We start from the raw sequence: 288,358 nt of genomic DNA, 5'->3' as shown, positions 1-288,358 counted from the left end.
ATCCAAATTTTCATCCCTAAGCTTTTGGTTTCAAGCTGAGATCAAAGAAAGAAATCATATAATGGTAGTCATAAATCAAAGCGATTGAATAAACTCTATTCAGATTTATTCAAATTCACATTAGAATGATCCCACTTAAATATTTATGATTGTAGAGTTTAGGACATGTGAAATCAGCCACAATAAATGTTAACTATTATGAATGGACTCTTATGTATGAATGGACTTCAATGGAAGAAAGAATCAGTGGATTGGCTGCTTAACACATTTGGATGAGTGAAACGAAAAGTAAGCGACAAGCTATGCCAAAAATTCCAGAATAAGCAAGAGATCCATGGATACCAGAGTAATCAAATTCCAAATCAACCTTTGGAATTTAATCTTCAATGCCAAAGCAAAAATAACATGATCACTGCTAATTTGATAACTGTCAATGGGAAATATTAATTGCCAATGAATAAAGTCGAGGGCGACTCTTAAGACCCGCCCCTACAAAATTCGCTGCAATTAGACTGCTCTTCTACAGAGCACTTCCACACATCAATTAATTATTTGAATGATTTGACTCAATAATTTTCATGCCAAGTTGTGGCTTAATCTCAAAAACGATTATAACAATTTTGGTAGGATTTAGATTATAAATGTTTCACAAAAATAATTTTATCTTTTAATTCCGTAGCGAAGCACGGGTGCCCTGCTAGTATGATACTGTATAACAGCCGGAATAAAAAGCAAAAAATTGTCTTCAAATTTTAATTGGACATGTGTGTGATCATTAAAATAATGATCTTCTTCTGATTTAATGTAAATAAATTATAATGCGTTACACACAGCCTACTATATAGATAGATTTATTATATTTATAGATATATTTATAGATATATTTATTATCCAATGTAAGCCATGATTTACACAAGAGTTTAAAACTAAAGTTTTCAACATAAGTTAATAACATTTTTAAAAGTCCTCATCCCTACCCCTTGTGCTAAAGGGACGATTGTGGTTTGAAAGTTGCATTTTTCAATGTTTTGCTTACACGCTCATATCTTGAGAAAAATGCGTGCGTTCAACCTACATGACTAACTATTCAGAAATGAAGCTTGATAAATTCTCTACAATATTTTGTTCTGTGGTGATTTGTGATATCTCCAACAGTTTTCGAGCTATACGCTCTTAAAAGTGTAAAACTGTTAAAATAACAGCTTTTAATCCTATTTTTTGATGTTTCAGGGCCTATAACTCTCCAATAATGCATCGTAAAAATGAACGCTCACCGTAGATTTGTAGAGCTTTGTTTTCTCTTCAATTTGATGTATTATTTCACTACTTGATGTCCTTCACATGGGGTAGGGATGAGGACTTTTGATATGTTCACCTCCTAACTGGTCCCAACAAAGCTGCAAAGTCAAAAATTGTGGTCAAAACATTCTCTCTAAATTCCTTTGTCAATAATTGACCAATTATTGGTCTATTTTTGCATAACTGAAGATATCACACTCAACACTGAAGCTGCTGCAACAGTCGTGGGGATGTGCGTAAACTTGTAAAATCATACATCAAATTGGAGAGAATTTGATGCTCTATAAGCTCATGATTAGCATGGGTTTTTCCCATCGATATTCGAAAAGTTATAAGAGCGAAAATAGCAAAAAATTGAAGGAAAATTTGTTTTTTTTTTTCAAAAATGTCACATCTTTTAGAGCGGATATCTCGAATACCGTAGTGAAAGAGATATAGAGAAAGTTGTTTGACCAATATTGTAGAAAATTATGTAAGCTTTAATTTCTTATAGAATAGTCATGTCTGTAAAATGCATAATTTTTTATTTTTATGCGAGAAACCAAAAAATGGTGCCTTTGAACCACCCCCACCCCCTTAGCACAATAGGTAGTGGTGGGGACTTTTGATATGTTTACCTTCTCACCACCCTAAGCAGAACTGCGGGGTCAAAAATTGTCTTCCAAAATTTTCCCTCTATACCCTTTTTTGAGCATTCATTGCCTGGACTATGCTATGTGATTCTATGATCTATTATTTTAAATATTTCAAGCTGTGATATAGTAGCCATTGCAATAAAGTCTCCAAAGAGGCTGTGCGAGTTTGTGAGTGAGTGTGCGTGTGGAAGTGAAAAAGAAAACGAATTCCTTGTTGTAGTTCCAATGATTTTGGTTGTTATCTCGTGTGAACCCGGCTATTAAACCCTGTTATACATCCCTTTGGAACTGATCAGTGAGATTTCATCTCATTTGCAACAATTTTAGGTATAACTTAGCTCTTACTAATTTTTTTAATAAATTCCAACTGCTAAATAATAAGTAAATAATACATGTAGCTATGTTGTACTCATCACATGGTAAGTAGGGTTATAGTCATGTTACGTAGGACAATGTACTTAACACACAATGATAGTTGGCAAGTCTATTGATTAACTTAATTCCTTAACTCTCTTATTGCAACAATAATTTTTAAATAATCAGTTTTCATAGTTTTATTCTAGTAAACACGATCTAAACTTCGGTTAATGAAATAGTAATGCCACCCCAAAAGTGAGGTGCAAGATGTTTGTTCACTTTCAGCTGGGTTTTTAAAAGATTACTTGAACACTAATAATATTTTTTGTATTAGTTTATCTCGAGTCAATTTTGTTATAATCTTTGCGTTCAAATTTTTAATGTGATACCTTGCCATAATACAGTAACTTACCGTAAGTTAACTTGGTGTTTGTTTTCCATAATTCTAATCTCATAAAACCAATCTCAATAAATAACAAATGATTATAATCTTTAATTAATTGGCAGAGTTGTATGCTTCTAATTCTTTCTGTCTTTCTTGAAGTTTAATTCAACCTTTTTCTATCATAAGATCTATTAGGCTACCCATCACATTTTTTGTCATTAGCCTAAATGTGCTTAAAGATTGTACTGTTTTTGATGTTGAATCTATAAAAGATAGCTGCTGATTAAAAGCAAAATCCTTCTTCTTTAAATTATTTGGTGTTGGCTAGTAAAAAAATAGAATGATGCAATGTAAATGTGAAGTGATGCAATATTATGGAGCTGCTCTTTGACATAAAAACTAATAAAATTGTTTTTTTTAAGTTAGCTAAGATTTAATTAGGCTACTGTATAATTTTTTTAAACATGATGTTTTGTTCTTTTGACTTGAATCCAATAGGTTAGCTTAGTTGGTTTTAATGAATAAATGAAAATACGCCTATAACCATTCCAGAAAATTGAAAAAAAGGAATATTATGCAAAACTTTTAGTTAATCACTTTGATCGTTCATATTTTATGTAACGGCAAACAACTATTTCAAAGCTTTCTTTATTAAATACTTTGGTAAGATAGAACGATCATAGATGAAGCAATACCACTCAGTATGTCCTGGAATTATGCGTTTACGTACAAAAAGTTTCTGTAAAAGTATATAAGAAAACACGGAGGTGAAGCTGTTGGGCTTTGTATTGGATTCGAAACTCAACTGGGCTGGCACATCCAACAGGTGACAAGGAGACTGTCCCGAATCTGTTTCCTGTTGCTCAAGCTGAGGGGACAGGTGACGGAGGCATATCTGGTCATGGTGTATCATGCACTTTTCCATTGTCATATCTCCTATGTTCTACTCATATGGGGTCATTCAACCAAGATTGTGGACATACTGAAGCTGCAAAAACGGGCTGCTAGGATTATAACTGCAAGCGAACATCATGCACATTGCAAGGTTATTTTTGTTAGGCTACTGACTTTTACATTAGTCAGCCACTTCCTTCTTCTTTGGCTCATGTATATCAAGAAGAATCAACAAAATTTGTTGACTCGGACTGATGTACATCATCATAACACCAGGCATCGAGTGCTGTTTGACATACGACATACTTAGGGTGCGCCTCCAGAGATCGCGGGTTTGCTACAGGAGTGCGGCTCTCCGCTACTTCAACAGGCTACCTGCAGGAGTGAAGCAGTTGGATACCAGCAAGTTCGAGAGGATTGTGACCGTTTTTTTTTTTTTTTTTTTTTTTGAGAGCCAGGGCTTATTATGATTAACAGGAATTTTAACGATTACCTACTTGTCGCAAATACTATCTCGCTAACTTGCCAGTAAGTCAAAGAGCAAGGGCTTGGTTTTTAACTAAGTTTGCTTTATCTAGATAAATTAGTGTTTTTTTTTTGTTTTTACTTTTATTGTGATAATGACGCCGAATAAAACAGAGTTAACTGAATTTTCCAAATATGCTGGGTTGGAAAATGTCTATAATATATAAAACTATTATAGTCTATACTCATTTCATTATACAGTACATTACTTGAAAACCCCAATATGATTCAAAACAAGCTGGACGTATATTGCTAATATGGATTGAATAGAATAGTCGTCGGTTTGAAGACTGCCTCCTGGCCGCTGTAGCCCATAATAAAATGAACGTTGCTATCAAGAGATTGTCAGTTTGATGTAAGTGTGAGCATATCTGGCCAGCAATTCGGAAGTACCAGGTTGCACCTGCTACTCCCGTGACCAATTCAAGAAAGTACTCCTCTTGATATCATTTATGAGTTTAAAATCATTTCCTGGTGGTTCGAAACTCACCCAAGGGCTAAGCCATAGGGGTTTTAGGGCTTTTAGGCGTTTTTAGAGTTGCCAGCGCTGGAAGCTCTCCGATTGACCTGGAAAAAATGCTTCGTATGGCTTGGCCCTTAAGTTGCAAGTCCACTCATTTTTTATCATCATCCGTCTCATTATCCACGCACAAGCCTTGAGCTCATGTGGGCATCACCCTCAGCATAAAAGTTGATTCTTGATGTAAAGAAAACACAAATTCATCAAATTTCATCATGATAGATTCTAATGAATCTCTGAATATAGTGTTCAATTCATTAATACTGGATGGTGAAACAGTGATTGTTTAATCAATTCAACTTTATTACAGTATTTTAAGTGATGAATATTTGATTATTTATCTTTGTATGATTAAGTATTGTTTACAGCTTTTAATGGTGACTTTTTAATATAAATATTGAATGTCATAATATGAATATCAATATTGACATTAAATGGTCAATATTTAATGGTGAATTGAATATTTTTACTTTATTCGTCCAACTAATAGCGTTACGATTTACCGTACAGCTATAGCTTTAATACGACGACTGTATCTGTAGCTGTAGCTGTAGTACGGTTCTGTACTACAGCTGTAGTCTTACAGATACTATAGTCGTAGCTTCCATTACAGCTACAGCTACGAAACCTGAACGTTGGTGCCAGTTGCTTCAACCATAGAGAAAGTACATAGCATTAGCAACTTTTGCTATCTTCTCTTCATCGTAGCAACTTTTGTCCATTTCTGTTTTATTTAGTATGGTTTTGTGTGTATTTTGTTTCTATTTTGGACCCGTCTGTTGTAGATAATGGATGAGGTGGGGGTGCTGGCTGGACAGTTGGCGGCTGCCGTGGAGCTAACAATGGACCCGGCAGCGCCGCACAGCCAGCGCCACGAGGCCTACAGCGCGTGCGAGCAGTTCAAGGAGAAGAGTCCGCTGTGTGTGCAGTGCGGCCTCTACCTGGTGCAGCGCCAGGACTACTCACACTTTGTGCGCCACTTTGGCCTGCAGCTCATGGAGCACTGCATCAAGTATCGCTGGTACAACTTGGTGCAGGCCGAGAAGCTCTTCATCAAGGTAACATTATAAAAACAATAAATAAAAAACCTATAACAAACTACCTAGAGAATTGAAACCCCTATAAGCATAAAGTAAACGAGTTGCCGCAACTATAGGAGCTACCCCTATTTATTATTGTTTTTGTTTTTTCAATTTCAATTTATTTATTTCAAATACAATTTCAATAAAAACAGTATCCATGTACATTTGGTTGAAACATTTATAAATATCAGATAATAGTAGAATTGTTCAATTTAAACAATTTGGAATCAATTAAATCAAAATAAATAAAGCCTTTATTCAGTCTCCAGAATCACTTTACATAAAAAGAAATGTACAATTTTTAAAAGAATACTTCTTCAAATAAAATCAAAGTTCATATGATACAGTACTGTAGTTAATCTTCTTGTTATATTTACATATTTAGATCACTTCAATTTTATTGACTGGAAACTAGGCCCACTAGCGGGCATAGGCCTCCCCCAGGTTTCTCCATCTCTGTTTGTTTCTCGCCATCTCCATCCAGTTACTTCCTGCTGTCCTCACGATGTCATCCTTCTATCTGGCTTTCTGTCGTCCAACTCTCCATGATGGTTCCCAGCTGGTAACTTCTCTCGTCCATCTGCCATCCTCTAGTCTTGCTATATGTCCAGCCCATTTCCATTTCAGCAACTTCATTGTTTTTCTCACATCCTCAATGTTTGTCCCACTTCTTATAACAGAGTTTCTGATTCTTTGTTGTATCCTAATGTTCAATATACTCCTCTCCATGGCTGTTTGAGTGACTTGAACCTTTTTCAACAACGATCTCTTACAAGCCCAGGTCTGTACTTCATATATAAGTGCTGGTATTATTCATGCCTTAAAACTTTTTGCCTTCGTTGTGACATTAAGATCTTCACTCTTCATAATACTTTTCAAAGCGCAGTATTTCTTCCATGCTATGTTGCACCTTCTCTTCACCTCTGTTTCTTCTCTTGCTGCAAATGAAAAGTTCTGACCAAGATAAATAATACATTTGTCGGATTCAACCTTTTACCGTTGATTTCTATTTCACAAGTTTCTCTGTTGGACATTATGAAGGTCTTATCTGGATTAATGATGAGTCCGGCTTGTTCACTGGCGTTTGCGAGATCTTCCAACATAGCTTGCAGTTCTAGATTCGATTTCGCAATGATGACATATCATCCGCAAAACGAAGATGATTGAGATATTCTCCATTGATCTTAATCCTAATCTTTCCATCTTAACAGTTTGGAAACCTCTTGGAGAGCTGCATTGAATAGTGTCGGTGATGCCGGGTCACCCTGCTTTACTCCTCTTTCTAGCCTGAAGCCTGGCTTTTCAAAAATTACCCTTGCGGTACTGTTTTCGTAATAATGTTCCAGTATGTTAATAAAGAACTCTGGAACACCTTGATATCGTAGAGCCGTGAACAAGAATGCATGACCAACACTATTGAACGCGTTCCGGTAGTCGACAAATTCCATATGAAGACCAATTTGTTATTCTGAACATTTTTCAATTAGTTGATTGACGACTTGGATATTATCGAGAGTTAAAAAGCCTTTCCGGAATCCGGCTTGCTGTATGTTGTATTCTCAGAGAATTTGAATAATTTTTTGTAGAATAGTGTAGCTTTCTCAATTATTCCGTGTCTATTCCTATCTATTCTTCCACGTTTATCTTTCAGTCCTGTGTTCCATTGAAGACCATGTGATAAATCATTCTTCATTTGCTTTATTGAACCAGTTGATTCCAAGGCTTCTGAAATGATTCGGTCCTCTTGAATTTTCAGGTCTTTTCTAATATGAATTCTCGTTATTCTACATAGAAGGTTGTATTCAATTTTTTCTTCTGAAGTTTTTGGATTCTTCCTCTTCAAAGCCTCTCTCTCTCATACATATTACATCTTTCGTGTTCTGTGAGATTTTTGTTGGTTTGCTTGAAGCTGATTGTTGAATGATCTTACAACGAAAAATTCCATCAGATCGTAGGTCTCCTGCAATGTCAGGTGCGATTCATTTTCAATGATGTGTTGTACAATGGTCGCTAACTTCTGTTTCTCTTTTTCATCCAATTCCAGCGTTCTAATAACATTTCCATCCCAAACACGCCTCATTGAAGCCCATTCTTTAGACAATGTGATAGTTATCAGTCTATGGTCTGTGAAGAATTTAATTTTTCCAGTTACCTCGAACTGGCTAATGAGGCCTCTGCATGTTGTTAGAACATAGTCGATTTCAGTTCTTGTATTTTGTTCTTGAGATCAATTAATCTTTTAAAATGTATAATGAACGAAAATCCCCGGAACTACTATATTTATTCAAGTTTTGGTTAACGTTTTGACAGGAGAATGCGATGAAACTGGTGGAAGCGGGAACCGTGGGATCGCATGTCAACGATACTCACCTGAAGGATGCCCTGTCCAGAGTCATAGTTGAAATGATCAAACGAGAATGGCCGCAGCAGTGGCCCACTCTGCTTGCCGAGTTGAACGAGGTATTCTATGCAATCACAAGATTAACGTCAAATATATAATGATTGAGATGTAAATAAAAATATCAATCTGAGCACCCTTATAAATTATTTTGAGATGTATATTTAAAAAAGTGTTTTTGCTTGTTCAACAAGTTGGAACAATTTATCAATTTTGACTCCCATCATGAACTATTATTATTAATCTTTCACCACTGATCATTAATCTAAATTAAAAATGACTATCGTTATTTCTGAGTAGACTACGTTAGTATATTATTTGTTGAACAATTAATAATATTATTTTCCAAAAATTTATTTACGTTTTTCAATTCACACTACTACAGTAAAATTTAAAATAATTATGTATTTATAATACTCATGATTTACTTTATCACTAGAAAATTGAAAACTGAAGTTTTAATGAGATATTTTAAAAAAATCTCTTGTTGGATTTCAAGTAATGTTTTGAATATTCTATTTTTTTGTGAAAAATGTTGATTCAGAATTAATTTCAATTGCAGGCTGCTAAAAAAGGCTGTGTACAAACAGAATTAGTTCTTCTAGTATTTTTAAGGCTGGTCGAGGATGTCGCTGTGTTTCAGGTTAGTAAGCAATCATACTAAATAATTAATTTAAAATCAGTTTTAATTTTAGACAAATGCAGCTGTTAGGTCAAAGTGAGAGTAAAAAAATAATGCTCGGAGGCAATTTTTTCCATTGATCACTTATAATAATTATGTTCGGGATTTATAATTTAATAATAACATAACTTACCTCATCATTAGCTGAATTAAAAACTGATTTTGAAATATTGTCACATAAATTGGAAGAATTGAATAGTTGTAGAGTTTATCTAACGTTGATAATGCTTATTATGGAAATTAATTTGTATTTTTTTCGTTAGAAACTTTGAATCTACTAATTTTCTTTAGTTGATATTCGCAACCTTTCATATGTTTCAGATTTTATGTAACTTGCAAACCATTAGTAGCTTCAGATACTAATATAATTTATAGTTTCAATGTAGAGTAAGTTATAAGTTTTTATTTTGACAATATTCAACAATAATGTTTAATCATTTGTATAGTTGAGCTTTTCAACATTAATAGTAAATAAGACTTATATTGTATTCTGTTTTTCTTTTCTTGTTTTGTAGACTCTGGAGTCGAACACTCGTAGGAAGGATTTATATCAAGCTTTAACTACAAAGATGGGCGAAATCTTTGGATTTTTCCTGGATTTGATCGAGAAGCACTGTGAACAATATCGTAAAGCTAATGAAAGTGGTTCCACTGTTGATGCTTCATCACATGCTAGAGTTGTGCAGGTAAATAGAAAAAAATCTTGATCACTTGTAACAAAATATTAAAATTCTTTCCGAAAGTCTGCATTGGTGTCTTCTCTCCGTTGTATTCTTCGGTTTCATTTATGCTTTCTCTATCTTACTAACATAGGTAAGAAAAGATCACTCTGTAAGTAAAAATCAAGCGACTCAGATTTCTATAAGTTTGAAGGTGTTGTGCAATAATATTCTTTCTACGATATATATTTTCTTCTGTTACATTCATGTTTCTAAAACCAATCTTAATCCATTCATGAAAAATAAAAATTAATACAAATCTATTTCATATCCCTCTACCTTTAAAAGGATAAAATTTAGCTTAATATACAATAAATGTCTAATTCACGAGTTATAGATTCTCTACTCTAAACTTATAGTTATCACTCTAATTTTTGTAATATTGACACATTAATTTTCTGTAACATTACTGTTCTTAAAGAATATACAATGAAGACTATTGAAAATCGATTCTGCTAAAATGGTTCTATTTATACTTCGATGCTCTAATCACTTTTGTTTATCGAATTGAATAAATTACTGGTTATCATTTTGCAGTTACTTGTGTAGTATGCCGAATGTACTTTATGCTAGTGAATGTGTAAAATCCAGCCCTGTTGCATATTTTAATTGAATGAATTTGTTGTTGTAGGTTGTGCTTCTAACGTTGAGTGGATTCGTTGAATGGGTTTCGATGACGCATATAATGGCCAACGATGGTCGATTACTGCAGGTGCTCTGTTTATTGCTCAACAACGAACTATTTCAATCCTTAGCAGCAGAGTGTTTGTTACAGGTATGCTTTATTGTACTAGAATCATTCGTTCATTAATGTGATTGGAAGGAAAGCCTGCCTGGGTTCACCTTTGACTAGAAAACTTCATAATATAAGCCGCAATGATTCGTAGAGGTATCATGTGGAGTTGTGTTGTAGTGAATCTTTACATCAAACATATTTCTTTTTTTAATGTCCATGAAGTCTTCATTGTTTTAAAGATCCGGTTGTTTGGCTTTACTACTTAGCCTTCCAACATTATGATTGAAATCACAAAACCATAAAAATATTTGTTTGATACTTGGAAAATGTAATGCACTGATTGATTTTGTCAAGTAGAGTTCCGATATATCTGAAAAATTTTACATATTACTTATAATAGCTTATGATTACAAGTACTAGAGTTTACAGAAGGTAGCAAAAATATTTCAGATTGAGCTCCACAAGGTTTAGAAATTCATCATCATCATCATCATCATCATCATTATTTGCACTACAGCCCATGTAGAGCCTTAGCCTTCACAACTACATCCTTCCACCCCTCTCGACATTCTGCTGTTCTTCTCCATCTTCTTACTTCGCAAATACTCCTCCACATCGTCAACCCACCGCTTTCTTGGTCTTCCTTGTAGTCTTCTTCCTCCGGGTTTGACTTCCAGCACCATTTTTGGCACCCTCCCTTCCGGCATTCTGCACACATGACCAGCCCATCTCAGCCTCATACTTTTCACAACAGATACAATACTGGTTTCCTCGAACAATCTTCCTAGTTCCTCTTTTGTTCTTATCCTCCATATTTCATTTTCCTTGATTTTCTTTTGAAACCTTTTTTTCCCATCTCTGTAGCAGACCTTCTCTTCTAGTCAATGTCCAAGCTTCGGCCCCATATGCCACTATTGGTCTTAAAACTGTTTCGTAAATTTTTAGATATTTTGTGTAAAGGTTTAGGAATTGGTGTATGTAATAAGCTACATGTGAATTACTTTGTCTCCTCTATATTTAAATTTCCAATAACATACTTACACAAATATATTAATGCAAAATTAATAAATACAACTAACAAAAATAAATTTTATGTTCAACTATTGTGAGTGTAGAAGAAAATAATGAATTGAAGGCTCTTCCTACTATTCACTAGGAAGACTTTCAGGAAAGCACAGGTGTTCGAATTTGTTTTCAAATACATAAAAAATAGTCTTACGAATCTAATAAAATTGAATCTTGTCATATAAATTTATGTTGATTGTCTGTCTCATTCTTAGATTAGCAATATTTCTCAATTCGAATTCTCGTTCTATTTCATTGAATTCAAAGTGTTCAATTTTCTAAAGGCTTTTCAATGGCCTAGTTGATTGCCATTCAATGGCCTTTTCAATGACCGGTTGCACAAAAACCGGTTAAATTTTAATCGTGATCAATTCCAAGGGAACCAATCAGAGAAGCTGTCTTATCAAAAAGGCCTTCTCTGATTGGTTCTCGTGAAATTAATCACGGTTAAAATTTAACCGGCTTCTGTGAAACCAAGCCTAGGGCTTGGAAATAGACTATAGAATATATAGAAATATATCAATAAAAAATTGCTTTATCGGTTTTTTCAGATAGTTTCTAGAAAAGGAAAGGTTGACGAGCGAAAGCCGTTGCTGGTTCTGTTCAGCGCAGATGCGATGCAGTGCATGTTTCAGAGTGCAGATGGCGCGTCAGCCAAGCCGCTCGAAGAAGCTCACTACCATTTCCTAAAAAAGCTCACACAGGTTAGTTTTCGTTTATTAGTTCATTTATAGTCAATCAGATCTGTCTTATTTCACAAATATTGTATAAATTTGTCTTCCCTCTAATATAAGGAAAATCTAATTATTCAGGACAAGTTAGATTATTATAATCTTGGAAAATCTCAATTAAAATATGTGTTTTCTTTCAGTGCATTAACATATGCTCGTGTAATAGTGTTGAAGCAAATGATGGGTGCTAACCTGAATGCGTCCATGTTTATTTGAGATTTATACAAAATTCAAGGATAAGTTTATGGAACAAGAGGAAGGAATAAAATATTTTGACTTCATTGCTGGGGACAGCAATGATCAATGATTGGTTACCATCAAAGGCACACAAAAAAGTGTAAAAATAATATTATCAAATGATTGAGATTTTTACTCAGCTCTTGAGAATTTTTGCTGTATTTTTCCACTATTACCCATTCTTCTGTGACAATTCCACAAGGCTTCATCCAGTGACAAAGTAGATGAAACGGATTTATTATATTATCCATTTTGAAATTTATTGTGCAAGAGAAGTAACGTAACGAATTTACAATTTAACCATATTACCAATGTAGTATTATGAGCTACATCTATCTATATTACCACATGACAAATTCAAAGGCATTTCCCAGATTATAAAAATCACTTGAAAATTGAATTAGGTTTATTTTTAAAAGTTACTTGAATCACGTTGCGAATTGAAGTAACACCGTATTACAGTAACTAACTTAGGTCATGGTTGAATTGAGGAGATTTACAACAGTTGATTGAAACAGTGACGTGGTCTTCGGTGCTCCATAACCTCAATGTAACCTTTTCTATCCTTAATACGGAGAAATTCCACAACATCTTTTTTTCTTTATGTAAACTTTTTTATTCTATTTGATTCTATTCTTTCCATGTTTGAATATTTTAAAGTTCAATTCTGATTCAATTTTGTCTCCATTAGTTTTTTTTCTGTTTGGCAGGTCCTGACCGGTCTAGGAATGCAGCTGTGCACGCTGTGGGGCAAGGAAGGCACTCCGGGGTGTCCGCCGAATTTCTCGATCTACCTGGAGGCGATTCTGACATTTTCGCGACATCCCTCATTGTCCGTGGCGCACTTTGCCAACACGCTGTGGCTGGCCTTCTTCAAGCACGACCACATCTCCAAGGACCCCATTCTTGTCAGCTTCATTCCAAAGTGGGTGCAAGCCAGTGGCCCTAAACTCATGAAGGTAGCATCTCATTCCTAGTTCAATCCATTTTGAACGAATGTCTACATGTATTGCTCTGTCAGGTGCGGGCCTGTGGTGGATTATTCAATATAACAATACGAACATGATAGCTGTTTTTTAACACATATACAGTCCGCCTACATATTAATAATTAAACAAGACCTATAACAGCTAGCATCCAATTTGGTGTTTTGATCTATGCATAATTCAATATAAAAAATTTGGAGATCACAATTTCAATAAAAATGAGACAAGACATCTAAAAATACAGGAAATGCTCTCAGTACGTGCTATGTTTGCTACTTGAAAACAATCTATTATTAGCTGCGACCTGCGATCTGTTTTTAGGTACTCTGACATCAGACCTGAGCCAGCCAGATCACTCGATATTATTATTTTTATTAATAAAATGTTCCTAAAATGCCCTTTCTAGACATATTACTAAACTGATACTTTATTAATATCGTTGCTCCCTTCATTATTTATGGATGAATACTTTCATTCATACTCTCATTTACTACACATTTATGCTCTCAAAAACTGTTATTCAATCACATTCATAAATCTTATGCGCTGTGCGATAGATATTGAAAAGTGTGATACATATGTTTCAATAAATCATTATGATAAAATGATTTTGTATTGTATGTGATGTGTCAAATCATTCAAAATCAATTTAGCAATAAAAATAGTAAGCTTGAATGTTAATTTTTAAATATGATTTTGTTGTCTTGGTGTGCAGGTTGTGTATAATAAAGCAGCTCGTGCCTCAGGTAGAAGTGATGATGTGGCTGCTTATGTGGCGCTGGATTGTGATTCCGAAGAAGAATTCAATGTGTTCTTTCATCGGGTCAGGGTCGATCTGTTGGATACCTTCAAACAGGTACGTTCCAAAATTTCTCTCCAAATTAACAATAATTGAACAATTACTGAACTAATCTGAGGAACGTGTATGTTAAACATAGAGGTTGCTATTAGCTATTAGATAGTTGTTGGTTTCTATGCTAGCATTAACTCATAGTGATTTTTATGTGGAATAGACTTAACCTCTTATTTATTGAAATACTCGTTATATTAATAAATCAATGATTGTCCTAATTGATGAACTATTCGATGATAAGGTATTGGTCTGTATGTGTGTGTGTGTATGAGTGTATGTGCGTCTGTGTACACAATATCTCATCTCCCAATTAACGGAATGACTTGAAATTTGGAGCATTTAAACATTAAGAGAAATGCCAAACCGTCGACTTGAATCTTAGACCTCACTTCGCTCGGTCAATAATAAACTACCGGGTTATCATAAAAGAATGGTGCGGTTTCAGTAATTCGTAGGAAGATTGTAGGGAAATTTTAAAATGTTATATTGGTATCTCTGAAAGCCTCTAACCCAAAAGTTTGTTTATAAGCTGTTCTAACATAAACATCAGTTCTTGTACTGTTAGCCCAGTCAATGAAGGTCCAAAAAAGCAGTTTCGATCCGAAAATTAAATAAAAGCTGAATTTCCCACCATCGATGGAACCCTCCCAGAGGGTCATTCTCCCAAAAGTCCCAAGAAATCTCCTTGGATCTTTCCGCCCCAGCCCCCTAAAACATGAAAAATGCAGGTAAACACGGGAAATCAATTAACTCTGTAACCATTGATCGGAAACAGTAATATTATATGCCATTCGATTCGTTACATTATGAACTACAATATTAGTTATATTCATTTTTCCAATAAAATTGAAAATTTTAATTCAGTTTTCTTGATAAAATAATATATATGTAAAAATTTAGGGGGTTTGTGATTTGATTTTTTTGTTTTCTTCGATTAACTTCGAAACAAGTGGTTTTAAAGGAGAATGAGTCAAATGATTAATGTAGCCACTCTCATTGCAAATCCAGTGATGTATATTGTTATGTATTTGTGATTCGATTTGACGCTTTGGAAGGGGAAACAGTCGACGCGAAACGGCGCGGCTGACTCTCTTAGCCATAGTAAACAGCAAACTGGAAATCAATTATCTCTGTAACCATTAATCGGAAAAAAATCTATCATATGTCATTCGATTCATTACATTATGGACTAAAATATTAGTTGTATTCATTTCCACAATAAATCCAACAGTTTCCTTGATAATATATATGTAAAAATTTAGGGGTTTTTCGATTTGATTTTTGTTTTCTCCGATTAACTTCGAAGCAAATAATCTAAAGAAAATTAGACAAATAATTTATGTAGCCACATTCATTGCAAATCCAGTGATGTATATTGTTATGTATTTGCGATTCGATTTGGCGCTTTGGAAGGGGAATCAATTATCTCTGTAACCATTAATCGGAAAAAAATCTATCATGTGTCATTTGATCCATTACATTATGGACTCTCTTCACCATAGTAAACAGTAAAATACAGTCGACGCGGCTGACTCCCTTCACCATAGTAAACAGAATAATACTGCTGTCTACATTGCATCTTATTCACACTATGGCGGTCGAAACAATCAATTTTGTCTATTGATTTGACATGCGATGAAACTAATTTTTCACATTTTAATTCTCTAAACTATCTAAAATCTTTTTGTTGTTATATATGTGCTAAATCATGCATTCTATGACAGACAAAGATATTGTTTGCAACCGATAAAATATTCATACTATTACATAATATAATACATATTTAAAATATGTGTGTATTATTTCTATGCTAAAATTTATCATAAGTTATGAATGTCAAAAACTGAGATAAATCATAGATTACATTAGTGTTAACAGTGGCAATTTCCTGAAAAATCATAGCGTGCAGTCTTTGCTGTTTTCAGTTAATATTCTCCAAGCCAGGTTGATAATATACCTTCAGTTGAGCCAAATATATATATGACGGCTGAGGCATAAAAAAATTTATACATTGGGTTTGTTGAGTTGAAACTTTCTATTATTCTCTCTGTAAAGTAGCTTATCTTCCGTTCTTACTAGTTGAATCTACATTATCTAGACAGTCCAATATGAAAATTCAGTAGATTCTAAAGATGAAAGCCATGCAAACATACAAATTAAGGAAGAGTAAGCATGCATAAAAGGTAGGAAAATCATGAAAGTTTTCCACATTTAACCACAAAGTACCCTACCGTATAAGATTAATTGAAAGATGATTCATCATCTTCTATTATTTTTGTTAACATATCGATTTTTCACCTCCACTCGCATCTTGTCATTCATTACACAAGGTTGGCAGAATCTTTTCTTTATGTCGATTAATGTTGATTGAAATTGATTTTGATTAGGGCACCAAAAGAATAGATCATTTTCTATTTGAAGCATTCAAATTAAATCTATTGAACATGATTTCTTATGACTTAGCATTCACATATTTAGTTGGGTGAAGCTATTTGAAAAATGAACCTGATTATCAATTTCATGGTTTTTATACCATTCTAGTTCATTGTGATCATTGAAGGGTTGAAGTGATGAGTTAGTTCAAGTGAATTCTAGTACACAAGTATATTGTGCTTATAATGGGCCCTTCTTTATTTTCTATCGATGTTTTGCTCCAGTAGAGAAAATTTAAAATGTTGGTTTTACATTTTATAAGCTTAATAAATAATATAAATTAACGGTAATATAAATTTGATAAGTCCGGTATTAAATTAATCGATGTTGATTTTCATTGTATCGCTTTGTATCAATGTTACTTGCACTGTTTACTATTCATCACTATTCTCTCAAGAATTAGTTTTTTATGAATTTCATGATCTGAGAATTGAAATCCAAATGCTATTTGGATGACGTTCACATTCAACTGATTTTTTTACAATAATATTGTTACGTTGAAGAGTGAAGCGATTCAATCTATTTGGAAGTAAAAGGAAATCACAGTGCGATTTGAACAGTGGATAGTAACTTTGAAATTCAGTTGCTCAATTCATTTCGGCTTGATACTATCATTTGTAATTTGAGTTGATCAGAAATATGCATTGAAAAACATCAATATCTGAAACTAGAGTTATCAAATTGTGTTACCTCTGACTCGTATGGAGAAGGCACACTTCAAATTAATATAATAAATTATGTGAGCAAACAACGAAATCTTGATTTTTATCATGAGCATGGTTAAATCAAGAAAATTGTAACAAAACAATAGACAAAATAAATTGTTTCGAGCGCCATAGTGTAAATGAGATGCAATGTAGACAGCAGTATTATTCTGTTTACTATGGTGAAGGGAGTCAGCCGCGTCGACTGTTTCCCCTTCCACAGCGTCAACTCAAATCGCAAATACATAACAATATACATCAATGAATTTGCAATGAATGTGGCTACAATAATTATTCGTCACATTGTTATTTAAAATTACTTGCTTCGAAGTTAATCGGAGAAAACAAAAAAATCAAATCGAAAAACCCCTAAATTTTTACATATATATTATTTTATCAAGAAAACTGTCAATTTTATTGAAAAAATGAATAGAACTAATATTGTAGTCCATAATGTAACGAATCGAATGACATATAATAGAACTGTTACCGATCAATGGGTACAGAGATAATTGATTTTCCGTGATTACCTGCATTTTCCAACTTTGAGGGGGGCTAGGGGGGAAAGCTCCAAGGGGATTTCTTGGGACTTTTGGGAGAATGACCCTCTGGGAGGGTTCTATCGATTGTAGAAGATTCAGCTTTTATTCAATTTTCGGATCGAAAAAACCTTTATTGACTGGGCTATGTTGTTGCGGTGAGTTTAGTGAGTTACTATGTTCTCGGTTAAAGATAAAGCAAAGTGTGTTTTATTGATGGCTGAATTAAAATCCGTTATTTTAGTTCAACATACGTTCCGACGTGAATTTGAAAGAGATCCACCGCACAAAAATAACATAACACGCTGGTTTAATCAATTTAAAGAAACCGGATCAGTTCAGAAACAGAAATCAACCGGCAGACCAAGTGTACCGGACGAAACGGTTGAACAAATTAGACAATCGGCAATTAGAAGTCCTGGGAAGTCCATCCCTCGTCGAAGCGTTGAATTAGGTATTCCGAAAACAACGGTTCACAAAGTTTTACATAAAAAAACGCAAATTACACGCTTATAAAATCCAGGTACTGCAGGAATTGAAACCCAATGATTGTGTAAACCGTTACAATTTCGCTGTTGAAATGTTGGACAGAATAAGTGAAAACGAATCATTTTTAGATGATATAATTTTTACAGACGAAGCTACTTTCCATGTGAGTGGATGTGTTAACCGACACAATTCACGAATATGGGGCTCTGAAAAGCCACACGCAATTGTTGAGAAACAACGTGATTCGCCTGAAGTTAATGTTTGGTGTGGTGTGATGAAAAATCGCGTAAAAACATGTCTTTTCTTCTTTGCTGAAAAAACAATTAATGGAGTTGCGTATCTCGACATGTTAATCAATTATTGCTTTCCTCAGCTAGATGAACTCGAAAACATTTATCAACTTCATTTCCAACAAGATGGTGCTCCCCCACACTTTAGTGCATTGGTCACAGACGCTTTGAACGGAAAATTTGGAGATCGATGGATAGGCCGACAAGGACCTATGCTGTGGCCTCCAAGGAGTCCAGACCTGACACCCTGTGATTTTTTCTTGTGGGGTTACATCAAAAACATTGTTTATTCACAAAAAAATCGTGACTTGAACCACTTAAAAAACAGGATTAATGGAGCAATGACAATCATAACCGAAGAAATGTTAGCGAATGTTTGGAGAGAAGTTGAATATCGTTTGGACATTTGTCGAGCAACTAAGGGCGCCCACATTGAAATTTATTGATTATGTAGAAAAACTGTTTGAGATGACAAATAAGATTAAAAAAAAACATTAATTGTAAGTAATTCTGTTTTTCTTTAAACAATGTTTGAAACCGCACCATTCTTTTATGATAACCCTGTATTGAATAACTATTTGTAGCTCAATGCCACATTCACTTTGCACAGGAAGATTTTTTTTTATTCTGCTGTTAAAGTTTTTCTGTTAGTTGATCATTTTCTTCTTGTTTTATCTTTTCTCCATTTACTATTACATGCACGGTTGCATGTACATATTATATTAAATTGATTGTGATCAAGTCCAGTGGCGGCTCGTCCTATGTGTTCAATGGTTCATTGAACCCCCAGAATTGAATCAACTTCCTATACAATGATGAATTTGCAACTCAAATAATTATTTTTTATTTCATATTCATGAAATTACATCACAACATTTTTCATCTACGTTAACTTAACGTCGATGTTTTGCGGCCGGTGCCTGAGCCTGAGAGCCCGGAGTGTCTTGCTTGAAACAGCACCGAAAGGCAGGACGAGACGGGTGGTGGTGGAAAGCAGTGTTCATTCCCCGATGTGAACCCAAAAACAGGGCTGGGTGAGGTAGTGGAACGAAGGAGAGGAATCGGTTTGCTAGCAGGATTTGGTTCACAATCCTGTCTGAACCAAGTTTGCACGAGTTCATCCGAGAGTAGCCGAACCTAGCCGAGGCAAGTGAAGCATTCGGTAAACCTCGGATACAGTGCCATCTTGAACTTGCTTATAACCAATAAATTTAAATTTGTTGGCAGTAAACAGTAAAAAAGCGGTAAACAAGAATTAGCCCAAGCGTGACAGTTTTGAGGTTATACGGTATGGTTTCGGGTATACACTGTATACAGTTATGATAGATTTCACTGCATTTTTCGTTATATAAATTTGTTTTGCGTGTAGAATAATATAGTATTTTTTAGTGTGTTTTGTGTATTCGTGATTATTTCTAGTGTGTCCATTTTCTTTTAGTGATAGTGTGAATATAATTTATTGTGTTACCGTAACAGCATTTTGATGAAGAAATATGAATAAGGTTCAGTATTTGTTAAATACAAACATTATTAATATTGAGGATAGGTGTAAAATAAATCATAATGGTAGACCAACTCCCGAAGTAAAAATCAAACAAGAAAAATATGAACAGGACAAAAAATTTATATTTGTAGAAAATATGCTCAATCTTTGGGGTGCAATTCCTTGAAATTATTATTCACCTTTACACTTGATTATGCTCAATACTCTATATCCTCTTGACCTTTCTCCCTAATAGATCATGAGGTTGAACCCCCAAGCTAGAAGATCACGAGCCGCTACTGATCAAGTCACGTATTAATAATGCCATCCAACTTTCATCCGTTTCGTTCATTGGTTCTCGTGACGTCACTTGATCATGGTTAAATGTTATAGAATATAAATGCTACTAGAATATAGTTTGTGACCTCGTCGATTGCCAATTAGATCTGATAATACTGTAGATATTATCTACATTTTTCTTTCTCAATCATTCTATGATTATGTCTGTGGGTAGATGACACAAGCTGATAAGTCATGATTTGTAAACTTTTCAGGAGAGCAATTTGAAAGTTTGGCATAGCTGCAAACATTATCTATAATATTTTTTCTTACCCATTTTACACTAATATAATCAGCTGATCCTCGACTATTTAAATAGTCTTACCCATTTTACACTAATATAATCAGCTGATCCTCGACTATTTAAATAGAAAATATCAAGGGATAAAACAATTTATTTAAATTAACTATTGAGAATTTTTGCAAGTGATGTCAGAGATATCATGTTTTGCCATCTGCCAAATGTTTCAAATCACAATGTAACAGTATAGGGAATATCTTAAAAATCGATTTTATAGAAATTTGAATATATTTTTTAAAAATTAATTGATATTATTTACAAGTATTGATCAAGTTAACCAAACTTGAACTGTTTGCAAAGTTGTATGGGTTATGTAGTTCTCAATATGGGTTATTGATTTTCAGATTTTATAATAGCCTACCAGTACATACACTTATCAAATTTTGTCATCTTTTGATAATTGGATTATAATACAAACCGGTAGAAGAGTGTTGAGATATATGTACTTATCAATATTTGTCAACTTGGGGTTTGGAAGAAAATGCAGTATCAGGCTTAAGCAAGGTCTATATCTCAGCTATTTAAAAAGGTACAACATATTTAGTTGTACCATCTTATAGATCTAATTTTTCTGAACACAACCATATGCATAACTCAATATGGTCAAAAATGTGACTTATCAACTTGTGTCATCTACCACAGATGTGTTCATGTTACTTATGAATAAAATAAAATTAATATGGCCATTTCAGTTTTTCCATAATATTGTTTGCCTCAAAATAATTATCTAGTATTTGTAAATGTTTGTAGGCGACGTTAGTTGCACCGCTGGTAACATACAGATACGTGCAAGATTGGTTGGTGATGATGCTGCAGAAAACAATGAGCACACCGACAGATGCCAGTCAATTTGTCACTGTTCAGTCGCCTTCGTTCATGGAGTGGGATGCATTGACGCTGGTAATTATCTATCTATTCAAATCACTTGATAAATCCAGTCGACCACACTAAACAATCCATTCAATATTAATGGCTATTATGTTTTATATTGAGGTATGTTTGTATTGGGGCATGACTGATTCGAAATCAAATCAAGTTTCATTTATTAAAACAAACGTTTTACAATGCTATAATTATATGACTCATATAAAAATACTATTCACAGTTCACAATATAAGGATTTAAGCTCTATTGATTGTCTGCGTTCTTTAACCCCAACAAGGCTTTAAAAAAATGGTTTACTACTGATTACTGCTTGTAAGACAGTACTGCATATTATTAGAATGTAAAATCAAAACTTCTTAGTTATGCAAAGACATTGAAAAAACTATTTTTTGTTGTTACATTCAAATGACAAACAGTTGACTGGCTGTAACATCCGTGTTGTAAACTTTATCAAAGATCTTTGACCGAACATTTATTTGGTCGAATAATGTACGTTAAATGGGAACTTCACTACTTGTATAATAAACACCTTGTAATCATTATATAAGCTTAGACTAATCGTCTAAGGCTGGCCACTAACGGTAGAACGTGCATTATAAACACGCATGATACACATTCCGTCACACATTGTTGTGACATCACAGCGAAAGTCTTCTAGCAAAATTTTTTGAGGTTGAGTTTTTTGAATCTCCGATTTTCTGTTGTTTATTTTTTCTTCGCTGCTCAATTTGGCCTTAAATTATTTTTCTATCATTATAATTATTTGTAATTTTCCAGGATTTATTTATTGTTATTGTTTGTTCATTTCATGTTAGAAGCCTCTCGCTAATGACAAAATGCATGATGAACATGTGTGTGTGTGCATGATAAACATGTCCTACCGTTAGTGGCCAGCCTAAGCGGAAAGTAAAAACCGTAAATTGTTTATTACTTTTTAATTTTTCATCTTTTTTTCTCTGTCCAAATAGTTTGAAATATGACTAATCGTGTACTAATAATAATAAATGATTAAATGTGTGACAGGCTCTGGACAGTGTGCTGAGCAAGATCCTGATGTGCGTGGAGCGTCCGCCAGTAGGCAACGGCCTACAACTGCTCGACCTCTGCCTGGCCTTCGAACCGATCGACCCCCTCATTCTCTCCTCGCTACTCTCCTGCATATCGGCGCTCTTCGTCTTCCTTAGCATGGCGCCGCCCGAAACATCCAGTGTAAGTTTTCCATCCAACCTACTAAGTTTTTTTGCAGTTCGAGTATTCAATTCGGTTATCTTCGGTTTCTAAATATATTTTTACATTTAACCGTTCACTATTGTGCTGATTCGTTAAAAAGTAACAAATGAATAAGTAAATAGGCATAACTGAAATGGAATAAAATTTTATATCGTGGATTTCGCAGTGTCATAATTATGTCTACCATGATAGTATACAGAGTGTTTCCGAACTCCCTACCAATATTCTAAGGCATACATTTATTCAACTTAACACAATAGGAAACTGTGTCCTGATAAAACATACTGGTATTCAATAATAATTGTTTATTGTATAATTTTTACTCGATAATTTTTTTTTCATCTTGCTGAGCTGTGTGTTTTTGTTATCTTGTTGCTTGTGATTGTAAATATTTAGAATTTGAAACTATACACCCTTGGAAGGTTTTATTATAAAAATCAAATCTTGTAGATTTGGACATTTTATCCAATAGTTTATATTAGAAACAAAAATCCGTAAATTTTTATTTTTTCTTGAGAAAAGCAAGCTTGAATACACGTAATGGTTGTGTTGTAGGGCTACCTGTTGCGTGTGCTAGACAAGATCTTTGCGTCGCTGGTGTTCACACAGGGCGGCGACCAGGACAAGTGGACGCAGTCGCGCTCAGTCAAGAATGTGCGTCGCCACGCCGCCTCGCTCATGGTCAAGATCGGCCACAAGTATCCCCTCCTTCTCCTCCCCATCTTCGACCGGGTCTGCACCATTGTTTCCTCGCTCGAGCCCAAGCTGTCCAAAATGGAGTACATCTGCTTGCAGGTTACCATCTTATTCAATCACTAATGAATTATCACCTAAAAATTATGATTACCCAATTATTACCTAAAAATAATTATTACTTACAAGCCGCTATCCTGTACAAAGCCTGAACAATTAATTGGTTAAAAATTATATTCCAACAAAATTAGAATATAAAAAGTTGAGTTTTACTAGTAAAAACGCATTATTATAAAAAAATATTATGGGCCTGAGAAAAGGAGCTGAAATATGTCCATGTTGCTCAGGGCAAAACTCACACTAGATCGGGCACTGGGATTTTATTTATAGAAAGGAACATTTTTTTTACAACACTCTTGATGGATAATAGGAAAATATTTACGTAATTTTACGATCTAAATCGTTTCATATTGAAAACAGAATTATGTCCCAACGATAGTAATATGACTTGTGTTGGGGTTGTTGAGGATAATGATTGAATGTCAAGATCGTTTTTTTATTCCATTTTCACGACCATACTTGGGTGTTGTATCATTTTGAAATCAAAAATTATTTACCATTATTTTTACAGTACAAAAATAATGACGCATTAAATCCGTTTTTTTTTTCAAATTCAGTATGAATTTATATAAACCGCTCTACAATAATATGGGTTGAATTTATGTCCTCCCTGATTTTTATCATTTTTAACGATATGAAGAGATCGAATTTGACCAGATACAATATTTAGCCAACTAGCCTATTCATAGAAAGGGGTTTTAGACTAACTTATAGGTTAGGGTGTTAACTTCATCAATTTCTATCATCATGTTTGAGGAAAAACTATTAAAACTGTAGGGAAAAAATGAAAAACTATAGAGTTCATAATCAAAATGATTTTCACTCAAACACATATCATTATAGTGGGGTATTATAATTTAGGACTAAATTTATTATTAGTAACCTTTTTTATATGTGTATTATGATAAATTATGTATAAGTATTTGTAAATCAACTAACTCCTCTGAATGCAAATCATTGGCATTCACAGAACTTATTATTATTTATAATTGAGGTAGTTAAATTATTAAAAACCATAACCATTTGAAGATCACTACTCTGCTTACCCTGTTTCAAAAAATAGATTTTCACATTTGTTTGAACGAATAGGAAGCGTTGTTGCTGATCAGCAATCACTTCTGTGAGTACGACAGAGAGAGCAACTTTGTGGGCGAGGTGCTGCGACCAGTGAGCGGTCAGTGGATATCGATGGCCAAGGAGGCATTTTGCAGTCCTCAGCAGTTCATGTCGTTCGTCGGACTCGACAAGCCACCGGTCGAGCCGTCCGCCGAAGACATCTACGGACAAAACCGGGCGCAGGTTGGTCGGATTCACTTAAATGTGTCTGCATTGAGTGGCAAAATTGATGTTTTTATAAAGGTTAAATAAATCGTATTGTATCAAACTTGTCATTTAGATGAAGCACGCTGCATACGGGGGGGGGGACAATAGTAGCTCCCTCTCGCTGTCGCGGGAACACGGAATTGGAAACGTCATGTACATTTGAGTTGCGACATTTCCAATTCCGCGTTCCGCCGCAGCTAGTTTATTCTTCTATTGTTGTTGTGTGCAGGCTGCTAAAGAACGTTATGTAGGCTACTGCTGCAAAGTGATAAAGATGTATTAATCACATTATTGTTAGTTTATTACGAATTCATAAAATGGTTCAAGTTGAAGGTATGAAAGTCTGGAAACCTTTCAAAAGAAACTAAAGGAAGGGGTGAAATAGGATTATAGGGGAAGAATATCATATTCATATAAGAACTAAAGATATGGAAACTGATGATACCAGTTTCCAGTACCAGATATCAATAGTTTCCAGTTTCTGGTTTCTAGATACCAGTTTCCGTATTTTACTGTATTATAATGAAAAATAGGATTATAGGGGAAAATATATTTATATAAGATGTAAAGATATAGAAATCTTTTAGAGAAGCAAACTAAAAAGGATTTTGAGATGGTGAACAGAACGAAGTTTGGGAAACACTTGAAACAAAACATGAGAACTATAATATCCCTCCTGAAGAATATAACAAATCTCTTTAAAAAAAATGTATTAATTTTCGTAGAACAAAGTCTGGAAAACATTTTGAAAAAACATAATTTTACCACTCCAATCTACTGAAGAGTATAACAATTGACTAGAAATAATGGAGTTGGATTGTTCAATTTCAGATAATCTGCTGCGTGAACGTGCTGCAAGCGGTGGTGAAGCGGTGCGTGTGGCCGGATGACCCGGACCGAGCGCAGAGGGGGGGATTCGTGGTGGCCCGCACCGAGGCCTGGAATCCCATCTACAGGAATCCGGCAACACCACACTTCTTGCCCCTCTTTCCCGGACTGCTCACCCTAATCCAATGCTTCAACTCGTTGTGGACGCCTCCGGCTCTCGCACTATTATCCGAGGTACTTCGGAGTTTCATTAATTACTTTTCTTAAATTGGGTTCATTGGGATTTTTTGTGATTATCTGATCTGATGTTCCTTACAAAAATACTTTTTCACAAAATGGAGTAAAACTGAATGATAATAATAATGTTCTCCAGAAAAATGCTTCTTGACAAATATTTAAGAATGGAAAATGGGCGTGAGCGTGCTTGGACTGTGGTCAGGTAGTGTAGTGATAAATGAGCAATCATTATTGGCCATCACCATTGATCTGTGCTATCAAAAACATCCAGGTGGCCCTTTGTTTTTTTCTCTCTCTTAGAAAAGGACACTTTGTATACAGTAAAGGCAGTCATTTAAACGTATAAATGCCGTTTGCACAGTTTCAGTTTAAACTAAATTTCATTTTAAACTGGATTAATTCCATATCAAGTCTCGTTTGTTATAATGTGGCTCATTTTGAGATTAAGCCACCAGCTGATTAAATTCAGTTTAAGCTTTGACTGAGCAAACACAGCCCTAAAGGTTGTATAGTAACATAGTGGAGCCTCAAAGGTAGAGCTATTAGAGAAGGTAACTGAGAGTGCTGAAAATAATGCATATACTATAACTGAATGTCTTTGTTTCCTTCTACCTTTACTCTACCTTCGCCACTCCATTATGCTCCGACACATTTCAATACTTTTCAACACTCTCAGCTGCCTTCTCCGTTATCCTTTACCTTCACTGATCCACTGTTTTTTGGCCCTAACCTTTATACAACACGATTTTGCCGTAACCAACTATTCTTGTGAAAATTTGAGGTGAATTTACATTTAAAACAACTCTAATCTTGTATTTTTTCAACTCACTAGTACATGAACTCTGATAAATCGATTCAGACTCTTTTTCGCACACAGTTACCAAAGCTCATGTGAAGAATATTCATTCTCTGTATTTTTGTTACTATTATTCCAAAATGTTTGTATCATCGAATAGGGAATAAATAAATTGAAGAAAAACCTACTGATTTTGTATTTTAATAGATGTACATGAATTATGAAAGTTATGGGTTTGCAGGGCTACAAGAGCGCATACGACATGCTGGAAGTGGACCGCAACAACCTGCTTGGCATAACGACGCAGTCGCAGTCGGCTGCGGACTGCCTGGACTGGACGCAGCCGCCAAAGACGCCCATCCACCGCATTCAGAACTTCATGACAGCCGTTCATGACACCTCCTATCACGTGCTGGGAGCCGCCTTCCAGTCGATCGGCCGCGACCTCTACCAGCTGCCCAATCTGGCCACCACCCTACTCAACACTGTATTCTCCAATTTAGATGTGAGTAAATCACCAATCCAATCTGTGTTTGAGAGTCCCAAGAAAGGTGTAACAGCTAAATATCATAGATTATAACGAAATTTGCAACAAAAAATTGCCAGTAAAATTTTCTTATATCAAACTTAGTTTTCGACATATATAGATTTTTCGAAAAATGTCAATAACTTTAAAACTATCTGTCAAAATCTAATTCTAATGATATGGTTGGAAAGAGGAAAAAGTTTCAAACAATATTCATATAATGTATTCCTTTGTTTGACGTTTTGAAACATTTTATGAGCGTTCAAACTGTTAGAAATTAGGATTTGAACTCGACAAATGTACATTCTTCAACTTTGAGCGCTCATAAAAAGGTCAAAAACGTCAACAAAGGAACACATCTTTATCTTATTGGAAATTTCTTCTTCTTCCCAACCATATTCTTAAAATTTTATTTTGACTGATAGTTTTCTAGTTGTAGCTATGCTATTTTAAAATATTGAAAAGTCGATCTTCTATCTCGAAAAGTAAGGTTGATATAAGAAAATCATGTAGAATTTATGGTCTCGCCTGTTACACATTTCGTGGGACAACCTGTACATTTGATGCATCCAATATTAAAGTCTGTTTTGGCCGTTTTCACAGTTAACGACCCGACACGAAAGGAAGCTCTCCGATTGGACGATTTTCAATACTCAACCAATCGGAGAGCTTCCTGTCCTGTCATGTCTTGCCGTGCCCTCGATGAATTTGTAAGTGTAAAAACGGCTATTGGCTGACACAATCCATTTTCAAGTCTTCTTGCTGAAGAATTTCGATAGATGGATGTTTTTGTGTTGCTAATACGCAAAAGTCAATTTTTCTCAATAGTAAGTAGTCCAGTCACTATACACATTGGTGCATGCAATTTATATTGTAGTTCTGATTTTTTAATATACAGTGCGTTCGGGAAGTCGCTGTGCAGTGGAATTGTGACTAGGGAAAAATGAAAATATGTATAAAGAAATGACTAAGCATTTCAAAAAAAAAAAAAAAAATCAATACCTTAATAACTTTTTTAAACCATACCTTAATACATGATTACATTGTTTATAAAAGGTGTTCGGAATGACCTCCGTTGACATCAATACAGCATTGCACTCGTTTCATTTTGTTTGCAAACACCTTACGCAGCTGAAGAACAGTGATTTCGCTAATGTATGCCGTTATTGCGGCTTTAAGTTCGTCAATCGTGTGTGGTCTGTTGCGATACACTGTTTGTTTTGCACAGCGCTACCAACCTAACCGTGAAACTATTCCCGTCATGTTACTTGGTGCACAGGGACTTTCCGAACGCACAGTATTATTTGGGTACATGAGAGAGGACCAGAACCAATTTCTTCATGCAAAATTTCCTTGTGCTAGATACAGGGTGGCCCAAAAACCTCGTATTTTCGGCTCATTTTCCAGTTTCCAGCTATTTCTTCTGCCAAATCTCGTAATCGGACAGAAAAATTTGCTTTCACCTTTTTTCTAGAATACGAAATTCTGAATAAAATGAGATCATTCGGAACTCTCTATCTCCAATGAGTACTGAGTTATGATTTTCCATAAATGAGTGGAATTTGAAGAAAAAATAAATTTTGATGAATTTTAGTTTTTGATCAACAATATCTTCCGATCGTTAGCATTTAGATGTATAATTCAAAATCCCCCTGGGCGTATTTTTGTGCTCTACAATCTGAGATCAGGTAAGCGCTCTATATCATAGATTTCCAGGTACACCTGACAACAATGCTCCTTGTATTATGAAAAACACCTAATTTCCAGCTTCAACCATCATCACCAACTACATAGTATTCACATTGATATTTCGCACAATGACATAAGTTCATAAGATTATGTTCTATGAGAATCACCCGATAGATGCACTTCATTTCAGTATTTCCTAGTGGAGAGACGCGCTTAAGGACACCTCAAGGATAAAAATTTTAAACACTTATAACTTCTGACACAATGCTCAGATTTAATCATGCTGCACTTCATTCTTCTTGGCTCGTCAAGGCGGTCCAAAAACATGCATCATAAGTCAAATTTTGTCGAAAAGTGGAAAATGTATTGTTGAGTGTACTAAAGCCCATATATTCCAATACACAAAAAAATGACCAATTTATATATTCAAAGCTGCATGTATTTTGAAATGCTTCTGATAAAATTTCCAAATCTAGTGAGGATGTGAAAATTGCCCCCCTCTACCCACTCCAATAAATAATACTTTTAATTCCAATACCATTCGAAAGTTACAGAAGATTTCAAAAATGGCGATTTCAGTTTTTATATTTTTTCCGTGATTTTACTGTTGATCAAGAGTTTCTAAAACGAGTCTGATACATCATAGAAACTCTCGATTGATACCAAATTGTAGATAAATTCATCCTCTACGAGCTCAGTTGTGTAAAATCCATCTTGAATCACTTTTCCCTATCATAGTACTGCCAAAACCGTTAATATGATGAAAATATCTACAATTTCAGGATTTTTTTCAACAATCAAATCTCACTCTACGAAAATATTTTTTCATAAATCGTTTACAGCAGGTGAAAGAGAAAATTATATTGTACATTTGAAGATCAAGTAATGATTGACGAGCCGAGAAGAATGAAGTGCAGCATGATTAAATCTGAGCATTGTTCCAGAAGTTATAAGTGTTTAAAATTTTTATCCTTGAGGTGTCCTTAAGCGCGTCTCTCCACTAGGAAATACTGAAATGAAGTGCATCTATCGGGTGATTCTCATAGAACATAATCTTATGAACTTATGTCATTGTGCGAAATATCAATGTGAATACTATGTAGTTGGTGATGATGGTTGAAGCTGGAAATTAGGTGTTTTTCATAATACAAGGAGCATTGTTGTCAGGTGTACCTGGAAATCTATATGATATAGAGCGCTCTATCTGATCTCAGATTGTAGAGCACAAAAATACGCCCAGGGGGATTTTGAATTTTACATCTAAATGCTAACGATCGGAAGATATTGTTGATCAAAAACTAAAATTCATCAAAATTTATTTTTTCTTCAAATTCCACTCATTTATGAAAAATCATAACCCAGTACTCATTGGAGATAGAGAGTTCCGAATGATCTCATTTTATTCAGAATTTCGTATTCTATAAAAAAGGTGAAAGCAAATTTTTCTGTCCGATTACGAGATTTGGCAGAAGAAATAGCTGGAAACTGGAAAATGAGCCGAAAATACGAGGTTTTTGGGCCACTCTGTATCTAGCACAAGGAAATTTTGCATGAAGAAATTGGTTCTGGACTTCTCTTATGTACCCAAATAATATAATTATTGAGAAATCAGAACTACAATATAAATTGCAAGCACATACCCTTTTTTATGTCTATATTGACTGGACTAAAGGGAGTAACAAGATTTCATTGTCCTGATATATTGTTAAAATCATTTGTAGAGGTAAAGAGGTCAATGAATTAAAATTCTGATATTGAAGACTCTAGAAGACTCAAGATCAAAGAAATAGACAAGAAAGCATAATGCAATGTTGCCACCGTCAGTTATTTACCTATTCAAATTCAAATTTATTTACAAAACAATACATAATTAATGTATCCACAGAGATGTCAGCCCAGCATCTGTGGTTGGTATACAAACATATAATAAATTGAAATTAAATTGTCTTGTACTTACATTTTACCGACTAGCAGTTGAAATTTCTAAGGGATATATAATTTCGTACTTTGTTGGAGAATAATATGCAATTACTGCTACAGTACATCATGTTTTTTAAGATCGGTATTTGGACGATTTTGAGATTTTGAATTGAAGATATTGAGTTTTTTCAAACCCGAAATCGTCATGAAATCACTACAGTTCTTTCTTTCATTGACGTCGATGTAATGCATCTAAGTATTTGTTAGTATGTTATTTTATGACTTAGAAATTATTATGATAATAAGATACATTATTGTATTATTTTGAAAGATAGAGTGTGATTTATGAATCAATTGTGCGGTTTCCAGAAAAAATTAATAATAGCAGTCTCACGATTTTTCAAGTGAAAATGAAGTTTTTTTAAAAATGTAGGCTACTCGTATTATAATAAGCTTTTATTATTTGTGTTTCAGTTTATATCAGATTTCCGTCTGCGACCAATAATCCGAGTGTTCCTTAAACCGTTTATAATGTTCTGTCCAGTCGACTTCTACGACTCTGTTCTGCTTCCCGTGCTTGCTCAATTCACCCCCTTTAGTAAGTATCACTATTCAAATCTATATAAATAAAAATCGAGCCTCAAATTTTGACATTCAGTAACTTTTTTATGTGTGCACCGAATTTGATGTTTTTTTTAGTTGTGTTCATTATGTTCAGGACCAACGCTTACATGCAATCCTTATGGGTGAAGATTTTTGTGAGCTGGCCACACACACAAATAAAAATCAGCTGTTATAATCATTGCGTCATACAACATGCGTCGGTAGATAGTAGACAAGACAAGGCCACACACAGAAATAAAAATCAGCTGTTATAATCATTGCGTCATCCTTAGACCAGTTACAGAATAGACACGCTGGGAATTCCAGCCTCTGATGTCAACATCTACTGCCAAATCCACCCATCTTGACGTCACAATAGTGACGTCATACATCGTATGGAAAACTTTCAGATTGTGTCTATTTCAGATTCATGGTGTTTTTAGGTTATTTCTAGCTACGGGCAAAAACGATATCGGTTAAGTTATAATGTGTTATGTGATATCGGCTTCAAAGTATTAATGTGTTTTGAAAATAATAAGGTACGGTAGCCTACAAAACTAATTTATTGTCATGCTGCAATGAGTGAGTTCACTTACATCATAACCAGGGATAATAATTATTACAGTTACAACTTACAATATTTATGTGTATAAATTTTAACTTACGCATGCAAAGATATTCCACTTTTTTTTCTAAAAATGTCAGTGGAATTATATGCTGCGCAGGAGATTACCATTTTTATAAATAATAATTACATAAATAAATAACAATCTGCTATGGAAAACAAGCTATGTTTAACAACAATGTTAAACACCACAAACACTTACACAACAAACTCAAAAAAGTTTTCTATAATTTCTATACGATGCGTGACGTCACTGTTGTGACGTCAAGATGGGTGGATATGGCAGTAGATGTTGACTTCATCGACTTTCATTATGAATATACAATTGGCCGTGTCTATTGTATAACTGGTCTAAGGCGTCATCCAACAGCCGTCGGTAGATAGTAGACAAGACAAGGCCACACACAGAAATAAAAATCAGCTGTTATAATCATTGCGTCATAAAACAGCTGTCGGTAGATAGTAGATAAGAGTGTGTGCTTCTCCATAACCGCTCCATAATGTATTTTATTCTAAACGCCCCGACTAAAAACAAAATGATTGTTCTATGTGTAACCATCCAGCAGTGCGGCCTCGGGTTAAAGACTTACATGCTCTAAAAACATTGCTCTGTTTCGAATAATATTGTGCTGTCTTCGGTGTTTAGAATTAATTGATTTTTAGTAAATTATTAAATGAATATATAACTAAGCACAAAGGAGACATAAATGTAAATACTGATTGTTGGATAATTTTCATAAAAAAGATATGCATCAGATTAAGCTAAGGAGACTTAGCTAAGAAGCTAAGCTAAGAAGATTAAGCACACCTGAGGAGGCGCGGCTTGATGATACAAAGTGTTAATCTTATGGAGATTGCCTTATCACACTGTTCCACGCCATACCCAATTCACTGTGTGTGAGTTCTTCCATTCAAACCAATAAGCAAGAAGCACCTGGATGCAAAATTCTACATCGCGCCTCCTCAGGTGTGCATCCAGCTAAAGTTTTTCATGAGATGCATTAACTATTTGGCGGTACGAAGCTCGCCGGGCCAGCTAGTATATTATAACAAGATGACAGCATTCGTTTTTTAAAGATTGATCATTTTATTAGTTGGCGTTTTAACGGAGTATATCATTTATAGCTCTTGACCATGGAAAGTCTAATTTTTAGATGAAGTAATATTATGGCCTGTCAACATTTGAGATTCAATTCTTTACTCATGCCAATGAATTCAGTTATTCATCATTTATGGATATTATTTATTTGATAACAATTTTTTGGAGTATTTAATAATAATATACTAGGGGTATTCACAATGTTGGAGTTAGCTGGCTAAGTCGAGCTATTCGCTATCTCCAGCTATTTGCTAAGTCTGTGTTAACTCAATGCTATAGGCTAGTGGTACGTTAGAAAAAAATTAACAGACGAGATAGCAGATAGCGCAAGTTTGAGTCCGCTAACTCTAGCTACCTCTTTTAAAACGGCAGCCATATGTTTATAATCTTACTTTTTCAAACCTTAGACCTGTTATAGAATAGACACGCCCCATTCTATATTCATACTGAAAGTCGATGAAGCCAACATCTACTGCCATATCGCTACATCGTGACGTCAGCATCGGATAGAAAACTTTTCTGTAGAGTTTGTTTACATTGTTTTCCATAGCAGATTGCGTCTATTTCAGTGGGAGCGCAGCGGGAGTTCACCATTCTTATGAATAATAATTTACTTTCATCTGAAATAGACACAATCTAAAAGTTTTCTATGCGATTATGACGTCACGATAGGGCGATATAGCAGTAGATGTTGGCTTCAGAGGCTAGACTTCCCAGCGTGTCTATTCTATAACTGGTCTAAGTTTCAAACTAACTTCAAGTTACACAAATTATCCGCTTGGATCGCTACTGCGGTTAGCTAATAGGAGATGATTCTAGATGGGGCGTTCACAATCCAGAGTTATCAAATAGCACTTTAGCTGGCTAAAACAACATTGTGAATACCCCTATTATTATAGTTTCTAGCTCGTATAATTTGAATAATGCATTGAAACATTTCAAAGTTATCATTTTTGAATATTTAATCATGATGGGAGCTCCTCATATCTCCCAGTTCTCAAATTGTCTTGTGTATAGAACATAACCTAATGTTTAATTATGTTTTAAAGGTAGAAGGGAAGGTTAGGGAAGTTCGGGTTTGGCTTTAAATGACAATATTTTAATATTATTCGAAATGTTTTGATAATTTTAAATAGTGAACAAAATTAACGAAAAGTTGAAATACTTGCACATTTGAAATACTAGACACCCATCATGATCTGCTTGCTTGCTGATAACTAAGGTTATATAAGTCTGTTATGTTTTTTGTAAATCAATGGATATTATCAATATTGTTATGTGCACTGATGTCTCGTCTCAATTTGAAAATAGTATTTCAACTTCAATATTACTTTGAATTAACCTGGAAATTCTACATCACAACAATATCTAATTATTATTTAGTACTTGAAATCCGATAAGAGGTGTTTCTAGAGGAAGAATTTCAACACCTTCACTATCAAACTGATCAGACTAAGAGATACTGTATGTTTCTAATGTAGACTTGTTCTAACTGTGATTAAACATTTATTTTATACGTTTTCTATTTCAGTTCTAAATAGACTGAATAGAAAATGGCAGCACATGACTGATCTATTGGAAGCAGGAGGAATCGATGATGAAAACGCTGACGCACAGGTAGAAATTCCTCAATTATTTTATAAGTGAAAAAGGTAAAAGTAATAAAAAAATCATGATGATATTAAAATTATTGATGTGTTATTTTAAACTAGACATTACTCTCTCTTTGAAAAAAACAGATTATTCTTCGTCTTTATTGAAATTGGCGATTCAAAACTTGATTGAAATAGCTTGTATATATTTTTATCGAGTGGGTCAGTATTGGTCATATAGCCGTAGTAAGGAATTCAGTAACCATGCACTCATGTGTTGGTTAGCAAAGATGCTGAGAGAGATATTAAGAAATTTCCAAAGTACAGTTTTTTGTCAAGTGTTGAATACTGAAAAAATTATTCATCATCAAACTCCAATGACCCTCTCATTTTCCGGTTTGAAGCAAGGAGACCCATACATATTGAGAATGTGGAGATTGTACCTACTTTCACATTCGTGAGAGAAATTCTTTGTGTAAATTTTATTCCTCCACAATTGCATTATCATTCTTTGAACTAGTTCAATTCTAAACGAACAGAAGTCATATTTCAAAAAATAATACTTCTGTTTGTATAAGAACCTCCATTCAGTATTCTGACTAAACATTTGTCTTCAACTTGAACTGTTTTGTTTGTTATTTGAATTGAAATTATCTTTTTTCATGAATTATCATTATTTACATGTAAATATAAACAATGTCAATACAAATCACAAATAATAGAATTATAATTTATAGTATAATTTATTAAATTGTATTATAATTTATAACTTATACGGTTTGGTTAAACGGTTTGGTTAAACTTTATCACCTTATCATTAAAATCACTACTTGTATGGGCTTCTTTATTAAAAACAATATAAAAACATGAAGTTTTTACTTCTTTTATTTAAAACATTTCAAGTTTTCAAGACACTTCAAAACTAGTTTCGTTTGAAATGTTTCAAATAAAAGGGTACTTCATGTTTTTAATAACTTCATATTGTTTTTAATAATCACTGTATCACTTTGTATATTGTCGTTATAACTATAATCCGTGCAACCTTTGTTTGCAGTACGGGGCTTTATGGCCAATGCTATTCCAATATAACAATAGGAGCACACTGTTGTCGTTTTTATGCTGATTGAATAAAAATGCCTATGTTCTCTTTTCCACACTTTTTCTCACATAATTAGCTCACAGACTCTCTGGATTCTGTGAAATCTGGCAACACTGAACTCCATAATAATAAAGATGCAATTCCTTAAGCGTGTCGAGACGCGCAGCTATAAGCAGGCGTGTCAATACGCGCGCTGCTATAAGCCGCCCGAGACGCGTCGTTACAGCAGTGGCGGCTAGAGCACATAACCTATAAATTGATTTGATTCGATGACTCATTGGATTCTTATGTTGTATGAACGTTATGGCGACAGATGAATTAGATGTGTTGGCCGCTATATTGTTTTTTGATTCATATTTAATGAATCATCGAATCTAATGAATTTATAGGTTATGTGCTCTAGCCGTGACAGCTCTAACCATGCATAAATATAATGCTACAATCTGAGGTTTGCACATTTAAAAGTGATAGTAAATGAAATAGCAGTTGACTGAGAATGAGTGTTTGACAGGAATGCCTAGAGGACATGCTGAACCGACAGATCACGCGGGAGTTTCTGGACGTGATGAAGGTGACGCTGGTGGGAGGAAGCGGAGCGGAGGGGGCAGGAGGGGCGACGACAAGTGGGGGCAGTCCGGCCATGGACGACGAACTCAACACCCGGCTGCACGCGCACACGCAGGAAGTGATCGGCGAACTGGGCATGCGCGTGCTCACCTGTCCACACATATCCGAGCCTGTCGTGTCCTATCTGCTCAGGTGAGTGGAGCTTAGTTGTATTGCATTGGAGTAATCCTATTTTTTGGACATGTAATCAAAATTTGGGAATGGAATAGTTTTGGGCCAAGCCTGTTGTTCCTTCCCAATCATATTTATATGATTTGTTATTGTATCCACGTATAAATGAATGAATATTTTTACGCTACTCATCTAGCATAATTTTAGTTTTACATTTATTTATAGTTTATTCATGTAGAGTGCTATTTTGTTCGACATACATGTTTGTTGAGGAGCTCAGGGACAAACATTTTAAAAGGTTTGGACAGTCATTGTTTGTCAAACAAAAAATTACTGTTTTTCCAAACATTTTCAGTGTTGACAACTGTAAAACAGCGTTAAAACATAAAACCTGTTCTTCCCACTTGCAAATATTTTGTTTGGTGACGCGTCAACACTGGCCACGGGCAAATATTGTTTGTCAAACATAATAAAATTTGTCCTAACTGTTTCAACAAACATGTTTGTCGAACATTTGTTCAGTGTGGACACGGCTTTAGGGTATGTTAGACTTAGTGGAAATTATCATATTGTATAAGTTAGATATAAAAATATATAGATATACAAAATTCGATAATAATTATTCAAATTACGAAAATAAAATTATAGTTAACTAATAAGAATTTAATTTTGGTACACTGCTCACAACAATAGTGTCGTGACCTGTATTTTATAGACCTTGGCTATTAGCGACTATTGTTGAGAGCAGCCATTTTATGGGGCCCTAGTTCACCAATTTTCAAATTTATCAGCTGTTATCACTATGGATTGAACAACGTGATGTGTTATTTTTTAATATTGTTCAAGGGATATTGCTTGGCTTTGAATTGTAATATAAATAGTTCCGACAGAATAATAATAAATTAGATTCCAACTAGGAGCTGAATTGTTGATTTTTAGATTCAATTGATCGGGAACTTAAAACTCTTTGAAATGGCCTCGCATATTTCTGTCTTGTCCCAATGCCTTTTGAATCATAATCCTTGATTTACAAGAAAAAGAACAGTTTTAATAATAAATAAATGAATAATTAAAGGATTTATTATTGAAATTTCATAATTAAAAAATTGAAGACCTGAATTCACATATTATCTGAACTAGAATATTGTTTTTAAAATGCATAATCTTGTTACGAGCAAATTAACTGCAATAGCGGTCCAAGCGGATAATTTGTGTAACTCAAAGTTTATAACCTCACTTTTGCTACCAAATATGATCAAACCAAATATGGCCGCCGTTTTAACAGAGTTAGCTAGAGTTAGCGGACTCAAACCTGCGCTATCTGCTATCTCGTCTGGTAATTTCTTTCAACTTACCACTATACCTTTGAGTTAACACATACTTAGCAAATAGCAGGAGTTAGCGAATAGCTCGACTTAGCCAGCTAACACCAACATTGTGAATACCCCCTACTGTCTTCCAAACTGCTACTATTCTCATTATTTATTATAAGAAGATTTAATGTTGAACTTTAGGAATTTTTTTTTATTTTTGCCATTTGAAGGAGAAATCAAGAATGTTTCCAATTGCATTAAAACTGACGGAACTGTTTATTATTTCTGCTTGAATAAAAATATTTTGTGTTGTAAAGATAAGGTTTTACTTTATCCACCACACCGTCAATTTCAATGCAGGCTACATCAAGCTCTAATCATTCTTTAATTCTATATTCATTGAATTTTCAATGATATGCATTTCAAACTCAAATTTATTTGAATAGAAAATTTATTCCCAAACGAATAGTTGATATTACAATAAAATACTTCTAGAAAACATCTTCATACAAAAAAAAATCTATTGACATGAGATTAGTTCATTTTATTTCAGTATAAGATTTAATAGTTGATTGAATAAAAACTAAAATCTAGTGACTAGCAACTAGTTATTGGTTCTAGCTATAGAAATAAGATACTACAACTGACTCCTAGCATTTGCTTGAAAATTCCTTAGAACTAGCAATTATCTTTTATTGAATTGACGTATTGTGCATGTGGGCTTGCAGTTGCGTGGCGTGGAACGACAGCACAGCCAGCCTGAAGGCGGTGACACTGGTCGGTCCAGTGGTGCGCTTTCTGCTGCAGGAGCGCCAGACGAGCGCGCACTTCGCCCGGCAAGCGCTCACGCTCACGCTCTACGCGCTGCAGACGCACGGCCAGCATGACGCCAACCTCGGCTCGCTCCTCATGCTCGGCACACAGCTCTACGAAATGCTCAGGCCCAAGTACAGCGACATCATCGAGGTAATCACACACAATATCATGCAGAAACTTCTAGAAAAATACCACAGCGTAAAGCCCAAAACGTTCCAAATTCTTATATTGAACAACAGTCTATGTAGCTAGGATATGTCACTTTCACATTTTCGAGTTTCACTACAATTTACAATCTAAAACAAACAAAAACCACAAATTTAAAAGTTTAAAATACTTTTTCCTCCACCTACTGTCTAAAGAGCCTACTTTACTCCCTAAGTGTCACTTTACTCCCTTTGTCCTAAAAGTGTCACTTTTTCGCTCTCGGTAGGAAAAAAAACAGAAAAACTCCCTAGAGCGTGAAAGTAACTCCATTTAAATAACATGGGAAGCATCTCTATTTTAAAAACTTACATTTTAAATAGGTTAGAAGGTCTAAGCTCAGATGAGGAAGCATTTAGAGTAGCCTCGGGCTTCACCTACTAAATTCAATACCTCAACCAGACATTATTTGATCAATAATATGTAATATATATATATATATATGTTTCATGCTAAAAATATTACAAACTTCATATCAGTATACTATAAAAATGTATAAATTTTTTTGTTATATTCCATGTTATTCTAAATACCAACTAACGAATATTTCTCATTAACTAATCAAATTTGAAACGGGAACTTCATCATAGTGTTGTAGATTGTAGTCGAGTCGGCGGCCATTGTTGTTACAACTTCTGCCGACAGATAGCGCTGTCGGCGGTGAACTGCGTCAAGGTCTATAAAATACAGGTCAAAATACAATACTATAAAATACACACACTATTGTTGTGAGCAGCCATTTTATGGTGTCTTTATGGCGGTACATTTAAAAATCCAATCCAATTCAATTTGCTCATAACAATATTATGCATTTTAAAAACAATATTCTAGTTCAGATAATATTATGTGAATTCAGGTTTTCAATTTTTTAATTATGAAATTTCAATAATAAATGCTTTAATTATTCATTTATTTATTATTGACCGAAGCGAAGCTGAGGTCTTAGTTTCGACTCGATCGGCTTTTGTCTGTTTGTTTGTTTGTACCGCAGTTACAGTCGCAGTTATTGTCCGATTTGGATGGAATTTGGTATGCAAGTTCTTTGAAACAAGGCACAGAAACGTATGTGTAACGATTTTTGATAAAACCTCTGGTTTTTTTTATTTAAAAAAACCTTAAACTAACCTCAATCCAGAAAGGATGTGTCTTTGAAGATACAGCAATTCATTTTAATACTTTTTCGCATCTATTGTTAGGAGCACATGGTGACCAAGTTGGTTAGACCGTGGCTTCTCACACTGTAGGACCCCCAGGTTCAAATCTCATTCCTACCAATTTTTTTTGCAGATGATACTAATTGTTTTATCTTATTCTAATAATATATCATTATAAAATAAATTATTATGATTAGATAGAATTATTAAATTGAATCATCTTATTATAATTATTAAATTGATTTATCAAATTAATTGGATAAATTATTTTAAAAAGATATTTATTGTATTGGAGTCCAATACTGCAGTTGTGGCATATAAATAATAAATTGAAAACTCCATATGAATACGTAGGCTTTGTTAAACCTGGTGCTGGTACTGAATCAGTTCTGAATAGAGATAATATTGTGAGAGAAATTGAAAATGATGATATTTTATTAATATTTTGTGGCACCAATGATGTCGCAAAAAATGAGACAGCAAAAGCTATGATGGGTATTAAGGATACAGTGCAATATTTCAATAACAATAAAATAATTCTGATTGACATACCTAATCGTTATGATCTAGTGAGTTGGTCATGCGTTAATAAAGAAGTAATAAAAACAAATGAATCTATGAGATCTATTGTCAGAGAGCATAAAAATGTTGTACTTGTGGAGGCAGGCAATGCTGATAGAAACTTTCACACGCGTCATGGTATGCACTTCAATAATTGGGGCAAGAGGTGGCTAGCAGAGAAGATTTGCAGAACAATCGAGGATGATGACACAGTGTCTGAGTGTGTTGAAATGCTCATTTCTCTAACTGATGACTTCTCTTCATCTCGGACGGTAAATGAGGGTTCTAAGGACAAAACAGATGATTCCTCTCTATGCGGCTCACCAGTGGACCTGCTTGGAGATTTGCTCTCTCCTGTGACTGTGCCAGAGTATAAATCTCCTGATTCTCCAGTGTTGCTGTTGGACCGCGGGATTTTGAGCCAAGATGTCGGAGTTGGGCCGCAGTCCCAACCAATCTCTCCTGCATTACTTCCGGGAAACGAGCTTCACACAGTGGAATCTCCCCATACTTAGGAGCGGGCAACACTCAGGTTTCGGCGGTGAAGGTGGAGGATGGACAGTCTAATCAAACACTGGTGATTTCACACATTAACATACAATCTATAAAAAATAAACTCAACTCTTTAGAGGTTTTTAATCATAACACTTCATGTGATATACTTTGTGTTAATGAACATTGGTGCACACTTGATGAGATAGATTTGTATAAGCCTGCTGATTTTACCGTGGCAGCTAGTTTTTGTAGGTCTACTCCCTATGGAGGTTCAGCTATTTATGTTAGAGAGTCTTTCAAGTATCCTCTCACTGTACTAAATATTGACTCCTTCTGTGAGCCCAAACAATTCGAGGCAGTTATGATAGCCTTACATACAATCAAATTGATAGTAGTTTCTGTTTATCGGTCCCCTCATACATCAATTGAGGTCTTCACAGATAAGCTGTCTCAACTCTTAGATTTTATTGATGTTACTCCTAAATACTGCAAATATAAGATTGTAATTGCCGGTGACATTAACATTGATCCTAGAGGTAAGGGCTCACAAACATTAGCTTTTCTCAACACATTGAAGTCTTATGACTGTTTTTGTATCAACTCACTTCCCACAAGATTAGATTCATGTCTAGATAACTACATCTCAAACCTTCACCCTACAACGTATACATGTGCTACAAATCAACCGCATCTATCTGACCACTTAGGGATAGTGTTGACGATTTCTAGCCTGACTCCCTTCAGCACTGGAGAAGTAGATGATGGAATTGCGAAAACTAGCTATAAGTATAGAGTGTTGAATGATACCAGTATAAACAAGTTAAAACGTTGTTTGAATGAAGTTGATTGGTTTGCAACAATCTGTACAGATAATGTAAATTTAGCATTCAATAATTTTATGCAGGTTCTGTCTAATAATTTCAAAAGATGTTGTCCTCTTAAAACTAGAAAAATCAGCCTCAATAAAAATGGTCAAGAAAATAGCAGTGCAAGGAACTGGTACACTCCTCAGTTGAATAATATTAGAACTCTATTAGATTTTAGCCATATGAAATGCAAGACCAATCCTGAACTATTAGAAAATCATAGAAGATTGAAACAGCTCTATAGAGATCAAATAGATTTGGCTAAGAGAAAGGCAAATGATGATTTTATATTGAAATCTAATAATATGTGCAAAGCATCCTGGAGGGTTATAAATGATGAAACAGTGCGACTGCCAAAGAATAAGTTACAATCTGAACCACTTTTATCTGCTAAAGAGTTAATGATTTTTTCGCAGGAATTTCTAATATGATTTCGGTTAAGGAGTGATAGTTGCAACAATATTGGTTCTATTGATATTCTATCTGCATCTGGGTTGAAGCCTCAGACAAATCAACAGCCGTTTGTGTGGTGTGTGGTTGAACCAGACGTTATTTGTACGATTGTTTCAAGACTTAATAATTCCAGGGCAGAGGATGTTTTTGGATTATCCAATTTTGTTTTGAGGAAAATTATAGATGCCATCATAGAACCTTTAACATTCCTTATAAATTGGGCTCTTGGAGTAGGGGTGTATCCGGATTGCTTGAAAGTCACTGTGACAGTACCAGTATATAAAAAAGGAGATAAGAACAACATTAATAATTATAGGCCAATTTCTCTGGTACCTGTCATATCCAAGATAATGGAAAGCGCAATAAAAATTCAAATTGAGAAATATTTTGAGCAGAATAGATTGTTTCAGTCGGCGCAGTTTGCTTTCAGACGTAATTTGAACACTACTAAAGCAGTTGAAAGCGCTGTGTCTTTTATTATTGATGGCTTTGAAAATGGTGAAGAGGTTAGTGCTCTGCTTTTGGACCTTAGCAAAGCCTTTGATATTGTCCCACACAAGCAACTTATAGAAAAACTGCACTACTATGGATTGAATGGTAATGAGTTGTCACTTTTCATGTAATATCTCTCTGACAGATTCCAGTATGTGAAAATGGGTGAGCAGAAATCTGATTGTAAGAAGGTCTCAGGAGGAGTCCCTCAGGGCTCTGTACTGGGTCCTTTCCTGTTTATAGTATATATGAATGATCTTCCCTCATACATCCCTTATAAAACTGTTCTCTATGCAGACGACACGACGCTTCTGTGTTCAAATAAGTCTTCTGAAATAAATAAAATTATCACAACATTTATGACCAACAGAGCCAATATTTGGTTCTCTGCAAATAAGCTTATGGTGAACGAGAGCAAAACAGAATCTATATTGTTTGGTTTGAGTAGAAATTGTGAAAAAAGATCAGTAAAACTACTAGGGATTAACCTTGATTCCAAACTCACTTGGAGTACCCACACTGAAGCTCTTTGCAGTCGCCTATCCAGAGTAATATTTTTATTGAAGAGGTTGAAATTGTGTACTAGTGCTGGTTTAACGTTGATGGCATATTTTGCTCTTTTCCACTCTCATTTACAGTATGGCACCCTATTTGTGGGGCAATTCAAGTGGTGCCAGTGACGTATTTTTGTGTCAGAAAAGAGCTCTGCGAACCATTTTTAATCTTGGTAGAATGGTTTCCTGCAGGCCATTCTTTAAAAGAAACGGCATATTGACTCTGCCCTGTATATTTATGCTGCAAGCTCTGACATTTGTCAAAGATAATCTGAGGCAATTCGATCTAAGATGCGATGTACATCAACACTTTACAAGAGAGCGTAAACAAATAAATACCGGACGGGTACGACTTTCCAAAACACAAAATATGTATGTATATATCGGTATAAAATTATTTAATAAACTGCCTGAAAGTATCCGTGATAAAAACTCTAGATCGTTCAGGTACGCAATTTCCAAACTATTCAAAAATAGGGCTTTTTATTCGATTGAGGAGATGTTGGCAGCTGATATTTCATGTTAATATTTGACCTCTATTATAATATTGTTATTGCCAATTAGAAATATGACTGTATATAACTGTGAAGATACTAAGTACGCGGGACTGTTGGCTGTGATAGTATTTCTCTGTTTTGAGACCTACGTGAAATGTATGTATAATGTATATGTTTACCTGATGACTTTGTCAATACATCTATTTGTTCACGGCAATAAAAACATTTTGAATTTTGAATTTGTAGAAAGAAATTTGTATGTAAAGGTATAAAGGTTAATTTTGTTTTTCTTTTTGTGTAGTTGAGAAGTTGATATTGTGGTAATTATTCATATTGAATGGAAAAGACTAAGAAATTATCAAAAAACCACATATTTATTGATACTTAGAAAGACCGGTTTCGGTGATTACACCATTATCAATCTCTAATAAACTCTGATAAAGACCGAAACCGGTCTTTCTTAGTATCAATGAATCTGTGGTTTTTTTGACAATTTCTTAGCCTTTTTCAAGGTAAAATTAGTATGTATTTGATATAAAGGAACCTCCTTGATAAGTCCAGTGTCCCTTCAAAGAGTGTCTCTAGCACTTTCAATGAAGAAAATAATAGATGACATGGCTAAATCTTCACAATATTCTGTACTTATTGTACTGGCCCTTCTCATTAGATTGAAAGTTTTATTCATGAGCGAGGTCTACTGTTCGCAGAACTACTAGTTAAAAACTGTTCTTATTCTTGTAAATCAAGGATTATTATTCAAAAGGCATTGGGACAAGACAGAAATATGCGATGCCAATTTCAAAAAGAGTTTTAAGTTCCCGATCAATTGAATCTAAAAATCAACAATTCAGTTCCTAGTTGGAATCTAATTTATTATTGTTCTGTCGGAACAATTTATTTTACAATTCAAAGCCAAGCAATATCCCTTGAACAATATTACAAAATAGCACAATATCAAGTTGTTTAATCCATAATGATAACAGCTGATAAATTTGAAAATTTGTGAACTAGGACCCCATAAAATGGCTGCTCACAACAATAGTGTCATGACCTGTATTTTATAGACCTTGAACTGCGTGATTACAAGACAGCTGTTTAATTTTTAAGTTATGTTGTAACACATTTTACTGGTCACGTAAGTTTTTAAAAATTATTTTATTTGCAGTTTTTATAAAAATGAAGGTGAAGGAAGAATGTTGTGTACATCACGAGTGAAAAATGTTTTTCTCCCTCAGAAAAATTGTTGTCCTCGGCTTGGCCTCGGGCTTCAGACTTTTCCCTCAAGGAGAAAAAACAGAACTTCTCACTCTAGATATACAAATAACTATTACAATGAATTGAGCCAATTTTTTATTACAAACAACTATAAAAGTCCAAACTTTGAAGAAAATAAAACATTTTGAGACCAATCTAACACATTATTATGTATAACTTACTAGATGTGTCTCGATTCAAAAATCATATATTTGCTCCTTAGAAATAAAAATGAAAATCTTAGTGCCCTTTTTTAAAATTGTATGCTGGATTTTTATTAGAGAGTAGCCCTAACGAAAGAAGAATTTGATTGCTTCTTAGAATATAAAATGATTAGGGAGAATCGAAGAAATAATAACGCTGATCTATTACCATTTCATCTTCATGTATTCCTCAAAAGCCGAGCATTTACGGCGAAACGCAGCAATAGATTTTGATGAAATTTGACAGATATGTTCCTTTTTGAACTTCGCGTCGACTTATATATAATAAATTTTGCATTTAAAGGTTAATGCAAAAGGAAAAGTAGTGTCCTTTGAACGCCAATATTACCTTAAAAATCAGACTATAGAATTATGGCTGGTACACATATAACCACACCGAGCCCGCGCCGAGGTACGGCCGAGTGAGAAAACAAATGCTTTCAAACGTGTAGGGACACATACTACCGCACCGCGTCAGCACCGTCACCGTGTTTGTTGTCCGAGCCGTGCCCGCGCCGTCACCGACTATTTTAGTTTACTTGTTGACGGTTACGGTGCGGGCTTGTTTAACATAGACAGTGAAAAACTTATTGGAGAGGTACGGAATTTTCCAGTTTTGTACGATCAAAGTGATGAGAAATATGGTTGAACGAAAAAATAATTTAAACCAAAAGTAAAAGTAGAACCAAATAAGTTAAGCCTAAGGTATAATAGACATAATATAATAAATTATAAAATAAACAACAAAAAGTATAAAAGAAGGAACCCGTGACTGTGTCTTAAATTTTTAATTTAATACTAATTCATTACGTTTAGATACATAAGGTAGAAGATAAAAATTTTATTGCTGATATATATTTCCGATACATGACTGATTGTGGTATTGTTATGTACCGAAATATATACCAGCACTATGATTCTCTTCTGTGTATACAGGTAATCAGTTTAAAATTGAAAAATACAAATTTAAATCGTATGTAACAAGCTTTAATAGTTTTATAACAATAGTTTAACACAATCATAAATCAGACCACACAGAACTGAGACAATAGCACTACAGAACTGAGATACTGCTGCCGCTCGGCTGTCGAACGGATATGTGTGTTCTCCTTCTCTCCTACCACCATCACCGTGTCGCGGGCTTAGCTCAGTCGTACGTCTGCGCGGGCTCGGTGCGGTTATATGTGCCCCGACATTAATTCATAATAAATCAGCTGTCGAGTGGGTTATTAATTTGCATTCAATGAGTCATGCAATTGATAACTCACAGCGTAGTATTTTTTCCCGACTTTTCTGTGATTTCAACTCGTTTAGCTTTTGATGATAATAGCATAGTTGTTTTCAACAAATTATTAGCATTGTCGGTACAACAACCCAAGCAGCCATTAGTTGTTTACACACCAATATCTCGCCGACACGAGAAGTCGGGAGATAATTTACTCTGATGGACAGTATTAGAGGAGGCTGTGATTTATAACTGCGCGAGGTCTACTGTTCACAGAACTAATAGTTTTCAATAAGCGATTTGGTTGTAATTTCAATCTGCAGATCATAGTTAAAACTCAGTTTCAACTTGGACTTTCTTCTGTATGTAAGTAACGCATTTGCGGCCAAAGAATTCTATGAGATTTGGCAGGAATATTCCTTTTTTAACTGCGCGTCGATTTATACACAAGGTTTTTTAAATTTTTCATTTTAAGGTTGATATGAAAGGAAAAGGAATTTCCTCCATACTCCGATATCACTATAATACTAGGCCTATCATATAATCTGAAGATAGGATTAACCAGACTATAGAATTATTCATAACCAAATGGATTATTCATTGCATGCATTACACAAATGTCTGGAAAAGCCTATTCGTTAGTCTGTAAGATGTCTATTTCAAATTTAATGTGGATGAGAAAACTGTGTGAGGTCTACTGTTCACAGAACTACTAGTATTTTATCAATGATTGTTATGAGGGATTAAACTTGGAAGGGATATCAACAAATACTTCTTATTGTCATTCACAATAGCTATAGGTAGTTTTTCTTTTCTGTTCATGTTTTTCTAGGTTATGAAGCAGATTCCGGACATTAATCTTACAGATCTGCAAAAATTTGATGATAAAATGCTGGAAGAAACACGAAAAGGAAATAAAATTGATAAGGCGAAGAGGGAAATGTTCAAGAAACTCACCAACCCGGTTAGTATCCTCCTATAATATGCTCTTTACTTTTGAAATAGCGTAACAAAAACAAGATTGGTGGTTTGGAGATGTAAATGTAGAACCAGAGGGTGAATAATGAAACATCAACACCGTCTTCACTCATTGATTCAAACACATATCCTGATTCGTCATATCAGCTTGTGGTCCAATTTGGATTAATAAGTTTTCCATTGAACTCTTTTAAAACTATTGTACTTCCCAGTAAATTATTTTAAAAGTAGTAAGAAATTTATTTTCTTTGGATGTCCTTCAAAGGAGATCATCATCGTCTTGAAGAATAATATTTTATTTGAAACAAACTTCAATGACAATCATATTATATCTTTTTGTGTATTGAACGCCCATCGTTTCTAATAACATGGACTTCTTGTACCAACCAAAAGTTCCCTTACAATGGTATCAATCAATTTTGTTGAATTGTTTAGCTTATTGGCTGCAACATGGGTCAGCTATTCAGACGGAAAGCGTTCATCCGTGACTTGCCTAGGATTGAAGCACAATCGAAGAAAATCAACCCAAATCTTCTGGATGAGGCGGACCCTGGCATCAAGCTTTTCGATCACATGTAGCAGAAGGACGCTCCTTCTGAAAAAGAAGGATCACCCTCACACTGAGATACACATCAAAAACATTGATATTAAGGCGACTGAATGAGATATTATTATTAGCTTCATGTTGTTTATAACAATTAATTGAACGAATTGAATACAAATATACTCTCTCTTGTTTAAGAGTAGGCACTGATCTGGTAATTTTAAAAATATTGTAAATAACAATTAAATTATCATTGTAATTTTGTGAATTAACAATTGTTGTCTATCTCAATGAAAATCTATATTATAACTTATTTGATGAATCGAAAATAAAAAGTAATTGTTGGAAAGGTCTGACACAATTTTAAATATCTAGCCCAAACGCCAGGTATCCGCTTTCCAGGTCATTCATTAACATGAGTGGATAGCAAGGGCAGTTCAATGAGTGCTGCTACACTAAATCTATTGAATCGAAACGAGACTATTAAAACATCCCCCAATTGTCAGCAACTAGACCAACATTATATTATATCTCTGTAAAGTAGGGCCTTGTTGTTGATGGAAATTCCTTCAACCGTTTTCTCAAATTTGCAGTGCAGGATGATTCTGGCTTTTTTTATTTAAATTCCGTTCAATTTATTGTTATGAATTGAATAGCAATTAGACAATATTGTAATCATGATTCTCTCCACTATTATTGATATTGTGTAATTGAAGAATCAGTCGAATTATTGTAAACATTTTTAAACTTTTGCTATCAGAGTGTTTGTTAATCATGTTGTGATATTTTGTTATATTGATGAACAATTGCTACATGTTTATTTTATTTGTAAAACAAAAAAATATGTGAAAAGGTTCTTGGTGGAATTGAATAAATTTTTCACACATTCCGAAAACTCTCAAAGAGTGATAATCCTTCCTAAGTTATTTCAATTTATCTTGCATGTAATATTTATTTTGATCGATTGGTTTTAATTTTTGTGCGTTTCTTAGCTGTTTCTGAAACAGTTTTCCTGTTTCTTGGCATAGTATTGAATACAATGTGTATAAATTATGTAAGTTGTAATTTGTAAATGAAAATTATTACAGTTGTGACTAAAATGTTATTATTATTTTAACTTCAACAAGCCTTTGATCAGAGTGTGCATAGATCGAATTTGTAGACAAGACAAAGATCATGTCTCAATAATTGAAAATGTTTTTCCAATGATTTGTTATAGAACAGAGTGGTTATTGGTACCATATTCTTAATTTTCAATGTGCAATAATCTATGTATTAAAATATTGCTTAATCAATATCAAGTAAAGGCCATACAACGTACAAATCTAGTCAGGCTCGTTCAACCGCCATCAGAGAAAACTATAGCCTATTACCAGAATGCAGTAGAATATATTAAACTTTTCTATGTAATTGCATTATCCCATAAATTCGGGAAATACTTTGTTATTAAAATCTATGATATTTTAAGGGTATATTGGAGCAAGAACCAAAGAATAAGCTTACGTTGTGCTTGTACAGTTTTATAGTAGGCTATTTGTAGCCAATGAAAACATTCGAGATTTGAGGTAACACTTCATTGGTCATTGAGATATTTATTTGGAAAAATACAAAACGTGTTTCTTCCAAGTAATTCATGTTCATTTTAATTTTATCTTATCAGATTTTTCTGTATGATAAATTTGTTTTACTGGCGCTACTCCAGTATTCAATGCTGTAAAGCAAATGCTAATATAATTAGGGAGTAGTATAGTGCACAATAAGAATATACTTTTTGGGATTCTACTGATAACATTCTCTATATTATGTGACACGAAAGTACACCTGCTATCCAGGAGCATTCCAAGTATCTTCACTATACCTAAATTCGACCTTTCCATAGGTTTAATTCAAGAACGAGCATTGGCTAAAAGATCAAACGCTTATTTTTGAACATAATCATATTAAATTTATTTTTATTCACACTAAAGTTAATATAACTTTGCGCCACATCATGGTTATTTACATTCATGCTCACCTCTAAATTTGCATGGCAATTATCGCTGAACATTAGAGTGATATCATCAGTACTGTATGACAGTGATAAGGGAACTTGTCTATGTAACTATATTGGATATCATTAATGAATATTATGAAAAGAAGGGGCCCTTATAAATATAGATCCTTGCGGTACCCCTGTAAATAACTTGTCCCAATTAATTGGATTTAGTAACTTTAATAGGCTATAATATTATTTACCGTGGCAAGCAGCACATATTATTGAAACACATTTGTGAGCTGAATAATTTATGGCTTGGCTATTTCCTCTTATTCCCAATCTATAGAGCTTATCTAAAAGAGTTTTAATATTGTTGTAAATGTGCTTTTGTAATATTAACACTTTATTCATTAAAAGTTTACATTGAACAAAATTAAAAATAAAAATCTGGTATGGCGCACTCACACAACTTTCCTCGCCGTTATGAGAATTGATCACCTGACGCTAGTGTTCACGCGCATCTCAAGTCTACTTATAAACAAAGATCTGAGCCAGCTGGTGACAGGACAATAACGCTGGAGACATACGAGGTCTACTATCTCTTCATAGTGAATCATTTAATAGAATCAACAGTTTGCAATTGGATAATCACATTTTCTCGAATTTCGAGCTTATTTCCAATTTTAGGTGAAAATGTTACTGAACATTAATTGTAGAGATTTTTATGCTCGATTTTTTCCACTTGAAATTTTTTGATGAAATTGTATCTGAAGCCTGATAATTGAGAATTTAAAATCAAACTTTGCATAGGTAGGTCGAAGCTCCTGAAATTTTTACAGATATAAGACTTGTGGTAGTTGATAGAGCTTATCAATGACTTTTTTAGGTATAAATTTGATCAAAATCGTTGGAGCCGTTTTCGAAAAAAACCATGTTTTTGACAACATTTTAGCCATTTTATCCGCCATCTTGAATTGCATTAGATCGAAATTGTTCGTGTCGGACATATTTTAAGGACCTTAAGTTCCAAATTTCTAGTCATTCCGTTAATTGGGAGATGGGATATCGTGTACACAGACGCACATACACTCATATACACACACATACAGACCAATTCCCAAAAACCACTTTTTTGGACTCAGGGGACCTTGAAACGTATAGAAATTGGGGTACCTTAATTTTTTACTTTCCTTGCCCTATTACCATAGGTAAGGAAAGTATTGCTTTCCAAAAAAAATTAAGGTACCCTGATTTCAAGTTTTCTATACGTTTCAAGTCCCCCTGAGTCCAAAAACATGATTTTTGGGTGTTGGTCTGTGTGTGTATGTGTGTATGCTTCACAGCATCTGTGAACACGATAACTCCATTCCTAATCAACCGATTGACTTGAAATTTTAAACTTAAGGTCCTTATACCATAAGGATCCGACAATAAGAAATTCAATAAAATTCAATTCAAGATGGCGGATAATGACGAAAAAACCATGTTTTTCACGTTTTTCTCGAAAACGGCTCTAACGATTTTCTTCAAATTTATACCATGGATAGCTATTTATAAGCCCTATCAACTGGCATGAGTCTCATTTCTGGGAAAATTTCAGGAGCTCTGTAATATTATTGAGAAAAATGGCGGATAATGACGAAAAAACCATGTTTTTCACGGTTTTCTCGAAAACGGCTCTAACGATTTTCTTCAAATTTATACCATGGATAGCTATTTATAAGCCCTATCAACTGGCATGAGTCTCATTTCTGGGAAAATTTCAGGAGCTCTGTAATATTATTGAGAAAAATGGCGGATAATGACGAAAAAACCATGTTTTTCACGGTTTTCTCGAAAACGGCTCTAACGATTTTCTTCAAATTTATATCATAGATAGCTATCTATAAGCCCTATCAACTGGCATGAGTCTCATTTCTGGGAAAATTTCAGGAGCTCCGTAATATTATTGAGAAAAATGGCGGATAATGACTAAAAACCATGTTTTTCACGATTTTCTCAAAAACGGCTCTAACGATTTTTCTCAAATTCATACCCTGTATAGTTATTTATCAGATCTATCAACTGGCATGAATCTTTTTCCTGGGAAACTAATGGGGGGTCCACCCTATCCTTGAGAAATGGACTTTGTAACCTCCATCTCGTGCATGAGGTAGGTAGGTAGGTAGAGCAATTTATAAAAAGTGCACAGTCATAGTCAAGATATTTCATCTGTAGAACAGCTGTTTTGACGACTTCAAAAAAAATCATCTAATTTCACAATTATTTACACAAAGGAAAAAGTACTCTGAAAACAATAATTATAATACACATATACAGTAGTCTGATCGTAGTTGCAAATAATATGTTGCCGCCAATAATTGTCATGATGTTATTCCCTTAAATTATTCTCGTTTGAGAATGAGGCTTACAGTTCAATGAGCAAGGAAAGTTGTGTGAGTGTACCACACCAGATTTTTTCGGAAAGCAATACTTTCTTTACCTATGGTAATAGGGCAAGGGAAGTAAAAATACACAACTTTTAACATCTCTCATAAAACTTCAACTAGTTATTTACGTTATAAACGTTCGTGGGTAAAACAGTCACCTTGGCAACCGTGTTCACATCATAAGTACCGTATCCATGTAAGGCTAGCCTACATCAATATTAACACAATCGAAAAAGTCAAAAGGGACTTACAGGCTTGATTCAATCACCAGTCTCCTTTGAATTATGTAGTGCAGGGCACGGTATTTCATCTAAATACCGTGTTGCAGGGTTGCAAAAATCTTTTCTTTCTATCGGAATTTATGAATATTCAGTTATTTCTCAATTAGAGAATTTGTTAGGAAATTATGAGAATTATTGGTTTTTCAGCCTATTAGTTCTTTGAAATTTGAAACAGAAATGTTAGAGAGAAGCCAACAAACATTCCATAATATCCAACCCTATCGAGTATGAATTTGCTTGAGAAATGTAGAAAAATCCTTTGAAAACTCAATGAAAAACTTGAGGAAAGAAACCCTCTAAAAAACGCTTGGAGAAAGCTGTAAAAGCGTTTATATTGGGCATATTATCTTTGGCCTTATTCTAAAGTTCCCTTAGGACGAAATTTCTAAACCCTAGCTGAACTTCTGTACCAAGTTTGAATAACATTTTCTCAATTGATTCTCGAGAAATGTAAGAAAACGCTAGGGAACGCAAGGTAGACACAGTAAAACTGCCCATCTAGGGCGTATCCTTGGCGTAATTCTGAATTCCTTTCAAGACAAATTTCTTGAACTTTGCTGAATTTCTGTACCCAAATTTAGTAAACCGCTCAAAGACCGCGGAACTTGGGCGTTATTCCAATAAAGGCCCTCCCAATAACATTTTTATACCTCAGCTAAGCCTGTGTATGTACCAAATTTAAACATTATTTTCTCCTAATTAGTTTATGAGAAAACGCAGATTTTGGGCGTATCTTTGGACTTTTTTAAAATCCGTTTTTAGTGCGCCTCTAGATGGCGGACTTAACATACATGATAAATTTGAACGTATTTGGTTCAATCGATTTTTAGTTCTGTTGATTATGAATCAGTGCGATGCAATTTCGCTTTTATATATGTATAAATTATTATATTTTGTAGATTTAAGCAATAGGTTCAGCTAAATGACTTTAGAGCAATACTTCAATTGGAATTTCATCATAACCAATATAGACTACATGATTTATTCTTCAATGTCTTTATTAGTACATCAATCTTCTCACTTGATTGCGATAGGTAGAAAAATACCTTTTTCTTGATAAAAATCTGTGAGCTTGCATTCACCCCTGCTACCTCCTATACCTGTCCTATCTTGGACCCATCTAGTAAAAAATTCAGCTAAACTGAATTGGAAATTACAAATTAGAAGTTCAATTAAGTTTTAAAGGTTAAAGAAAAGTGTTAGGGAGGTTGCGTTTTGACTTTTAAATGGCAATGTTGGTATATTTGAAATATTTCAGATAATAAAAAACAAATTCAATTCAATTTTCTCTCCATCCATGACCAGTTTTTACACTGGATAGATTTCGTCATAAGAAATGAAAAAATCTGGTGTGGCGCACTCACACAACTTTCCTTGACGTTATGAGAATTGATCAACTGACGCTAGTGTTCCCGCGCAACTCAAGTCTACTATTTTAAGATCTAAGCCAGCTGGTGACAGGACAATAACGCTGCAGACACACGAAGTCTGCTATTTCTTCATAGTGAATGATTTAATAGAATCAACAGTTGCCAACAGTTTGCAATTTAATAATCTGATTTTCTCGAATATCGAGCTTATTTTCAATTTTAGATGAAAATTTTTACTGAACATTAATTGTAGAGATTTTCATGCTCAATCTTTTCCACTTGAATTTTTTGTTTAAACTGTATCTGAAGCCTGATAATTGGGAATCTGAAATCAAACTTTGCATAGATGGGGCGCAGCTCCTGAAATTTTTACAGATATGGGACTTGTGGTAGTTGATAGAGCTTATCAATTACTATTTTAGGTATGAATTTGATTGAAATTGTTGGAGCCTTTTTCGAGAAAATCGCGAAAACCCCTGTTTTTGACAACATTTTCGCCATTTTAGCCGCCATCTTGAATTGCATTTGATCGAAATTGTTCGTGTCTGATCCTTATAGTGTAAGGACCTTAAGTTCCAAATTTCAAGTTATTCCGTTAATTGGGAGATAAGATATCCTGTGCACAGACGCACATACACACACACACACACACACACACACACACACATACAGACCAATACCCAAAAACCACTTTTCTGGACTCAGGGGACCTTGAAACGTGTAGAAATTGGGGTATCTTTATTTTTTTCGGAAAGCAATACTTTCCTTATACCTATGGTAATAGGGCAAGGAAAGTAAAAAAACGTTCATGAAATTTACACTAACTATCGTCGATAGGTACGGTAGGCGCCTACTTGCATATTTGAAAATATTGCAAACTAGCAGGTAACCCGTTTTCCGCAAGGGTATATTTTAAAACTTTACAAACTGAAAACTTGATGTAATAAAATATTGGAAAATTAAAAATAGGCCTAATTTATCCTCGGTTAATAAAGAATCTTTATGCAAAATTTCAAGTCAATCAGTCCATTAGTTCAGACGTGATGATGCGTCAAACATAATTTTCCTATCCCATTATGTGTGTAAGCCAGTTCTTTCCATTATTATAGTAGAGATGGATGATTTATCAGTATCTTTGAATGAGAATAACTTTTATACGGTTTGAGAAATCGATGTGCGGTTTTTACCATTCATTTTCTCTTGAAATTCTATATCAAAATCATGTATCCATATGGCTACCTGCAATTTAAAAAGAAATGAAGTTGAATCTAAAATGGCGGTCCATTAGTTCAGACGTGATGATGCGTCAAACATAATTTTCCTATCCCATTATGATTGTGTGTAAGCCAGTTCTTTCCATTATTATAGTATAGATGGATGATTTATCAGTATCTTTGAATGAGAATAACTTTTGTACGGTTTGAGAAATCGATGTGCGGTTTTTACCATTCATTTTCTCTTGAAATTCTGTATCAAAATCATGTATCCATATACCTGCAATTTAAAAAAAATGAAGTTGAATCTAAAATGGCGGTTCCAAGTTGGCGGACCAAAATTTTGATGGGACAGAAAATCAGTTATTTTTATTCGAATAGGATCCCAATCATACCTTTTATCTAATCTCCCTTTTATAGGAAATGTTCAGCTGTTTCTATACAACAACTGGAAGCATGACAAATTGAAAACTTGACATAATGAAAAATCTTGGAGAATTGAAAATTGGCCAATACTAATCCTCGGTTAATTAAGAATCTATATGCAAAATTTCAATCTAGTCAGTTGAGTAGTTCAGACATGATATGATGCGTCAAACATAATTTTCCTATTGGTTCCGTACGTGTATAAGCCAGTTCTTTCATTTATTATTAATAGTATAGATAACTGAAGAAGACATAACTTGAAAAACTCACAGTATCATATTGATTGTTTTTCAGTACACCAATTTTAATATCGATTAGATCCTCCTCAATTTGAATCAGACAGCCCTTTGCTTCCCCAATTTCAATCAAAATACCTACAAATTCGTTTCTCTCCTAATTTATTTCTAATAGTACATTATAACTGAAGAATACGGTATAAAATATTACGGTACTAATTTTATAGTGATCTATTTATGCATTTCTTATCAATTCCAATGATACAGCATGAAACCCATGTAGGTACATTATTTTCATTTGTAGGCCTACTGGTTGCAAAATTTTACATAGAATTTATTATTTCATGAAATCTAAGATCAATCGTAATGAGAACAAATTCCTTCAAAAAATAATTTATAATAATATGTTTCGAGGGAGAAAATTAAGAACAAAAAAAAATCGGGATTCGAACCGAGGATCACTCACGCGCCGCTAGACCACTCGCGCCGGTACTCTACCGCTAGACCACGGCTGTGTTCTAATGTCTTGTACTAACGTTATAACCTCCTTACTCATAAACAAACACATTTTACAACAATGTAAGCTGCTCTGTATAAAATTTCATGTCCCATGAATGAAATTTCATCATTAATTCTGAAAAATCTAGAAGGAAATTTGAAATTTGGGCTTCGAGGTGCACGAAATTGATATTTTTAGAAACTATATGTGCAAAATTTGGAGATCTAAATAATTCCGTTTTTCCGGTATGCAATGCACTTACTTGAATACTTCAATTCTTCGTCCTTTACCGGGAGCACCGGATAGACTGTGTCAGGGGTTGATACCATTTGTGTCACAAGTTGACATGTTTTGATACAAACAAACACAACCCTACTCTCTCTAATTATATAGATAATTCATTATGATGATAATGAATGACACCTCTTCATGCTCACAAAGTAGTAGGCTTCTTTTTTCAGGATTCTTTCTTTACTGTCATAATAATTATTATGCTACATACCTACAATAATAATTTGAAGTCTGAATCACCTGCTGATTCAACTTCGTTGAAACGTAAATGGTGCACTATCTGTGGTCTTATAGCCAATAATTTGATCAATAATTTTTGATAGCCTTTAAAGTGTAAGCTGGCTAATGAGTAAAAAGTGTCGTAACTTATCTGCTATGCAAAAAAGTAGTTTTTATTGAGATCTAGTTTCAGGTTCCCGGTTTTAAATTTGCCGCCAAATGATTTGGATTCTTCAGTAATTAATGTTTATTCATGTTTTCCAAGAAACTTTCTTTAATTACAAGTAAAAATTTAATAAGAAAATGTTAAGCAAAAAACTCTTCAAATTTAGAGAATATTAAGCAAAAACTCTTTAAATTCTATTTAAAAAACTTCAGTTTTGTCATGAGTTTACTCTCTATTGTGCTATGAATCTATGCGAAAATCTTCCCTCCAAGCTTAGACCAGTTATAGAATAGACACGCCCCATATTGAAAGTCGATGAAGCCAACATCTATAGTGAGGTCCACGTTATAATGGCAGTGGTTAAGGATATGAGAATAGCGATGACGATTCTCTGCATTAATCCATTTATATATATATATAAAAGCGAAATGGCACTCACTCACTCACTGACTGACTGACTGACTGACTCACTCACTCGTATAACTAAAAATCTACCGGACCAAAAACGTTCAAATTTGGTAGGTATGTTCAGTTGGCCCTTTAGAGGCGCACTAAGAAATCTTTTGGTAATATTTTAACTCTAAGGGTTGTAGATGGAATTAAATAGAGAATGCATTTATTCGAATGCTTATTGATATATAATTATTATTTAACGAAAATCCTAAATAAATGCTGCAAATCACCCCGAAGACCTCTGCTACTGCAGACATTGACAACAGGGCTAACAGCCAGATGGAAATTCGATGAGAACTACTATCCAAAAATTAGTTGTCAGCCCGGGAATCGAACCCGGTACCTCCCAATTGCCAGTCAGGAATGCTTACCCTTATACCAAACTGACAATCTCTGGATAGCAGTGCTCATTTTATACAAAAATGAATTTGAATAAATGCATTCTCTATTTAACTCCATCTGTAACTGGTTGGCCGCTATGGCTTTGTATAAAATGAGCACTGCTATCCAGAGATTGTCAGTCTGGTGTAAGGGTAAGCAGTCCTGACTGGCAATTGGGAGGTACCGGGTTCGATTCCCGGGCTGACAACTAATTTTTGGATAGTAGTTCTCATCGAATTTCCATCTGGCTGTTAGCCCTGTTGTCAATGTCTGCAGTAGCAGAGGTCTTCGGGGTGATTTGCAGATTTATTTAGGATTTTCGTTAAATAATAATTATATATTAATAAGCATTTGAATAAATGCATTCTCTATTTAATTCCATCTGTAACTGGTTGGCCGCTATGGCTTTGTATAAAATGAGCACTGCTATCCAGAGATTGTCAGTTTGGTGTAAGGGTAAGCATTCCTGACTGGCAATTGGGAGGTACCGGGTTCGATTTCCAGGCTGACACCTAATTTTTGGATAGTAGTTTTCATCGAATTTCCATCTGGCTGTTAGCCCTGTTGTCAATGTCTGCAGTAGCAGAGGTCTTCGGGGTGATTTGCAGCATTTATTTAGGATTTTCGTTAAATAATAATTATCTAAGGGTTGTTTTTAAGGGTTAAAAGTTCGTCTTTCAGCATGTATATTCTTCTTCTCCCAATCTCTTAATTATAATTATTGAAATTTCCATATCATATGTTACTATAGAACTATAATCTAGATGGAGTACCTCTTCGAAACAGTTGTTAACTGGCAACTAAATTAATAATTTTGTCAGGTTGGCATTAAGTTGAGTTGACTCTGTTAGGTTGGCACCAAGTTGAAGATTTAAATGCATTTATGGTGGAAAAATTGATTGGACACTGTTACTTCAATCCTGGGAATATTATATTACTAGCCGTCAGGCTAGCCATATCCGTTTAGTCTGGACCCCCGTCTGGATTGTCCTAACATATGACAAAAATGCTCAAATGAAAAATGCAATGATCTCAATCTTGGACGATCCAGTCGGGGGTCCAGTGGACGGAGCCCCCTGGCTAGACGGATATGGCAAGCGAAGCGAGCCTGACGGCTAGTTAATTATATTTCTACACTGTCAAAAACATAATTGGCATCGTTGTGGACCTAGAAAAGGATAGTACCACCGGCTTTATCGAATGATACACAAGGATAGCAATTCCAAAGTTGAACAAATACTGTCATTATAACTAACGTGGACCTCACTATACTGCCATATCACCTCATACCTACTATTACTTAATAATAGTAGGTATTGTATCACCCCATCGTGAGTCAGCATAGTATAGAAAACTTTCCTGTAGAGTTTGTTTACATTATTTTCTATAGAAAATTGTGTCTATTTCAGATGGAAGTGATTTATTCAAGAACTAAAATTATATAATCAAGAACTTATAATTATAATATATAATGCTTACGTCACGATGGGGCGATGTGGCATTAGATGTTGACTTCATCGACTTTCAGTATGAATATACGATAAGGCGTGTCTATTCTATAACTGGTCTAATAATTGGTCCATAATATTGTTTGGTTTCTTTCATTTCAGTTTCTGCAGCCAGTCAGTGTACATCTGTGAACGTGCTTGTGGTCGCAGCTGCCCAGCAATTGCAGATTTACCGGCAGGCCAAGGACTTACAAAATATTGTTTCATCGTTTTTGTATAGTAGATTTGCAAGATTCAACAGGAATATTTTTCTTTAAAAAATTGTGACTGTGATTTAGTCTTAACTTAAATAAGCAGCTTACATTCCATAGTTTAAATTCCATTTCAAACAACGTTTCTAATCATTTGTTAGGTTAAAATATACAGTACCGTATAATTTGTCTTGCTTAAATTATTCAAAATCTTGGTAATTCTTGATAAGTATTGAACATGAATCCGTTAGTGATTCCACCATCACCAAGTTGGTATCTTGGTAAAGTTATTAACAGCAGGAGTGATGGCATTATCGCTTATGGAGCCAGACATGAAGTTGTTATAATAAAACCTAAAAATGACGACTATTCCTTTGAAAATTTTGAAATTTCCTTTATTCCACTGGCTCATAAAGATAGAATCAACAGCATTGTCTTTTCATCTCCTAACTGCATTGATGAATTTAAAAATTCTCTTGCAACATGCAGTGACGATGGCTCAGTTAGAATATGGGATTTTGAGTCTCAGGAACTAAAATTGGTCAACACTGGACATCAGGTTGGTAAAATCCAGTAGTTTAAGATGATTTACTTTCACTAGTTTTAATTTCGAACTTCCTATTAATCTATTTTTGTTGATTTACCCGTGAACAAACCTGAGTAAATCTTGTACATTACATTAGGCCTAAGTTAAACTTTACACTATATAGTAGCCTACTGATATTATAGTATAAGGACTGAATTTAAAAACTTGTTTTTCATATTATGATGACACCAACAAAGTATACATTTTATTAACTAAGTAATTAAATGTTGAATCAATTTGAATAATAAAATTCTGTGCTCTTCAACTCAATTCTTTTAATGGAATTTTTTTCTGTCTAAATTGTGAGAAAAATCATTTTTCAACTAATAACCATATAGCCCTAAGTTATGTTGTTTTGATGAGGCTTCCAACAAATGTAATTTTTCTTTAGTTGCTGAATTAAGATTTTAGGGTATTCAATAGATTTTCTAAAACACTTGTAGCTTTAAATACCACTAACAATAAAAGCATAAATTTAACCACTTTTTCTACCGTAATGGTAAAACATATGCTTTTATTACCGAAGTTACTTATTTTTCTTTCAGGAGTGTCAAAAAATAGTTGATGTAGATTGGTCTTCAGCTAATCCATCATTGGTGGTGTCAGTAGCCGACTCTGCAACTTTGATGTACTGGGACATCCTTAGCAATGTAACACGTAGAATAAATATGGGAGTTAAAATAAATCCTACATGTGTAGCAGCCTGTCCTCATGATAAGATGCTGGTGGCTGTAGGAGCAAAGGGAGGCATCATTCTTATTGTTAATCTTAAAGGTAAGATAATACTAATTTTGCTTTTTACAATATTAATATTATTTTGCTCTACATAATCATGGAATCCTTTTCAATATATTTTCAAGCCTAGAGTACGCCGGTGCGGGATGCAGGATGACAACGGGAGTGATACAATTTCTACCATTTAACCAAGGGTTAAAAGTTTTCCAGGTCCGTAGTCGTTCCACGTCCCGCTCTCAATTTGTGGGCAAGTCTTTAGAAAAGACTTTTCTCATTAAAATAATTATAATAATAATTATTATTTACAAACTGAGCTGTTTTTAAAATGTTGCCTGAATTTTAAATCAACACATGTATAAGTTACTTTCTTCTGTGCTTGAAAAAGTTTATTTTTAAAATTCATTTTTGTTAAAAATTTGTATGATGCTTTATTTAATGTATATCAAAATGTTATTATATTACTGTCAGGTGCATTTAAATTGATTTGAGATGAAATTTTTTATCTCAACTAAGGTAAAAGTAAGTATGAAGTAAGTAAGTAAGGTGAGCTGGATTAATTCTTGAATGCATTCAAGTTTAATTCTCACCTGTAACTTATGTACTTTTTAAGATTGTATACGTGATAATCTACTCTTTTTCGATTATTTTTATTTCTGATTTTCTATTAGAATATTTATTATAATATTTCAATTATTATTATTTTTAACTTAATTTACTCTGTGAATTTTACTGTATGTTACTATTTGTGATTGTCAATAATAACCAAGTTGATACATTTAGGAACGTTCTCTGATTTAACAATAGCTTTGCTTGAGAAATCGTTGAAAAAATATTTGAATAAGACCTCGTATTTTTATATACTGTGATCCAGTTTATACTATGGACTGAATTCAAAATTTAATCATTCTATTGCACTTTTTCTCACGCTACCCTGTTCAAGATTGTCTTTCTCCCGTTTTAATCATGAAAAAGTATTATTGACATTGATATTTTGATGCTACTGTGACATGATAACAGTAATGATGAGATAACATTTTTCATGTAAACCTTCCTAAATGAGACCCGTTATCAATCCAAGATTCAATAGGCCAATAACATTCAATATTCTACTTGCAACGGTTTCAAGCTGAGATATCTGGCAAAAGTCTCAGCCAAGGTGTTTTTGTCAGTACTTTGAAATAACTATCCATCCCCCTATCCTTAGTTAAGGGCAGGTGTTGCAGTACCTTCAGAAGGGAAGAACTTGCCATTGTTACCCACCCCTAGTCTTCATCTCAGAATATCTTCCTGCTTAAATAATTCTATTGATTGCGCTGATCTGGATCTATTGTGCTTGTGAACCTACTTTTGTTGAACTCTCTATTCCTTTTGAGAAAAATCTCCTTTCCCTCATACCAGCTGTTTTCCCCATTGCATTCTAGTTTTCAGCTGTTGAGTAATTATTATTATTCTTCCTTGTTTTTCTAACTCGTTCTTGAATAATTTTTTTTAATAGTGGAAAATGTAGATAGCCTAGGTTTTTTTATTTGGAATATTATAGATGCAATAAATTATTGACTTGCTCATTTATTTCAAAGCTAGATAATTATGTTTCTATCTCCTAATGATAGAGCTTTCAATCGATAATAATTATTGAATTTCTTTTTGGATCTGTTGTATCAAGTCAAAACTGTTGGCTCTGTTTCGTCAGATAAATCATTTAAAATAATAAATTAGATGAAACTTTTACAAATAATGCTTTCTTGATTTTATTATTTCTCATTCATACATGCTATAAAATGTTCATTTTATGCTATAAAGTGCGTAATGCAATGTTCATTTGAGTATGTTTTTTATTTTGAAACGAAAAGCAATTAGGATTATTTTTAAACGAAATGTTTATTTACGGTTTATTTACTTTAAATATTGGGTTTATTTCAATACTTGTTTAAAGATTGTAAAATGACTGGATTTCAATTTTACGGTAATTAATTAATATCCTAATAAATATAAATTTATCAATTGATGAATTGGTTTCGAAACACCGCATGAATAAGTTGAAAAAATCGCAAACTTATTTTACAAAAAAAAAAAAAATAATAATAACCACTCAAGTTACATTTAATGCGCCGTCTTAAGCCACGTTCACATTAGAGTTGTCAACAAAATGTTCTTCACAAATAGTTTTCTTTGAAAACATGTCATTTTTTCTGTAAAAAGCATTTTAATTGTTGCTGTCCTTCTTATGAAATTGGCAGCAAATTACCGAAATTTGTTGAATTCTCAATTGGTGTGGATATGGCTTCAATCATTCAATGCAATATAGATTACTCACTTGATAAATAACATTGAAGTACGTTACGTTGGGATTTACATTGGAGAGAAGATTGGGTTGGGAGCCTCATATCTTGATTTTGTGCAGGAGACTCTCCAGAGTTGTTTTTCTTTTAAGGAGACTCAAGTTATCTCTGAATGCTGAATCTTTGTTACTTGTGTATTATGGACTTTTCCAATCCCTCATCTCCTATGGAATTCGTCTATGGGGCAGCTCTTGTCATGCAACAAAGGTTTTTATTTGGCAAAAAAAGGCAGTGAGAGTATTGAATAACTTGAAGAACAGAGAGTCTTGTAAAGAGAGTTTTCGAAGTCTGAAAATTCTAACGTTCCCTTCTCTCTTTATTCTTCATACCTTGCTATATGTTAAAATGAATATAGAATCTTTTCCGCGTCTGGGAGCCAATCATTCTTACTCCACCCGACGTGGCAATGATCTATCACTGCCTCAAATAAGACTCTCCAAGACAAGAAATAGCCATATTTTTCAACAAGCCAAAATTTATAACAATCTTTCTTTAGAAATTAGAGAGCTGCCAATCTATGAATTCAAACAAATTTTAAAAAATAAATTGACAGAGAGTGCATACTATTCGGTAGATGAGTATTTTCAGTCTACAATATGAATGCTCATGATGCAACATTTACCTTTTATTTTTTGGTAAAACTGAATAACTTACTAATATGAATTGTAGTTTGTTCCTAAGACTAAGACAAAATAATAAGACGAATTGTTATTGTAATATCTTCATATATTATACGATTTCTTTTATCATATGCTTAATTTTATATCACAATTTATTTTTTATTTCACAAGTGTTATATTATTGTTATTATTTTTTGACGTGCTCATACAATGTAAAGTTGTTCTGGCAATAAAGAATCTTGAATCTTACTGTACTTGATAAACGTTATGATTGAAATATGTCCATGATATATGATTTTGTCTCATGTCCATAACTATGTTGTGTGCATTGGAATATCACATTACACATAAAACAGTGAATTATTTGTTTTCGTTTTGTGTTTTCAAAATTTCTTTTCAGTCGCATCCTTTTTTTGTATTTACTTGATTATTTGAATTAGTGCTTAGTTTTGTCAATTTCCAAAAGGGTATTAGTCTAATCAATGTTTTAATTGTTGAAAGGGATTGGAAGTGTTCAAAATAGGATGCGTTCTCATGAAGCAGACATTGTTTCCCTTTCTTGGTGTCCTGTGAAGCATAACATATTCCAAGAGTAAGTTTGATTTTTTCTTTGGCATTTTATTTTTTTAAATGAAATTTAAAAATAGTTTGTGAAGAAAAAGAATTGATTTGCTGCATAGATTCTTATTATAACCTTTGTATGTCCGCTTTTATGTTATTACTGTATTGATAAAGCTTGTTAGAATCTTTTCCAAATATTAGAGCTTTTGGATAGTTTTTGAGTACCTACCCTCTAACTCCCATGTGTGATGGGAAAAATGCTAATATTCAAGAAAAGAAAAAATCATGATTAAATTCTGTTATATAGTGACTATATTGTACATCATTAACATATTATTATAATAATCGATAACAGTTATAACTTAGGTATCTGCATTTCTGTTATCTGTAGAACGTATATATGTATCTCCACTATAGTCTATAATGGCGTATCCATAAATATTGAACAAATCAATGTTTGTATGAAAATTTTTATTATAACAATCTATCAATTAAATATTTATTTTTGTATTTCAATAATTTCATTATGTTTCCCTTTGTAGTCTGCAAATACTTAATTATAAACTTCTATTTTTGGGCTCATCAGAACAAAGCTTTACATCGCATATAATAGTTATTAACCATCAACGATAAATTGCTATTAGCATACATGAAAAACTATTCATAATATTCTATGTTTAATAATTAAAAATTGTTCTTTTTTCAGAAATGGTGGAACTTCAAAATCTACCAATGGAGAGTTGGAAGTTTCAAATGGAAAACTGAGTTCAGACGAAAGTGAGTCGAGTACAATTAATTCGAATAAAGAGAACGATGTCTATCTTTTGGCATCTGGCTCCAAAGATCGCATTATTTACTTTTGGAGAGCTGGAACTGACTGCCGATACGAATCTTCTGTTTCCATGCCACATCAGTCCCTATCATCGGGATTCAGGTATTTTATCCAAGATAATATAATTAATATTAAGTGATCTATTTTATTAATTTCGCTTACTATGCTTCCATCTCAGCATATAATTAGTTTTGATTTTAAATGTATAGTTTTTGTTCTGTTATCTCAGTCATCCGTAATAAATTATAGTTTTAATTAATGAAATAGGGGAAGCATACACTAGTTGATGGAACATGGGATAGGGCATGCTGTGCAAGATTCCACTTTGAGTTCAAACCAGTTGTCCACATAATTGTGTGTCATCAAGCTATGAGGCGCTAGAGTCTCGCCATTTAAACACATACATTTTTCAAGGAATTTGTCCAAGTAGTACCACAGAGTTCTAACAAGTAACGCTATCAATTGCTCAAAGTCTTGGCCTTATTCCTTAACATGGCAACAAATTTTCTAATGGCCGTTTTCACATTCACCTATTTCTCGCCGACACGAGACCCATAATGTCCTCCGATTCTCACCAAAAGCTAATTCTTATTATTCATAGTCACCGATTTCTCGCCAACACGACACCCTGAATGTCCTTCATTTTTTTTGCTGAGAATGTTGCCCACATGAGCTCTAGGTTTGTGCGATGGTAATGAGACGAATGATAATGAAAAATGAATGGATTTACAGTTTTAGGTGGGCTCCGAAACACCGGAAAGTGATTTTACAACTCATTTTGAATCATATTCAGAGCTCCTCAGCATATGAGAATCATGCATTTGGTGAGAATTAGCCGATCGTAGTACATTCTGAGTGTCGTTATCTCATTTGATTTCGAACAAAATATAGATTGGCTTTCTTATACAAGTTTTGTATTTCGCTTTAAGTGCGAGTTCCTAACTCCAGAACAAATCCTCCTCTGATCATTCGGACAATTACAATTTATCAGGTTTCATACCATATCATAGTTTACTTTGTTTAAACTACTGTTGACCATGTCCACAAGCTTGATATCAATATTAAAATTAAGGTTTAATTTGTTCAAATACTAACTAGACATTTTTGGTTTTACTTGTGCAATAATCATTGCTCTTGTTGGAATTACAGTTGACCATTATCCACGATCATGGTACCATATTAATGGTTCAAATTGGAAAATTTATTCATGTTTCCTGTCTTGAAAAGACGAAAGCTCATATTACATGAAACAAATGTCAGGTAACAATTACAGAATTCAGATAAAGTAATTTCTGTATATATGTGCCTACTCTATGGAGGAGTTCAGATAGTATTATGAACCTTGATAGGGTATATGAATTCACTCTTTGTTAGATTGAAAAATCTAAACACCCCTTCTACAAGAGATCATTGGATGGAATAGAAATAATAATGTTTATTGAAACTGAAAATTCAAATTTTTTGTGCTATGAAACTCTTGGGAAATTTTACCATCTTAACTGTAAGCTGCACAAATATCAATAAAATTAGAGATTCATAAAGAGCTCATCAATTATCTGTATATTTCTTCTCTGCAAATATGCAAGAAACTGTAGTTCTATATTGTCTAATCTCTTGTCTGATCTGGTTTCATACTAGTCTAATTATTAGCCCAGTATAAGTTTAAGTCCAATTAATCAAACTTTTTGTCACAATAGAAGCTAAAAGTTAAAATAATAGCAATTTTACTGTGTAAATAATTTTACTCTTGATTTGAATGAGTAGAAACGTAACTAAAATTTCTCAATTGGTTGCAGGCGGAAAATTGCCGATAAATGGGACAAGACGTCTCCTTCATCCTGGATCTGTGTGAAATGGATCGATCCTTACACGCTGATTTCCGGATCGCCGTTCGGAGAACTCCTCGAGTGGAACTTGGCCAATGTTCAACCCAGAGAGAAAGAGAAGGAAAAGGACAAGTAATTTTTAATTGTCGCAATACTCTTCTATTAGGGCGATGTTGAACTAAGCCTCATGCAAAGTCAAGCACCGCTTGCTTTTTGCCGCCATCTATCTATGGTTCACTTCAAACTGTCAGCATTCCTTATAGAAAAGCATCAAAGCTTCCCATTTGACCAACGCTGACAATTGGATGTGAAACTCACTATAGCTCTTTATCCCATTTTTATCCAGCACCTCTTCACTATCTATCCATCTAGTACTCTCAAGCTTTTTGGCGAAATAACACTAGATGGCACCAGCATTCTTTTCCATTTTCAACCCAATGAGCATGATTCTTTTTTCAATAAACGTTGATCATTTAGAAATGCTAACCTTTGTCTTGGCACAAAACACTAATGAATTGGTCCTATAAAACGTCTTCAGTGACTTTCATTAGTTTTGCAAAAGTCTTTTAAAATGTAGGCCTAAGAATCAGTTTGATTTATAAATGTATTTGAGTTCGTTAACTCAGATTTTGAAATTCATACACAAATGTTGGATCGAATTTAAATTTAGAAATTCACAAACTTTTGCTACCATGAGTACCATATTAAGATTGTCTTAGGCTGGCCACTAACTGGTAGAACATGCATGATAAATCTTCATATCATGTTTACATAAACACATACTACATATGGAAATTAATAATTTATTTCCAATTATTGGAAGTTGAATCTGTTCAAATGCTAATTAATGAATAATTATTTTTAAACGAAAATCCCAATTAAATCCTGTAAATCACCCCGAAGACTACTGTTACTGTAATTATTGACAACAGGGTAAACAGCTAGATGGAAATTCTATGAGCGCTACTATACAAAAATTATTTGTCAGCCCGGGAATCGAACCCAGTACCTTCTAATTGCCGGTCAGGAATGCTTACCCTTACACCAAACTGACAATCTCTGGATAGCAGAGTCATTATCTGGATAACGCAATCTCTGGATAATCTTCGGGGTGATTTACAGCATTTAATTGGGATTTTCGTTTAATAATAATTATTCATCAATTAGCATTTTAACAAATGCAACTTCCGATTTATTTTCATCTGTAGACTGGCTGGCCGCTATGGCTTTGTATGAAATTGAGCGCTGCTATACAGAGATTGTCAGTTTGGTGTAAGGGTAAGCATTCCTGACCTGAAATTAGGAGGTACTGGGTTCGATTCCCGGGCTGATAAATATTTTTTTTATAGTAGCGTTCATCGAATTTCCATCTAGCTATTTACCCTGTTGTCAATATTTGCAGTAGAGGTCTTCGGGGTGATTTACAGAATTTAATTGGGATTTTTGATTAATAATAATAATAATTAAACACATACTCATGTTCATCATCAGCGAGAGGCTTCCAACAAAATAAAAAAACCAATAACAATAAATATAAACCACTAAAAAATTACAAATTATGATGATAGAAAAATAATTCAACCTAAAATAGAGCAGCGAAGAAAAGATAAACAAAAACCCAACCTCAAAAAATTTTGCTCGAAGCGTTTCGCGGTGATTTCAGTTGTAATGACACAACAATGTAAGAAGACTGTGAATGGCATGCATGTTCTGCCGTTAGTGGCCAGCCTCAGTAATTGTTTTTATCAGTTTAGCCTATCTTATAAAACAATCTCAATTTGTATAACGTGATTATAAATCTTTTCAAACTTAGGTTAGAAAAGTCAGTCCTTGTTGTAAAGTATAGACTTTTATTTAAATGATTGAACGAATGTGATATTAATATTTTGAAATGTTTATGCAATGTTTTATGGAAATCCTGTGTAAAAATTTTGAAATGTTTCAACAAGGTTGTTTTTTTTGACAGGTTACTCAAGAACAAGACACCTCCATCAAATCCCAAGGTGAAAGCACTGCATGGAAATCACACCAAAGGATTGTATTGCGTTGCTTGTCCTGATTTGCCATCAAGGTACTTATTATTTTCAATATTTATTACTCTTTATTACAAAGGCTTCCATTTTCACCGTGATTATTATAACAATCCATTTCGTTACTTTTGACTCATTTGAATTATGCATTTAAAGGCTCACAGACAACTTCATGATGAGTTCATATTGATCATAATTAATTAGTACAAAAATATCATTAATAATATAGAATAACTTAGATGACAAAAGCTATGGATAGACTTTATGACAACATAAAGCACATTCAAGACACATTCATAGATGAACTATAGAGTTTTATAGTATTCTTTTCAATTCCAATCCAATTTGAAACAGCAGATTATACATAGTGATCCTTTTTCAATAGAAATGTATGATAATATAATAATTCTTCCACCTTTGCTTTTTTAAAGTGAAGATTTTCATATTTTGCCCTCCAAGTAAAAAATTCTTCTATCATAATATTAATATATTTCACTATTTTATTCTTGGATCGTGTCTTCCAACTTGTTTTTGTTTACAGACCGAATAGAGACAAGGAGAATAGGCACATCTGGTCGACGGCGGTTGATAAGAAGCTGATTTGCACGTCGCTGAGAACAGGGAAAGTGACCGCTGAGATCACCACCATCGGAGGCATTGTCTACTGTCTGGCTATCTCACCTCTCGATCCGAATAGGTAATCAATCAAACTTTGAATTTCTTGGATTGACGTGATTTCATCTCTTACTGTTCCAACTAATGGTTTTTCTTCATTCTATTCCTTTTGTTGGAAGAATTTGTTCTACTCCTTCAATCTTATTATAAAGATACTTTTATTGAAACTGGTTTGGAAATTGTAACTGACTCTCTACTTGGAAGTATCCAAGTACATTTGTATGATTTTATCTATCATTGTAATAATTTAAAGTCTCGAAAGTCTCGAGAGACAATACATTGTTAGTAACATTACTGTTGAATAGAACTTTCGATGGTTATTCATTAACATATTGAAAAATACTTTTGGATCGTAATTTATTCATCGGAGCACTAAATTGATACTCTATAATAATTTGTTAAATTAATCTAAATAAAGTCCTTCGATACATTAGTCCTTATCGTTATTCCTGATAGAAAGAAAATTGTAGATTGAAAATTTGTTAGAAATATTAATGTTTGTGATGGTCTTTTTTAATTTGTTTGGTATTAAATAGATGAGTATCCAATTCGAATTTAATTTCGAACATAATTCTGTAGAGGTGGTTTTTTGTATTAATTTTTTGTTCATGATCTAATCTATCGATACAATTTAATAATGCGATTTTAATTTTATGATGTATATACTATTCTATTGAAACTGGTTTGACAATTGTAACTGATTCTCTACTTAGAAGTATCTAAGTACATTTTTATGATTTGATCTATCATTACAACAATTTAAAGTCTCGAGAGACAATACATTGTTAGTAACATAACTGTTGAATAAAACGTTCGTATTTCGATCATATCTTTATACTCATTTTGTTGATTAGGAAAATAATGTTTTCAGGATTGCCATCGGTATTGGTGACTCGAAAATTTTGATTTGGAATATGGCCTCAGAGAACACCAACTTTACTGTGCTGTGGCAGAGAGTGAATGGAAAAGTCATGGCTGTAAGTATCCATTTGTTTTTAATTTAGCAATTTATTTTCCACTTCTCATTTTTATATTCTTGATGATCAATCGATACCTATAATTCATTGCCATTATCTGAAGTATGTATTGACAGTCAGGTAGACAGTAGAAGGCACTTTCAAAAGTTCCGTACAGTAGACGGTTAGTGGGATATAGTGAGATTCACGTTATAAAGTCAGTGGAAATGATAGGACTACGGGCTGCCAAGTCTCAGATTTCCACCGCCTTCTTTAGTAGATAACATGGTTCTAGTCATCCCAGTATAACTTATACAGGGTGATTCACATAAGGTGCAACAATAGGTAACTTGTTAATCGTTCATTTTACAGAGAACTTTGAATTTGCAACTTTTTTCTGACATTTTACGATGTGCCATTTTAAATTAAAAATTTGGCCACCATCTTTTTTTATGGCAACTCCCATTTCTTTATTTTTGGATTCTACATGGAATTTTAAGACATTTTTACTCTTGTCATTTTTTTGATAAAGCCAATGGTTTACGAGCTGGAGGGCATTTTTGTATTCTTATCATGAAGCCAATAAAATAGCGTTTTTCAATTATTAACCACCTGTATATCAAAAACAATTAATCCGACAGCCAACTTTAAATGGGGTATTTTACGACATGCCATTTTAAATTGAAAATTTGGCCATCTCCCAAAATGGAGGACAACTTTATTTTTTTTTTAATGGCAACCCCCATTTTTTATTATACTTTTTGGATTCTACATAGAATTTTAAGACATTTTTACTCTTTTTTTGATAAACCTAACGGTTATTAGGTCCAAAAATTTCATAAAAATGGGGTTTGCCATTCAAATAAATAAAGTTGTACTCCATTTTGGAAGATGGCGGCAAAATTTTCAATTTAAAATGGCATGTAAAATGTTACAAAAAAGGGAAGTTGCACATTTAAAATTCTCTGTAAAATGAACGGTTAAAAATTTACCTATTGTTACACCTTATGTGAATCACCCTATATAATAGTGCACTGTAATTTTATAGGAAACAGCCCGAAAGAATTATCGTTTATTTCTCGTCGGTTTTTTATGTATTTTGGGGCGTAAATCTGAAATTTACCAGAGGTCGGCTTCACCCCCAATTTTTTTTTGTAGATGATACTAATTATTGTTTTATCTTATTCTAATAATAAATCATTATAAAATAAACTATTATGGTTTGATAGAATAATTAAATTGTATCTGGTTAGAACGCAATCAGTACAGTGCGTCTTATTGCTTTTAGTTCCTCTCTCTCTCTCTCTCTCTCTCTCCAAAGAAAATGCACCATCCTCACCCTATTTGATTTTTCTAAAGCATTGGTTTCAGTCACAACTCGTTAGTTTGGTTTAAATCCTATCTATTAGGTAGGAAACAATGTGTATCTGTCGGTGACAATAAGTCCACTTGGAAAAACGTTATGCATGGAGTACCACAAGGTTCAATTTTAGGCCCTCTCCTCTTCACTTTGTATGCTAATGACCTTTCTTTCATTATCAAATTCTCCAGTTTCCATACTTATGCAGACGACCTTCAAATATATTTAAGCTGTCCCATAACAAAAATTAATGAAACAGTTGGAATAATGAATCAGGATATCAATTCGATAGTGGAATGGACAAAGAAAAATGACCTTAAGCTTAATCCCATCAAAACACAACCCATTATAATTGGATATTCTCGTCTTATAAACAATATTGACCTTGAATCGATTCACAAAATTAGTGTAGACGGTAATGACATTCCTTACTGTAGCTCAGTTAAAAATTTAGGCATTATTATGAAAAATACTCTTGACTGGTCAGAACAAGTGAACAAAACTTGTAAAAAGGTATTCTCAGCCATGCATGCATTGAAGAAAATGCACGATATTCTCCCTAGAAACATTAAATTATTATTGGTTCAATCTCTCATCTTCCCACATTTAATGTATTGTAATTCTGTTCTTAACGATATGCAAGTCACTCTGAATGATAAACTACAGCGTTGCCAAAATTATTGTCTACGTTTCGTCTACTCTCTCCAACGCCATGATCATATCACCCCAGCCCACATTGCTAGTTCAGCATTAAAGCTTCCCGATCAAAGGCTTTTTTCGAATAGTCAAGCTTGTTAGAGATATCTTGAAATACGGTAATCCGAACTATTTTAAAGATGATTTCAAATTTGTCTCTGAAGGTAGGAGGATAGATGCTTCACATACTAGAACCGGAGAAAGTACTTTAAGGATACCCAATCATCGAACTACTATTTTCACAAAATCCTTCTTAATCAGTGCCTGTCGTGCATGGAATGCACTTCCTGCTTCTATCAGGTCCATCGAGAGCCGAGCGAGCTTCATCCTGACTTTAAAAAACATCTTTTGGAACAAATGACTGAAACTGTCCGGCCCTAGAACGATCACATGACAACCATCCCCCACCCATCCAACAAATACAAACCTTTAAACCTGTTTTAGAATGAATTATATATATATATATATATATATTATATAAACTCATGTTTTTTTTTAAATTATCCACTGCATACTGCTGTATATTACTGAAAGTTGATTACCCTGATCTACTTTCAGCCTACTTCATTTTATTAATCAATAATTTGATCTTATCTACCTATATAATTATTTTACTCTATCAATTTTCTGTTTTTTTTTCTCTTAAATATTTATATTAATTAAAACTTTCACAAAATTTCCATTAATAAATAAATCCTTAGTTTAATTAATTAAATTAACGTTTTGGTAGAGAGTTAGTGGGGAGGATATTTTTAATATTCTTTCCGAAGAAGCATAACAATATAATTATCTATAGTTATTATATTACAAATTACTTTTTCATATCATATACAGTTCAATAATTATTTTCTTAGTCTATATTATTATGTAAATTCATCTATAATTTTGCTGTATTGTAAGCTATTGTATATAAGTGTATAAGCCAGTATATATTGTAATCTACATAAATAAAGTACTCAATCAATCAAACAATCAATCTCTCTCTCTCTCTCTCTCTCTCTCTCTCCCTACCTAACTCTGCCTATCTCTCCGAGGAGGAGAAGGGTGCTATCTCCCAGCAGAGCTGGCTGAGACCCCGAGTCGTCGTTAAAACCGCATCGTTACAACAGCATCAAGTGGGTCAATCCGCTTTTATGTATTTTTCCTTGGTCCTCCGTATTTGTAAACCCCTCAAAGTTACCCCGCGTTGTTCAGTATCATTTTATTATTATTATTACATTGATTTATCAAAATAATTGAATAAGTTATAAAAAAATGGTTTATTGTATTGGAATCCAATACTGCAGTTGTAGAAAAAATGTTGTAAAACACCCCAAAGACTTCTGCTACTATTGACAACAGGGTTAACAGCTAGATGAAAATTCGATAAGAGCTACTATCCAAAAATTATTTTCCAGAATTTAATTTGGATTTTCGTTAAATAATAATCATAATTATTCATAAATATTAGCATTTGAATAAATTAATGCAATTTCTCATTAATTTCCATCTGTACAATAATTGACACAGCTATGTTCTTCGCCGAAGACTAACTTTCGACTTTGGTACTGTTTCAGTTTGAGTTTGCAATAGTTGAACTTGTATAATGTTTGTAGCTGGAATGGCACCCGACCGATGAGAACTTGCTGGCATTTGGCACGGGGGAGGGGCGCGTGGGACTGTTCGACGTCTCTTCCCCCTCCAAACCACCCGTCATCTTCAGGCAGTACCATCGTCGCTGCGTCTATCGACTCTGCTGGGCGCCGCCCATCATCAAACCTGAAAAACGTAAGCTACTATCACCACAATTTTTTTAATACCTCCATTTGTTCATAAAACTGCTTTACATATTTATTGTATTAAAAGTTGAATTAAGCATCGTAACAATCTTCGTAGCATAGTAGAAAAATTATGTTGTGTGCTAAGTTCAAGCGATAGACATCATCTTCTATAATCTATAGTATATATAATACTGTAAAGGAAAAAAATTAGCTGATACACACGTTGGGATAGGAAAACCATGAATGACGCATCATCAAGTTTGAACTACTGGAATGATTAACTGGAAATTTTGCATATGGATTCTTAATCTACCGAGGATGGTTATAGACCTATTTCAAATTCTTCAAGATTTCAGTTGGTCAAGTTTTTATTTAGACTCTTGCTGAGCACGGGTTACCTGCTAGTTATAAATAAATAAATGAAATACTTGAATCGATATAGATCGATAAAGCCACTCTCATTGACATTTTTGTAATATTTTCTAGGTTAAAGCTTTCCTGAGCTCATTGAGAGGCTAAAATTTGCAAATGGACTAAAAGCATCCATTTGCTGAAGAATTGTAAACAATTTTGCTATAGCTTTGATAATAATAAATCAATGTCTGGCTCACACCACTCAGGTTTGAAGGAAATTTATCTTATAAAATCTACAAATTACCACTTGTTTTGTCCAAACACTTGTCTCAACAATTTTTGAATGTGATTGGACACTTAGACAGAGGGTTTTAGGGTAAATTGGACCAAGCTACTTTCCTTTCATCTATTCTCTTGTAAATCAAGTTGAAGAGTTTTTTCTGTACGGTAAGCACGTATTTTTGCATGTTTAATGTTATTCAATGTTGTGCTGTTGTAGTGTAGTTTTCTTCGTAGCCTACTAATGTATTAAATACAGTTAAATATTTTATATAAACATGCTATAACGTAGTCTTTCAACTTGTTATACTACTTTTATTTGCCAGGGTAATTTGAAGATTTTATGTAATTAAGAATTCTTATTAATTGATGTGAAATCAACCATTGATATTATTATTGTTTTATTGTAATTTCATTATTATTATTTTGGCAAAATCAAAGCTATTTAATTTGATATTATAATTTTAATTTCACCAACTTACTTTCATGAAGTACACTTTCACAATTTCAGATTCAGAAGACAAATTGGCGCTATTTTCAGTAGGAGATGGTGATGTTCTCCAAATGAATTTGGAAACCCCTGACGCAGGTTAGTTGAATTTTTTTAGATGAACAGAGATTAATCGCAATAATTGAGTAAATAATGTATTATAATGATTCCAACAATGAAGAAAGAGAGTATTCTCAATTGAATAAAAATAGGTATGAAAACAACGTCTTAATTAGAAAAAAAATATTTTTGAAAAATTTTCATGGTATTGATAGCTTTCAGTAAGTTTTTGACAATGAATTCTTGGCCTTTGTTCTTATTCTTTAATTTCGCAGAACAAGCATCTATTCAATCAATAGAATGTATTCGTGTATAATAAAAATAATACTAAAAAAATTTGGGAAACATTGAATGAAATGTTGGGAAGGAAAAGAAGTACACAATTTCCAAAACTGGATGCCTATGTACTAAATCAACATTTTGTGCAGGTTGGAAAAATTCATGCTGAAGAATTGAAAAAAAATAATCCCATCTCAACTGCTGGTAACAAATTCAAGGATTCATGTTTACAGAATTCAAATGAATCGTTTTTCATAACTCCTACAAATGAAAATGAAGTCTCTACCACTTTGAAATCGTTAAAAACTAACGCAGCTCCAGGTTTTGACAGAATTAACAATAAATGCTTAACAATTATTTGGCCATTTATTGTCAGACCATTGACAATAATAATGTCACCTGGTCATATGGGACATATATATGAATCATATATTTATCTCATATTGATCAGGATTTTAGAGTTTTAATTTAGAAAAGTTTAATGAACAGTGTTTTTGTCTTTGAACGATTTTTGTCATCGACAGAAAGATTTTTTATTTCATTTGTTGTCAAAATTAATGTAGCTTCTCTTTTTGTTTTTAATAACAAACGTGCCGCTTGTGCGACTGATAAAAATATGTATTTGAAATGGCTTCCATGTTTGGCATTGACTGAGTTATATTTAATACCCAAAATTTTACTTTTGGTCAGTGTGTCAGTGTGTGAGCTCGTTCGTTAGGACTGTGAGTAAAGTCCGGCTGTTCTGGTGAAGGGGATAGATTTTGCTCTTGTTTTATAATACAGTTTTCCTGTCGCAGTTCGGGCAGTTTAAAGAGAATTGTATTATTGAATAGGACGGGATCTGAACCAGTTTCATTAGATCAGTTATTTTGATTTTTTAATTAATAATTAACGCCGCGAAATACCAGTGGATGCCAAAGTGGGAAGCCATTTTCAAAAAGGTAGGTGACTACTGAGTCATTGTTCTTAACTTTTTCATAACCACAAACATTGAAATCTTCATTAGCAGCAAAGCGAGTAGCCCTTGAAATATTCATCTGATTATTATTATTTCGTAATTTCTAATTTTGTAATAAATAATTTATTGTTTTGTTTTAATATCAAAAACCTGTACGATCTTTTCTTGTTTTTCATTTTCCCACCCTTACATATTTGGTGAAGGCATATATTGCTTACATATTTGGTGGAGGCTTCTCCCGCCGTCCATATCTTGCTTACAATAATAAATCGATGTTTTTTGGAGGATCATTTCCCAGATAGTTTAAAATTAGCAAATATTATTCCTTTACATAAAACGGGTGACCTTTCAAATCCAGCAAATTACCGTCCTATCAGTTGAGCAGTTTCTCCAAAATATTTGAAAGATTAATTAAATCCCGTCTAGTTACCTATTTACTAAAGCATAATATCATTCATAAACATCAATTTGGTTTTCAATCTAATAAAAGTACAATAGATGCCATTGCTCTTCTAACCCAAACAATTTCTAATAATTTTAATAATAATTTGAAAACAATAGCTATATTCTTAGACCTTGCCAAAGCTTTTGACACTGTCCCACATTCTAAACTTCTAATGAAAATGGAAAAGCTAGGCATTCGTGGAGTACCCCTTAAACTTCTCACCAGCTATCTAAATAATAGATATCAATTCCTCAAAATTGACAATAAAACTAGCTGCAAAAAACTCTCTGATTACGGCCTTCCACAAGGTACAGTATTGTCACCGATTCTTTTTCTTTTATACATCAATGATCTTATCAAACTAGAGGTTGAGGATTGTGTGACAATCTCTTTCGCGGATGACACGTCATTGTTATTCACTGGAGCAACATGGGAGAAAGCCAAGAATAAATCAGAAACTGGTCTTAAAATTATAAAATCCTGGCTTGATAAACATATTTTGACCTTAAATACAAATAAAAGTAACTTCATGACATTTTCACCAACTGCTGCTGGTCTGCCACATGCTCTAGACAACATAATTATGCATAAATCAGATTGCCCAAATTTAGATTTGACTAATTGCTCATGCTCCAAGTTGAAAAGACAACAACATGTTTAATATCTTGGCAAAATGGTTGACCAACATTTAAGATGGAATGTCCACATAAACACTACTTGTAATAAACTTAAACATGATAAGAAGTTTCGTAATATTAGCCAAGTTAGTGACAAAGAGATTTCAAAGGTTATATATTTTGCCTATATACAATCTTATCTGGGATATGGGATTAGAATTTGGGGTGGATCTTATTCTAATCATACAGATAAAATTGTTGTCATTCAAAAAACCCTAATCAAAGCCATACTAGGAAAGCCTAGACGCTATCCGAGTGAAAATCTTTTTTTTGAATTCAAGGTTCAAACTGTAAGGCAGTTGTATATTAAAATTCTCATAACTTATATGAACAAACATAAAGATCTATTCAATTTGCGTGAATCTACATACAATCTCCGTCCCTCATCCATTACTTTTCAGGTTGCTGACACTAATTTATCTATCTGCAGAAGACAGTTCTTATACATTGTATCAAAACTCATAAATAAAATCCCTCGTCAATTCATCACCAATAAGTTGAGTAAAAAGCTGGTAAGAGATATAAATGAGTGGTTGGCTTCGAATGACATAATAATTTAAATAGTGGCTGCCAAAGCCAAGCAAATTTTCTCTTATTCTCTCCAATATTCATCTTGAGAAACAAAACTTAATTCTATTAGGTCTCCCTCTGTCCCTCTGCCTTCTCCCCTATCCTTTCTTACTCCCCTTTCCTTCTTACTCTTTCTTCTTGTTTTTTAGTTTCGTTTTAAGTTTAGTAAGTTTCTTTTCAAATTCAGTGATTTTTCTTTCAGTTTTTTATTGTTTCCTTTCACTGAATTAATTTATTCATATTTTTTTCCTGAAAATTTAAAATATATAGATTTTTCAAACACTCAGCCTCTGCGCACAGGTTTTTTAATCTTGCGGGAACCTTCCTTATTTTTATTTTATTATTCAGTTCAATACTGTGTATTATTATATTTCTAATTATGTATTTCTAATTTCTAAGTTTTTATCTTTTGTTATTATTATTAAGGATAAATAAACAATTTTGATTTTGATAAGATAAATGTTTGATCAAGCAAGTATATTAATTGATTTTTTTATGTTAACTTGGCGTTTTACTGCTGATGAAAGACTTTCAACACCTTTTTTCGGATCTTACCCATAGAATGAAAGTGTAATTCTCTAGTATTCATCGGATTTAAATCTGGCTTCATGACTATTATTTTGAATCAATTTCAGAGCCGGAGAACTTGCAACAGAAGTTCGTGGAAGCCGATCGAACGTCAGGATCCAATAAACCAATCGGTCGCTCTGATATTCTTTGGAAGCCTGATCGCAGTGTCATTGCATTGGGAAACGAAAATGGGTGAGTTGATCAGTTGATTATGGAGGTATTATGAATAACTAGCCGTCAGGCTCGCTTCGCTCGCCATATCCGTCTAGCCAGGGGGCTCCGCCCCCTGGACCCCCGACTGGATCGTCCAAGAATGAGATCAGCAGGCTCGCTTCGCTCGCCTGCATTTTTCATTTGGGCATTTTTATCATATATTAGGACAATCCAGTCGGGGGTCCAGACTAAACGGCTGGCTAAACGGATATGGCGAGCGAAGCGAGCCTGACTGCTAGTAAAATAATATTCTCAGGGTTGAAGTAGCAGTGCCTAATCAAATTTTCCGCGATAAATGCATTTAAATCTTCAACTTGGTGCCAACCTAACAAAGTCAACTCAACTTAATGCCAACCTGACAAAATTATTAATTTAGTTGCCAGTTAACAACTGTTTCGAAGAGGTACTCTATCTAGATTATAGTTCTATAGTAACATATGATATGGAAATTTCAATTATAATTAAGAGATTGGGAGAAGAAGAATATACATGGTAAAACGCGAACTTTAAACCCTTAAAAACAACCCTTAGAGTTAAAATATTGCCAAAAGATTTCTTAGTGCGCCTCTAAAGGGCCAACTGAACATACCTACCAAATTTGAACGTTTTTGGTCCGGTAGATTTTTAGTTATGCGAGTGAGTGAGTGAGTGAGTGAGTGAGTCAGTCAGTCAGTCAGTGAGTGAGTGCCATTTCGCTTTTATATATATAGATATTTTATGATATCGTATTTCTTGCTTTTATCAATTATATAAAAACTCAGGAGAGTGAAAATAGTTGTTCATTTGTAGATGCTCCGAGCAATTCTATTAGAAAGCTATTAAAATATTCCTTCCACGTTAATTGTTCCAGATTTCCACTATATTTATCGAGAAATTGAATTAAACTTTTTGAGCAACAGCACAATCTGACAGGTAGGTGTGCACCCTGCTGTTGCCTCCATCCGTCAGGTACTAAGAAGCAGCAATGACTTGAATGCCCCGCTGCCACTGCTATTAGGTTACTGCCTGCCAATTCAATTCTGCTAAACAACGAATTATTAACGTGACATGATTCTCAACAATTTGCAATTTCAAACATTGCAGTCAATTACAAAAGTGTTCAAAACAATCCACAAACAACAAAATTACCGTACAACAAACAATTTAGATTCTCTGATTTTAATCAATTTATAATTAATAAAACTTGAAAAGTTAGGTACAGTAGCATGTGATCCTCAACCAAGTCCTTGTTGGCTTACACGTTCTCACCAATGATTTCTCAAACCTCTGAACCAGAAATACTCTCAGCTATGCTTCAGGACAGACACACTTCCTCCCTGCCAGATAGCCATGCTTCTGACAGCCGTGCTTCTTCCCTGCCAGACCTCAATGTCTGCAGTTCCAGACAGCCACGCTTCCTTCCTACTAGACAGCCAGACAGCCATGCTTCCTTCCTACTAGACAGCCAGACAGCCATGCTTCCTTCCTACTAGACAGCCAGACAGCCATGCTTCTGCAGTTCCGGACAGCTGCGCTTCCTCGCAGCCACATGCAGGGGGGTCCCATTTGAGCTAGTGACACCCTCACGCGTGGAGGTTTATACTCTAATAACTGAATATTATTATTATGTTATCAAGTTGATAGAACATGTCAGAACAATTATAATATTAAGATTGATTATGTTTTATTACAGTCGTTATTTGCTTGTACTTTTGTGGTTCGATTCCTCAGATGGATCAAAGTTTTTTTAGTCAATACAACCTCTATTTCAAATAACAATTCAAATTTATTCAATTCAATACAAACACACGATAATAATTGACAATTTTTTGTGCAGTGTGATCTACATATTGGACGCGACAAGCCTGGTGAAGCAGCAGATGATCTTCGCGCACAAGAAGCTGGTGCAGTCACTTCGCTGGCACCCGGCGACGGTGACCAGTGACGCGGCCGGTGGCCTCTCGCCCTGCCACACCTGGCTTGCCACTGCCTCCGATGTCCTCAAGGTCTTCGACGTGCAACCAGGTAGGTGTACATAGTGGCTCATCACGAGAAGAACTCTCGTCAAAATCACATATGCTAGCTACATTACAAAAAATATAGTTTGCAAAGCTATATATAAAAATACTGTATATATAATGCAATCGAGATATTTTCATTTATTTACAGAAATATAATAAATACTTTCAAACAATTATATTTATTGTCCTGATAATAAGATGGCTGAGATTCAGTGCAAGACTCACAGTTGGTGGCCAGTATTCTACCGTAGATTTGCTAGATCTGCACAAGCTTAGTGGTTCCTCAAGATGGCTGCAAGAGCTCTTCTCGTGGTGAAATGACTAGAGCATTCCTTAAATTTAATCATACAGGATAATTCTAAGTTTATTTCATATTCCCATAATTATTAATAAATTTTTTCCCCTCAATTCACAATAAATTCAATATAATCTCAATAAGTATATGTTTCCTTAATCTCTTTTTCAATCCACCATTATTAACTGCATTGTCAATTTCATCTTGCAGGATATGTATATGTTTATTTCTTATTCATTTCTTCAGTATCAGTCATGTTTCTCTCCTCTTTTCGTGTTCTTATCTGTCATATTCAATTGTATTTCTTTCTTCGGGATCTCGTATGGTTGTCAGTGATCTCCTCTTTCCTTTTTCATAGTCTATCATGTTTACAGATGAAAATAAATTGGAAATATTGGAAGTATTAGTTTTCTTATATTTCCAATAAATTAATAAACCACATTCCCTTAAATATTCTTGAAAAAACAAACATAAACCAAAGGCTTAGATCAGACATAGATAAATGGATAATAGCAAATAAAATCGAGGAAAAATTGTTTTAAATAAACTAATTTTCGTCTACTCCATGGTTGCAGTTGACTTACCTACCTCTTACCGTTCTCTTCTTCATTCTCCTTCTTCTTCGTCTTCTTCTTTCTTCTTGGCTTTTTCCGTCTTTTCTCCTTCCGTTCCTTTATTTTTAGTATCCTCTTTATTATTAAGTACTAGTTTTTATTCTGTATTTTTTTCAAGAAATTTGTTTTGGATCATTTTTGTTAAATATTTTTGAAAAACATTTATATTGCAACTCACACCTGCGCACAGGGTTTCTTTGCAGGTGTAGATTCTTATATATATATATATTTTTTGTCTTGAAAGTGTTGTATATTTTTTTGAGAATCAATAAATTTGAATTTGAAGTAGCATTTGTTCAAAAATGCTAATTAATGAATATCATTATTGAACGAAAATCCCAATTGAATGTTGTAAATCACCCCGAAGACTTCAAATTTGCAGTAGCAGAAGTCTTCGGGGTGATTTACAGCATTTAATTGGGATTTTCGTTTAATGATAATTATTGATAATAACTAATAACTATCATGTTTATCTTTCTTTTCTTTATTCACATTGTGGAATTTCATAATGAAAGAACACTTGAATATTTTTAATTCTAATTTCCAACTTGAACAATGGACTGCAGTTACGCTTTACTAGACATATTTCTAACCATGCGGTTCATTGCTCAAAATCAAAAGTGGGATTGACAATATTCAATTGTTTTGTTTCTTACTTCTTCAAGATCGGTCATGTTTCTTCATTCTTTCATTGTTCATAATAGTCTAATGCTGCATCCACACTCTCGCTCAACAAATGACGACGAGCGCAAGAGTATGGATGGTTGCTTTGCCAGCAACGCTCGCCTTCACTAGCCTTAGCTTGTCAACGCTCCGATTTTTTTAAATTGAATAGAAATATTTATTAGCCGATAAATACTTGAAATAGTACAGTGGGCCATGTCAAATTTATATGGATTACAATCCGTGCAAATTTTGTCGAGCAAAGGCCAACCAAGTGAAGGCGAGTGGCCAGCCGAGCATCCATAAATGGTCACATTGCAGTGTGGATAGCAAGACCAACTTGGTCAGCTTGGCCAGCGAATTGGTGATAGTGTGAACTAGGCACACCATAACATATTCATCACTCGTTTTCTTCTTCAGGATTTGTTATGAAATCATATTTTTTCGTAGCTGGTTGATTTTTTATGAATAACTTGTTAACCAGCAGAAATCACTTGTATACAAAGCTGATACCTACATAAACATAAAATACTTGAGTGTATTTACATACATTAACATACAATGTATTCCAAATATACTAATACCTATATCAAAGAGACTTTTTAGTGGAAGGAAAAACCGTGTAAATTGTATAAAATGAGTTTCCAAATGTAATTCTGTCTAATTTAGCCACATAACTGTGTAAAATTCATCCCCGACTTTCTTGTACTGTATTGCTTATACAACATCTTGTAATGAACAGCTCTTATAAATTTCAATAGAGTTGCACAAAATTGTTATACTGCATTGATCTCGAATTAAATCATATACGTAACTCAAATTGATGGTGTTTACTTTTAATTTTCCATGCTTTCAGATTCTACCAAGGAGGTTGCTGTTTTCAACCTGCAGAAGGAGAAAATTGTTGAGGTTTCATGGAGTCCCCACATCAATGGACGACTTGTGTCTGTATCTTATGATTATACTGTGCAAGTGAGTAAAAAACATCCCCATTAAGCTCTAGTAGGCTACTAGTTATTAATGTAATTAATCTCTAGTAAGCTACTAGTCATTAGTGTAAGATATTATTCTATAAATCAATATCCTGTTATAAATCATTAACTTTTATTAATTTCACACATTTACATTTTACATTTTCTTGATCTAAAACATTGAGCTTTTCTCGTAAAAACTAACTTGTTTATTTATTTTATTAACGATTTTGCTTTTTGAATTAATCACATGACTACTTTCATATGATGATAACATCATACGTCAAAATAGAATTACCATTGCTAAAATCTCACATCCTACATTAGAAAAAGTGAGTAAATACTAGCTATTATATATTTTGAAAAAGTGAGAAATAGTATCCTCATTATGTCCCAGCAGGCTACCAGATTTTTTTATTTTTTAAGTTGTAAGCAATATGTGCCTACACTGAATATGTAAGGGTGTGAAAATGAAAAACAAGAAATGATCGTACAGGTTTTTGATAATTAAAACAAAACAATAAATTATTTGTACAAAATTAGAATTATAATTAGAAATAACGAAATAATAATAAACAGATGAATATTTCAAGGGCTACTCGCTTTGCTGCTAGTGAAGATTCATTTGTTGTGGTTATGAAAAATTTAAAACATTGACTCAGTAGTCACCTACCTTTATGAAAATGGCTTCCCAATTTGGCATCCACTGGTTGAACGCGACGTTAATTATTAATTAAAAATCAAAAAACTGATCTAATGAAGTGGGTTCAGATCCCTTCCTATTCAATAATACAATTATCTTTAAACTGCCCGAACTGTGACAGGAAAACTGTATTATAAAACAAGAACAAAATCTATCCCCTTCACCAGAACAGCCGGACTTTACTCACAGTCCTAACGAACGAGCTCACACACCACTAAAAGTAAAATTTTGGGTATTAATATATAACTCAGTCAATGCCAAACATGAAGCCATTTCAAATACATATTTTTATCAGTCGCACAAGCGATCACGTTTGTTATCAAAAGCAAAAGAGAAGCTACAATAATTTTGATAACAAATGAAATAAACAATCTTTCTGTCGATGACACAAATTGTTCAAAGACAAAAACACTGTTCATTAAACTTTCCTAAATTAAAATTCTAAAATCCTGATCAATATGAGATAAATATATGATTCATATATATGTCCCATATGACCAGGTGACAAAGTTATGTCGTTCATTGATAGCTATTTGCGCCAAACAGCTAATCAAAAATACCTATATAAAATGTCTTTTGGTGTAGTTGATATTGTGGTAACTATTCATATTAAATGAAAAGACTAGGAAATTGTAAAAATCACAGATTTTATTGAAAGTTGGAAAGACCGGTTTTGCTTGTTACGCCATTGTCAATCTCTGATAAACTGAGTTTAGCTGTGGTTTTTGACAATTTCTTAGTCTTTTTATTTTATATAAAATGTCACTTTTAATCGAATTTAAAAAAGAGAGAATGTAATATTGTATTAGCTCCAAGGCAGTATTCCATCCCCTTTGTGTTATGGCATGGGGTCTCCTATAGAAAAATTCTCAGGGTGTCCACGCGGCGGGAAAACCGGGAAATCCGGGAATTGCATGTGAATTTCATTTGGGCGGGAAATGTACGGGAATTTTGTTTGAGATACGGGAATTTTGTTTGATACATACGTCAACTAACCAATTTTATATTTATTAAGGCCAGAGTTGAATTTAGCTAGTGGATAAGTGGTGTATTAGTGATGAATGATGGTGTATGCAGGTTGGTGTATCCATGTGGCGTTTATAAATATCAGGCGTTTTATCGGTGCCCTGTATTGATAGGATCTATCAGAACGAGTAGGTTTTCTTGCGATATTCATTACTAAGGTATGTCCACACATGCCGAACCGAACCTCGAACAGCGCAGAGAACCGTGCAATTCGCTGCGCAGCGAACCGCTCAGCGAATTCAAACAATAAAATACTGTCAAGTGGTGAATATTTTTCAATTTTAATAATGAAACATCTGTACTGTTGATTTATTTTACTGATTTCGGCTTCAAATTATCAGTTTTCGTAGTGTCAATTATATCTGAAATAATTTCAAGACATATTTTCCAATCACTGATTTTTTTCTAAACATGATTAGAATATTATTTGATTTGGATTCAAGGATTCAAAGGTTCAATGAACCCTACACGTCATCCGAAGCTTATTGTGTTCCCCAAGTAGTATGTTAGTTAGTCAAAGCCGAAGTTTTTCCCTATGCTAACATCCCATTCATCACGTTGTTGCTAGTCGCAATCCAGCAAACCAGTGTTATATACTTGGCAGTCTCTTCAGACTGATTGGTCCTCGTGACCTATGTGAGTTCCACTCCTGGCCTTCTTTGAAGGTCCTTCCACTGAGGAAGGGGTCGCTAAGTTGCCGCTAGGGCGCCTGGCTACCCTTGACTCAGCCTCTTGACCCACATTTGTGCCTGGAGTTTCACCCATCTCTGGTCTCTTGGGGTTTTTCTTCTTGCCCCTCCGAAACTTTGCAGGGTCAAAAGCCTCACCTCTCCCAAGAAGTTTTGCCTGAATGGCCGCCCTTCTTTGAGCAGTGGTGAGTTTTGGCCTCTCCACCCACAAACTCGTGACCTACGTGAGCTCCACTTCTGGCCTTTTTGTAGGTCCTTCGCTGAGGGAGGAGATGTTTAATATTAGAGCAAGGAAAGTAAAATTCAGCAACTGCAAGCCACCTGATTATGAATAGTGAAAATGACAACCTCGCCTCGAATAATCCAAGCTGTGTTTCATTACAGCCTTTCTAGAGGCAATCATCTGCTTACGTTTGAAATAATTCAGTCAAATATCTCGTAAATTGCCAGCCTTTAGCATACAATTTAGTACACAATGCATACCATGCAGCCGCCCTCCTAACTTTAAAATTCCTTGGAGACCAAAATACGATCTTCCGATTACTTTTGACAATTGAAAAAATAATTTCAATTATTTTTGAGAAACTTTCTCGCTTTCACCACCTACTTATCTTTAGGAACAAAAAATTTTCTAGTATGTCGAAAATTTTATGTTTTCTACTCGAAATGTCTCGACATTGATGAACATAATCATTTATAACTAAAGGTTGGATAAAAAGTATCCAGACACCAATAGAAAGGACACATTCTCCCCGTTAATTTGATATAAAATTTTTACGCATTAGAAGACCCATGATTCTGAGAAAAGTGATATTCAAAAGAAAAACAAATTTTCGTGATGCTTTTAATTTTATCATGAAAGTTAAATTTCCTTTCAATCCTTCAACCCTTGATCTTTTCTAGCACTACTAGGATATCGGGGATGATATTCTACATCATTTTCTGACGTTGAATTGGAAATTTAAGAAAGTTGCAATTTCACACGATTTGGCAACCCTGTAATTTCTTTGGATGGAGGGCCAAGTATCAATTTATTTTACACAGACTATAGTTTTCAGCTTATTTTCACCCAGTCGTCGGACAGTTAAATTTGCTCTCGCCTTTTTTCACATTATAAAATTCTGAATAGAATGAAATCATCCGGAACTCTCTATACCTAATGTGTTCTAAGTTACAAAAACGAGTAAAATTTCAACAAAATTATCAATTTTAGATTTCAATCAACAATATCTTCTGATTGCCACAATTCAAATGTATAATTCAAAATCTCTCTGGGCGTAATTTTGTGCGCTTTCTGGTCTCAGGTTGAAGAACTTAAAATTACGCCCAGAGATATTTCGAATTATACATTTAAATTGTGGCAATCGGAAGATATTGGATATTTCGCATGCGAAATTGGTTCTAGACTTCTCTAATGTATCCAAACAATATATTGAAAAATCAGAACTACAATATACATTGCAAACACCAATTTATATACCGGTAGTGACTGGACTATAATGTTTTAAAGGTTAAAGGGTAAGTTAGGGAATTACGTTTTTCTTCTAAATTGCCTTTTTTATATTATTCGAAATACAGTGTACAGTATACTCGTATAATGGTGCTACATTTTGATGAAAAACATACTTGTGCACTTTTGAAATATTGCGCAAATAACTGGCCAAGCTCCCGCCCACAACAATGGCATAAGTTTCATGCTCGCGCTCTGATCGCGATCTCCATACTTAGCGAATCCTTGTTCGTGAAACGTGCGTTAAGGGCCCCATACACTAGGGAACTTAGATCGGACTTCTTGCGAAGCAAGTTCCCCAGTGTATGTTATGTGGAAAATTGGCGAACCGTGAACCAAATTCGTGACGAACTTGGTCTTCAATCTGGATTAAAAACTTTGTTCGGTTCGTACGCTAGGGCGATATATTCTATCTATATATATTCAATATATTTCTTCCCACAGCAGCTTCAAAATTTGAAACACTCATCTCTGGACCCCGAAAAACACTGAAGTAACGAACGGTTGTTCGCTCTCCCCACTACAGTGTGTGGGCAAATCCCAAGAATAGTATATAGTAGGTTGCCTTGATCCCATAAGACGCGTGGAGAACGCAGCCGGCTATGGTGTGACGTCATGCTGCGACCTCTCGGCCCGGCTTAACATGTATTCAAATGTAAAAATGCCAAACTTTGAGCCCTCATAGCAAATTAACCATCAATACTACATAGAAGTGATTGACACCAAAATGTTCAGCATTTTATCCCCTTTGAACCAATATCAAAACCAATTTTCAGTAAAAATCCTATAAATGTTACTGGCGAGTCTAAAACAAATCGTTTGAACACCCGATTTGATTTGATAATACCATTTCAAATACGTTTTTGTACTTTCTCTTAGTTTTTTCTGCATCGTTTTAGTTCTTTCTCTTAAACAGATTCTATTCTCATTTAGAAATTTTATCCTTATGAACGTCTGTGGAAAGAACTAACAGCTTCTTTAGGAATTTCAGGATATTAACGTTATTTTTATCAACAACTCCTGAAACAATGCGAACCCATCAACGGTTGCCTAGCTTTATCACAATAAACAGTCTAGATAAGCCCTAAGAATGTATGAACATCATTTAAACAATATAAAGATTTTTATTTGTCTTGATTATTATAAAAAAATTGATATGCTCATAATCGTCAATAATAATAATAATGCACTGAGCAGAAACAAAAACACAATACAAGAGCAACGTGTTGGCACTACGCTTTCCAGTAGACAACTGAAATAATTATTAGTAACCAGACAGTTCGACGTTCTAAAAATAACTTGTAACTATGGTGAACAGTTCCATGAATTCGCTAAATTGGTTCTATAGTGAGGTCCACGTTATAATGGCAGTGGATTAAGATAGAAGAATAGCGATGTCGATTCTCTGCATTGATTAATTATATTTCCACACTGTCAAAAACATAATTGGCATCGTTGTGAACCTAGAAAAGAATAGTAACACCGGCTTTGTCGAATGATAGACAAGGATAGCAAAACCAAAGTTGATCAAATACTGTCATTATAACGTGGACCTCACTATAGGTATTTGTCAATTAATAAAGTCTTGGACAAATAGTCATAAATAAAAAATGCTTGCAACTAGTATTCCGGGCGACAATACTATCAATTTTCGCAAACGATTGTCAAATCAGAAACAATCATTTTAAAATCATTTTAATTGGACGACCAGCATAAAATCAAATATGTTCGCTCCATTATTGTTCAAAATAAGTCCAAAACAAATAAGTTACCAGCCTTTTCACAAATATGAATCGGTTTTACCGATTAAATAATTATAGTGATAGATTCAAGGACTTTCTACACTTTTCGAAATAAATTAATGTTTTCAAAATACACATTGATGTGAAGCTTGTTTCTTTCTGAATTGAATCGCATATTCATGTTTTTTATCAATACAGCGGTTTTTATGTGAGGAATTGATTTTTGACATGGTGTTTTGTATGTAATTCTTATGGGAAGCCGGCGTTTGCCGGCCGAGAGGTCGAAGTTTGACGTAGGCTCATGCCATCTCATGCGCGTATGTAAACGCGATCGAGGCAACCTGCTATCCTGGTATCCTTGGGCAAATCCTACACGAACTTGGTTCCCCGAACCAAGTAGGCCGATCCAAGTTCCCTAGTATATGAAGCACTTTAGTCTTAACGCATCTTAATGTGATTGTTGTGCAGGTGTGGGACGTGATAAACAAAGCGCCACTGGTGAGCTACCTGTCGCATCACAACGCCGTGCTGACAGCTGTGTGGAGTCCACTCGACCCTGACGTCATCATCTCCGGCTCGGCCGACAACACGCTCCGCGTCTGGAGGCTGTCCGAGCAGACCGACAAGCGGCCCTCCGAAAAACGTGAGCCATCTCAACTGCTCAAAATCATATACTTTGATTCTATCACATTCTTAATTTTCAAAAGTAAAATAATGTGTTTTATAATATTATTTTGTAATCAAATTTCAAACGTAAATTTGTTTTATAAATTTATAATATTTTATTGTTGTATAAAAGAGAACCTGCTATTGAACTATTAAACCCTCGAGGGAGGGCTCCATAATCATAACACATCCCTACGATTATATATTTATCTAATCATAGATATTTCATCGTTTATAATCATCAAATATTTGATAGCATAATCAAGACCCGATAGAAAACAAGAGTATAATAGAGAATCATATTTTTGTTAAAATTTGACTAAATATCCACGACCATATCATATTTATGCAATTTTATGACCGTGTAATGGGTAATTTTCATGAGTTTTATGAAACTTTTTTATATGGATTGATTTATTGAATTCAGCAATATACTATTTTTTTTAATACATATCTGATAGTTAATACATTGTTATCGTTTGTTGTGTGAATGGTTGCTACAGTGAATAGGTCTTGTTGCAAGTTAGGTTGATAAAGGATCTCCAGCGTATCATTTTTACCCGCTTTTTGGTTCAGTCGAATAATATAGGTGATTTTTATATTTTATAATCATGTGTTGTTGATAGTTAGCTATATTTTCTCGAAATGACGTTTATGTTTATTCAAAATTTTGTTCGAATTTCTCCATATAAGTCACAATATACTATTATTCATCTTGTCACAACACACCCATCACTATTATTTGAAGTCACAACAGACTATTATTCATCATGTTACATCAGATTATGAGTATTGAAACTCAAGTTTTCTATGGATAAAAACTATCACGCATTATCATGTAACTTTCCTGTCTAAAAAGACGGCTTAGTCATTTACTCAATTATTGAGTAATAGTATATTTCGCACCAAGGGTCGAAAATGAGACTTTTCCGGCTCAAAATAGGTTTTCAAGTTCGAGGCCGTAGGCCGAGGACTAGAAAAGATTGAGAGCCGGAAACACATTTTTGCCCATGGTGCGAAAGCTATTTTTCGCCACACAGAAAAATAAAACAATATATATACAGTATATATGAGAATAATTGTTTATTAGGCACTTCCAAAAGCAAAACTGGAAGGTATATTATATTATACTAGCGAATCTGAGGTAATCTGAATATCAGAAAATTGTCAAAGTATTTTTATTTTTTATTCTGATTTGTCTAAATAACCTAAAAGATTATGTTCAATTATGTTTTAATGTGGGAGGTTGAGTTTATACTTTTTTATTCTTTCAAATGACAATAAGATGATATTATGTCAACAATGCTTGTTGTCGTCGACTGCGGATGTTTAGGTTAGAAGTTCTATCCTACTCTGAAATTCGAATTTGAATAGTTTATAATATATCTTATCTGTATTTCATTCATCCAAATAAATTGATAGTATCTTATTGCAGAATACTTTATTCAATTCTAGAAGCATAAACTAATTCCGTTTCATAAACTATTTTGTGAACACGTTCACATCAAATCAGAATCAGCTGACTTCAAGGTTATTTTACAGCCCTAGGGCCGTAAAAATTTTACCGGCCTGGTCAGAAAACAATCACTTTTGGCCTCCATATGACGCACGAAAACCAGATCATTACATCCAAGTAGGGCGAATTAGTTATTTGTGCAACTAGTGCGCAAAGTGACAGTTTGCTGCACCGAAAGAAACGTTTATGAAACGTTTAGGAATGTCTTCTTGAGTGCAGCAGAGGAACTTTGCGCACGTATTTCACATTTATTTTTTCCTACAGTTACCATTGAATATGAGAAGTGGTTGATTGAATGATTATGGGTAAAATGATGGCTAAAATCCATCAAATGTTTGTGTGTGTGTGTGTGTGTGTGTGTGTGATACTGTTATTAATAGCAACTTTAATTCATTTAAAAATTAATAATCCAATTGAAGTTGAAAATTCTCATCCAAAGTTCTCATTTTTATTCATTCAAGAATCAGAAAAAATACAGATGGAACAAAAACTTTACATTCAAAATACACGCCAACAGCTTGTTGGCTGAACCGAGATGCAAGATGGCTGAACCGACATGCGCGACCTAGCGGGAAGAATCGTACCTAAGTTTGTTTCATCCAGATAAAAATTACTGAAACACGATTCAGAAATATAGACTTTTGCTCAAATTAACGAGAAAAATGCTCAAAGTAAACTGAAAAATATTTATAAAAATAACATAGACAACAGAGAATATTTATTGTAGTATTGTTATGTTTTTTATTATTTTTATTTATATGAATATCGAACGGTAATCATTTAACCTCAAAATTCGAATTTGATAATGTATATTTGCTACTTTTCTCATTTCTTGGAGTTGAAATAATAATTATCAATAGAAAAGAACTATTATTTATTATTTAATGATGAGAATTCGTAAATGATGATTATTTAATTATGATTTAGATGAACATTATTCTTGTTTTGGATTTTTAGATTGGGATTTTATCATAAATGTAGGGTAGCCATTGAAATGATTCTTATCTAAATCTAACCACAGTCATTTTTACCAACTTAATTTTTGTTTTCGTGCACTAATCCTCCATATAACCCACCAACTATTTTGTGTTGCCATGTTGCAAATCTGGAGTGCAGAAAATGTTTTTTCCTACAGTTACCCGAAAAAGTGCTCATTCCCGCATCATTTATAGTACGCAAAATACCTTATTCCCACACCCAGTGCGGGAATGTAGATTTGAGTGCGGCAAAGTCACTACAAATTTGCAACATAACACAAAATGGTTAACACCTTGGACTCTGATCTACACTTCCCTTTCCTAACTGTTCCTCCACACCTTCCTTCCTCCAAGGTTAACACGCTTTATGACGGTAGAGTGCGGCAAAGTAAAAGAAATGTTGGTAAACCTGAATAATTATGTTGCTTGCTGAAAATTTTTGTAAACCAGCTGATTATTACCGCGAGATAGATATTGGATAATGAACAGTAAATAAACAAGAAGTTTTGATAGTATTCAATATCAGTATTTTATTTCTATTCAAGTTATCATGAACGATTTTTTATGTGTGAGATGCCTATATTTTTAACTGGAATTCATTGGAAACATTTATCGACCAATTTTATGATCAAGGAATCAAGTATTTTTATATCTCTATTTACTTTTGTGGTTAGGTTTTTTTAATAATTTCTCTGGATGTTGGACGACACATCCAGAGGAGTTTATTCATAAATTCATACATTACATATTTTTTTCATATATTTTCAATAATATAACAATATTCATTGTTTACAAAAATGATACCTCATTATACCTCATTATATATAATATATGTGTCGAGGTTATCATCAAATTAATACTAATTTATGCTACAACAGATAATACAAAAATTCCAAAAATCTAAAACTATATCTATTACCCTAAGCATCACCTAGTACAAAGATACTAAACCGAGGTACTATTTTCTACATATAAATTACCTTATTTAAAAAGAATACTGCTTAAATCTAAATCCTACTTACTATTAGTTCCTCACTACTTTGTATCCCAATACTGAATAACCAATGTCTAATTTTTCTTTTGAACCTATTGAAATTTTCCTCTCCTTTGATTTCTAATGGTATTCTATTAGATATTGTAGGCCCTAAATATCCTAGTGATCTTTGCCCAAACGCTGTATTCATTCTTGGTACTTCTTGATTGTAACGTTCTCTTATTCTAGTATTATGGCTATGATTTATGATTTGGTTCCTATTTTGATGTTTTTTCATATACCCTAATAACAACAATATATACAATTGCCTAACGCTGAGTACTCTATTTTCTATAAATAATTCTACAGTTGAAAACTGGATTTCCCTGTTTCCCATTATTTTCAAAATGCGTTTTTGAGTTTTAAATAATGGATCTATAAAACTGAAGTTAGCTGCACCCCAAACTAACAGACCGTACCTTAAAAGAGATTCAACTAATGTTAAGTATACAGGTTTTAACATTTCTTTGTCTCTGATACGCCTTAATTGATAGAATTTGTATATAAGCTTCCTTATTTTGGCAGTTGTATATGTTATGTGTTTGTTCCATTTCAATGAATCATCTACTATTATTCCTAAATACTTTATATTGTCAGAGCGTTCTATTGGTGGGCAATTACAATTATTGTTACAATTTCTATCACAATTATGGAGCTTCATTGTTGTCATGTGTGGTTTTGTGCTATTTGTTAAAGAAAAAGCTAAAAATTTTGTTTTTTCTGAATTCAATGACAATAAGTTATTTCTTAACCAACTAGTGATTTTTGTGAGTTCTATCTCTGCTGTTTGGAACACTTCTTCCCAGTTTTTTCCTTGAAAAAGGAGTGCTGTATCGTCAGCAAAGGCTATAACTCTACCTTGAATTTGAATGGAGCACAACTCATTTGCAAAGATCGAATACAAAATTGGTCCTAAAACTGTTCCCTGAGGTATTCCAAACTTCATGGAATCCTCTGCACTCATATGGTTCTCAACCTTTGTTTTTTGCTGTCGATTGCTGAGGTAGGATCTGAACCATTCAAGTGGCACTCCTCTTATACCTATTGCCTCAAGCTTTTTTATTAATAAGTCATGGGAAACAGAGTCGAAGGCCTTTGCTAAATCTAAAAATACTGCTAGACATTTATTCTTTTCCTCTAAATTGCTAGTTACAAATTTTGATAATTCTAGTACAGCTAATTCTGTACTTATACCTTTGCGGAAGCCAAATTGGTTAGGAGAAAGAATATTATTAATTTCTAAAAAGCTTATTAATCTTGATTTAACTAGTTTTTCTAAAATTTTTGATACATTGCTAATCAGTGAAATAGGTCTATAATTACTAATAATTAGTTTATCGCCTGCTTTATGTATAGGTCTGACACAGATTTGCTTCATTGCTCTTGGAAAAGTACCATATAACAAGCTCAGATTAAAAATATGAGTTAAAGGCTTAGAAATTAAACCTTTTATTCCTTTCAAGGTCCTGTTATCTAATCCATCTAGGCCTGGTGCACTATTGATGTGTAAAGAATCAATTGTGTTTATTATTTCCTTTTCATCTATGGGGAAAAGAAACATATTACTCTGTACATGCAATTCTGGTACATTATCTGCTATAATTTCGTTAATATTTTTATTCAGACTCTCAGATATTTTGTTAGCCATACTCTCTCCAATATTAACAAAGAAATTATTTACATGACTCAATAGTTCTCTAGGATTATCTTTCAGTGTGACTATGTCACCATTAATTTTCAAAGCATTCAGTTGTATATCCTTTTTCTGATCTGAATCTGTAGCATCCTTGATTATTTTCCATGTCTTCCTTACATCATTGTTTGCTTCATTTAGTTGCATCTTGAAATAATTTTCTTTTGTAGTTTGGATGAGTGACGTCAGTGTATTTCTGTATCTTCGGTAGTAGTTAGCGAGTTCTCCGTTCTCTGGGTCCAGCTTCCTTCTTCTATTTAGAGAATCCCTTGTTCTTATAGCTGAGATAAGTCCTCGTGTCCTCCATGGTTTTATGCTCTTGATCCTCTTCTTTTGTCTGTAATGATGTGTATTGCTCTCCATATGTTTTTGTAGAATTTCTAGGAACTTTTCGTAAGCTGAGTCTGTGTTATTTGACTCAAAAACCTCCGTCCATTGTTCCACTCGCAGTCCTCTCCTCAAGCCGTTCAAGTTGACAGATTTACAGTTAGTTGAGAGTTGACAGTTAATTGAGCTCTGTTCATCCCCATTTGTTCTGTCTAACTGATGTTCTTCCAGTCCAAGAATTGTAATGAAGTGGTCTGTGATACTCGAGTGATACACGATTGGATGGATTTTACTTTTACAGTTGGTCAACATATGATCCAAACAAGAAGACGTTCCCGCTGTTACTCTGGTAGCCTTTTTAATGCAGTTCTTCAAACCGTGTTCACTCAATAAGTCGTAATAATCATCAAGTTGATAATGCTGATGTGGCTGTAGCGTATTAATGTTGAAGTCTCCTGCGCAAATAATAAGTTGACCTCTCAGTCTACCAAGCACTGTTTCAAAGTCCTCTAAAAACTCTGTTATGCTGGCGTAGGAAGGTGATCTGTACACTGCTAATATATTATATCTCTCCTTTGATGTTTGAAGTCGTAGATGAAGAACGTTGGCCTGTCTGATATTTAGTTCTACCGATTGTACATTGAGATTTTCCTTTGCATATACAATTACTCCATCATTTTGAGTACGATTATTCAAAGAGTGAAAAATATTGTAGTCCTTCAGTTGCTTCTGTGTATAATCTCTTTTGATCCAGCATTCTGTTAGTATTATTATATCGAAATCATGGGACATATCCTGTAGTTGAATCATCAGGTCATCGAAGTTCTTCCTAATACTTCTGATATTGAGAGAAAATACAGTTATATTAGAGTGTTGAAGAGCAACGTGGAGTTGTTGTTTATCCTCAATCACACTGTCCTCTATCTCATCCACGGAATCAAGTTCATTTGCCACATCCAGCACGTTATTATTACTCATCATCATGCTTATTAATACGCACCCCTCCATGCTTGTTCTCCTCTATTTTCCTCTGCCATCTCATTATATATTTATCATCAAAGCTTAATGTGTTTTTTATAAGCAATGATATGAGATCATTCTCAGCTGTTGTTAGATAGAACAGGTTACTCGTGTCGTGTTAGTGATACTAAAGCTGTGATTGTTATATTTTCAAAACAATAATGAATCTATTAGGTTTGAAACATAAATATATACACTTCAAAAAAAAGTTATTCAGTCTTCAACTCCCCGAAAAATCTCTACTTACATTTTCGTAGAACAACTATAATGAATGCCGTCGATGAATTAGATACAGAATAGGCTACAGAATAGATGTTATTGAATACCGTAAACAAAAACACTGGATTTACAATATACTGTTTACTCAACAGTGACTTGAATGATTGAAGTTCAGCATTTCAGGTAAATGTAATGTCTATATAATATAATTTAATCACGTTTTAAATAATGCAGTATAACCTTAATTATACGTTTCATGCGGCTACTTGTCGCTTGGCCAGAAAAGCACAAAGGCCAAATTGACACGTTTACTAATGTATTTACAAGAAAAAACAAGCTGAAACTATATTTTTACACTAATTGTGTATAATATATCATTCAGACTCAAACTTGAGGATATTTGGAACTGGAATAAATAGTACACATGAAAATTTCATAGAATGGTCAGGTTAGACTCAAGTCTGTCCTGAGGGCTGATCACTAGCCTAATCCTTAATCAGTCCTGGGCATATTAGCTTATTTATTAATTTACATTAATAAAAAAATTAAAACATAAGCTTACAGCTTTGATCGCATAGACAAATTAATCAATAAAACAAATTAATGGGCACCGTATAAATATAAGCAAAGTTTTGCTGCAAAACTTTCATATTATCGGATAGGAGAATATTAAACTGTTAGTCACGGGTGAAGTATAACGTTTGTGAGGCTCATTGATGACTCAAAAACATATTTAGACAAGTGATATGGCCATTTCTACACTTGCTGATGACTTCTTGTAGATGAAGTATTATTATAATTGAATCTCATATAACTTTATAATATTCATTCTATTGTCATTTAGACTGAATTTGGAACAATTCTGTTGTGGAAATGGTTGCAATATTTATTATCAGCATTTAAAATACTAAAGATTTACACAAACAAACATTTTATTTGGTATAGGACATGTTCACCGTCTATTACTGACTTTTCACATTCTATGGTAACTGTAGGAAAAATTTAATGTGCAATACGTGCGCAAAGTTTCTTTGCTGCACTCAAGAAACCATCATTCCGCACTCGCCTACGGCTCGTGCGTAAACGTTTCTTTCGGTGCAGCAAAGTGGCACTTTGCGCACTAGTTGCACAAATAACTATTCCCGCACTAGAGCGGAAAAGTGAATCTTTGCGTTCTGTAATCAGTGCAGGAATCGTCACTTTTCATGGTAACTGTAGGAAAAATTATTTTCCCCCATTTATTGTAGTCTTATCACTGACGTATAGAAGTTATATTTATGTATTCATTCCAATTACAGGAAAGACTAAGATTAACAACAGACTCAAGAAAATGGCGAATGTTCCAGAAGCTGTTGACGTTACCAAAGAAAGATCTGAATCACCCGTTGCTTCAAGTGAGAATCTTATTGGATGCTTAAAATAAAATAAATAACCATATACATTTTTGAATAGGATTTAAATGAATAATTTAAATTGGAATAACTTATAACATAAGAAATAAATTATTATTATTATATAAAAATAGTATACAAATAGATGAGTATTCTGAATGCTAAGGTAATCACCGAGTATTTGAAACTCTTGTTCAGTAGCAATGGTGTGGTGTTAAAATTTAGGACTACTCATGTCGCTTAAGTGACTCAAAAATTATAATTATATTTTTTACAGCTATTTTGATGTGGTATATACGTATAAGTTATAATATAGCCTACATAGAATAACTTATATTGTAATTTATTGAGATTGAATTGATTTATTAAAAAAGGATGTCAATAGTAATATCATCATTAGAGTTGAGTGCTCATTTATTATTGAAGTCAATAAGATAATTTTATAAGAATTTACTGTAGGCCTGTATGAATAATGATTTTATTTGTTATGGATTCACAATAATTACATTTCTTCACTTGCTTTCAGATTCAACCAATTTAAACAAATCCGAAAATGAAATTCAGAAAGGTAAGAAATACAGATTTATTCATATTCTAATATTCATTATTGTGCAAGTAAGTGCAAAGATTTGTGAGAAATGGTACTTCCAACATGTCCATGTCAGTTTGATTAGATGATTCCTGATGGAGGTTTGTGAAAACTAGAATAAATTGGTAAATTTTTAATCAGTAATTGATCATAATAAACCTAGTAATAGTTCACTTTCATACTAACAGTTGAACGTTTGTATAAATTGTTTTACCAAATCATGTTACCAAATTTCCTGTTGTATGTGGTATTTTTATGTAAATCATATTACCAAACTCAATCGATGTATATATAATGTAAACACAATGTGATAATTTAAAGCATTGCACTGTATAATCTATAAGCTATAAATCTATGATCATAATTACCTCAAAAGAACATCCAACATGAGAGTGAATCCAGAACTATTCATGAAAAGTTGAAAAACTCAATACATTTCCGAAATTGAATGAATATAATTCTATTTTCACAGAATGCATCTCATCACAAGTGCAGAAAATAAAAAGCAAGTCGCTGTTTCCGGTATCGGGAAGTGCACTGAATCTGAGCAGACACTTGAGGGAGCACTTCCGGCAATGGAAGGAGGCCAAAAGTCAGGCCAACGAAAGCAAGCCAACTGCAAGCAAAGAACCAGCTGCTGTCAATGGCAATGGAACCCACTCGTCCTCCCCGCCCAACATGGAGACCGGATATTTGGACTTTTTCTCTGACGGAAATGCCATGCGCCGATTACTCATGGCAGAAGGTATTATGCTTACTATTACTTACTTATTGGTTCATTCTACTTAGTACAAGTTGATTCAGCCATAAGAATTTGTTGAAAATGTGTTATTAAATAACTCTATTGAACATACAAGATACTTGTGTAAGTAACACAAACTATTTTTAGGTTTCATTCGCTATTTCATCTGATAAGCTGATACCCGGACAAAGCTATGTGTCTTTTTATGTGAATCATACCAACCAGTTATCTGATGAATTAGCTGTCTCTGCCGCCGCAAACTTGCTAGTGTCCTGAAACAAATGTGAGGGTATCTTTTGTTAGGCATAGGCAGCTATTGTGAGAAATTTCAAGCTACTACAAAGTACAGCATAGTCAAGTTTTTTTGCCTTTTTCGTTAGGGCCACTCTTAAATGGAAATAAAAAAAATCCAAGTACCCTTTTTTAATGGCATCATAGCCGAAACATGTTGTGAGTAAACAATTTTACAAAAGGATACTTATATTTTTATTTTTATTTATATTCAAGTTTTATTATGTTTGTCTCTTACCTTACTCGACAACTTTGCGTTTATTGACTGGAAAAGAAAACTTTTAAGAATTGCAATTGGGCCATTTCTAATAATTCAAGGTTATGGAATCCTCAGCCGTTATTTTCGAGCCGTACATCAAAGCGGATAAAACATCAGAATCATATAGTTTCATTTTAGTATCCCACTTCGCTTTTCTGAGCATATTCATCGCCGATTTTCCAATTGATTTAATCTTTAACATCAGTGGCTGTGCTGCCGAAACTTACCATCATTACTAAAAAGCATGTACTGCTTGACTATTTCTGTTTTAATATTTTTATTTTTCCATGTTGATATATTTTTATTCAAGTTTTTAATTTGAACGAATACAGAGGTGGAACTGAGTGAGCTGGGCCACCAGAAACAGTTGATAGAATGCATGCTGTGGAGAGGAGATGTCACTGGCTTAATACAGGAAGCCATTCAGAAGAAACAACTGACGCCCTATCTTGTAGCAATGGCTCCTATGGCCTCTGTCAGGTAATCAACAAATTTCACATTTTCTTCAAAGTTTGGCATTTTTTAATAGTTTATTGTTAAAGTATTTTTTAATTTAATAATCTGGGTGTTTTTTGCATTGGATTCCAAATTGCATTTTTTAATTAGAAAATGTGAAAGTGACACCATAACATTAACCTATCATTTTGGACTGTCCTATGAATTAGAATTGGAACCGTTTTGGGCGTAAGCCTGTGATACATTTCTGGAAGCTGTGTTATGATAAATGACTGAATAAATAAAATATGTTGGTTCATGAGTTGAGTTGTAAAAGAGGACAAAAGTAAAAGATATCAAGTGTACTCCATACTGGCATTTTTGTAAAAGATTGATACTTTGATATTGATGGTCCAAAACTTATTTAATATTAATAACATCTGTCGGACTTGGTTTCAATAAACATTTGCATTTTTTTTTGCTAAATGCACTATAGAAAAAGATTTTTCAAATATGTGACATTTTACTTTTTACCCAATTCGATCTCGGCAGAACAACTAGACTTGAAACCAAGTTCGGTTCATTATGGTGTATGTGCAACAAATATAGATTGTTGTATCACTCATTGCCGGTTGCACAAAAACCGGTCACATTTTAATTGTGATTCATTACACGAGAACCAATCAGAGAAACCTTTTATTAGAAAAGGCCTTTTATTAGAAAAAGCCTTCTCTGATTGGTTCTCGTGAAATTAATCACGATTAAAATTTAACCAGCTTTTGTGCAACTGGGTCTAATAATGTTATTTATTCTTGATACGATAATCATAAGACAGTATATTTTCTCTATAAGTTCAGAAATATAATTTATATTTTTTTTAAGTTTCTAGTTGTTTATATTTAAAATCGAATGTTTTTATATAGACTATTATTTGTAAGATAGTCTGAATATGAATGTATTGTTTATAGGTCTAGAAGTAGTATTCTATACTATAAGTAGTAATAAGACGTATAATAAGTAAGTTAGTATTATTATTGTTGGACAGAATGTGGAAGGATGCATGCTCGGTGTACGCCGAACAGCTGTCGAATCAGGGCGAGCACATGAGAGCGGCTAGCTTCCTGATCGCCATTCACAAGATAGAGGAAGCCGTCCAGCTGCTGGCCGACAACAAGCTGTACAGGGAGGCCATTGCTCTGGCCAAGTGTCGGCTGCCCTCCAACGATCCCCTCATCCGAACTATCATGAGTGACTTTGCCAAGCACTCGCTCAGCAATGGACAGCTTCATTTGGCTGCTCACTGGTCAGTTTAATTGTTATCTTAGTGTGGCTACTAACGGTAGGACATATTTATCATGCAATGCATACACACACTTGTTCATCATCATCACTTGTTGTGTCATCAGCGCGAGCAAGATTGTCATCTTCTAACATAAAATAAACAACAAATAACAATAGGTAAATCACTGGATAATTACAAATTATAACCATACAAAAATAATTTGTCTTTAAATAGAGCAGCGAAGAAAAAATAAAATAAATAAAAATCGAAGATACAAAAACTAAAACTCAAAAAAATTGTTTGATGCCTTTCGCTGATGACACAACAATTTGCGACGAGCATATGTGTATACACATGCTTAAGCATGACTCTGGAGTTTATAGATCACGTTAGACCCTGGAGCTTATAATTTCGTTGTGGTGGACTTTTTTTCCTTGTTTATAGGAAAGCTATAGAAAATTGAACTGGTCGCTATAGTAAACGAGAACGATTGACCCGAATCAGTAGAGTGATCCGAACTTCCCATCTCTACTTTGAATAGGCCTACAAAGAAATCGGAACGTATTTTCACAATAATATCTTGAGTCACAAGGACGGGAAGGGGCCTTTTGCAGGCGAGAATGATGTTTCTAGTCGAGGCGTTAGCCGAGACTAGAATTTCATTTGAGCACTGCAAAAGACATTCACGTCCAAGTAACTTACACTATTTTTTTTTCATAATAATCTAGAAAAAATCCTGCTTGTGCTGACATTACTACATGCATTCTATAAACATAACCTAGTTTACAAGTTTCGATTCAGGAATTTCTTGATTGTAGTTGACAAAACTTCCACCTGGAGCGCTAAAAGGCGGTTTTCTGTATCAGTTTTGCCGTTCCTAATTCGGAACTAGGAAACATACTCGACTTTAAAGAAAACATATATGATTTTATTGCGGTATAGTATGCTGTAATGAGAATCATATTTTTAATTGTTCTACAATCAGCTTTTTACCGGATTGATCCTATGAATGTAAAACAGCTGAAATTGAATGACTATGACAAAAAATAATTTTTTATACTGTAATAAAATTATATGTTTTCTTTACAGTCGAGTATGTTTCCTAGTTCCGAATTGGGAACAGCAAAAATAGTACAAAAACCGCTTTTTAGCGCTCCAGGTGGAAGTTTAGTCAACTACAATCAAGAAATTCCTGAATCGAAACTTGTAAACTAGGTTATGTTTATAGAATGCATGTAGTAATGTCAGCACAAGCAGGTAATGTTTTCTGTTTCTCAATAATTATTATTTTCTAGATTATTGTGAAAAAAAATAGTGTAAGTTACTTGGACGTGAATGTCTTTTGCAGTGCTCAAATGAAATTCTAGTCTCGGCTAACGCCTCGACTAGAAACATCATTCTCACCTGCAAAAGGCCCCTTCCCGTCCTTGTGACTCAAGATATTATTGTGAAAATACGTTCCGATTTCTTTGTAGGCCTATTCAAAGTAGAGATGGGAAGTTCGGATCACTTTACTGATTCGGGTCAATCGTTCTTGTTTACTATAGCGACCAGTTCAATTTTCTATAGCTTTCCTATAAACAAGGAAAAAAAGTCCACCACAACGAAATTATAAGCTCCAGGGTCTAACGTGATCTATAAACTCCAGAGTCATGCTTAAGCATGTGTATACACATATGCTCGTCGCAAATTGTTGTGTCATCAGCGAAAGGCATCAAACAATTTTTTTTGAGTTCCAGTTTTTGTATCTAGGTTATGTTTATAGAATGCATGTAGTAATGTCAGCACAAGCAGGTAATGTTTTCTGTTTGTCAATTATTATTTTGTAGATTATTATGACAAAAATTAGTGTAAGTTACTTGGACGTGAATGTCTTGCAGAAACATCATTCTCACCTGCAAAAGGCCCCTTCCCGTCCTTGTGACTTGAGATACTATTACAAAATAGATTGGAGAGCATGCTCATTTGAATTATCCCTCTGCAATCATCTGTTCACTTTTAATGTATTAGAAACGACATTGCATTATAATTGTTGGTAAATAATATTATAAATAAATATTACTCTATAAATATATGAAACTTATTCTATTGCATATAATGTTTACATTGCTTTGCATTGCTATCCTTAACTATTAATGTTTCCGTTGTGTTATTTCAATTTACATTCATCATTGTAGATTTTTCCAACTTGATTCTAAATAAAAGTATGAATCATCTTATTAATGGCTGGTTGGTTGCATAGATTCACGAATCACACCCATTATATTTTAGATTTTCAATAGGGTGATTTACTTTTGAAATCAATTTAGAAGGAATGCTAGCAACCAATATGAACTCCAGGGTGTCCAAAAACAGGGTACTGTATCAAACCGTGGCTGCATTTTAGAGGATAAGTTATAAAGTTATATATGAAATAACTTTCCGTAAATTGTTATTATAGAATTGCGCTTTGGTTTGAAGCATTGTTAAAACAGCTCTGACTCTTTTCGGAAAACTTACACTCACTTTGATTACCGTATGTGTTTCCATACTTGAGGCATCATCTTTCATCTTCATAAAAGAAGAATCTTTTAGAAGGGAATACTTATACAGAGCTTGTATCAATGTTCTTTGAGGAAATATACACTCACTTTCATATATTTCACCATTCTTATTCCTTATATTAATCGGTAATCTTATGATATCTTTTTCTTTTATATTTTCCAATATTACGAATATTACCTGTTGAGCTTTGATTGTTGTTTTCAGTTTGCTGTCATTGGACGAGCCGCTGACCGCCAGTCAGATGCTGGCCCGCTGCAAAGACCTGAGCTCAATGCGATTGGCCGCCCTTCTGGCCCTCGAAGCCAACGCCCACGACATCGCTGTCAACCTCGCCAAGAATTGCTTCAGATCTGCCCTCATTGCCAGTGACTTCGACACTTGTCAAGAGATACTCGACGAGCATCCAGGATTGAAGGTGAATTACTAAAATAAATTTAGATTTTTAATGAGTTGATAGGTGAGAAATCTATTTTATCTAGTTCTTGTCTATGATTCAATAATTCATCACCAGGATAGGGAGCGGGTTGACTCAGAATTCGCGCTGATAATCTATCTCTTAGATAAGTTGAGAATCTGCATCTGGTACTCCTGTTTGAAGGGTGACCGCTTGAGCCAACTCCTCTGAATATGATTCATGAGTTGCAAAATCGCTTCCCGGTGATGCAGAACCCACCTAAAACTGTAGGTGCATCCATCTCTCATTATCATCCGCCTTATTACCCACGCACACGCCTAGAGCTCATGTGGGCATCACCTTCAGAAAACAAAAATGGGAAGCGGTTTTCTCCATAATCACGCGATGCAAACAAAACTAAATAATATTTATAATTGAATTTTTTTGTAATTCAAATATTTAAAAAGTTTAGAAATCGCTTCCCGGTGGTTCGGACCCACCTAAAGCTTTAGGTTCACCACTCATATTCAATCATCATCCTTCTTATTACCCATGCACAAGCTTGGATCTTATGTGGCCATCATCCAATAATTGCCGGTATTTAAATGAATCATTGAATAAATGTAGGCCTACCAATTATTATTAAAGTTATCTATCCAGTTTGTGAAAATGAAATAGATTCAATATCCAGTTTGATAGTCTGCTTTCAATACTGTGATCGGTAACTTTTATTCCACAATGGCGAAACAAACCTTTATTAGGAATTAATAACATACTGCAATGGAATAATAACTCTTGACTTGGAATAATAACACTTGAATTTGAATAATAACACTCAACACTTGTTTATTGTTTTTTAAACAATGAAACTTGGAATAATAACTCTTGAAACTTGAATGGTGAAACTTTTCTTGTTCTTGTGATGGTGTTTTTATTGTAAACTTCAGTAAATCTTATTAAAACTGAGTAGAACAATATTATTATACAGTATCATCAAATGAATCAATTATCATTTTTCAGTTCCTCAATCTATGGGCAAACGCTAGTAAATGCATCACTGAAAGTGCCAAACCAGACGTGGAAGCGCAGTTTGATTGGATCAAGGCAAATGAAAAGACTGAGAAAATCAATGATACAATTATTGAGAAAATTCGACAGGATGCTAAATCCTATCCCGACTGTTATGAGACGTTAAGAAAACATATCACTGACTTCATTCAGCTTGACACTGACAAGCAGGTAAGTGTTACCAATTATTGCACATTTCTAGTTCAGATACATCATTTTTATTGAATTATTTTTGTTGAATTATTTTATTAAATGTTTCTTTCAGTTGAATGTCAATTTCAATTTAATAAATTTTCCCCCAAACACAATATGTTCAAACAATGTTTAGCGTATTGTCAACTTGACCTCCCAGATCGAAAAAAAACTATAAGCAGAGTTGGCGACCGGTACAGAGAAAATATTATTGCCATGAGTTGATGCTCACTCAACCTGGCCGAGCGATTTTAATAGTCTCATGACTTATTCATCTTTGAATAGATTAAGAGATAGATTAAGGAGATTCACAGGCTGAATAGGTTGCTAATCGTTCCTGAGATCAACGGTAGTAAATTGCTAGCGAACAAACAACATAAGGTTGCTGAAATTCCTTGCTAGTTTCTTTTAGTGCGTGCATTTTTAAACTTGCACGCTAGCATAATGGCTTTGAGTAATTCCTTAGTTAATGCTATCCCTATTTTCAACTATTCTCTTGTAGTATCAATTTATTCACTCTGTTTTCAGTTGTGGCTGTACATAAGTTGTGAGTTGACCCTAGCTGGAACAGCGGAACGAAATCTAGTCAGTTTGAAGCATGTGGTGAAAGCCATGTCAAGTGCTTACAAATATCAAATGCTCAACGGTAGCAAGGAGCCACTGCTCCGTCTCTGTATGCTACTCTTTCCGAAAGGTGGGTTCAACTGTTAGCTTATAAGTTATTCAATCATGTTCAAATATACAGGATGGGTGAAAAGTCCGAGAACGGCTTAATATCTCATAAACAAAGGTAATTGTCGGTGGGTGTGATTGGGGATCCTACTCAAATAGAAAATACTACTACCTTACTATGACTTTAAAAATCTGGTCCGCCATCTCGGATCCGCCATATTGAATGCAACTTCATTTTAGTAAATAGGAAGGTGGTCATGCGATACATGATTTCTATACGGAATTTCAAGAGAAAATGAATGGCGAAAACCGCATATCGATATCTCAAACCGTTTAGAAGATATTCATATTATTAATAAATACCATGCAAAACAGAAATGAAATAATATAATAAGTGGTATTGATTAATAATGTGCATATCTTCTAAACGGTTCGAGATATCGATATGCGGGTTTCGCTTTTCATTTTCTCTTGAAATTCCGCATCGAAATCATGTATCGCATGACCACCTTCCTATTTACAAAAATGAAATTGCATTCAATATGACAGACCAGATTTCTAAAGTCATAGTAAAGTAGTATTTTCAATTTGAGTAGGATCCCCAATCACACCCACCGTCTAATTTACCTTTGTGTATGAGATATTAAGCTGGTCTCGGACTTTTCACCCACTCTGTATAAGTATTAAATAGAAAAATTATATGTTTCATTACAGAACGAATAGTTTGAACTGCATATTTTTTACAATTTCCTTCAATGATTGGAAGCATGTTTGAATATAAGTTTGCAATTGCTGCTGAATATGTAGACGCTCACTTTCCCTTCACCTCTGAGTCATAAACTTGAGACGTTATCAGGGCCCGGTTTGCAGTGAGTTGCGCCCTCGGTAACCATGGACAATTTCCGTACCTTCTTCCTAGATGTATTGAGATAATCTTCCAATATTGATCATGTTTTTAGAACCAATATTATAGGGGTTTCAAGGTGATATTTTATAATGTTTTATTTACAACGCCTGGAAAATATTTAAAAATTTACTTCAACAGCATTTTGTGTCAATCAAAATTTTCCTCCTGAGCATTTGCTCATTGTTCCCATTATAGAATGGGCCTGAGCGTTATTCTTTAATTAGTATTTCCATGAAATTATTTTTTCATCAGTTCCTACAGAATTATCTTGTTGCAAGTGTCCGAAACTACAATATATGCCCACTGAATGATTATAATATCTTATTTTTCTGTTTGGTATTTATGAATTATAAGCTGTACGTTCAATAAATAATTATTATCTTTTTCAGGGCCAATGTCTCAAGAAAATCTATTCAAAAATCGTGCCAATTATGAAGAGAACGAGAAGAAGCTAATGAGCAGTATCAACAGCTATATGTTCGCTGGTATTTTCGGATGGTTGTCAGAAAATGTGAAGAATGTCCCCGAAAACTGGAAACAAGGCGAGACGAAAGACTTGGAATGGATTAAGGAGGTTATCGACTTTTTCAGGTTTGACTTGATCAATGCGCAGAACTTGCAGTATTTCAAGAACATACATATGATCGAGAACTTGGAACACAAGATTGCGTTGTCGAAATGCGTCCCGAGCAATGAGAAAATCGAAGGACGGGTCATCCTGACCGCAGTGCGAAAGCAAAATCGATCCAAGTCCAATCCGTCAAGTCCCAAAGTGGTGGAGAAAGTGGTGGATCACAACAAGTCGACGAATGCTAATGGCAAAGAAGAGACAAAGACTGAAGACAATGCAAGTAGTTCCAATAAAGAAAACACATCTGCAAAGGAATGCAAAAAGGAAGAAGTGGTTGTTCAGTCCGGAAAGTGTGAAACGAAAAAAGAAACTGTCGAAGAACTCACGAAAACCTCTTCTATTGAAGGGAAAATTAAGATTGATGAAGGAATTGTAGTTGAGAATGAAGAAAAGATGAAGGTGGAAGCAGTTGAAAGCGGAAAGTGTGAAATAAAAAAAGATATTGGAGAAACGTGTATAAAATCTACTCCTATTGAAGTGAAGACTAAGATCGATGAAGGAATCGTTCTTGAGGATGAAAAAAAGATTGAAGTGAAAGTCGAAACAGGAAAGACTGAAACAAAGAAAGATAATGTTGACTCAACTGAATGTGTGAAAGAAGTGAAACGAACTGAAGCCACGCCTCATGAAGTAAAGTTGCAGTCGGGTGAGAATGTAGCAGATCAAAATGGAAAGAATAAGAATGAACTAGTTGTTGAAAATGATAAGAAAAAAGGCGTGACGTCAAATGCTTGTGCAAAGCAAGAAAAGGTTACAGCACAGGCCACTTGTGATAAAGTAATTTCTGAAGTAGAAAAAGATCTTAGTTGCATCAAAGAATTCAAGGCTAAATTTGAATCTGAGAGAATCTCGGTTCCAAATCCGTATTCTGCATTCTTTGATATTCAAAACTTTGTCAAGTCATTAACCAAAGATGCTCATCCAGATCTTTATGAAGATATGGAGAACAAACTACAAGAGGCTTGGAACAGAGCCAACGAGGCATGCAACTAGATGTATGTGTACCACACAGTAATTGGTCCCTTTTCCTTCAAGAGGCTTGGAACAGAGCCAACGAGGCATGCAACTAGATGTACGAGAATGTGTACCACACAGTAATTGGTCCCTTTTCCTTCAAGTTGTTGTAACATGTTGTTAACCCGCTGCTTCGTTATTGGTTGTTATTATTAGCTATAGGGCATTTTAGAGAAAATAGGATTTTTTAAATCATATATTATTCCTACAATTTTGTTTCGTAAATTTCAATTGGGACAATTTTCAGTTTAGTGTCCTTCTTGTTATTATCTATTCATTGCAAAACTATTGTTTTGAAAGCTCAACATATTCATAGAATTCTTTTGTTTTTAGCTGTATTGAGACGTAAGACATTACGAAAATTCCTTTTCAGTTTAGTAACATAGATTTAGCATGAAATCAGTCTTTTTTCATTTTTATTCTGGGTTAGCGAGTGAAACTGGATGATTTGATAAAGTAATCAAAGCCCGAAAAACTTGAAAAATATCTTTATTGCAGTAGAGGCATTTCTGTAGACTAGCCTGGGAATCGCCAATCTATTTTTGTAATTTTTTTATATATATATCTAAAATTATTTATCAAGAATTTAAAAAAAAAGTAAAAATATCTGCTATTATTATGTCTAATAATAACAGGTAATAAAACTAGTATGTCGACAGGTATTTCAGCAGACGCTTGTGTCCAATGAGCGATTTTGGGGGAAAGCAGTCTTTTTTGTTATTCTAAACAATGGATCGGTCACTGGACTACTTTTCCAATGGTCGCTCATTGGACGACACCCAGCCGTCTCGTTAACAATTAATTCTCTGAGGGTTTCAATTGTTGGATCTCAGAGAAAAAGTTCTGTTCCCAGGTCTTTTCATAGAAGTAAATTGCAAGGAGTTTGAGTGATGGGGGGATTAATAGGTCGAGTCATTGCTTATAATGGAAGTAAACCATTTAATAGCACCTCTGTCATCCTATCCAACTCCAACTGCTTGCAACATGCATACAAAAGTTACTCAATCAGATTCACTCTGATGCAATAAATCTCTCAAACAACAGTGCAAGTGTAATTTCTGCAACTCCTGCTATAAGATGTCATGAAAAATTTCCTGGTCAGGCTAAAAGAATAACCACTGTAATAAAGATCCTGTCACAGGTAATTTTCACAGGGTAAATATCACGCTTTTTCGTATTCACGTGCTTTTATGATCTGTATTTTTAATTACTTGGTAGAAAATAATTTTCAACCTTAAACAGTTTGATTGTCATTTTTTTCACTCGCGAATCATGTACTAGATGAGACCTATTCAAGAAAAATCGATACCATAAGTTTTATTATTTTCATTCCGTGAAGTTTTTTAGTATTTTTATTTTGTTAACTGTTGATTGTTATCTAGGTCAATTAATAGTTTTATTGTTTAGTGAAGATATTTGAAGTGATAAGTCTGATCATCAGTCTTCGCAGATTAACTTAGATGATTTAGTTATGTTTCATTAGTTACGAATAGGTTTTTTTTTATTTCTACCTCAGTATTTTTGAAGTTCCTCGTACTTCTAGAAATTAAAATGAAGTTCTTGTTCGGAGACATTTGTTTTTAAAAAGTGATAATTTTGTATTTTGTCAATAAAAAAGCTAAGCGACTAATGAGTAATTTATTAAATTTAACACAATACCTATAAACCTATCAATACATAATAATATCGAAATAAATAAATAATAGTACATAAATATAATATCGATTGATGATGGTTGTGTGTTATAATTATTGCTTGTCTACTGAAAATTCACCATAGGGAACTAGGACTTCAACTTGTAGACATTTATTATCTTGTTCATTTTTGCCTACAATTTTGTTATTGCTACATTTGGCATTTTTATTTTAAAAAATCTCGTTCTTTTAGTACCGGTGATTAATTTTAGAAAGTCTTTCAAATGTCGTATCCTGATGAAACCCTTGAATTTTATAAATTCCATATCAAATCAAATGTTGATCGCTTTACAAAAAAACTGGTGTGGCGCACTCACAACTTTCCTTGCCGTAATGGAAATTGATCAACTGACGTTAGTGTTCACGCGTATCTCAAGTCTACTATTCTAAGATCTAAGCCAGCTGGTGACAGGACAATAGCGCTGCAGACACACGAAGTCTGCTATCTCTTCATAGTGAATTATTTAAGGCTGTGCAAAGGCTAAAAATAAACTTTCTACTGGTGATATTTTTTTTGGTAAGTTTTTCGATTCGTATATCATCAAGCTATCAAAATGAAAAAGTTTTCTTAGGAAAACATTTTTTTCCGATCATTACTTTTTGAGATATGAGCGCCTAAAGTTTAAATTTTTGGTACAGAACATTTTAAATTCGTTAATAGATAAATCCATGAGATTCAGAGAATACATTCTTCATAGTGTTGATCTAGTGAAACAAAAATTTTCTGAAAATATCAATTTTTGATAAAGTTATTCAATTTACCAAAAATAACTCAACAAAAAGTTATTTTTGGTCATTTTTAGTAAATTGAATAACTTTCTCAAAAATTGATATTTTCAGAAAATTTTCGTTTTACTAGATTAGCAATACCATGAAAAATCAATCCTCTAAATCTCATGGATTTATCTCTTACCGAATTTGAAATGTTCTGTTCCAAAAATTTAAACTTTAGGCGCTCATATCTCAAAAAGTAATGATCGGGAAATAATGTTTTCCTGAGAAAACTTTTTCATTTTGATAGCTTAATGATATATGAATCGAAAAATATCACCAGTAGAAAGTTCATTTTTAGCCTTTGCACAGCCTTAATAGAATCAACAGTTTGCAATTGAATAATCTTATTTTCTGGAATTTCGAGCTTTTTTCAATTTTAGGTGAAAATGTTACTAAACATTTATTGTAGAGATTTTTATGGTCAATCTTTTCCACTTGAAATTTTTTGTTTAAATTGTATCTGAAGCCTGATAATTGGGAATCTAAAATCGAACTTTACATAGATGGGGCGGTGCTCCTGAAATTTTTACAGATATGGGACTTGTGGCAGTTGATAGAGCTTACCAATGACTTTTTTAGATATGAATTTGATCAAAATCGTTGGAACAGTTTTCGAGAAAATCCCTGTTTTTGACAACATTTTAGCCGCCATCTTGAATTGCATTTCATCGAAATTGTTCGTGTCGGATCCTTACAGTGTAAGGACCTTAAGTTCCAAATTTCAAGTAATTCTGTTAATTGGGAGATGAGATATCGTGTACACAGACGCACATACACTCTAAAGCTGCGTACACATATACGCTCTTCCAACCCGCACCGAGCACGCTCCTCCCTCGTACCGCCCTCGTTCCTCCATCGAACCACAGTCGCTCCGCCCAAGCACTCATCATGAACGTTACGGAAGATGTTAGATCTTCTCGCGTTCCCCGGTCGAACCACTGTTCTGGTCTGAACCCCGGTCGATCATCAATCGCTCTGCTGGAGTGACGTTCGGTTGCGGAGCAGAGCGAAAGTCTGTACGCACCTATACACACACATATACAGACCAATACCCAAAAACCACTTTTTTGGACTCAGGGGACCTTGAAACGTATAGAAATTGGGGTACCTAAATTTTTTTCGGAAAGCAATACTTTCCTTACCTATGGTAATAGGGCATGGAAAGTAAAAATTTTTGAATACAGATCACAAATTCTTGGAACTAAGAATATACTTTTTGTCATTTATACCAGCAAAACCATAGTTTTGAGGTTTGAGTGCTAGTGACGAGTAAGGTTCAACTCACACTCACGCGACTCAGGTCGAGAAAAGACTCGACTCTAGTCGAGAGCATGACTTGTGTTTTCAAATGGTGACGTCGCGGAGACTAGAATCGACTGGTCTGAGTGTCACCATTTGGAAACACATGTTCTCGACTTGAGTCTCTTCTCGACCTGAGTCGCATAAATGTGAGTTAAGCCTTACAAAACAGAAAACATAATTCAATATAATTTTTTTATAGTAAGAAGGTAGGCTGAACTATAATACTTTAACTACCGTATGCAATTCAATTAAGGTGAAAGTGGGGAGTTCATTTGTAACTACTAAAAATTAATGTAAGTCTGATGGCAGTACTAAAAAAATAAAATAGTGTTGTGAATAAGGTGAAAAAATTGATTTGATCTAATCTATTATTTTTCTAATACTTGATTTTACAGTATTAAAAAATTATTACAGTCTACGATATATTAGATATGTCCTTGGATTAAATAAAATTTTTTAAAGTTTGGATTAAAAAATATTTACAGTCTACGATATATTAGATATGTCCTTGGATAAGGCCTACAGTAAATGGATGCGGCGATCTGAAACTGTAAGAAGGAATGTATAGAGTGAAAGTATTTTTGGATATATTAATATCAAGTATTACATGTTTTATATAAACTTGTCTCATGGGAAGAGTATTCATTAAGTAAATGACTGGCTCTCAGCCTTTGGAGAGCAGCTTCTATTATGTGCCTCATTGTTTATTTGTTTTATTCTTTGTCAATTGTACAGGGCGAACTGAAACGTAGGTAGTGAATAGTCTACAAAGAATCCATTTCCAACCTTCAATTTTATTCCAATATTTTTTTAAACTGGAATATAATAAAATAGAAAGTTAGCTTCAAACATGTAAAATTGAGTTAACAATAAGGATTCTATGAAAATTTTGGGAACTGGAAGGATCTTAGGCCCGGTTGCACAAAAGTCGGTTAAATTTTAACCGTTATTGATATCACGAGAACCAATCGGAGAAGGCCTTTTTGATAAGACGGCTTCTCTGATTGGTTTTCGTGGAATTAATCACGATTAAAATGTGACCGGCACTAGGACTGAAAATGGCAGACATATATAAAATCCAAATATAAATAGTTTAATAACATAAAAACAATTAATCATTAATGAAAAATAACTTGAATATCAAATAAATTGAATATTTCCTAGATAATGTAGGTAAGTTACATATATTATTATTATTATTACAATGTTTGTAATAGTGTAATCTAAATATAAAAAGTCAATAATATCATGAAATAATAAGTTAATATTTTGTGCGAAATGATAATACTGTGGGGCTACTGATAAATGAATGAAAACAGTTGATTACAAAGAAATGCCACTCCTCCGCACTGCGGCACTCAGCAGAGGATTAGGGTCGGGCTCTTCAGTGATTATAGTAATTTTGACCCACTCGCGGTTCGCACTTGATTTGCGCAGAGCATCTATGACGGCTTGCACGTAGAGTCCATCTTCGAATGTTGCGGCCGACGCAACAGGCTCCTTCACCCATCCGCGTTTGTCCTCCACTGGCAGAAATGCCTCTCTAAGAGCGCCCATCATTTTGAACAATCCTTTCATGTAGGGTTTTGGGATCACATTGGCTGCTATAGGATTTATTGCTCTGTAGATGTTTCCATACTTCTGCATGTCTTCAACATCAAGATACATAACTTCCTCTTTTGCCGAACCTGATTTATAACTGTACAAATCTCCTCCCTTAACAACCAAATGTCCCCCTTTACCACAAACTATCACCTCTTGATTAAAAATACCTGGAAGATGATTGTTCAGGGTAACAGTTACCAATGCTCCACCACTCATTTCCATTTGGAATGAACAGAAGTCTGGACTTGATATGCGTCTGATCCCGTTTATTTCTTTGGTCGTTTTAGTGAATGTTCTGACCACACCGTGTACCCGGATTGCTCTCTGAGACAGCAGATGAGATACAAGATCAATAACATGACTACCAACCAATGTCAACACTCCGCCGCCCATAGTGTCATCACAAAGCCAGTCGTAGTGGTCATGCAGCAGACTTCCCATTTGAACTCGTACATCACAAATTGTAATATCGTCTTCACTCCCCAAAAATCCATCAAGAATAGCTTTTCTCATTTGTGTAAAGGCAGGTAGAAACCGAAGACTATGATTGACAATTGAAATCAATGAAGGATAATACTGCGAGGCACGTACCATTTTTAAGGCTTCACTTTGACATAAGCCTGCAGGTTTATCACACAAGACATGCTTCCCAATTCCTAAAGCCTTCACTGAAATTTGTGCATGTAAGTTAGGCGAACATATGATGAATATCAAGTCTACATCTTTTCGCAAGAGCACATCATCAATCTTATTGGTAGAAAATGGTATATCTAATTCTTTAGCAACTTCTTCAGCCTCTTTGAGGGCTCGGCCCCAAATAGCTTCAACTTTGAATCCTTTTTCCCTCAAAAAAGGAACCACAACTTTCACAACATTGCTTGTACCAAATACGCCAATCCCTGGAAGCATTTTTATGGTTAGCATATAACTATAGGTTGATGAAATGACTCATTTATATGATAGACAATAAATAAATTGCTTTTCTAAAAAGTATATTCTGTAGTAGTCCTGGCTTGGCTATAACTATAATGTAAAATTGCACTCACATAATATTCACAGGTCTAAACGTCTTTCTGAAAAAAAACTCGATGCCTTTAAGTAATCTTAGCAAAATTTTATTAAAAAATAACAATTTAAATTCACTTTAACAGTATAGCAAGTTAGGTTATGTTTGACATTTCAAATCAATTTTTTGACAGCCACCACAGAACAGACTAGTGGAAACAGCTGAGAGCTGACGTATTCACCTTTGTACCAACTGCTCAAATCGGAACGACTTTTATTAAGAAAATTGTAAAATTCAGGTAAATGTAACTGTATTCTCTCCTTTATTTTCAATTTTTCCAAAAACTTTAAAATAGTCTCATTTTTTAATAATAACACGTTTAGTGACTCTCCTCTCTTAACAAGTTGACTTTCATTTCAAAACGCTCACCTCAAAATAATCCAGTGAAAGGAGTAACCAGTTAGGCCTACTTGGATTTCGTCCGTAATTCGAAATTCTATTATCCAGTTTTCTATTTTTATACATTTCCACTGTTAAAATTTCTTTTATCGACTCTTCTTCTTGTCGATCTATCGCTTATCTAGCGTTATCGTGTGTGCTGCCTTAGACCAGTTATAGAATAGACACGCTGGGAAGTCCAGCCTTTGAATCCAATATCTACTGCCAAATCCACCCATCATATGGAAAACTCCAGATTGTGTCTATTTCAGATTCATGGTGTTTTTAGGTTATTTCTAGCTATGGGCAAAAACGATATCGGTTAAGTTATAATGTGTCATGTGATATCGGCTTCCAAGTTATAATGAGTTCTGAAAATAATAAGGTACGGTAGCCTACAAAACTAATTTATTGTCATGCTGCAAAGAGTTCACTTTCATCATAACCAAGGATAATAATAAGGTACGGTAGCCTACAAAACTAATCTATTGTCATGCTGCAATGAGTTCACTTTCATCATAACCAAGGATAATATTACATTTACAACTCACAATATTTATGTGTATAAATTTCAACTTTCGCATGAAAAGATATTCCACTTTTTTCCTAAAAATTTCAGTGCAATTATACGCTGCGCAGGAGATTACCATTTTCATAAATGATAATTTCATAAATAAATAACAATCTGCTATGTTTAACAAGCTATGTTTAACAACAATGTAAGTTAAACACTACAAACACTTCTATAATTTCTATACGATGCGTGACGAAACTGTTGTGACGTCAAGATGGGTGTATATGGCAGTAAATGTTGGCTTCATCGACTTTTAGTATGAATCAAAGACCTTAAAGCCTTGTACACACGTCCGTACAGATTCGCGCGAACAATCGTATGTACATATGCCTCAACATTCACTGTACGTCCTTGTGGACGCGATCCACGTATGCCTCAGCATTCAAAAAGCTAACTGATTTGCAGACGACACGAAGACATGGTCAATGTAGATTTTCCACAACATGAGAACAATGGCGTCATTCCATCATTGAAGATAGTTATCACAAATTGCAGAAGTATCATTTTATTTCAATGACCTATATAATAAAATCAAAAATAAAACTTGACAAACGATGTAGGTGGGTTGAACGATTGTAGGTTGAAGTAAGGGAATAAATTGCTACATGACATAAGATTGACAATTCAATCTTTCTTAGGTTGTCAAAGCATTATGTTGTTAATATACTGAATCTAATTCAACTAGTTATCTAAACAAAAAATGATATCATCATGAGGGGAGCAATAACTCCACAAGAACGATTGGCTCTAACTTTGAGATTCTTGGCATTAGGCGATTCATTTGTTGGTTTCCAATATCTATTCAGAATCTCAAAAAAAGAAAAATTCTACAATAATTCCAGAAGTTTTGATGACCTAATCAAAGCACTTAACACTGTCTCACAAAATTGACAGTCTTCTTTAAGGAAATTAGCCATAAATTGAATCAAATACTAAATTGCTGCCCATTTTAAACTAACTATGCTCATACACATGACAAAACAAGATTCTCCAAAAGATTACATTCAAGATTTACCTTCAAGGGAATACTAGTTCAAAGTTTGTATAAATCTCTCTATAGATAGCCTAGCTATCTAAAACGTATAATATCATATTGAAGATTACAATTTTAATTAACAACTCTGATTGATAACATGAAACAAACACAAGATGATTTGATAGCCACAGTAAAATAATATTTGAGCTATACTTCCTTGTAGGAACCCTGTAGAGAAGCTTTTTTCACTTAAATTATGCAGTTCTAAATTTGTTAATCATGATACGAATTATATACTCCATGCATGTTTCTATTTAAATATTTGACAATCCACATATCCTACAATTTACAATTAGTTATTGGATCACAATTTGATTTGTCATTCATTAACCTAATTCATTGGAATTAGGTTATGACGCCTTCAATCGGTTCAATGTTTACGTTTTGCCTCACCCGTATGGCAAAATCGCGTCCACACGTACATTCAATGCTCGCCCGAGGCGCCTTTGAGCACGCCAAAATACCGACAGGGTTCCGGCACAGAGAAGGATCAGAGAACTCATCTAATGTTTCGCTAAATGGGTGACCAGCAGTGTGGAGTGAGTGTGGAGGGGGGTAAAGTGGGTGACTAACAGTTAGTTCTTCAACTCGCTACGAGAGATCAGTACCATCGACAGGCCTTCCCCGCTAATTCAGAAATCCCCCACCAACAGTTGTAGTACTCTGTCACCTCCTCCCCTTGCTCCGCTATTGTCATTCTACATCCACATTCAACAAAATAAAAACAAGTCACGATTGGCAATTATCCAATATTACTAGTAGATGATCGGCTTGCTCTGCTCTGCTGTCTTTTCAATTTTATGAAGCACACACTAGTACAGTAACTTCTCAGAGAGGAGAAAGGAAAATATATTTTCTGTGTGATACTACAGTACTCCATAATTTCCCTCTCAGTATTATCTCATGCTGCTGATATCAACATAAAAGCTGTTGTTCCTTTTCCAATATAGGTAATTCATAATAAGTTTGGAATTATTTTATTTCTATGAATGCATAAATAAATAAATGAATGAGTCGATTCTATTACACATTGACAAATAATCTGATAATGAGATCCTTCCAGAATAATTTTCATCAATGATTAAATTGAGGCTCCATCAATTATTGTTATACTTTTTTTTCAATTCAAAGTGAAACTTCAAATCAAATAATTTATTATTAAATCACCATACCATCTATTCATATGATTAGTCCATTAATAAAAATTAAAGTCAAATAAAATTATTCTTTATATCTTCTGGATTAATTGTAACTTACTGGAAACTGGGTATACAGAAAAAATATTTCATGCTTTTTTCTATTTGACTACTTGCTAGACAGCCATATTTATTTCTGAGTACAAAATCATAAACTCAAATAATGAATAGATCACGAAGAAAACAGAAACCTCCATAATTTATTTCCTTTCAATAATATATTTCAAAGTAAAGAAATATAAAGTAATAAATTTGTTGACAGTGTGTGATATAATATATCCCAGAATTAAAATTCAATTTAATTCAATGGAATTGACGAATGCAAATTATATAAAAATCTGCATAATAAATAATTTACACATTCTATGAAACTTATTTAGTAATAGGCTATATCAAATAATAAATAGTCTATTATTTTTGCAATTACTATAACTTACTATTAGCTATCACTATATGAAAAATTACTAATAACTACTGATACTATTCTAGCATATTATGATAATATACGGTTAAAAGAATTTATCTTTTTTCTATCTGTATGAACTTGTGACCCCTGTGGTTCAGAGAACTCGCTCAAGAACTGTTTTGCATTGTAATCTTTAAAACCCTCAACTTTTGATTATACAGAGTTTATGAAAATTAATAAAGCTGCTAAATATTTCTCTTACAATAATAATTTGACAGCAGTTTCCATTGGGAATGTTATTTGAAATGAAAAATTACTCTAAAAATATTACTCTGTCGCTTCAACATCTTTGACACTCATATGGATCCAAAATCATTTTTTTAACGTTTGATACATGATTTCGATACATAGTTCCAAGAGAAAATAAATAGCCAAAACCGCAAATTGATAATTATATCAACCCATATCATTTTGTTGATACAAAAGTTGTAAAGTATAAAGAACCAGCTAAAATCATATGTCAGCGTGTGTGATAGCTCCCAAATCAACTTTATTAGACAGTCTACTAACTTTGCTCCCAAATAACCTCAGATGATGTTACGAATGAATGAATGGAAAAACTGTAGTAATTGCATGCAAAGAATTCTTCAGCTGACCAAATGATAGATCATAACAATTTTTTTCTTATGCACTTTCAATGTTATTTTTATATCCTGAAAAAGGACGAAAGAGTGAGTCAATTTGTTGTCCAACGAACTTGACCTGTAAAAGGGTTCGGAGAATACGAGTTCATAATTTGAGAAGATTGATCAATTCTTTCTAAAGTTATTGTAGAACATACAAACAGACGGACAACGACTTTGTCCTTCAGTAAGTCAAAAGTTAAAACTCATGCTAGTTCAATAATTAGTCTATACAAAACCACTATAAATGAACAAAATATATTTACTAAGCTTAATTTATAATGAATACCAATAGAATATATGAGCCCAAAGTTAAACAATAATATTCAACATTCCACAATAACATCTATATTCCCAACAAGAATAGAAAATACTTCGAAATTCATCAGTCCTTCAATGTTACGAAAAGCAATACTATGAAAATGAAAATACATTTGAACCTCTGTATAACGAAGTCGATTATCCCGTGAAAAAATTCGCTGCTGAGAGGTATTCGTTATTGAGAGGTTCTGTCAAGAAAACTGCCACGATCCTATGGATCTTATATCGTATCACGGCGGTAAATAAATGAATATGGTACATAAAACATATCATCGCAAACGTAGGTAGGGTACCTATTAGGCCAATATTAATATAAAAAATTTGAAATTTATGCTGTTGAAAAAACATGTTTCTTTAATATTTGTAGAATCTAATAAGTAAACTCACCAATTTATTTCCAGAAAGCTTGATTTGTACTATTAGTAGAGCTTAATCAAAGTACATACTCTGTAGCAATATTTTTCAACTTTTTACACTACTATTAGATGGAACGCAAAATATGGTTAACTACACTATAATACTAGTCTATAATAACTCAAATTTCCTATTTTTTTTTTGTTTTATATTTGCAAAAGTGAGTAATATCGGTTGGATTTTGCATTTGAATAAAACATCATGTTCGATAAACGACTCACATCTATTCAAACAGTCGGACATGTCTGGTACACTATTTTTCAGTTTTAATCCTCGCCTGATAATTTTGAAAGCCTCTAGAACTTCTTGATCTCGCGGATTCTTTTCCTCAGGTTCGTCACAGTCATCATCATCATCATCATAGTGGTCTCCAATCTGGTCTCCAACCCATTCCAGCATATTGCAATTCCAAACAAAAACCTAACCCCCTAAGCTACCCAACTCTAATTTTTCAACACAAAAATCTGTAACATCAACATGCATGAGCATAACGCCCACACAGCCGCACACAATCATGAATGTTCTATTCTATCTGGTACGATTTGTAAGGTGAAAAAACATACTGTAATACCTATATCACGATGAATATTAAATCACTTATTTGAAATATGAAAATATAAAGATAAAACATGAGTAATACTAATACAAAGAATAATACTAGGGAAAGTATCTTTGATTTCACGATTTTTTCAACAATCTAATCTTACACTAGGATCATATTCTCCCATGAATCGTTTTCAGCAACTAAAAGAGGAGATTATGTTCTAAAATATAAGATCAAGTATTTTTCTATAATTTATCTGAATATAGAAATTGGCCATTTCTTTGTGTACTGGAAAATGAACCATATATTTTAGGTATATTTGGGCCATTGTATCTTGCACAAGGAAATCTTGCATGACAAAATTGGACTTCTCTCATGTATCCAAATTTGATAATTCAGATCTACAATATAAAATGCAAGCACAGCCCCTTTTGATGTCTATAGTGACTGAACTATAGTAACTGTAGTTTTTTCAAACACCACTTGTGAAATAGGTGGGGGGGGGATCGGGGCGATCCGCGCCTGTCGCCACCTTCTATAGAAGATAGATATGTGACTCACGTTATAACATTATAATTAGTCCAGTCAATTTAGACATGAAAAAGAGGCAATATTTTATATTCATTGTAGTTCTCATTTTTTAGGGTTTGTATGCATAAGAGAAGTCCAGAAGCAATTTTCGCATGCAAAATTTTCTTGTACAGAGTGGCCCAAATACCTAATATGTCTGGTTCATTCTCCAGTTCTGAGCTATTACAATCAAATCCAGTCATTGGACAAAAAAAAATCGTCTCTCTCCTTTTTTACTGTACATAAAATTCAGAATAAAATGAAATCATTCAGACCTCTCTAACTTCAATCAGTTCTATCCTACAGTTTTTCCAAAACGAGTAGAATTTCATGGAAAAATCAATTTTGATAAATCTTATAGTATTTAATCAACAATATCTTCCGATTGTCACAATTCAAAAATGTATAATTCAACATCCTACTAGGCGTAATTTTGTGCTCTACAATCTGAGAACAGGTAGAACGCTCTATCTCAAAGATTTTCAGGACACCTCAAGGATCGAAATTTCATTCATAACTTTTGATACAATTTTCGGATCTTCCCGTACGCTCTTTCTTTTCGGCTTGTGAAGGTAGTTGGAAATCATATATCATGAGTCAAGTTCCCAAGAGAAATGGGAAATTTTTTGTTGAGTGTACACTGTACTTCAACCCATATTCCATACACAAAATAATGACAATTTATTTATTCAATGCTGCATATCTTATGAAATAATTCAGATATAAAATCAAAATCTAGTCAAGGATGTGAGGAATTTCCTCCTCTTCTCACTCCAATCAACAATACTTTCGATTTCAATACCATTAGAAAGTTGCAACCGATTGAAAAAGTGACGATTAAAGTTTTACCATTTTTTCGCAATTCCACTGTTAATCAAGAGTCTCTTAAACGAGGATCATACATCATAGAAACTCATGATTGGTTCTAAATTTTATCCTATAGGAGCTCAGTTACCTTAAATATTTATCTTCAACTACTGTTTTCCATCTTAGAACTACCGAGATCGTGAATATGAGGAGAATATCTTCAATCTCTTGATATTTTCAAGTGATTGAATCGTACCTTGCGTCCAAGTGAACTATGAATAAAAATGATAAAATCAACAGCATTTTTTGCGTTTCAAGTTTATCAACACGGTCGGAATTGATTAGCAGATTCAGCCACAAAGTTTCTTCTAAAAGGTCATGAAGATTATTTCAAAATCGATTTACGATTTTAGTTTTGCTCTTTATTGCTCTACTTATAATTTTGTATTATATCAAGCAAAGGAAATACATTTACGACAAAAATACACATACATAATAACAGGGGTAGGTAAATCTTTTTAAGAGTATCAATCAATTTCCTCCTTATAATATACAATGAAACTGGATGTTATTTTACTGAATGCTAAGAAGATTATAACTCTTATAAGTTTATAATGAGAGAAATTCATTGAATTTTCAAATTACTCCCTCTTCCCCAATCTCCCGCTAGACGGCTAGCCTAACAGCATTTAGTTCATATGCAAAATTAGAACTTTCCACTATGGGTACAGTCCATGAAAAAGGTTGACAACCATTGGCTATTCAATGAAAACAAAAAGCAACTGAAATAATATATTTTAAGGTTAACAATCTTTGGCTATTCAATGAAAAAAAGTAACTGAAACAATATTATTGTTAATGAGCAGTTCTGACATCATTTATTAAAATCATTTTAGAACAATAATAGAGAAATATAATGCTGCATTACACAGCACCTCAGGAACATGTCATGATTAAAATTATTCCATGCTCTTTCTCAATTTTTAAGTTCAAAATCGCAATATTATGGATTAAATTAGATTGATTTAAATTTTTTCAATTATTGAATTGAAGTACATAATGTAATAAAGTTTGGATTATATTATATTTTTATAATGGACAACAGTTTATCTGGCTACTCATTCACTTATTGTTTTCTAGTTCTTGTTGATTAGAAATAAAAATTAATCCTCTTTGTCACTGGAGACGCAGCATTCATGCGATCTGGAGAGTTGAGAGTAGCAAGTGATTAGAATAAGAAAAATGAATGTCTAGTCTATGTATTATTAGCAAAACAATGACAGGCATGCATGCCTCAAGCCATAAATCCTGTCAGCAGTTGTTTTGTTGGGGGGAGAGAGTGGTGTGAACTGGTTTGTTGGAGAGGGAAGTGTAGGATGCCAATGACTCCCCACTACGTCCCCCTACAACAATACTAATCAAGCTCAGACAGAAATCGTCATTTGCGTATACAAGCGCTTTCTACCGGTATAAGTGATACTACACATTAGGCGAAACAATAGTCGGTAAGAATGTTCCCTCTGATCCTTCTCTGTGGTTCCGGTTCGCCCACATGCCTCAGCGAACAGTGTCCACACGTGCGAATGCAAGCCCATACACGTATGCTCACCCGAGGCAAACGTACGTGTGTACACCGTTTAAAGAGATGCATCTTTAAGGTCTTTGGTATGAATATACAATGGGCCATGTCTATTCTATAACTGGTCTAATTGTGCTGCTGTGCTTGCTTCCCTTAACCTTATTTTTAGGTTATAAACAGATTCAGGTTCTAGCTATGTCAGCAAAAGTTTGTGATTTTAAAAGCAAATCAGTTTATTCATTTTTTATAAGAAAATAATGAAAAAACAGAATACTGGTTTATATTTTGCAACTTTTGTTTTTTTAGATACAAAAACAGTGTCGTGAGCAGAATATTTAGGTAAAGTAGCCTACTGATTGAACGCGGCTTAAATCTTTATAAATGTTTTTAATACTATATTGAGTTTTGTTCTCAAGCTATGTAAACAAGTATCATTGTAATTCTTTGTCTATAATGAACAGCATGTAAACGTGAATCATTCCTGTTTAAGAAATAATGTATAAATACTAAGATAGAATAACCTTTAATTTTTTTATATCTCCTGCTAAATTATTTTTATCTTTTCTTTGAATAGGCCTATACGTTATTGATACCATTATCACTAATAAATATTAGTAATAAACCATATTTATTGCAGTTGTATGTTTTAAGACGGAGAGGCAATTATGGAGCAACGTAAGGGCCTTCAAGGCCGTGGCGGTAAAAGCAAGACTCCGCAGTACCCGGCTGACATTTTTGCATTGGGTTCAAAATCATCCAGTGAATCAAAACGAACAACAAGCGTTCATGGAAAGGCATCATCATCAAGCCATTCTCTTCCAGGTAAATTCAAGATTCTTATTCAAATTATTCTTGTTATTAACTTATTTTTATCCACTCAACCTATTTTCTTTTCGATTTATTTTTATTTCATTTCAATTCTATTTTCATCAAAAATAAGCTATTTAAAGAATATTGAAGTTCATGTATTGATTTAATAATAATCAATTACGTTTCTATAGAAATGTTTGTTATTCACAATTATTCAATTCAATTCTTATTTTTAACCCATTAAAGAAAAACAACATTATTTAGCCCGTATCAAAGATAGCCCAATCGATAAATGCCACTAAACATTAATATTTGTCCAAATTTGAACCCAGCACCCGGTGATTATCTTTACTTATTTTACTTCTTTGGTCCTCTCAACAGCCTGGATATCAGGGAATCGTCATATTGATAATTCTTCTCTTAGCTCATTATGCTCATTAATAATAACTCTTGCTCATTACGTGCTTACTAGGTTTTTCATGAAAAACAACAGAACTCATTTAGCAAACTAAGTGAAAGGAAATAGAGAGTAAAGGAATACAAGTCTCATAAAGATTGACATGCTATATATACACAAAATTAGCTTTTGGAAATGGAAATATTTTAAAATAATATCTCTTGAAATTATTTGGTGGCACCGGCAATACTTAAATTATTGAAATAATAGTATTCTTAGACTGGTTACTAACGGTAGGAAATGCATTTTTACCATCACACTCATCTTCATCATGCATGTTATGTCATCAGCGAGAGGCTTCTAACATAAAATAAACAACCTATAACAATAACAAAACTAAACTACTGGAAAATTACAAATTATAATGATGAAAAACTATCCTCCAATTAGCTCAAAGCCTTTCGCTGTGATGACACAACAATGTATGACTTTTTGTGTGTCATGCATGTTCTACGGTTAGTGGCCAGCCTAAGAAACCATAATATATATTTGTCACTCGTCACATCCATTAATGGTGTGACATGCCATTTTGATGAAAATTTTTTGAGGTTAGGTTTTTGTATCTCCGATTTTTTGTTGTTTATTTTTTCTTTGCTGTTCTATTTGAGGTTAAATTATTTCTGTATCATTAAAATTTGAAAATTTCCAGTAGTATATTTAGGGCCGTTTGCACAGTGTAAGTTTAAGCTAAAGCTTAAACCAAATCTGGATTTTTTTTGGTTTAAACTAAAATTCCGTTTGCACAGTATCAGTTTAAAATCTGTATTGAGTTTAAACTCTGGGTAAGTTTAAACCTCCAAAGCAGGAGGTTTAAAACAAATAATTTGGATTAACTTGACATCTGTAAAGATTTGATGGGGAAACAGCTGATAGTAAATTATTTTTCGACGGTTGTTTTTAATGCTTCTGTAGACGATAATAATTACTATTAATTTAGGTTATAGTGAATCATTATTCGAATGTAAAAATAATTGTAATGGAGGAATTGATAGAAGTTTTTAATGCGATTGATAGAGATGACTGCGAAGAAATTTTGAAATCGAGAAAAATTGGGCAAAAAACAAATAATTTAAATTTCTGAAATAAAGAATTTTTCAACTGTTTTGCTTGAGTACAGCAACTGCCAATTTAGTATTTTGATTTGAATAAACCACTTGATAGAAATTAAGACAATATTTTTTACAGCGGTCTTCGATTAGAAAACATGTTTTTAATAACACATAACTGAGATATATTGCTTTCGAGAGATTTCTAATAAATGAGGAAGACCGTAGTAGATTTGAATGTAACAAAATAACTTTTTTCCTACATTCTAAAATATATTTTCTGGTGCCAACTAAACATAAGTTTTTAAAGAATTTCTTGATCGCTTTTCACTTTTTTTTTTTTTTAGAATTGTTTATTGATCAACAAATATAACATAATATATATGGATCGTGTCAAGTTAAAAACTACAAATAAAAAATAAATAGGCTATAATAGGTACAGTCATGCCATGAGAAAATGTCTTAAATTAGTCGCGACAATAAGTTATTCCGTACAAGCAGGCAAAACAAGGTGAGTAGTTCATTCTCATTTTAAAGTTAACATGTGTAAATTTAACATTGCAATATTTGACTATCGAGATATTCCTCTATTGTATAGAATGCGTTACGTCTCAGCAGTTCTTTTACTATTTTCTTGAATTTGCTGCTTGGAAGACTTCTAAATGTTAAGGGAAGTTTATTGAAAAGAATAACCTGCTGGTATTTATGGCTTTTATAAGTCTTGTGCAGCCTTATAGAAGGTTTTATCAAATTTATTTCTTGTGTTGTGATCATGATTTTCTTGCTGTTTCATAAAGTTATCTTCATTTTCCTTCATGTAAATTAGATTTACATAAATATACATACTAGCAAGGGTTGGGACGCTAAGTTTCTTGAAAGCATCTCTACATGACTCGTTGAATTTGAGTCCTGCAATGCATCTTATGGCTTTTTTCTGCCATAGAAACACTCTGCTGGCAGAAGAGCAGTTGCCCCATAAACGGAGACCATAATTTAAATGTGAATGGAAGAGACCGTAGTATGCCATCATCAAAACTCCAGGGCTGACTGATAGTTTAAGTTTACGTAGAAGAAAGGTAACTCTTGATAGTTTTTTACAAAGAAACTCGATATGGTCTTCCCAGCATAGCTTACTGTCCAGCATTAAGCCCAGCAATTTGACCGGCTTCGTGTAGTTTTTTAGGCTAGGATCTATTCTGCTCTTCAAGGAAAATAATATCCTCTCAGTTTTGGTCTCATTAAGACGGAGGCTGTTGGCATTGTACCATATTTTTGAGGTTTTTGTTGAAACGTCAAGGTCATGAATAAGATTTTCCGCATTCGCACCAGAATTGAGAATTGTAGTGTCGTCGGCATACAATATTGAAAAGCATGGTATATTAAAACTGAAATCATTTACGAACACTAGAAATAAAAACGGCTCCAAAACAGACCCTTGAGGGACGCCTGTTTTCACGGCTTTTGGGCTAGATAGTTTATTATTTACTTTTACCACCTGTCAGTAACTGATACTTGCCGCCATCCATAACAAGTGAGGCCTCATCATTTAGAACAGTTTCAGTTGCTTGTCTAAAAGAGGCAGCTTTCAGCGAAGCCTTGTCGTTTATTTCAAGTTTAAAGGTATTGAATTTTCCACTTCATTGATTGCCTGCATGGATGCTCCACTTATAAAATCAGATATGTAGCGCTTTCCCAGCGAGTTGAGGTGTAGCCCGTGTCGTGTATGGAAACGCCGACCTATGTTACTAATATCTAAAAGCCTAACATTTTTGAATTGTCGACAAATTCTAGCTATCTCTAAGTTTGTTCTCTCTATTTGATGATGAATGTTAGAAGAAATTGGAAGATCATATCTACGAGGCACATTCATGAGTATGATATTCACATGCGACAGGTCATATAAACATTTTTTTAAAGAACTTAGAAATTTTTTTGCACCAAATTTTTCCATATCATTTCCTCCTCCCATCAGGACGACCAAGTCGCGATCTGACATATTTTTGCTCTCATGCTCACAGCTTGAAGCAACATCTTCGAATTTAGCACCTGGTTTTATCATTCCTGTCACCTTACAGTCTACTCTTCTTGCCGTGAGATTCACTATATTTTTACCATGACTGTCCGCAAATATTTTTATTTTCTCGAAATTTATTTGACTTGAGCTGTTTCTAATTGCTACTGGGGGTGACGTAGTTTTGTGAGACAAGAAACTTGAATTTTTGAAGTCTCTAACCCGGTTTTTCACAAGACGATGAACTTTGGCCTGATCCGGACGTGAGTTTGACACATTGAATAAACTTCTTCTATTTTGCGAGATACTAGTCATATGGAGCTGCGCCTCGTCCGCTTCTTCACACTCAGTCAACACCTCACATCCCTTCCTAGAAGTCGCAAAAGAACTGGAGAGACTCCCAGGAGCTGGAGTAGCTCCTCCTCTGTTGTTTCCAATGCTCGAAGAATCATTCATGAGATTATCACTTGATTTAATGTACAACTCGTCATACCTAGCTCTCCATTTGTCAGTCTCTATCCTCTCTAAAACTTTCTCATTCCTGAGCAACAAGTTGTCAGCCTCAAGAGCTTCTATTGAAGTAGACATCAGTAGAATTTTTTCTGTAAAAGTTTTATTATCCTCTTTGAGTTTGTTAATAGTTTCCTTCAAATTCTGTATAATTTCATAGGGGACAGCCTCCATTTGCTGCTCAGCCTCCGATGGAGCCTCCTCTCCTGATAAACAATTTACAGGTTCATTTGTGTCAGCAATCCTGCTCTCTGTCTCAGTCTGGACGCCAGTCTCCGCGGTAGATTTATCGGCAAGATTCAATAACTTAATATCGTTCTCGATTGACCTATTAACTGCCGCCTCCCATTCTGTTCTTAGCTTCTTAAGTTCGTCTCTAAGAGCGGCGTTTTCACAATCCTGGTTACCATCGTCTGTATGTTCGACCAGTGAAGAAGACAACTCGTTGACATTGGATTTCTCCTGTTCAAGAACTTGCACCGGTGTGGAACAAAACCCTGTATTATTTCCTTCAGGCTCATATATTGAGCTTTCTGTTAATGATGGCGTAGGTGATTGATTGATCGTTTCTTTTAAACAAGAGCTTTGCTCATCATTCTCATCCTCCACATTAAAGGATGTCTGATGAGTAACTGAGGGATGATTATGTTTTGCTAATACTTTGCTAGTGATTTTATCGATGCTAGCATTAGTTTTTAGGGAAGCATTACAATTTTTGAACAAACATCTCCATGAGACCTGCAGCCCTGTGGCCATTTCCCTACCTTTTCTATAAGAGAAGCCATCGTAAAGAAGTTTTGGATTACCCTTAGAGGTTTGCGTTATTTTCAAGCTGGACATCCTAGAATTCACCAATTTACAATTTTAAGTTTATGGAAACAAAAGATCTTATTCAAAATAAAAGAACGCCATTGTAATACATAAGATATGACAAATGTTAAGAATCACAAATACAGCTCAAAAGAATGAAAGAGATCTGTCCGGAAAAGAAAGATAAAAGCTGAAAAAAACCTACATGTGTGATGTTATGAGATTTAGGATAGATGAAAGACAATTAAAAGTAATCGTTTAAAGTTCAATATAGTTCAGATTCAGGTAACAAGTGCGAAGAATCCAAGTCTGTATTTAGAGCGATAAGCGTAGCACATGGAATCAACAGGTAGATAAGTAGTTGTCTAACTGGTAGTCTATCCCACAATCACTGCTCATAGAAATCTCTGGCTGGTAATCACATCGGGTGTAGATGAAATACAAGTGCATTGATTTTGTTATTAATTAATTCGCCAAATGAGAATAATATTTGTATTATGAATGTTCAGAAGTTATTATTGTAATTCAAGTTTACAAAAGAGTAAGATTTACTCCAATAAATATAGAAGAAAATTGGATTTTTATATTTTTGGAGAGGACGCAGCGATTAGAGGAGAACGGGGAGGAGGGGAAACGAAGATCGCCGAGAGAGCGAGCACGGCGAGGTGAAAGGAAGCTCCTGATAAGAGGTTTAAAAGGTATATCCTACTGGGTGTGGAGATAATAAATTGATATAAGATAGGGAGACGAATGAATTGAGAAGAAATGAAATCCTGATCTTGTTGACGGCACTACGGAACAGCTCTGCAGATGACTGGTGAAACCATAGCCTCAGATTTGCCAGCCATGAAATTCTCCTTCTGCCAGGTCCCCTTTTTCCGTTGATTTTTCCTTGAAGGATCTCTTGCAGAAGTGTGTATCTTGAGCTATTCCTCATAATGTGGCCGAGGTATTGGAGTTTTCTACTTTTAATGGTATTCAGGAGCTCCGGTTCTTTATTCATTCTCCTGAGAACCTCTTGATTAGTAACTTTTTGCGTCCAGGATATTTTCAGCATTCTTCTGTACAGCCAGAGTTCAAAAGCTTCAATCTTTACCATTGTTTCTTTTGTGAGGGTCCATGCTTCTACCCCATACAACAGAACGGAGAACACATAGCAACGCAATAGTCTCAATTTAGTTAATAGAGTAAGGTCGTGACTCTTGTACACCTTACTCAATTTATTGAAGACAACTCTTGCTTTTTCTATGCGGCATCTTATCTCTTGTGTGTTATTCCATTTCTCATTGATGATGGTACCCAGGTAGTTATAGTGTGAGACTCTTTCTATTGCATCTCGATTAACAAACAATTGTACTCCACCTACATTCTCCTTGCTTATTACCATGAGCTTTGTCTTATTAGTGTTGATTTCTAAACCATATTGCGAACTCTTTTCCACCACTCTGTCCATCAACTGTTGCAGACCTTCAATGGAGTTAGCAAACACAATAGTGTCATCTGCATACCGTATGTTGTTCAATCTTTTGCCATTCACTGATATTCCTTCATCTTGATCTTCCAGTGCCTCTCCAAATATACGCTCCGAATACAGATTGAAAAGGATGGGCGACAAGATACATCCTTGTCTAACACCTCGCAAGATTTTCACCTCCTCTGTCTGCTCATCTCCCACCCTCATAACTGCTGTCTGGTTCCAGTACAAATTGATGATGATGTTCAGGTCTCTTGAGTCAATGCCACTGTCTCTGAGCACTTCTATCATTTTATCATGCTGGACACTCTAACTGATTATAATTGTTTATGAGCTCGGCTGACTATATCAGTGGAGTTTACAGATGTTGAAAGTTCAGAGCTGTTATCAGTAGAAACAGAAACAGCAGGCTCTTTTCCCGCGCAGAGGATTGTTGAAAATAGAATTCTTGTTATTGGATAGTATGAATTGAGGTTATGATTAGCAAAATTAATTAGCGAATCACTTTAAGATTCAAGAGTGAGCAGGAGAGAAAATTAATACCTTTCCAAATTAACCACACTCTCGCACCACACTAGCACTTAATATTTATTATATTATTTATTAATAATAAAAAATAGCACTTATTATTTATTAATAATAAAAAATAGCACTTATTATTTATTAATAATAAAAAATAGCACTTATTATTTATTAATAATAAAAAATAGCACTTATTATTTATTAATAATAAAAAATAGCACTTATTATTTATTAATAATAAAAAATAGCACTTATTATTTATTAATAATAAAAAATAGCACTTATTATTTATTAATAATAAAAAATAGCACTTATTATTTATTAATAATAAAAAATAGCACTTATTATTTATTAATAATAAAAAATAGCACTTATTATTTATTAATAATAAAAAATAGCACTTATTATTTATTAATAATAAAAAATAGCACTTATTATTTATTAATAAATAATTATTTATTACAAGAGAAAATTGAGAGTAACTTCACCACAAACCATCACCGGCAGACCAGTCCTGCCAACTCCTTTTATAACCCTACAGCTTACAGCTCTGTGGATTTTGAACAAAAACAAGAAAATTCTAAAATAGTAGCTACATAACCTCAATTTACTGTTGGTTTGTAAACAAATAACAAATTTCCTGTAAAAATCGGCCTTCCTGTATAAACAACGACATTCTATTACCAACTCAACGCTAAACTAGTTTAACTTAAACTGGTGGATTAGTAAATGCACTGAGAAAACCGATTCAAGTTTACACTTTCAGATTAACTTAAACTCGATTAACTTAATCGAGTTTAGCAATCTATACTGTGCAAACGGTCCTTATTGTTATTGATTATTTATTTTATGTTGGATGCCTCTTGCTGATGACAAAACATGTATGATGAACATTTTCTACCGTTAGTGGCCAGCCTAAGTAGCAATGTTTTTCAGTGAAGTTGTCGTTTGCATTGAATCAAGTCTATTTTATAGTTTCAGATCGTAAACGCGATGGCGCACCTTCGTCTACGGCTATTCCGCCGAAGAAGCCGAAACTCGGTAGCGGAGGCGGCAGCGGCAGCAGCGCTAGCCTAGCGTCGTCGGCGACTGCGGCCGGGTCGCACTCGGGTGGCGCGACTGGTCGCCCGTCCGGTGGCGCGACTGGTCGCTCGTCCAGTGGCGGCGTCAGTAGCGCCGACGCACAGTGGGAGGTGCTGGCCTCCGACATCGACGCTCCCGATCTCGTGCCCCACGTCCTCGAGGCCAGTGATCTCGATCAGGCTGACAAAGTGGTATGTATGATTGTGTTCATGGGAGGTTGCGGTGCATGTACGGCTTCGGCGAAGTGAGCAGTAACCAGTAACCACGTGACTGGTGCACCACTACTTGCTCCCACCGAACGAAAATCGAATTCTGGTTCACCGTTTTTGGCGCGCACTTTTGAAATTAATCGTTTACAGAGCGGAGTTGTCAAAATAATAAAGGTGTTATCAATATAATCATTTCAATTATTATATTTATTATCATTAAATCAATAATAATTATTAATTTATAATTTGAAAAAAAATTTAAAATATATTATACAAGTTTGTCCAAGCCAATATTATTTTTTCTACAACTGCGCATAAAAAAGAATTTACATACTCAATTCTCCTCGTAAAACAGCTTATTTCTGAGGAGAATCTACTTTTCCGCTCGCTAACCATCCGCGCATGCGCAGTAGATTTTCTTCACGCTTGATAATCATTCGCGCATGCGCAGAAGAGTTTCTTTACGCTCGCTAATCAGCTGATGGTAAGCAGCTCGCCAAAAAGTCAGATCTTAACCTAAAAAGTCGGTAATTATTGTAACTTCGCCGATATAAGTAATTTAACAGGTTTGGGCAGTTGTAGAAAAAACTTTGTATGCAATTCGTGCGTAATGCTTCTTTATCGCTCTTGCAAAATTATCACGTCCTGCTTCGCGTCGCGTGATAACTGTTTTGCGCGAGCGATAAAGTCGCGCATTACGCTCTTAATACATAAATAGCTATTTCATGTAGGTTGCAACAGACCTTATCAAAAATGTAATGTTGGCTAAATCAGGTGAATACTACCATTTTAGACCTATGTTATCTTATCACAACAAAGCTGGAGTATTGATTAGTTATTATAAAGCACTAGGCTATTCATTTTTTTTCCTTGTAAAGTTTTTTTAATAATTAATGATGGCTCGTGCTGTCATCAATGAAAATTTGAATACTTTTTCTATGCAATTGGTGTTAATGAATAACACGTTTTATGGAATATTTGCAAAATGTTAATAATTGAAGTTTCTTGATTCATGTCTACTATCCAGACATTTATCTGGATAGATCATGGCCTAGGAATAAATCAACAAATTATAGCATTCCGACTAATAGATAAACACATCTTAGTATAGTAGTCGATAAAGCTAAAAAATAATGAAATTACCAGCCAATAATAATAATAATAATAATAAATGTTTATTTCCCAAAAAAACTAAAACTACAACATCAATTACAAAAATATTAGATAAATAACAATATTACATACAATAGTTAGTTACAAAAGATTCCTATAATGTGTTCTCTACTTGTTTAGTTTTTCTGTGTGGAAATTGACCTACTCCACTATGGCGTACCATGTTCTAGAGTAGGTTTTGTTAGTTTTTGTGTGTATTATCAATTAGTTAGTGTTTAGTAAGTCATTAGGTGGTTAGTTGTTATTTGAAATAATGTTTTCTATGTTCTGTCTTCCTTTGCTCATCAACCAATTGTGTACTATTGCTTTGAACTTTCTAGGAGGATTAATCTGTTTAAAGTTTGCAGGAAGTAGATTATATAATTTTGGTGCTAAATGATTGAAATGTCTCTGGTATAGTGCCTTCCTTGCAACACTGGTGATGAGAAGATTCCTGTATCTGGTGTTGTGGTTGTGGTTTCTAGTTTGAAATGTTGTTGGGTTCTTGTGTAATCTGCATAGTATCTCCTTGGAGTAAAGCTGTCTTGCATCCATCACGTCAAACTCATTGAATAGCTGGTCTGATGAATAGCGTGGAGGCTTCTGGTTGATGACCCTCATGATCAGCTTCTGCACCCTGAGGAGCGGTTCAATGTGCAAGAAGCTTGCACCTCCCCATCCCACAATCCCATACAGCATGAGGGACTGTGCTAGAGAGAAGTAGACAACTCTTAGACATCCCTTGTCGACCAGTGTCCTCAGAATCCTGAATCTGTAGATGGTCTTCCTCAGTCTCCCGCATAATTCATTGAGATGATGATCCCAGCGCAGAAAAGAGTCCATAGTAACTCCCAGGTATTTCTGTGACTGTTTCCTGTGAACTGTGTATGAAGTGTTATTCCATTGATTCTTGATTACTATCTCATCTCCTGTTGGCTGTCCATGTTGAGTCGCCGAAAAGGTCAGAAAGAAGGTTTTCTCATGGTTCAATGTTAGCAGATTTTCAGCCAACCAGCGAGACACCCTCTGAAGTCCAGTCTCGGCTTCTCTCCAGGTCATCTCCCAGGTCGGTTCAGAGAACAGTATAACAGTATCATCTGCAAATGTGGTGATTGATCCATTTATTACCATGTTGCATAATGGATTTATGTACAGAAGAAAAAGAATTGGTCCTAGTACTGTAAATCCCCTTTATACGTATGTATATAGAGAAGCAGGCTCATAACATAGACGGACGGCAGAGTCAACAGCTTAAGTTTTTTGAAAAGAGGCCTACAATGAGATCTTTGGTTTTCATTCATTATTATTCTTACTGCCCTTTTCTGAAGCCTAAAAATCTCAATGGACCTACTGCAATTTCCCCATACAATGATTCCATAAGACAACAATGAGAATATCTGAGCATAATAAACATTTAACAAAACGTCAACATCAACAACTCCACGCAATCTTCTTAACATATAATGGCCTTTAGATAATTTCTTACTTAGGGACTCCACGTGCGAGAACCAATTCAGTCTGTTATCAATATATATACCTAGGAACTTTAGTGATTCAATACTGCTTGGTAACCTATTATTATAACTAAAACTAATATCACAGGTTTTATCTATATTGAGTGTAAGATGATTTGCTGAGCACCAATCAGTCACAATATTTGTACTATTTACAAGTAGGTGATCTAACTCTAATGTGGTATTAGCTTTTAATTTTAAACCCAGGTCATCTGCAAACAAGAAACCCTCTCTGGTAGCACAATCAACATTTGAAGGTAAGTCATTTATATAAACTATGAATAATAGTGGTCCTAGTATGGATCCCTGAGGAACACCATACAGTACATCATTGCCACTGGACAGAAATCCAGATTGAAACACAAACTGACTCCTCCCCTCTAAGTAAGATTTAATCACTCTAACAGACTGAATTTCCAAACCATAATATTCCAATTTTCTTAATAACAGATCATGGTGGACTGTATCGAACGCACGACTCATATCAAATGATCTGAAAGTAACAAGAAACCCACTCTCAAGATCCATTACAACTTGATTTGTTAATTTCTGCACAGCCTTACTTGTGCTACACTGTTTTCTGAAGCCAAATTGCTTATCTGACAATAATTTATTTTTTTCGAAATACTCAGAGAGTTGCTCCTGCATTATCATCTCAAATAATTTAGAAAATATAGGCACTATTGATATTGGTCTAAAGTTTGATGGATCATCTTTGGAGCCTCTTTTATGAATAGGTATTACTTTTATTTTCTTCAACTCAGGAGGAAAATCAGAACAGTTAACAACATATTGATTGAATAGGTAGGCTAATACTTCGCATATATACTTCGCAGAGATTTTCAATAAAAGAGAATTTAAGCCATAAATATCTAGACATTTACTATTACTTAGATTATGAATCATTGCATAGACCTTCTCCACAGTGACAGACTTAAAAGAAAAATTACTTTTTGGCTTCTCAACCCTCTCCAAATAATCAGAAGAGAGCAGGTTGCTCTTTGGAATCCTACTGCTAAGGTTTGCTATGTGTCCTGTGAAAAAATTATTGAACTTTTCTGCTGTTATTGAGCACCTTACATTGGTAGATTTTGTGTTAACATTAGACAGTGATCTAACTATGTTCCAAGTAGTTTTACTCACATTCTGAGAACTGAGAATCATGTGACTGAAGTATTTTTTTCTTGCATCCCTAACTGACTTCTTATATTTATTTTTAGAGGAGTTGTACAGATTTTTTAAATGTTGAGATCTGTAAACTTGATAGAGATAATACAACTCATCACATTCATCTTTAAGAGTTTTTAGTTCACCTGTGTACCATTTAGAGTCAGGTCTTGCATTTCTTCTCTTGGGAAAAATTAAAGGAAAAGCAGTGTTAACAGCTTTTAAGTATGTGTCCAGAAAATTTTTGAATTTTTTATCCCTATCTGATTTATAAACATCAAACCACACAACAGATCCAATAAGCTCCAAGAAATGAGATATATTACAATAATTTATTAGCCTAATTTTATCAAATCTGTGATCCATAGAAAGAGGAGCAGGCTTAACTGTTATGTCAGCTTCAAAAAGTAAGGCATTATGGTCTGAAAGAGCTGTATGAATGACATCTACATTGTATCTACTACCGTGTATATTTGTTAATACATTATCTATACAAGATCCTGGATTTACTATCCCTGGTCTTGTGATACTATTTATGGTAGGACTTAAACCAAAACTATCGAGCATACTGCATAGTTGTGTTTTTTCTTTATACTCACGATCAAAATTTACATTAAAATCACCACCAATAATTATCGAAAAACCTCGTTTAAAAATCAACAGAAGAATCTCATACAAACAATTTAGGAAGGCAGTGAAAACAGCATAATCATTGTTATAAGGCCGGTAAATTGAAACAGCTATTACTTTTTTTTCTGGGATCTCAATGGCACAAGCTTCACATACCATTTCAGTGGATAATTTGTTTACATCTGTAAGATCGTTGATGACAATATTTTCTTTTACAAATAAAGCAGCTCCTCCCCTGCTCTTATCAGATCGACAAAAATAAGATACAAGACTAAATCCCGGAATTGATATACAATTCATCTCAGTATCTCTGAGCCAATGCTCAGCTACTGCAATAATTTTCACACTATATTGAGTCGTTAAAAGAGCAAGATCATCAATCTTGTTTGTCAGGCCCTGTAAATTCCAGAACAGAAATATATCTGTTTGAGGTTTTGGTTTTCTAGTTTGAATTACAGGTATTGGTAGGCCAATTTGTTGTGCATCCAGGCTGAAGTTGTTGACCATACTATGACCATAATCAACCTCATTGTCATGAGCTAAAAGTTTAAATTCAATTCTCCATTTGAAAGTCCGGAAGACAAAGCGTCCAGACAGGTAGGAACCACACTTATAGTATCCTCAGAGCCTGCAATGTTTATTATTTCAACTCTATGCAAATCATAAATTGATGATCTATTCAAAGTGGGAAGAGAGAAACAAGTTTGTTTCGCATTGAGAGAGTCACCAATTAAGGTACAGATCCTTTTGACAATTCTCATTTTCCCTTTTTTATTAGTGTGAAGACCGTGCCTAGTATGTTCAACAGCAGAAAGATCCCATGTCTCTAGCAACATAGCATTCTTAGAGATAGTTTCCCTCAGATGGTCATTGAGTGATTCTATCAAGATATTCACAGATGAGGTGGGCGGCATGTCGTATCTGTACGGTACAGTCCCTATCAGTAATTGGTGTGGAGCATGTAACGGAATTTTGAGATTCATTAATATTACAATTTGGTGGTGAATGGTTGTGAAAGATAGGAAGTTCAATAATTTTAGTTACTGAGTTGTCTGTTTTTAGATAAGCTTTACAGGTACTAGACAGGCAACGCCATCGAACATCACCCAATACAGTATCACCTGCTCTTCTAAAGGAGAAACCATTGAAAATCAGTTTGGGGTTTTTCTTATTGGTCAAACCAAGAGAAAAACTATTCATCCTTAATGAATAATACCGGCTATATCAAGATATAATGCAATACTGAATAAAATTGGGTTACTTGAATTACCCAATTATTTAACCTATCCAATTATAATTGCAACTATAATATTATAGGAATTCTACTAGAGTCCCATAAATTCTATAATACTAAGAAGTATATTATCACAAGTTTCCGTGTAGGGAGACAGTTCACTGCAAAGTTTTATTTAGTTTTCAATTAGCCAGACAGGTTTATTATGAATCAATAACAATAGAAGAAGAGTAGGATAAACTAAATATTGTCATTCGACTAGATACATTAGATGTTCGAACGATTGAAGGGTAATTTCAAACACGCTGTCAGGTGATAAGATTCGCCGGGCCCAAGGTGACAAGCAACAGGTCTTATCACACGATCCGATAGCAGTCTCAAGACGAGGGAAGCAATATCACTTGAACCGGAACATAGGATACTCCGTAGCATGGAAGATACAGTCTTTTCGGAATCAGACGAAAATAGGCAATGCGTTGCAACGAATATTGTTGATGCTATTTTTACAGACGCTTGCAACACTTCGCACAGAGCACGTTCTACGTCAATATGTATACTGCGTTGATACAGAGTAGTTCTGTATCCGCAATCTTACAGAAAATGGAGAAGAGTGACTCTGTCAGAGATGACTATTATTCTAAGGATGATTATTATTCTAAAAGTCCATTTGTAATCCAAGGCTTAATTTTTCTTTTTGTGTGCGATACTCTATTAATAACTTTACATTCTTCTGTGTATTTCTTCAGTATTTCTATAATTTCCTTCAAAGCACTATCAGCGCATTCCTGCAGGTACACGGAATTCCAGGTCTCATTCGTTAGTGCTAATGAAAGTTTATTATAATCAATACTTTCATAGTAGTGTTTTCTTCTGTTGTGATTGTGTTCCACCGCATCATATTTAATTCCCAGAATAGTTATGAAATGATCTGTGATAGAATTTGGGAAAACTATTGGTATTATATCTTTTTTAAAGTTTATCAGAATATGATCTATACATGAAGCGCTATTATTTCCAATACGAGTTGCCTTCTTTATACAATGTAGGAATCCATATTCACTGAGTAGATTATCATAGTCTTCCAGTTGCCTGTGCTGATTTGGTTCTTTTGTGTTGATGTGTTGAAATCTCCTAGAACGATGTGAAAATGCTTTCCATTATCATCCAAAATCTGCCTCAGATCAATGAGAAATTCTGTTAAGTCCAAGTGTGATGGAGATCTATATAACGCTGTTATAACAAACGTATCTTTCCCAATTTTTAAATGCATATTCAAACAGTTGGCTTGCCTAACTGCAATTTCTTTTATTTCGACAAAGTAGTCGGATTTGACATAGATTATTACTCCATCATTCTGTAGAATATTGTTTTCTGTTTTGTGGCAGGTATAATTATTAATTGATTTCAAGGAAACACCTCCAGCGATCCAGCATTCCGTTAAGACTATCACGTCGAAATCCACGTTCAGGTCTTCCAGTTGAATAAGAAATTCTTCAAAATTTTTATTGTAGCTTCTGATGTTGAAATTGATGATTTTCAAGTTGAAAGGTTGGATTGTATTGTTGACATCTTGTGAATTTGCAATCGAAAAGTCTTCAATGTCTAATAAATCCAAATCCTCCATCAAATCAGCCATTTTTGTTTTTGTGTTTATAATTATTTGTGTGCCAATTGTAGATATCCTTGTCCTCGACTGATTGTATTTTTTGAGTTAATGACAGCATGAGATCTTGCTCTCCAACTGTTAAGTATCTGAATGAGTTGGTATGCCTACTAAGTGCTACTATTATGTGCTGAATGCTATTGTAAATCTTGAGTGGTTTAGTATTTTTCCTCACTAGGATAACATCTCTAAACGTTAAACCCTGAGCTTCATGTATAGTTAGTATTGTTAATGAGCCAGCGGGAGCCTTGTTTTTAACAGCTTCCAGTACCATTTGTTTTTCTGATTGCGTGAATGTGAGGATTAAAGTTTGTGGTTGTAGGTTGTGAGGTTCTCCGTTAGTTATTGTTGGTTTAATTGATCGAATAATTTTATTTGTAGTGCAGATATCATTGTAGTAGTTAGACAACAGACAGCACACATCCATTGGACACCTGTTGGTTACTGATTGGAAAGAATCCGGATCCGCGAAAACAGAAATATTTTTCCAGACTGCTGGTAAACCACTTCTCTCGATGTAAGATATTTGTTTTGAGTCTCCAACCAGTACTATCTCGTTTGCGCCTGTCAGCTCAGAGACGAATCCCACGAAGCCGGCGTGCATAAGGACAGCTTCATCAATGAATACGCGCTTATATTTTCTGTGGCAGCCATTAATTAGAAACGACGTCACGGTTCTGTAATTTGAATTGATGATTGAGTTGAATTCATTTCCGTGTTTCTCCTGTATAGTTGATCTTATTCCTTTGATTGCGGCTCTTGTTTGAGTTAGTATGAGGTCTTTCATTGGTCGATGTTTATCAACAATTAGATGTGTTTTTCCGCTCCCTGGAACTCCATCAATCCATCTGATTCTTGGTATCTTGCATCGAGATATATCAGTTTTCGAAACAGCATCCAACAGTTCCTCATTAAGCATCACTTGAGTGTCTCGACTAACCATAATATATTTTTCATTGGTTCTAAATCTGCGAGAACTGTTGTCAAATGATACGTAAGCTCCGCCTCCCTCCATACTGAATCCCATTCAATATTTTGAAGTAGTTGGTAGAAATAGAAATATATTTATTAGCCGATAAATACTTAAAATAGTACAGTGGGCCATGTCACATATAAACATCTCAATATAAAAAAAATACAGGTTATAACATACCTATAAACATCAATCAATAATTATAACACAACAATTCTCGTAATTATATAAATATATCAGTCAGCTTGGAAGAAATTATTTATAACATCACAAGGGAGATCAAAGAACTCTCCAACACTGTACAGTGGGTTCTCTAAAAGCATCCTTTTCACTTTTGTTTTGAAAACAGATATACTCAGATTCCTGGAACACAGCGGTAATCTATTGAAAGCTCTTATTGATAAAACGTCAGATTGACACTGCAATTTTCTCAATCTTACATAGGGAACATCCAAATAATTACTCTGTCTAGTGTCGTGCCTATGCATTTCTGATCTACACTTCAAAGTATGCAACTCATTTTTTACTTTTATCAGAAGAAGCATAACATACAAACTGAACACTGTCATAATATGTTGTGATTTAAAAAGAGGACGACAATGCGCATAGTAGTCTGAACCAGTCATTATTCTTAGTACTTTTTTTGGAGTAATAGAATTCTTCCCACATTAGCTGCCCCTCCCCAGAGAATAAGCCCGTACATCATTACACTCTGGAAAAACCCAAAGTATGAAATCTTCAAATACTGATGAGGAACAAGATTTTTCAGTCGTCTTAACAGAAACACCACCCTGCTGAGTCGTCCACACACCCAATCAATGTGACTTGTCCAAGTTAGCTTGGAATCCAACATTATACCAAGGAGTTTAACGGTTTCAATTTCATTCGTCACGTTTCTCAGATTAAAAATCATTGTCTGCGTTTTCGCTTCATTCAAAGAAAGGTAATTAGCCTGGAACCAAACCGATACATTCTCATAGGCATTGCTCATCTGGGTCCTCAGCAATTCCAAATCAACATTACTGGAGAACAATGATGTGTCATCAGCGTAGCTTACAATCTGGTTTTCCATGTATAAAGAAATATCATTCACCATTATGATAAACAATAACGGGCCGAGTACCGAGCCCTGTGGAACCCCATACTCTATATCACGCGCATGAGAAAAACAACACTAAACTGTCTGCTTGCGATCCGTCAAATAAGACATCAAAAGCCGATTAACTGAACCCCCAACACCATAGTAAGAAAGTTTCGACAACAATATACTGTGGTCAACAATATCGAACGCTTTACTGAGGTCACACATGGTCACACCTGCAAACCCTTTCTTTTCAAAGCTATTGAGAACATTTGTAACAATTTTGTTGACAGCATCTGTAGTTGATCTACCGGTTCTGAATCCAAACTGAGACGACGAGAAGAGACCCTTCTCTTCGAAATATTTCCCTAATGATCTTGTTATCACAGTCTCAAATAAGAAGGAACATTTTCAATTCATTATCGTAAACATTCATACTCCTCAATTCAATTTCTCTGAAGACCGACGATGAAGCATGAAGATTTTCGGTTCGAAGTGTTAAAAGAGCTTCTTTGAAAATATCTGCGTTTATTTTATCATATTGCTGTAAAAGATTTTTCAATTCAATCATGCAATTTAGAAAGTTATGGTGCTTGCTATCTTCTGGTAGATAACCTCTTGGGCATACTTTTTCTTCTGGCCGATCTGGTTCTGGAATATTGAGAAAATTCATGCTGTTATTGCCCCTATGATAAAATATATATTTCAAATGATTAGTTGATAAGATAAAACTGAGTAAATCAATTGAGGATAATTCTGCTAGCTGGCTGAATTCATCTATGCCTACGACAAGTGGATAATTCATTGATGCCCATTCATTTATTTCCAATAGCACTTTTTTAATTTCTTCTAGAGCATTATAATCATTTACTGGCAACAAGTAATTCCGAATTAATTGTTTACTGTCAGGCGTGTTGATTGTTTTCAGTAAGATCGCCGAGCATTTGTTTTGTAGACTAATTGGCTCAAGGCTACACCACTCCTCTAGCGTCAGCGATTTTGACTTTAGTACGTGCGAGAATCCATCTGAGACTCGAATCTTATTTTCTCCTACGTAAGCAAACGCTAAATTAATATCGGAATATTCACCGTAATTCTGAATTAATGATACTCTACTTTTTGACGTTTGTTTATTTACATGTAACTTACTTATCCTTTTTAGAGATTTTTCAATAGTCGACGGCTCTCTTCTATTGATGCTAGGCTTAATTAGAGTTTCTTTTTTCAATATCCTATTTTTTTTTAAGCAATCCCATAATTCGTTCTATCAATAACTTGTTGCAGTGCTCTTCTATAACATGGGCATTTTGCGTCATTGGCTTTATGACTAGCTGGCTTATTATTCTTTTTACAATTTACACAAGTTGGAATTTCCTTTTCGGAAGGGCAGTTTTTGGAATTATGTCCTATAACTGAACAGTGCCCGCAGACATCTTGTTCTTTTTTACAATGCTTCATCACGTGATTAAACCCATGGCACCGGAAGCATCTCTGAGCTACAGTATAGTCGCTGGCTTTGCAGCATGTAAAGTCGATAAACAGCTTTACCTTGTTAATTATCAACTTCCTTATTTCAGGATCGCATTCAAACACCCAATGAAGGGTATCTTTATCTCTTGGGCCTAACTTGAATGATGGGACGCAGCCTTTGACAAAATCTTCTTTTTGGATTCCAGAGTTATAGAAATTCTTTTCATAGATGATCTCTGACAGCTCCTCTTTATTTAAATCTGATGGGATATCGTACAAGATTATCCTTGGCTTCTTGTTTGCAGGCTCCGTGATTTTTATCCCTCCTTTTTGTAAGCTTTTGTTTGTTAGTATTTTTTTCTTATCATCCAATGTATCCAGAACAATAAGAAGGCCGCCGCCTCGAACATTAACAGTTTTCTTCACTCTTATATTTTCTTTCTTTGGAATGTTTTCCTTCAGACTTTTCCTTATTTTTTTCACTACTCTGCTTCTCATTATCTCCTACCAATTCCAATTTTGTAGGTTTTAGAAGAAGTACATGCTCTTTAGGTTGGATTCTTCTTACGTTTCCTATTTTTTCTGCTGTTGATGCCTTCTTTGGTAACTTAATCACTTCAGCAAAACTGGGTGGTTTATTACTGATTTCCTGCATTTTTTTATTTAAGCTGACTATTGTTTCTTCTAACTTTGGCGCACCTGAATTGAGATTTTCTGTCAACTGACTGATAGTAATAGCCCTTGTTTCGATTCTAACGACAGATTCTGTTGTTTCAACTAACATCTCTGAAAATCTGTCATAATCTACTCTCAAAAGTTCCTTTCTCTCATATTCAACTGCAGCCCATTTTTTAAAATCCAAGAGTTTATTATATAGTTCCTCAATATCCTTTTTGAATTCATTGGCCATAACTTCACTTATAGTATTCATATTATTACCTTTTTGCAGCTCCACCTCCTGGTCCTGTTTTTGTTGTTGAAACGCCTCTCCTTCTTCTTTGTCCTCCTCTTCTTCGTATTCTGGAATCACTCCATATGGTGGTTTTTTTGGTGATTGCATTTGTTGAAAAGACACCACACTATAATGTTGATGGTACTACACTATATAGCTGATGTTAAACTAACACTATTCTATTGACCTACTTTCCACTGTTATTGAAAGCTACTCTACTCACTAATTTAGATGTTTACTGTACGACTGCTCGACTACGACTGATGCCAATAATGAATGCATTTCTTGCTTTTCGTCTATTCTGTAATTAATTCCACCAATGAAATAAAATACTTCGTACGCCTCATCCATTTTCAGTCTATAGATTCTGGATGTGAAGAATAACCTAACAGAACAGCAGACAAACAACGCTTTAACTCTCGACCAATAAGAAGCGTTGATCCTGGTACCGGTTTTGTGGAACATACTTTTCGAGCGGTGCAAGTGAGCTTGTACGCGGTGCAAGTGAGCATGCACCACTCCACTCTGTTCCAAGATGGTGACCGGTACCTAAACTGTCGAAAGCTCCCACCGAACGCATTTCCGTGTCCTTGGTTACATGTACCGCAACCTCCCATGAACACAATCTATGATGCCTCTAGTTAGTTTAATCATTCATCTCTTTATTTAATTTAAATAATATATTATGATGATAATGATAATATTTATCATAAATAAAAAAAATACAAGTTTACAAGAAATAGATTGTTATTGAATCAAGTTGAGCTTATGATAATTTTATCTTTCTCCTACTCCCACAAGCTAAGAAGAGTCATCTTATGCCAGTGGGTTTCACTTACCGTATATTATTAATTTTCAGGTTAGTTAGATTGTATTGAATTTCGATACTATATTATTATATGGCGTCCTATAATTCCCACTGACTTTGTAACGTGAATAATCTCGATACAGAATAGTTAGATACATAGTTTCGATTGAGCCGACCAGTCATTCGGCATTATTATTATCACTGGGTAGTTAATAAATATGTCCCTGTTTGTTCGTATATGAGTGTATATACTGCAGTTAACTAATTGTTACTTGTGGATAGATCGGTCTGCTGTGCGGTGCAGTGCGTGCGCTACGCTCGCCAAAGCAGCAGAAGCAGCCGGACCCGGTCCTGTGTCAGGGCCTGGCCTACCTGGCCAAGTGTCGGCCGAGCCTGTTTGCGTCGGAGCCGGTGGTGAGCGCCTTGTGTGCCCTGCTGCGACGGGAGCCCGCCCCCTCTGCCGCCTCTGCAGCCAAGGCCAAGCACACCGGCCTCTGTGTGCTGGCTGTATGTCTGCTCTACAAGGCCTACCAGGACGTCAAGCGCTGGCCTGAGTCCTTTGTTAAGGTTGGTGCAACGTTACTCATTCAACTGGTCTAGGATTAAAGTGACGAAAAGCTACCCTAAATATTATTATTATTGAACCTGGTTTCATCGCTTAACCAGCCACATCTTTGTGTTTTTCACTATTGATAAGAATATTGGTTCAGCCTTAACCAATAGGTGATCTAATATAGCCTTAATACAACCTTAATATAGGTGATTTGTTCACTACCTACTGTCTGTAATCTTTCTGTCTGTACCCTTCATTCTTTCATTTGTACTTTTTCTATAAATGATTGGCATAGACTCACATGCAGCGCTAGATTATTTGGAATTGAAATCGGCCATTAAGGGGACAGCCTGGAAGATTATTACATAGTTAAGATCTTGAAGATTTTTGTGATCTATAATATTACAAAAAAATATATATTATATAATATCTCGCGCTAAAATACCTCAATGGAACCTTTAATTTCAAGTAAGAGCTAGCATTGGGAAGGCATAGGTATTGTGCGTTTATACCTCTTCAAGGTCGTCTTTGGTCTAACTGATAAGAAAAAAATATGTCATATCCGGTTCGTTCACTGATCAGTTAATCGTACTTTTCCACCGATGGAAAAGAACGTAAATAGAGTAGCTGAACGTAAACAGACATGGCTTAATATGAGGTTGTTTACAAATGATGGAATCCATTATAATGTATTTGGGAGCAGAGAAATGCATGATTACATAAATTCAATAACATTTAAAATATTTTACAAAGCATTTAAAACTACTCCAATTATCTGATGGTTTCCCATTTTAATTGATTACAATGAAATAGGTTAAGTTCTAGTTTTGTTTACAAAATATGATCAACAGGGGAAACATCTGTCAGTCTTGACTCATGAGCAACCGTTCAGCCACAGAATACACACAAAATGGAAGGTATCAATCTAACCAAGATTTGAGTGCACCAAGACCACGACACATGACTGCATCATCTTGTTAGAAATTAAAACTACTGCTGTATTACAATGCTACACTTTCTTTCAAGATGGCAGATTATGGCGTCAAGATACTAGCCGACTTTCCATTCATCTGTGGTTCATCTGTGATCACTAATCTGTGATTAATCTGTGATAGAACTCTCAGTTCTATCTGAGAGTTGGCTAGAGGCAGTCGCTAATCGTTTCTCTCTCTTATCAGCTACCGTTCAGGTTATGAATCGTTAAGTTTCGTCGGTCATCCTTCTTCGCCTGCCGGTTTTTGTAAAATTATTTATTGATTCGTAGAATCCAAATATATCACTTACGTGATCCTATTACAGTTCATACATATCTTACGTTACCTTTTCCGAGACCTTTGTCAAATAAAAATGAGTATGTGTGCGGAGTGCAGTTTGCCGGTCGTTAGGTCGGGCAGGAACTCATCGATATTGTGCTCGGAGTGCGGTTCGATTTACCATGGAAAATGTATTCAAAGTGGGTCAGACAGACCTTTGAGTGAGGCTGAACTCGAGATCTTGGCAAAGGGTGCTTGGAAGTGTGGGGGCTGTATGGTGGGAATTCGACTTCAACGTGGTGCTGGCCCAAATTCGACCCCTATCAAGACCCCTGGCGCGGGGTTCGTTACTCATTCCTCGGGCTCTGTGGATCCAAATAGTTTGTCCCTCAATGACTTCAAAACTGATGTAATGAACTGTCTTAAAGAACTGCAGGAATCTCTCAATTTGTGTAATCAAAAACTCGACAACAATGCTAGTATTTTACACACGCAAGGAAACCTGATAGCAGCGCAACAAGAATTAATTAGAGCCCTGCAAAGTGAAAATGAAACTTTAAAACGAAAATTTGGTGTTCTGTCCATGCGTACGGACGATCTGGAACAATATGGGAGAAGAAATACTTTGGAACTACATGGCATTCCAGTTACGGCTGAAGAGGACGTTTCAAAAGTAGTGCTCGAAACATGCAAAGCTGTTGGTGTTGAGATAAGCGACGAGGCGATAGATACCTGCCATCGTCTTAAAAAACGCCCGGACTCACGAAACCCGCCACCAATTATAGTCAAGTTTGTACGACGCACAATCACCCACCATATAATGCAACAAAAACGCAGCGTGAAAAAGTTATCAACAAGCCACATAGGAATGCAAGGTGAGATCCATCCAATATATATCAACTTCTCTCTGACTGCCCAACGTAGGTTCTTGTTATCCAAAGCCAGAAAATTACAGAAGGAATTTGGTTTCAAATATGTTTGGGTGGACAAAAATGGCTCTGTCAAGATAAGGATTGTTGAAAAGGGCAGAATCTACACGGTAAATTGCGAAAAAGATTTGTGTGACGTGCCAACTACAAACATCTGTTGAAATATAAAGTATAAATTAATTCTTGGTTAGTCTTGATTAAATAACATTCCGTTTATTATCTCTTTTGCATTAGGGCGTTCAAAGACAATTTTATTTATAGGGCTTACCTTAGTAAGTCTAGGTTTCAAATTTTATTACAGTCCTTTCTTCATTCTTATTATTTCATTATCTATTTAAGTGTTTCATAAAAACTGACCGATTACAAAAATAACTTATTCTGTTACGGTAATTAATCAACAAATGATAACAATATCAACAAAAGCACAATACTATCTCTTTTCATGTAGGTACGTTGCAGTTTTAAAGCAATCAAATTTTTATTTTCTCATCTGAAATGTATCCTAATATGTTTCAATAATCAATAGTAATGAATCCATTATCTACAGTAGATCTATATTTTGTTTGGATAGATTATAAATATGCTAGGCTATATTGGAGTGTGATTAGTTTTTCTTTCTTTAAAACAGAAGTTGTTTTTTTTTCTCAATGATAATATTTTGTGTTGGTCTTATCATATCATATTGTAACTCTTTTATGTCTATTCATCTCTATTAGTAGTCTCGAGCATATTATTGCAATAGCTCTATATTAAACATGGGTGTTTCAGCGTGATCATTTCCGAATAGTATCAAATTTTGTTTTGCGGTATAAGAGCGTAATGTGGAGAGACACTAAATTCTTTAAGACTGCTTCTCAGTAAATGATAAACTAATCTTATCAGCTGTAGTGATTTCTACAATAAGCAGTATTTCGGGAAAGCTCATAACAATTCACCAAGCTGCTAAGCTATGTTCTGTATTATTTTATATTATTTTCTTGTTCTCTCTCAATAAGCTACTCTTTGTTTACGGAATTGATCCGCATCGCTCAGCTATGCCACTTTTCGCTGATAAATCTAATCTTTTGAGAGCTAAATAATTTTTATCTGCACTGCTTCCCACTGTTTGTTTTGACCTATTCCCTACCAAAAATTACAAAGGGATAAAGAGTTAATGTTGTCTTTGGTTATTCACGAATATTGAAAATGACCATTGATTAAAAAGAATGTTTTCAAGTGAAAACAAATAAAACATAAAATAATTTCTATTTTTCACTCTCCATTGTACAATACCGTGATTTAATTTTGTCACCGGCAGGCTGAGGTGGCCGACTTATGATTCTTCAACCTGAATCTCAATTTTCTACAAAAATTACATTTCTATTTCTACTATTTTTCCTCTCTTCCTTTTTCCTTTTCAGTAATAGAGTACATTTCATTTCAATTTGAAAAATATTCTCATAAATGTTTTTCGCGGACGACGAATCCGATGAATTAAATCTAAATGATAGTATTACTTTTAACAATGGCCTTATGCTGGAGCAATATTTTGATGCTTGTACAATAAGTAATAAATTGTGTATTTTACAGTTGAATATACGCAGTTATAGAAGAAACTTTGATGAATTTTCAATATTATTAGATAGTTTTAAAGTTATTAAAATCAATTGTATTGTTTTGACTGAAACGTGGTTAGATGATGATGAGTCTGTGATGCGGCTCCCGGGTTATGATGTCTATCGCTCTGGAAGTAAACTCAATCAGAATGATGGTGTGGTAGTGTACATTGACAGTTCACTGTCAGTTTCCTCCTGTGAACAGCTGTGTCTGGGCGGGATCGCTAGCTGCCTGGCTCTTAACTTTACTTTTAACGGTGTGCCCTGCCACTTGTTGGCTGCCTATCGCAGTCCCAATACTGATATAAATCTTTTCACTGTCGCTCTCCGGAATTATCTCTTAAATTTGAATGATGATAGAAAAACCTTACAAATTTTTTGTGGCGATATTAATATTAATATTCTGGGTGTTGCATTGAGCTCCGTGCAGGAGGGTTACCTGGATATGATGTATGAGTTGGGTTTCATCAGCTTTATGAATCGGGTAACACGTCCTGCGGGGAGTTCATGTATCGATCACTTTTTTGTAAAAAATGATAGAAATATGGAAATAAAATCTGCAATCATGGAAACAGCTATAACTGACCATTATCCGACATTTATTCAATTAGCTTCCGGGGTGCCTGTAGACTCGAACAATTGTCGGCCAACCATACCTACATACAGAGTGACCCAGTGGAATAATGTTGCGGCCGATCTGTTAGAAAAAGATTGGGGTGGTATCACTGCTGTTACAGACAACGTTGATTACTGTGCTGATACTTTCATAAATGAAATTACATCAACAATCGAACGATTTACACAAATTAAATTAGTTTCAGCCAGGAATAGAAAGATTAAACCATGGATTACACAGGGGCTTATTAATTCAATAAGACATAGAGACAAATTGAGCAAAAAGGTGTTGAGGCAGCCGTTTAATGTAGGATTGAAAGAGGAGTACAGGATTTATAGGAACGCACTCAATGTCGCTATAAAGAATGCTAAAATACATTATTATAAGGATAAGGTGGATAGTGTAGGGGGTGATTCTAGAAAATTCTGGTCTATAGTTAATGAGCTGGCTTGTAGGCCAGGTTCAGCTGAGCGATTCCCCTTGGCGCAGTTTCATCAGGGGGGCGCACCTTCTGATTTAGAAATAAAAGAAATAGGTAACTCCTTTAATAATTTTTTTTCAAATGTAGGTGCTGAATTGGCTGATGCAATTCCTGAAAGGGGCCCTGAAGTGGTAAATGATGATGATTACATTGTCAATTCCACTTTCAGGCTGCAACCACTTGACGAACAGGACATCCGGGAGATCTTGAAGGGGATGCGTGGTGGCTCTGCTCCGGGGCTTGATAACATTGATTCAAAATTCATAAAAGAACACATTGACGTGGTGATTGAGCCTCTTCTTCACATTATTAATGTCAGTATCCGAACAGGCCAGTTTCCAAATGCTTTTAAAATGGCAAAAGTCATTCCTATTTTTAAATCTGGTACTAAAAATCTTATAAGTAATTACAGACCTATTTCTATGCTAAGCATATTTTCAAAGATCCTCGAAAAAGCAGTGAAAAACCAATTACAGAATTATCTAGAAACAAATAACATCATAGCAAATAATCAATATGGCTTTAGAATGGATAAAAATACATCACATGCTCTGTTTGATATAACAAAAGAGATCACGCAGAGGGTGGAAGATCGGAAACATGTTTTAATCACGTTTCTAGATCTTGCAAAAGCATTTGACTCTGTGGATAGACTGAAGCTTTTGAGAAAAATGGAGCTCTATGGAATCAGAGATGGTTCATTGAGGTGGTTTGAGAGTTACTTCCAGAGCAGGAAACAGTCAGTTTATATAAATGGAATTGGTAGTGACTCTATGCCCGTTGATTATGGAGTTATACAAGGAAGCACACTAGGTCCTATACTATTCCTAATTTATATAAATAATATAAGTAAATTGCAGTTGAATGGCAAACTGTTCCTGTTTGCCGACGATACTGCATTGGTTTCCTGTGGACGTACTTGGCGGGACGCCTTCAGTGAGGCCTCAAAAGACCTTTTACATGTGAAGAAGTGGCTCGATCAAAATAAACTCACACTCAATGTTGTTAAAACCAAATATTTGCCAATATATTTTATGAAAAATAGTATGCCAGTTCAAGAATGTCTCAAGCTTCACTCATGTAATGACCACCTGTCACTTACCTGTAATTGTGAGACGCTTGAACAGGTGGAAAAATACAAATATCTTGGAGTCTTCATAGATTGCAGGCTTTGTTGGACTCCTCATATGGAATACCTCAAATGTCGCATTCGTAGACTAATATATGCCTTTCGACAGTTGAGGGAGGTTCTTTCAGTCAATCAATTGAGAAGGACATACTTCGCCTATGTTCAATCAATTATAAATTATGGAATCCTGGCCTGGGGTGGAGCATCCTCGTTCACTTTGAGAGCTGTCGGAATTGCACAGCGAGCAATCATAAAGACTTGCTTGAACCAGGATAGTCGCTATCCGACTGAACTGGCCTATCAAGAATTTCAGGTCCTTGATGTGCGACAGCTATACATAAAATCACTTTTAATTTTCATCCGAAGTAATAAAAATGCAATATTTAATCCTCTTATCCATCCCTATCAAACACGAAATATGAATATATTTGGAATTCTACAACCCAGATTAGTTAGCAATTGCAATAGATTTAATAGTCATTACATATGCCACATTCTTTATAGAAATATACCCGCCTACATAAAGCAAATAGAACCCCTTAGCCTTAACATATACAAACGATTTTTAAATATGTGGTTATTTGAAGCCGGCAGGGATGTCGCTGATCAGCTCATCTACTCCTCTTACCGGTTTTGATACTATGTATATATTTTTCTTGTATTCATCATCATATATGTGAATTAGATAAAAATCTTATCTATCATCATCATATATATGAAAGTATATATATCATCAATATATTGCTCATAATTTATCATTGTTCAAGTTCTAAATTTTATTTTGTGTGCCATGTTCAAGCTATATACCATAATATATATATTGTACTACTTCAATTCAAAACATATACTTTCTCCACTACATTTAACAAACTTTTATTTTTCAAATTGTACTGTATTGTAAATATTTATAATTTTCTTTTTAGTATCAATTTTTTTTCATTAGAACTCTTTCCCCACACACAGACTTGTCTATGTGGGGAAAATTCACAAGTATTTATATTATTTATACATGTGTACTGTATTTGTAATGATTTCTGTGAATAAACTCTGTGTGTGTGTGTGTGTGTGTGTGTGTGTGTGTGTGTGTGTGTGTGTGTGTGTGTGTGTGTGTGTGTGTGTGTGTGTGTGTGTGTGTGTGTGTGTGTGTGTGTGTGTGTGTGTGTGTGTGTGTGTGTGTGTGTGTGTGTGTGTGTGTGTGTGTGTGTGTGTGTGTGTGTGTGTGTGTGTGTGTGTGTGTGTGTGTGTGTGTGTGTGTGTGTGTGTGTGTGTGTGTGTGTGTGTGTGTGTGTGTGTGTGTGTGTGTGTGTGTGTGTGTGTGTGTGTGTGTGTGTGTGTGTGTGTGTGTGTGTGTGTGTGTGTGTGTGTGTGTGTGTGTGTGTGTGTGTGTGTGTGTGTGTGTGTGTGTGTGTGTGTGTGTGTGTGTGTGTGTGTGTGTGTGTGTGTGTGTGTGTGTGTGTGTGTGTGTGTGTGTGTGTGTGTGTGTGTGTGTGTGTGTGTGTGTGTGTGTGTGTGTGTGTGTGTGTGTGTGTGTGTGTGTGTGTGTGTGTGTGTGTGTGTGTGTGTGTGTGTGTGTGTGTGTGTGTGTGTGTGTGTGTGTGTGTGTGTGTGTGTGTGTGTGTGTGTGTGTGTGTGTGTGTGTGTGTGTGTGTGTGTGTGTGTGTGTGTGTGTGTGTGTGTGTGTGTGTGTGTGTGTGTGTGTGTGTGTGTGTGTGTGTGTGTGTGTGTGTGTGTGTGTGTGTGTGTGTGTGTGTGTGTGTGTGTGTGTGTGTGTGTGTGTGTGTGTGTGTGTGTGTGTGTGTGTGTGTGTGTGTGTGTGTGTGTGTGTGTGTGTGTGTGTGTGTGTGTGTGTGTGTGTGTGTGTGTGTGTGTGTGTGTACATCTGTGTACACGATATCTCATCTCCCAATTAACGGAATGACTTGAAATTTGGAACGTAAGGTCCTTACACTATAAGGATCCGACACGAACAATTTCGATCAAATGCAATTCAAGATGGCGGCTAAAATGGCGAAAATGTTGCCAAAAACAGGGTTTTTCGCGATTTTCTCGAAAATGGTTCCAACGATTTTGATCAAATTTATACCTAAAATAGTCATTGATAAGCTATATCAACTGCCACAAGTCCCATATCTGTAAAAATTTCAGGAGCTCCGCCCCATCTATGCAAAGTTTGATTTTAGATTTCCAATTGTCAGGTCTCAGATATAATTTAAACGAATACTATTGAGTTATTTTTAAAAATTGGAACCATTGAAGAAACATAAACTTGTAAACACTAAAGCTCAGCTGACTATCTATTATATATTATATTATAATATAACTATTATATCATGGATTTATCTATTACCAAAAATTTAAACTTTAGATACTTATATCTAAAAAAGTAATGATCGGAAAAAATGTTTTACTGTAGAAACTTTTTCATTTTGATAGCTTGATGACATGCAAATCGAAAAAGATTTACCTTATATTGTCTAAATCAATCTACAGTATCAATATTTTTTACTTTCCTTGCCCTATTACCATAGGTAAGGAAAGTATTGCTTTCCGAAAAAAATTAAGGTACCCTAATTTCTAAATTTCTATACGTTTCAAGACCCCCTGAGTCCAAAAAAGAGGTTTTTGTCTATTGGTCTGTATATATATATATATATATATATATATATATATAATATATATATATATATATTATATATATATATATATATATATAATATAATTTATGTGGGTGTGTTTGTGTGTGTGTACATCTGTGTACACGATATCTCATCTCCCACTTAACGGAATGACTTGAAATTTGGAACGTAAGGTCCTTACACTATAAGGACCCGACACGAACAATTTCGATCAAATGCATTTCAAGATGGCGGCTAAAATGGCGAAAATGTTGCCAAAAACAGGGTTTTCGCGATTTTCTCGAAAATGGTTCCAACGATTTTGATCAAATTTATACCTAAAATAGTCATTGATAAGCTATATCAACTGCCACAAGTCCCATATCTGTAAAAATTTCAGGAGCTCCGCCCCATCTATGCAAAGTTTGATTTTAGATTTCCAATTGTCAGGTCTCAGATATAATTTAAACGAAAACTTTCGAGTGGGAAAGATTGAGCATGAAATCTCTTTAATTAATGTCCAGTAACATTTTCACCTAGAATTGAAAATAAGCTTGAAATTTGAGAAAATGTGATTATTCAATTGCAAACTGTTGGCAACTGTTGATTCTATTAAATCATTCACTATAAAGAGATAGCAGACTTCATGTGTCTCCAGCGTTATTGTTCTGTCACCAGCTGGCTCAGATCTTTGAATAGTAGACTCTTGAGATGTGCGTGTACACTAGCGTCAGGTGATCAATTTTCATAACTGCAAGGAAAGTTGTGTGAGTGCACCACACCAGATTTTTTCACCTTCTATAATGAAATTTACCTTTTTATTATATTTTGATTTTAGATTAAATACTTTTTGGTAATTAATTTTTGGTAATCAACCAATTTTATTCTCGAATTGAAGCATAGGTAAATATTTTCTTGTTATTAGAAATATTATTTCATTTATTGTTCTATTAATTTATATTTATTATTAGATTTTTTATTGAGTATTTGCTCACATATTGCATATACATTGTGATATTTTCAATTATGCTATTAAATAATTGTTATTCCTCTCATGATTTTATAACAATAGCCAACAATATTATATTTCACTTTTTTCAGATATTCTTCAAATATGGAAACAGTCGAGGCAACAATAGTTGAAATAGTCAAAGAGCACCTGAACAGACGTCAAAGTGTGGAGAACATTTCAAGAAATTTTCTCAAGTTCCTGGCATCGACTTGTGGTCTTGTTGAAGTAAGTAATTCTATTTAATTTTTGGTAGTTGTTATACTTGTTAGGTTATCTAGATCTAAATAATTTCATGCTTATTTCAAAAATGATCTAGTTTGTACATCATAAAATCTGCAAAACATTAAAGAATATTAAAATCTGCCAAACAGAAACAAAACTGAAGCTCAACCTCAGCAACCCTTATAAATAACATTAATGCTATTGTTTGAAACCAATAGTAATCAACCAATGCTAACAGTTCAAAGTTGATATCACTATAATCAAAGTGTATGACTCTTGTAAATGGTGAATGATGTTTAGCCTCTTACATGTATGTAGGCTTAGTGAATTGAAATTAATACCAACTTATTGGTATTAGCCAGTTAACTCTATTGTTCGATGTAAAAGTATTTTGTGAGAATTCATTACATTTGTTTGCACTAATTGGTGGCTTCAAACTTGTTAGCATATGAATTGCTACTATTTAGAGTATGAGCTGCATATGAGTGACTGAAACCGAGTGTATTTCTATCGCCAATTAAAGTTTCAGAATATCCAAGCTCTACACCTCATTGACATTCTACAACATCTAAGTGAATGAAAAGGAATATGCTCACATAAAGGTTGTATAAGGATGTATATAAGGAAGTAAGGAGTAATCACAAATAAATAAGCACACATCTTGTGTGATGTAAATAGTGCTAAATAAGAAGTAAAAATGTTGAAAATGATGTTTGTGAATATATGATCATGAGTGTTTATGAGCGCTGCTCAATTAGAGCTTGAAAGGAGGCCTTGTCTAGGAAACTCCTTCAGTTTTAAAATCTTCTTTAGACGTCGCTCCCGTGTTATCGGATGGGCTACGTTAAACTGTTTGTCCCGGTTGAAGTATGACATAATGCCCATTGACGGCTCAAATCATGTATTCAGGTGAGGTGGGACCTCCAGCAAAGGATGTCCCACTAATAAATTGTCTATTAGGGTTTATAATCTTGAAATACCAATTCAGAAATGCCAAATACTACTTTGGCCTATTTTCTTTTGAATAAATTGAAATGGGTTCCATATTTTTAAATTTTAGAAGGTTCATTATATTTCATAATTGCTCCGGATATCTAAATCAATTAATAGTTTTCTAGTTTTAATAGGCCTGAGGTATAACATGTGGTGGTGATGGAATATTCAGGAAAAATTTGGCAATATAGATATATTATTGTTCAACTCACCGCTATAATTATAGTCCTCTTAGAACCGGCCGATACGACACGACAAGGACGTATCATGCGTTATCTCTCCTTCATATATGAAGCACGACAAGTTCAGTTTTTCAGTACCTCATCATACAGCTCGACCCGACACACGCGAAAAAACACTGATAAGATCTTCTTCACCACACTTCCGAGTAGTGACGTCACACTCAATTGACAAATTTAGGAAGGGAATAGGATAGGTGGTGAATAGAATTTGATATTTTTTTTATTTTGAGTTACTTTAATTTTTTAATAATTTAGAAAATATTGTCATCTGTAGAATTTTTTTTTGTTTTGCCCGATCAATCTATCAGCTGTATGGAAGGAGCGCTCTCTTTTATCGGCAATAGGAGATAATGAACTCAGAGATGTGGCGCCTACTTTCAAAATTCTTTTGATTTATGCTGTTTCTATTTTTATTGGAAAATATGCCGTGACAAGTCATACGAATTTACTTTGCTTTTTATTAACTTGAGTTATAATTGAACTGTTAACCTGAATGTTAGATTGCAGTCGAATTGTTGTCTTTCAGATACGCGTGCTGGTAGCACCTCGACTGGAGGTGTGGCTGCAGAACCCAAAGCTGATGCGTGGCGCCCAGGAGCTGCTAATGTCTCTGTGCGTCAACAGCACGGCGCACACGCAGCGTGACGTCGAAGTCATCAGCGCACTCGTCAAGATACGTCTCAAGACAAAGGCGCTCATCAACTACTATCTGGCCTGCATCAAGTCAGTCATTCATTATTATAGATCGGTCAGTCATAAGAAAAAGGTTGAAATTATAGCGGTGTAAGGGCCAATAGAGGTCTCTTTCTCTTGCAATCTGTTTAGCATTAGCTGCAGGCCAGCCAACCGAACGACCCCTTCACTTGAATAGAATGGGTTGACGTTTTTATTTGATGACGTGGCAAAGTCACTAGCGGACGTTTGTTTCATGAATAAATCATCTATACCGGAATGAATAATTAAAATTATAATAATGAATTTTTTAATTGTAGTACAGAGTTTAAATAGCTGAACAGGAACTGAGCAAAATTCATAAATTGATTATTTATCAATAAAATATGAATCTTATTCAATTCAATTTATTTCCGCACACACATACAAGTTTGATACAGATTAACAAAAAGAATACATACAAACAACAAATAAATAAACATATACAAAGTAATTATTCAATCATATCAATGTACTAGCCTAAACCCTTACTGTGTTCAAATTTGCCAACCCAGTACTTCGTCAAACATTTCAGTTTAATCAGTACTGTCAAAAATCTATGATATAACGCCACTTTCACCTTTTTCCATTTTAAACACAATTAAAGGCCTTTGTTTGAAATACAAATAAATTCTAGACTCAGAGGAACGTTACCCTTGAGTTTTGAAGTAAACTGCATGTTAATCAACCAATACATGTTTTATGTATTATGGCCTTATCGATGAATAAGGATTTGCCATAGAATAACTAATTATGCATGAAATATACAGATGCATAAGTAGAATAGACATTAATCTTGATTTTTCAAACATAATAGTTACTATCTAGTATATGAGAAGAGTTAGTACAAAACAAAATTATTAATCAGTAAGTAAAGATTAATTCAAGTGCATAAATTGAAGTTTAATTTTTGGATTGTGTGTTGTTTAAATTGGAATAGGAACAGCATTGGGCTTGAGCCTGTCGATCCTTTCCGCAATTGTTTGTACTTATTGTAATAAATAAATACATTTTATAAGAATTATTGTACAGTAGTCGTATATCCCAATTGATCAAAAGATAATCGCAGTCCGAAAGAATTCGGTAACCCTGCTATGACAAGAATTGAGAAGTACTATTCTTTGTTATGATTTTCTCTATATTCATTTAACATGCTAACTCTGTAGTAATGTAAATGTTGTTTGCGGCTTATTTTAGGGAACTGATCTCAGCTCACACGGACAATCTGGCAACAGTGTTGAAGCACACCATCTACAATGAGCTGTCCTCGTCGCACAACCCCAACAACATGCCCATGCTCGGAGTCATGCTGCAGTACAGTCCTGACCAATCTGCTTCTCTACTTGCCGATATATTTCAGGTTAGAATAGAACAGAATAGAATCACTTTTCTATCTGATGGCGTATTTTATTTTTTCATTTGTGTTTTAAATTTCAGTATCATCCGCAAAAGCGAGTGTGAATTTTTTAATTCAAGTTTGATTAAATCATTAATATAATCGGAGATAAGACCGTTATTTGAGTAGTAACTTGGAATGTGGGATAGTATCAAACGCTTTGGCTAGGTCCAGGAAGGTAGCTATTGTTTTTTTAATTTTCAGTGAAGTTATTTGAAATTGTTTGGATAAAGAGAATTTAGGCTACTAGTAATTTTCTGTAACAATCATATTCATAGAATACAGATCGTACAAGTGCATGAAAATTAATTAATGCAATTTTGTTTCAACCCAACATAATTCATTTAACAAAGGAATAGTGTAAGGACTTGTTTTGTAATATTATTTCGTACATATTTCATTAATTTATTCAGTAAAATATTTTCTTAACTCACATATTCAGAAATATTCTTGAATGAATCGTGCATGTAAACTTTAAGTTATACATATTCAGTACCGTTATATTTATTCAGTACTCTTCCTATTATTGGCTCTATTGTATAGTAATTATTTGCTTCAATTTTTCCATCTTGCTGAATTGTGAGATTTTTGTGATGCCATAGTTTGTTTTTGTGTGTTGGAATGAAGAATATCACCTATGTGAATTCAATAACATATAAATATGGTGGTACAGTATTATCTTTTTAATAAAAGTTGGTTAATATATTCTGTAAGATATTACTGTAATATTACAGTAACATACCAGAAATATTTTGTCAGTTATTCGGTAATTTCAGTACAACGAAAAACTGTCTTATTGCAACCTTTGATCCAACTGAATATCTAGTCATTTTATGGATTATTAATTTCAAGTAAAAATATAAATATTATTTAATTTGGTTTGAATTTTTGTTTAATTAGCAAATTATTGAATAAATTAATGCAATCTCTCATTTATATCCATCTGTAAATTGGACTTCATTGTTGAAAAAATGTTGAAAACTTTCCATTTATAATTTCTCCTCCAATCGATTAGTTATATTGATTTATAGAGTAATTTCTGTAATAGATTATTGTTTTCTTTTAGATCGAGAAGATGCAGCTGACTGTGGCTGGCATTCAAAGTGATGCGATTTGGTGGCTGCAAGAAACTGCTTTACGAGTCTATCGACCCAGTTCGTCGGATTTTGTCCATGCTCTTCATAAGGTGAGTTGAAGGTTTGGTACAAAAACGCACCGATTTTTTTTCTAGTTTTTGTCAACTTGAAAATTTAACGATTTTTTTCGATAATTAAGGTTATAAAGTCACCTGTCGATGATAAATAAATGGCAAACAAAATGTATTATCTAGGAAATAAACAAGGAAAAGAATAATTTTCTAATTATTTGGAAAAAATGAATGCTGAGGAGTTGAAGGTACAAAGGACAATATTATTATAGAATGCAAATAACGAATGCACATTGAACTATAGTCTGTGCAAACCTTAGTTTGCAGCATTGCTCTTATGGAGTACAGTCCTGCCAGATTTCAGAGAACCTAGAGAGCCTGTGAACTAATTGTGTGAGAGAAATAGGGCGTAGGTCGTTTAATTAGAATCAGCATAAAAAAACGGCAACAGTTTACTCCTATTGTTATATTGAAATAACATGAATCCCCGTGCTGCAAACTAAGGTTTGCAGAGACTATAGGTTTTTATTCTTCTGCAGATTGGTATCAATTCGAAAAATGTTTTGATATTCTCTTGTGAGAATGAATTAATGCTCTATTCCTACTGTATAAAAAGCTATGATATCGTCACAACCACTAATCTGTTGAGATAATAATGATAATCTATAGTGAGGTCCATGTCATAATGGCAGTGGAGAAATATAGTAGAACGGTAGGACAATATTAACTGTCCATTCTTGTTAAAATAATGATCAATTATCATATTTTATTCATCAAGAAACACTTTTTAAGTATTAACATTCCATTTTTGTTAAAAATTATTAATTATTATATTTTATTTGTCAAGAAATACTTTTTCAGTGTTTTAATAATAGCCTACATTTTCATGATTGAGATTGAATATTTTGACAAATAATTATACTTCTACATATTGTTAAAAAACGATTTGGTAACGTTTCGGAGCTAGAAAAGGATTACGCAATCTGCTTTGTTCAATGATAGACAAGGATAGAAACACCAATGTCAATCAAATACTTCCATTATAAGGTAGACCTCACTAACAAATCTACTGTTAAATATCAAATACTGGCCGCCAACTGAGAGTCTTTTCTCAAATACTGCCATTATAACGTGAACCTTACTATTAGTCCAGGCAATGAATGCTCAAAAAAGGGTATTGAGGGAAATGTTTGGAAGACAATTTTTGACTCCACAGTTCTGTTAAGGGTAGTAAGGAGGTAAAAATATCAAAAGTCCACACCCCTACCTCCTGTGCTCAGTGGATGGGGGTGGTTCAAAGGTACCATTTTTTGGTTTCTCGCATAAAACTCAAAAACTATGTATCCTAAGAACTTGACTGTCATAATTAAAGCTTACATAATTTCCTACAATATTCATTTTACAATTTTTTTTAATATCTCCTCTAGTTTTCGAGATATCCGCTCTTGAAGGTGTGACATTTAAAAAAAAACACGTTTGCCACCAATTTTTTTTCTATTTTTGCTCTTTTAAATTTTTAAAAATCGACGGGAAACAAAATATCCCGATATTCCCTTGTGAGATTGAATTCACAAATAATCATATTGAATCCATTTCTATTAGATGAAAACCATGACAATCAATAATCTGTTGAGATTCTTTTATCACAAATTACAATGTTTAGGCAAGTCTTTCAAGACCTATTGCATTTGCATACTAACACTAAGTTACATTATTATAAACAAATATCTTAATTAAAACAGAGAATACATAATGTATATGAGTAGACAACTATTAGAAACAAAGAGCAGAATTTATTTGTATACTCATCTGTTATTTATTTTTCATAGAGATACCAATGAGAATGTATTTGATGACAGGTTTTGTTGATGGAGCCGGCCGAGCAGTACTACAAGACAGACAGCTGGCCACAGGAGCAGGACCGCGCGTTGTTCCTGCGGCTGGCATCCGAGGTGCCCGTGGAGCAGGCGACGCTGCTGCGGGTTCTGCTCATTGGCCTCAGCAAGGAGCATCCGCTCATGCCACCCGACGCACTCGAGCTCGCCGACCAGCTCGTCAAGCGTGCGGCCGCCGTCACTGCCAACGCCAACCTGCCCATGCTCAGAGGTGCGTTCAAAGAGTTTGGGTTGAGTTAGTGTAAGGCTCGACGCAGCATGTGTTTTCAAATGGTGACACTCAGACCCGTCGATTCTAGTCTCCGCGACCTTGCGACTGTGAGACTGAGTCGAGCGTTGACTCGACATGTTGGTCGAACCACGACTTCAGTTGCATAGTACTGTGCATTTTTAATGAAAGTGAGGTTATGTTTAATAAAAGTGATGTTTTATCATTTTAGGTAAGACAATAATAAGGATTAGACAAGACAATATATTCATAATAATTATTATAGAATTTGTTACATGCTAAGTAGTGACGATTTATATCTTATATTTTTAATAAAGTAAGGTTAGAAAATGGAGTAGAATGGAACTGAAGTAGTGACAATGAGCAAAAAAGTTGTAAGTTCGAGAGACTGGAGTATCCTCGACTGGAGTCGTACGATTTGAGTCGAGGTAGTGTGAGTTGAGCCTAAGAGATAGAGTTTTAAGGCCAGACCACATTAAGCGTATTTTCAAGTTCTAACCTAATCAGCCAATCGGAGCGCTTCTTGCCCTGCCGACTTTGAAAACGTCGTCTGAGAACGCCTGTAAAAACGCTTAATATGGTCTGGCCCTAAGATGGAAATTGGTATAGAAATATGCAGATGAAAATAGAATAGAAATAAACAGAGATTTAGTCTTGCTGGAATAAAAATAGAATTTGTGTCATAAAACCATAAATATATAATTGTAATCCAAGGGATAATAACTACAAAATTAATAGATTTATTTCTCAAAAACGGCTCTAACGATTTTCTTTAAATTTATACCATGGATAGCTATTTATGAGCCCTATCAACTGACATAAGTCTCATTTCTGGGAAAATTGCAGGAGCTGCGTAATATTCTCGAGAAAAATGGCGGATAATTACTAAAAAACCATGTTTTTCACGGTTTTCTCGAAAACGGCTCTAACGATTTTCTTCAAATTTATACCATGGATAGCTATTCATAAGCCCTATCAACTGACATGAGTCTCATTTCTGGGAAAATTGTAGGAGCTCCGTAATATTTTTGAGAAAAATGGCGTATAATCCCTAAAAAACCATGTTTTTCACGGTTTTCTCGAAAACGGCTCTAACGATTTTCTTCAAATTTATACCATGAATAGCTATTTATAAGCCCTATCAACTAACATGAGTCTCATTTCTGGGAAAATTGCAGGAGTTCTGTAATATGTTTGAGAAAAATGGCGTATAATCCCTAAAAAACCATGTTTTTCACGGTTTTCTCGAAAACGGCTCTAACGATTTTCTTCAAATTTATACCATGGATAGCTATTTATAAGCCCTATCAACTGCCATGAGTCTCATCTCTGGGAAAATTGCAGGAGCTCCGTAATATTTTTGAGAAAAATGGCGGATAATCACTAAAAAACCATGTTTTTCACGGTTTTCTCGAAAACGGCTCTAACGATTTTCTTCAAATTTATACCATGGATAGCTATTTATAAGCCCTATCAACTGCCATGAGTCTCATCTCTGGGAAAATTGCAGGAGCTCCGTAATATTTTTGAGAAAAATGGCGGATAATCACTAAAAAACCATGTTTTTCACGGTTTTCTCGAAAACGGCTGTAACGATTTTCTTCAAATTTATTAAATGGATAGCTTTTTATCAGCTCTATCAACTGGCATGATTCTCCTCTCTGGGAAACTAATTAGGGGTCCACCCCATCCTTGAGAAATGGACTTAGTAACCTCCTTCTCGTGCATGAGGTAGGTAGGTAGCGCAGTTCATAAAAATAACACATAGTCGAGATATTTCATCTGTAAAAAAATAATCGTATTTCACAATTTACTCTAAGGAAAAAGTACTCTGAAAACAATAATTATATATACACATATACAGAAGTTTGATCGTAGTTTCAAATATGAGCAAGGAAAGTTGTGTGAGTGTACAACACCAGATTTTTAATAAAGTTTTCTATTATATAATTATACAGTAAAAACGAACATGTACAGTACTATACAGTACGTATGAACTGTAGCTATTATAATACAACTAACACTGTATCCGTGTAGGAAATTTGGTAGAATATTAATCTTGATTTCTGAAAATACCCAAAAATAAGGGAGTAAGATAACTTGCGCCAAACGTTTTTACTTGAAACATTTCTGTGATAATCATTAAATTGTGATAGAACACATTATTGTATTGATCTTCTAAATCCAGTTACATGCACATCGATTTTCTTGAGATTGATTTTTTACCGTTCCTATGAATTCTACCAGGTTCAGCGCAACTTGTTAAATATCATGTTTGATTCAACAGAATTCATAAGGACGGCATAAAATCAAATGACAAAAACGCCGAAGTTTGTGTCGATGGTATATGACTTAGAAAGCAAAAGCTCGCGCTTGGGCCATAGTTCTACGACTGAGGATTCTGCTGCTCAGCAACTAAAATCGACATGCCATAATTATGTTAATCACTACTCATGATACAAAGTATCGAACTGCTTTGTACTATGATACATGGTTTTCATTCCGTATCATTCTTTAATAAAAATAAAACGAGATTCCGGTGTCAGCATCAAAGTCGCCAGGCTGGTATGGCCTATTCATGAATTTTTCAGTATGCATTAAGTTATCTCTCAGCAGTTCTAATACAAACACAGACAACAGTTTCGTTTCACTTGGAATGGAATGACGTTTTTTATTCTTTCAATTCCTATTTTTACCATAGACCGATTCAGATCAGCACAATGTTTATACTGTATGTTCATAATAGATTTATGATTGTTGCAAAGAAATAGTCAATAATAATCACTGGGATTCAAAGTGATATTCAACCATTTGAACCTGATAAATTAGATTGTTGAATGAAATTCAGTGACGTTTACTGTACAAGATTCCTTTTCCTCGTATTTTATTGGGTGATGAGTGGAGATGGTTTCTGATTTCATATTTGGATTCATCTTTCAAAGTTTAATTTTTTTAGAAAACTAGAACTTTTAAATGTTAAAGTGTCCATTTTTAAACTTTTAAATACTTCATAAAACGTGTGCCTGTTCCTTCGTGAGGCAGGAATATTATTATCTTAGTACATTTAATAATTAATCATATGATAATGGAAAGCTATTTTAAAAACAGCTATAGCACCCTAGTTTTCGGGTATTTTTCGAAATGGGACTTGCGCTTTAAAAAAATTGGGGTCGCTGAATCCAAATCCGAAATCAGAAGCTTCCTATCTTTATTTTCAAGAAAGATAGATTTTTAGAAAAAGTGATGACCGGAGAGACGTAGGATCCTCATGTGAAAGCGGTGATTCGTCCGCTAGTATCTCGATCAAAACAGGTTCCTGCTTGCCTCGAGGGGAAAAATCGTGACAAAAGGCGGTTCCTGGCTCGGGATCCCCATGTGGAAGACACGATTGGATTGAATCAGAAATTTTCTATCTATATTTTTAAGGAAGTTAGACTTGAGAAAAAGTGATGAGTCATACGTCATTTAAGCAAACGTCGGCTTAATTGTAAGATCCCTATGTGAAAGCAAAGGAGAGCTGCGAAATATGAAATATGATATCCTGTAATATGATATTCAGGAGACGGGGTTCTGCCATGTGAAACTAGCCCAACAATATAAAAATGATAAATCAAAACCATGACAACATATTGCGTGGGTATAAACAAAATAAAACCATAAATGACAAAAATAATTGACTGATTTTTTCAACTTGTCTATTGCAAGATTTATTGTTATCCATTTATCATAATCGTTGATTTTGTTTTGGATTGTTTCAGCGGACAAAGTGGAGTTGATGGAGCTGGTGTTCCAGCTGTGCGCCTACCACCACCCGGAGAACATAGACCTGCCAGCCGGGTATGCCCCACCCGACCTGGCCATCACCAACCTCTACTGGAAGGGATGCGTCCTCCTGCTCATACTCGCCGCACACAATCCACAAACTATAGGTAATCCACAATCCCACCCTCCTCTCTTCTGCCTTCTCATCTCTTCCCACTCTTCATCTATTACTCTTTTTCTCTCCCCTCTTCTTCTTCTTCTTCCTCCTTCTCTCTTATTCTTTCACTACATCCTCATCCTCTCTCTCTCCTTTTTGTAATACATAATAAAAAATGGTTCCTACAACCTTGTCGTATGATTGAGACAAATGTGTTGATATGATAGGTGCGGTGGCGTGGCACAAGTACCCGACTCTTCGCGCGCTGATGGAGATGTGCATCACCAACCACTTTGTGTTTCCGGCCGGCGCAGCCGCAGATGACCTGCAGCTGGCTGCACTCGAGAAGCAGACCATTCTGCAGTTCGAGACGCATCTCGCTGCTGCATCCACCAAGGTTAGCAACTCAACATTCCCTCACCCTCACCCTCGATAACAATACAACAAAAATGCCAATATTTGAATAATCTGGAATGCATAACTTGGAATATAAATTCATGATATCATTGTTATGCTACGTAAATTAATCACTGAAATCAGAAAATATGGGAAAATCTATCTATAGTGAGGTCCACGTTATAATGACAGTGGATAAAGATAGAAGAATAGCGATGCCGATTCTCTGCATTAGTTAATTATATTTCTACACTGTAAAAAACATAATTGGCATCATTGTCAACCTAGAAAAGGATAGTACCAACGGCTTTGTCGAATAATAGACAAGAATAATAGACAAAACCAGAGTTCTGTAATATGTTTGAGAAAAATGGCGTATAATCCCTAAAAAACCATGTTTTCACGGTTTTCTCGAAAACGGCTCTAACGATTTTCTTCAAATTTATACCATGGATAGCTATTTATAAGCCCTATCAACTGCCATGAGTCTCATCTCTGGGAAAATTGCAGGAGCTCCGTAATATTTTTGAGAAAAATGGCGGATAATCACTAAAAAACCATGTTTTCACGGTTTTCTCGAAAACGGCTCTAACGATTTTCTTCAAATTTATACCATGGATAGCTATTTATAAGCCCTATCAACCGTCATGAGTCTCATCTCTGAGAAAATTGCAGGAGCTCTGTAATATTTTTGAGAAAAATGGCGGATAATCACTAAAAAACCATGTTTTCACGGTTTTCTCGAAACGGCTGTAACGATTTTCTTCAAATTTATTAAATGGATAGCTTTTTATCAGCTCTATCAACTGGCATGATTCTCCTCTCTGGGAAACTAATTAGGGGTCCACCCCATCCTTGAGAAATGGACTTAGTAACCTCCTTCTCGTGCATGAGGTAGGTAGGTAGCGCAGTTCATAAAAATAACACATAGTCGAGATATTTCATCTGTAGAACAGCTGTTTTGACGACTTTAAAAAATTAAGACTAAAAAAATAATCGTATTTCACAATTTACTCTAAGGAAAAAGTACTCTGAAAACAATAATTATATATACACATATACAGAAGTTTGATCGTAGTTTCAAATATGAGCAAGGAAAGTTGTGTGAGTGTACAACACCAGATTTTTAATAAAGTTTTCTATTATATAATTATACAGTAAAAACGAACATGTACATATACAGTACGTATGAACTGTAGCTATTATAATACAACTAACACTGTATCCGTGTAGGAAATTTGGTAGAATATTAATCTTGATTTCTGAAAATACCCAAAAATAAGGGAGTAAGATAACTTGCGCCAAACGTTTTTACTTGAAACATTTCTGTGATAATCATTAAATTGTGATAGAACACATTATTGTATTGATCTTCTAAATCCAGTTACATGCACATCGATTTTCTTGAGATTGATTTTTTACCGTTCCTATGAATTCTACCAGGTTCAGCGCAACTTGTTAAATATCATGTTTGATTCAACAGAATTCATAAGGACGGCATAAAATCAAATGACAAAAACGCCGAAGTTTGTGTCGATGGTATATGACTTAGAAAGCAAAAGCTCGCGCTTGGGCCATAGTTCTACGACTGAGGATTCTGCTGCTCAGCAACTAAAATCGACATGCCATAATTATGTTAATCACTACTCATGATACAAAGTATCGAACTGCTTTGTACTATGATACATGGTTTTCATTCCGTATCATTCTTTAATAAAAATAAAACGAGATTCCGGTGTCAGCATCAAAGTCGCCAGGCTGGTATGGCCTATTCATGAATTTTTCAGTATGCATTAAGTTATCTCTCAGCAGTTCTAATACAAACACAGACAACAGTTTCGTTTCACTTGGAATGGAATGACATTTTTTATTCTTTCAATTCCTATTTTTACCATAGACCGATTCAGATCAGCACAATGTTTATACTGTATGTTCATAATAGATTTTTATGATTGTTGCAAAGAAATAGTCAATAATAATCACTGGGAATTCAAAGTGATATTCAACCATTTGAACCTGATAAATTAGATTGTTGAATGAAATTCAGTGACGTTTACTGTACAAGATTCCTTTTCCTCGTATTTTATTGGGTGATGAGTGGAGATGGTTTCTGATTTCATATTTGGATTCATCTTTCAAAGTTTAATTTTTTTAGAAAACTAGAACTTTTAAATGTTAAAGTGTCCATTTTAAACTTTTAAATACTTCATAAAACGTGTGCCTGTTCCTTCGTGAGGCAGGAATATTATTATCTTAGTACGTTTAATAATTAATCATATGATAATGGAAAGCTATTTTAAAAACAGCTATAGCACCCTAGTTTTCGGGTATTTTTCGAAATGGGACTTGCGCTTTAAAAATTTGGGGTCGCTGAATCCAAATCCGAAATCAGAAGCTTCCTATCTTCATTTCAAGAAAGATAGATTTTTAGAAAAAGTGATGACCGGAGAGACGTAGGATCCTCATGAGAAAGCGGTGATTCGTCCGCTAGTATCTCGATCAAAACAGGTTTCTGCTTGCCTCGAGGGGAAAAGTCGTGACAAAAGGCGGTTCCTGGCTCGGGATCCCCATGTGGAAGACACGATTGGATTGAATCAGAAATTTTCTATCTATATTTTTAAGGAAGTTAGACTTGAGAAAAAGTGATGAGTCATACGTCATTTAAGCAAACGTCGGCTTAATTGTAAGATCCCTATGTGAAAGCAAATGAGAGCTGCGAAATATGAAATATGATATCCTGTAATATGATCTTCAGGAGACGGGGTTCTGCCATGTGAAACTAGCCCAACAATATAAAAATGATAAATCAAAACCATGACAACATATTGCGTGGGTATAAACAAAATAAAACCATAATGACAAAAATAATTGACTTGATTTTTTTTCAACTTGTCTATTGCAAGATTTATTGTTATCCATTTATCATAATCGTTGATTTTGTTTTGGATTGTTTCAGCGGACAAAGTGGAGTTGATGGAGCTGGTGTTCCAGCTGTGCGCCTACCACCACCCGGAGAACATAGACCTGCCAGCCGGGTATGCCCCACCCGACCTGGCCATCACCAACCTCTACTGGAAGGGATGCGTCCTCCTGCTCATACTCGCCGCACACAATCCACAAACTATAGGTAATCCACAATCCCACCCTCCTCTCTTCTGCCTTCTCATCTCTTCCCACTCTTCATCTATTACTCTTTTTCTCTCCCCTCTTCTTCTTCTTCCTTCTCTCTTATTCTTTCACTACATCCTCATCCTCTCTTCTCTCCTTTTTGTAATACATAATAAAAAATGGTTCCTACAACCCTTGTCGTTATGATTGAGACAAATGTGTTGATATGATAGGTGCGGTGGCGTGGCACAAGTACCCGACTCTTCGCGCGCTGATGGAGATGTGCATCACCAACCACTTTGTGTTTCCGGCCGGCGCAGCCGCAGATGACCTGCAGCTGGCTGCACTCGAGAAGCAGACCATTCTGCAGTTCGAGACGCATCTCGCTGCTGCATCCACCAAGGTTAGCAACTCAACATTCCCTCACCCTCACCCTCGATAACAATACAACAAAAATGCCAATATTTGAATAATCTGGAATGCATAACTTGGAATATAAATTCATGATATCATTGTTATGCTACGTAAATTAATCACTGAAATCAGAAAATATGGGAAAATCTATCTATAGTGAGGTCCACGTTATAATGACAGTGGATAAAGATAGAAGAATAGCGATGCCGATTCTCTGCATTAATTAATTATATTTCTACACTGTAAAAAACATAATTGGCATCATTGTCAACCTAGAAAAGGATAGTACCACCGGCTTTGTCGAATAATAGACAAGAATAATAGACAAAACCAAAGTTGATCAAATACTGTCATTATAACGTGGACCTCACTATAGGAAGCCTAGCAACGAGCTTTGTTTGTTTGTTTGTTTGTTTTTAAAGCTTCCCAGAGACTCTAATCAGAGTATAGGAATTGTCAAAAATTTATAATACATACAGTATTACATAAAAAGGAGAAAAAAATCACACAAAGGAACCCTCTCTACACACAAACTCTTCTGTGGTATAGAATACTCCAAGCATCAAAAACTTTTTAAATCCTTCTCAAAAACATTGACATCTTCACAATTTTTCAAGTGAGTAGGAAGCTTTCTAATAAATTTAAGGCCCATATATGTAGGTTTCTTCTCAAAAAGAGCTGTTCTGTGATACAGTGAAGCATAGTCTCCTCTATTTCTAGTATTGTATCCATGCGAATCAGCATTTCTAGTCATTGTCTTTCTTCTAACATGCATAATCACCTCATAGATATAAATAGAGGAACGGTTAGTATGCCTAATTCTTTAAAGTGGTTCCTACAGGACTCTAAAGGCATAATACCTTTGATCGCTCTAACAGCTTTTTTTTGGAGCTTGAACACCCTCTCCAAATTCTGGCACGACCCACCCCACACAATAATGGCATAGCGGATGTGTGACATTATGAGTGAGTGGTAGACTGCCATTGTGAGTTTGGTATCATTCAATCTTCTTATTTGTCGGAGTGCAAAGACTCCAGATGCAATCCTCCCACAGAGCTGATCAGTATAGAAATCCCAAGAGAGATGCTGATCCAGAGCAACCCCTAGGATTTCACGAAATGAGGCTGGTTAACATTTTTTCATTTATCTGTACATTAATAAGTTGATCTGGCCTGGAATTATTTCTATGTTTAAATAGTAAAAAAGGGGATTTTGATTCATTAATTCCTAATTTGAGTTGAGAGAGGTACTGGGCTATGGCATTAATGTTCAAGAAAGATTCTATTTCTAACACACTTGCATCCTGAGAGCTGCAAATGTATGATGTGTCATCGGCATACATTAAAACTCTACCCTGGGATATAACTTTTGGCACATCATTTACATATACAAAAAACAACAAAGGACCAAGTATAGAGCCCTGTGGTACACCAGCCTTCACTGATACTCTATCCGATAAGTAATGAATTATCTTCCCTTTCACTTCCCTTGTTATTTCCACACACTGAGACCTATACAGGAGATAGGACCTGAACCATTCCAGTTCAACATCTCTCACACCCCCAACTCCAGCTTCCTTAACAAAATTGAATGATCAACGCAATCGAAAGCTTTGCTTAGATCCAGAAAAATCCAACAGCTTTCTCACCCTTATCCATCATATCAATTATATCCTCAAAATGGATACAATTGCCGTCTTTGTGGATCTTTCTTTCTGAAACCCATGCTGCTCCTTGGCCAGAATTTGATTTTCAGCAAGATGTTCAACAAAGCGAAACATCATACACTTCTCAAAAACCTTACCAATAGAATTCCCAAGAGTAATAGGTCTGAAATTATTTGCAACGTTTCCCTCACCGCCTTTGTGAATGGGTACTACTTTTGACTCTTTTAATTTATCAGGAATACACCGTACTTCAAAGATTCATTTACCAAATGGGTAGTGGATCTAATAAATATTCTTTACAAGACTTCAACACCATAGTGGATATCCCATCCAGACCAGTTGACTTTTTACCTTTTAGACTATTTAATATCTTATCCATCTCCTCTCTTGTAAAAGGAGCAGCTATGAATTATTCACAATAATTGTTCTGTCATCATAGGAGTCAGAGAAAATGTTGTCATTTAATTGTACAGAGACATTATTCTTTAAGCCAGCCTCCTGAAAAATGTATTAAAATAGTTGGAAACCTCAAAGCCTCCTCTCAAAACCGTCCCTCCTCTGTTACAACTTCGTCTATATAACAGTTCTCATTCCTCCGTTTCAAACACCCCTCTCTTCATTTATCACCCTCCAGACAGAAAGATTCAAATTGTTGGACTTCCGTAAAGAATCTGCTGTAAATTTACGCTTAGCCTTTCCAATTTCATTTGCATAAAACTTCTTCAATCTAATATACTCTTGTTGGTGTGCACGGTCTCTACTTTGTGTGAAGCGTCTAGAGGCAGCTCGTACATTATCTCGCAACTGCAAGAGCTCATCATTAATCCATTTATTCTTGATATTTCCTCCACTTATTATAACTTTTTTAATTGGACAACAGACATTATAAAGGTAATTTAGAGTTTCTACAAAATTTGAATACTGATTGTTGAGCTCAGTCTGTAGGGCGGTTAGTATGGATTTTGATATGCTGCTCTGAGCTATACTAGGGTCTCGGTTTTTTGAACAAAATGGTGAGTCGGGCTATACTCGGGCTTCAGTCTCAAAGTGAAATAAAATGATAAGATAATTAAGTGCTTACATGGGCAACATAGCCTGTTCGTAAACTCGTAAGTTCGTAAAAAAATCAAAATTATACTATAAATTGAAAATTGAAAATGCAAAATTTAAATAAATAACAGATAAATGTGTGTTTGTGTGTGTCAGATGGCAATCACGCAGCAGACGAGCCTGCTGCTGTCTCAGCTGATGAGCATGGAGGTGGGGGGTCCGGCGCGACAGCCGCCCGCCGCAGTGCTGGAGCAGCTGCAGTCGCTCAACCTGTCGCTGCGACTCGGCCACCTGCTCTGTCGCTCGCGACACCCCGACTTCCTGCTCGACATCATACAGCGACAGGGAGCCTCCCAGTCCATGCCCTGGCTCGCCGACCTCGTGCACAGCTCTGATGGATCCCTCAAGTAAGTCTCCTCATCTTCATTCATTTATTTGGCAACAAAAGTACATTTTATGCTATATAAGTCGTGTTATATAATCGTGGTCAAGTGGCTAAGTGGAATTTACTGTCAAACTTTGTCACGTCATCAAATAAAAAGTAATTATATTCTATTCTAATAATAGCCAAAATAGATATTTGAATTTAGAGTGATATTATCGCTCTCAACAATTGATAATGTTTGTATGTTTAAGAATATTTATTTTATTATTAGAATAAAATAAAATGTTTTTGTGATTGGGCACCCGCCGAAAAACCTACAGGTTTGGCAGGACCCTAAATTGTTTTTTTTTTGAAATTGTGAATAAAATTTGATTTGATTTGAAAAACATAATACACGAATAAGAAATACAATATACAACATATTTTGGAATCCCCCTACTAGACTATCCATCTGTGTGTAGGGGGGGAGTTCCACTTTATACATAATAAGCTTAATCTGCTCATAGAAGTAAATAATAGAGAATACACTTATATTATGGATGTATTATTAATATTCTGATTATAAAATAGATAATATATGTGCTGATGTATATTTAAGAATGAGTATGTAGGAATATGTATGTAGGAATAAGTATACTTAATACCTTGATTGATAAAAGAATAAATAAAGAAGAAATAACAATATTTTTTGAAGACCGCAGTGGCAGGGATTCCAGAAATTCTCAGAAGAGAGAATGAAAAAAAAAGCATAAACCAGAAAGGCAAAACAGTCAAATCGGTTATATCAATGATAAAATAAATACCAATCAATTGTCTGGAAACCTTGAAGTCGTGTTGGTCACCAAGCATAACGAGATTGGAGTAGTTCTTCTGAAGCTTCCCAACCAATCTGGTACAGCCACCTGTCCACCCTCTTCCTAAACACTACCAAACTAAATGCCTCTGCTTCCCTAATCACCCCTGGCACATTTCTGTACAAGACATGGGCCAGGTATGAAGGATTTGTCAATTCAGAGCCGTGAGTCAGCTGAGGTATCTCAAAGCTGTAATTGGATCTGTGGCGAGTTGAGTAGCTATGGTTAACTGTTTCTCCCAGAAGTTCAGTTTTGTATTTTTTTATGTGGATCAACAAGGATTTAATAAAAAGTTGTCTAACATTCAGTACGGGAAATTCGATAAACAATTGTCTTGTTGGGTATCTAAAGTCTCTCTTTAAAATTGTTTTTATAATTGATCTTTGGGTGACTGCGAGAGGCTCAATGACTGAGGAGGAAGCCCCTCCCCAAGCTAGAATTCCATATAGTATTATAGATTGGACATAGGCAAAGTAAACTACTTTGCACTGATCCACACTCAGAACATTACTAAGCTCTGAAAATGCGTGAAGCAGCTTTCTGAGCCTATTCTTAGCACACTGGACATGTTGTACCCAACTCATCTTGGAATCCAAGACAACGCCCAGGTATTTGTAATGATCAACGCGCTCAATCATACTACAATTACATCCAGCAGACCTGGGATTATTACAAGAATGCATCGTTAGTATTAGAGAGCCTGGATCAGCTTGATTTCTTGTAACTATTGGCATAAACTTCGTTTTTTCCACATTTACTGTAAGGCTATTGTGATCAAACCAGTTCTTTATTTTTGACAAATCAATTGAAGCACTCATGTAGGCCTCCTCCCAAGTGCTCCCAGTAGACACTAGTGCTGTGTCATCAGCAAACAGATACAACTCACCTTCAACTACTAATTTTGACAGATTGTTGATATAGATTAGGAATAGCAGTGGCCCAAGGGTGCTTCCCTGGACTACCCCATACTCAACATTCTCTTTATCACTATTTTCACCATTTATGCAAACTGATTGCTGTCGATTGTGAAAGTAACTCTTAAACCATCCGAGAGAGATATTTTTATCCCCAATGATTCAAGTTTTTTTATTAAAATTCTCCTGTCAACTGTATCAAAGGCTTTTGCCAAGTCCAAAAAGGTTATCAGTACTTTTCTTCTTGATTTAATACTACTTGAGATAGCCCTAGACATATTGAAAAGAGTATCAGATGTATTTTTGGACTTTTGAAAACCATACTGTGAGTTGGAGATGAGATTGTACTCGTTTAAATACTTAGTCAGTTGTATTTTTATACACTTTTCGATTATTTTAGATAATGTTGCCAACAAAGAAATAGGTCTGTAATTGGAGAATATGCCTTTGGGGCCTGATTTATAAATAGGTATTACTCTGGCTGTTTTGAGAGCGCAAGGAAAGTGTCCAACCAGAATGCTTAAATTGACTATATGTAGGATAGGATGTATTAATATGTCAATATTGTTTTTAATCACTCTAGTAGGGATTCCATCACAACCTGGAGCTGATCGCCCTTTCAAACTCTTCACTACCTCCTCCAATTCCTGCCTTGAGACCGGTTGCAGTTGAAATTCAGAGTCCGCAGCATGTTCATCATCTCTCACTACTGGTGCATCCTGGGTTATTATAGAATTTGCTAGGTTTGTCCCAACTTTGGCAAAATATTGATTAAATTGGTTGGCAATTTCTTTAGTTTTTTGAGAGTCGATGACTTCACCAGGGCGGGAGAATGCACTAACGGGGAATGATTTACTATTATCTATACGACCTGAGATTTCGTTTATAACCGACCAAAATTTTCTAGGGTTACCAGTCGCTTCTTCAACTTTGTTTTTGTAATAGTTATACTTGGCTCGCTTGATTGCTGAATGTAGCATATTTCTATATTGAGTAAACTCATTTCTAAGGAGATAGTTAAATGGTTGTCTATTGAGTTTTTTTCTGAGTTTATCACGATGTCGAATAGAATTTACTAGTCCAGCAGTTATCCATGGTTTGAGTTGAGTATTTCTAGATGAAACTTTTACTTCATGTGATTTTTCGGCAATTATGTTTTGTACCGATTCAATGAAAATATCTGTTGCATTGTCAACGTTGTTTTGTTCAATGACTCTATTCCAATTGTGACTAGAAAGTGTGTTCCTCACCTTTTTCCAGTCTGTTTTAATAATGACTCTATCTGTATTAGGCGGCTTATGAGTTTTTGTCGATAATATATTCAAGCAAATAGCATAGTGATCGGTAACCGAGGACTGCAGAATAACAGAAGATGCATTGAAGAAACGCGGAAGCTTGACAAAAAAGTGGTCAATACAGGTTCCGCTGGCCGGCCGTGTAACCTTGTCAATACAGGGCACAAATCCTGCGTCACTCAAAATATCGATATAATGCTCCTCAACAGAGCCAGGGGCAACATTCAACGTATCGCAATTGAAATCACCTGCCAGAATTCGGACGACACCTGGCGATTGTTCATTGCAATATACGTTTAACGCGTTTATGAATGTAGTTAGATTAGTGCTGGGGCTGCGGTAGACAGCTAGAATTTCGCATGCCGCCCCCGCCCAGGTAAAGGTGAGAGAGAGACAGGTGGCCAGACCGCCCAGTACCAGTTCATTGCAAGTGACTGGAAGTCCTTCATCGATGTAGACCACCAACCCATCGCTCTGGTTCAGATTATTGAATGATCTAAAAGAATGGTAACCTGAAATGTTAATTGGATGGCTGTCGTCGTTAAGCCATGCCTCAGTTAATATTATGCAGTTAAACTTATGCCCTAATCCCTGTAATACTGTTGAAAATTCGTCAAAGTTACGTCTATAACTACGTATGTTCTGATGAATGACCGAGAAGCCCATGCCACTGCCGTTTCCCATAGAATCTCTATTACTAAATTTACCATGAAAGTCAAATATATCAGCACACTCTGTGCATCTTATTAGAGATACATCAAGTTCATCAAACGATTCTCTTATCATCCACCTTCTAGTGCCTTATGATCGGCATCCCAACGTGACAGCCGTTATTTATAGTAATTATTATAGTAGAAATGTAACTATTTCGTTTCACTAATTTAACATGTTAAAGCAGGAGAGGAAGAAAAGCGTTACTACTATTTTTATGTTTTTCTTTTAGATGACAATAACCCATAGATGAAAAGAAAATTATGTTGAACAAAATAGAGTGAAGGCTTGAATAGGTCAGCGGTCTGATAAAATAAAGCCCAAGCACAGATTGCAAACTTGACTCTGAAGCAATTTCAAGGTGCAATGCAAGATGCATTGCACAACAGAGACTAAGTTCGACTATGTTAATTAGTTTTAAAATATCAAAATTTAAAATTTTTAGTTTAGGCATTAGTTTTGAAGTGTAATTGGACTTTTTGAAGTGAAAAGTGGAATCTAACCTCCTTTTTGGAGACTTTTATTTGTAAAAAATTTGGGAGAAGACAGTTTTGGGCTATGCCTGTTGTCTTTTCCAATCATATTTTAATTATGATTGTGATTGTGAATAAAATAATTAAAATAAAATGTTTACCTATTCATAACAACGTAAACAATCATAATTTCAGCTATGACCTATGTTAAGATAAACAAATTTACGATGCATAAGTTTAAGACAAGTTTGGTATTATATATGTGTGGCATAGAAAAAAAAATATGTATAGCCTATCAGAAACTAATGGCATTACGATATTATTCATGGTTATTAATTCATCCATTTGTGGAATTTGAACCTACAATATTGGTGAAACACAGTAAGCTTAGTAATCTTAATTGAGCTGTGGTAGCACCAGTGAGGATAGAAAGAGAGAGCTACTCTCTGGGTAGCACCAGTAAGTGCTTACATTGCTATTCATTCATTCACACAATGATATGATATTTACATCCTAACTAAGCGTTTTATAATCAAGTCACCAACTATATAACAGCAGTGTGAGAGCGTTCAACTGCAGGCCACATATGAATATATATATATATATAATATATATATATATATATATATATATATATACATTCATATATACATATACATATATATACCTGCATAAGCTGCATATGCTGTATTTGTATTATTGAAGCTAAATTGCCTACTGGGCTCAGAATTACTTTGAGTAATTCTACTGTAGGAACGTGGGAAACTATTCATGAGAGATTGATATAAATATTGTATCTGTCTGCCATAGATAGTTGGCGCTACACTTCTTGATGATAGTATAAAGAGGAATATCGACAATAATGCAATTACTATGACCTAGAATTGTGTGAATATTGCGAACATTGGAAAATTGAAGGTCCCTTATAAGATCATAATATCGTATATTTTAGTAAATTCAAGTTCGGAAAAACAAACCACGTCTGGTTCCGTATCTTCTCCAATCTACGATTCTCAGATTGCCGCTATTTAGTAGTCGCAACAACTAAGTAGAAACAACTCTCTTCATTCAAAAGTAGCTTTTCTATATTAATGTACTTATAGTGTAGCCTAATAACTGGGTGATTCACTTCTATTTTGTTATAAAAAATGTCATAGAGTTGAAGATATTAAGATGATTATAGATATTAGAATATATATATATATAATATATATATATATATATATATATATATACATACACATATAATAATTAGACTATCAGAATAAAACCTAGATATTTGAGTTCATAACTTGAAGGATGAAAAAAAAACAAATAGAGTTCTTATCCTAGGTGAGAGTTTAACATAATCCAAAGTCCAGTCATAGTTTAATTGTATAGAAATTATAATTGTTTTACTCATCCTCAGCCCGAGGCGTCGACGCTGACGTTGACCGACGCATCTGTCGTGAAGTTCTCCATCTGCTGAATAGTTTTGATCAGCGTGATTGGTGCTCCGGACTCTGCAGACTTCTTGACGTATATTCTGCAATCCCTTGTCCATGCAGCTGCAAGTTTTTTCTCGCGGACGAGACGTTTCGCGTTTCCCAGGATGAATTTGTTGGTTGGGGAAAGATGCTCGTTGACGTACACAGAGGTTGGGGGCCAGTTGATGGATAGCGAAGCAGCTGTCAGTTTCTTGCGATTGGCCCGTGCAGCTCCTATCCACGAAGACTTGTAGTCTCTAGATATGAACTTGACAATTATAGGTGGATTGGGACGTTCGTTAGTCACGCCTAAGCGGTGCACGGTTGAAATAAAGTTTATGTTGTAGTTGACATCAATAACGGCAGCGATTCTGTCCAACAAACCATATAAATCTTCACCTCGGTTGTACGGAACACCTGTAATTTCTATGTTGTCTTTTCTGCTAAACTGTTCCATATCTTTGATTTTGTCATCAAGAAGATGAACAGTCTTTTTCAGCTTGTCATTTTCTTCCCTAATTTTCAAAAACTCCGACTTATGTGATTCATTATCAGATGCAAGCAGTGCGAGAGTGTCCTGCATTTTGTTGATAGCGCTATTGACACCTACTAGTTCATTCTTAATGTCAGTTACATTAGTGGCCACTCCACCTATCTGCTTTTCCATGTTTGTCCGCATACTGGCTATGGACGCAAGGATTGCGTCTTTAGATTGTGATAACGGCGAATCACTGTGGCTGGAATCAGACGAGTCTTCACCCAAACAAGAGTTGCATTTCCACGTATCCTTATCGAGTTTCGTGAAGTCAACTTTAACACATTTTATATGGAAAGTTGATTTACAGGTTGAGCACGTAAGCCTATCTTTTTGATGTTTGATTTTGTTTGCACACTTGGAACAAGACCCCATCGTAGAAGTTGTTTGTATATTCTGATAGTCACTGACCACACTATACACGCTTAATAGTAATAAAAAGTAGATCACGATTCAACTTTTAGTATAAACACTCGTTATATGAGTACATGATAACGTATTACAACGACCGGCACGCCAGGCTGGAGACCTAGGCTAGAGCGAACCGATAACGATGTTCACTCATCGGCGTCTCGACTAGAACTGAGGAATGGCCGACAAATAGGTGTCCACATTGGGTGAAGCTGCTTACATGCCTTCTTTAACTGACGACTGGGGCCCTATCCCAAAAGAGGCAGCCTTGTCTGGTACACAGACGGTTCTCTCATTGAAGGGAAATCTGGCTACGGGGTGTACAGTGATTCACTTAGAACACACGTCTATGCAAGTCTGGGACAACACTGCACCATCTTTCTGGCAGAGATTTGGGGCATCATGGCTTGTGCCAACATAGGCATTGCCAGGCGCTACTGCAATAAGCATATAGTAATCCTGTCAGACTGTCAGGCAGCCCTCAAGGCTCTTGACTCCAACGAAATCAAGTCCAAATTGGTGTGGGAGTGCCACAAAACGCTCAGCAGGCTTTCAACGCTCAACTCTGTGCACCTTGGTTGGGTAGCTGGCCATGTAGGCATAGGAGGTAATGAGCGTGCAGATGAGCTTGCTAAGCGGGGTTCTAGTATGCCATTCCTTGGCCCAGAGCCGGGCTGTGGTATAAGTAAAACAACTGCCTTCCACACAATAAATAAATGGTCCGGGGACTTACACCACCAGCAATGGCAGGGTCACCCTGGTCAAGCACTTGGCAAAAGGCTGCTGGCAGACGCAAGCCCTCGCTTTACCAGGTGGCTGGTGAGTCTGGGTAGAGGTCAGGTCAAGCAGGTGATTGCCCTGATAGCTGGACATAGCCACTTCAGGAAGCATCTCCACACAATTGGACTCAGAAATGAAAGTTAGATGTGTAGGCGTTGTAATCAGTCTGAAGAGACTGCTAAGCATATCATACTGGATTGCGAAAGTCTTGGAGCTAGAAGAAGGGCTCTGTTTGGCTGCAAGCAACCAGGTGAGGAATGGGATGTTGGTATAGGGAAGAAACTCCTGGACCTTGTAAAGGACACGAGAGTTGGTTTGCTTAACTAACATACTTTTGGGAACACACAATAAGCTTTGGTTGACGTGTGTGGTTCTTCGAACCTTTGGATCTTTGAATCCGTCCCTTCAAAACATAAACATAAACTGACGACTGGGATTCATATGAAAAAGGTCCATGTGAAAGCTGTGTTAATGATAAAAAATGCACTCATTAGAATCCCTCTGTTGAACACTTATACATTTTAGAACATAATACATTAGTTAACAGAAGAAACTGAGTCTCCTACATTCACACACACAATCCTATTCTAGAATCAGTGAATAAATCCTTCTAAACTACATCCACTATTGAGATTGAAATTAATATAATGTTTGGCTTGATATTATGTTTTAGTCACCTACCAGTGCAATGCTTGTGCGAGTTCCTGTTGAGCTCGAATGCGGTGGCCAAACAGCAGGAGAAGTACCAGCAGCTGCTCACTCACCTGCAGTCCATACTCAGTGACCCCAACCAAGACCCGCTCATTGTCTGCGAAATCCTCGACTACTTCCTCCGAAGGCTGTCATCGCCTCATAGTCGGGCTCAAGCTATCATGGTAACATCCATTCCAATACTCATCAAACTATCGTGGCAATCAAGTTGAACACATTTATTCTAATATTATTCAATGATTATTTTCATAGATCCACTATACATTATTTTGCTTCATACTTTACTCCCACTATATTTTACTTCATTTTATAAATTAAATTGATTGCTTTCTTCACCCGTTCATAGAATTTGAAGTACAGGGACATATTCTACACTATTCAGACAAAAAAATTGTGTAATTTTTATTCCATACTACGATATCAGTACTTGCATAATGACACAATCTTCCTTTATTCCATTGATTTTTATTAGTAGAATACGATGTCTTATTTTAATGATCTATTTCAATTGAATATTTATAATGTTAAAAATATGTTATTCTAATGTTTTCTTGTTCAGTAGAATACGAGTATACGACATATCATTTTGTAATTGTTATAGAGCATTATGATTCTTCTGATATTTTCGTATTCATCTTAACACACTTCAATATGAAATTGCTTGTTCTTGGTCAAATAGGACGATATATCATTCTATTATTTCACTCTAGTATTATATTGTAATTTATTTCAAATCTAAAGAAAACCACCCTTCAGAATTTCTAAACAATAATAGAAAATTAATTCTCAGATTTTTTCTCTTAAGAACTCAATCAAGAAACAAATTCTAAGTCTGTATCCAAATACTTTCAATTATGTAGAATCAGCTTTGAACAGAAACTTTAAATTATTGTATTCTTTGATTGTTGTATTTTAATATGTTTTTCTTGATGTCCAGAAATAATTGGATAATTATAAATATATGTATTATTTTGAAATATTATTTCAGTTGGTAGTCCTGAAGCAAAGTTTTCTGTTATGAAGGTTGCCTGTATTCAGTCACTCTTTAATCGTGTTTTTTTCAATTATCAGGGGATGAAATTAGTTTTGAAAACGGTGAGCGACGAAGAGGCAATGGAAACAGACAAGCCAATGGAAGAAGTGAAGGATGACGCCTCCTGGCTTCTCAAGCAGCTGCCCATGTTGCCACATTTCAGTATTGCCAAGTCTCAGGTACAATTTCAATCAATCAATAAACAAGTATTTTAGAATATTTTTTTATTCTAAATATTTCTAATCGTATTTATATGATTTGTGATTCTGTCCACGAATAAATAAATATCGGTAATCTCTATTTTACTATTATTACATTATTCGTCTCCTATAATGTGTTTCATTTCATTTTTGTCCAAGAAAATCTATAATCAATAAAAATAAAAACTGTCCAATAATTTGGGAAATGACTTTGTTAAGTGATATTGAAATTGAAAGTGTTGTCGTTATTAGGTGGTGCTAGCACTTCGCAGCGCCTGTCAGGTGGAGAACGAGCCGGCGCTGGTGACCGCCTACCTGTGCTTCCTGGCGCAACACGCGACCGACCAAGGCAGCGCCGACATGGCGGACATGAGTGAGCTGGTGGTCGACATGGCGCAACTCATAGTGGAGCGGAGCACCATCATGGCCGCCATCTTACCCACCCCCGCCACCGCACCCGCCTCCAACCCCTCGCTCGTCGCGCTCATCGCCATCTTCTCCAGCTACCTCGTCAAGGTCATTATCAACCTAAATTATTTCAAGATTGATACATTATAAATACACTAATTAAAACTCTAATTCAATTTATTGCCCAAGACACATTATAATATAATATTGTATAGGCACTGTCAATATACATGAAAATCACACATCTAAACATAAAAATTATCACATCATTCCATATTGTCTAACCTTATGCTAAAATACTGAACACAAGCTGTTCTTTACCGGTAGTGCCATATTTATTTATTTAATTGACAATAACAAATCATAATTATAGTATATAATATGATTGGGAAAAGACAACAGGCATAGCCCAAAACTGGCTTCTCCCAAATTTTTACAAATAAAAGTTTCAAAAAATAATTAGGTTAAGATTTCACTTTTCACTTCAAAAATTCCGATTTCAACTTCAAAACTAATAACTAATTAAAAATAAATTTTTGTATATGAAAAATAATGTAAAACGATGGGTGAAGGAGGCTAAATATAACTATTATTCAAATAAACTGAATCAATATGATAAGAATCCCAAAAAAAATGGGAAGTTCTTCACTCCTTGCTGCCCGGGGATAGTAAGGTCAACCATGAACTTCATTTGAATGAAGAAGGTAGTGTTATAACTGATAGTAAAACAGTAGCAGGCATCTTCAATGAATACTTTATTCAGGTGCCTGAAAGGCTTTCGCAGTCTTGTCCTCCAATATCAGATGATTTGATCAAGCAGTACTCCGATGAATTTAAGAGTGAACATTGTACTAAGAGTATTTTCATGGCTCCTGTAAGTGAGGCCGAACTTTGTAAAATTATAAAAAATCTTTCAATAAATAAGAGCTCAGGAATTGACATAATTACAGCCAGAATACTAAAAGATAATCTCCCATATTTCTCTAAAATATTACTTCATCTGTTCAACTTATCTATAGCTTCAGGTCAATTTCCAGACATCTTAAAGATTGCTACTGTCATACCAATTTTCAAAAAGGGAGATCGGTTCTCAAAAAGTAACTATCGCCCAATCTCTCTCTTACCTACTCTATCAAAAGTTTTTGAAAAGCTGATTAAAAAAAGATTATTGCATTTTTTGGACTCTCACAATTTCTTCTCAAAACAACAATTTGGTTTAGACAGAACCTCAATACAGAGTATGCATTGCAAAATTTTCTAAAAACTATTTATCTTGGTCTGAATAGGGGATGTGGGGGCAGGGCTGCGGGCCTTTTTATTGATATCAGTAAGGCATTTGACACAGTTAACCACAGATTACTGCTTCATAAGTTGTGGAGGGCGGGCATTAGGGGGGTGGCGTTGGAGTGGCTGAGATCATTTTTGCAGGGTAGAAAGCAAGCTGTTAGAATTGAAAAGGTAACTAGTAATCTGATGGAAATCCACTATGGAGTGCCACAAGGCTCTGTCCTTGGACCCATCTATTCTTGGTTTACATCAATGACTTGTTCAGGGGTAAATTCAAAGGTCAGATAACAGCTTTTGCTGATGACACTGCCCTGGCATATTCAAACACATTAGTTCATCTTCGGTTGGATATACAACATGATCTCAATAAATTGACATTATGGTTCACCTGCAATAAGCTCTCAATGAATGTTCAGAAAACCAATTACATTTTGTTCAGTCTTATGGGCAGTCTAAGTTTTGCGGAGCCCATTCAACTGCATACGTGCATTTGTAATTCTGATCATTGTAATTGCCCAATTGTTAAAGGTGAGAATACAGTCAAATATTTGGGTGTTTTCCTTGACCAAAATGTGTCATGGAAAGCCCACATCTCGTACTTGAAAAAGTCATTGCATTTCTACCTGAGAACTATGTACCAATTAAAGGGTCTTTGTAATCTTAAAGCTTTAAAAGATGTCTACCATTCATTTTCTCACTCTAGAATTAATTATGGTTTGAGCTGTTGGGGTGGCACCTACTATTCAATTATGAGTCCCATAATCAAACTCCAAAAATCACTCATAAGGATTGTAGCAGGAGTGGGTCGCCACGATCATACATTCCCCCTTTTCTGTAGACTTGGTATCCTCCCCATAAGACATTTGTATGTGCATAAAGTCTTGTCAAATTTTCTATTTAGTGAGCGGTAATGATGGCGTAACTATTGATTATTGTGATTCAGTTACTGGCCCTTATCGTACGAGGCAGGCTGATGGGTTGTTTGTCCGGGGTGTCAGGCCAAACAGCACTTTATTTAAAAAAACCTTTCTTTTTCTAGCACCAAAATTTTTCAATCAATTACCTTCCTCATTGAAAACCCTTTCCAACTGCCACAATAAAATAATAAAAAATAATTTTTTTGAACGGTCTTATCGCTGATGATAGCTGACTAACTGTATTCTGTTTTCGGACTGCCGTGATTTGTGAATTGTTTTGAACGGAACTATTCGAGTGAAGTGTTAAAAAGTAAACTTATTTTAAAATTATTTGTTCAGCGAAAAACTTTTTCATTAGTCGGCAACATGAGTACTTGTGGAAAGTGTAAACAGCCTGTAAATCGTTCTTCAAATGCTTCTAATTTGTTATGCAAAGACTGTAAGTGTTTATTCCATCCTGCGTGTGTTAATATGAAGGAGACTGAAGTTTCGTTTTTGAAAAACAAGTCATGGGACTGCCCTGATTGTTTAAGTGTTCAGCGATCTCTTAGGGTAAATGACTCTACTCCTGTCAAAATAAATAGACAGTGCTCAGGGGAAAGTGAAGTTTCGGCTGCTGGCGAGCAAACAAAATCCATGGAGCCTTTTGAGGGAAAGTTGGAAGTTGTAAAAACTGAATTGTTAAATTCTATTGAGGAACTAAAATCTCTTGTAAATGCCGGACAGGAAAAGCGGGATAAATTGGAGGAGATAATTGCTAAGCAGAGTGAAATTATTAATAGACAACAGGAACTGATAGAATCTCTGAGAGGCGACGTTAATAGTGTCCAAGAACGATTGCGAACCACTGAGGAGCGACTGGACGACCTGGAGATGTATACGCGGCGCAACACGTTGGAGATACATGGCCTCCCCGAGCCGGCTAATGAGAATGTAGTGGATACATTCGCGAGAGTGAGCAACGCGATCGGCATGCCTCCGGTCATGGTAGACGCCATACACCGTCTCAGGCCGCTCAAGGGTAAGCCTGGTGCAGTACCTCCCCCACCTGGTATAATCGTCAAGTTCGTCAGAAGACTGGATGCCCATCTAATGTTGAATCTAAGAAAAAAATTCGGTAAGCTGTGTAGAAATCAAGTTGAAGGCTTTGATGGACAGCAGCCTGTGTTCATCAACCAGAGTCTGTCGTCTAGGCGGAGAGAACTGCTTGGTATAGCACGGCGTTTCAAGAGAGATGCTAAAATTAAGGATGCCTGGGTCGACCATCTTGGCAGGGTTAAAATTCGTAAAATTGATGGGGGGATTTCCTTCATTAAAAGTGTTGATGATCTTAAAGTAAATTAAAATAGCCCCAACTTTATCAAACGGAATAGTAGGCTTCGAAGATATTGATAATTCATGTTATTTGTTTTCGCCAATGACAATCCGTGTTTTGCATTCTGTACCGGTATTATAGTTATAAAGGGAAGAGAAGTAGGATTCAGTTGCTGAGTGGATGACATCTTGGGACTGGTAATGACAGTGTTATCATAGTAGTCTAGTTAATTTTTTTTTTCAATTACTGTAATTGATTTCTTATTTTTCTATTCTGTTTGCCTATCTCATGATTCTTTATTTCATTCTTCATAAATCATTCAATAATGTTTCATTAGAATAATTAGTATTGGGTTTTAATCTTGGGTTGTATTTAAATTAATGAACGAATTTCTAGTTAGTTTTTGTTGAGTCGTATAAACTAATTTTATGATATTCTGTAGCATATAGTTATTATGGGTCAGTTTCTGTTGTATAGTCTCGAGATTCAATATATATAACTCCACATTTATATTTATTGTGTTGATGATAACAAGAATGAAAATATATTGATTGGTATGGTCAGTTCTATCGCTTAAGAATTTAATGAAAAGGATAAGAAGTTGCCAAAGAACCACAGATTCGTTGGTTCTTGGAAAGTCTTTCTAAGTATCGATAGGTCTTGTCTTTCAATCAATAAGTCTAATAAGTATCAATAAATAAGTGTTTTTCATTCAATATGAATAATTACCACAATATCAACTTCTCAACTACACAAAAGTGAAAATCGCTTAAGAGATTTTATTCTTGGAAAAATATTCATAATAATTGAATAATACAAGTGTATCGAGTTAATACAACGAGAAACGCTTTTTGAGATGTTGAATGTTTTGAAAAAGAATTTAAATGATTTATGACAGCATCTACCATTATTAATTACTGACCTAATATTGTGTCAGTATAGAGATAGAATTATTGTTCAGTTGGTGAAATTTGTCACTGAGAACAGCTATGATAAAATTCCAATTATTGTCGTTTATCGCTGCAATCTTATCACTCCACCAGTGTTGTAGTCAGATGATACGTCAATGTAACTTTGAATGATCTAATAACAGTTTTCTTTATTTTTTCTCCCTATTATCTGTTTGTCAACTCACAACACTATATGTTTTTTTTATATATTCTGATAATTCAAGTAATTCATATAGCAGTAGTTCAAGTCGATCAATTCGAGTTGTACCGGTATTGTTTATGCGTATCAATTGTTGTATTGGTAAATATACGTATTATGAAGTGTAAAGACTTATATATTGCATGAACATTATTTTCGTTGCACAATTTATGCCACATGCAATATTATTGTCTAGCATGGCAGTCCGAGAATGGACTAAATACAGTAACACATTTTTTTTCTTCTCTCTTTTACTACTTCTCATTGGATAACAAAGTAACATCTAACTTTTGGTACATTTAATGGATGATGACAATGATACTAGTAATGAATTTCTACCAGCTTTCATATCTTCAATTCCAGAATACAATAATTTTTTTAACACTGATAACCTCACAGTTTTTCATATGAACATCCATAGTATAAGAAGAAATTTTGATGTATTTCTTTTGTATTTAAATAATATTGTGAGGAAACCTCATATCATTGTTTTATCAGAGGCATGGATAAAAAGCGATTTCAATATGAACTTGTACACCATACCAGGTTACAAGTCTCAGTTTTCTTGTAATGATAACAGATGTGGTGGTCTTATAGTTTTTTATAAAGATAATTTAAAATGTATTTTATTGGACAGTGCAGTAGAAGGGGCTGATAGTATTTTGCTAAATTTTACTTATGAAAGTCTTGTGTTTGCTCTGATTGGAATTTACAGATGGCATACGGGAGGAAACATTAACTTATTTTTAGATTCATTTGGAAAGTTATTGGAAAATGTAAAGCAGGAGTTAATTGTTTGTGTAGGAGATTTTAATATTAATATTAACCATGTGGATTCTAATGTCGAAAATTATTTTGAAATCTTAGCTCTGAATGGTCTGGACTCTTTGATTAATATAGATACTAGAGTAACAGATACCAGTTCTTCATGTATTGATCACATTCTGTTTAGAGGTAGGCCCTTATCGGATGTGCTAGCAGCAGTGATCGATGCGGGATTGACTGATCACAGAGCCGTCTGTGCTGCAATACCGTCGAAGAGAATCTGCGATATTCATGGTGTCACTAAGTCTTCCAAAGTAGATTATGACATGCTAAATGGGCTACTTGGGATGGAGGACTGGATGTCTGTTTATAATGGTGTAGACGTAGATTCGGCTTACTCAGCTTTTCTGAATACTTTACAGACACACATACAGTCTTCCAGTATAAACATAGAAACAGTCAGGGCAGGCAACCACCGTTCTAGGGCACTCAAGCCTTGGATGACTGCTGGCTTAGTTCGGGCTATTGAAACTAGGGATAAATTATTTAAAATAATGAAAAGGGACCGAAACAATATATTAGCAGATAGAAATTTCAGGAAGTTCAAGGATAAAGTACATAAATGGATTAAGAAGGCAAAGGAGAAATACTATTCAGCCCTTTTTCATAATGCCAGGGGTGATAGCAAGAAACAATGGACAATTATCAATGAATTAGTAGGTAGGAAGAAAACTAAGAAATCCATAAATTTTGTTAGAGGAGGTGAACTTATAACGGATGAAAAGGAAGTAGCAGAGGAACTGAATAATTATTTTATAAATGTGGCAAAATCGGATTCATCCACTCCCAACCCGCCAATAGAGGCCAAGAATGTCTTCCACAGGTCTTTCAATATTAAGCGTAGTCCAAGATCACTGTTCTGGATGCCTATCAGTGCAGATGAAGTGTTGCTACTTATTCGTAAATTATCCAGTAACAAATCTTCTGGTGCGGACACCTTCTCACCATTCTTGATAAAGAAAATAGCACCGAAAATATGTGAAATACTTTCATATATATTTAACAAAAGCCTGAATGAAGGAAAATTTCCATCCTACCTCAAAATGGCCAAAGTGATAGCTATTCCGAAGAAGGGGAATACAATTGATTGCAATCGCCCAATTTCTTTGCTATCTGTCTTCTCTAAACTATTTGAAAAACTAGTAAAGCCTCGTCTTATAACTTTTCTCCATTCAACTGATTTTTTGTCCCTAATCAATTTGGATTCAGAGAGGGATTGAGTACTGAGCTAGCTCTGCGCAAGTTTCTCTCTGAAGTCCATTCCAATATCAATAATAAAGATGTTTCAAGAGTCTCAGCACTGTTTCTGGACATTCGTAAGGCTTTTGACACAATCGACCACAATATTCTGTTGGATAAACTGGAGTTAGCCGGTGTTCGGGGTGTTGCGCTGAGCTGGTTTCAGTCATATCTCTCAGGCAGGAGTCAGTTTGTGTGTGTGGGTGGAGCTAAAAGCTCAGTGAAACATGTCTGTGCTGGGGTTCCACAGGGATCTGTTTTAGGACCCATTCTATTCTTGATATTTATAAACGATCTCTATCTTGGGCCTTTCTATGGAACCATAACTGCTTTTGCAGATGATACTGCCTTCAACTATGGTGCAGACTGTTTGAAAAATCTGCAGGTTCAAATGCAGTCTGATCTCAATCTGTTATCCCTGTGGTTTTTCTTTAATAAGCTGAAGCTCAATGCTGACAAAACAACATACTTGAATATTTCAATTTATGAATCATTCACCTTCGAGAAACCACTTAAATACCATAACATTCACTGCATCAATCATGATAGCTGTAACTGTTCCAATATATTACAATCCAGTCAAGTAAAATATTTGGGTATATCTATGGAAGATGATCTTCTGTGGAGGAGCCATGTGCGGATGTTGAAAAATAGCCTGCGCATGCTTCTTCATAGATTCTACCATATAAGAAATGTATGCCCAATTTATATCCTGAAGAATGTTTACTTCTCACTTGCACATTCCAGACTTTCATATGGCATATCATGTTGGGGATGTACTTACATTACCCACTTGAAGCCACTAATGCGTTTACAGAGATCCTTGCTTCATTTCCTGCATGAAGAACCTATTGCTCACTCCGATCTCTTCAGCATTTTGAGAATTCTTAGCCTGAGATCATTATATGTATTCAAAGTACTTATGCAGTTTTATTGGGCTAGTGGGAACTTGGGGAATACAGTGGATTTAGCTGAGCATGTGCCTCTTACTCGGAGGGCTGGTCAGGTTAGAGTGCCAAGACCCAATTCAACTTTTTTCAGAAAATCGTTTCTATTCTTAGAAGGGAAATTCTGTAATAAACTGCCTCCATCCATTGTGCATAGTGGCTCACCACAGCTTTTCAAGCGTAATTTGAAGACTTTCCTATTGAATCTGAGTGAAGAAGATGTAGAAAGTATGTATAATATAACTGTATAATTAATAGTTTTTAGCTTTGGATTTCTGATGACATTGATGGTTTCCAATAGGGTAAATTTTGAACAAATAGTGTAAAATTGTTTTAATTCCTGAATATTGTTGTTATGTTGTGATTGGATGCCATTTTTATAAGTGTGTAATGTGAATGTGTATGTATGTATGTGTGCATGTATATGTATATATGCATATATGTATGTATGTATGTATGTATGTATATGCGTATGTATAGCTGGTGGTGGAAAGATCAAGTGAATCGTCTTTTATTTTTATTATTATTATTATTTTTATTAGTATTTTTTTGTATTAGCAGTGTACTGTTATCGAAGTGATTTTTTTTTATTTTTGTAGATACTCCCATATGCGGTCAAGCTTTGAAGCTTTGCATATGTGTAATTTAATCAGAAGGATTCATTAATATTAATTTTCAATTGTTATTATTTGTTGTATTGCATTATTACAAATTATTGTATTATGAGTTTTTCTGATAAATAAAATCATTATTTCATTATTTCAAAAATGAAATTGCATCTGAAAAAATGGCTTCTTTCAATTAGCACAGAAGGATTGGAAGCCATGTACTCTGTCACTGCCTAATGTATCTAACTTTCGTGCACATTGTATGTACAGAACACTGTCCTCTTGCAAAACAACATTTTATAATATACACATGGACTATTACAAAAATGATGTACATAATATCACGCTCATACGATAATTATATCTAATGATTTCCATATAAATCTATCTAAACTATTACTATGGAGACATATGTATGTGCAGGTGTATATATATATGTGTATATGTATGTGTATTTGGTTTCTATTTTTCATAGAACTAACAGTTTAATTCAACGCTTGTTTTGTCCGGTGCTCCTGTATGCGGACGTGACCTTTCTCTTAAGGTCATTTGCATACAGTAATGACTTATTTCTGCATGTTGTATATGTATTATAATCTTTGTAACTTGTGAATCTCTATCTTGAATTGCTGTCCACTGTTATTTTATTGTATCTCTAGTAGAGTAGTCTTTTTGATGTATTTTTCGTTCGCAGTGTAGCTCTAGTAGAGTAAGCAATTAACTGTATTGTTTGTTGTTTTTTTTTTTTTGCTTCTTTGTTTTGTTTTTTTTCTCATTGTATTTCTATAGTGGAGCAGAATGATAATACTGCATGCTTAGTTTTCTATTACTTTTAATTTTCACATGTTCTGTATTTTTTTTCACGCAGAAATAAAGTCAAATTTATTATTTTATTATTATTATTAACTAAACTGAAAATTTTATATTTTGATATTCAAAAACCAATTAAAAACAAATTTATTTCACTCAAATCTCTACAAATTGGAAATTGATGAGTAATTTTGAAAAATTTTTAGCCAGAAAAGAAAGACAACTTTATATTGTAATTGATAGGCTTAATATTTATTTTATTAACTCTTATGTAGTTACTTTTATGGCAAATGAATAAAATCGTACTTGAAAAAATTCAAATTTAATGCTTCCAACCACCCCTCAGTTCAGTAATATATTCCGGTGAGGAGACCTTACCCTAAGGGACCCTAAGTGAGTTCACTACTCACTAGAATATAATAGAATGTTTTTTTCTTTTTAATCCGGACAGCTGTATTGTTTGGGCAAGCGAGAAACCACGATAACTATTAATGAATTCATACCTACAACATTACTGCTGATCCAAAATTAGAATTGTTCTAACTTTGTGCAAGTCATTTTATAATATTCTTCGTTTCTCTGTAGCTACTGTGTAAATGAAATAGACGTGTAAGTGAAAATTTGCTGTATTGTTTAGACTGGTGAGAAAGCCTGGATAAACTTTTATTGACCTTCAAAAATACTACTGATTTAAGCAGTCCAATTGAAAAGATTTTTTTTTCTGAAATGTTTTGTTTGGGTAGGCGCGAGAGCCGCGCCGCGAGGCGTTCACCTGGTCTGAGAGCCAGGACCAGATAGTGGTCTCGTGGCCGGCAGGTGAGGACTGCACCCTGCACATCCTGGTGGTGCACGCCATGGTCATCCTGCTCACCTATGGCCCACAGGCGGTCGTCGAGCGCCTGCCCGCCTACAACTACCTGCTTGACGCCTGGTTTCCACAGGACAAGGAGAGTGCTCCAAAGGTTAGTAGCGTTCATCTTATTTCATTTTCCTCCAGAGTACATAAATAAATAGCATAATTCCTATCATACTCCAATCGTAAACTTCTATCAAATACCTTTAATATGTATGTAAGCAATACTTCATTTCCTTGAATACAAATTCTCACTGATACATTTTTACAATTTAATTCTACGATTGATTGAACAGAGTAAAGGAATCTCAATGAGAAATAAAAATGATATTATCTGTTCCACATAGTTTTTTTGAGCCAAACTCAAGTTTCAATGCACTTAAGGATCATCTTCAGTGGTCTTTTTGGTTAGACTGCTGACTAACCAAAGCAGTCTAACCAAAACGACCACTGAAGATGATGGCGTAGTACATTGAAACTTAAGTTTGGCTCAAATAAACTATTTGGAACTGACAATATCGTTTTCATTTTACCTTAATTTGGAGAAATTCCACAATATCTCTGTTCATAGTGTATATTTTATTAAATGAATTTTGGCTAACAAATCAAGATCTTGCATAGTTATTCACTAATCAGTAACAGTCTACAACAATCTGGTAAAAAAGATGGAAGATTTATTAGAAATTGCAGTTAACTGCTGGAATATAATTACTGTCAATATTTTCAGTAGCAGAAGTCCTTCGTTCTATTTATGCAGCTTTCATTGGATATTTGAAATAATTATTATACAGTAATAATCGGGTGAAACTTGTTTGGATTTATTAAGAACTGGATTGCTTTTTAATTTTGTAAATAAATTTTCTATGGCAATGACAGATTCTGCATTTCAAATGGTATCTTCTGATTCACTCGAATGAATTATTATATTTATTTGAGACTCGCATGTAGCCCGTGCTCACAAGGGTCCAATTAAAAACTTGACTTAATAAAATCTTGAAGTAATGAAAATAGGTCTATAACCATTCTTGGTGAATAAGGAATCTCTATGCAAAATTTCAAGTTTATCAGTCCAGTAGTTGATGATGCGTCATTCGTGAATTTCCTATCCCGTACGTGTATAAGCCAGTTCATTCCTTTATTATAATATAGATAACTTGTTTTCAAGGAAATGAACAAACACTCATATCCTGAAAGAACTTAACCCTTCATAGAAGCTCCACGATTCAATGGAGTATCATGTGATACTCTCTCACCAATTCCAAACTTGTAAGAATTGTCAATTTTCAGGCTTTCCTGGTGGATACATCTGAAGAGGCTCTGCTGATTCCTGATTGGCTGAAGCTGCGCATGATCAGATCGCAGGTGCCGAGGCTGGTGGAGGCGGCCTTGACTGATCTGGAGCCTCCGCAGCTCATTCTTTTCATTCAGTCGTTTGGCATCCCTGTCGCATCTATGAGGTGACTGTGAGGGCATGTTCTCAGATATTGTTATGCCTCCATTAATAAGATAATCAACTTGGTGACAACACTGCAATCTATTATGAATGCTGTTCAATTACGTATTGTCTTGAATTACATTGATTTTATTGAAATCGATTTAGGTATTGAATATATTTATCAAGTTCATCGATTGAAATATGCAAACAAGATGAATAAATTTCTGGTCTCATAGTAAATACGTATTTATGAATTTAGGGACTTGAGCGGAACTATTTCTCCTTGAAAGAAAGAATTGTCTACCAAGTGAAGTGGAGGGCAACAATTTCCCCTCATGTCATAAGTCTCTCAAGGTTTCCCTTATGACCGTGCACAACTCTTATCATACACCTACATCAATAACTTTTTAAATGCAATATGTAACGCGATTATAGTTTTAATAATCCAGTGTTGCACATGTAGTTTGTTCAACTAAAAACATCCCCTACGTGAGTAGCCTAGTAATTTTTACTTTCCTTGCCCTATTGCCATAGGTAAGGAACGTATTGCTTTCCGAAAAAAATTAGGTACCCCGATTTCTGAATTTCTATACGTTTCAAGGTCCCCTGAGTCCAAAAAAGTGGTTTTTGGGTATTGGTCTGTCTGTATGTGTGTGTGTGTGTGTGTGTGTGTGTGTGTGTGTGTGTGTATGATTGGATGTGCGTCTGTGTACACGATATCTCATCTCCCAATTAACGGAATGACTTGAAATTTGGAACTTAAGGTCCTTACAATAAAAGGATCCGACACGAACAATTTCGATCAAATGCAATCCAAGATGGCGGCTAAAATGGAGAAAATGTTGTCAAAAACAGGGTTTTTCGCGATTTTCTCGAAAACGGCTCCAACGATTTTGATTAAATTTATACTCAAAATCGTTATTGATAAGCTCTATCAACTGCCACAAGTCCCATATCTGTAAAAATTTCAGGAGCTCCGCCCCATCTATGCAAAGTTTGATTTTAGTTTTCCAATTATCAAGTCTCAGATGTAGTTTAAACGAGAAATTCCAAGTGGAAAAGTTTGAGCATAAGAATCTCTTCAATTAATGTTCAGTAACATTTTCACCTAAAATTGAAAATAAGCTTGAAATTTGAGAAAATGTGATTATTCAATTGCAAACTGTTGATTCTATTGAATCATTCACTATGAAGAGATAGCAGATCTCGTGTGTCTCCAGCGTTATTGTCCTGTCACCAGCTAGCTCAGATCTTTGAATAGTAGACTCGAGATGCGCGTGAACACTAGCGTAAGGTGATCAATTTTCATAACGGCAAGGAAAGTTGTGTGAGTTCCCCACACCAGATTTTTAATTTAAAAAAATGATAGACTGCTATGCCATTAAAAACGTGTTGAAATTGATTCATCAACTAAAGTGATATTTATTTGAAACTCTCAGCATTCCTTATTATAACTCAAATTATTTGAATTCAAACAATTATGACAGGTTTAAGGGAATCTCATTATTGCAGCTCATAATGTATTTAGTATATTTCTAAGTTTATTGTGACCAATCACTCATTATTAGGTTTAAGGGAATCTCATTATTGCAGCTCATAATGTATTTTGTATATTTCTAAGTTTATTGTGACCAATCACTCATTATTATGTGTATGCTTGAATGTATTTTACTGTGTATAAGTTTATTGTATATTTTATTACAGTGATTCAATGTATTTTTAATGCATTTCATGATAATTGGCGATGTATTGCTGTTCATGACAAAGAAATATGATCATTTATAAAGAATTACTAGTAATGTTAATTCATTAAAGTATTATATTATTTCATTCCACTTACAATAAATTTTAGTTTAGACTATTAAGGTTTCTAGTGGTTCTTCATAAATGAACGTTCTAATATACCTCTTGACTAGCGAAATAAATGTGAATGATGGGAAGTGGCATTGAAGAATTTGTTACTGAAGTGGCGAATGTTTGTTGGGGCAGCAAACTGCTGGAAACGCTGGACCGCGCCGTGATGGGGGCGGAGCGAGAGGCGGTGGGGGAGGCGGTGATGGACAAGTCGTACATGGTGCAGCTGGTGGAGGTGCAGCACAAGAGGGGGGCCACAGGGGGGGAGGTGTTCGCCAGGGTGCTCGGACTGCACGAGCCAATCAGGGCAGCGCCCGAAACGCCCATCATTGCCGAGCCACAATTCCCTCGTAAGTTCCAATCCACACTGATTATACCTATCAACACAGCCTTATCTAATTGGATGCCCCGGCCGGCCTAGAGACAATGGCAACATCGCATAAGTCAACTGGTAAGCTCGAGTTGAGAGCATTGAAAAGCGAGTAGAAACTCCAAGATAGGTTGACATGTTTTGAGTAAATAATGCATACAATGCAATTCAAATAGCTGCGGTAGATTCTATAGTGAGGTCCACGTTATAATGGCAGTACTTGATTTAAATTGGATAGGATCTACTTCTATAGTGTTGCCAAATCCTGTGAGTATGGTATTCAACTAGGATATATATGCTATTAGGCATATGCTGATCATTGATCACGTTTGATCTCGCTTGGTGCAGCCTAGCATTAAAATGTTTATGTCTTTACATCGTGTAGTAATTTTCCATTGCTGTCTATCCTATTCCCGGTCGTACGTTGATTGGAAGGATACTATTTTATATTACTATTTATCAGATACTATTTTTCAGAGAGTCGACAATTATTTGATGGAACACCGCCGATTTATGTAGTTACATCACAATATTAGGTTATTGTTATTCAAATTGCATTCAATCGTCATTCTGATTAATAATTTCTCATACATTCTAAATTTCGTTCAATAATTAGCATACTGTCATTTAATTCAAATTAGTGTATAAGCCAGTATAATTTTAACATTCATGAATAAAGAACTCTGATATAATCCTTACAGAAGTCAGGGATGTGCTTGATGTGCTTGTGCGAGTTTTCTGATAATCTACTTTGGCTAATGTGTTTCACTACTTGGTAATTGAATATTTTACGTGTTGTTTTTGCAGATCTGAAGCCACCTGTTTGTATCAAATTGAAAGCCTTAACATTGCAAGAAGCAATCGCCGTCTTTGAGCAAATCTATTCAACGCAAGAGGAAACTGAAGCCAAACGGCTCATCAATAGAGAAGATTTCAAACTGTTACAAAGAGTAAGTACAGAATTTAATGTTTCAGTTATTGTATAATTTATACCGTTTTGAACAAATAAAACTATACAAATTACACATTAGTCACAAAGTCGGTAACAAAATGAACAATTTGAAACTTTGCTGGTTATTATTATTTTTTGCTACAACTAAAAGTGAAATTCCAAAAATATAAATTAACGAATTGCAATTTTTAAATGAACTTAAACAATAACGTCGTAACAGTTTGCTTTCTTGAAATGGATTTCACAGTAATATTTAGGAGCTATCAAGGCAGTCTCTCAACTTCTCTGTTCAGTCAGTCTCTTTACTGTGAATCTTGTTTTTAACTTGATACAAGGCCTTCATTCTTAGTCCTTGAGATACACTAAAAGTGAAGATCTATGTTTTGGAACTCGTTTCTAGTATTATCAAAATTTGGGAGAAAACAGTTTCGGTCTGAGCATGTTTTACTCCCGATAATAATTTCATGATTCCCTGTGATTCAACGATTAAATAATTTTTCAAAAGTATTTTTGGGTTCGAATGTTTCTAAATCAAATCATCATAAAAAGTACCAAAACAGATTTAAAAGTATGCACTGTATAAAATAAGATGAAGCTTGAGTCATCATTCAATTTATTATTCAATTATCGATTGATAATTTGACATTATGTGTGCTCGGACTCTCCAATGATGGAGTTCCAGTTCTCCCCGGACCAAATATTGGCGTTGCCAGAAAGTGCAATATTACGACTTTCTAATGCCAGCCCATAACATTAAATATATATTCAATATATTAGATTTGATTGTATTGTTTAGACTTGTGGGCTTGCATGAGAAAGTCGCAATTTTACACAATCTGACAACGCCAAAGTTTGGTCTGATGGAAACTAAAGTAGATAAACTTATCTTATGCAGAATACAGTGTGAAAGGCCTTTACGATTACCAACCTTACCTTTTCCAACTTTGAACTATCCTTGTGTATTAAGTTATAGGGAGATTCATGCGATAGAGTCGATGGAAATGATAGGACTACGGGGTTGCCGATTCTCAGTTACCACTGCCTTCTATATTAGGTAGCTGTGATTCAAGTTATTACGGTATGTATATGTGATGCAATATTATTTGCTGATTCTTGGTAATAATGATCAAATCTATTTCAAATATATCTTATTTTACAAGAAAATCTACTATTTCAAGATTTAATAATAAATTCTGTAATATATAAATGAAAAATATAACTACTAATGAGCAATATGGATATAAAAAATTTAGCTTTTGGTTTAAGCTTAAGGTTTTTGTTGTACAACAACGTTAACTGAGGAAAATTGAACAATTTATTCAGAATTACGTTATTATGTTCACTGATAAGCAAATGATTTAATAATAATAATATTACAAAACTTTAATTATTATTGAAACCAAAAATGAATTTACAAACAAAATATGTAATTGGACTACTCACTTGACTGTCTGTGGCTGCTCAAATGGAAAAAAGTAATTGATATTGAGGTGAGCTACAAAAATCCTATTCTATAAAATCCTACCTCATAGATCCCCCCCAGGTCTTCTTGTCAGCACCCAGGTTTCGTAATGGCAACTACTCCCGACGTTAGATAAAGAAATATTTATAAATAAACTTTACAAAATGATTGATCAAAACACCACCTTTCCTTCCTTACGAGATCCCAATCTTGAAAAATACAATCATATTAGGTTTATGAAACTGCCCGAACTGAGACAGCTTATAAATTGATTCTCAAGACAAATATTCCTTCAGGTAAGCAATATCTCAAACAAACAGTAGTTGTTAACGACAAACGGATATGGGCCTCGAGATGGAAATTCAAAAATTATTTATTGACCGAGCTAAGTGAGGTCTAAGATTCAAGTCGACGGTTTGGCATTTCTCTTAATGTTTAAATGTTTATAATTATTATGCACATTTAGGGCGAAACGCGGTAATAGATTTTCATGAAATTTGACAGGTATGTTCCTTTTTAAATTGCGCGTCGACGTATATACAAGGTTTTTGGAAATTTTGCATCTCAAGGATAATATAAAAGGAAAAAGGAGTCTCCTTCATACGCCAATATTAGAGTAAAAATCAGACTATAGAATCATTTATCATAAATCAGCTGACAAGTGATTACACAGATGTGTGGAGAAGCCAGTCTATTACTGTATTTGTATAAGGTCTATAGTTTCAATCAGAGACCAACAAAAGACATACCAAAGAGGTATGCACCTTTAAGCTGGGTTTACACCAAAGTTATTAACAAAATTTTAATAATTTAATCCTCATAGATTCTATTAGATTGAACGGAAGTTGACAAACACATATGTTCATCATGTGTATGATAAGTTATGTTCAATCTTCTTCTTCTTACAGCTCGATTGGTTGGCAGCCTTCCATTTAAATCTGTCCATTGCTACTCTCTTCCATTGTTCATAGCTCATAGCACCCAGATCCTTCGTCATTTGTCTTAAGTACTGTAGCCGGGGTCTCCCGCGACCCCTTTGTCCATCAACTGTACCTTCCAGAATACTTGACGTAAATGCGTCGTGTCTTATTATGTGTCCAATCCAAGAATGTCGTCTGGCCTTGAGAAAATCAATCTAATTAGTATCAATATCCTCACATTCGAAAAAACTAATTTAATAGGTGATGAAAAATAAACAAATGAACTAAATAATGCTGGAGAAATTATAATATTTTTGATTGTAAAAAAACATTTTTCATCATATAGAAAGATTATCGCGGAACTGGATGAATTATATTATATGGAATACAAATTCAAACGTGAACTGAGTTTGTTAACATTTAAAACAAGTGACATCAGGTACTTGTGGATGAGAATACTGCGTGAGGTCTACTGTTCACAGAACTACTAGTTTATAACAAGTGCAATCCGCAACCACAGACACTAACATTACATTAACACTATTAAAACTATACTGATTAACCAAATTACACTTTTTGAATAGAAATGACTACGATATTACATAATGAAAAATCTGGTGTGGCGCACTCACACAACTTTCCTTGCCGTTATGAAAATTGATCAACTGACGCTAGTGTTCCCGCGCATCTCAGGTCTACTTTTCTAAGATCTGAGCCAGCTGGTAACAGGACAATAACGCTAGATATACACGAGATCTGCTATCTCTTCATAGTGAACGATTTAATGGAATCAACAGTTGCCAACAGTTTGCAATTGACTAATCTTATTTTCTCGAATTTCAAGCTTATTTTCAATTTTAGGTGAAAATGTTACTGAACATTAATTGTAGAGATTTTTATGCTCAATCTTTTCCACTCGAATTTTTTTGTTTAAATTGTATCTGAAGCCTGATAATTGGGAATCTAAAACCAAACTTTGCATAGATGGTGCAGTGCTCCTGATATTTCTACAGATATGAGACTTGAGGCAGTTGATAGAGCTTATCAATGACTTTTCTAGGTATGAATTTGATCAAAATCGTTGGAGCCGTTTTCGAGAAAATCGCGAAAACCCTGTTTTTGACAACATTTTCGCCATTTTAGCCGCCATCTTGAATTGCATTTGATCGAAAATGTTCGTGTCGGATCCTTATAGTGTAAGGACCTCAAGTTCCAAATTTCAAGTCATTCCGTTAATTGGGAGATGAAATATCGTGTACACAGACGCACATACACTCATACACACACACACACACACACACACACACACACACACACACACACACACACACACACACACACACACACACACACACACACACACACACACACACACACACACACACACACACACACACACACACACACACACACCACACACACACACACACACACACACACACATTGCTTGCAGTTGAAATAATAATAATTATCAATAGAAAAGAAACATTATTTATTATCAAATGATGAGAATTCGTAAATGATGATTATTTTATTATGATTTAGATGAACATTATTCTTGTTTTGGATTTCTAGATTGGGATTTTATCATAAATGTAGGGTAGCCATTAAAATGATTATCTAAATCCAACCATAGTCATTGTTACCAACTCATTTTTTTCGTGCACTAATCCTCCATATAACCCACCAACTATTTCGTTTTGCCATGTTGCAAATCTGGAGTATGCATAGTAATCACTTTGCACACTAGTGCGGAAAAGTGATTCTTTGCATTCTGTAATCAGTGCAGGAATGGTCACTTTTCAAGGTAACTGTAGGAAAAAGAATTTACATACTCAATTCTCCTCCTAAAACAGCTTATTTCTGAGGAGAATCTACTTTTTCGCTAATCATTCGCGCATGCGCAGAAGAGTTTATTTACGCTCGCTAATCAGCTGATCGTAAGCAGCTCGCCAAAAGTAGGTCAGATCTTAACCTAAAAAGTCGGTAATAATTGTAGTATTGTACCGGTTCTGCACTATGCAGCCATGATGGATATCAGTGAAGACGAATTATTATTAACTCCGCCGATATAAGTAATTTAACAGGTTTGGGCAGTTGTAAAAAAAATCTAGTTTGTAATTCGCGCGTAATTCTTCTTTATCGCTCTTGCAAAATTATCACGCTCCGCTTTGCGTTGCATGATAACTGTTTTGTGCGAGAGATAAAGTCGCGCATTGCGCTCTTAATGCATAAATAGCTATTTTAATTTTGGGATTAAGTAATGTACACAAAAATGTTTAGCAATTTAGATTAAATTGTTTATAGAAAATTAATAAATAAAGATGAAATCCGTAATTTTTTACTTTATCATCTGTGGTCTAGGGTTTTGAAAATTAAAGATAAAGCTTTATATTAAATGTTGCAAAATGTGAGAAAAAAAATATTAATTTTTCTGAATATATTTTATGTGTGTAAGTTAATACTTACACAATCTGAATATATTACTGTTTTATTATTATATTTAAATCTCAACTCATTGCTAGCGAACAGACTGGATAGAGCTATCTGCTTTGTCTAATGACAGACAAGGATAGCAATCCAATTTTAGTCAGGTGCTTACTTTATATCGTGAATCTCACTATAGTTCTATTGAGGTTGGCACTAATGTGTTGCAGACGCTGTCGGTGGAAGTAAGCAAGAAGAGCACCAGATCAGGTGGTGGTGGTGGTGGTGGCCTCTGCCAGAACCTGCTAGTTCACCTACTGAAGCGCCTCTCATCCGACCGCACACTATTGACTGTTGTCGCCGCACGCACGCACTACTCCTGCCCGCTGTTCCGTCTGCTCACCTCGGTCACCTGCCAACAGCTGACTGCCGTCATGCTCGTCATCTGCAAGGTGGTCGTCGACTCCCCCCACTGCTCCACCATACTGGCCGCAATCTTGAAGGCGTTCACCAAGCGCCACCAGTCCAGGGAGACCGCTGTCGTACCTGCCACCAGCGCATACCAAGCGCCGCTAAAAGGTAGCAAATTGTTCGGTAATGGAATTAGAGTTCCGTTAGTGCTTGTGATGAGCACTTATAATAAGTGGTGTAAAAGGATTTCATCACAGCAAATTGGTATGTGACGAAATGAGAGTTCCGATAGTGCTTGTGATTCAGGAATAGGATTTGGGATACAAAGTTTATATTCAAGCCAAATCAGTCATTTTGAAATCGCAAACCTGAATAAAACCATGAATTTCAAATTTGGATTTGTTATAAGACTTCATACAGTACAGTTATATACAGTACTTCATACTCCAGTACTTACGTGGAGTACTTTAGTACCCTATACGCTTTCTTCTTGTGTGTGCTTTTCGTTAGCCTCACTGCAAGATCATGAAATTCGCAGTACCTTTTCCTCAACTATTTCCGAGTATGGTAGTTTCCTCACAATTCAGCCTGTCAAGTTATAGACGTTCAATCGCACAGGTCTGCGACTTTCAGGTCCCACTATTGTACTGTAATAGACTATTCTCATCTCAAAAACGATTCCACACTCGCCTCGTAATTCATATCATTATTTTAATGCTAATCAACATTATATTGTCATGTTTTACAATTCCATCAAGCTTATCACTTCAGGTTCAAAAATCCAGCTAGTAAGTAAAGGTAGGTGTAGCGAGTCTGCTAACTGGTAACAACTTTAAAATCATCATTAAGTCATTCCAATACTTTGTTAGAAGATATTATACCCATAAAATAAATAGTTCAACTTATATTGACATGGTGACCGGAATACTGAGTGGGGTTCCCAGAGATCCCACGCGAACACTCACGTTAGAATAAGAGGTGCGAGTTATGGAGTGTTAAAAAACTAAAAAATATTTAAAACCCGCAGAATACAAAATTTGAAATTTGAAATTTATTTGCCAAAAAATTCATACATTACAAAAATTTGAAATAGACAATTCTAACAAAAAACACAATATCTTAAACTAAGAAATAACATAGAATAGAACTTGACTAATCATGAAAACCTAAGATAAAAGTAGAATTTTTTAGGCGCCACCAGCAAAATAAAAAACATCTTGCCCGCTGGTGGGAGTATTAATATAAATAAAAAAAACATAAACTTGAAAAAGTAGATCAACTGAAAAGAATAAACGAGTAAATAAATAGATAGCTTAAAAACGAATGAAAAACAAAATTAAATGAGAAAATAAAAGCACACAATAGATAATATTAACACAAGGATTAATTACGAAATAATAATAATTATAAAAGAAAAAAAGATGAAAAAAAATCCAGAAATTGAGGCTTCAGTTCACTATTGAACAATTTTTCTGTATTGGTTTAACTATTCTGAAATGTGCAAACATGCTATTCATGATTTTTTTATAGAGATACACTTGAAATTTTTTTGATTGACCAATACTTTTTTGATAACTAGTAGCATTATTTTCAGCTTTGGAACACTTTCCACGTGGAAAATTGGAGCGAGTGGGTCGCAAAGTGCTCGAGTCGAATGTAGGGAAGGCAGTGATGGTGGAAGCAGTGGGGGACCTGATGCGATTGGTCCCTCAGCGTCTGCCCTACTCCACCACCGGTCTGCTCATTGATTGGCTCATTCAAATCGAGCCCGAAATCATCAGCTCATCCACTGATTTCCAGGTATTCATTCATACTATAGTGAAACTCACTTCAAACTCTCAGAATTCCTCATAAATATCATCAAGGCCTCCCAATAAACCAATGTTGTAGGCTCTTTGTAAGATAAATTATCAAAATGAATTGAAATGTTTCTTTCCGGAAAACTGATGGATAGTGTAGTTCAAAATTCGTGTAAAATACATGAATTTCATGACATTTTTTTATTTCAGTGTTCATAGGCCCGTTTTCTATGACCCTTATCCTATCTAATGAACCATCTAACCCATCGATTCATACAATCTTTATTAAAATCGATTTAATGGTACATCAGATGTAGGCTTTCGACCCGTAAAACGTGATAAGTAATCAATAAAACTCACTCAAATAATTCATTTGAATCCGGAATTAGGCATCTTTCATTCTCATTCATTCATTCATATAGGAAAAGTTTTTCCTACAGTTACCTTGAAAAGTGACCATTCCTGCACTGATTATAGAACGCAAAGAATCACTTTTCCGCTCTAGTGCGCAAAGTATTACTTTGCGTACTCTTAATACTTTGCGTATTATCTTGCAGCCATCCCAATCAGCTGTTGACATTATTGGCGTGTATTTTGAATGCGAATTTGTTCTATCTATATTTTTTCTGATTATCAAATAAATAAAAAGAGAACTCATTAAAATTTAAGTAATCTAAATAATTTAATTATACATTTTGAATATTATTAATTCATCATTTCAAATAATATTTTCTTCATTCATAAATTGATTGGTTGAAAAATTATTTAGAAATAAGGATTTACTCAAAATTATTCAAATTTTCAAATTAGTTGTATTAATTTAATTTTCAATTTGATTAAATTATCGATTATTGATTTTTAATTAGATTATCAAGTTTAAAATAAATTAAAGTTGTTATTAATAACAACATTAAAACAGTCAAATTAAACAGATTTGATGGATTTCAGCCATCATTTTACCCATAATCAACCACTTATCATATTCAATGGTAACTGTAGGAAAAATGTAATGTGAAATACGTGCGCAAAGTTCCTCTGCTGCACTCAAGAAACCATTCCGCCCTCGCCTACTGCTCGTGCGTAAACGTTTCTTTCGGTGCAGCAAACTGTCACTTTGCGCACTAGTTGCACAAATAACTATAGTATAATCCTTCATCTCAAGCTACTTCTAATAAAAGTAGAACCTCGATAATTCGGACCTCTACAGTTCGTAGTGGAAGCTCGGTCCCATGGAAAATCTGTATAATTCGTAGTAAAGCAATGTATTTCAGTTCCCTCGATAATTCGCTGTAAAATCGAGCGCTGGCTTATCGTTGACCTCTGTAATTCTTAGTTTTGTATGCGAGAACTCTCTATAACTCGTATTTTATAGATTAGGGGAAGATGATGATTACAGTGTACGATGCTAACGCTCACTAATTCTCCAAATATCAGGTCATCAACCGGAAATTACATAGACTGCCAGACGAAATCATTGCCTATTGAAAATGTATTCTGTTCAATTCAGTACAGTATTGGACGTCAGTGTGAAGAATTCGTTAATCAGTTTGTGAATGTTAGTTATGAGTAGTGTTATGTAATAGTCTAGTAGGTAATACTATGTAATAAAACAGAAATGAACACAATGCGATAAACATTTTGGAATACTGTATAAGACAATTCTTCTGCTATTGAATGATATGTTTGTATTTATCATTAAATTTTATACTTTTTTGTGTTCCAGATGAGAGCCCTGTTTTCAAGATTGGACAACAAAGAGTTCATTTCGTTCAATACATGCCGACCTTATCTGTTGACCCTGCTCATTCATCAAGCCAGCTGGTCGACGCTTCATCATTGTATGAATGGTCTTCTTCAAAATACTATGATTTCAAGGTAGTACATATACGTACACTGATCATTAAATAATTCATTTTTCTATCTATCATTGCTTGTCGACAAAAAAAGAGTTGATGAAGCTTGTAAAGGTTTGTTCTGGAGTATATATCATCACAATGTGATCTCCAGTGCTTAATCTTTGAAATATTTCAAACGGGTGTACATGTTCTGTATCGATGAATATATAGAAATGGTGATGAATAAGATCAGTCTTGCAATGGAGTTTGAAAAAGAAGGACTTGATCATTATACTTTAGATTTGAGCCTTTGAGAGGCACACGGTTTCACAAGCATAAAGAATAATGGTTACATTTTTCGATTCACTCTCAATCAACTCTAATTAGGATGAAATGTTTTGTTTCATCTACTTGAGAGAAAATATTTCTGAAGCTAAATTCCTTGTTTCAGGTATGATCCAACCGCTGTTCTAGATTTCTTGACTGCTTTGACTCGAAATCCGAAATTGTGGCAGGGAAGGGACAAGTATCTGCCCAAGCACTACCAACCAGAAGATATACTGAATCTCTCTTCTGATCAGGTACATACTTAAACTAATGATTAATAGCATATTCAAAGTTAATATCTCTTGTAAGAGACTATCTCGTGTAATATCTCTCGAAGTAAATAAATCCTTTTAAAAAATTGGTAGGATATGTCAATATTTCTTCAACAGTTATTTTGGTTAGCTCTTGATACGGGTTCTTGATAAGGACATAAGGTCAATAAATAGATAAGGTAATAGGATACTACAATATTATATTTGTATACTTGATTATTGTTGAAAATGTAACAGGTAAAGCCACTAACTTACAGTTTAATACTTAAATAAAAAATTGAATCATCAGTATTTTCGATTAATTATGAAGATCTACTATATCAACTAAGATACCCAATATAATTATTAAACTTGAGTTATTTTTTGTATTTTACAGATAATTTACGTTGCGGATTACATTGTGGAGGAAGCAATTTTGATGGTTGATAAGAAGGAAAGTCTCGATAAGATGAATCATCGAATTCAACTGCTCTCTCAGTGCATAGTAGAAGATGAAGTTCATATGACAAGTTGCTTGGTCCGTCATCTTAATCGTGTTATCCACGATAGCACTGGGTAATATATCAAATGTCAATCATTTCCATTGCTAGCGAACAGACTAATTGTCTATGCTAGAAATGCCATTAAAAAAATATATATAATTGAAAATTTAACATTTCCTCAATTTCTATGTATGTGTTTTAGTCAAGTGCAGTTGCATATACTTATTTATTTCTTGTAAAGCTTTTTTTGTATTTTGTTTTTTGGCAAATAAATTATTCATTCATTCCTTTATCCAAAGGGCTTTGAAGTAACTGCCTGATGACATTTGAAGCTCTACATCCAGATGGAAGGGTTTCTAAAAATGTTTGGAAACTCCTCTGGATCAATGTATAAATTTTGTGGTGTAACAACACTATTTATTGTTAAACGAGCGTAGTGAGTTCTTACTGATAACTAGCGCTTCGAGTCGTTGTCCGTTTGTGGGGTTGTTGGCGAATGTTTTCGACTACTTTCATCAATCAACTTCAACACATATTATTATTTGAACAATTATACAGATCAAGTTTTTTGGTCAACAAAATTGACTCACTTCTTCGTCTTCTTTGAGGATATAACAGGATGACATTGAAAGTGCATAAACAATTTTAGTAATCATTTAGTAATTCAGCTGACTGCTGATTAGTGTTTGGGCAGTTATCATACAGACATTCTGTCCTTTATGTGCCGATATCTGTCTTGAATTTTGATTCTGACTTATTTACCGATACAGAGTAAACTATAAAGTTCTATTGATTCACATATTATTGCATATCACATAATTATAAAGAACTCGAACTGGCGGCCAGAAAAATGGCCAGCACGCATCCTCTACTAGTTCTCAGGTGAGTGGCTTCCTCCAATTGAAATTTATTTTCAATGTAAAAATGAATTCACTGTACACAGTGTTTCAATAATATAACAATAGAATCAAACACGTTCAACATAATCGATTGATGGTGATTAGCGATATAGAATACCTTTCTGTCAGTGAGTGATATAGAGTGTGTGATTCTTGTAGTTATATTCTATAGAGTGATAGAATATAGAATACCTTATAATATAACATAGGCTGCAAAACGGTTGTAAAAACTATTTATTTAACTTTTTGCGATGTAAGGAAGGTGATATTATGGCGGTTATCTATATCACCAATAAGACGAATTGATATAGTGACAATCAGTTATTTATTTAAAAATTAAGAGACTTAATTAGCTCATTATTACAATGATCAACCTGTAATAACCAAATTCCAAAGTTTATTAAAGATTGATAATTATTTAATTGTAAAAACAAAACTAATTTCTCAATTTAAAAAAAAATGTTTTTATTTCAATTTGAGTATTTTTATTCCATCAATAAGTTTTATACACGATTATTCAACACTATTAAATTAAACAGTTCAGTTTGTTACCCAATTTCAAGACTTCTTACTACATAGTTAATGTTGTATACAGTAACTACTATATAACTATGGTTATAGTTATATAGTTACTGTAGTGTTGTATTTGATGGTTGTGATGACATTACTTGCTTATTGTTAATGTATTAGTATTGTAATAAGATTGCTGTTAGATTGATATACTTTGTGATATTATGTTTTAGGCAATTGAAAATGATTGGAGCCGCTCTGTGTGGCAGAGTGCATCTTGAATCAAGCGTGCTTCGATCGCGGGGGCACTTGTCTCTGTTTCAACATGTCTATGGGCTGCTCGAACTGTTGAAGCCCAAAGTGTTTTCCGAAGACTACACGGAATCGCTGCAAAGTATATTGAAATTGTACTTTCAACTTTTTAAGGTAAGTCGTTTAAGTTGCTATCTGGAAAAGAATGATTTGTTCACCGGCTTGGAGAAACCTTTCATTCAGATTCAGTAGTATGCTACTAGTTGTTATATTCATTCAACGATCTTTGAACTACATCTTGTATATTGAAAAAAATAGACCATTCTGAATACTATTTGATATTTTTCTCAAAACAAGTGGAAAATATAATGTCTCCAGTCTCGTTTTGCGATGTCAACTGATTGTTAATATGAACTGCAGATCCAAGGTAATCCAATCAGTCTACTATGGGTAATAGAATATATTTAAAGAAATATAGATAGACGGTTCAATAAATTGATGTTTCTTTAATAATTCTGAATTAGTTGGTTCTGCAAGTGAAGCTCTTTTTGTTCCAGACGCACGGACACATGAAAGAAGTCATCAACTTGATGAATAAAGTCGTCAATTTCCTACAAGATTACATCAGTCATGATGCCTCTCGCGCACTTTCCTACCTTCAGAGCCAGTCAAACATTATAAGGTAATACATTCAAAGTTCTCAGTTTTCATTGAAATATATCAGAGTTGAGATCGATTATTTTCTATGTAAATTTAGAGTGAATTAATTGAATTCTAATTTATTTGAAGAACACTCCTTTTCTCAAAATAAACTATATTTCTTGAAACCATAGAATTAGTACACATAAATGTAGTATGTCCTCTCTACGGTAAAGTCATTCAAATTGTTTGGTAACGTCATGTGATTTATTATTGTTGATTGAGACTATCATTGTTATTTTTTCAACTCATTGAGATTTTTCAATGGTAAATTAATTATGTTATGCCACCTTTCAAGTCAATACCTCATTAGCTCATTTCTGTGATATTGAATAATGTGGATTCGTGCACTTCAAATGTACATTTACAATCTTTTCTAAATCTTACATCTTTTGAGCCTCGAAATATAGTAGTTCATTATTTGTTCCCGAAATGGAATAAATTATAAAAATGTTTAACGATTTTCAGAAAAGTCAATAATCGGCTGATGTAACGTTCACAGATTGCTTTCTCTATTTATGTATCATTTGTAAATAATAATTATCAGACATTGATGTTGTTTCCTTTTCAATTAGAAATTAGTAATTATTTTGTAATGCCATATTTTGGTGATTAACCTTACGAACAGAATCTTCCATAGTACATCTAATTTACATAGTAGATAACGTTTGCTTCATAATTTGTGAAACGATGGATATTTATTTCTTCTTACAATAGTACTTATTTTTATTAATTTAAACTTTTGTAGTCAGCATTGATGAAACAGTATTAGTCGTCTGTCCAATTTCTCATTTAATCTCGATGTTTGTTTGATTGCAGTGAGTTGCAGTCGCAACACTCGAACTTCAGTGGCTTGTGCATCATGATGTCTGGGGTTACGGGGGGAGGGGAGGTTGTGGTGGCTGTGCCCCCCTCCAATCAGCAGGCGGCTACGCCCCACTACGACTTGACCAATCTGCTGCGAGGCGAAGGTATGCTACTATTCTCATTATTTTCAATTAAATTGAATAATTTAACTGAACTAAATCATTATATGATTCGTAATTTTTATCTGAGGATGATGCCCACATGAGCCTTAGGCTTGTGCGTGGGTAATTGGGCGGATGATGATGAGAGATGAATGGACCTACAGTTTTAAGTGGGTTTCGAACCGCCAGGAAGCGATTTTAAAACTCATGAATCATCATATTCAGAGGAGTTGGCTCAAGCGGTCACCCTTCCAAAGGGAGCCCTAGGTATTCTAATTCAATTGTATCAATAAATGAATATATAAATTAATGAATTATGTGCAGTATCTCAAGCAAAGGCTTCGAAAGATGATCTATGCTTTTGGACAACTAGGGTGAGTCCTGAGTGCTGGCCATCGCCGGTCTGTGTATTGTGCATATGTGCAGACGTTGCTCGAATATGGCATCTTGGCGTTGGGTGGTGCCTCTTTGGAAGTCCTGCGGCCTCTCGCGATCTCTCAGAGAGCTTTATCAAAAAAATGCTTGTCAAAAATCATAGGTATTCAACACATCTATTCCAGGAATTCCCAGTTTTGAATATAAAACAACTGTTTATAAAAAATCGTCTTGTTTTTATTGAAAAAAATAACTTTACTTTCACCGAAATCCAACATAATTACCCAACCAGAAACAGATTGCATACCAACATCCAGATTCACCGGTTAAATAACTCCATTCAACTAGGAAACTGTTCCCACCTAGCTCATTGGCTTTACCGTAATATTCCAGTTGAGATCTCTGACATTGAGGGGTGTAGCGTCGCCGTATACAAGCGTAGAGTGATCAGGTGGCTGCTCTACATTTGGGGCAGAGGCTTCGGAGGCTCTCCTAAATCGGCCTTATAGATGAATATTTCCTATGAAAATGCCAGCATATTATTTCACATATTGATCCATATTATTAGGTTTTTAATTTTTTCCCCTACACAATATTAAAATAATAAGTTATGACTGCCGAGTGAAACCCTTAAGCGCCGTTGAGCTGAAAATTATTATTACCTGTATGTTAATACTGCAATTATATAAATATTTTTTTTATTTCATATTTTACTTTCAATTCCAAACTATGTTTAATTATCATAATTTCCTTAATTCAAACCAGTGTATTTTAACTGTCTGATTTAGTTCGACTCCTCCCTGCACACGGACAAATCATCCACGCAGGGCGTATATTCTTTATATTTATTATTTTTACACTATTATTTTGTAAATATGTCTTTTTTGATGAATAAATTTGAATTTGTTTGCTATTATCAACTTCTCACTCAGTAACTTAACAAATACTCCAATCAAATCAAATCATTTTCCTTGAAAAAAAATTCAAATAAAGAATGCAAATTCGAATGCTCTCAAACGTTTTCAGTTGAAACTGTGTTCAAAAGTTCGAAAACGTTCGACTGATTCGTTCTCGAAAAAAAAACTGTGGAAATGCATTGAAATCGCTAAAACTGAAGAAAACTATTTGGAATTGAAAGTGGAGCGGTCATGATTTACAGCATAACAGAGCAGTGATAAGTACACTAAACTAGCAGCTTCAAATTTGCATATTATATATAAATTTCAACCCAATATTCCTAGCTAATGTATAAAAACCGTCAATCTTTTTTAAAGGGTTAGCTGCTAATAAATGTTTGATATGATTTTTAAAAGTTCCATTCTCAATATTTCTGAGGTGTTCAGGAAGTGAATTAAACAATTTTATGAAAAAATAATGTTTTAGAAATAGAAATGTTTTCTGTTTATTAGAATAGGTATACCCACGGATACTAGAATACACGGTAGGGGTCACGAGTAGGATGCGCAGTAGACTATCGCGCCAGTGACGTCGGTTGGAACCCATCCTCCCGGCCAGCCACCAATAGCCCATACACTTTCGCCATTCCGCTGCATGTTGCATACACATATGCTTATGCATATCAGTCGCATTATCCAGTTCACAACCGGTTAATAAGCAAAGGATTAATTAAGACAGAACATGGTGCATATGCATATGCAGTTGCATTAACCAGTTCACAATTGGTTAATACGCAAAGGAAGAAAGAAAAGAAACTGTAATTTCAAACCATTCATAATCGTATCACTTAACATCTAGTATAAACCTACTTATTCACTCAACACTTTTACACAAGGGTTTTGGGTCATAAAAGTTTAGAAAAAAATAAAACTTCAAACTTACGATAATTATAATTTAATATCCTCTTTTTGATTGTTGGAAATGATCAGAAAACGATATCAGAAATCATTTATGAAATTCAAACATCGTCTAAACTGGTAATAGCATGTTTAATTATGGTTTCATAGAATTATACTATGTAATAAAAAGGCAGTTAGTTACCTATAAAAGGTACTTAAACTATTCCAATATCATCTATAAAACTTTTTGTGTAGTTGAGAAGTTGATATTGTGGTGATTATTCATATTGAATGAAAAAGACTAAGAAATTGTCAAAAAACCACTGATTTATTGATAATTAGAAAGGCCGGTTTCGGTTATTACACCATTGTCAATCTCTGATAAACTAAAACTAAATACAAGAGCAGCAGAATTTATACTAGTAGGCGAGTACTGCTATTGGTCGAGGGCATGAACGCCTGCCATTGACCTAGCTAGACAGTCTCCTCCCACTCAACGGTGTGACAAAATGGCGGCTTAAGCAACAGAATCGCCATGATAATAAAATTTACTTTCAGTACAAAATAAGAACCAAGAAAACAAGTGTGAAAGATAATAAAACAAATATGTAAATGGAAAAACTATTGACTAATGTATGCTTACAATTTTATGATAAAACTAAATTCGTAGTGTTGTATTGGTTGAAATGAATCTGGTCATTTAAACTATACTGGGAATTTTCCTTAATTACTCTTGTTATTTCTAAAGCCTCTAGAATATTAACAGATCTGCCTTTGTTATTAACATGCAGAAACTCAACATTCTCCTTAACTGTGAACTTGTGATTATTTGTTATCAAATGTTCTGCAAAGTTAGATTCCCCATTTTGTTTATTCCAATCTCTGATGTGTTCTTTAATTCTACTTTTAAAACTTCTACCAGTCTGACCCACATAACAAGCATTACAATCATCACATTTAAGTTTGTACACCCCGCTTTTATCCCAAATATCAATTTTGTCTTTACTCCAGCTAAATAGACTATTTGATCTTGATTCGGTTTGATCTTGAAAGCAACATGAAATCCATTCCTCTTCAATTCCCTACCTATCTTATCAGATACAATGCCTAAATATGGGATTGTTATCCAAGTTTTCTCCTCACAGTTTGAGCCTACAAAGCTAGAATTGATTGAAAAAATCAATACCTATATGAGCAAATGCTTATGCTTCTACCTAATGCTCATGAGCAAAACCTTATGCTCCATGCTCTTGACCAAGAGCATTTGCTCTGGTTTTATTCATATGGGCCAAAGTCTTTGCGGGGATCATTCTTTATTTATAATTATATCTGCAGATTTATTTTTCTTTCTTGGACAAAGATTTATTTGATTTAATTGTAATTGTGTATATTGAATTTTAATTTCTTTAAAATTTTCTGAAATAACTTAATTTATTCTAAGTGCGGTGATATTAAGTGAAAAATTTGACTATAATTTGGTATTTTAATCATTCTAAATTCAAAATTTCTAGCTAATATATATTCTTGGACAGAACTTTGAACTTTAAATTTCCTCAGTAAGAACATAACCTATTTTTCGGACATTTCATTATTTATCAAAATTTGGAACAGAATAGTTTTGGGCTATGCCTGTTGTTCTATCCCGATCATATTCATATGATTTGTAATTAAATCAACGAATAAATAAATGAATAAATAAATAAATTAAAGAGCACTGATGGTTATGCCCATATCTGTCTCTTCCCAATTTGTACTACAGTGTAATCATACCACTGTTGCTTTCCAGTATGTATTGTTATATGTAATTAATGTGAATATTTGTAGCGTAACTATACCCTGTATAGTATTAAGTATATTATTTTGAGGCAATTAAATTTGATTTGAATGTATTTGTAGCGTTACTATACCCTGTGTATGTATTATATTCTATAACCGCGCTAGAGCGGCGGTTGTTTGGTGAACTACCCCAGGCTGGTTTCAGATTCAATGACGTCATTTAATGGGCGGCGCACTTAATCCATCTAAATTAAATTGAATTGAATTACCAGACGTGCTTGCGTGCCTGCAAGACCTATATGTATTATATTCTATAATCTGTTGTATTAATCTATCGAAATTGAATTGAATTACTAGACGTGTTGTCGTGCCTGCAAGACCTTGACAAGCAGTCGGTATCGCGGCCTGCGCTGCTAGAGCCGGCCCTCGGCTCCCTGTGTCGCTACCTCAGTTCGCGCAGCTCGGCCACGCGCAGTCTGGCGCACGGTCTGCTCGCGCGCTACCTGCGCCACGCGCCACGTGCCGCGCGCGCCGCTCTGCCCGCGTTCATCTCGTGCCTCGACTCGCCGCACCCGGAGGTCATCGCCTCTGCGCTCGACCGTCTGCCCGAGATCACTGTCTGCTCGCAGGGTAACTAAATCAAATCATTTTTATTCACCTAATTCTACAATTTTATGAAACACAAATCGAAATATCAAGTGTACTCCTCATTAGGCTAGGCCTGCGTCGAGGAATGGTTCGTCTAATTAACAAAAACGCATTACCTTTTATGAAAAATACAATTCAGCTGCTTCCAGATACTAATGTGGTGCTATTTACATAAATCCTATAATCTTATGCTATTAAGTGAATCACGCAACAATATACATCTTCCGACAAAACAGGAATAAATTGTCAATAAAAATGCTCAATTAACAGAATAGAGTTGTAGATATTTCAGTGAAACAAACAAAAAAAGATAGGTAATTCATAAAGACAATAAACATGGAAGAAACAAAGAAAAAAATCATAAAGAAAATATAGTCTTAACCTTCTAGAGAATATAAAAAAAATTTAAGAATTTGAATTTTTAAATAATTTCTATTGCCGTATTCAAAAGTATTGATGATAATAATACCATATATAATGATATTATACTATATATAAATAATCAAAAATAATGATAAAACTCTTCCAGAAAAGCCTGGTTTGAGCTCACAAACGGAGTTCAAATAATATTACAAATACAATTAAGAAATATCTGTTTGACAAGAAAGCGGGTCACAAAGAAAAAAATCTGGTGTGGTACACTCGCACAACTTTCCTTGCTCATATTTGAAACTACGATCAGACTTTTGTATATGTGTATATTGTTTTCAGAGTACTTTTTCCTTTGTGTAAATTGTGAAATTCGATGATTTTTTTTAGTCGTCATTTTTTTAAAGTCGTCTAAACAGCTGTTCTACAGATGAAATATCTCGACTATGTGTTCATTTTATGAACTGCTCTACCTACCTACTTCATGCACGAGAAGGGGGTTACAAAGTCCATTTATCAAGGATGGGGTGGACCCCCATTAGTTTCCCAGAAAGGAGACTCATGCCAGTTAATAGAGCTGATAAATAACTATACAGAGTATGAATTTAAAAAAAATCGGTCAAGTTATTTTGAGAAAATCGTGAAAAACATGTTTTTTTTTAGTAATTATCTGCCATTTTTCTCAAGTATATTACGGAGCTCCTGCAATTTTCTCAGAAATTTGATTTGATTTTGATTTGATTAAATTTTCTCCCTGGAGACTCTTTAAAGAGTATAGGAAATCGTCAAGGACTATTTGTCAAAAAAATAAAGGAATACATATAAACATATATTATATACATCACATTCCACAATGTACATTGCAATTTAATCTTCCCAAAAGCCTCATTCTCCATCCATAAATTCTTGAATACTGTAGTAAACCCCGTTTGCTAAATATTTTCTCAATAGCTTTTTGAAAATATCCTTATTCTCATTTTCTCTCAAAGCTGACGGCAGTTTACTCATAAATTTTATACCCATATAAGAAGGCTTATTTTCATACTGAGCTGTCCTGTGGTATTGTGCAGAAAATTTACTCTTATTTCTAGTGTCATAATTATGTATGTCACAGTTTCTTATAAATTTTTTATCTCTTATATACATGATCACTTCGAAAATGTACAGTGCAGGCACAGTGAGTAGTCCTAGATCTTTAAAATACTCTCTGCAGGACTCTAATGGCTTAAGACCTTTAATCGCTCTCACAGCTCTCTTTTGCATTCTAAAGATTCTATCTAAATTTTTGAGACTGGAGCCCCCCAAACCAATATTGCATACCGAATATGTGACATTATGAGGGCATGATATACTGTACATGTTAAGATAGTGTTCCCAGTACTTAATCTTGAAATCTGCCTGAGTGCAAACACTCCAGATGATATTTTACAGCACAAATGATCAATATAGTTATCCCAAGACAAGTTCTGGTCCAGCAAGACACCTAGAAATTTCACAGACAGAGGTTGTTCAACATTCACTCCATTTATTTGAACGTTTATCTCTTCAAGATCTCTATAATTATTTCTATGTTTGAACTGCAAGAACTGCGTTTTAGTTTCGTTCACTTTGAGGTTATGTTGACTGAGGAATTGGGCTATGGCATGTACATTGACAAAAGTATCTAATTCTAATTTTTCTGCATCCTTTGCACTACAAATGTAGGATGTGTCGTCAGCATACATCAAAACCTTACCACTTGTTATTATTTGTGGTAAATCGTTAACATATAAAATGAATAATAATGGTCCGAGGATCGAACCCTGTGGTACACCTGTTTTTATTCTAAGATTATTTGATCTGTATTTAATTTTTTGCCCATTTTCTTCTCTAGTCATCTCCACACACTGACTTCTACCCACAAGATAGGATTTGAACCACTCAAGCTCCACATCAGTAACTCCCACATATTCCAACTTTTTCAACAAGATAGTGTGGTCCACACAATCGAATGCTTTGCTCATATCGAGAAAAACTCCCACTGCCCTTTCACCATTATCCATTCTATCTATTACATTCTCCACAAGAGACGCAATGGCTGACCTGGTTGATTTATCCTTCTGAAATCCATGTTGCTCGGATGACAAAATTCCATTTCGAAACAAATGCTCCACAAAACGAATTAACATTGCTTTTTCATAGATTTTACCCAGTGCATTCCCTATAGTGATTGGTCGAAAATTATTTGCCAGATTTTCTTCGCCACTCTTGTGGATTGGTACTATCTTCGACTCTTTCAATTTCTGAGGAAATACACCACACTCCAAGGACTTATTCACCAATACTGTTAATGGAGCAATTAAATACTTTTTACAACTTTTTATAACAACAGTTGAGATCCCATCAAGACCAGTTGCCCTCTTACTCTTCAGGGAATCAATAATTTCGAGAATTTCTGTTTCTGTGAAAGGAGCAACAACCATCTTTTCAATATGGCTTGAGTCATTTTCTGTTTCAACACATGATTGGGTAAAACCATCCAAAACTGAGTCTTCAATGTTTGAGCCAACTTCCTGGAAGAACTTATTTAGATATTCACAAATCTCGTTTCCATCTTTCAAAACATTGCCCTCTTTTGTTTTCATACTACCAATGTACCTGTTACCATTTGTTTGCCTTGATCCAGTTTTTTCATCATTTATGATCCTCCATACACATTTATTCAGGTTATTTGACGCACTCAAAGTATCCACAACGTAATTGCTTTTTGCTCTTCTTATCGCATTTGTATAGTGCTTTTTCAAGTTCATGTACTCTCTCTCTTTTGTTGCATCTCTACTCTGCGAGAATAATTTGAAAGCATTTCTTACATCCTGTCTCAATTGTAATATATCCTCAGTGATCCACTTATTTTTATTTTCCGTACAGCTCATTTTAATTCTCTTTATTGGACAGGAAACATTGAAATAATAATCAAGCGTTTTTGAAAATTCCAAAAACTGATTGCTTGGATCAACCTCACTATACATACTTCTCCACTTCTCTCTGGATAAATGGTTATTAAGACAGTTCAGGTTACTTGTAGACATTTCTCTAATTTCTTCAATACATCTTTTCATTTTTTCAGCTACATACAAACCACTGGTCACTTTCAAAAACTGAAATGTGTGATCGGATAGTTCAGAGCTTCTCACTGCCACTTCACAGTCATTTATGTTGGTGATTATATTATCGATTATTGTTTGTGAGTTTCTAGTGATTCTAGTGAACTTATCACTTTTATGGTAAGATTATTCACAGTAAATATGTCTCTAAACGTATCACTCATAGAGCTCTTCACATTCAGATCCACATTGAAATCGCCAGCAATTATTATATTATCATACTTGTTTGTCAGATCATGCAAAACTGTATCAATTCGATCACAGAAATTATTCCACTCTCCATTTGGTGATCTGTATACTCCAACAATCACAAACTTCTCTCTACCTTTTCCTATTTCCACTCCAGTTATTTCCATATCCATTTCAATCGAACAACTATCTAGGTAGGGGAGTTTACGGACTTTAACAGTATTTTTTGCTAGAATACAAACTCCACCACTTCTGTGTGATTTTCTACAAAAATTTGCATTTATGTTGTAGCCATCAAATTTCAACTGTGATATTTCAGCATATGTGAGTCCATGTTCTGTAAAAACAACAACATGTGGAGATTCAGCTTTCAAAAATACATTTATCCTATCAACTTTATTTCTGATTTATTGTATATTTTGGTGAATAAGAATTAAATCGTTTAAACACTTTGAGTGGTTTGAATATTTTTCCATACTCTCTGTATCCGTCAGCAAAGGAAGATCAAACCGAATAACTGTACTAGGACACATCAAGGCTTCTTCCCTCTCTTCAGCCATCTCACTAAAAAAGAATCTTCGCTCACTGCACTGTTGCAAGGTGATTTATTTACAATTATTTCTGCCAGTCTAGTGCACAGGATTTCTTTCCCCGATCCATTGAGATGAAGCCCATGTTGAGTGAAATTGTCCCTCCTCAATCTCTCATTGAGAAAACAAATACTTATCCTCTTTACATTCTTTCTTGAAATACTATTTATGTGTTTGTGTATTATTTCGTTCATCTTGTTTATCGAATGGTTCAGGTCGGGTCTGTCGAAGCGATTTGGAATAGTTGTCATTATAAGATTTGTTTTCAGACTTATTGGAACCAAGATATCAAGTACTTTCTTCACATCATTAACATTCTGCACTGTGTTAGCCTTAATGTCATTTGTGCCACCCATAACTATAAGATAATCATTTGGACCAAAATTTTTCGTTTGCCTATCAGCTCCTTCAACAATTTGACTCAGTGTAGCATTTGGTTTGAAGAAAATCTGGGTTTCAAAATTTGGAAGTTTTTCACCAATAAAATCCATTATTTTTCTTCCATGGCTATCCGCCAAAATTAATATTTTATTTCTAATGATAGTATTCTTTTTTAAATTAGTATAATTTTTCCTCTTCACTTGTACATGTGACTCAACTTTATTTCCGTTTTTCTCGATCACATCATTACTACCATCTTGATCCTGTCTTATCACCCTATTTTTATTTTGGGTTTTGTCAGTTTGGGCAGATGATTTTCTTTTACTATAATTTTCATCTATATTCTCATTTTCCTTATTATACATAGCCAATTTTCCAGATTTGCTGAAAACATTGAAAGAGTTTTCTACTCTTATTGCACCACACTCGAAAGATGAATCAATTATAGTGTCACCCGGCGAATAGAAGTTTCGTTAATTCTTCTGTCTCAATTTTCAGAGATTTATTCTCGGCTCTCAATAAGATATTTTCTGCCTCTAGAACTTCTATTGTTGTCAACATTCTCGCATTGTTTTCAATTATGTTTTCATTTTCATGTTTCAATAAGGCTTGATCTTGGAGGGCCGTTTCAAGTTCATCAATATTCGCCTGGAGAGACTCTAACAAGGATTTTTTTTTCTCCAACTCTATCTGTAAGCTCATAGAATGTGCAATTATGTCGTCTCTTTGTTTTTGGAGTTCAACTTCCCTTAGAGATTCATTTATAAATGACACACAAGGTGATGGAGAATCTCCACGATAAGACTGTCCTTCTTTATCAGTTATTACTGAATCCTCATTAATCGAGTCATTAAAAAGCTGATTTAATTTATTTTCAGGTGGAGAATGGTTATGTAAGTTGTTAACATTGATTTCTTCAATCTTCGTAGCATCTTTGTCGGTTTTCAAGGTAGCCTTACAAGACTTAAATAGACAACGCCATTGAGCTAGACCAGATGTATTAAAACCTGTTAGTCTATACGAAAAATCTCTAAAAGTGAGTTTAGGATTACCCTTATTAGTTTTACTTAAGATGATATCATCCATTTCCATTCAAAGATCGAGTTTAGACGATTAGTTAGTACCGTATGACACAGTCGCTCAGCAGAAAGTGAATCAAAAGAATGAGTGAGAATAAATTAGTTAATTTTGTAAAATTGATAAAAGGATAAAAGTCTTACATTTCGAACTTGCAATAAACAATTACTACCGAGTTTGCCCAATAATCAAATAGAGTCCAATCCAAATAGGAAGAGTGAAACAGATTGACATAGGATGTATCAGTTATCAGAGTTAAAAAAGGAAATTAATAAGAGTAATATTTAAAGCGCTTAGAACGCTGTTGAGTCAGAAGAAGCAACAATTGATATTGGTACCAGGGGGGTATCAGGTGACTGGATGGAATCTCACAGATAAAGTGTAAGAATATATATTTTGAGTGATAATGAAGTCTACTACGTTTATAAAGATAAAATTCGGGAAGTGATACTTTGAGTTAGAAAGGAGACAATTCAAAACAAGAGACTACACTACTGTATCGCACTGAAACAAACAAACTGATTAGATAGTTTGCTTTCTTTCGTATGAAATAAACAGTTAATAATTGGGAAATATATTTCAGAGTTACCGTTAAATAGTTTAGCCCGCTTCTCACTTCAAACAAGTAAGGATAGTTCGTTTAAGGTAATGTGGCAATTGTGAATCCAAACATATAAATCGTGCGTATCCCGTCCAGTTCCGGGACAAGCGCGACAGATATCCTGAGCAAGGCCGCACAGGGTTTACAAATTATTCACCCATATACGACGCTTACAGGGACAGTCTTGGAACACATTAAATTTGTTTGCCACTTACAAAATAGAAATAAGTTATGATAAATAATGACCATTTTATAAATTCGTTCTTTATGAGAAGCAGAGCAAGTAAAAAGACTATTTTGAACTATACAAGAACAGTACGATACTAGTAACAAAGTTAAGAAAATATCAGAGAAAATTTTTATTTACTGTTGCTGACTGTGATCAATCTAGGACTTAGTAATATTATGTAATTCAATTTGTGAAACTGTTTGCAAAAGTAAAGAAAAAGAAAAGGCTAATTACTTTGTTTAATTTATTTTGTAATAGAAATTTAAACCTACATTTTATAGCACGAAGATATAATGCATAATCTATCAAAATTTAATTTGAATTTTATTTTAAAAGATGAGGATTCTATTCAATTATGTGAAATGATTGATTATGAAATTAAGAATAGATTATTATTTGTTTATTATGAATTTACTCAGAAATACGTTTTAAACTGATATTACGACTGTATTAAAAAGAAAAAAATGAGACTCATGTCAGTTGATAGGTCTTATGAATAGCTATCCATGGTATGAATTTGAAGAAAATCGTTAGAGCCGTTTTCGAGAAAACCGTGAAAAACATGGTTTTTTAGTAATTATCCGCCATTTTGAATTCAATTTTATTAAATTTCTCATTGTCAGATCCTCATGGTATAAGGACCTTATGTTTAAAATTTCAAGTCAATCGGTTGATTAGGAATGGAGTTATCGTGTTCACAGACATACACACACACACACACACACACACACACACACACACACACACACACACACACACACACACACACACACACACACACACACACAACACACACACACACACACACACAGAAAACTTGAAATTAGGGTACAAAGAAAACATAGAAAAACATAGAAAACTTGAAATTAGGGTACCTTAATTTTTTTTGGAAAGCAATACTTTCCTTACCCATGGTATTAGGGCAAGTAAAGTAAAAAAATGATACAAGTATTTTTTAGATAAAGAAATAAAAAACACTATCTGTAGTGCAACCATTCATTGTAGATGGTGGTTTTGATTTAAGAGAAAAATGTTGTCTGTAGTGAGATTCACGTTATAAAGTCACCCACCACTTGGTGTTGCATTTCTGTCATTAGACAAAGCAAATAGCCCTATCCTTCCCTACCTAAGCACTGTCGCCAAATCGTTTCTTGGCTATGAAGAAACGTAATTGAAGAAAACCCAAGGAAATTCAAAACTGCCGTTAAAAACTGGAAGATAACTGGAAAACTTATAAAGAAAACATTATTTCAAAAAATATGTGAGCTCACTTACCCAATGTATTTGCACCACCACCCAATCACCCATTACCCCACCCATCACTGCTTCACCTGCTCTAGTACATGGGTTTCCCGTAGTTGAGTAGGTTAAATATGTGAAACCGAGCCTTTGTCAAATACATGTATTGCTAATTGAACTTCAAGATAGTCTACTTGATTTATTATGAAATGGATTATTCTTTTACGAAATTGAATTGGTTATAGTGTAGACTGTATACTATTATTTAATCGTAAATTATCCATCATAGTTTTTTAATCACATTGCCCAATTTAAATAGTATTTTATTTTTTTGAAGATGAAGTGTAGTATATCCAATTACAGGGTGACACACGGGAGACGGACGGATTTTAATGTAATAATACTCAGCCAGTTTTAAAATTAATACATGTTTATTTACACAAAATCAAAGCTTATTATTTGCCATTTTAGTTAACAAAGCTCATTACCTGTCATTTCAGTTATTTGTGAAAAATAATGTCCTCAAGGTGATGTCCATCATTTCGAATGCAGGACTCAAGTCTCTTCTCAAAATCCTCCATCACACGGACTAACATCTCTACAGGGATGGCAGCAATTTCTTGAATGATTGCATTCTTCAACTCATCCAAAGTTCGTGGTTTGTGGTTATAGACACAGCTCTTAAGGTACCCCCACAGAAAAAAGTCACACACTGATAAGTCAGGAGACCTGGGAGGCCAAGGAACATTGCCAAAACGTGAGATAATCTTTCCACGAAACATGCGTGCAAGAACTGTCATTGAATTGTTTGCGGTGTGTGATGTTGCCCCATCCTGCTGGAACCAAACACGTTTTAAGGGGATTCGTCGTCTTCGTAGTTCTGGTTTAAAGAAAGTTTCAAGCATACGAATGTATCGAGCCGAATTAACAGTAACTGTGGCCCCGTTCTCTTCGAAAAAATAAGGTCCAATAATGCCAACAGAGCCAAGAGCACACCATACTGTTACTTTTTCTGAGTGTAGAGGACGCTGATGGATAAGGTGTGGATGCTCTGGAGCCCAGTAACGCAGGTTTTGCTTATTCACAGTCCCGTTTAAATGGAAATGAGCCTCATCGCTCATCAATAAAATTGCATTTTCATTCAATCCCAAAATCACTTGCATTCTGTATGCAAAGTCTTCGCGTACAGCAAAATCAGTTGCCTTAAGTTGTTGGACAATGAGCATTTTGTTGGGATGGAATTTTAATTCTTTATGCAAAATTCGTCTAACCGATTCACGATTAATTCGTAGCTCATTAGCATGACGTCTAGCTGACCGTCCTGGGCTTCTGACTACTGCTTCCCTTACCCTTTCAACATTTTCTGGTGTTGTTACACTGCGTATCGGGCCAGGATGCTTCTTATCCAGTATGTTTCCAGTCGATCTGAAGTTTTTCACCCATCTGAGGATTGTGTTACGACTTGGAACAGCTCCATGTCGACCAACATTAAACCGCACACGAAACAATCGCTGCGTAGCTGTAATAGACTCACCACTTTTCACGAAACTGTCATAGACAAACAATCGACGTTGTAAGTCCCACTGCTCCATAGTGACTGAGTAAACAAAATGGCGTCTTATGTCGAGCAGAACTATCCCCACCACAACCACCTCCCACCGCCGCACTCTCAGTACTACGCAGTTCAAAACCGTCCGTCTCCCGTGTGTCACCTTGTATATGGATGTTGTTTCTGTTGTTTGGTAAGACAATAGATCAACTACGGTACTGATCATGACACATATTTTGAATTGATTTGAAATAATATGTTAGATGTAATAACGTGAAATAACATGATTTCAAATAACTATACGTCCGGAATAGATGCGTCTTTTTTTCTCCGTACAGAACGCATAACTTTCAAAACGTAATTCCGCTCGTATTGTGTTTCCCATGAGATAGAATGCATCCTCTTAACGAGAAAAAAATTCCGCCTGTATAGTTGGTGCCTGAGGCCAGCCACTAAGTGATGGTTAACCATACAGTTCAACTGGACTCTTCCAGCTCTGGACCCTTATAGTTGTCTAGGTTGCTTTTTTTTGACTCATCCTCTGCCTGATGTTTAGGATTCAATTATAAATTGAATTGAAATTCGCGTGTACAGACAAAAGTACACTATTTCTGTCTGAGAAATTCAGAAAACTTCAGAGGTCTGAGAAGTTTAAAGTTAGAATTATAATATAACAAAAATTAAGCCCTTTTTTATACATTATTAATTTGTTCTTCAAATTTAACAATACCTAATTCAATTCATATACCTTGTGACAGTAAGATCAAAAAGAATTAAACATTTGTGGCTGGCGCTTGAAGTTTGTAGAGAATAGACTGACAACAGCTTTAAAGGGAATTCAGATCATTCAATATTATTAGTAATAGAATGAACCAAGTGTTCAACACAATAATTTTATTTTTATTTTTCAGAACTGGCTTTACCGCTACTGAAGAAAGTGTTTGGTGTAGGAATGAGCTCAAGCATAAATACGACGCAATGCATAACAAAGACTCTAGCACTGCTGAATCTCCAGTCTGGATGCTAGTGACCTGTGAACTCTATGCATTCCACATTAAGACTGACGAAAACAAGCCTACAAATACGTGTGATCTCAATTTGTGGATTGTTCATTCAAGTTTATGACAAACAACGTGCTGATGTATTTGTAAGTATGTTTATAACAAGATTAATGCAATAATGGAGAATATATCTGTAATTTTGCCTTCATTTTTTTGACGATATCAATTTTTCCCTATGATTATCGATAAGTTATGAAACTATACTTTTGTTCAAAAAGTATACCAAGTAGACTATAAATGGAATGAAACTTGATATAAATGTACATTTTCTAATAAAAATGAATCCTTTTGTATAACTACAGTTTCTGGTCAATGAAAAAAGTGTAGGAAGCTTTACCCTTTCCTCACTTCATCATCATCATCATCATCAATAAACATAGGTTTAACTTCTTGGTGAAAATTATGAAAACAGCGTAATATTTCTTTCACAAGTTTGGTTTGTCAGTAGGTTTCGTTGGGATCCTATTCGAATTTAAAAAACTACTTTTCTCTTGTTTCAAAATTTTGATTCGCCATCTTGAATCCAACTCCATTTTTTAAATGGTAAGGTAGTCGATTGATACATGATATTGATACAGAATTCCAAGAGATTAATAACGAAAACCGCCATCGATATCTCAAACTGTTTCAAATTTATTCACACATAATATATATTATATATTTGAAAATATTAGTAATTAATACAAAAATGAAGTAAATGAGTACATTGTGAATCTATAAAATCTGATTTAGATAAAATCAAATTTCACTTCATTGAGTGTTAGTTAACACTTATAGTAATATTTACTCACATATTCAACACTTTGAACAGAAAAGTTTGATTTGTCAGATTTTTAATGTACTCATTTATTTCATTTTCGTATGAATTATTTGCATATTAAATGTTAATATCATTGAGATATCGATGTGCGGTTTTAGCCATTTTTTTCTGTTGAAATTCTGTATCTAGAAATCATAAATCACCTTCACATTTAATAAAGTGAAGTTGGATTAATTTAAGATGCAGCTTCTCACCAAGTCTGGGAATACAGGCGTGCTCAGTACTAATTTCAGCAGTGGTTAATTTAGGCTCGTATTTAATACTTTTTGATTTGCCAAGTGGGACAGTTGAGTTATTAAATGCATTTGGTTTTGGTTTTAATAAGTTACACACATTAATAAGTAGTCTCCATCTATACCAAGAAACATTAAAATGAGAATTCATAGAGAGGGTTCCTTCAAACATTTTGTCCTATTAAACAAACATTTGAAAACTTCTTTATAAAATGCAATGCAAACACCCCTCCGTCGAAATTGTTACTCTGCTGAATACAGTTCAGCTTGACCAGTTTATCTGTCTTAAAAAAGTACTAACTCTTTTCACCAAAGTCGTAGAAAACTTTTCATTATGCCAACCCATTGAGTCCAGACTGTAGAAAATGTTTTGGGCATTGTCATAGAGTAAAATGCTCCAATGTGAACCAGACCACCAGCTATTTGTTCCTGTCTGAAACTATCGTTTACAACAAAAATAATAACATTATTTTGTTCAATTATCCGCTTCTTCGTCATCGATAAAATCATCGTCGTCACTGCTGTTAAAACTATATGATTGCCCGGAAAAGAGTCGGTCAGAAAATTGCAGAAACAATCCATATCCATATCACTTGACTAAACTGAATTTTTTTTCCAGTATTTGAAATTTTACAAATAAATTGAACCAAATACTGCAGGTGTGCCAACCACCATAAATTCAGCATTGTTTAAAAAATATGGTGAAGAGGTCTCCAGATAATAATAAAAATAAGGAAGAGATCTCCAGATAATGGAGTTCCCCATAAGTCATTTGAGGAGGGAAGTCACGCTGCTTTTTAGAGCTTGAAAAGAGGCCTCGTGCGAAGACAACCGAGTTTTAAGATTTGAGCGGTCAATCTCTAGAGCTCTAATAAAAGGGAAGGAAAGCAGCGCGGCTTTCCTCCTCAAAATGCTATATATGGATACCTCTTTACTCTTCACTATGCGCGCGCCCTTGGTGCAACCTGGACCTCCTATAATATCCATATCCTATAGGTAGCATATAGGATGTCCTGCTCCAACGGACTTCCGTTTTTCGACAATCAGTTGTCTGCTGGGTAATGGTTTTGTATTGTCTTCTTCGAAACTTCTAATGTTACCATCTAATCTTCTAATGTATCTATCTTCATTGGTGGAATGTTTTTTCCAAGTGATACATGAAAATATATATATAGTTAAAAAATATAAATTGCTAACACCAATGTATATACTGACTGGACTATTACCAAAAAAATTTTTCTTCTTAGAAGCGAATTCAGTTTTAAAATTTTAAAACTTGGGTAGGCTATATGAATACTAGTCTCATCATGAGCCATTTTCATATTTTACTACGAGTGGCCGTAGTCGAGTGGTTGAGATTTAGACGCTGGCTTAGTAAACCAGAGGCCCCGGGTTCGAATTTCGGTCAAGACCAGATATTTCTCTCGACAGATATTCAAGTCGACAGTCCCGGCTGCCTAACAGCAATCGTTAATTCATGTCAACTGGTTCTGAAATTGATCAGGTGCGACCTGAAAACACTGAGCCAGCCAGTCAGGTCACTTCGGCATTTATTTATTTATAATAATTCACTCGAATATAAGGTTATATAAAACTCAAGGTAATAAAAATCAGAATTATTCTTGAGTTAAAACTTTATTGCAATAACAGAAAATAAACTTTAAACAGATTTAATAATAAACATCTCACACTTGAAAGACCAATATAGTGGTGGTGATAATAGTTTGTTAATGGAAAAATTTACAAGCTGTGAATAATACTTTCAACAATGAATACATAAAATTATCTATACCATAATTTAACACTAAGTTATTATAGTTTGTACAATCTATTGAAGCTTATTTATCACTTTTAACATTGTGACTACTAACAATAGATTATCATCTAATATTAATCTAAAAAGACATGCAAATTGTTGGAACTACAATAGTTGTGTAAGTACAGATTTGTTATGATAACTGGAATTCAATGACGTAATTTTATAATTTAAGCACATTGAATGATGAATAATACTACTATCAGTAGCCTACCTCAGCTTTTCAATATTAATAGAAATTGGCCAAATGTCCTAGCAATTTATCATTATCATAGAATCTTGAATGATAACAAAATTAAAATTATACATTTTTTGAACAAATAATCTAACAAGAGATTCATTGATTGAATTATAATTTTATCAATATACAAAGTGTACTTTACTATTTTACAAACCACTAGAAACATCTATAGGTATTATTGAAAAATACTAATGATTAATCAACTTTGAGGTTGATTATCAAGTTATATAAATTATTCATCATGAATTTCCACTATGATGAAGTTCTACAGTATCTATAAAACCGTTCATCAATAAAAATGGAAATTATCAATTTTTATTTTTGGAAACTGGTGAATGCAACAAATGTCTTCCCTAAACAAATTTTTACAATAACATCAATTATAATATAATCTAATCACTTTTAAATAGTGGAACATTGTATACTAAACACGAGTATGCTAGAAAACACTACTCATAAAATTGTACAGTCTTATAAAATGTGTATATGAACTTACATAAATGTCTAACAACTAGGCTAGGAAGCCAACAACAAATTTATATTATCTTGGGTGACATGATCTATTGCTTAGGTATAGGGCACCACAATTATATAAAAAGTGTAAAAGACCAAATCTTCATAAGAAGTTTGATCTTATAATAATATTGTTTCCTTGAACAAGCTGATTATTTTCTTATGAATGGTCCAAGGTCTAATAATCAAATACAATTGCAGTTTGGCGTATTTTGTAATTGATCACTCAATTTCAAAAAAAGTTATTTTCATTGAAAAAATATGTATTGTTTTTCCTTTCAAAAAAGGTCATGAAGCTGGAAGAAATCCAGTAAAATATTTGATAATTTATGCGATTAATCATTCTTGAAATAAAAAGTTATGAAGAAACTTTGATCAGTTACGGTCGTTTGGGAAATAAACTTTATAAATCTAACTGTTTGCTTCTTAGTATGAAATTTATATAAGCATATAAAGTTTTACAATGATACACAAATGTATTTAAATTTCACACAAAAGTGACCTATAAACATTTGAGAACAACCTAGAACAGTCATTTATTGTCTGTTGGATAACGCACTTCATTACAGTAAATACAACACTCCAATTAAAAAGTAGTTTATTAAAAAATTATTGTTTCGTATTTTTTCAAATGTTAATAAGACATAAAAGCTACGTAATAAAATATTTGTAGCATCAAATATTTCACGTATCAAGAGCAGCTAGATTAAAAAAGTCTTCACAAATGGATTCAGAGGCTGAATGTTCAAATTTATAAAAATTGTGCATTTTTTAAGTTTATGATATAATATTTTTGGAACTGGGTGATATTATATTTTTGGAATTTCGTGAACGAACTGGATGAATAAATGCCTACCTTTCACTTCACAATAATAATTATTAAAGTTTCAAATATGATTTTTTCAATGCGAATTAGTTTTTCTAGCAATATTTAAATATTTTTATTTTAAATTTCATTGTTGTCTGCTATTAAAGTTTTGAAAACCTTAAAGTTATTTAATTGCTTCAAGTAAATTGTTTTCAATAAGTACCATACATTAGTTTTACCAAGTAATTGCTTCTAAAAATTGATCGATTTGAAATAGGTTTATAACATAATTCAAAGTTAATAGTATCCTAATATTTTAAAAATAAAGTGGGTAATGCTAGTAGAATAGAAATACATAGTTATATTTTGTTGGATAAGCTAAAATTGAAAGTTATAAGAGGATAGATGTGAACATTTTAATTCGACATCGATATAATAATAATTCTTATTGGAATAATGTTTATTAATAATATAGACAAATGGAATAATTTGGAGGATCCTTTAGAATACATTAATTTATCAAATCTATCTAATAGAGAGTATACGAATGATTAAAAATCTTCTTTTAAGACGGAAATGGGAAACATTGAAAGAGCAACATTATTTTAAAACCACATTACATTATAATATCAAAATATTGTGATATCGTATTAAGGATTATCATTTGATATTGGAATAATATATCGATTTTATTTCCATTAATAAATAGAGAATAAAATATGGATGTATATCTGATATGGTTAATAAATGCATATTTATATCATTTCAATTGTAAATGCAATATATTCCTTGAGTTCAAATTTTTTAAGGAAACGTATAATCAATATAATTTAAAATTAATGAATTAATCATTTTTGCTCATGCAAGAAGTATTAAGAGAAAACAATATAATTATCTTCAGCAGTTTAAGAATAAATCATTGAAACTAATTTTATGAATTCTGCAATACAGTATTAGAAGTATTTTTGGTCCTTATTTAAAGATAGGTTGCTACCTTATTTAATGGTAGCGGGAAGAAACAGAATATTTAAATCCTGAACGATTCAAACATTGTAGATATAAAAATTATTCAACTTTATGAATTTTAATTCATTTGGTTTCGATATTGAATAAAATGTAAATTCGATTTAATATAAAAAACTTCTCCCACGAAAAATTCCCAAAAAAATATGGTAGACTAGTTCAAGCCTCATATTTCATCTAATTCAGAATATATTTTCTGTCGAATCTACAGTACAAATTCCCATAAAAATCCATTAAAATAGTATCATGAAGCGATATATTTCTGGTATAGAACTGGAAGTCATTTATAATACTTTTAAAACTTGATTTCAATATTGTAGTTTTTAAGGAATCCTTTTGAAATTGAATTTACTAGAAAATGGAAACTGAAAAAATACTATATTCTCGTACCTAACTATTGCATAGTTTCTTTTCTATTCCTGTAATATCACTAAAAAATCATCATGGGTGAATCTAAGAAAGTTTAAACAGTTAAACATTAGCATATCGAAATTTTTTATGCCAAATGACTTGTTGATGGAGCGTTATTTCAAATCATGATACAAAATTTAAGGGAAATGAGAGATTGGAAAATAGATTGATCTATGTTCAACATCATAATTTTTAGAAAATTGTTCCAACAGTGATAGAATAGAAAGACAAGCAACAATTCTTGAACACAATCGGTCATAGGAGTAACAACAAACACACACAAGCACTCATGCATTATATCACACATAACAAGGGTAAATTTTCAAAATTAACTTCATTGAAGAAACAAAACATATATTAATTGGGATAAAGTTATCAAATATTTAACATTTCCGTGATTCTTTAGAAACTTACACCCCTCGATTAGTGTACAATGTATTTGAATAATATAGTTGCAATGACAACCAACCAAATGTATTTTTGGATAATAAGAGGCAATGATATAAAAATTCATTTTTCTTTGAAGAATAACTTTGATGTAATAATTGGAGTAGATTCTTGAGACATAAAAAGGCTTTGATTAATATTGGAAAGTGGAAACACAGATCTCACTGAATCATTTGAATATTTCTAATAATAGAAATAAGAAGTTAACAAGATTTATGAAAAAGCACTATGTTTAAATTATGACATTCCTTTGAGATATGAAACAAAAGTTAACTTTCTTTGAAGTATTGATTGATCTTACATAATCAGAGTAATCAATTAAAATGGGTAATCTTATTTCAGTCGAAAGAGAATAAATACTTAACTAAACAAATATATTACATATTAGCAAAAGCTATAATAAATTAATTATTGTAAAAAAAATAAGTGAAAATCAGATACATTGAATAGGTACTTATAGATTAAGTGCTTTCTGATGAAAAAATACAATCGAAATTATTTTGCGAAGTGATGAGGGATGTTAAAGATGATAAAATAATATATACAAATTGATGATGAGACCTGAGTAGGTGATTGATTAGTAGGCAGGTGAAGTGACAGTGGAGGTGGTCTTGGCTACATGGCGTTCCCCTTGTGCTATTTCTCCGGACTTCACTGCTTTGAATTTCAGGAATGCATCATATCCGTATACACCCATCGCACAGTATCCAAATAGCTGCAAAATTAAAAAAGAAATGTTAATAACTTTAGTTATCATCAATCCAGTTTTTAAAAGCGGTTTGAAGAGATAGTTTACTTCAGCTTTCAAGCCTTCATTCCTGTTCTTGGTCGGGGAACATGTTACTCGATTTAATGAATATATGTCATAAATTATTCCATGTCATAAGGAATAATGAAGATTTATACAAACAACATAACTAATGATAAATATCGTCAATGTTGGAAAAACATTTCGAACAAAGTGATTAGACAATACCTCCAATGTAGGTCCTGGATCATGTTAAATGTAAAAAATTGTGTTAAATTGTATAGTATTCATTTAGGAGGGTCTCAGTTCATCACATAACTATTTTTACCATTTCGTGAGAAACTGAAACAGGTAGGAAGTTGAGCCGTTCACTTCGTCAAATCTCACTGAATATTCAATTCATATAGTGTATAGCCTATTTAATTATGTTTCAAAGGTGAAAGAGTAGGTTAGGGGGTTAGTTTTTTATTTTAAATTGCAATATACTGGAATTAATCAGCCAGAAATTTGAGCTTTCTTCATTATATCAAATAGTTCAAAGAGACATTCAGGCGCAATTCAATCATCGGTTACGGTACCTATTTGAATTATGTAGCGCTGGGTTGCAAAAATCTCTTTGATCAAAATTAGTAAACATAAAGTGACTTCCCATACAGACATTATTAAGATATCATAAAATTTTAATAAACCTGAGAAAACGCCGAAAACTGAGATTTTGGACGTATATTTGGATTTTTTTTCAAATCTGTTCTTAGTGCGCTTCTAGAGAGCAAACTGAACCTGACAAATTCGAACGTATTTGGTCCAGTAGATTTTTAGTTCTGTTAATCGATGAATGAGTGCCATTTCGCTTTTATAGAGAATATTATTTTTGAATGATTGCTACTTACTGCAGTGCATGCGAAAGCCGCGGAATAGCTCATGTTGGCAGCACATAGCGTGGAAGCGATCATGTAGAATACTGCCCACAGAGCACAGTAAACTAACTCCTGGAAATATAACAATTACAAACTTAATAATTCAACTCCAATATAATAATGTCAATGATGATAATTTTTTGGATCATAATTCAATAATCTATAATGAAAATATGATTTAAAATTACAAAAAATTATAATTATAAGATAATACTGCACTATATTTGACAGAAGCTTTGACTTCTAGAACTAAGTTCAAAAATATAACATATAAAAATAACATTTATTAATAACATTAAAGATTCATATCTTCTCTCACTCTTGAATTCAAAGCTAATAGAAACTGATGGCTTTTTCTTACTTGAATTATTATTTTCAGAATACCCAAAGATTATTTTCAGAATTCCTGTTAGATTGTCAAAATCCCAATGATATTAAAATTCATCATGGGTGAATCTAAGAAAGTTTAAACAGTTAAACATTAGCATATCGAAATTTTTTATGCCAAATGACTTGTTGATGGAGCGTTATTTCAAATCATGATACAAAATTTAAGGGAAATGAGAGATTGGAAAATAGATTGATCTATGTTCAACATCATAATTTTTAGAAAATTGTTCCAACAGTGATAGAATAGAAAGACAAGCAACAATTCTTGAACACAATCGGTCATAGGAGTAACAACAAACACACACAAGCACTCATGCATTATATCACACATAACAAGGGTAAATTTTCAAAATTAACTTCATTGAAGAAACAAAACATATATTAATTGGGATAAAGTTATCAAATATTTAACATTTCCGTGATTCTTTAGAAACTTACACCCCTCGATTAGTGTAAAATGTATTTGAATAATATAGTTGCAATGACAACCAACCAAATGTATTTTTGGATAATAAGAGGCAATGATATAAAAATTCATTTTTCTTTGAAGAATAACTTTGATGTAATAATTGGAGTAGATTCTTGAGACATAAAAAGGCTTTGATTAATATTGGAAAGTGGAAACACAGATCTCACTGAATCATTTGAATATTTCTAATAATAGAAATAAGAAGTTAACAAGATTTATGAAAAAGCACTGTGTTTAAATTATGACATTCCTTTGAGATATGAAACAAAAGTTAACTTTCATTGAAGTATTGATTGATCTTACATAATCAGAGTAATCAATTAAAATGGGTAATCTTATTTCAGTCGAAAGAGAATAAATACTTAACTAAACAAATATATTACATATTAGCAAAAGCTATAATAAATTAATTATTGTAAAAAAAATAAGTGAAAATCAGATACATTGAATAGGTACTTATAGATTAAGTGCTTTCTGATGAAAAAATACAATCGAAATTATTTTGCGAAGTGATGAGGGATGTTAAAGATGATAAAATAATATATACAAATTGATGATGAGACCTGAGTAGGTGATTGATTAGTAGGCAGGTGAAGTGACAGTGGAGGTGGTCTTGGCTACATGGCGTTCCCCTTGTGCTATTTCTCCGGACTTCACTGCTTTGAATTTCAGGAATGCATCATATCCGTATACACCCATCGCACAGTATCCAAATAGCTGCAGAATTAAAAAATAAATGTTAATAACTTTAGTTATCATCAATCCAGTTTTTAAAAGCGGTTTGAAGAGATAGTTTACTTCAGCTTTCAAGCCTTCATTCCTGTTCTTGGTCGGGGAACATGTTACTCGATTTAATGAATATATGTCATAAATTATTCCATGTCATAAGGAATAATGAAGATTTATACAAACAACATAACTAATGATAAATATCGTCAATGTTGGAAAAACATTTAGAACTAAGTGATTAGACAATACCTCCAATGTAGGTCCTGGATCATGTTAAATGTAAAAAATTGTGTTAAATTGTATAGTATTCATTTAGGAGGGTCTCAGTTCATCACATAACTATTTTTACCATTTCGTGAGAAACTGAAACAGGTGGGAAGTTGAGCCGTTCACTTCGTCAAATCTCACTGAATATTCAATTCATATAGTGTATAGCCTATTTAATTATGTTTCAAAGGTGAAAGAGTAGGTTAGGGGGTTAGTTTTTTATTTTAAATTGCAATATACTGGAATTAATCAGCCAAAAATTTGAGCTTTCTTCATTATATCAAATAGTTCAGAGACATTCAGGCGCAATTCAATCATCGGTTACGGTACCTATTTGAATTATGTAGCGCTGGGTTGCAAAAATCTCTTTGATCAAAATTAGTAAACATAAAGTCACTTCCCATACAGACATTATTAAGATATCATAAAATTTTAATAAACCTGAGAAAACGCCGAAAACTGAGATTTTGGAAGTATATTTGGATTTTTTTTTTTCAAATCTGTTCTTAGTGCGCTTCTAGAGAGCAAACTGAACCTGACAAATTCGAACGTATTTGGTCCAGTAGATTTTTAGTTCTGTTAATCGATGAATGAGTGCAATTTCGCTTTTATAGAGAATATTATTTTTGAATGATTGCTACTTACTGCAGTGCATGCGAAAGCCGCGGAATAGCTCATGTTGGCAGCACATAGCGTGGAAGCGATCATGTAGAATACTGCCCACAGAGCACAGTAAACTAACTCCTGGAAATATAACAATTACAAACTTAATAATTCAACTCCAATATAATAATGTCAATGATGATAATTTTTTGGATCATAATTCAATAATCTATAATGAAAATATGATTTAAAATTACAAAAAATTATAATTATAAGATAATACTGCACTATATTTTGACAGAAGCTTTGACTTCTAGAACTAAGTTCAAATATAACATATAAAAATAACATTTATTATTAACATTAAAGATTCATATCTTCTCTCACTCTTGAATTCAAAGCTAATAGAAACTGATGGCTTTTTCTTACTTGAATTATTATTTTCAGAATACCCAAAGATTATTTTCAGAATTCCTGTTAGATTGTCAAAATCCCAATGATATTAAAATTCATCATGGATGGACTTTTTCAATTGTGTCAAGTCATAATTCAATTTTTTCCATTGTTTTCTTTACTCATGTAATTTTGTTTGGATTAATAAAATTTTATTCTAATTGAAAGATATGAGGAATCGGTTTTCATAAATAATTTCATCATCTTTCAATATCTTCCAACCAATGTATTAGTTGGGAATTGATAATAAACTATCATTGAAGCACTTACTATTCTCAGCCAAGGTATCGCGAAAAACTTCTCCACCACGTGAAATACGTATAGGACAAGTAGAATTCCTGTAAACCAGAATCCAAATCCTGATATACTAGAGAAGAAACTGCCTCGTCCCAAAGATGAATAACCCGAAACGGATATTGTTAGGAAGCCCAATAGATTCAGTATCTGTGAAATCAATTTGTTCAAATTAATAATCGTTAATAAATAAGTGAAATGTGACTGTTTGGTAATAGTACCAATAAAATGTGGATGTAGTAGCAGAGGAAATAAAATTTCATGAAATCAGTTTCAATTACAGAATTTCCTCTCAAATAATAATGTTTTTGAGCATTGAATATATAATTCAATGATCTCAAATAAATTGAGATATTAAATTGATATTATTGAATTCTTCCATGTTGTTTCCCATCACGAACTGCTTATTATTAAATCACTTTTTGCTATCAGAATTTTTTAATTCTGACTACTAGTCGTTCTTTTTAATAGCAAAAAGTGATATATTATTGAATTGGTTGAATATCTTTCCATTTTATAACTCGATAAAAAATTCTGATAGATGACATATAAAACAATAAGTAAGCTAATCCATACGATGAAGGAAAGAGTTGGCATACACAGGATACTAAAAACATATTTGACGCATCATCTCGTCGGAACTACTGAACTTATTAGCTTGAAATTTTGCATAAAGGTTCTTAATTTACCGAGGACGGTTGAAGGTATATTTCAATTCTTATTGATTAATTATAACTTCAATAATTAAAACAAATTTATTCAATTTGTGATTCAAAGTTTACATAAGATAAAGGGCCAATGAAATAGTTTTTCTATCGTATTGTAAGGTATATTACACAGTTGTTGATACTTTTAATATCAGCATGGAACTATAAAACCAAATTCAATCTATTTGTGCTTTTAACAGACCCTTGCGAAGCACGGGTTACACCTGCTCGTTGAACATAAAGTAAATCGCAAACTTAATAATTTATTATTGCAGACACTAGGAAACAGAAGAAATAATCTATTGAACCTTTTGTCAACTTTCAATCTCCACAAATTAAATTACATATTAAATGAAAAACATGATTTTTCGATTTTGTGAGTTTATAATTATGTTTATGTTTTCGAAAATCATGATGAACTTGAGCCCTACAACTCAATCAATCGAGTTACCTATATTTCTATTACTAACCTCGTTAGTTGCCCTAAACGGACTAATCTATTAGCAATTTTTATTCGTCAGTTTTAAATTACTTCTATTTAAATCATTAGGTTTAGGCTCTTCAAGCTAAAGGAAATAAGAATTCGTAAACGAAAATAATATTTATAGCAGCAATGTTTGAATAGGTTCAATGACTGCCGTCTATCTTCACAAATACGGTCTTCATTATCTATCTAGTGCAAAACATATATTCTCAAATTAGTTCTTGATAATTTATCTAGAGCATCGTAATATTTTCAAATTAATTATTGATACACCACATTTAAATCATCCCATTATTGTCAATCTTGAATTTTTGAATCTAATGGGCTGTGGTGTGACAAAAACCATACTACTGTATTAGAAAATAAATTATACACAATACAGGCTATCACAAATATATTTCAATTCTCAAAATATTGTGAATAGTATATCATAACACTAATAATGGTGCAATTCCTTAGAGGCGTCTCGAGACGCGTGGTTAGAGACACACAGTGTCTAGAGCAAATAACCTATAAATTCATTAGATTAGATGACTCATTGATTTCTATAATGTATGTACGTGATGGCGGCAGATGAATTAGAAGTGTTGGCTACTATATTGCTTTTTCGGTTCATATCTAATGAATCATCAAATCAAATGAATTTGTAGGTTATGTGCTCCAGCCGCGGCGGCGGCTCGTACCCACACGTCTCTAAATGCGCGTCTTGAGACGCCGCTAAGGAATGGCACCTTAACATATCAATCGCGGCATTTATTGAACTAGACAGCAAAATATAATATTTCGCATATACAAAAAACATAAACGGCATGGGGAAAAACATAAATATTTTTATAGGGCTTTGAAGTAACACTAGAAAGGTGGGCTCATACTTTCGAGTGGCGGCACATCAATCAGTTAATAGCACTTCAAATTGAATATTAGCACTTCAAACGAATTTTAGCTACAATCAATCGAATAAAAATGCATTTGCTGTGCTCTTACAATTTGAGCGGCCTTCAACATTCCTGGAATGGTGCGAATGTAAAAGGGGTCATAGCGAATGTCGGTCTGCACCGTTGTGTTGGACTGAGTCACAGTCGTCGTGGTCGTGTGCTGGCCTGGAAATGCTTCCGTCATTTTGCCCTTTTCAAATTTGATCTCTGAAACACACAAAACAAACTATATTGATTTCTGAAACAAAGTATATTAGTGTTGAAATATAGTGGAGTGTAGCAGAGAAGCAGTTAGCTGAGAGTGCTGAAAGTAATGCATATAACTGCGATGAATGTATTCGTTTCCTTCTAACTTCTACCATACCTTCTCTGCTACACTCTAACTCCGCTGCTCCACTATTATTTTGAGTAGATGGTAGATCTGCCCATTGAATATTAAAAATTCAACTATTTGAATATTGTTCATGCAATTGAAAAGATTATTTGACCCTAGAAGATTTTTAGTAATAATATCATTAACTTACTTTATTGGTAATGGGCACCAGCATCGATATAAAAAAAACTCAAAATAGCTGGATGTTTATAGGAGTAAAATTGTACAATTTCTTGCTATTATTTATTAGAAGCATTTCTTGTATGAGTTTTAAAAAAACTGTTAAATTTATCCTGCAGCAACAATTCATTTATACAGTGGCTAATTTTTATAAAATTGATTTTTATATGTATAAATTGTGATAATGGTTTTGTTAATTACTTTAAATTGCAGAATTGTATTGTTTTTATGATTGAAATTATTTATAAATTTATATTAGACGACTGACCATACATTCTGTTAAATGTCTTATGTTTATAAAAAATATATATTTCTATTTCTTGATAATGATATTAGATAGAATAAAAAAACTTTAGATAATTATATAGAAATAGGATAAAATGATTGAGTATAACATTTTGGAAATATTATAAGTATCAATAAATCGGTGGTTTTTGACAGTTTCTCATTATTTTTATTTAATATTATAGGCCTATTCTGTAATAATAATATAATTTTAAAAAATTCATGATCATAAAGAATAAAATTTCATGAATTCAAAACTTATTGGACATTAATTACAAATAACATAGAAGGCTTCATTAGTAGACTGACTAGAGTCTCAGTAACTTCTAATGAGAGTCTTGCGGTTTTATTCATATGACCAATATTGTAGCCCACAATATAACGAATCCAATAACATATAAATTACCGATGATATAATTGATATCCCTTGATTACCTGCATTTTTAACTACAGGGGTGAAAGCTCCGTGGGAATTTCTTGGGTCTTTTGGGAAAATGACCTTCTGGTGTGGTTCTATCGATGGTGAGAAATTAAGCTTTTTACAATTTTGTGACGGTATAAACATTCAATTGACAAAAATGGTTACCTATTTTTAGTAGGCCTATTTGTGAGTTTAAAAGATTGATAACCTACATAAGACAACAATATGGAATATTTCCATAAATTAACGTTTTGTTTTTATATGGGAAAGAAGTCGTATTGGAAACTTGCAATGTTGATGTAAGCTATCACTACTCGAGACATTACTTCGGCAAGGCCCACGCACAAGTCACATACACATGTGGGCAGCATAAGCCTAACTCAATTATTATTATTTACATCTACAGACTTGGATTTTTTGAGGCATCCTCAACGCCAACTCAAGAAGCATTTTTTGATTATATGGGTTGAGACAGACTAGTTATTATAAAGCTTGCAATTTTATTTAGTAATTTACAATTTACTGTTCAGATAGGAAAAACTACTTTTACGCCGCTGATTGTTATAAACCAACGTTCATAGGAATAATTAAATGAGGCCCGATCGACCTACTCTTATCATAAACATATTTAATCAAATTTATCTATAATTTTATTTTTTTAATTTTACATTATGTAACTACTATACTCTACATATTCTAGAATCATTTTTCGGCAGTAACAAATTAATGCTGTTATTCAAGTAATCTTATTTATACTAAATCAATATCTTTCACAATCAAATGTTTAATCATAGATAATTATCAAATTAATTATATAATTGGTTGTCCAAAGAGCTTGGAGAGCTTTAATAACTGAAATAGAATTTGCTATATTTTTTAAATAAGTCAACACCTAAGGCTAGAAAAGACAGTTGGGCTAATAGTTAAAACGGTACTCCAAGCTGCTTGCAGTGGTATCATAAATAAAAATTCACGAATAGTTTAAATAATAATCGATTTGGCTAGTTTCATGTCCATGACAAATGGAGGAAGCAGTTTATCAAATTGAAATTGACGAGCATGTTCAAAAACTTATCAACAATCTTGCGCTGTAATTGAAAATTTTGGAGATGCAAAATTAAAAATACTTCTTGAAAGAAATGTGTTGGAAAAATGTAGAGTATGAACCGATTGTAGATCGCCATGACTTGATAAACAGCAAAACTAAGTTCAATCTTTCATTGCTATAAATAAAAATTATTGCTCAACTATTACTTAATCATTCATCAGTTACGCTAAACGATCACAGACACTGATTATAAATTCTAATTTCACTTTTCTTTAGAAAGTAATTAATTTGAAGAACTGAGCTCTGCACTTGAACTTTCACTTGAAATATTGCGCTAATTGGGCGAATTAATTGACAGTTTTTATTTGTGAAAATGCTTAGTTTTACTGTGTATTGGTTCGGAACTACCTAAAACATTAGATCCCCCTCCAACATGACTCAAACGGCAAGGTGAAACAACCTGTGAGTTTCATCACCAATTAAAATCATATGAATATTACAATCAGTTAGTTTTATTTATTGTCTTCCAATTCAAAGTATTTGCCACAGTTTCATAAAATGAGAAATATGGTACTGTACTTCATTTTTCATAAAATCAAATGTACCAACAATATTAGAACTCGTACCGGTATACCGAATGTGTTTTTGAAATATTCTTTCGGTGATTCTGATCTTTTTGTAGTAGTGAAGGTGATAATATTATTATGGTGGATAAGCAGCCTATAATTAATTGAACTACTTGCGTCTATAATAATTTAGTGGTTGAACAATAATTATAGGACTCTTAATATTTTGCTTGTTCACCATCATCCATTTCATTTCTTACATTAAATTTAAAGTATTTCTTTTCAATAATAATTTATTGATGTTCCATGCAACTATTGCAGTGACTATTTTTTTCCCGGTTTCATGCCAGTTGAAAGAAGTAGGACAGTAAGTTACTGTAGGCCTATGACAATAATAAAGTGATAAGAGATCAATAAAGACTGTTTCACTAGGCTATTACTGTCTAAATTCTTCAGCACTGCTTCACAATGTGTTCTTTTAATGATGGCACTCTGTCAATGGAAAATCAATATTACTTCAACAACAATTTCAAGGTCAAATTTCAAATCAAAAGTATTTGATAATGAGGTGACCAGTGTCGCTGAAATGCCGTTTAGTCATAAGAGACTGGAACAATAGTAGCTTCTTTTCTTAACATTAACCGACCATAAGTCAATTTGAGGGTCAAGTGTAAGAGAGGGCCGGCTGTGCCCTAGCTTCGCCCTCCTAGGTTTTAAATTAAGGCAGCTATCTAATTCAATTCGATTTAGACTAGATTTAGAAATATAAATCTTGGGCTGATGCCTGTTTTTTCATTTCATTATTTTAGCCTAATTCTTTCTTTAATATTATATTTATGTTGAAACTAGCCGTCAGGCTCGCTTCGCTCGCCATATCCGTCTAGCCAGGAGGCTCCGCCCCCTGGACCCCCGACAGGATCGTCCAAGAATGAGATCAGCAGGCTCGCTTCGCTCGCCTGCATTTTCCATTTGAGCATTTTTATCATATGTTAGGAAAATCCAGTCGGGGGTCCAGCGTCTGACTAAACGGATATGGCGAGCGAAGCGAGCCTGACGCCTAGTAATATAATATTCCCAGGATTGAACTAGCAGTGCCCAATCAATTTTTCCGCGATAAATGCATTCAAATCTTCAACTTGGTGCCAACCTAACAAAGTCAACTCAACTTAATGCCAACCTGACAAAATTTTTAATTTAGTTGCCAGTTAACAACTGTTTCGAAGAGGTACTCTATCCAGATTATAGTTCTATAGTAACATATGATATGGGAATTTCAATTATAATTAAGAGATTGGGAGAAAAAGAATATACATGCCATACATTTTTGAAAGGGTCTATTAATTGATCTATATCTATTTGATCTTAAAGACTCTTGCTATTTTTGTGAGTTACCAAGTTGTAACTAGGAAAGCTAAATTTTACTTATTAAAATTTGATTAAATCAAAACTCAAATTTTATTTCATATTCAATGATGATCGCATAGATGTTGAAAATAGTCCTGACTAAGGCTGTAACGATGCTGCATTTACTCAAGTTATTACATCATAGTCAAACAAGAAAGTGAACAAGGATCCCGCAAGTGTATTCTTACCTTGACTTCGATATTGCCAATGCGATTTGCATACGCATACTTACCTAGTAAATGTAAAGAACATTAGGTACCACAAAAAAGTTTTCAAAATCAAAACAGATTTACGGAATGGAATATAAATATATACTTTTTTGTAGGTATTTCTTGAAAACCATCGTTTTAAAGTACATTTGAACGTGCGTCATCGAGTTCGTATTTTTGACTTACTGAAGGTCAAAGTCGTTGTCCGTCAGTATGTTCTACAATAACTATAGAAAAACTGATCAAACAGCTTCAAATTTTGAACACGTACTCTTTGAACCGTTTTACAGGTCAAGTTCGTTGAACAACAAAATTGATTCACTCCTTCGTCCTTTTTCAGGATATAACAAATAACATTGAAAGTGTGTAAGAAAAAATTGTTTTGATTTATCATTTAGTCAACTGAAAAATTCATTGCATGCAATTATAACAGTTTTTCCATTCATTCATAACATCAGCTGAGGCTATCACACAGACAGACCTTCATTCGCTGACGCATGATTGCAGCTGGTTAATAGGCCTATACAACATAAATTACAACTTTTACATCAATAAACTGATACGGGTTGCAATAGCAATGTGCAGTTTTCGCCATTCTTTTTTTTCTGGAACTCTGTACCGAAATCATCGATATCACACCTTCTCATAACCTTCGATGACAGGCGGGCAGGCGGACAGGCCACCTTCTCATTTAAAAAAATGAATTTGGATTCATATAATGAGGGTCAAAAACGAGTAATTTTTCATTTCAAGTAGGATCCACAATGAAAACTACTGTCAAATTCTTGTAAAAGAAATATTTAGCTGTTCACATTATTTTAGCCAACTCTATATAATTGAAAGGTGCTGGTTTCAAAGATCACAATACAATAGTTCATGAGCGAGTTCTCCAACCCAGGGGGTCTCTAGTTTAAACCTAGTAAGTTTTTCATTGGGATCCTTATCATCTATTGATAGCTGTGGAGGATTTATTGTTAGTCATTGTCTATACAATATTCAGTAGGTACTAAACAGTAGGTACCCGTACCTATAAAAAAGAACAAAAACACTTTCATGAAGTCTTTGTATAATAGGCTATTAGCTTACCGATTACAGTAGATACCGGTAACTACTGTAATCGGTATTCATTGTCATTGAGAAGTTATTTAGTCTTTAATTTTTTCACTTTAGTTTAGAAACTGACAAAATAAGCTAATATTATACAAGGAATTCATGAAAAGTGTTTTTGTTCTTTTTTATTTGCAGTATTTATCTGCAAGTCTTTATATTTTGTATTTGTTCCTTGAATCTATTGCTATTTTATTAGTGAATTTGTTATAATTCAAAATTCAACTTATACTTGAACTCAATCTTGTTTTCCTTGTATAATAGGGATATCGTCATCACGTCTCTGTGCTCTGTAACGTGGTTTGTTCCTTGCATATTTCTGCTTTTGTATGATTCTTTAAACAGTTTAGATAACGACTGATGATGTTTCATTATTTTTATGTTCTATTACCTCAAGTTTTCCTACTATTCTACATAATTATTTTTTAATTTGATTTCGTTAAAAATACTTCTTTCAAATTGTTTATAATTCTGAAGTTTTATTTTTCTGAGTTCGTATTTATAGAATTAGTAAGAAAAAAATTATAACTTGACAGAATTCTATACTATTCAATTGATTTGTAAATTTTACAGTAGGCCTAAACCTTCATGTGTTAGCTCTTCTTCGTTGAAATCTGAACAAATATATTTACATAAGTATTTTTATTATGTAACATTTCCTATTGCCATGACAAGGAAGTACCATATTTGAAATGTGTTTACAACTTACTGCATTCCCATAAACTGGTTTATATTTACATATAAATACATTCGAGTCAACGCACAGGCCACAGCGCCCATGTAGGCGCATTCCATAATGTATAATAATTATTATTAAATCCAAATTCGAGTACAGTACTTAATTATTTGTATTTTATATAATTTATCATTGTATATTATTTGTACTTACAATATTTGTGGTATGAATACGATTTTTATTTGATTTGATATTTCTATTATAAGACGAGAAAACTTTGAGAAAGAGTTTAATAGAATTTTTTATAATCATACGTAGAAAAAGAATTTGAATCAATAGAAATGAATTTATTAGGCGGAACAAAAGTAAACATTCTGGGGTGGCTGGTGTAACAATTATTAATGAGGCAACTTTAGTGAAAAACAATTGTCACTTTTTATCTATTCATGGTTTGTAAATTAACAAACCTCTTTACTTTATTTAATACATTGTTGCTCCATTGCTCGAGGTTCATATCCATTGCAGTAAATGACCAAGAGAACGCAAAATAGGACATTAGGCATGCATTATTATTCAGCGGAAAATATATGAGAGTAAGTTGGTTTATGGTGTTATTTCCTATAGTAATTATTATTATTGTCAGTACCTACAGTAATAACGTTCTTTTTCCATTGTGTATTACATGTTTAAATTTGACTTGGGTAACGTTATCAATTCAATATGAGACTTTGAAAAAATAATCCACTTGAAAAAGTAGGGTGATGTTCGATTCATTCCTGGTGGTTTAGGTATACAATTAACATTCAGTTCAAGAACTTTTCAAACAAAATTAGAATGAAAACGTTTTTTAAGACTGGTTTAGAATTAAAAATATTCATAAATTGTGATATTTGCTAAACTATGCTATATGAATATAAAATTATTAATACCTTTAGACCTATCGTCTACATCATTACCTAAATAATAAAGACTGATGCCTTTTCAGATCTACACGTAATTGGTAAAGAATTGTAGGGAATTTTATCCTCTATAAGCCCTGTAGTCTCAAATCTGTCTTCATCCACTCCGTTTGATTGAAAAATAGTTTAAATTATTTTGAAATTTCTTCGGCTTCCTATTCCCACTATTTTCAAAACTATTTAGGCCTATTCTCAATTTAATTTGATGCACGTGAAAGAAAAAATCCTGGTTCACAATTTGAGACCAAATTTAATTTTCTATCACCAAGGGCTTCCGAGGCATTGAGAACAGAAAAAAACGACATATTTAATAATAGTACGGTATTCCCGGAAAACACCTGTTGGTGGTAGTAGTAATCAAACGGGCATCTAGCTCAAAAAATTGTACATTGTTAAGATTAAATTGGACAATTAAGATTATAGGACATCAAAAAAGATTGACTTATGATACAAAATTTTAAAGGTGTTGAAACGTGCTATAACTTTTATACGAAACAGATGGAAATTACTGAGATAGTTTATTCAAATGCTAACGACAAATTTTAATTATCAATTTACAGCATTTAATTTTGATTTTCGTTCAATAATAATTATTTATACGAAACATTTTTCTCGAAAATCGGAAGCGTAAACTTTTAATAGACAAAATATTAAATTATGAGGTGAAAATTCCCTGATTTTCTAGCTTTGTATGAGAATAACTTCCTGAAAAAAGATATACGATAGTATAGTTCTTAATTTTAACTCAAGGCCAAATTCGTTGTCCGTCTGTTTGTATGGTCTACAAATACTTTAGAAAGAATTGATAGCTTCAAATTTTGTACACGTATTCTTCGAACCTTTTTACAGGTCAAGTTCGTTGGAAAACAAATTGACTCACTCCTTTTTCCTTTTTCAGGATATAACAAATAACATTGTTAAGCTTAGTTTATAAGAAAAAAATTGTTTTGATTTAGCATTAATAATTCATTGCATGCAATTATCACGGTTTTCCATTAATTCATTCATTCATGACATCAGCTGAAGTTATTTGGGATCGGGAGCTGTCACACACAGACAATCCTCCATGCACTGGCACTGACAGTGTCAGCGATTCCTGACACATGATTTCAGCTGAAGCAAGCGGTGAAACGATGGTTAGGTTACACTTTTCGGTTCCAGGCTGTAGTATAATACTACCGCGTATTTATACTGACACCCTTCAAAAATTCAGCTTTCCCCTAATTTATTGCCCATACCCCTGCTTTTTCTTAATTGACTGAGCTAAGAGGTATATAATACATTTACAAATGAAACACTAAAAAACATAGGTACTTCTCGAAGGTGAATATCAATTCATACATTCATTAGAGAGAATTCATTAGAATAAATGATATCTTTTATCTTTGAGTTTTCACTAGGCCTATCCACAACTACAAGAGTACCGTACCTAATATATATAATTTACATAAGGTATCATCTCCATCTGTATCATACGGTATTTTGAAAGCATATTTAATCATAAACATTTAAAACATTTCTACTTAACACCAGCCTAAAGTTCAGAGTAATTAGCATAATCTATAAAAGTCAAATAAGGTAAGGCTTAGTTTGACTTAGATTTCCCGTTTTTTAGTGATAACCTAGTTCCGTTAAAATTGCCGCCTTTGGAATGAACAACTTTACGCTAAATACAATATTATTATACCACCAGAAATAAGGTTTACCTAGAAATCAATTAATAGGATATTAAAAAATGTCTATATAATATATAATACTGTATCACGCTATCAAAATACTTTGGATTTGTGTAGGCTACAAACATAAAAATAAAAGCTAAATAAAAGATAAAGGATTAAATAAGTTTCAGTTGACATTTCAAGAAGATACTGTCACTTCTCAAAATAGGCATGAAAGTTGACGCCTACTGCTGGCAGTGAACGGGAGTGTCTGGCCACAAGAATATGACATCTGATGAAATTCTATAGAAATAACCTATAATAAAAGTGTCGTAATCATTTAAAACACCTGCTACCAAATCTAAAAAAACTTACCTTGAATAGATCTATTGCAACAAAGCAATTGTTCCCTATATTTCACTTATAATCCACAAGAACGCAAAACAGTCGTCGATAAACACTTCTATTTTATAAAACCTAACTGAAATCTCAAATTCAAGAATGTTTTGGTTATGCCAGAATAGCTCGTATTCCTCCTATTCCTATTATCGACCGCTCCGCCACAGTAGGTCCGCTTCGTTTGTTGCGTGCAGAATACCCCTGCAGAAACAGTTCTCACTTTTTGATACAGTATCTTTTGATAGAACTGTGTAAAGATACGGAAATAATTTATTGTCTCTGATAATACCTCCGTCTTCACTTTACCAATATAGGATAGGTATTTGCTTTAAAGATTAAATTTTTGAAAATTTTCAGTGAATTTGAAAGCTCTCAATTTCTAAAATTTAGACCTACAATTTCTACTATAGATTTCCTCAAGATCTCAATAATATCAAAATTATTGTTAAATAATTTCAATTGCATTTTCAGTTTTCAAAATTCTTCTCAACATTAAATGTGACAAGCAAATTTAAATTATATTATATTATTATGCCTAACATTGTTGAGGTGTTTCAAATTATGATGAATTTTAAAGTGCAAGTTTAAAAACATTACCATAATGATTGGGATTTAAATTCAACTTTTCAACCATCAAATCTATAACTTCAGTTACCTCAATCAGCTACCATACCATACCGTAGGCCTACTTTATCAAAAGATAATTTCACCAAAGTGTATGGAGTAGGGACACTATAGATTTTATAAATTCAATAATAGCCTATATTACTACTGTAATTAGAATTACTAGGTATTAATTTTTTTGAAAGCGTTTTAATTGATTTACCGGTATATATTAAAATGTTTTACAAGCATTATTATTATTCAAATGCCTAATAGCATGGAATACCAAAAGTTGATTTTATTTAAATTATGAAAATGCCTGATGTGTAGGTATATTATACAGTATGTAATTTTAAATCACATTGTAATCCGAATTGAATTTTCAAATTAGATCCATGCAAGTGAGAGTTCTTGTTCAATAGCAATTGACAACACACTATCCTTGTGCCTGAGAGGCTTAATTTTTATCAATTCCCCAATGGGTGTATTTTGTCCACAGATTCCAATCCTTGATAATAGCCAGTCATGAAGAGCAGTCAGTAGCGAAAAACTCTCTCTGCATTGCACTATGGGCTCTCGAATTATTTTAATTTTGATTTTATTTTTAACAACAGGTATTTTAAAATCAACATTGTGATTTCATCAAAGCTTCAGTCATCATATCAACTTATTGAATTTGACTACATACAGTTTAGTGTTTCATCAATTATTTAATAAAATTTTATTTGTTTTGGAATGAGAGTAATCTCTATAGTAAATATTATAAATATATTGTACATTAAAACATGAATCATAGTTTTTGAATAATAATAATTTTAATAACTTTTCCACAAACAATTACCGCTGTGGAATTTAAATTTCAATCTTATTATTTCTTAATTATCCTCTGACTGCTGTTGATATATTAATTGAAAAGATCAACTGAGTGTAAATTCAATAAGAACCATTATTTACCGTATCTAATGAATTTTATTTTCCCAGGAAAATGTGAAAATTCAGTGGAGTGTGATCAATCTCAAATTGAATTACGACTAAAATGTGAGCTTTTGAAAGAGTATATAAATACTGAGCGCCCCAAAGTACCTGGTAACGGTACATTCGTGGTTGAGTGGAAAATGCATCCTTTGGACATCAAATTAGTGAGTTACAAACATTTCAAATTATAATAATTACAGTTTTAATTAAAAGGTCCGTCTTTTCTAATGTAGAAAATATAGGCGTTTACCACATTGTTTTCTATTACAAAATGAAGAATACTGTAAATATTTTTTTCAAATATATATTTGTGCAACAAATATTTCATACAATTCACCTGCAGCAATTATGATAATCAAGCCCAAGAGTGAATTTTTAAAAGTATCAAGCACTTCCTTGATAATGACCCAATAAGTTAATTATTCATATCGGTAATGTAGGCTACAACTTTTTGCTGCTTTGTCAACGTCTGCATTGTTTATCATTACTAATTATCATACTTTCAAAACATTCTCAATAGGCACCATTGTCTTACAGGCGCAGTTGAGAATTCGAAATGTATTTGAATTGTGTTTTTTCACATTTAATCATTATATTGGATTTCCATTGAATTAAATGATTAATAAATTGAATATTTTTGACACCTATTAACAAATAATAAATTATGATGCTATTTCAAATATATAATCGTATATTTTCCAGAGTGAGATGAACAAGCAGTTCAGTATGGTCACTGATAATATACTGGTGAGTCATTAATTGAAGTTATTTTCTTTCATAATTGTTTTACATAGTCCTTCACTCCTGATAAATTCAACAATAGCAATTTTGCAGTATTTATGTTTGCAAACAGATCTTGTGACAATAGGTGGGTACCTGCAAACGCGTTGCTGTAGGATAAAAATTGAAATTAAAGATGATTTTTTCAAATGAAAAAGAATTTTATTTTCTAAAAAACTTACGCGTATCAATAATTCCACCTCTAATATGGAACTAGGTCGCGTTTAGGAGATAAGTGAATGAGTAATACCATAATTATAATGGTTAGAAACACCGTACTGATTTTTAACATGAAAGGCAATTTGAATACACATTCCAAATTTGTATAGGATCTACAAACAAAATATTCCAATTTCTTCTAAATTTTAGGATTTTAAATTCAAAATGTATATCAATAATTGAATATTTTATGTCATTTGCAGGTGTGGAACGATACTCTGCTGTCATGGGATGTTGAAGTTTATGGAGGAATAAGAAACTTAATTATGGATTGTGATGATATCTGGTATCCTAAACTACTATCTCTAAGTGTGTAAGTTGAAGTACTTTTCTTTAAAATAAATTTCAGTTGACCAAAAATAATTAGGCTATATGAGAAAAGCCAAAACATTCATTATAATTATTACTGATTATGAGTAGCCTACCTACCTATCTAAAAATATTTTTATTTTGTTATCATCTTATATCCTCGTTCCAGTTCAAATCCAACGTATTTGAATTGTGATATACCTATTTTACAACTGGTAAACCCTTGCATTAACAAACATCAACAGCAAATCCACAATTATCATTTAATTGCTGGGAAAAATTTGATAGATAGAATTTATATTAATTTACGATAGATTGATTGAATTATTCATTTTTGTTTTACTGGAAACTATTTTTTGTTGCAGTGGAAAAAATCTATTTGCATTTTTGTATCTTAAATTTATCTAGTATACTCCTCTCAGCTTATCCTATTATAGAACTCATACAAAACGATCACGAATATCATATCCAAATATCATTTGATTATCTGAAGAAGCTAGATTTGAATATAATATTAATTGTTAATCAATACTAATGGTTTAACATGTTACATCATGGTTGTCTTCTCTTCACACTATGTTGTGTGTGTTTCTCAGACTGTTCCATAATATCTTCACATTTATTGATTCTTACAGATTTAAAATTGCATGGTTACAATACATTTTTATTATAATGTTTTACACTAAAATACATATTATTTTCATTAGAATACAAAATAACAAATTCTAATTTGTATAAAAAGGGTGAATTGTTGGATGTTGCAGACTGACGAAGCACCCAGCCAGGAACAGCAGGAACAAAGTGTGTCGTTTGCTGAGCAACGGGACGGTGACCGCCGAGTACACGTCCACCTTCGACACCTTCTGTCAGACGGACTTCATGCGTTGGCCTTTCGACCACCACGAGTGTCGACTGTCAGTTGGCACCAATCAATTTCTTGGCAGTGCCATTCAACTAACTCCCGCAGTTGTGGGTGATAAGGTGTGATTTCATCATTTAAGAGGGGTTTCTAGTTTTTACATCAGGCTATTTTTGCTCTATTTTTATAAATAAGTTCATTCAATTCATCATAATTCAGTTCCTTCAACATTCATAATTTCCACAGTAAACCCGATTCGGTATGTTCATGACTTCGGTACATTCCGACCAGAGTTTAGTATGCATTTTGATTCTCTCATTCTCAATAACTCTTTGGATTGATTCCGTTCTTTCAACTCTGTGAGAATTATCAAAACATTATATTTTTATGAAAATCAAACCAGAGAAAGTTCATATTATATTTTTTGTACAGATTCAATTCTTAATCGAATCAAGTAAAGCATCACAGTAAAGCATCAAATTTACACGTTGACTTGTACCCACTTCACATTGTCAGGAATTTTTTATAAATAATGTCATCAATGCTTCCCTTTCAATCAATGCTGACAATTTAAATTGAATCTTGCTTGTGTGGCCAGTTTAATGTTAGTTGATCTATTCCATACCTTTTCTTTTATTATATTGATAAGAGGAACCATTTACACACAGTCCAAGTTGAAACTAAGGGCAGCTTATTATCACATTGGATGCACCTATGTGCAAGTGCGCAACAGAGTGAGATCATGCATGGCCAAGCGAACACATGAGAAAAATGTGGAAAGAGCCATAGGAACGCGTGCACTTACTGGTGGCGTTCATTGTGAGCAGCTACACAGGCAAGTCACAACGTTTTTCTATGCCATCCGATGTGACCAATATTAGCAAGTAGTTTATCAACTCGAAATGTAACAGTAATGGAAGCTTGATCCATCAGCTGTTCGTTCAGGTTCCGTTTAAAGTCATTGTACAAATCGGTTATTATTATTTAGAAAAATTATTTGTTGAATTAGAACAACCAAGTACCGTTGGGATCTCTCCACCATTAAAAGTATATGAATAACGAATAATACATTTTATTCCCACCATAAAAACAAATAAATTTTACTAAAACTTTTTAGAAATTAACTGACCACTACATCAAGTAAGCGTAGCAAATGTGTAATTAAGCTAATGTAATTTAAATAAGCACAGAATAGTTTTAGTCTAATCCTCTTAACTGTTCATGACATCGATTCTGCCTGCAGCGTAACACAATAATTTGAAATAAAATCGATAAAACAAAAACACACATATCTATTACCTTTATTCTATCTTAATATATTTCTTAAAAGCCAAGTGTCGTTCATTTCAAACAGCCATTTCTGAGTTTCCTTGCAGAAAAGAGTGGGAGAATAACATATCCTTAGGTCATAAGGTATTTTGTTAGATAGATATCTTTCTTGATCCATGAAACATCTATAGATGCATAAGATCACGTCAAAAAATCTGGTGTGGCGCACTCACACAACTTTCCTTGCCGTTATGAAAATTGATCACTGACGCTAGTGTTCCCGCGCATCTCAAGTCTACTATTCAAATATTTGAGCCAGCTGGTGACGGGCAATAACGCTGGAGACACACATGAGGTCTGCTATCTCTTTATAGTGAATGATTTAATAGAATCAACAATAATTTGCAATTGAATAATCACATTTTCTCAAATTTAAAGCTTATTTTCAATTTTAGGTGAAAATGTTACTGAACATTAATTGTAGAGATTTTCATGCTCAATCTACTCCACTTGATTTTTTTTGTTTCAATTGTAGCTGAAGCCTGATAATTGGGAATCTATCTGCATTGATGGGGCGGAGCTCCTGAAATTTTTACAGATATGGGACTTGTGGCAGTTGATAGAGCTTATCGATGACTATTTTAGGTATGAATTTGATCAAAATCGTTGGAGCCGTTTCCGAGAAAATCACGAAAAACCCTGTTTTTGACAACATTTTTGCCATTTTAGCCGCCATCTTGAATTGCATTTGATCGAAATTGTTCGTGTCGGATCCTTATAGTGAAAGGACCTTAAGTTCCAAATTTCAAGTCATTCCGCGTTAATTGGGAGATGAGATATCGTGTACACAGACGCACATACACTCATACACACACACACACACACACACACACACACACACACACACACACACACACACACACACACCACACACACACACACACACACACCACACACACATACAGACCAATACCCAAAAACCAGTTTTTTGGACTCAGGGGACCTTGAAACGTATAGAAATTTAGAAATTGGGGTACCTTAATTTTTTTCGGAAAGCAATACTTTCCTTACCTATGGTAATAGGGCAAGGAAAGTAAAAATTAGAACACATATCATAGAGTCCAAGACAATAAGTTATTATGCCTATATGTTTCAATGGTTGTAGAGCATTACAGGTCTATGCTTGATTCAGACAGCTGAAAAACTCTTCATCATAAAAAAAGTTTAAGCAGAACCACGTATGTAGAGTTTTTAAAATTCTATGGTTCCCATGTTTTTCAATTTGAGGGGAAATTTATTAAATAAACGTCTACCCATGATCAGATGACTGGACTTCAGCCTCTCTAGACGTTAAAGATATAAGGTGATACAAGAATGAGTGTCTAAGGAGCTCTTTTTTTACTTTTGGTGTCCTATAGGCTTAAAGCAGTCTATTATAACTATATGATGAAACCAATGATCAAATTCTAAGGAATTTTCCCTGATATTGTTGTGACACACTATGATGATTTATTGAAAAATATTTGTATGTAAATATTAATTTGAAATGGATTTCAGGAGACCGGAGAAATATCAGCGATGAAGAACAAAGTTTGGTCGATTGAGCAGACAGAATTGTCGCTGATGTCGCATCCAACTTATCTCGAAAACGACTTTTACATGCAGACTGATATTGTTTTCACACTGACAAGACTATACACTGTTGAAGCTGCTACCTTCATTTATCCTGCCTATAGTGAGTGCTCAAGCAAATTCTATTTCATTTTTATCAATTAACATGAATTTTTTTGCAAGTTACAAATATATAAAAAATGTAACATATTTTCTATCAGCGGCGCAGAGAGTAGCTTGCTGTGTCCGATCTACGGAGAATGTTCAGGTGGTACTTTGTTGTTTAGTCCAATCAAATCTGTCTAAAGGTGAAATGTGACGCCATTTTCATTGTTGTTTATTTCCCATGTTTTTGGCCGTTTATTTATCTTTTAATACAAAAATGAACCTGTACACTGAGCATACAGAAAGCTTACTTTTGTTTTGGCGCTAAAATAATTTTAATTTTGCTCAATTTGGGGCCGTTTATTGGATATTGGCTGTTGCTTGTTGATTTGCAAAGGTCTTCCAGTAATAAGGATTTTTATTATTTTACAATAAGGATTTTGCAGATATGTATGATTTTTTAGAAATTCATATTGCAAATATTGATTGTTTACTTTTTTCTCAATTAAATTTTATTTTTGCAGTGATGTCATGCATATTACTGGCAATACTGTGGTTGGATACATTGAGCTCAGAGCGCTTGTTTATAATTGGTTTCATTGTTTGCATCCACGTTTTGTTCATGGAATACTTCAGCTACATGATTCCAGCTGTTGGAGATAGAACACCTCACATTGGTATAGTCATTTTCAAACATTCAATAGCAATACTTTTACTCGTTTTATTTATAGAAAAAAAATATTTGATTTCGAATAAAATATTAGAAACTAGGTAGTATTTCACTTCTACGTTATACATTTAACTAGTAAAGAAAACAGAAACTGAATGAATTTATATCATTAGGATTGTAGGCTACTATTATTCATTCCAGTAAACTTTCACACTGTTAAATTTAAATGTGGAAATTTTTATCAAATATTTGGCAGTGAATAATGGTGCGACTTGTAACAAAATTTTAAACCATAAGTAATTGCTTCATTAAATTGGTGAAATACAGTATTTTCCAAGGTACCTAGAATACATGCATACATACATGTAATCTAGTAGGTACATTGGTATTTTCTTTATTTTTCCAATGAAAACAGTTTATTCACTTCAAGGCAATAAATTACAAATGCCAATAAAAATAATTAATCTTGTATTTCACAAATCAATTTCCGGTATATGAAACAATGAATGTGCTAGATTCATCAATGAATGCCATGCAAATTTTCTTAAGAAAAAGTTCAAAAAGTACATGCACAAGTTTATGCACATCTATAATGTAATAAAGGAAAAAATCATCTTAAACATGTACGGGATAGGAAATACACGAATGACGCATCATCACGTCTGAACTACTTAACTGATCAACTTGAAATTTTCCATAAAGATTCTCAATTTACCGAGGTTGGTTATAGACCTATTTTAAATTCTTCAAGATTTCAGTAGGTCAAGTTTTTAATTAGACCCTTGCGGAGCACCTGCTAGTCTTAATCAAAAATCAAAACAATGTATTATAAATTAGCAATATCAATTCAAATAATTACTTTTGAATTTTACAACAATGTATATGAAACAATGAATGTGGTAGATTCATCAATGAATGCCATGCTAATTTTCATCATTACTATTTCAATCTACTATTAGAAATATACATTACTTAAGTATAATTATATTTCTCAACTCTCTATTATATTCGCTTGAGTCTTTGAGAGCAAGGGTATTCTTCATAGAAGAAAATTCTTATGATAGTTCCAATAATGATAACTAATTAATGATAACAAGAACAGCTGTGCTTAGTGACATAAGTTGTGTGTATTTTTGGGCTCAAAATTTTATAAAATAACTTGATTAATTTAATATGAAGTGATAATTGAGTGTTATATTTGAATATAGTTTGGTGTTTTAATTACTCTAAATTCCAAATGTCTAGCTTAGGCTATATATATTTTTGGACGAAAATTGAACTTGAACGTTTTACAGTAGAAACATAACCTATTTTTTGGGCATTTTATTAATATATCAAAATTTGGGAATGGAATAGATTTGGGCCAAGCCTGTTGTTCCTTCCTAATCATATTTTTATGATTTGTGATTCTGTCCACCAATAAATAAATAAATAATTATTTTTGCAGCATTGTTTTACGGGAACTCATTGATTATCTGCGGTACGATACTCATGTGGTCAGTAATCGCTCGAATAGTTTTCATCAATTTTGAAGAAATAACACTGCTCACCAATTTTGTGGATTGGTTTTCTTATAAGCCATATTTTAAAAACATCGTGTACATCCATAGTTTCGAGGTAATGTGCTTAATTTATTTTTAAATTATAACAGAATTCATGTGGTATTCAAATTGAATTTTAACTTGACGGTGAATAATTCTGTTTTTTTCTATAAAGGATGGCAGAATGATCTACGCACATATATGTGCCTGCCTTAGTAAGTCCATTTTGTTTGGGACTGTCTATCGCTGAATGAGATCTCAGTGTGACATTGTTGTATACATTTTACTATGTATATATTATTTATATTTGAATAATAATCGTGTCTATATAACCCGTTACTTTTATATTAAGTTCTCAGCATGTGAGTGATCAGTGCAGTAGATGATAGATAAGCGTGTGTGTACACAGAAATAAGTGGTCAGTGGTCAGAGCGGTCATAGGTGAATATAGATATATAGGTATCCATTCTTCTGAGACCGCTGGAAAATGTTTCGCCTGTCTGCTACTCTGTGTGTGTGCGCACAGATCCTATAAAAACGTTGATTAATCTAGATGGTTTTTTGATGTGCTACCCTGTTTTGAATAAATACATTTTTTCTACAACCGCTCGTAAAGTTTTTCTTTAGGAACTGAAAACTCATCATAAAACAGTTGTTTTGTGAGGAGTGAGCGATGATCTACTTTACGCTCGCCAGCTGTTTACTTTACCGCTCGCTAACCGCAGCGCATGTGCAGTAGGCTATTTTGGAAAAATGCAATATTCCAATAAGCACAAAGTAGAAGGAATTCTTTGTGCAATAAGTTCTTTGTGCAATAGTTCTTCTACAATAAGTTCTTTGTGCAATAAGTTCTTATAAGTACTATAAGTTCTTTCTTCTCTGTGCCATAAGTTCATGTCCCTACTTTTTTGCCCCATTTCCAACGGTCATGGTGTCAGTCTCATAGAGCGTTGACTCTCACGCTAAAGGTCCCAGGTTCAAATCACGGTCCTACCAATTTTTTTGCAGATGATACTAATTGTTTTTACTTTCCTTGCCCTATTACCATAGGTAAGGAAAGTATTGCTTTCCAAAAAAAATTAAGGTACCCTAATTTCATGTTTTCTATACGTTTCAAGGTCCCCTGAGTCCAAAAAAATGATTTTTGGGTGTTGGTCTGTGTGTGTATGTGTGTGTGTGTATGTGTGTGTGTGTATGTCTGTGAACACGATAACTCCATTCCTAATTAACCGATTGACTTGAAATTTTAAACTTAAGGTCCTTATACCATGAGGATCCGACGATAAGAAATTCAATAAAATCCAATTCAAGATGGCGGAAAAAATGGCGGATAATTACTAAAAAAACATGTTTTTCACGTTTTTCTCGAAAACGGCTCTAACGATTTTCTTCAAATTTATACCATGGATAGCTATTTATAAGCCCTATCAACTGACATGAGTCTCATTTCTGAGAAAATTTCAGGAGCTCCGTAATATTCTTGAGAAAAATGGCGGATAATGACTAAAAATCCATGTTTTTCACGGTTTTCTCGAAAACGGCTCTAACGATTTCCTTCAAATTTATACCATGGATAGCTATTTATAAGCCCTATCAACTGGAATGAGTCTCATTTCTGGGAAAATTTCAGGAGCTCCGTAATATTCTTGAGAAAAATGGCGGATAATGACTAAAAATCCATGTTTTTCACCGTTTTCTCGAAAACGGCTCTAACGATTTTCTTCAAATTCATACCATGGATAGATATTCATAAGCACTATCAACTGGCATGAGTCTCATTTCTGGGAAAATTCCATGAGCTCCGTAATATTCTTGAGAAAAATGGCGGATAATGACTAAAAAACCATGTTTTTCACGGTTTTCTCGAAAACGGCTTTAACGATTTTCTTCAAATTTAAACCATGGATAGCAGCTATTCATAAGCCCTATCAAATGACATGAGTTTTTTTCCTGGGAAAATTGCAGGAGCTCCGTAATATTCTCGAGAAAAATGGCGGATAATTACTAAAAACCATGTTTTTCACGATTTTCTCAAAAATAACTTGACCGATTTTTTTCAAATTCATACCCTGTATAGTTATTTATCAACTCTATCAACTGGCATGAGTCTCCTTTCTGGGAAAACAATGGGGGTCCACCCCATTCTTGGGAAATGGACTTAGTAACCTCCTTCTCGTGCATGAGGTAGGTAGGTAGCGCAGTTCATAAAAAGAACACATAGTCGAGATATTTCATCTGTAGAACAGCTGTTCTGACGACTTTAAAAAAATGACGACTAAAAAAATCATTGAATTTCACAATTATTCACACAAAGAAAAAGTACTTTGAAAACAATTATATATACACATATACAGAAGTCTGATCGTAGTTTCAAATATGAGCAAGGAAAGTTGTGTGAGTGCGCCACACCAGATTTTTTCTTACTCTAATAATAAATCATCATAAAAATAGTAGTTCTGTGAACAGTAGACCTCACGCAGTATTCTCATCCACAAGTACCTAATTGAAACTATAGACCTTATGGAAATACAGCAATAGACTGTCCACACATCTGTGTAATCACTTGTCAGCTGATTTATGATGTATAATTCTATAGTCTGATTTTTACTCTAATATTGGCGTATGAAGGAGGCTCCTTTTTCCTTTTATATTATCCTTGAAATGCAAATAGACTGTCCACACATATGTGTATCACTTGTCAGATGATTTATGATGAATAATTCTATAGTCTGATTTTTACTCTAAAATTGGCGTATGAAGGAGGCTCCTTTTTCCTTTTATATTATCCTTGAAATGCAAAATTTTCAAAAACCTTGTATATACGTCGACGCGCAATTAAAAAAGGAACATACCTGTCAAATTTCATGAAAATCTATTACCGCGTTTCGCCGTGAATGCGCAACATATAAACGTTTAAACATTAAGAGAAATGCCAAACCGTCGACTTGAATCTTAGACCTCATCACTTCGCTCGGTAAATAAATTATCATGATTAAATTTTATCATTTTATTATTATTACATTGATTTATCAAAATAATATTGGATATATTATAAAAAAAACTGTTTACTGTATTGGAATCCAATACTGCAGTTGTAGAAAAAATTGTATATATGTAATTCGAGCGGAAAGCTTCTTTATCGCTCTCATCAAAATTATCATGCTCTGCTACGCGTCGCATGGTAACTGTTTGGACTCGAGCGATAAAGTCGCGTTTTACGCTCTTAATACATAAATAACTATTTTTCATCTTACTTGTATAGGTATAGCAATGAAACAGTCTTTCATGAAGAGTAATAAAAATGAAATGCATACCAGTAGTTATATTAAATATATATTTTGATGAAATGTTCATCAAACTGAAAATCGTATTAAATTTTTATTTTCACCAATTGATTAATAGTAATAACTATTGAACTATTAAGTTTATACATTTCAACTTTAAAATGTCAACAGTCGACTATAATTTTCTTCTACAGCTTACAAAAATGTTGGTGTTTAAGTTGAAAAGGAAAACTGTACCTTCATGTTGATGAAAATTTTATAAATGATTTCTAGGTGGCAGAAGAAGAGCCTGAAGTTGAGAATGAGGGCAACGAACCACTCCAGTCTCCAGGTCAGGCATCTGTCAACAAACGCATCAAACTACAAATTTTCCTAGAAATAGTTGATAGATGTATGTTTATTTTCCTAGCTATACTGTACTTTTATTTCGTGACAATTCACTATACTATTTAAATTGTATAATCCATATAACTCACAATATTTTTCACTGCTAATTTTAGCTCATGAATCATATGAATAGTCATAAATATATTAATATAGTATTGTTTAAAGTAAGCATGTCATTCTATTTACTGTATTTAATTATTTGTAGGCACCTGCTGTAAAATCTATTTAGATTCAGCGGGACCAATTTTGTAATACTTTTTATTGAATAAAATGATTGATTTATTGACTAGGTTGAATTAATTAATTATGATTAATCATATATTAATTCCATATATTTTTTTCATTTTTGTTCAGTTACATTTTGATATTGACTCAAACTATTAAATAAGTAAAGTATTACTTTCCGTACTCTTAATACTTTGCATAGGCCTATTATCTTGCAGCTATTCCAATCAGCTGTTGACATTGTTGGCGTGTATTTTGAATGCGAATTTGTTCTATCTATATTTTTTCTGATTTTCAAATAAATAAAAATGAGAACTCATTAAATTATACATTTTAAATATTATTAATTATTCATTATTACAAAAAATATTATTCCATTCACAAATTGATAGATTGAAAAATTATTTCGAAATAAACTTAAAATTATTCAAATTTTTAAATTAATTTAATTTTTAATTTGAATAAATTATCGATTATTAATTTTCAATTGGATTATCAAGTTTAAAATAAATGAAAGTTGTTATCAATAACAAAATCATACAGACAAACATGATGGATTTCAGCCATCATTTTACCCATAATCAAACACTTTTCATATTCAATGGTAACTGTAGGAAATAGTTATTTTCCTACAGTTACCTTGAAAAGTGGCTATTCCTGCACTGATTACAGAACGCAAAGAATCACTTTTCCGCTCTAGTGCGCAAAGTATTACTTTGCCTACTCCAGATTTGCAACATGGCAACACAAAATAGTTAGTGGGTTATATGGAGGATTAGTGCACGAAAACAAAAATTAAGTTGGTAACAATGACTGTGGTTAGATTTAGATAAGAATCATATCAATGGCTACCCTACATTTATGATAAATTCCTATCTAGAAATCCAAAACAAGAATAATGTTCATCTAAATCATAATTGAATAATCATCATTTACGAATTCTCATCATTTAATAATAAATAATAATCCTTTTCTATTGATAATTATTATTTCAACTGCAAGCAATGAGAAAAGTAGCAAATATACATTATAAAATTTGAATTTTGAGGTTAAATGATTACCATTTGATATCCATATAAATAAAAATAATAAAAAACATAAGAATACTACAATAAATATTCTCTGTTGTCTATGATATTTTTATAAATATTTTTCAGTTTACTTTGAGCATTTTTCTCGGTAATTTGAGCAAAAGTCTAAATTTCTGAATCCTGTTTCAGTACTTTTTAGCTGGATGAAACAAACTTGGTACGATTCTTCCCGCTAGGTCGCGCGCTTGTCGGCTCAGCCATCTTGCAGCTATCCCAATCAGCTGTTGGCGTGTATTTTGAATGCGAATTTTTTGTTCTATCTGTATTCTCTCTGATTCTTGAATGAATAAAAATGAGAACTTTGGCTGAGAATTTTCAACTTCAATTAGAGATTATTAATTTTTGAATGAATTGAGGTTTTTATTAATAACAGCATCACACACACAAACATTTGATGGATTTCAGCCATCATTTTACCCATAATTACCCACTTTTCATATTCAATGGTAACTGTAGGAAATATTTTATGTGAAATACGTGCGCAAAGTTCCTCTGCTGCACTGAAGAAGCCATTCCGCTTCGTAAACGTTTCTTTCGATGCAGGAAACTGTCACTTTGCGCACTAGTTGCACAAATAACTATTTCAATTAATATATCTCTTAATAATATTATTACTGTAGCGGAGCACGAGTGACGAACTATAATCAATTTTATAAGTTGCCGGGTGAAGTGTGAACAAACTTGCCTTCTGGGCACTATAGCAACTATAGTTCCAAAAAGCGACACCGTATTCAGATAGCGTCTACTTCGCCTTCGCTTCGCGGCTTCTACAACTTCCAATTTTCTATTCTAGATTCTAGGTATGGATGTTTGTGCTGTGAACACGATTATTTTAACGAAATTGCAACAAGTTTAAATATCATATCAATAAAATGCTTGAGTTCTCTATAGTTGATACTGTTTTATCATTATAGGCCAACAACCACATTAAATTTAGGTGTATATTTGTGTATGTTTCGGTTTTTGTACAACTTATCCAGATTTTAACTGTAACATAACCTACAGTTTTTTATAGCTAGAAGTTTACAAGTGTTTTTTTTCTTAGTTATTTAATAGTGGTGCTTAAAACTTTTTATAATGGATAACCAATTGAGACAGAATCCTACAGAATATTATCGTCTCACTCAAAGAGAGCATGGTAAGTTCAATGTCTAATGCTTCTGTAAAATTTAGAATTCCTTGTGTAAGGTTACTTCATTAATCTAAAGTAGAATTGTTTATTTTGTAAAGGGGCTTTTAAAACTTTGGGTGCATGTTGAAGATATCTATAAAATAGTTGAGATTTCTACACCTCAAATCTTGAAATTCTTGTCCAATTGAACAAAATGTTTCTAATGAAACTACTTTTGCTTTCTATCATCATTTTTATAAACAGCATGTGCGTAAAGGAAAATATATTTTTATAATTTCGTGATGTCTACTAATTTCTCTAAATAGTTTATGGCCGACTCATGTAGGCCTAAGTTCATCCACAAGATTAACGTATTCTCTGAAGACTTGACAATCCTCAGTACAGTATCTTTACAGTCGGCAAAATCAAGGACAAACTTCTGATTCTTTAGGCAGTACTAGTCTTGTCCTTCCAGTAAATTAAAGGACTAGCACATTTTGTTTGGTTATTGATATTTAAAAATATTTTTTTACAATGAATTTTTGTTCATTTTATTCCTGGGGTTTGACTTTTTGTTTTGCATACAATTGGTGTATAGGCCTAACCTTACACTGCTTGTCATTCAAGTTTAATAACATGAGAAAGATATTTGGATAACTCTTGTACAATAATAATGTATAATGCAACCACTACTTTTTATCTATTGACAACTACTGTAGTTACTTTATTCATTCTCATACCATCTAATGGGACGAGCAATAATTTTGAAAATATACATTTGATTTTTACTTTTCCTATCTTCGAATAACTTGAAACTACAGTTTTTAATACAATTACTTGGTTGGACTGAATTCATATTTGTCAAGTTTTGTAAGAATAAACGAATTCTTCAAACATGAACTCAAGTTAATCATGTTCATTATCAATTTTGATTTAAGAAAATTTAAGGATTATAATCTTGACTCATCAAAATGAATTCTATAAAAACGGAAGAAGAGTTTACATTGGTATAATTTAGTGTATTCGAGTAATTTCATATTTTCTTGAATTCACGGAAACTTTACTAGGCCTACTTTTAATAGAGCATTAGGCTATAAATACTTTAGAAGCACTAAGTTATCAAATTCTTCAGTTTAAAAGAATAAGGCAAATCATTACAAGACAATAATTATCAAGGCGAATAAAGACAGAAATTTGGTTGTTCTTGCAAACCCTTCAAGTGACGCCTTCAAACGGTTTTACGATTACAGTGCTCCAAATTCCTTTAATAAGTTAAGTTACCTCTACATATTACATACCTTTAATATCTTCAGCTTCATCCATTACCCACAATTGTGGGATCGATGGCGTCAAAAAATCAAAACACATAAAAAAACTGTAACAGTTCAGATGGCAGTGATCCAGTGGGCCAGTGCTCACGCTCTCAATTGAAATTCAAATATACATTACATACAGTTCATAATATACAACAATACACATCATTCAAAAATATACATTATTTTTAATTCATTTCAAAATCCCTTGGATATAATTTTTTCTCCATATATTCTTTGACGGAGTAGAAGGGATTATCTAAGAGAAATTTTTCTAGCACATTTCTAAACCTTTTGTAATTAAGTTGTCTTATTTCAAAGGGCAGTCTATTCATAATTTTGATTGCGGCATTAGTGGGGCTTTGATCTGTCTTGTGGAGTCTGCTTCTTGCTAAATTCAAAGATTGACTCGTTCGAGTATTATGTGTGTGTGTAGCACTTCTCAACTCCATTTTATCGGGATTAGCTTTCAAGAACAGTAAACATTGTAATATGTATAATGAAAAGAGTGTTGATATACGCAATCCCTTGAAAATTTCTCTACAATGTTCACGAAATGGAGCTTTGGCAATGACTCTGACAGCCTTTTTCTGCAACAAAAAGATATCATGCGCTTGTGCTGCACAACCCCAGACTATTAGGCCATATTGGATATGCGACTGAAAAATGCCAAAATAGGCCTGACGAATGCCATCCTGGTCCAGCTCACCACAAAGACGTTTGAGGGCAAATACACTGCTGCTCAACTTATTTTTCAGACTGGCAATGTGATGGGTCCAAGTTAGAGTAGGGTCTTCAATGATTCCCAAAAATTTCTGAGCCTTATTATTTGTGCTATTGGAAGCAGATCTACTTTTAAGCCCAAACGTGATTGTTGTTGTTTTATCTGCATTGAGAAGCAGCTCATTCGCATTCAACCACGTTTGAACTACCTTCAAATTAGATTCAGAAAGTGCCACAGCCTGAGTGTCATCTGAATGCCTATTGAGAACTGTGGTGTCATCTGCATATAAGACTATTTTTGATGGGACATTGATGCTCAAATCATCAATCATAATAAGAAAGAGCAAAGGACCCAGGACCGAGCCCTGAGGTACTCCACACTTAACAGACAAAGTACCCGAGCTTTTACCATCCACACATACATAATGGCCCATATGAATAAAACCAGAGCAAATGCTCATGAGCAAGAGCATGGAGCATAAGGTTTTGCTCATGAGCAAAAGGTAGAAGCAAAAGCATTTGCTCATTTTTTATATGAATAAGCTTTACCTTGTACTCTTACCTTATGCTCCTGAACTCTGGAGCAAATGCTCACGTATTTTAGAGATTTTTCATCAGCTGATTCGCTTTTGTAACCTTAGTTTGTTTTAATAGCTCACGGAAGCGCTAAAATATGCAAATAGGGTGCACCGCTTGTGTTTGCGTCGTCTGCTCTGTTTTCTATTTATGAATAGAGTTTTAGATTTAGGTTCGTTGAGTTCTTGAGTTTAGAATTTTGAAATAATAGCGTGAAAAATGTCATCTCTATAATATTCTTCAGCATATTCTTATAATATCAATAGCCTTCTTATAATCGTCCACACTCTCATCTTCTTAAATGCCTATCTCCTATTTTGTGATGACTATCCTTTGTATTTATTCTTTTGTAGGGATAATGGTGATATATATCATGGTTGAATCAAATAAGAGTTTTATAGTTCTCAACTATTGGTTGTGATCGTATCTGGTATAGTTTCCTCTTCCTCATACGAATTAGTTGAGCCATTTTACTATGAGCAAAAGGTGATAAGCTGCTGTAGACTAGACTCACATTTTTTGAAGCATTTGCTTCAAAAGTTGAGCAAATGCTCTAGTTTATTCACACAGTTTTGAGTATAAGCTTTTACTCTTGAGCAAATGCTCAAACTATTTTTTCGATGAGCATGAGCAAAAGATTTTGCTTACGTTTATTCATAGAAAATGAAGCAAATGCTCCATATTTTAGAAGTATAAGCAAATGCTCAACTTTATTCATATGGCCCATTGTGTTCTGCCCTGCAAATAGCTGGAGAATAAATCCAGTGCTAATCCTTCAATCTGTAAGTGCTTCAATTTTGCTAACAGGATGTCATGTGAAACACATTCAAAAGCTCTACTGAGGTCGCAGAATGATACAGCAGCAGAACATTTCTCCTCAAAACAGTCCAGAATTTCCTCCACCAATTTAATCAGAGCATGGGTGGTTGATAGGCCTTTTCGGAAACCGAACTGAGTCTTACAGAGCAAGTCATTCTCCTCCAAAAATTTGCAAAATTGCTTTCCAAGCAGAATTTCTATTATTTTCGAAAAAAATAGGAACTATAGCAATGGGCCTGAAGTTTGTAATATCTTCATGTTTACCCTTCTTGAAAACCGGTACTACTTTAGTGATTTTAAGTGAGGTGGGAAATTTCCCTTCCGCAATGACTTTATAACAAGGCATGTGAACGGGGTTAGAATACAATTGATAATATTCTTTATTAGAGCATTGGACAGTCCATAGTGGTCCTTACTATTCTTTGTAAACATATGCTTTACAACTTCCAAGATACAATTTTCTGTTACAGGTTTAAATCGGAACTTCTTAATATTTTCAGGAATATTTTTCTTTTCTAATAGTTCAGCCGATGTTACTCTATAGTTTTTAACAAGTTTTTCTTAATTTCTTCAGCTGTATTTACAAAAAAGCTATTAAAATTATCAGGAGATATATTTATTTGCGGTAACTCCTCTCTTTTTGTTTTACTTTTATTTACAATGTTCCACAACATTTTTGACTTATTTTCAGAATTTTCTATAATATTTCTGTTTGCTACTTTCTTTGCTTCTCTTATCATTCCTGGGGTTTGACTTTTTGTTTTGCATACAATTGGTGTATAGGCCTAACCTTACACTGCTTGTCATTCAAGTTTAATAACATGAGAAAGATATTTGGATAACTCTTGTACAATAATAATGTATAATGCAACCACTACTTTTTATCTATTGACAACTACTGTAGTTACTTTATTCATTCTCATACCATCTAATGGGACGAGCAATAATTTTGAAAATATACATTTGATTTTTACTTTTCCTATCTTCGAATAACTTGAAACTACAGTTTTTAATACAATTACTTGGTTGGACTGAATTCATATTTGTCAAGTTTTGTAAGAATAAACGAATTCTTCAAACATGAACTCAAGTCAATCATGTTCATTATCAATTTTGATTTAAGAAAATTTAAGGATTATAATCTTGACTCATCAAAATGAATTCTATAAAAACGGAAGAAGAGTTTACATTGGTATAATTTAGTGTATTCGAGTAATTTCATATTTTCTTGAATTCACGGAAACTTTACTAGGCCTACTTTTAATAGAGCATTAGGCTATAAATACTTTAGAAGCACTAAGTTATCAAATTCTTCAGTTTAAAAGAATAAGGCAAATCATTACAAGACAATAATTATCAAGGCGAATAAAGACAGAAATTTGGTTGTTCTTGCAAACCCTTCAAGTGACGCCTTCAAACGGTTTTACGATTACAGTGCTCCAAATTCCTTTAATAAGTTAAGTTACCTCTACATATTACATACCTTTAATATCTTCAGCTTCATCCATTACCCACAATTGTGGGATCGATGGCGTCAAAAAATCAAAACACGTACAAAACACATAAAAAAAACTGTAACAGTTTAGATGGCAGTGATCCAGTGGGCCAGTGCTCACGCTCTCAATAAAAATTCAAATTATCACCCTTAAATTCGTTTACACTGTAATATGCCGTTCCTATACATCCACAGGCTCACTGGTAACATTTTTGAAGAAATTAAAGCACCTTTTATCCAATTCCGATTTTGATCAGATTGAGGAGTTTTTTTTCACATGAATTCTTTTTTACTTTATTCTTTATACATACGGTATATATTTTTTACTTTATTCTTTATACATTCTTTTGGGAATTTCGACTATTGTTTCCTATAGCCCAGTCAAATAGTCATCATAATGAGCCCCGACTAAACAAAAATTAAGGTAATTGATTTTATTGTTTTAATCGGTCCATTTGGGTACTAGTAAGAGAAATCTATGGTTTCCCACCAAAATGTCTGAAGGCATAACTTTTGGCAGCCTGAAAACCACGAGATTTTCGTACTTTTCAGTTTTTTTACGATATCTCCAAAACCAACTGTTCAATCAATATTTTTGTTCTTTACTTTTTTGAAGATCATAGAATTCTCTACAATTTTCATACCCTAAATGTTTTCCTATCTCCAATAGGAAGCGAGTTATAGGTCGTCGAAAATTGGTATTTTGAAAATTGGTATCATTTATTTCTCAGGATTTTTATATTTTTCTTCATTAATATATTATTACTTTAGTTCATATATTAATATATAAATGTATATATTCTCAAATTCTTCTTAATTTATTTTCCTAGAATTATACTTTTTGGTTTCTATAAATAACTTCTGTAATGTTCACTCCTTTCAATTCGTTTTCTGTGAATAGACAAAGATTTTTTGTTAAAAAATTTTTCGAGGCTTCTGTCTCTTGCAAAGGTAAAATAGTTTAATTTTCAGAGTAGGTAACTTCAACTCAGCTAATAGCTTATGAATAATAATATAATAATAGTGAGTTTCTGTTCATGGCGTGGTCATAAGTACCTTTATCATATCTCTGACGTTACATAATGTTTTTGTTATTTTCATTCATATAAATAGAATATTAGAAGATAATATTTTATTATGTATTTTAGTTTTTGAAAATTATTGTACTGATTTGTTAAGATCATTCATTTTTGTTTGTAAATTGCCAGTGTTATGAATAAGTTTCAATTTCAATTTTAAAAAATCATAAACCAAAATTAGTTTACAGCTAACTGTAGTGAGATTGACTGTAAATTGTCAGCATTTCTTTCAAGTAGCATCATTCGTTTTAATTGAAGTACCGGTATCCTAATGCTGATAGTTGAGAGTAAATATTACCTACTGAAACATAAATAATAATAATAATAATTTCTCTGATTGTATTGTCACATTGTTACGTTTATAACATTGATTATTCTGAGTTTTGTTTTTAGAGGTGAATTCATTTGCATCCATCGTGACAACATTTAGAGGAAGTGGCGAACTGACTACTGAGAAGAGGGAAATGTTGAAAAAATTACAATCTATGCTCAATATATCGGATGAGCGGTATGATGCCGAAATGCGCCGGGTTGCCAATGATGATTTCCTCAATAGAATTGCATACGAGTAAGAATAACATACATTATATTACACAATAATATATTCATTATTTATTCGTATTTTATCAAAGATAAGATTTTTATTATTTTATAAAAAAATCAGATATAGCCTAGGCCTATGAAAATTAAGAAAAAAATTGTCTGGTGTCTGTCAAAATTGAATGAATTTTATTGTAGAATATGTCTGTGACCACGATACCCGATCACCAGTCATTGGAATGCCATCAACTTTTAAACTCAAGTTTTTTATTTGACAAGATTCTGTCACAACAATTTTTATCATTTATACAATTTCAAGATAGCGGAAAGACGTTGAAAACCATCTACTTTGATTGTGTTCTGAGCGGCTATTCAATTTTAAATAACCTCTCACACAACAGTATGGTTGTCGCTTAATCGAATACCACAGTGCCCAGGGCCTGTGATTCTAAAAATTACCACAAATAAGATATAAAATTAAGATAGGGTACCAAAAATGTTACCTAAAACTAACCCTAACTTATAGTTAACTTTAAACCTTGAACCTAACCTTAACAAAACAGATTCTTTCAAATGTATATTGTTATATAATATTAATGTATATTGTTAATTTAACTCATTGTTTTATATAAATCTAGTGTTAAAATTTTATCTTAGCGATTCCTTAAAAAGTATGTGTTCTAAATTACTTTAAGTTTACTAGGGTTTCCTTGAAAATTATGTATTTGGGGTTGATTACGTTTTCACTATTTGCTATTATTCTACTACTTTTTCATTGCCTATGTATTTAATTTGTTGTGCAGAACTACCGGTCGATACGTGACTAGTGAATCTTGGGCAGATGAAGGCAGACGGTTGATTCCCATAATTCCTCGGGCACCGCCCCAGACCAATTCGTGGCACTTGGCTAATGACTGCCTCAGACTGTATTTGATGGGTAGTCTGCCCACTACCACAGTCAGATCACGCATCATCGAGGCTGACAGCGACTTTGAAGACCGTGATGGTAATTCATCCTCAATTATACTTGCTTTTTAATTCATTAATACTAACTTTAAATTATCTTTGCTTGATTATGCAACTCAACTTGCTTTTTTATAAATATTTGTCAACAATTCTAACACTGTTCAATATAGCCCACCACTTTACACAGGGGTTCAATTTCTGTTTACCAATAGTCAAAAGATGTTTGTCAACCACTTTTTAATAACTCATAATACGTTCGGTATAAAACTATTAATGTAAACATAGACTAATTCAAATTAAAATTTTTCTCAATTCTATTATTTAATAAAATTTATGAAATTTAAATTGATAAATCGAGGTACTTTAGAGAGGTTTACGTTATAATGGCAGTTGAGGAAGATAGGAGAAAAGTGTTCCACTGCCTTCTATAGAGGATAGCAACTGATACCAGTATAAATCTTGTGTAATACTTACTGTTCATTCTTGTTAAAAATAATTATATTTTATTTGTCAAGAAAATAAATATTTTTCAATAATTTAATAATGAATTTTCAAACTGAGATTGGCTATTTTGTTAATTAATTATATTTCTACATATTTAAGAATCGATCTGGCAAATGTTGTGGAGCTAGAAAAGAATAGTGATATTTGCTTTGTCAAATGATAGACAAAGATAGCAACACCAATGTTAATCAAATACTATACTGCCATTATAACGTGCACCTCACTATAGTTGCGGTTGTTACACCATGATCAATTTTTAGTAAACTTAATTTTTGAACGCTCAAGGGGCGTTTACATTAGTCAAGTTACCTTGAATTCAAGAACAGAAACTTGGATCTATTATACCAATGTAGACTGCAAGAGCAGACACTTGAATCCACTATACCTATGTATGAGTAGACCCTTAATCTAGTTTTGTTGATTCAAAATTTGAATCTTCAAGATTTCTTGAATCAAGTAGATGTTGAACATGTTTGACTTGAGTCTTGAAGGAACAATCCAACCTACAAATGAGAAAATGAGATAAAAACAGTTGTCAGTCAATGTAGAATAATAAAAACAACTAAATAGAAAAATATGATGCAGATAAAGAAGAAAAATTTGAGATTACTTAGATTTTTTACTTTATAATTATATATACTTTTCAGGTTATGTAACCTTGAATTCAAGGAAACTTGACTAATAAATTGCTACTTCAAGAACTATCGGTGAACGCAACATTCAAATTCCAAGCCATTGTTGGTATGTTAGGTTGGTAGAACTGTTACTTCTTAATAAAAACAATTTAAAAACTTGTAGTACCCTTTATTAAAAACTTTGAAATATTTTAACGACTAGTTTCGACCATTGGTCATTTTCAAGTTGAAAATGACCATGTCGAAACTAGTCGTTAGAATATTTAATAAAGGGTACTACAAGTTTTTATATTATTTTTATTAATTTGAATAAAGTAGCCCATAAGTGAAGTGATTTTCTATTCTTTTTTTGTCATCAGTTCTATATGCGGTTAATTGAAATTACAGAAACAAGCAATGCATTGAGATTCTCAAAATGTCTTATAAGTATAGGCAATGTTATGCCAAATCGAAAAGTTTGTGGAATTTTCGGTCGACAAATTTCGCTAAAACAGAGTCAACAGTTAAGAGACTCATTGAAAAGTTTGAGGAAACAGGTTGGATTTTGAATATTAAACCTCCAGGACACCCTTGTTTTGGATAGTCTATTGAGAACATTGCTGCTGTCAAACAAAGTGTCACTGTGAGCCTACAGAGACACACATTTTGTTGAAAAAGTGAAAGTGTGTACCAAAGTCATTGAGGACATTTTTGTCAGTGTTCCACAATCAATCATGCACTGCAGAAAATGCAGTTTCTATTGTAATGGAAATTATTGCAAAATTTCAAGTAAATGACGTTTTAATCAACAATTCAATTGTTGCATTCTTTATGGGACATTCTATGTGTATCTACATGTCAATCTATATTCGTTATAAATATTATTCAAGAGAAATCAAACAATTACTATCTACAAGTAGGTGTAACCCATGATGCTTCACAATGGGTAGAAAAAAATCAAGTTACATGGATAATCTTAATTGAAGTTGAAAAATTGCAACACAAAATATAGACTCTGGATGTTATTGAACTGAATACTTTCACTTCCATAATAATGCAAATAACCACTGTGCTATCAATGCACTGGGTAAATAAAAGATTTAATAAATTATTTTCTCTTGTAAATGCTATATCTGGCAAATGAAAAAAATTAGATTTAGTCGGTAAAATTAGAATTAATGCAAATGGAAATACGCCTGTAAACATCCTTGGTAAATCCGGAATCTCTATGTAAAATTTCAAATTAATCAGTTTGGTTGTGATGATGCAGAAAAAATAATATCTTCAACAATTTTCCTTTGCAGCACAACAAAGGTACAACATATTTTTGAATGTTATGCGAAGACGACAGGAGAATGGTGGAGCAAGTGATGATGAGATTCCAACGGTAAGAAGAGCTCGACCATCTGCAACGGCAACTGCAACGGCAACTGCAACGGCAACGGCAACTGCAACGGCAACGGCAACTGCAACTGCAACGGCAAGTGCTACTTCTGATGTAACTTCATCGGCAAGTGCAACTTTTGATGCAACTTCATCGGCAAGTGCAACTTCTGATGCAACTGAAACGGCAAGTGCAACTGTAACTGTAGATGCAACAGAAAATGCCGCCATATGGAATGGAGCCTCCGAAACTGCAACTGATGAACCGGCTGCTGTTAGAACGTCCAGTCCTTTGCCAGGAAACTCCCAAGCTGATGATTGCAGCAACTGGCGGCAGCGATTATATGAACTAAGACCCTCCTTATTTGGCATATCTGATTGTCAATCCCCGTGGTCAAGGCAAGTTCTGAATGCGAGACGTCGCATGCTTGCTGGAGGTCAGCAGAGGCTCGACGACAGCGAGATGAGTGAAAGTGATAGTTACGATATTGTCGAGCCGCCTCCTGAAATCCAGTCGCGTCATCTGTCAGGCCAGCCCATGCCAGCTCATCCATCACTGGTCAGTTTGCACTCTACACAGATTGTATTGATTTTTTTCCTCTCTCATGTAACCCTTGTCCAGAATTATGTACATGAAAAATTATTTCAATATTAGTAAAATAATTAACATGTTGAGGAGAGATCAATGATTCCATGAATAAGAATCATTGACTAATAATACCTTCTCCAGAGAAATGTACTAAACATGAAAAATATAGCTTGTATAAAATGAGTTAAGACTTGACCGACCATCCAAAGAAATAACAGCATTGCCAATTTATGTAAAATTGCAACTTTCTCAAATTTCTAATTTAACCACAAAATCGTATGTAGAATATCATCCGAATATCCCAGTAGTGCTGAAATGTTTCAGAGTTGCAGGATTTAGGCCGGTTACAGAGCTCGACCGACCGTCAGTGCGTACGTCAGTCGCGCTTGTCTTTTCAATAGAGATTCCATGTATCCGTACAGAGCAGGACTGACGGCACGCACGCGTACGGTCAGGACCATGCGTTTTATACAGCGTACGAATATCATCGGTCGAGCTCGTGCGCATCCGTTCCATCGGTCGACTAACGCGCTATTGAAACAAATAGAATCTTTCAGAGCTGTACTGGACATAACCAATGTGCTGACACCTCTGCCCGACAATCAGCTGATATTGAATTGAATAGCATAATGAATGAATTCAATTAATAGTGTCATATTTGAATTCAGAGTTTTTCTATACATTTCTTTAATTATTTCTAAATTTTTTATTGAAAAAATCATAATATATTATTAATATTATCTACATTTATTTGATCCGTAGCTTAAAGTGACTGCAAGTATTTCCAATGGTGATACAAGCTCAAAATAACTCATCAAAATTTCTGATGGAGATTCTGTGGTAGTTGAGAAATGTATCTTCACCCCAAGCAATGATGTATATAATGGTACTAAATTCCCTTAGAAATGCTCTTTGGGCGACCATCGAGTGAACTTGATATCTACGTCCTTTAATCTTTCGTTTACGAAGATAATAAGCTGCAATTAAACAATGTGTAAAGGCGTCCATTTTGTGAGTCAAAAAAATCTTGAAAGAAATAAGAAAAATCTGGTGTGGCGCACTCACACAACTTTCCTTGCCGTTATGAAAATTGATCACCTGACGCTAGTGTACTCGCGCATCTCAAGTCTACTATTCAAACATATGAGACAGCTGGTGATAGGTCAATAACGCTGGAAACACACGAGGTCTGCTATCTCTTCGCAGTGAATGATTTAATAGAATCAACAGTTGCCAAGAGTTTGCAATTTATTATTAATCACATGTTCTCGGATTTCAAGCTTATTTTCAATTCTAGGTGGAAATGTTATTGGACATTAATTGCAGAGATTTTCATGCTCAATCTTTTCCACTTGAAATTTTTTGTTTAAATTGTATATGAAGGCCGATAATTGAGAATCTAAAATCAAACTTTGCATAGATGGGGCAAAGCTCCTGAAATTTTTACAGATATATAGGACTGGTTCCAGTTGATAGAGCTTATCAATGACTATTTATTCCAGGTATAAATTTGATCAAAATCGTTGGAGCCGTTTTCGAGAAAATCGCGAAAAACCCTGTTTTTGATAATATTTTCGCCATTTTATCCGCCATCTCGGATTGCATTTGATCGAAATTTTTCTTGTCGGATCCTTATAGTGTAAGGACCTTACGTTCCAAATTTCAAGTCATTCCGTTAACTGGGAGATGAGATATCGTGTACACAGACGTACATACACTCATACACACACACACACACACACACACACACACACACACACACACACAGACCAATACACAAAAACCACTTTTTCGGACTCAGGGGACCTTGAAACATATAGAACTTTAGAAATTGGGGTACCTTAATTTTTTTCGGAAAGCAATACTTTCCTTACCTATAGTAATAATGCAAGGAAAGTAAAAACTGATGTATGGTCAGGATGGTGCATACGCACTGACGGTCGGTCGAGCTCTGAATGTGTAAAACTGATTCATCGATACGTACGGTCAGGATGGTACATACGCACTGACGGTCGGTCGAGCTCTGTAACCGGCCTTTATCTATACTTATAAAATTATTATCTCACTGACTCACTGATCACGATTTCTGGAAAACTACTGGACGGATTTCAATAAAAATTGAAATATAGCTTCCTTATAAGTCCTAGGTGCTCACTAAGAAATCTTTGGCGATATTTTAAATCTAAGGGTGGTTTTTAAGGGTTTAAGTTCGTCTTTTAGCATGTATATTCTTCTTATTCCAATCTCTTAATTATAATTGAAATGTCCATACCATATTTATGTTAATGTAGAACTATAATCTAGAGAGAGTACCTCTTCAAAACAGTTATCTGGTAACCAAATTAATAATTTTATCAGGTTGGCATTAAGTTGAGTTAACTTTGTTAGGTTGGCACCAAGTTGAAGATTAAAATGCATTTATCGCGGAAAAATTGAATGGGCACTGCTACTTCAATCAGAGCTATTCCTGAGAATATTATATTATTATTTATTTTTCAATCACTTGATAATGGCATTATTTATATCCGAAACATGTCGTGTTGAATAATTTCAAAAAGGGTAATCAGATTTATAAATATTAGAATATGAATATGAGAAAAAATATTTTTATTTCTATTCCTGGGAGTATAGATAATTTTTATGTTTCATAAAACAAACTTTTATGACGGGAGTTCTATCAATTGATCCTATTCTATCAAGACTAATTTTGTTTGTATATCTGACAGATCGCGTGAACAGTTTAAACAATTTTGATGAAATTTTAATTATTCAGTATGATGAATGGAGGGTATTTTTAAAACTTCAGAAGTGTCCGTTGTGGAATCTGTGTGCAAAGAATGAGGAAATTCGGCCAGAATTTAACTTGAAAGAAAGGGGTTATTATTTATTAAAACCAAATAGATGTTGTTGCATTTCCTAATGTAAAAATATCTTCCCAAACATTAGTAGTGTTACCAAAGAAAATAGAAGGTGGCTTTCGATAAAAATATTGGAGAATATGCATAACAGTTCGTTGATATTCACTTGAAACTCATTTTTAGCATCAATGCTCCCCGTTCAAATAATGCTGACATATTGATGTGAAACTTACTATAATTTGTTTACATTAGATCAGATGAAGATAAGATGATAGGTACTGTTTCGATTTCAAAATTATGATTGCCATTTTTGCTTTTTATGCCAGCTGTTATTAGTTTCGATTTCAATATGTGGTGAATTCACGGAGGATCGGCAGCCTTGATCGCGGGTTGATTAGTTTGTGCTTTCCTCCCCTTCCCCCTCTCCTAAAGAGGCAAGATAACCTCTCTCCCTCACCCCTCCTTCATCCTCCCCGTTTATCTTTCAACCCAGCACTTCAAGAAGCGTGCTCGAGAAGTCAACATCGTTTCGTTCCGTTTCTCCTGTTCCGTGGCGTTCGAGCTGAACGCAATTACCTCGTTTCGTTTCGTGATATGTGTACAATATCATATAGGCCTATGCATAAAGACAGGATATCGTCAGCAGTAACTTCTACACACGAGATACAGTCCACTTCCTTGCCAGTTCCAAGGTTAGTGCAAATTAAAGACTTACTTTTGGGGCTGTCGACGTTTTCGTGAATTAAATCTTAACTGTACCCCAATCCATAGGTTTGGGGACAGGACGGGATTACCAATATGTTTGAAATTTTCGCTTTTTATACCCGTTGTTTTTATTATGTGAAATAAGCTCTCATTAAATGAAATCATAATCATAGGAGTCAATAATAATTATACTAAGCGAACAATTTCTGTTGAAATATGTGTGTTTGCGGATATGTAAGTATGTCTGACGGATCTCAAACATTTTTTTTATTAAATCAGGAATAGAGTACGTTTGCGATAAAAAATATTTTTAGAACAGGGTTTCCATACTCTGTTGAAAACGTGAGAAAGAAAGTGTGAGCAAGTGAAATAGATTATAATAGCTGTAGTTGAGTTACCAAATTTAGCGATCTTATTTTAAAACATTGCAGTATTCATGGAACATCTGGAAGAATAGGTACAGAAAATGACCGGATGATAGCAAAATGAATTTAAAATCGATCTCTCCTAACATAATTATGATAGTTGAATTGATGTTTATTGTGAGGTGATAGAAATGCGACTAATTTCTTCAGCTTCTGTCTTATTGGTTCCTCTGTAGCTCTATGTTTCTACGCAGCCATGGCCTTTAGAGAGCCAGTTGTCCTGTCTGTTAATTCCTAATCCGGACCAAATACCACGAGAACCAATCAGAGAAGCCTTCTATTAAAAAAAACCCTGCTCTGATTGGTTCTAATGGAATTTAATAACGATTGAAATTGAACAGGCTTTTGAGCTACTGGACCTGATATTTTCATGTTTCAAAATCAGCTAAAAACTATATAGAAAAAAAAACATAATATCCCATCAGCTGGTCCTATTTCCTTTCATCCTATACTATTAAACGATCAATTTCTGTTCGTATGTTTGGATGTTTAGATATTTAGATGTTTATATGTTTGTATTTCACCGGATCTCGAAAACGGCTCTAACGATTCTCACGAAATTCAGAGCATAGTAGGTTTATGATCTAAAAATTCGATTGCACTAGGTCTCATCCCTGGGAAAACTTGCTGAAGGACATTAAAAGGATAATTATTATTCATCCTTCAAAAAACAGCTGATAATAATTATTTCGTCGTCTGTTGATGATGGAAGTGAGTGAGCGAGTTCATGTGTGTGGGACTGTGTCAAAATTATGACTCAGCTGTTGAACTTTTGTAATCATTCAATCAGTTACTTAGTGCCGGTTGCAAAAAAGCCGGATTATTCTCAATCCTGATAAATTCCAGTAGATCCATCTTTCTGAAATGGTCTTCTCTGATTTGATTCACGTGAAATTAATCATGATTAAAATTCAACCGGCTTTTGTGCAACCGGGCCTTTGTGAGGGGAATTTTTGCATTCCTCTGGGAATTAATCTCAATCCACTGTGATTAGATAGAACATTTCTATATGAACTATGAATGATATTATAATTTCTTCTTTCGTAATAAATATTTTATGCTTTTGTACTTCAGAGCGAAGCTCAGTCCCCGATATTGATGTCATTACATGACACAAGACAAACCTATTGATATTTATTTATATTAATGAATCACAAGTAAATACTCAAGGTCTCAATTTAGATAGAAATTAAATTAAGTTATAAGTTAATTTACATTCAAATTTTCATCCGTAAGCTTTTGGTTTCAAGCTAAGATTAAAGAAAGAAATCATATAATGGTAGTCAATAATCAAAGTGATTGAATAAACTCTATTCAGAATTATTCAAATTAACATTAAAATGTCCACTTAGAAATTCCTACTTCAATATTTATGGTAGTAAAGTTTAGGACATAAGAAATCAGCCACATTAAATGTTAGACTAATTATTATGGATGGACTCTTATATATAAATGGACTTCCATGGAAGAAAGAATCAGTGGATTGGCTGCTTTTACACTTTTGAATAAGTGAAAGGAAGAGTAAAGCTGCGTTTACACCAAAGCTATTAACAAAATGTAAACTTTTGATGAACATGTGTGTTAGTCAAGTTCCATTCAATCTAATAGAATCCATAAGGATTAAGTTATCAACATTCTGTCAACAACTCCGGTGTAAACCAGCTTAAGCGATAGGCTATGCCAGAGATTCCAGAATAAATAAACTTTATTTGGAATTCTATTTTCAATTGCATCAAGCAAAAGCAAAAATAACATGATCACTGCTAACTTTATAACTGTAACGAGAAATATTAATTGCTAATGGATAAAGTCGAGGTCGACTCTTATGCCCCGCCAAATATTCCACAAAATTCGCTGCAATTAGTCTACTATTCTACAGAGCACTTCCAACACATCAATTAATAATTCAAATGATTAGACTCAATAATCTTCATGTCAAGCTGTGGCCTAATTTCTTTATTACCGATAGAGGGCAGATCATAAGAGGCTCCTAGCAAATAGTAGGTCCGTGATACAAAAATTTGAGCTCAGTCTCATCTCTGAGATAACTTGAGAGGAAAAATTGATCATCCAAGTGGCAGCTTATTGAAACAGAAATTTCCATCGTTTGTTGAAAACTAAAGAGAGAAAATTATTAACTGTGGTTATAACATTTAGCAATATAATTTGAAAACATTGCATGATTCAATGAAAATATTCCCTGATGTCAAGATGAGTGCATAAGAGCAACTGGGTGACACCATAAGGCATCGCTAACTTTTGATTGCTTTTTAAAATACGCAGTTGAATGTATATTTCAACAGAGTTGAATGTGTTGTTCAAACTGAGGTGATAGTAACGCAACTAATCATCACACTACTGTCAACGATTTTTGGGTAACTAAGTATTATAGAAATGTATTTGAATGAAACTTGAATCGGTCCTTTTTGGATACAAAATTCTATGACAGTGACGAGACTATATTAATTTATTATTCAAGTTATATTCAGCAAGCAATTTTTGTTTGTATGATGGATCTCAAAAACGATTATAACGGCTTTGGTAGAATTCAGGTTATAAATATTTTACAAAAATAATCTGATCATATAATTCCCGTAGCGAAGCACGGGTACCCTGCTAGTTGTTTTATGAAATCAAAAACATTGTGGAAATATGTTTTTCTTCAGAATAATAGCTATTTCAGCAATAATATTTGCCGAACGAAATTCAATGCAGCTTAGCTGTATAGCTGTATGTCCAGCCTTGTATAAAGATTCGCAAGTCTTTCTCACACATGTTGCATACAAACGTTTTTCAGCCACTCATTATTGACAAATAATTATCATACACTCATGGAGCAATTCAGTACTTCATATTGGTTGTGATGTAAACTTGACTAACAGCTACTTTGCACATCAAGCTTTTGGAATGAAGCTTAACAATTAGATAGTGAACGTAAGCTGAAAATCAGGTGAACCTTTTCACTTTTCACCCTCATAACCTCAACTCACTGATTGAATGATCACAACTATGAATGATTGTTGAAAAAATAAAAAAATGTTTTCTGACTGTACTCTGAAATCATTGAAAATTGTAAATTACTTTTATATTTATGTAATTGTATGTATGTTCATGTAATATGCTCATGTAATGAAATAACGTATTGTTCTTGTTTTTCAGTGGTCAAGTGATGAAGGGGGTGATGAAGCTGTAATGGGGGGCAGCACCTTTGATGGCAACAACTCAAACGGCACCCTTGCAGATGCTGCGTCGCTGCCCTCATTCGAGGTGGCTGAAAACGGAAATGAAGCAGACCAACAGAACAATGATAACAGTTCAACAAGTGACAGTTCTTCCAATAGCAGTACCAACAGTCAGTTCGGGAACGATGCCATTCAGTTGTATGAATCTAATTCTAGTGACTCAGACAGTAGTGATGGTGAAGAGGCAGTTGCCAATCATCAAGACAATCCTGGTCATCAGAACAATCCAGGTTTTCATAACAATCCAGGCCATCACAACAATCCTGGACATCATAACAATCCTGGACATCATAACAATCCTGGCAATCATAATAATCCTGGACATCATGACAATCCAGGTCACCACAACAATCCTGGGCATCACAACAATCCTGGACATCACAACAATCCTGGACATCATAACAATCCTGGACATCATAACAATCCTGGCCATCACAACAATCCTGGGCATCATAACAATCCTGGGCATCATAACAATCCTGGACATCATGGCAATCCTGAACATCACTATCCGGGTCATCATGATAATCCGGGTCATCATGACAATCCTGGCCATCATGATAATCCTGGGCATCTTAACAATCCTGATCATCATGATAATCCTGGGCATCACTACAATCCTGGCAATCATAATAATCTTGGCCATCATAAAAATTCTGACCATCATAACATTCCTGGTCATCATGTCAATCCTGGGCATGACAACAATCCTGTACATCATAATCAGGGCAATCATAATAATCCTGAAAGTCAAGGTAGCCTTGCAAGTCCAGAAAATGTGGATTCAGAAAGAAATGTAGCCAGCAAAAAATATGCACTGAATTGCAGCTCGAGCAATAGCGAATCTATGAGTGTCAATGCAGATGACCAACAAGACGTGGAAATGAAGTCAAAACCAGACAGTCCAGCAACAAATCCTAGTCAATTGGAAAATGTCGACCAACTACAAGAGGTACGTTTGTTTACTTGGTTTTTAGGCTATAAAGTAAATTCATTTTCAACCTGGGGCTTGTTTCATGAAAACTTAAAAATGATCTAATTGAGAAATAGGCGTACAAATTTATGTTGTAGCACGCCTTTTACTGTTGTATTTTGCTTTTATTGTTATACTCTGTGGAGTACAGTTTTAGACCTTGTGCTTGTCGCATCCACACAATGTATTCTTATTTCTCATAAATTGGGATAACATGTTCAGTTCTCATGAATTTATATTAGAAAAATCTGGTGTGGCGCACTCACACAACTTTCCCTGCCGTTATGAAAATTGATCAACTGATGCTAGTGTTAACGCGCATCTCAAGTCTACTATTCAAAGACCCAAACCAGCTGGTGACAGGTCAATAACGCTGCAGACACATAAAGTCTTTTATCTCCTCATAGTGAATGATTTAATAGAATCAACACTTGCCAACTGTTTGCAAATTGAATAATCTTATTTTCTCGAACTTCGAGCTTATTTTCAATTTTAGGTGGAAATGTTTCTGGACATTAATTGTAGAGATTCTTATGCTCAATCTTTTCCACTTCAATTTTTTTGTTTAAATTTTATCTGAAGCCTGATAATTGGGAATCTAAAACCAAACTTTGCATAGATGGGGCTGAGCTCCTGAAATTTCTACAGATATGGGACTTGTGGCAGTTGATAGGGCTTATCAATGACTTTTTTACTTTTTTAGGTATAAATATGATCAAAATTGTTGGAGCCGTTTTCGAGAAAATCGCGAAAAACCCTGTTTTTTGACAACATTTTTGCCGCCATGTTGATTTGCATTTCATCGAAATTGTTCCTGTCGGATCCTTATAGGGGAAGTTCCAAATTCCAAGTCATTCCGTTAATTGGGAGATGAGATATCGTATACACAGACGCACATACATTCACACACACACACACACACGCGCGCGCGCACACACACAAATACCCAAAAACCACTTTTTTGGACTCAGGGGACCTTGAAACGTATAGAAATTTGGAAATTGGGGTACCTTAATTTTTTTCAGAAAGCAATACTTTCCTTACCTATGGTAATAGAGCAAGGAATGTAATATGCAAATTGAGTTTGAGTAGCTTTCATCTGTTTTTCAGAAGCCGACTATTAATTTTCTAAAGAAAAAGGCACCTGGTTAATATCTGTTTGTCATCGATAATTTTGGGCGTTTCTATGTTCTTTAAAGTCTTAATATCACAGGATTTACATATTTAGCTGATTGAAATCTATGTGTCAATTCCCATAACTTAGCCTAAGGGAGACTACTTATTGATTCTTATGAACGGTTCTGGTAGACGGTGCAAACAAATACGCTCGTTTGAGAGAGAATCTTGGAGCAGCAAGAACGATTCACAGTAGCCAACTAACATTTTTGTCAGTCTGAACTGATTAATCACATTACGTGAGTCAGTAAAGGAATTCTGAACTGGAATTTACAACTCCAGCAATTAACAGCGCATATGAGTCATCACTTTTATAGGCACATAAGCGCAAACTGTATGTCATTGGTGTCTCTCCTTTCAATGAATCGACTATAGTTATTATAGTGATACATGTCGATATTATGCTGATGATGCATTTTAACTTGAAAAAAAATAAAATCTCAACTAATTTTTCTTTAATAGGACTGAGATTAATGAATATGTGTGATTTATAATGCCAAGATTCATAAATTACACATTTTCATCATGCACACACACACACACACACACACACACACACACACACACACACACACACACACACACACACACACACACATTTTCATTATGCATGTTCTGTCGTTAGTGGCCATCCTTACATTCCAAGTTGAAGAATTTCAATTATTATTGATAGCTTATGGATATCCTTCTATGTATCTGAATTCTCAAGTCTTTTGTCATCCATTCAATCAATTGTTCATAGTATGAATTCACTGGAAAACTTGCACAGGTTAAGCCGTCAGTCCCTGCTGCCTAAAAACAGTCGTTAGGTCATGTCAGAGGCCCTGAAATTGATCAGTTGCGACCTGAAAACTCTGACACCAGACCTGAGCCAGCCAGGTCACTAGATATTATTATTATTACTAGAAAACTTGTAAATATATACAAATTAACCATGATTGATTAATGATTCATTTGCTTGAATACGTCTGTTTCAGTCATTTAAAAACTCTTCAACACTATAATATGCCTTGTCAACCAGAAATGCATACAAATCTCTCTTAAAATTAGGCCTACTTGGCTTTGACAAATTTTTAGGCAGCTTGCTGAAAAGTTGCAAGCCATAAACGATCGGACTCTTATCTGAAAATTTTAACCTATGATGTTCAATGAATGGATTTCTACTACCACGTGTAAAATATTTATGAACATCTGAATTCTGTTTTAATGTACCAATTCTATCTGCTGTGAAAAGTAGTACGCGATAGATATAAATGGATGGTAGAGTGAGCAGCCTAAGATCTCTAAAAGTGTTTCTGCATGGATGATTATTTTCTAAATTTGCTAAAAATCTTACTGCACGCTTTTGCAGAACAAATAATCTCTGAATGTTTTTTATACTTGTTGCACCCCAAAGCTCAACACAATACACCAGATGAGTATTAATAAGCGAGAAGTAAACACTTTTAGCTATACTACTGTTTACAAGTCTTGCAATATATCTTAATAGAAAAATGCCTTTGCTCATTTTATTAGCCACCTTATCAACATGCTCGTTCCAAGATAATTTGTCATCCACTGTCAAACCAAGCAAATTAACCACACTTGCGCTCTCAATTATGCTATCGCTATCATTTATTGTGATTGCTGGTTCAAAAGGAAATATTTCTTTTTTAAGTTGAATTGAATAGCCTGGCTCTTATCAGAATTAACAGATAGTGAGCAGTTATTGAAATACTGTACAACCTCATTAGTGGATATGTTAGCAACTAACTCCAGCTGTTGAATACTGTTGTTGTAGAATAACAAGGTTGTGTCGTCTGCATACAATGTTATATCAAATTTTTTGCAACTGAAAGCTGCAAATCGTTAATATATAAAACGAAGAGAAGAGGACCCAGAATGGAACCCTGAGGTACACCCCTAGTCACGTTTAATCTCCTTGAATTCCCAAGTCGGCCATCAGTGCAAACACTCACATACTGCAATCTATTTGTCATGTAAGAATCAATTAATTTCCCCATGAGACCTCTGATTCCAAGCAGATGCAGTTTTTCCAAGAGAATCTTTTTATCTACACTGTCAAAAGCTTTAGAAAGGTCTAACAGCACCCCCATAGTGAAATTTCCTTTGTCAACCTCCTGAATAACTCTTTCAATAAAAGTAACGGCGGCTGTGATTGTTGACTTATTTTTTATAAACCCATTTTGACATTCACTCAATAATTCGAATTTCTGTAGATAGTTTATGATCCTGTTATATATAATCTTTTCAAAAATCTTTGATAAGACTGGCAAAACAGATATAGGCCTGTAGTTAATCATATTTGCTTGATCACCTTTCTTAAATATAGGTATTACCTTGGCGATTTTCAAAGAATCAGGGAAGACTCCTGCTTGAAAAGCGCTATTCACAAGGAAAACGAGAGGCTCGGCGATTACATCACAACATTTTTTAAGGACTTTAACAGAAATGCTGTCATACCCAACACTATTTTTTTGCTTCAAGCTTTTTATCACTTGCATAACTTCGGTTACATTTGTTGGACTTAGAAAGAAGCTTGCTAATCTATTTTTCACAGTTGGTGGTTGTGTATTATTTTGTATAGGCCTACCACTAGACTTTGGAACGGGAGCAATGGAAATGAAATATCTGTTGAGAACATCTGCAATATCCTTCGGCTCAGACACTTTCCTATTATTCACTTCCAGAACTATGTCCTTCATCAATGTATTTTTTCCTCCTCTAAATTTATTTATTATGTTCCAACTAGTTTTAGACTTATTATTTGAACTTGAAATAATATTAGCATAGTGCTGTTTCTTCGCCTCAATGACCTTATTGACATATTGCCGCTTAACACGCCTCAATAAATCCTCATCTACAACCAACCCCTCCTTGATCCTGAATCTTGACAAGTCTATAAGCGCCCTTAGCTGCTGAATCTCAGGATTTATCGACTCAAGTCTCATCCTAAACATCCTATTTTCATTTCTCTTACTGAGTTTTCTCTTTTTTTATTGGTGGACACTGAACACCTATATGATGCAATAGGCAGCTGTGAAAGGAATCAAATTGTTGGTTCACATCAGACTTTCCATATAGAGAGGACCACGTTTCTCTACTAAGAGCTGCTTTCAAATTGTTCAAATTCGAATTTGAGAAATTATAAGGAAATGCTGGACCAGCCTGATCATCCTTCTTATCAGCTCTCCCCGAATCAAGATCAACAGTGGTGGAGAACACTTGAGCTGAATGATCTGACAAAAAAGTATGCAGAACCGCTGACTTACAATTATCCTCAAAAATGTTGGTCATTACATTATCTATCGCTGTTCTGGAGTCAGGTCTAATTCTTGTTGGCTCTGATATTGCATAACGTAAACCAAACTGATCCAAGACGATAACCAAATTTCTGTAAGCTGGGGTATTTTTTAAGACATCAATATTATAATCGCCAGCTAAAATAATGTTATTTTTCAACCTCTCTGTTATCCGTTCAATTAAGCATGAGAATCTGTCGAAAAACAAGTCGATATCGCCATTGGGTGGTCGATATACCCCACAGATTACAAAGTCCACATCTTTCCCAAATTCTAACCTAATACCGCATATCTCAATGTCGCCCATTGAACATATGTTACTATTATCCAGAATCCTCAAACTGCTACCCAAAAAATCCAACAAAACATCACTGACAAATATAGCAACCCCCCCTTTTCTCATACCGGACCTACAATAGCTACATGACAGAGACATATTATTCAAT

The 288,358-nt window shown here is 34.1% G+C and overlaps 6 protein-coding genes across 9 annotated transcripts; 4 read left to right on the top strand and 2 right to left on the bottom strand.

Moving 5' to 3' along the window:
• The first annotated feature begins 2,047 nt into the window (after nucleotides 1–2,047).
• Nucleotides 2,048–49,399, top strand: LOC111062009 (exportin-5-like). 2 transcript variants are annotated; one of them, XM_039424094.1, is made up of 21 exons: nucleotides 2,048–2,261; nucleotides 5,401–5,673; nucleotides 8,008–8,157; nucleotides 8,658–8,738; nucleotides 9,293–9,463; nucleotides 10,128–10,271; nucleotides 11,849–12,001; nucleotides 12,976–13,224; nucleotides 13,967–14,107; nucleotides 21,433–21,582; nucleotides 22,591–22,776; nucleotides 23,353–23,592; nucleotides 24,700–24,909; nucleotides 25,765–25,995; nucleotides 27,036–27,299; nucleotides 31,404–31,527; nucleotides 34,788–34,873; nucleotides 36,459–36,706; nucleotides 38,727–38,964; nucleotides 47,605–47,736; nucleotides 48,186–49,399. In XM_039424094.1, the coding sequence occupies exons 2-21, from the start codon at nucleotides 5,404–5,406 to the stop codon at nucleotides 48,327–48,329; spliced, it is 3,612 nt and encodes a 1,203-aa protein (XP_039280028.1). In that variant the 5' UTR covers nucleotides 2,048–2,261; nucleotides 5,401–5,403; the 3' UTR covers nucleotides 48,330–49,399. The 2 variants fall into 2 exon arrangements, with proteins under 2 accessions (XP_039280028.1, XP_039280029.1); XM_039424095.1 differs by lacking the exon at nucleotides 2,048–2,261 and adding an exon at nucleotides 2,592–2,704 and having other exon boundaries at nucleotides 48,186–49,388.
• A 10,442-nt stretch (nucleotides 49,400–59,841) lies between these two features.
• LOC111060468 (gem-associated protein 5) lies at nucleotides 59,842–110,476 on the top strand. Of its 2 annotated transcripts, XM_039424092.1 has the most exons (23): nucleotides 59,842–60,492; nucleotides 61,065–61,293; nucleotides 64,715–64,805; nucleotides 65,481–65,708; nucleotides 67,403–67,564; nucleotides 69,399–69,503; nucleotides 70,004–70,159; nucleotides 71,009–71,114; nucleotides 74,745–74,916; nucleotides 76,054–76,131; nucleotides 79,657–79,783; nucleotides 81,621–81,808; nucleotides 84,233–84,348; nucleotides 90,486–90,660; nucleotides 98,767–98,862; nucleotides 99,386–99,427; nucleotides 99,921–100,193; nucleotides 101,073–101,220; nucleotides 102,221–102,478; nucleotides 105,206–105,416; nucleotides 106,416–106,634; nucleotides 107,184–107,349; nucleotides 108,624–110,476. In XM_039424092.1, exons 1-23 carry the CDS (start codon nucleotides 60,172–60,174, stop codon nucleotides 109,856–109,858), a joined length of 4,902 nt encoding a protein of 1,633 aa, XP_039280026.1. In that variant the 5' UTR covers nucleotides 59,842–60,171; the 3' UTR covers nucleotides 109,859–110,476. The 2 variants fall into 2 exon arrangements, with proteins under 2 accessions (XP_039280026.1, XP_039280027.1); XM_039424093.1 differs by lacking the exons at nucleotides 59,842–60,492; nucleotides 61,065–61,293 and adding an exon at nucleotides 62,424–62,689.
• A 4,245-nt stretch (nucleotides 110,477–114,721) lies between these two features.
• On the bottom strand, nucleotides 114,722–116,477 carry LOC111060469 (glucose-fructose oxidoreductase domain-containing protein 1). Its single transcript, XM_022348137.2, has one exon. It carries the CDS (start codon nucleotides 116,176–116,178, stop codon nucleotides 114,973–114,975), a length of 1,206 nt encoding a protein of 401 aa, XP_022203829.2. The 5' UTR covers nucleotides 116,179–116,477; the 3' UTR covers nucleotides 114,722–114,972.
• An 8,499-nt stretch (nucleotides 116,478–124,976) lies between these two features.
• On the top strand, nucleotides 124,977–262,489 carry LOC111058536 (integrator complex subunit 1). The gene is made up of 40 exons (XM_039422840.1): nucleotides 124,977–125,167; nucleotides 125,466–125,650; nucleotides 133,444–133,742; nucleotides 146,687–146,982; nucleotides 148,328–149,085; nucleotides 151,919–152,145; nucleotides 156,648–156,812; nucleotides 158,571–158,767; nucleotides 159,953–160,115; nucleotides 161,218–161,337; nucleotides 163,158–163,404; nucleotides 167,181–167,351; nucleotides 167,569–167,738; nucleotides 174,132–174,382; nucleotides 182,473–182,674; nucleotides 183,582–183,722; nucleotides 183,996–184,259; nucleotides 193,992–194,210; nucleotides 195,389–195,558; nucleotides 197,526–197,740; nucleotides 198,568–198,710; nucleotides 203,752–204,100; nucleotides 205,527–205,732; nucleotides 207,455–207,606; nucleotides 208,018–208,147; nucleotides 208,542–208,713; nucleotides 209,475–209,529; nucleotides 210,290–210,482; nucleotides 210,866–210,990; nucleotides 211,827–211,978; nucleotides 216,280–216,552; nucleotides 226,849–227,084; nucleotides 251,176–251,333; nucleotides 251,872–251,916; nucleotides 252,372–252,481; nucleotides 253,242–253,458; nucleotides 256,163–256,340; nucleotides 256,846–256,998; nucleotides 258,439–258,608; nucleotides 262,090–262,489. Exons 2-32 carry the CDS (start codon nucleotides 125,494–125,496, stop codon nucleotides 226,962–226,964), a joined length of 6,498 nt encoding a protein of 2,165 aa, XP_039278774.1. The 5' UTR covers nucleotides 124,977–125,167; nucleotides 125,466–125,493; the 3' UTR covers nucleotides 226,965–227,084; nucleotides 251,176–251,333; nucleotides 251,872–251,916; nucleotides 252,372–252,481; nucleotides 253,242–253,458; nucleotides 256,163–256,340; nucleotides 256,846–256,998; nucleotides 258,439–258,608; nucleotides 262,090–262,489.
• LOC111043454 (proteolipid protein 2) lies at nucleotides 229,668–249,769 on the bottom strand. Of its 2 annotated transcripts, none has more exons than XM_022328409.2 (5): nucleotides 249,568–249,769; nucleotides 240,356–240,513; nucleotides 238,157–238,330; nucleotides 237,476–237,574; nucleotides 229,668–234,025 (listed from the first exon to the last, which is right to left on the bottom strand). In XM_022328409.2, exons 2-5 carry the CDS (start codon nucleotides 240,488–240,490, stop codon nucleotides 233,888–233,890), a joined length of 546 nt encoding a protein of 181 aa, XP_022184101.1. In that variant the 5' UTR covers nucleotides 240,491–240,513; nucleotides 249,568–249,769; the 3' UTR covers nucleotides 229,668–233,887. The 2 variants fall into 2 exon arrangements, with proteins under 2 accessions (XP_022184101.1, XP_039280025.1); XM_039424091.1 differs by lacking the exon at nucleotides 229,668–234,025 and adding an exon at nucleotides 235,432–236,551.
• Nucleotides 262,490–264,013: 1,524 nt separating the features above from the next.
• LOC111064576 (BRCA2-interacting transcriptional repressor EMSY) lies at nucleotides 264,014–283,515 on the top strand. The gene is made up of 5 exons (XM_039424090.1): nucleotides 264,014–264,657; nucleotides 271,029–271,203; nucleotides 271,979–272,181; nucleotides 274,564–275,201; nucleotides 282,379–283,515. Exons 1-5 carry the CDS (start codon nucleotides 264,597–264,599, stop codon nucleotides 283,498–283,500), a joined length of 2,199 nt encoding a protein of 732 aa, XP_039280024.1. The 5' UTR covers nucleotides 264,014–264,596; the 3' UTR covers nucleotides 283,501–283,515.
• Nucleotides 283,516–288,358: the final 4,843 nt, after the last annotated feature.

This window comes from Nilaparvata lugens, chromosome 3 (assembly GCF_014356525.2).
Source record: "Nilaparvata lugens isolate BPH chromosome 3, ASM1435652v1, whole genome shotgun sequence".
In the NCBI taxonomy this organism is placed as follows: Eukaryota; Metazoa; Arthropoda; class Insecta; order Hemiptera; family Delphacidae; genus Nilaparvata; species Nilaparvata lugens.
The sequence above is the reverse complement of the archived record's forward strand: the minus strand, read 5'-3'. Positions and strand labels throughout refer to the sequence as shown.

What these genes read in the sequence shown, in the direction of transcription:
- LOC111043454 (XM_022328409.2), bottom strand. Translation starts at nt 240,490, where the DNA reads ATGACGGAAGCATTTCCAGGCCAGCACACGACCACGACGACTGTGACT. An exon ending in CGATACCTTGGCTGAGAATA is followed by an intron (nt 237,575 to 238,156) that starts GTAAGTGCTTCA and finishes TTATATTTCCAG; the next exon opens with GAGTTAGTTTACTGTGCTCT. An exon ending in CGGCTTTCGCATGCACTGCA is followed by an intron (nt 234,026 to 237,475) that starts GTAAGTAGCAAT and finishes TTAATTTTGCAG; the next exon opens with CTATTTGGATACTGTGCGAT.
- LOC111060469 (XM_022348137.2), bottom strand. Translation starts at nt 116,178, where the DNA reads ATGCTAACCATAAAAATGCTTCCAGGGATTGGCGTATTTGGTACAAGC.
- LOC111058536 (XM_039422840.1), top strand. Translation starts at nt 125,494, where the DNA reads ATGGAGCAACGTAAGGGCCTTCAAGGCCGTGGCGGTAAAAGCAAGACT. An exon ending in TCTCCAGCTACCTCGTCAAG is followed by an intron (nt 184,260 to 193,991) that starts GTCATTATCAAC and finishes TTGTTTGGGTAG; the next exon opens with GCGCGAGAGCCGCGCCGCGA. An exon ending in GATCACTGTCTGCTCGCAGG is followed by an intron (nt 216,553 to 226,848) that starts GTAACTAAATCA and finishes TTTATTTTTCAG; the next exon opens with AACTGGCTTTACCGCTACTG.
- LOC111062009 (XM_039424094.1), top strand. Translation starts at nt 5,404, where the DNA reads ATGGATGAGGTGGGGGTGCTGGCTGGACAGTTGGCGGCTGCCGTGGAG. An exon ending in ACGGACAAAACCGGGCGCAG is followed by an intron (nt 24,910 to 25,764) that starts GTTGGTCGGATT and finishes GTTCAATTTCAG; the next exon opens with ATAATCTGCTGCGTGAACGT. An exon ending in AGTACAGCGACATCATCGAG is followed by an intron (nt 38,965 to 47,604) that starts GTAATCACACAC and finishes ATGTTTTTCTAG; the next exon opens with GTTATGAAGCAGATTCCGGA.
- LOC111060468 (XM_039424092.1), top strand. Translation starts at nt 60,172, where the DNA reads ATGAATCCGTTAGTGATTCCACCATCACCAAGTTGGTATCTTGGTAAA. An exon ending in TGTCCTGATTTGCCATCAAG is followed by an intron (nt 69,504 to 70,003) that starts GTACTTATTATT and finishes TTTTGTTTACAG; the next exon opens with ACCGAATAGAGACAAGGAGA. An exon ending in ACGAGCATCCAGGATTGAAG is followed by an intron (nt 105,417 to 106,415) that starts GTGAATTACTAA and finishes ATCATTTTTCAG; the next exon opens with TTCCTCAATCTATGGGCAAA.
- LOC111064576 (XM_039424090.1), top strand. Translation starts at nt 264,597, where the DNA reads ATGGATAACCAATTGAGACAGAATCCTACAGAATATTATCGTCTCACT. An exon ending in CTCAATAGAATTGCATACGA is followed by an intron (nt 271,204 to 271,978) that starts GTAAGAATAACA and finishes TTTGTTGTGCAG; the next exon opens with AACTACCGGTCGATACGTGA. An exon ending in CGACTTTGAAGACCGTGATG is followed by an intron (nt 272,182 to 274,563) that starts GTAATTCATCCT and finishes TTTCCTTTGCAG; the next exon opens with CACAACAAAGGTACAACATA.